The 288,358-nt window shown below is 37.0% G+C and overlaps 3 protein-coding genes across 7 annotated transcripts; 1 reads left to right on the forward strand and 2 right to left on the reverse strand.

The window, feature by feature from the left end:
* Positions 1-5,560: 5,560 nt before the first annotated feature.
* On the reverse strand, positions 5,561-137,115 carry UVR3 (DNA photolyase family protein). Of its 4 annotated transcripts, none has more exons than XM_089988993.1 (14): positions 136,739-137,115; positions 134,719-134,790; positions 134,304-134,384; positions 110,914-111,084; positions 110,769-110,840; positions 109,589-109,675; positions 109,373-109,471; positions 109,215-109,298; positions 61,445-61,531; positions 61,245-61,316; positions 47,933-48,046; positions 47,690-47,777; positions 47,502-47,597; positions 5,561-5,753 (listed from the first exon to the last, which is right to left on the reverse strand). In XM_089988993.1, exons 1-14 carry the CDS (start codon positions 137,033-137,035, stop codon positions 5,743-5,745), a joined length of 1,431 nt encoding a protein of 476 aa, XP_089845119.1. In that variant the 5' UTR covers positions 137,036-137,115; the 3' UTR covers positions 5,561-5,742. The 4 variants fall into 4 exon arrangements, with proteins under 4 accessions (XP_089845119.1, XP_089845118.1, XP_089845117.1 ...); XM_089988992.1 differs by lacking the exon at positions 5,561-5,753 and adding an exon at positions 23,500-23,838; XM_089988991.1 differs by lacking the exon at positions 5,561-5,753 and adding an exon at positions 43,888-44,397.
* Positions 137,116-183,422: 46,307 nt separating this feature from the next.
* LOC149815144 (uncharacterized) lies at positions 183,423-213,890 on the reverse strand. Its single transcript, XM_089988298.1, has 8 exons — positions 213,754-213,890; positions 196,879-197,040; positions 191,804-191,939; positions 190,378-190,459; positions 185,380-185,555; positions 184,334-184,471; positions 184,110-184,249; positions 183,423-183,984 (listed from the first exon to the last, which is right to left on the reverse strand). Exons 2-8 carry the CDS (start codon positions 196,994-196,996, stop codon positions 183,719-183,721), a joined length of 1,056 nt encoding a protein of 351 aa, XP_089844424.1. The 5' UTR covers positions 196,997-197,040; positions 213,754-213,890; the 3' UTR covers positions 183,423-183,718.
* Positions 213,891-246,310: 32,420 nt separating this feature from the next.
* LOC149815145 (protein arginine N-methyltransferase PRMT10-like) lies at positions 246,311-259,950 on the forward strand. 2 transcript variants are annotated; one of them, XM_089988995.1, is made up of 7 exons: positions 246,311-246,570; positions 246,958-247,150; positions 247,338-247,458; positions 258,325-258,514; positions 258,976-259,161; positions 259,262-259,345; positions 259,512-259,950. In XM_089988995.1, the coding sequence occupies exons 1-7, from the start codon at positions 246,349-246,351 to the stop codon at positions 259,680-259,682; spliced, it is 1,167 nt and encodes a 388-aa protein (XP_089845121.1). In that variant the 5' UTR covers positions 246,311-246,348; the 3' UTR covers positions 259,683-259,950. The 2 variants fall into 2 exon arrangements, with proteins under 2 accessions (XP_089845121.1, XP_089845122.1); XM_089988996.1 differs by having other exon boundaries at positions 247,353-247,458.
* The last annotated feature ends 28,408 nt before the right edge of the window (positions 259,951-288,358 follow it).

Here is a 288,358-nt window from a genome sequence, read left to right on the forward strand (position 1 = left end):
CGAGGATGCCCACATGACGGACATGATATGTTGTTTTCCTGCTCCTTGAAATACAATATGCAGTGATTTGGACAAGCATCAATCTTTTTGTAACCCATACCTAGAGCGTTGACCATAACTTTAGCACGATAGAAATTTTGTGGCAATTTCTCATCTTTGGGCAACATACTCTTCAGAATCATGCACAAACGGTCAAAACATGATTGACTCAAATTATACTCGGACTTCAAATTCATTAGTTGAAGAACTGCAGACAAGATAGTGTGACTCTCACAACCGTTCCAAAGTGGCTCATCAGCATCTCTAAGTAAATCATAAAATCTACTAGCTGCATCATTTGGTGATTCTTCATCTACGGCAGTTCTTACATCACTAGAACTCATAGCAGAACCCAGTTCTGTTCCTGCGGCATCAAATATCAAATTCGTATATGGATTATCGTGCACCACATTCACCCGTGCATCAAAATTGTTTCTAAATTCTTCTCCATGAAACGTTCAGTTCTGATAATCACTCACAAAACCCTTCCTGTATAGGTGATGTCTAACGCCATGAGGTTCTACAAATCGATTATTCTTACAAATCTTGCAGGGACACCTAATCCGACCTGTGAGATCTACTGTACTGACACTTGCCGTTGCAAATTCAATAAAACTGTCAACACCATCCATATATTCATGCGATAACTCACTGTCCACTATCCTACGGTACATCCATTCACGGTTTGCAGTCATTTTGTCGTATGATGTTATGAATAGTATCCTAACCAGTTAAAAGAGAACCATCAGAATGCTATGATGAAGAAAATATCAAATTTATCATGCAATATATGATGTCATACAATCACAAGAATTATGATGCATGCATTGATAACTTAATATTTTCATGTGCAAACTATTCATGACACGATACATTCATTTGAAGCATGCTTTCAATATACAATTTCACATGGAAGACATAATCAAATTGAAAGTAACTACATGTAAGCATAGATACAATCACATCAAACATTGCAATACATCGAAATAATTCATATCAAACAAATCTCAAACATGTACCTGCAGCAAACACACTTCAATATCCCACTAACTACTACCATGCCTAGCATGGACTCCGTACTCAAAAAATAAGAACACTTCCATATTCATACATTAAAATCATGCTCAGCATGATCTTCGAACTCCAACAAAGCAGTCCTAGATATCAACAACTAAGTGAGTGTGTGAACAATAAAGTGTTACATTCAATAAATTAAATAACATGTGATGCGCTTGCATCACTTACTCACCACAGGTATTTACCCGATTTGCATTGTTTTTGTCACTTACTTACCACGGGTGGTGGGGCACAAGCAAGTTCCGTTGAGAAATCTGCACAAAAAAAATGATGTTTTAAAATGAAGTCACTATGAAAAAAAACCCTTTCAAACTTAGGACAATAGGATCCTGCCAACTCATCCTTGGGCGGATATGGATCCACGAATATCATATTTGTAGGAATTGTGACTAAATTTGCTAATGGGCAGCGCCGTTTGAAAAATGAGGTGTGGAGGGGCTCCGCTGAGCATTCAACGGGGCTCAGCTCTTGTGGAAGATTAGTTGAGGTGGCTCTGGCGATTGGAGGCACATGTAGGTGACTCCGATGAGGCTCCGACGGACATGGGAGAGGCTCAGGATCAGGCTGTGGATGGAGAGGTGTGAGGGTTGAACTCGAGCGCAACGAAGGAGAGGGTGCAATGGGAAAGGGCTTTTCCTTGCCAGGGTCGACCCCCTGACGAGGTCGAGCGCCAGCCGGGGTCGACCCCCTCACGGGGTCGAGCGCCTGCCGGGGTCGACCATCACAAGGGGTTGACCCCCGGCCGGACACGGCGGGGGGTCGACCCCCCCCCCCCCCCCCCTGCCAGACATGACAAGGGGTTGACCCTCTGCCGGGGTTGACCCCCGGCCGGACACAGCAGGGGGTTGACCCCCTACCGGGGTTGACCCCCGGCCGGACACAGCAGGGGGTTGACCCCCTACCGGGGTCGACCGCCTGGCGGAGTCGACCCCCTGCCGGAAAACGCAGGGGGTCGACCCCCAATCCATTTAACGGTGGGGGGGCGGAAATACCTGCAGTTGCTCCGGGCGGCGGCGGCGGCGACGGAAGCTTGACGAAGATCGACTTCCGGCGAACGGTGGGGGCCGGTAGAGAGGTCGAAGGGATGGATAGGGCGGCCGAAGGAAGAGGGCGGCAGGAGGGAGAGGGCGGCGGGCGGGAGCAGCGAAAGGAGAAAGGAAAAAGAGGGTTGGGATTAGGGGTAATGCGACATTTCGCGACGGCTTAGCGACAAATTAATTCCGTCGCTAAGCTATCGTAATTCAAAAAATGAAAAAGGCGACAGAAAATATTTCGTCGCCTAGGTCGTCGCTATTTTGCGACAGAATTTTAGGCGTCGCAATTCCGTCGCTAACTGCCGTATTTATTGCGACAAAATATTCTCTCGCAAAATCCGTCGCTACGTAGCGACGGATTTTGCGAGAGAATATAATTTGTCGCTAGTTTCGTAAAATTCTCCAAATATAGCGACAGATTCATTTCTCTCGTTAATCCGTCGCTAAGTAGCGACGATATAACGCCGTCGCTAAATTCCGTCGCTAATCAACTGTTTTTTTGTAGTGTAAATTTATTCTAATTCTCAAGGATTTTAATATAGAGGACATCTCACAATTTCGTCTGATTTCATTACTTAGCTCCCCTTATAAGCTTATCACTAAGTTGATTGTGAATCGCCTCAAGTCGGTATTTCCTGACTTGATCTCACCTTTCCAGAGTGCTTTTCTTCTCAGTCAGGGATTGCATGATTGCAGATGAAGTGGTGCACTCAATGACAACCCTAAATTGTTTGACCTTTATTCGCTAAAGCTACATATTCATAAGGCTTTCGATATTGTAGACTGGTCATTCTTAATCAGGTGCCTTCAGGGAATGGCCTTTGGTTAGTGTTTTACCCAATGGATTATCGAGTTGCTCTCCATTGTGCAGGTGTCGATCAATGTTAATGGTAACAAGGGTGACTTCACCATGCAGAGAGGATTGCGATAGGGATAACCCCTCTAATATAGTGGGTGAGAGCCTAAACACTTTATTTCAGAAAGTTATGGCTTATGGATTCATTGAAAGCCTTTATATTTCACCGGTAGAGTGTTAGCATAAAATGGATCGCAAAAGAGGCACTTACCGGATGCGGCCTTGGACGAAAGGAGCATTGATGCGGGTGCTCGACATTATTCTCAGCCAATCAACACCCGCAATGAGCCCAAGTCAGAATGTCGAGAGGTGAGCAGGACCCCTAAACCCAAAAAGAGAAATCACACATGAATGTGGCACTCAACAACCACTTATACAAACTGTCGTGACTATGTTATATTGAAACTTTCATTGGACACCGTTAGACTGTCAAATCTAGTTTAATATTGGCACTTGATTTGTAAAAAGAAATTTCTGTTTTTTTTTTGTAGCATTATGCTGCCGATTTTGTCATGCACCACTAGCCCTTGTCAACAGCCTATTGTTGTAAAGTTTTGCAGCAACAACATGCTGCTGACAGCGTGTTACCAACCAGCAACAGTATGTTGTCAACAACATGATGCTGTAATGGTTAGCAAATGACCGTGCTTGATTTTTGTTCGTAGTAATGTTTTTTTTTCTTGATAACTTTGTTAAAACTGTGCACAAGCGTGTATTTCCAGCATGTTGTGTTTCTGCATTTAGTGGCTGGTATGTTGTACATCCAACCTACTTTTTTCTTCAATTGACCACTGTCACAGCTAGGTTTAATCGGCTGTCATTCATATTGTATGCTGAAATTTTTATTGGTTGTTGTAAATTATTTTATATCAAATCTACCTAAATGCAGTTAAGTTAAACAAACCAATTTTTAGTAATGACTCTTGAACTGTCGCAAATCCTGTATTGTTTTTTCTCTTGATTTTTTTTGGACTACATATTGATAATCGAGTCAATCCTGTTCTTTTTGCTATCATGGGCAGATCGGCAGTTGATTGTATATATATGTGTGTGTATAAATATATATATATATATATATGGGGTAGTGTCAGCTATGTGCACATGCAGATCCAGATTGATCTGCCAATGCACATAGTGTAGACAGATCTTGTTCAGATCTGTCCAGGACACTTTAAGTGTGATGGCCAAGTGCTTGGGGGTCGGTCCTCCAAAATCAACTACTTAAATCAACCTTTTTTATTCTTGGCATTTAAGCTAACTCGTGTAATGGTCTGACCAACATCATTATTCACGTGCTTTAAATTGTTTTGGTGGGTTGTTGTAGGGCAGAACAATACTGCACATTTATGTGCAGCATTGGTCCACTGCTTTTGGATGCATGTTTCGACATGAGAAACATGCTGCCAACAATATGTTAATATTGTCCTATGCATTATGGCAACATAGTTATGTCTCAGTGGTCATGTTTTATATCCCGAACATGCCCAATGTTGTTGCATGTAGATGGCAAAAGTGGTTATTGGTTATGACATGCACTAATTATCATGCTTATATCTTATGCATGAAAACTCATGAAATTTATAATATGCATGAATATGATCATGTGCTTATTTGAGAGTTTATACATATGATGGATCATGAAAAATGCATGTTGCAAGCATTTGTTCATATGCATATACAATTTATTTTATATGTGCATTCTTGCTGTGTGAGAATGATGTACATTGTGGACATGTTTGAATAATTGTGTGTTTGCATGTTCAGTGAGGATTTTGCATAAGATGCATTGGTAGTTAGATGTGAACCACTGTAGGCCATATGGGCTAGGAGCATGTGTTGCTCCAAGATTAGTGCTTATGCATTGCAAAATTCATTCTTAAAATTATTGGCTTTCTAAATTAATTGCCCTATTAAATTATAGTGAGCCAGATCTCGTGTTGTATCGTGCATGTTGATTTGCAAAATGATCCACATTGCGAGAATCTTGGATGATGATTTTTAAAAAAAATGCAATGATACTAAAACTTTGTGTGCATTTGTGCCCCTGAGCCCGATATGGTGATTCACCTCCCAACCACAGTTTTAGAGAGTTTTCAGCCACTTTGCCTAAAAGTGGTATTGTAGACACAACTGTTATTATTGGTATATTAAGAAAGTGACATCAGTTGATATTGATTTATCTGGTGTCCCGACATTAGATGTTGATTTCTAATTTTTCAATGGATGGTGTTGATTTCTAATATCGATCGAGGAACAAGTGTGAAACCCAGTAATAAAATACAAATTATGTGTTAAGTTACAACTAAGAACCTATCTTAGACTTGTGTCTGTTTTGAGTATCTATGAGTTTAATGAAAAGTGAAACTAAACTTGCATGCATTTAATAGGGGTATACATGTAAAAGAGAACTTTGATAATAACTTAATAATTTGTTCATGCATGTGCATTGTGTAATGCTCCAAATATTTAACTCAAAAATTTTGAAACAATTTTTTTTTAAATCATAGCAGATTATTTGATTAATCCCTTGATTAAATAATTGAGCGAGTTATAGGTGATAACACAACTTCCATATCATTAGGCTAAATGAGTAAAATTTTGTCTTGCGATATTACATGTCATATAAATTTATAAATAACAAAAATAATAAATGTAGTCAGAGTTCCATAGGACATCAATAGAAGATATGGTCTCATGGCACAACTTGCAGTGATGCTCATAATTGCTCTGCAATTTTTATTTGCTACCTGAAAAGTAATAATTTAGAGGGGTCATACTACTCTTAGTCTGAGTAAGAAACACAATATAAATATGAGTGTACTAAGTGTCATGTGTACAAGTATATGTGCAACACATTCAAATACCGATGTACAAAATACCAAAACTCATACAAGTTCTATGATATTCACCCCAATGCAAGCAGTTTAACATTTGATACATACAGAACAACATTACTGAAACTACGCATCTCATAAATGAACCATAATATATTATAATAAATGCAATATTAAACAATGTACGTACTTAAAGACATAAAAAGTAAACTAACTTTATGTTTCTCTTGTTAACTTACCCTGTGGGTATGCATAGACATTCGACATCGTAGCAGACCGAGACCATACAGGGGGTTTGTTATACTTTTCATTGAATACCCTATGTGACTAGTCGTACGGATACCCAAAGGGGACGATCCACGATCGAGAGAGTACTCTCCAATGGTAAAATCTAGAAATATGATACATCTTGAAACTTCTGCAAAAAACTTAGATCTACCACCTTGAACATATTGGTAGTCCTGACCCCCTAAATCTGAGGACTGGGGACCGGGTGAGATGCCTCACTCTCACAAAAACATAAATGTCCCACGGAGTTTGTACCATTTGCCCTCTTCATGGTAGAAGATGGGTCTGACAACATACACTGTCTTTCAGGTGTACCCATAACCCTAGGAAACCGATAATATATAGTCTTTTAGGTATACCCAGAATCCCATAATTTAGGTTATATGTGCATATATTAAATTTTGTTTATTTCTTTATGTGAGTCATTGCACCATAAGGGATTTTCGAAACCCCAAACCCATACTCGAGGTGATCTAAGTGTTTACACATTACAAAGCTAGTACACAATAGGCACCAACAATTTTTCTCAAAATTACAGGCTCAAATCTGAGCGGAGTACTTGTATTTGCATTATTTTAAATTTTATTTCTGAATTAGGGTATATGTATTATGCCTCACTGATCATGCAACCACATGCTCTATTTTGGGTGAAGCACAACCAGACATACACATCAAACGTAGCATCAACCATAGCATATCCCAAGTACAAGATTTTATAAGTGCTTATATGGCACTACAAGGGTTCTGCAGAACCACAAGTTTAATTTTAAGCTTTTGCATAATCCATGACCCTATAATGTTCATAACTATACAATTATCAAGATCATGCATTTAACAATAAGCGGTCCATGTACTGTCATGACATTCATAAGCAAATCATATATTCAATTTACATATGAAACAATTTGCATCATAGATATCTCATTCTTTGTGAAAGCTCAGTAATAACATAACATTATTTGCATGTGCATATGATAAAAATTGCATTTTTGCGAAACACACACATGTACACTCATTTTAATAACATAATGGCAAGAATCATGAAATAATCATTCTTTTACCATTTTACCAGGTTTTCAAATATACGACCACCCTATTAAGTGCACAGACACAAATGTAATGAATTTTGCATTTTACGAAACTATGCTCATGTATGTTCATTTTACTGACAAGATACAAGATGACAGAACATAAAATAGCTAATCTTATATCATTTTAATGGGTTTTCGAATAGAAACATCGTTCTGATTGAGTGTACCACAATATCATTAAGGATCGAGACACACAACGCAATAGTACAAAGCGACGAACATCAATTAATTTAATAACAACCTTACCACATATATCTAATGTATATATATACATACATATATATAGGTTGGTTGGGTTGTGGCGGACCACTGTTAGTCATACTATGAATGCCATTACCACTTGAACTAAAATCATTTTCAGTATATATATATATATATATATATATATATATATTCAAAACATTTTCTTAAGCCTTATCAACCCACATGATAGCAAGATAACATTTAATTTACAAGAATACTATTGTGTGCACTTCGATATGCATACACGCCTAGTATTAATTTATTTTTGAAAGGCAAGTTGAGTTTAGACAGACGCCTACCAGTTATACAATTACACCATTGTGATTGGAACTTGCAATGTCCCAACACAAGGTGACGTGCACTAATTGTTCCTGCCAAGTAAGCGAAGCCTATGTTGGGTGCAGCTGTTGCTGCCCCTATTTGTCACAGTAGAACATGTTTGTTGTGACCAACAAGGCACGATAGTAGGCTGCGAGCCAATGTTGGCAGCCGGCTGGGTGTTGAAAGGTCCAGTCGGTCTGCAATATATATATATATATATATATATATATATATATATATATATATATATATATATATATATATATATATATATATATATATATATATATATATATATATATATATATATTGAAAGGCAAGCTGGGGTTAGGCATACCCCTACCAGTTATACAACTATACCATTGGGTTTTGAATCAACAACGTCCCAACACAAAGTGACGTGCGCTAGCTGCTTCTACAACAACCATGTTTGGCATGGCCAACCACTATGGTTGTGCTCAACAAGGTGTCATCCTGTTGTGCAGCAAGGGAGAGGCAACCAGTTGGTGGTCTGCAGACTCCAGTTGGTTTACATCCAGTGTATCTATATTATTATTATATATATTTTTTAAATTTCAAAAATGGCACAAGCCTAGCATGCTCGACGAGCATGCTGAGCCATGCATCTCTCAGCCAGCAGCCAATGGCTTTCTGCCATGAGTAGCGGCAACACCCAACAGGGTGCAGTGCGCTCTGTGACAAAATATGGAATTCAGATCTGGGAAAACTGACCTTATCTCTATTGGAACGATCTGACTATTCAGGTATGGTCTCACAACCAGTGAACAAAATCAAATAGGTTGTATATATAAATTTTTTACAGAACCTAACTACGAAAGAATAATAGTAAATTCATGCGTGATATAATGGCCGTATAGGCTGCCTTTAATCTGATTCCAATTCATGACAAAAAAATCACACATATCTAACATCACTCAAATTTTGGATTTTAATTGCAAGGAAAAATGAAACAAGCTATTGCATGCTTATTTATAGTTTAATCCATGGAACTAAGTATAAATATGCCCCAATATGATAAACCAATTTTTCGTTCTTTATTTGTTTCTTCTCAACATAATAGAAAATCAAATGAGCGTATTATGACCAAATCATGCAAGGTATGAATGAGTGTTTATGTTGTAACATCATGTATTCTCATACTTAGTTGAATTTGAGTTTCTCAAAAAATTTGCTAAGTATAGAAGAAAAATCAAGTAAACCTCAATAATAAGCCAATGTTCTTTAAGTCTGGAATCAACCCAGGTCTCATCAACAAGGTCTAAACGAGCCAATTAAAAGGTGCAAAAAGTTTTATTTTTGACCTTTAAATTCAAGCAAATTTTGAGCAAAATTTAGGTTAAATTCAGTCGAATTTTGGAAGTGAAATTCAGAGTATATGTCATTGGATGTGTCTCGGAATCTCGAGTCCAACAATATTTTACTTTTTCCAATCCAAGCTATGGTTGGCTTAAAAATCATTTTTTCCCAAAAAGAGACTGCCTCGATGGACCGAGGCCGAATTTAGATCAGATTGCATCCAATGTTTTTAACCCAAATTAACATGGATCTAGACTTTGTCTAAGACCCATATTAATTAGGATTTGATCCAGCCCAGGATCCAATTAGAATTTTGATATGGATTTAGATCTTGAATCTAGATCCAGATCCAAACCCATACCTAACAATAATATAGCTTTAAATTTATTTTTATATTCAAATTAAAGTTAAAAAGGCTCTAGAGGGATAAGATACCCTCTGGAAGCTTCTAGATACTTATTTAGTAATAAATAATTCATAAATAATTAAATTATTATTTAATGAGTATTAATTCTGAATTTCAAAACTTATTGTATGGGTAATCTTGAGAAGAATCTACACTAACCATGAAATGAGGAGAGAAAAAGGTAAGTAAAAGGGTAAACAAGAGTAATTTGTAAAAGAATCAAAGTAATAAATGGGGTTTGAAAAAGTTAACAAAAAGGAGGTTTAGGAAAAATAAAAAAGTGGGATTTGGAGATAGAGTGGGACTCTATTTCCATCCCACCATATGGGGAAACCCTAGAGGGGCGTCACCTCTAGGAGCTTCCTCAATAAAAAAAAGTTGTGAACTACAGAAATAGAAGAAAAGAAGAAAAAGATGAGAGAAAAAGAGAGACAGAGAGACGTGTGAAGAAGAAGAAGAAAGAAGTCGTCTTCTCCTACATATAGTCGAAGCACATGGGGTTCTTTTCAAATCTCAAAAAAATGTATGGGCCCTTCTCTCTTCTCAAATGAGAAAAGAAGATGCAAATCAGATTCTATGAAGTATGTTAGTAGAAATATAAAGAAAAACCTGATTCATTCTCCTTCAATAGTGTTAGGTATATATATCCTATTATTGATTCATCTTTTATGAAAGTAAAAACTAGAAAAAAAAAGAAAATAGATGTATGAGTTTATATATGCAGATCCGTCCACTTTTATAAGTAGACAGGTTTGCACAGATCAAGCAGATGTAGTCTGGGCCGATCTGGACTGGTCTGACACACACACATGGGACAAGTTTGGAGTAGACTGGCCATGACTGCCATACATAGATCTGGCCCAGATCTGCTATAGGGTGAGGTTAAAAAAAAAACTGAATATATATACATGTACAATTCAGTTGTCCCTTATGCAGATCAGTCTACTTTTATAAGTAGACAGAGATTGCACAGGTCACTTATAGTTTTTTATTTGTACACAATATGATTCCTAAATCAGTTAGATTAGAATCATAATTCATCAAGTAAGCATCAAATTTGGTTATTGGAAGTAGTTCTGAAATAGATTTGTTAGAATAACACACTCGTTGTTATAGGCCTGCTTTGTGTAAGAATGTATATGAAGCACTGGTTTTAATATGGAATCTATTATGGTTTGGGTAAACTGGCAATATATATATATATATATATATATATATATATATATATATATATATATATATATATATATATGTGTGTGTGTGTGTGTGTGTGTGTGTGTGTGTGTGTGTGTGTTTCATTTTGTGTATTAGAAATTTTAATTGAGTCTGATTCCCTACAATATTCATGATTGTATGCATCTGAAAAAAATCATATGTTATGTTTTTACAAGGCCTAGTCGAACCCTGGGTTTGACCCAGCCAAACCAGTGTCAACTGGGGACTGTTTGGCAGCCTATCAAGCCTAGCCAAACTGGGTTTGGCTGGCAAGTGGGCTGAAACCCTATCAAAAAAATGTGTTACATTTTTGGGCAAATAGTTGCTCTGTCAAACCTAGTCAAACTGGGTTTGGCTAGGCAGATACAGAGGCCTGCCAGGCCAGGCCAACCAACCTGAGTAGGTTGGGCCGAGCCATTTTCCAATATATATATATATATATATATATATATATATATATATATATATATATATATATATATATTGGGGTGCCTGTTAATGTATTCATATTTATGCATGTTAAAGTTCACATGTTGATTTTCGCAGGTTAAGGTATTCAAATTTCCCTTGTTATATGTTTAGCTTTTTTATGGGATAAATACTCATCATGTGCATAATTAAGCATGTATAAGATTATGCTTTAATGTGTTATCATTATCTAGATTTACACATGTTACACATGCTTATGTTATAAAAGTTCAGATTTGCATCTATGAGAGGCTCATGTTATTTCCAAATTAATATATGTTAAAAAGTTTAATCTCATGCAAGTAAATGTGTAGACGTTGACATACACTATAAGCAGTTTTGCATGAACATACATGTGTAAATTTTTACATGACCTTTACTGAGCTGTTATGCATATGTCATGAGAACATTGGAATGTGCTACTATACCTACCAATGTTTTCCTGTGTGCGGGTAGCAATGGTAGGGCCTCAGTAGGTACGAGTGTCGTACCCCGAGCTTGCCAAAAAAGCAAGGGCATGTCGGTTATGCATGCGTTTGACATTTAAAGTGATGTCTACATACATATGCATGAAATAAAAATGTATACCTTTGAATTTAGATTTTTGTTATGACACTTACCTTGTTCCCTTGCGACTTACAGTGTACAGTTGCACTTAGAGTCTGTTTTGCTTTTGTTGAGTCTGATGTAAGCTGCCCGGTTCAGGTGAATTAATACCCCGAAGGGGCAGCCCGTATACTTGAACTGTAATAGCCTGCGGGCAAAATTGTGAATGAATCAAATGCGTTGAGCTTTCTTTTGTTCACCCTCGTTGTGATTGCTTCTTGTGATTGCAACTTCTCTCCCTCTATTCTCTCTTGCTCTCTTGCACTCTAATCATAAGCTTCCGCGACCGGCAAGCGAGCTGACGAGTAGGCTTGCGGCGGTAAGGAAGGACCGTCGCGCCGCGCTGGCCCATTGAAGGAAATAGGCCTGTGACAAGTGGTACCAGAGCCCGTTCTCGTGCTGGGGAAGGGACTCCGGAGTCGGTGTCGACAGACACGCCGACAGGCTGCGATTTGTGAGCAAGACATCGTGGCGCCTTATCAACACTTGCGCAACACCAGAGGCAAGGCAGTTGCCGAAGCTGAGGAGATGGGTTCACCTCAGGGCCAAGAAGAGTTGGCTGCAACTGTTAATAAGCTGGTGGAAGATGTGACTTCGCATGATGAAGCGATTTCACGTGCATGTGATTCATTCAATGGATTGAATGATGTGGTGGCGAGCCTGCAAGAGCAGGTGAACTTACTAATGGGGCAGGTCACTTCGTTGACGACTACAGTGGCCGATCTTGAGTTGAGAAACCGTACGTTACAGCGGACGGTGACCCTGAATGGCGGAAATGGTGAGAGATCGTCAAGAATTGATGTACCTAGACCCGCAAAATTCAATGGTTCTCGCAACAGCAAGGCCATTGAGAACTTCTTGTTCCAAGTAGAAGACTACTTGGATATCCAAAATGTGACCCTTGAAGATCTGAGGATCAAGGCTGCAGCGGCCTTACTTGATGGTGATGCTATCGCTTGGTGGAGGCGGAAGCGCAATGACATGGAGAGGGGTCAATGTGTGATAGACACCTTTGACGACTTCAAAGTAGAGTTGCGCAACTACTTCATGCCAAGAAATGCGCAGAGACAGGCTTACCGGATGGTTCGTGAACTCAAACATACTGGTTCGTTGCAAGACTATGTCCGAACGTTCCAGAAGCTTATGCTGGAGATACCTAACATGCCAGAAGACGACATGCTCAACTGGTTCATTGTGGGACTTCAACCATGGGCACAGTCCGAAGTGGAAAGGAGCAACCCCCGTATTTTGGAAGATGCATATGTGGCGGCGGAGCGCTTAGTTGATACTCAGCGCAAACCTTTCACCCCATCAACCAAAGTTGGGAAGAAGCCTGACCACGGAGGCAAGAAGGATGAGCAGCGCAACGATAAAGGTGAGGCGTCGACACGCCATCAACCCGAAAAGAAACAGAACTACACAAAACATAACAACAGCAACAAGGGTGCGGTTGTGACATGTTGGTTCTGTGGTGATAGACATATCGCCCGGCAATGCCCAAAGCGCCTTGTAAAGGACGACGGGCAAGCCAATGCTGCACAGGAAGAATGCAGCGATACTGAAGGCAGTGACGCTGAGACCATGCAACCGAGGATGGGCGCTATGCGATCGATTAACGCAGCTAGAAGTTGCGCAGCTAAGAACATGCAGGTCAGTAAGGAACTTATGTACGTAGAAGTTATCATGAATGGAAAGTCTACTTCGGCAATGGTAGACTCCGGGGCCACACACAACTTTGTCTCGCGGGAAGAGGCAGAGCGGTTGGGCTTGAAAACTGGGCCAAAGCAGAGGACTATCAAAACAGTAAACTCTGAGGCCAAGCCCATTCTTGGTGAAGCAAGAGATGTGGCTACTCAAGTGGGGAGTTGGGTCGGCAAAGCCAACTTCTCTGTGGTGCCCCTGGACGATTTCAAGGTGATTCTGGGTATGGAGTTTCTGCGAAGCCAGAATGTGATGATGCTGCCAAAGTTTAACACGTTGACGATCATGGGATCGGACCTGTCCCACACAGTGCAGTGCCTTACGCAGAAAGGCAAGTCTTCAGTGTTATCAGCAATGCAACTGAAGAAGGGTGTCAAGCATGGGGAGCAGACATTCCTAGTTGCAGTGCGTGCAGATGAAGGGAAGGTAGAAGCAGCAGTGCCGCCGACCCTAGCCCCTCTATTGGAGGAGTTTCGGGGGGTGATGCCTCCGGAATTGCCAAAGCGTCTTCCGCCAAGACGCGAGGTCGACCACAAGATTGAGTTGACCCCGGGAGCAAAGCCTCCCGCAATGGTTCCATACCGTATGGGGCCAGCAGAGTTGAAGGAGCTGCGCAGGCAGCTAGACGAGATGTTGGACGCAGGCATTGTTCGTCCATCAAAAGCCCCATTTGGTGCCCCGGTCCTTTTTCAGATGAAACATGATGGCTCTAAACGGTTATGTGTGGATTACCGGGCCTTGAACAAGGTCACGGTGAAGAACAAGTACCCATTGCCATTGATAGCAGACTTGTTCGATCAGCTAGGCAGTGCCCGTATCTTTTCCAAGCTAGATCTGCGATCGGGTTATTGGCAGGTGAGGATTGCCGAAGGTGATGAGCCGAAAACAACTTGTGTCACCCGCTATGGTGCTTACGAATTTCTAGTAATGCCATTCGGGTTGACAAATGCTCCAGCCACATTCACGACTTTAATGAACCAGATTTTCTACCCTTACTTAGACAAGTTTGTGGTAGTCTATCTGGATGATATCGTGATCTACAGCAGTAACATGGAGGAACATGTCGGGCACTTGCGAACAGTGTTTCAGGTGCTGAAGGAGAATGACCTCTGTGTTAAACGAGAGAAGTGTCTCTTCGGGCAGGAGGAGATCAGCTTCCTTGGCCACGTTGTGGGGCGTGGTGTGCTGCGTATGGATGGGCAGAAGATAAGGGCCATCCAGGAATGGGTTCCGCCAAGCAAAGTGCCAGAATTGCGGTCATTCCTCGGCTTGGCAAATTATTATCGGCGTTTCATCGAAGGTTATTCCCTCATTGCTGCGCCCCTCATAGATTTGTTGAAGAAAAATCGGGTATGGCTCTGGACAGGAGCGTGCCAAGATGCCTTCGAGGGCTTGAAGAAAGCCTTAGTGAGAGAGCCAGTGCTGCGACTGCCTGATCATTCGAGACCCTTCGAAGTCCACACTGATGCCTCAGACTTTGCCATTGGCGGAGTTATTATGCAAGACGGGCATCCGATTGCATATGAGAGTCGTAAGCTGAAGGATGCAGAGAGGCGGTACACAGTGCACGAACGTGAGATGACCGCCATTGTGTATTGCCTCAGGACCTGGCGGCACTACCTTTTGGGTGCCGAGTTCGTCGTCAAGACGGACAATGTGGCCACGAGCTATTTTCAGACGCAAAAGAAGCTGACGCCCAAGCAAGCTCGATGGCAGATGTTTTTGGCGGAGTTCGACTTTGCCTTGGAGTACAAGGTTGGGAAGACCAATGTTGTGGCGGATGCCCTGAGCCGTAGGGCTGAATTGGCAGCTGTGCGTGCGGAGTCTTCTGAAGTGCATTTGGAGGGTGCATTGTTGAGCCGCATCCGCGAGGGTACGCAGCAAGATCCGACCGCACAACACCTTGTTTCTCTGGCGCAGGCAGGGAAGACTCGGCGATTTTGGCTACAAGACGGCCTCCTCGTAACAAAAGGGGGGCGCATCTTTGTACCACGGTGGGGAAGCCTCCGCCGAGAGCTACTCAAGGAGTGCCATGATACACTATGGGCCGGCCATCCTGGTCAGGAGCGGACCTTAGCACTCCTTGAGCGCGGCTACTATTGGCCGCAGATGAGAGACGATGTTGAGGGGTATGTGCGGACATGCCTCATCTGCCAGCAAGATAAGGGGACAAACCAGAAGGCTGCCGGTCTCCTTGAGCCTCTACCAATTCCAGAACGTCCTTGGGATAGCATCTCCATGGACTTTATTGTTAGTCTGCCAAAGGTAGAGGGCCTCAGTTCTATTTTGGTCGTGGTGGATCGTTTCTCAAAGTATGCCACCTTCATTTCAGCTTCTAAGGAGTGCCCTGCAGAGAAGACTGCAGAGTTGTTCGTAAAGCATGTGGTGAAGCACTGGGGCATACCAAAGAGCATTGTGAGTGATCGTGATGCTCGCTTCACGGGCAAGTTCTGGCGTGAAGTATTTCGGCTACTTGGCTCTGAGTTGCTGTTCTCAACTAGCTTTCATCCGCAGACTGATGGGCAGACAGAGCGTATCAACGGGATCCTGGAGCAGTATCTCAGGCACTTTGTTAGTGCCAATCAGAAAAATTGGGTGAAGCTCCTTGATGTGGCACAGTTTTGCTATAATCTGCAGAAGAGCGAGTCTTCAGGCCACAGCCCGTTCGAGATAGCCACGGGGCAGCAGCCACTGACCCCGCACACGCTTGCCGCACAGGAAAAGGGAAGGCCATCCTTTGCCTATCAGTTTGTTCGCGACTGGCACGAGCAGAATGAGTTGGCGAAGGCATTCCTACACAAAGCGGCAAAGAGAATGAAGAAGTGGGCGGACAAACACCGTCGGCCCGCAGGGTTCCAAGTTGGGGACCAAGTGTTGGTGAAGTTATATCCTGGTCGCACAGGCATCTTCCGCGGGCGGCACCGCGGACTACTCAGAAAGTATGAGGGACCCTTCACCATCACAAAGAAGGTGGGTAAGATAGCCTATAAGCTGGAGTTGCCCCCAGACTTCAAGGTGCACCCCGTGTTTCACGTGTGCAACCTCAAGCAGTTCCATCCAGATGATGGATACCCGGAACGCAATGTGCCGCAACGCGCTCCCATCATGCAGAGGGCCCCGGCAGCACAACGGGCCGAGAAGCACCTCAGTCAGATCCTTCGCCACAAGGTCAACTACTTGGGGCAAGCGAAGAAATACTTGGTGCAGTGGGAGGAAACAACGGAACCAACGTGGGAGCCTGCATTTCGAATGAACAGCCGCTACCCGGCTGAAGTCAGGGCTTACCACGGAACAGATGGCGCCGAGGACGGCGCATGATTTGAAGGGGGGAGCATGTTCCCTTGCGACTTACAGTGTACAGTTGCGCTTAGAGTCTGTTTTGCTTTTGTTGAGTCTGATGTAAGCTGCCCGGTTCAGGTGAATTAATACCCCGAAGGGGCAGCCCGTATACTTGAACTGTAATAGCCTGCGGGCAAAATTGTGAATGAATCAAATGCGTTGAGCTTTCTTTTGTTCACCCTCGTTGTGATTGCTTCTTGTGATTGCAACTTCTCTCCCTCTATTCTCTCTTGCTCTCTTGCACTCTGATCATAAGCTTCCGCGACCGGCAAGCGAGCTGACGAGTAGGCTTGCGGCGGTAAGGAAGGACCGTCGCGCCGCGCTGGCCCATTGAAGGAAATAGGCCCGTGACATACCTAATCACATGGATAATTGCATAATGATCATGAGAAGAATCACGAAAATGAAAGTTGTATTTTGTATCATGTGATCATATACCTAAGAGATTGGTTATTCATATATAATCTTGTTTAATATAAGTGAATGTGCATTTAAGTGCATATTGAATTATTTCATAAGTGGCATATTCATTATGATTTTTGCCTTGAATGCATCGATGGTCAAAATGGATCACCGCAGACCGTGTGGGCCTTGAGCATGTGTTGCTCCATATTTAGTCTATGCATTGCAAAAATCAACTTAGTGTTTTTAAACAAATTGCATTATTTCATGTGATAACAGATTGTAGTCCCGTGATGAGTTTTGCATGTTGAATTCTGAAACGAAGGTTTGACTTTTGCATGTTAAATTGAAAAATAAAGAATTGAAATAAATCATTATTTTAAATAAAAAGATAAACAAGAAAACATGTAATTAATGTTTTCCTAGATGTCCCTTCTTTAGTGTGGGAATCCTAGGCTATAGTTTTAGGGAACTGTGAGGATACTAAAACTCTGTGTGTGTTTGTGACCCTGAACCCAACTAAGTGGTTCACCTCTCGGCCACAATTTTAGGAAGATTCTGCCACTTTGCCTGGGGGTGGCGTGTAGACATAATTGTTGTTATTGGTATACCAAGAAAGTGACATTAGTGGATACTGGTTTTCTTAATGTTCTGATATTAGATGCTCAATTCTAATGTTTCGATGAATGGTGTTGAATCCTGAAGTTGGTCGAGGGCCAAGTAAGAAACCCAGTATTGAAATACCAATTTGTGTGTTAAGCTACAACTAGGGACCAACTTGAACTTGGGGATTGTTTACCCATTTTGAGTGTCTGCAGGTTATGGTAATAAAAAGAGAAACAAAAATGTGTGCATTAAATAGGGGTATGCATACAAAAAGAAAACTCTGATAATAACTTAATAAGTTATTCATGGATGTGCATTGAATCCATGCATTTTACTGTTCTGCATTAGATCATGCAACTTTATTACTTTCTGAAATGTGATATTCCTGGTTACATAATTCTTATTCTTAAAGTGCATAAATGATCAATTGAAGCATGAGATAGTGGTTATATTTCCTCTAACATACTGCATGAATCTCATTTATGTTCTCATTTTTTATTTGAATTGAGAGCGATATTCGTATGTAGAATCTTGCATTCTGACACTCTACTTCTTGTGTTTTTCACGGTTTCTAAGACTCAGTGATGGGACTTGCTACAACATGGAGCTACGAGAACTACATGATTGCTAAACAATGTTCAGTTTGGACAAAGGAACTCTACCTTAGAGATTTGTTCTTATTATTAGTATTATTATCATTATTTATGTTTATGTCTCTAGACATTTCATATTTTATTGAAAAAAATTGGATTGCTTTCAGTAATGGTAAGGTAAGATCCCTTGTGGTTGTAGATGTGGTTACGACTGTAAGGCTCTAGGTCTCTAGAATATTTTCGTAATTGTTTTAAAAAACATAATAAATTACCACTTTTTAATGGGTCAGAGTTGGGGTCGTTACGTATGTAATCCAAACGTCATGAACACTACATAAAATTGGAATCATATATGCATCTTTTTTTTTTAATCTAATATAATGAATGAATCTTGTAGGATGCATGAACATAATTTTTTTCTATCTCAAACTGAAATATCCTAGATCTACATAATATTGTACACATAAGAAATATACTTTCTTATCTTCAAAAATCTAACTTAAACAAGCATTCATGATTTATAGTTCTTATACAAGGGTCAATGACCATACGTCAACCATGGCTAAGACCCATGGTTGAATATGTGTATTTTCATACATATATTCAAACAATATACAACATACTTATGCTAAAGGGCATCAAACACATGCATAAGGATATAATGCCCCTTACCTTTGTTCAATAAATCAAAACTCAAAGTGAGACTGATAAAGTTGGTTTTGAGATATCGTCTGGCCCAGTGTTTTCTTCCACTCCAACTGGTGGTTTTCGGTAGTGTAAAATTTTCCTCCTCTTTCTACATGGCTATCAATGGAGCCTCTCCAAAGTGTGGGGAAAATGATGGAGGAGATGGAGATAGGAAGAAAGAGGGAGAGAGAAAAATTGAGGGGAAATGCGAGAAGAGAGATTGAGACCCAACAAAAAATCGTGTATCTTGTTTTTATGGCAACTTCTAAACTTCTCCCATCTTATTTCGTTTGGTTCATTGCCAAAATACTCATTCTTTGAAACTGTCCTTCCTCTTTCTCCATTCACACCTCTTTTGTTCTTTCCTAATCTATTATTTATTTTCCATTCTTACCTTTTTTCCCGCTAAGGCAATCAAGAAAATAGTGAATGTGAAAGAAGGGATAGATAGTTTTCTAATTTAAACTTTCAACCTTCACATTCTTCTTAATTCTATATTAAAGCCTATAGGGGAAAACATGTGCTACATGAAGAAATTTCTTCATGTTTTTTAAAACCAAGATTTTGAATTCCAAAACCCTAATTGTGTTTCTTAATTTGGACTTCTCGATTAGTCTTTATCTTTCTTAAAGAAAACCGTATAGTCTTAAAATTTAATCAAGATTTTGTTTCTTTATAGTATACCACAATAAAAACCGTGTGTGTGGTGGGATTTAAACTCAAGTCATTTCATAAAGAGGCAAGGAACCTCTTCACAACACTATTGTTTTTTTCGTTGCAATTAGAGTCTTTATTAATTTATTTATATACATATGGAAGTTATAGTCTTTTTGTTAAAAAAGAAAATGTAACACCTTACCAAAACCATATATGTGGTGGGATTTGAACTCACATCATCTCCCAAAGAGGCAATGAACATCTCCACAACACCACTTCACTTTTCGTTGTAATTATGTCTACATTAATTTATTTATATGCATATAACTTTTCTGATGAATCTTGGATTTTTTTTTTGGGGTTGGATCGCCTAATACTTTGGATTTCCTAAAACTCCCTAACTGGATTTCAGATCTTGGTTGGGTCACGAAATATTTTGGATCTATTAAAAAAATCCAATCAAACCCCAATTGGGTTTCAGATCCAAATCCACTAGCTATATCCAAATCTACATGTCAGATTCGATATGACCCTATTCAGATCCAAGCTCCATTTGGATCCAATTTATTTAAAATAATATCATATTATCCTATCAATTCTGGAAAAAAATCTCTTTTATTTATTTCTATAATTTCTAAAAAAATTTAGGTTTTACACATTTAATCATGCATCTTTATTGTCTGCATTAGTTCATGCATTCTTACTTGTTTTGTTTCATATGAGAAATTGTTATTGCATGATACTTGCTTTTAAATACTCGAATGGTAAATGACTTATGAGATTGTCATTGTTATATTCTTCTGAATATCTTGCATGAATTTGATTTATGGTCTTTTCTTATATGTTTGAATTTCTAAAAGAATTAGTACAAAGAATCTTTGATTCTTACCCAGTATTCTCAATGTTTTTCTCAAGAACTGTAGCTCATTGATGGGGATGACTGTCACAAGGAGACTACAAGATTGTGTGAATTACTTATGTTATTTTTGGACAATGTGACTCTGTAATTTTAAACTTTAATTTAATTCTTATCTCAGACATTGATTAATAAAGTTAGCCATTTGATTGGTTGGTTCAATGTAAAGATCACTCATGGTTTGGAAGTTGTTAAGTCTGTGAGGCCTCAGATCCTTGGTTTTTGGTTTTTGAATTGCTTTAAAAAAGAAGAATCCACTTTTCACGAGGATGAGTTGGAATCGTTACACTCAATGTTATTTCCCACCTTAACATGTACAACCATGTTAAAGTGGTCCAACACTATGCACCATCCCTTCCAAATCCTGAAGTCATTTTTCCATTTGTGATTTTCATGCCAACTCTAAGATCAACCAACTAAGACATATTTTTTTGAGAAAATAATACTAAGAGTGCCTTCCTACAAATCCTCCAAAGCCATTTAGACGAGGGTTTTGTTGAATCTTCCCAAGTTGTGGATTCTCAAACCCCCACATCCAATGGTTGTAAGATAGCCAATCAATTGATAGTCATCTTCAATTTCCCTTCAATGGACCCATACCAACTAAAATTTTGAAACAAAGCATTGAAGCATTTTTCAACCTCATTAGAAATCTTAAAAATTTGTAGGAAGTGAAGAACTGAGCAAGAAATGTTGAAACTCACAAGGTTGATTCTACCTACACTAGAGAATAAGAAGAAACACAAGATTGAATTTTTTGACACACTATCAAAAAATGATTGAATTGTACGGCTAATTCGACATGTTTTCCGCAATGCCCTACAATTTTCGATAATCTTTCCATATTCAACATTGTAAATATCTAGATTAAAAACAACCTTTTTACCCTTCGCACATGTAAACTTCCTGTATATGCAAACTTTTTACAGAACAATCTTTTTTCTCAGATTTGTATCTCTATGATCCAACGCCAAAAACTTGTGTTTTTATAGTCGTTGGAAAGTGAGACACAAGACTATAACTTTCATGTTTTTAGTCAAAACCGAAAACCCCTCTAGGATTTCCGTTTCTAAGTTCCAAAACTGAAATAAAAATATACTCTGCAAACTGGAACAACCAACCAATCAATCTTTAGAGGACATTTTGACTCATAAAATGAAGGATTCCGAAAAAAATATAAAAAAACTAGACAGAAATACCTTTTCAATGACACTTGATTCACTGGAAAATGATGAACGAATGTTGAAGTACAACCCCGACAACATTCCTAAAACAAGACATACAACCCCAACAACTGCACCTTTTTTGTTTGTTTTATGATATTTTTCGACCACCTACATCAAAAATCTAGAAAAACAACAATAAAAAAATAGACAGATCGAGACGTTAACTTTTCAACGCCACCAAAATCATCTTGATCTAATGAGCAATTAGAGAGAAACGTTCTCTAAAAGATAGATTGTTCAATATACGTAGGGACAAGAAAGTTTGTATAAAATGAATCTCCATAAAATATATGCGAGGATGAGAAAGTCTATATAAAATATACGCGAGGATGAGGAAATTCGTATAACATGAGGAAGTTTGCATAAAAATTAGTGTGATCATCCTGTTAAACTCAAACCTCGAAACTTTGCAAATATCTGACTAAGTTCGCATAAAAATATGTGCAAACATCCTATTAAATTTTAAAAATTGTATGTATTTAAGAGAAAATCACATGTTTAAGAAAAATATCGCATATATAGGAGGAACTCTGCATATATTTATAAGAAAATCGCATATATAGGAGAAACTTCGCAAATATTTAGGAAAAAATTGCATGTTTAGGAGGAAATCACATGTTTAGGATGAACTATGCATATATAGGAGGAAAATCACATATATATTTTATGCAAAACTATCTTCATTCTCAGATTTGAATCCCTCTGATCCGACATAAAAAAACATGTGTTTTACAATCGTTAGAAAGTTGAGACAAGCTTATAATTTTTCTATTTTAAGTCAGAGTCGAAAACACCTCCAAGGTTCTCATTTTTTAGTTCCAAAACCAGAATAAAAGCATACTCTGCATACTAGAACAGTTGAACAATCTATCTTTTAGAAAACTTTTCTAACCAACCGCTCATCAGATCAAGGTGATCTTAGTGTCATTGGAAAGCTAATGTCTCGATCTATTTTTTTTCTCAATTTTTCAGCATAGGTAGCCAAAAAATAGCATATAGCAAACAAAAAAGGCATAGCACACCTATTCTAGTTTACAAAATATGCTTCTATCCTAGTTTTGGAACTCAAAAATAAGAACCCTAGAAGTGTTTTCGTTTCAAACTCAAAACAGAAAAATTACAAGCTTGTGTCTTAGATTTTCGACTATAAAAATGCAAGTTTTAGACCTCGAATCGGAGAGATATAGATCTAAGAAGAACTAATGTTCTGAAAAAAAGTCAGATATTTGAAAGAAAATTCACATATACTTAAAAAGTCCACATGTGCGAACGATAAAAATGAGTTTTGAAAATCAATTATTTATGATTTTGGACAAAGAAAATAACAAAAATTGTGAAGCATTTCAAAGAATGTATCAAATTAGCCATAGAGTACAATCATTTTTCGACACTTTATCCTCCACCAAACTCCAATGTGACTCTCTATACATCCCCAAATGGAGTGGTAGAATCAAGTATTTCAGTGGTAGAGATCCCGTTTCACAATTAAAGATTATGGAGGCCAAGCTTTGAGAATTTCCGAAAGGATCATTGAACACCATCACTTGACTCTTGCCCTCAAAATGACCAAAAACATCATTTTGGAGTCAACTTTAGTACATGAAAATGGTAAAGACAGGATTAGGAAAAGAGTCTTACGAAATATGTAACTAGACGAACTTCTTAGATATTTGACTGTGGGGGGAGCGAATGGGTTCAGTCATTGGATAGTGATTTCACAGTTAATTATTTTCTTTGAACTTTTTTTTTATTTTTCATTTATTACAAAAACAAATATACAAGATTTGGACAAGCATGATGTTCAAAACGCATTAACCGCATGTAACCAGACACCGTTCATCCCGTTGGCAGCTTATCTCATGTCAGACCAGTGGCCTATTGTGTCCAAGGATGACACTAACCCAAATGGCGCGTTCCTATGACAAGAAAAAAGAGGTCAGGAATGGCGAAAAAGATAGCGTACACCAACCGTTTTTTAGTGAATTATCATCTAGATCGAACCAACAACATCAATAACTATAATGAAGTGCTTTTAATCTTTATAAGTACTCGACAATTGCATTAAAATAAGTTATATCTGGAAAACATTCCTTATTTCTTGTTATTCTCGTACTCATAATTATTTTGGTGAGAACTGTTCCCAAAACGGTTTCCTAGAATTAGATTTTCAAATTCAAGTAGGATTTTCCTTTTGTTTGTTTCATTAATTAAGGCATTACTGCTTCGTCATTGCACATGTCAACAGAAAGTTGGACCTTCATTCCTCCACATACGCGGCCACCTTACCAATTTCAACACACTAGCTCTCAACATTGTTTTGATAGTTAGATGAGAAAAACTGTACTTAGGGCCATTGCATATCAAATAAAGATCGTACTTGGAGATCAAATTGACATCAAAAATGCTGATAATGACATAATATTGATATGAAATTCCCTATTCAATTAGGGTTCTAACCTGCCCACTCAATTACAGGTGCGTGTATATATATATATATATATATATATATATATATATATATATATATATATATATATATATATATATATATATCTCCTGGTAACTGAGCACCAGATCCTGATGGGTTGTAGGGCTTCTTTTTTCAGTAGTACTGAGTACAAAGTCTTTAAGACGATTCAATCTTCTTATAAAGTGGGCGATTAACAGTACTTTTATAGCACTTATTCCATTTATAGTGATGGTGAAGCAGCTTTTGAAGATTTTTGCCCCTTAATGTTAATGACCTTACATAAGGTTCCTTCTTGTTGCTCCTTTTGTGTTATATAAAACTTCATTTACAAGATCATAACAATATATATATATATATATATATATATATATATATATATATATATATATATATATATATATATATATAGAAAGTGAGAAACATGATAAATGAGTTTTCCTGGCTTTTTGCATTTTGTTTTAAAATTATGACTGGAGATGTGATCTACATACTCGATTTTGTAGGGATCAGCTATGGGAGTGTTCTTCCGATGCATGGGTGGACTTATATAAGGTTCAAAAATCAACGGACCAAAATCTTTGTAAAAATTTTAGGCTACAAATATTGATTTTTCATAAAAAAAAAAACACATGATTTGAGCATTGATTCTCAGTAAATCGACCATGTCAAACACATCTATGGGGTCAAAATCACGAAAGAAGCACCAGAAAAGCCGAGAAACCTATTTAGCATCTCTCTCTCTCCGTAAAACCCACTAAAAAAACCTTTTTGAACCCGGATTAGATTCGGACCAGATCCAGATCTGATAACCCGTTAGGGTTAAAACACGGGGGGTGAGGGCTTGTTTAAACCCTTCTCCCCCCCCCCCCCTCTGCGTTTCCCTTTCCACGTGATGAATCAAGAAACCCTTCGGGGTTTCCCTGTTGAGCTCCTCCCCGACCACCTTTAAAAGAGCGTGAGGGAAGAGAGGGCTCCCATCGAAGGCACCTCTCTCCTCCTCCTCCACCTCTTGCCCTCTACGCGCGATGGTGCCGACCCCCACAAGTACGCTCCCTCTACGTCTTCTTCTACTTTTACTACTACTACTTTCTTTGGGTTCGTCGGGAGGCTGGCAGGAGGTCGATGGCCCACTGTTGTGCCCTCCCTCTCTCTTTTTGGTTGTCGGAGAGTCGACAGGAGGCCGGCGGCCCCCTGCCATTAGGGGTGGCAATCGGGTCAGGTTGGCGGGTCGTGTCAGTGGGTCAACATACCTCAACACGAACCCGACCCGTTTATTAAACGGGTCGGCTGTGGCAAACAAGAACCCGACCCATTTATTAAACGAGTAACCCGACACGACACGATTAACCGGTTTAATAAACGGGTCAGGTTGGTCGGGTAAACGAGTTGGCAGGCGGGTTGGCAGGTCGGGTTCATGTTAGCGGTCGGGTAAACGGGTTGGCGGGTTGGGTTTGGGTAAACGGGTTGACCCGCTCGCCTAACCCGTTTATTAAATGGGTCAGCCAGGTTGGCATACCCCTAACACGAACCCGACCCATTTAATAAACGAGTTAGGTGCGTCGACCCATTTACGACACGAACCCGTTTAAGCCAAACCCAAACCCGCCTAAGAAGCGGGTTGGCAGGTCGGGTTGGCGGGTCATGTCAGATTTTGCCACCCCTACCTGCCGTGCTCTCCCCCTCTCTTTCAGTCAGTTGAGAGGCTGACAGGAGGTCGGTGGCCCCTGTTGTGGCCTCTCCCTCTCTTTATTTGGTTGTCGGAGAGCAAGTAGGAGACCGACGGCCCCTGTCACGCTCTCCCCCCTCTCTCGGTCTATTGGGAAGCCGGTGGCCCTTGTTGTGGCCTCTCCCCCTATTTCTGTGTTAGTCGAAAGGTCCGACGACCCCCTGTCGCGGCCTCCCCCTCTTTTCTCTCCATCTTCTCGTTCGATTTCCTTGTTCGGCAGGGGCCTGGACCCCTGCCGCTTGGTTTAGCAGAGGGCAGGGCCTCTGCCTGGCTCGCCCCTACCACTTGAACGTTTCGGCAAGCAGGGTGAAGCCTTGCCTCCCCCTCTCTTTTCTTGTGATCGACATAGGGCCGACAGACCCTGTCGCGTTCTCCCTCTCTAGTTATGCTTGTCAAAAAGCTAGCAGGAGGTCAGCGACGCCCTGCCACGCTCCCCCCCCCCCTTCTATTTGTCAGGCAGAGCCAGGCCTATGCCACCGTGGCCTGGTGACAGGCAGCCCCCCACCCTGCGCACCTAGTTCGGAAGGCAGGGGCATGACCCCTACCATTGTCCTTTTTCTGAAAGGAGGGGCTATGTCACTACCGATGTTTTCCTTTCGACATGGAGCCCCTGTCGTCAAGGCCTGCTCTTTCAGGCGGGGGTTCAACCCTTGCCTCTTGTGTACTAATCAACTTGGAGGGTATGCCTCCCTCTCATCATTCCTGTTTTAGCGAATGTGTGTTATGACATCCTTTCTTGTTCGCTTGGGCCGACGATTGGCAAGCAGGGAAACTGATGCAAAGGTACGGTGTGGACTCGGTACACACCGATCCAGGATCTAAACGGATCCGCACACGGAAGCTTATACGATGCAGAGTCTGGACAGAACTCTGAGAAATGGGCTTCGGGACCCGAACACTGTACTTCGACAGAAATGATCCAAATAAAAGTTGTGTGCTACTCGCACAACTTTCCAACAAATCCAGAAACACCAGATTCGAAGAAGGAATGTTTGTTCCACGGATTCAGAACCGGGACTGCTAAACAAGTCCAACACAGATTATTGGATTCCAGGGTTAGACTGTTTGAAGGAATTTTGGGACCAGCAAACGTTAGAGTTTGCAAAAACTCACAACTGAAGAAACGAAGGTCAGATCTAGACCTTTCTAAAACACCAAAGATCAAAATTTTCTGATATTCCTACAACCCACTATGAATTTTTGAAATTATAAAATGGTAATAGTTAACGAGCATGAAACCAAAAACTCCCAGCAAACTAACAGTAGCAAAAATCGATATTTTCGGAATACAAAGACAATGATTCAATAAAATCTCCAAACAAGAAAGATGTAAATTTAGATCTTAGCTTTTCACAGAATAAAAAAAATTCCAAATTTCATACAGGGAATCTTCCGATAACAAGAAAATACTGAACACAACTATGAAAGTTCTGTAACAGAAAAGAGACAATGGACTTGTGTTAGTCCAACGTCTTGACAACAAATTTCAGAGGTTCAAACAGGAGAATCTAAAAAAGATCTCAACTACAAAGTTGGAGACAATCGTCTTAGCTTTTCGGGAAACTAAAGAACGCAAAAATCCGTTCAGAAATGAGCCCGACATGGATGTTTTATCAGGGACGTCTCTGTTATCACAGAACAACAATTTGGTCTTTTTGAAAGAATCTGAGTTCATTCACACACATCAATAACCCAAAATAACTTAAGATCAAATGAGACAACTTTTAACATAAAACTCTTTTAAGCATGTATTCGCAACTCTCTAATGATTAAATACAGTTTAACAACGATAAATCATGAACAATCGCAACAAATGTGAATAAGATTAACAAAGGGCTAGAACGAAGAACCAATGGTGATATCCGGGTTGAGAACGATAATGGATGTCGCTGGGAAATAGCCGACACCGGAAAGAATCCTCTCGAACCATAGCCAACATGAACTAAGATTGCTTACACAGCCACGTCAAGGTCGATCTTCTCAAAGATCACAAACTCGAGTTTTTCCACCAACCAAAGGGCTTGATGCCATCAGCAGAAAACTTACCAGGGATTTTAGAGGCTTAATCGAACTGAATCACGCAAAATGGTAAACATCAAACTTGTAAGGCACGATCTTAGCTTTCCAACAAGCTAAAGATCACGTAATTTAAACCAGTATCTAATGAGATACAGTCAAAATACTGAGACTATCTTCACCCTTCGAACACTTCTTCTCTACCAAGAAAATTTTCAAAATTTTCATAACCAAAGCTCCCTTCCCTTGGTCAACCTCCCTTCATTAATAGGCTCTAGAGCATGGGAAAGAGCCACATTAAAGATGCAAATGGCCTTTGTACTTGGGAAGGGCCACATTAAAGAGGCCATGAGCCTTCCCAAGCCTTGCGCCAAAAACGAGCGTGTAAGGCCTCATTTTTGTCAAGAGCTATTAAATCTTCAACAACCTACTTTTGACTCTTAACTGGTCAACAAAATTTGAATAAGGTCGAAGATGGATCACACCAAGGTGGCGCCACCTAGGCCCCCTCATTGAAAGTGGATCTCGATCTAGATCTACATTGAGCAGTGAAATGGATCATGCACCAAAATACATTAGAGAAGCGAATTTGCGAAAAATAAAAACACTACCCTTGTACCCCATACACCCGCTAGTATCACAAAAAAATCCAACTCCAAAAAAAACAAAAAAAAAACATGTTTAATGTGATTCTTCACATGCCAAAAATGGAATCAAACTAATAAAAATACAATCTCTGAGAAATATGCAAAATATCTCAAAAATTGAAACATGATAATCAAAATGGGTCTGGGTTGGCAGAGATCCAATTGGACCCAGATAATCCTGCACGATTGAATCTGCCTCGGATTGCATCCTGGAGTGGATCTTAGGAATTGGATTTGGATCCAATTCATCTTCAAAGATCGGATCTTCAGGATGCTCTGCATCAGAAACACCTCTGCTCCCTGTCTCTTCTTTCATTGCTTTTATACAAACTTTGTGTTTCCTGGCAGTCTACGCAACAGAGCCCGCTCATGTCCCGCGGCCTGAGCCCTACATCACCTACACTCGTAGGCCTTCACAGCGTCGCAACCTCTTGAGGTAGGAAAAAGTCGCACAATGACTTTGGATGAATTAAATAAAGATTTAGGAAATTGAGATAATGACAGATGATACTTATATGACTCATGATTTACTCTTCCTTGCTTGTCTTTATATCCTTGAAATTATATGCTTCCTGTAGCTGACATATTTTGCATGCTTATTTAGTTTTGTAGTTAGTTTCGTTGTTAATTTCCTTTACTTGCTTCGTGTTGTCGTTGTAATGTATGCTTAGATTTGTTAGTGTTAGTTTTAGCTTGTGTTCCATCTGTGTGTTGCTAGATGCAACTAATTGTACCCTGAGTCGATTACTCGAAAAGAATGATTGAATCTATGGTGATCCTAAGTCTTGTTTGAGATTTCCTGTTTCGTAGTGATTGAGTATCCCAAGTGTATTACAACTTTTAAGTCATATGAAACATTGTGTGGGGTTATCCTTCGAGAAACCCATGATCTACTGTCACCATTGGATCTTTTTGACAGGTACGGTATGTTCACTATAATGTGTAGTATGAGAGGTCATTGAACACCTCGAGTTGTGCAATAAGCACTCCTTTAGAATAAATGAAGATAATGACATTCGCCTCCACAGGCCAAATACTCAAAGAGCTATGCATGTCAAGATTGAACCAAATGAATTGCAATATATTGAATGTTCTCCTTTGATCATAGTCGTACTTTCAGAAAGGTACATCAGTACTTTTAGACAAGTACGTCACAATGGTGTTACGATGCTTGGAATAATGAGGTTGTGGTAACCTCGATGCGTGCAAATAACACAATATTGAGATCACATAAATGGTGATGATTCGCCTTCACAGGCAAGATGCTCGAGTTGGTTGAAAGACCAGAGCATGCAGGATGAGTCTTCAGTTAACTAACACCTAACATACTCATTCCAATGCTGACTCCCGTCAAAAGAGAGGACGGAAAGGTATAAAAACTCTGATGGACAGGCCATTAATGACAGTTACAGGCAAAAAACTTGACTTTCCCATTCATCGGAGTTAGGGAAAAGGGCTATAAAAGATAATTTTCAAACACTTCTTTAGAAGTTGGATGCATATTTTGGAACAAGTGGCCTTTAAAAAATGCTCTCTCGATCACCAACCATCTCCTTAAAAGCGGACTCAACTAGCTATTCAGGGTATTGAAAATACATAGCATAATAGACCCCCGAACTAGTCTCAGTTGTTTCTACGATTCGTGCCTTGTATGTACCTGCAGGCCAGTGTGAACACCCCATTTTTTTCACAAATTTATAAATATTCCCTTTTTGCCCCTGGCCCCTATTTTTTGAGCAAATTGAGTCATTTTCACTCAAAATTCCAGTTTATCTCTCGAATTTACTAGAATCAAATCCATCTTTTATATCTGACTCGATTTTGGATCCAGACCTATTATCCAAACCCAAATCTAAGCCTCGTTATCCAATTTTCAAACTAAAACTATAAAAATTATCAATATAATTTTTGAAAGGCTCGAACAATCCATTCGACGTCCAGTTGGGTTCACGGCTCTGTATTTCTCGATTTGAGATTAAAAACTTGAATATTTCCCCAAATTTCGGATCAAAACCTGCATCTGAGAAAATTTCAAAAGTTTTCTCAGAAAACTCCTCTTTTTGTAAATATTTCTCAAAATACAAAAATAGTTTTTTTTAAACCCTCATTTTGCCTAGATTTTAGAATTTTTATTCCAAAAATCACAAAAAAATGTAGAAAATACAAAGAAAACACACAAAAAAATGAGTTCTTAGAAACCACTTTTTGAAAATAGATTTTGCTAAAAAAAACCTTTTTAAGAAAAACTTTTTTTTAGGACCCTTAGCAACACGGCTTTCGCCTTCTCAGGTTCACGAGCCCTCTCGGTTCTTTTACCCTCTCTCTGCTTCACCTCGCTGGATCACGATCAATCATGTTCTGGCACCGAACCTCTGTCTCTCTCTCTCGCTCGAACCCTCCATCGCCAACCCCCATGTGCATCCTTCTTCATCTACCCTCCGATCATCACCTTCCACAGATGACCATTGATCCCAAACCGATTTCCCCTCTCGATCGATCGATCCACCCTTCAATCGGCATCCACCAGCCTCAACCATCGATCACCAACGACCCCTTCTCGATCCTTCTTCCGTTCCTTATAAAAAGGAGCACAAAGGTCTCATTGAGGAGGATCCACCGTGTGCCCATCGATTACACTGATTTCCCTTCAGTGCCTCCTCCTTGGTAGCGGAAGCCGATCCATTGAAGAGCGAAAGAAAGCCTCCCTTTCCTTCCCTCCTTCAGAATCTCTGCAGGAATCAAGCAAGAAATCTTTTCCCCTTACTTTCTCTATTTTGCTTTCTGTTTTGACCCCACTAACGCATCATGGATGGCGTTGAATTGCTTATAGCAATTTCAAACCCCTCCTCATGCAACAGCAAACGGAGGGAATAATTCCAACATTTATTTTAGCTCCAATTTTTGTTCATTTGGTTAAATCTAGCATCCTTTTACGTATTTCCATTTTAAGTTTTGTGCTTCATTACATCATGCTTTCTTAATTTTATCGCCCCTTTCAATTCAATAAACGGCTCCTTCAATGGCATCTGATCTGATCCAGTATCAGATCAGGGTCATTTGGTAGAGATCCACAATCGATCTTATGTCCTCCATGTGATTTTGTCACGCCTTCTCATGAAGAGCTGAATCACTATGTCTCTAGCGATTTCCATTTACATTCTAACTTGTTTTAATTTTCTGTCATGGTGAATCATCTCTAGTGATTGGATTGCATTGGAATCATAAGATTTTCTGTTTTTATTTCGTAATTATTCGTTCCTGTTTGATTTTCTATTTTGATTACCATTATTGCCATCTTGTCTTGTTACATTCTTGTTTAAAGCATTGTCTTTGTTTCCTTCTCTGCATTTTATTTTATATTTTGTGAGTTCTGAAATTTCGTTTCCATCATGCTCCTCCTCCACTCCATAATATTATGACACACCTTCTCGGTGATCCATTTGCAGTTTACTGACTCTTCTGCACCGTATTTTTTTTATATCATCCTCTTCGTGATGCCCATATTTCGTCGGTGTATTTCTTGATTTATTGAAACGCACCAGTGGGCTGACTCCATGGATTTCTAATCCATCGGATGTCCCAACTCAGACAACAGATGGAGGGTCATGGGGAAAATAAAACATGAACGACTAACCTGGTATGTCGTGAGGACAATTCCTTTTAGATGCCGAGAGGACTTTGCACAGTTGGTTTGAGCCTTTATAAAAAAAAAAGAGAGGATTTATTGTGAAGGTATTTCAAAGGATTATGAAGTCCTTTCATTTTACCCCTTTATGCCACCAACTGCTCGACACCAATGTCCATAACAGGTTTCATTGATGTCATCAAGGTAATGACTGCATTGAATGTCCATCCTCTATGTTTCCTTCCTGATTTATGCTATTCATTGTATTTATACCACATGTTTTCATGGTGTTTTGTTCATTGATTATGTGAGCTGAATCATTCATGGCTTGTTCCATTTAGTCATTCATCTAGCATTGAAACAATGGATCAATAAAATGTGCTAGGGGGCATACTGTGGTTTCAACCTTCATGGGCAACTGTGTAGGCATAATAGGACACTCTTGTTATAGCAACAAGGACAGATGTCAATGGACAACCTGCGGAGTGTCTCTTTGAGAGACAAAGAGACAAATTCGGTGGGACTCAGGTTCTGTTAATTCACTGTTATTAAAGGAGACAACAAGTTGGTGGCGCACAACTGACTAAGTTAACAAGGATGAATATGAGCTCTGAGGATAATACGCAGAAGAGCCATCGCTGATCTAATTTCCTGAAAGGCATAGTTGCAACCCATCATAATGCTCAAACTGTCAGATCTCTCAGGCGAAGGGGATAATTCCAAAAGGATGAAAAGAGGTTAGTTGATCAAGGTCAATAAGATCCTAATTGGTGCTTCCACAACACGTCGGTTATCCAGACAAATTTGTGACAAAATTGGTTGTCTTGAAGTTGGGAGATCTGAAAGGGTTCCCATAGATTAAGACAAACCGTGAGCTCATCCTTTAGTCTGGAGAATCGCATCTGACTCTTGGAGTGTCACTTCAAGTTCTTACTCACACTCTAAATGTTACTCAATCTCAAACTATCACAGAGTTATCACACACACACACACACACATATATATATATATGCGGGGTAAGTAGGTAGTCTATCAAATTCTGTTGGATATGCCTTTAATTGCATTAAGATGGGAATTCAGACTAATTCGTATTTGTCATGGATGTTTGATCCCTTTGCTGCATAATTTCAGAGTTTGCCCCTGTTTCGATATGTTTTTGTGGTTTTTGTACATTAAGATGGGAACTATTCAACATGTTTTTGTAGTTTTGTACAGGACTCTACAGTATGCTGCGGTATAGGATTTTTGCAGCTAGAGGCATTCTCATATGTACTCCCATGCACCTTAGTCACCTGCGCTGTGAATGCATAGCCTCACCAGAGCACTGGCCCACATCACTTGGCCATTCACTGTTACTTCCACAGTGCAGAACCATTCACCCACTGCCACTTCATTTTGTTGCATCTCACCCCAGCACTTGTGCACTTCCCTTTATTCACCTCTGCTGCATTTGGCATTTCAATCTCTCAAGTTTGGGCGCCTCTGAGCAGATGAAGTTCACAGGTTGATAGCCATGGTTACTTTAATAAACGATGGGTCAGCCGTTGATGCTAAATAAAAAAAAATTGACCAAGGACAATGCTTAGTCCCACGGATTGCCAGGCTTGGTCAAGTCATTGGATAAACAGATTGTAAAAGCTTGATTTCATCTCCTTTTTCCAACTCTTTTACTTTAATTCTGTAGTGTCATGAGCCTGTGCACCACTTACACACAGTAACATTTGAGTTCAACACTTTAACCATTTACAGGTTGTTGTCGCACCCATTATACTCCTGTCTTCCCCTGCATGCACGCATGGCACCATTTTTTTTTCAGTCCACATCCACAACCATCCCAACATCATGGCGGTCACCTGTAAGTATACGCGACACACTTTCTTTTAGTAAGTCGCTGTGCAAACACAGTATCTTACTCATTTTTTTTAATGAGTTGTGCAAATGCACAGCATCTCACTCTCTTGTTTTAGTAAGTTGTTGTGCAAATGCACATCATCTTATCCTTTTCTTTTAGTAAGTTGTGCAAATGCACATCTTACTCATTTTTTTTTTATGATGTTGCTATGCAAATACACATCTTACTCTCATTTTAGTGAGTTGTGCAAATACACAACACCTTAACTCATTTCTTTATAAGTTGTTGTGCACAACACTTTGCTCCCCCCTTTCAGTGATCTGTCGAGCACATGCACAACACACCATTCATTCCTTTCAGCAAATGATTGTATAAAGGCACAACATATCATTCATTACGTATATCCTCACTAACCTAAGACTTTGCATATACCCCTTTCATACATTAGATTTTTTACTAGCCCAAAAGTGTCATATGCTTGTGCTTATATATATGTGTGTATACTTTCACATAAGGTGTGTGTATGTGTATCTCATCATTTATATAAGTATGGCTTCTTGCATGTTTATTTCTTCATTAAGATAGGCATACTCCTATGCATTTTTTGAATTTAATGTTTGCAATCTCCACCTATATTTCTCCACCATCCTGTGCTAACTTGAGTTTTGCAGGTGTTAGGCAAAAAGGGTTAATCTCCTTCTTAGTTTAAGAAGTTGAATCTTAGCTTCATTTAAAAAAAAAAAAACTTGTAATAGCTAAATAATAATAAAAAGTTTACATTTCAAGCACTAAATTAGAATGTATGAGCATGCACATTCTCTAGAATTATGTGTTTTCATATCATTTTCTTTTTCCTTTCAAAAATTCACGAATGGGAACACGAATGGCACATGCACAATTCTAATAAAAGGTAATTAAATCCTAAGTTGATGACTTGCATCAATAACCATAGTCAGGGTGTGAACAAAACTTATGATTTTTATCTTTTATGAAATAACATTAGGTCTACACTGGATCTTTTTCAAAAATCATCATATTTTTCTAAATATTTGCTTCCTTTATTAAAGTTTAATTTAAAATTAACTCAAAATATATATCAATGGCCATAGTCAGGACATATTGAGAATCAATTTCATTTTAAACTCTATAAAGGCACAAAAATGTATTTTATTCTTCACTCGAATTTAAATATAATTACTATATAATACATTCAATGACCATAGTCAGGGATGTATTATATCTTCAATCTTATTTCAATTTATTTAAAGAATCAAATATGATTTTCAAATCTAATTTCAAAATTCTCTAAATCATTTCATCATTTAGGATAGAATTACATCATATTTTTCAAAATGCTTTTCATATTATTTCAAAAATCCAAGTGAATTTTGAGATAACTCTTCAAATATCTTCTTCATTTCTCAAACCAATCTTCAATTTCTATTTCAAATCATTCTTCTATCTTATTTCAAAGATTCAAATTTCAATTTCAAAGTCCAATTTAACTTTGAGATTTCAAATTCATTCATGTATTCTAAATTCAATTTTCAATCCAAATCCAATTTCAAAGTTCAAGTCAATTTTCAAAATTCAAATTCATTTTTATTTTCAGGATTCAATTTCAAAATTCAATTTAACATCTCAGATCAAATTTCAAAGTTCAATTTTAACTTTGAAATTCCTTATTCATCTTCTGACTTCAAAATCTAGTTTATTCTTTATCTTCAAAGTGCTATCTAGAGATTGAGTCTTGATTCTTAATTCAAAATCAAGGTTTCGAGATTGATTCTGAATCTCAAAATTCGATTTTTCCTAAGTTTTAAATTCAAATCTGGATTTCTAAAATCCACATCCATCAACAAGTCCCATTTGGATTTTCAAAATCCAATTCCATCTTGGATTCTAGATTCAGAATCCAGTTCCACCTTGAATTCAGATCTCCATTTTTTGGATTCCAGACTTCGGATCCAAATTCCATATAGGATTCTAGATTCCAGATTCCAGATTCAGTTCCGTCTTGGATGCCAGATTTCAAATAAAAAATCCATTCCAGATTTCAGGTCAAAAATCCATTCTAGATTTACAATCTAATTCCATTTCTAAATTCTCATTTCCAAAAACCAATTTTGAATTTGTTTCTCAAATCTCAATTCAAATTCAAATCATATTTTAGGTCTCGAATTCAAAAGTCTCCTTCTCAGAATCGATTCTTGAAAATCGATCCAAAATCCATCATGACTTGAAAAATTCATTTTTTATTTTAGAATTCCAATTCCAAATTCCCTATCTCTTCAAATCAAAGTTTTATCTTTCCAAAACTCAGATCATTCCGAGACTTAGAACTTTTAAGTTTCTTCTTCCAGATCTATTTAAAATTCTGAATTAGACTCAAAATCTAACTTTTTCAAACCAATTTCAAATCTTTGAATCATTTCTTCACTCCATTATCACATTTACTTCAAAATCACTTGAAAAATCTCTAAATTTCTAAAATATTTTTCTCAAAAGCATACATTTCTGCATTTGCATTGCACAAGCATTATTCTTTGTGCATTTTAGACTAAGAATAAATTCTTAGATGATATTTAGACAAAGCAAAAGGCATTTATTCGATCCTTGGTTCGATTACCCCTGGTAAGGGTGCCAGAAACGGTCGAACCTCGTACCGACGAGCGAATCCCGTCTCTCCATTTTTCCCGCAAATTTTTTAAAACGGAGGCGAGTGATTTTTAAAACATTTCTTTAGTCAAATGAGACCTTGCAAAAGAGTTCCTCTCTCTTCTTTCTTTTCTCATTCTCTCTTCTTTTTTTTGTCTTTAATTTCTCCTTCTAAAGGGAATAGAGGCTAGAAAGGGCAAAGAGAAGGAAAAGAGGAACGAAAGGAAAAATTTTGCATTATCACAACCAGCTAATATCGAAACATAAATTAACATGTTCTCATTGTTAGTTGGATTGGGCATGCCTGTTATAGCATTACACTTGTTAGTTAAACTACTTATATAGTTATTTACTTGTATTAACTAGCTAATTGTGCTAGTTAATTGCATATAATATTGCTTACATCTTGTGTTGTCTCCTTCCTTCAGTATAAATGTTCTTTGCATATGTTGTTCAGATTCAATTTCTCGCAATTACAAATGTTATTATTGCTTTCAATAAAATAAATTGGTTATCTTGTGATGTCTTACTTTATTTATTCTACATTGTCTATTTGTGCACCTACCAGTTTGTTATGAAATTGACACATTTTATAGGCAGTGGCAAGTAGAACTTTACAGACTGTCGATGATGCAATGCAATATGGCTCGAGATCACCCTCTTTATGCTGGAATCCTGGCTATTCTTTGCAGATAAGGTTGGTTTGTAAGCTAACATGCCCAAAATTGTCAACTTGTTTTCCTTTCTAAAAATAAATTGCTTCTTTTGATATCTTTAAAACCAAACCCTGAAATTTGAAAGGTTTTCTTTAAATATTTTTTAAATTTTACAATTTGAAATTTTGGGGCATTACACACACACACACTCTTTATATATATATATATATATATATATATATATATATATATATATATATATATATATATATATATATATAGTGTGTGTGTGTGTGTGTGTGTGAAAATGTGTACTAAATTAAACATGCTATTAGATTCTGGTGTTTTTTCAAGATTTTAACCATATAGATGTGATCTATATGTTTTTTTATAAGAATAGCTTCTTGGAACATTTGATTCCTGTAGAAGAAAAAACCCAGAGAATACTCAAAAATGAGAGAGAGAGAGAAAGATAGAACTTAGAAAACTTCATTAGGTCTAATCTCCTTTAGTTTAAATAGAGGTTAGCCAAGAGAGCAAATTTACATTAGAGTCCCTCATTATTTATAAAATACCCAAAACAACTTTAAGAATAAATAAACTTTACTTTAGAATGACCGACTTATCTTAACACTCCCCCTCAAGCTGGAGCATAGATATCAATCATGCTCAGCTTGCCACAACATTTTGAGAAACTGGGACTGGCAAGAGGCTTTATAAAAGCATCTACAACTTTATCCTCAGATATTACATGCTTGGTAGAAATATGTAAACTTGAACCATATCTCTTATATAGTGACAGTCAACACAGAATTTGCAAGGGAATTTGGTCATCCACGGATGATGAAGGCATGCGGTTGATCAAAAAACAAGTTGTGGTAACCGCATCACCCCAATATGAAACAAGAACATTTGATTGAATCATGAGGATATGGGCTACATCAAGGAGATGCCTGTGTTTTCGCTCAGCTACCCCCATTTTGTTGGGAAGTATAGGCAAATGTGGTTTGAGGTTGAATACCATGGTCCCGATAAAATTGCAACAGTGCTTTTGTTTTAAACTCAAGGGCATTATCAGTGCGGATAATCTTGACAACGGATTCAAACTGAGTTTTTATTTCAACAACCAATGATTTGAGAATACTAGAAACTTCAGATCTTTCTTTTATTAAGAACACCCAAGACAACTTCGAAAAATCATCGACAATAACAAGATAATAATGACATTGAGTCCTGGTAGGAATCTTACTAGGACCTCATACATCCGCATGAAGAAGTTCAAAGAGTTTATGACTGGACTGACTCTGACTAGAAGAAAACGAACACCTATGATGCTTACCCAACTGACATGCTTCACACTGGAATGATGTAGTAGATGAAATTTGAGGAATGACACGATGAAGCTTCAACAAAGACGGATGCCCAAAACGACGATGCCACTGAACAGGACTCGAGAAATCATCGACTGCAGCATAAATGTTTCCCCATAGGGTGATGTAGATAGTAGACTCCATTTTCTTCATAGCCTCCACCAATCTTCTTCCCCGTCAGCAAATCATGAAAATAACACACATGATTAAATATCACCCTACAACTTAGCTCTTTTGTAAGGTAACTAACAGAGAGTAAACTTTGAGAAAATGAAAGAGCATGAAGGACATTGTTCAATTGTAAGGAAGAAGATATAGAAACATTTTCCTGACCAATAAAAGGAGAGGAACTCCCATCAGCTAATGAGACACCTCGATGTGCCGTAATAGCCTTTAGATCTGAATTTTTTTTAGAATTTCCGCATAGATGTCTAGATGCACCAGAGTCAACAATTCACTTACTATCATGGGGAGAAAGATGGTCTCCTGTTGAGTAGGCTACACCAGCTACAGAAGAAGAGGAACTTGAAGGACGATGAGCAACCAGTTCATCATATTCCGCACGACTAAGAGTGATACAATCACTGAAAAAAGTGGTGTCATTCGCTACTTCTAGTTTAGTAACATTAACTTTTGGAACATTACGCTTCAATGGAAAAGAAGCAGGCCGTCCATGTTTATCCAAGCAACGATCTTCTAAATGTCCTGATTTTCCACAAAAGGTACATTGGAGTTTACCTCTACCTCCCATACCTCTTCCACGACCTCTTCCACTAACATTCAGAGTATTTCTTCATCCATAACTAGATAGAACAACTAAAGCAGATGACTGAGATGCAGGCTGAGATTGTGGAAGTGAGAGGGCAAGTCTACTCAATCGATTGTATGCATCAGCAAGAGTAGGAACATCAGACCCGGTTAACATTTGAACTTTAGCAACTGAGAACTCTGAAGATAGGCCTATGAGAAACTGAGCAACCATAGTCTGTTCTTAATGATCCTTTTATTTTGAACAACACAGTGGTCTATGAGCATTAAGTTTTTCAAAAGCAGCTTTGACGGAGGCATAGTACTGGACCAATGTCTAATCACCTTGCTGCAAATTATATATTTCTTGTTCAACTTGGAGAATACGACTCACATTAGTCTCTTGAGAGTACGTATCTCGAAGATTGTCCCACATCTGTTTAGCTGTATTGTAGTAAATTAGGGCATATGCAATATGAGGTTCAATGTTATTCATGATCCATGACATAACAATGTCATTATTTTCTTCCTAAATAATGTATTTTCTTGTTTTATCATTTGGTTCAGATTCCATCAGTATGTGTTTTCTACGATGTCCAAACACCGACATCATAAACGTTCTAGACCATCGTGCATAGTTAGTTTCACTTAATTTCACAGAAGACCCATAGGAGAAAGGATTTGCGAAGGCTTTATATTCCCCAATAGTCACCACGAATAGTGTCGCTGTAATAAACATCCACTAAAAAAAATAATAAATGTGATAGAGATCGACTCCACACTATGCAGATCCACTACGATGATGGGTCTTCACCACGACATCAGATCTGCGATCAGATCTGAACCAACCAGAACAAATGATCTGATAAAAAAAAACCATGACTATTTAATATAAACTGTTCTTCACAACAACCAGATATGAGTGAACCAAAATAGAAGTATGCAGGTCCACGACTGAAAAGTATATCCAATCTTCACCACACTTAGATGAGTCCGATCTGTAATAAGATCTCAAAAAAAATCCACGACTATGTAATATAAAGTATTTTTCTTTTTTCTTTTCTTTTCGACACCCAGATATGAAGGACCCAAAAAAAGAAGTATGCAGGTCCACGATTGAAAAATATATTTAATCTTCATCACACTCAGATCTGTGAGCAAATCTCTGAAAAAAAAAATTACAAATCCATGACTATTTAATATGAATATTTCTTCACGACAACCAGATTTGAATGAACCAAACCAAAAATATCCATGTCCATGACTGAAAACTATATTTAATCTTCACTACATTCAGATTTGTGATCAGATCTGAACTACCCAGAGCATACGGTAAAAAAAAACACAGATCCACGACAATGGACTGGATTTAACCTCCACAAAAAAAAAAAATTCTGTCACCCACTTCACGACTTCAGCACAATACCCATACTTGTATTCACTCAGTTTGGTCGACAGAGACCCATAGATCCACACAACTTTTAGATATGAGTCATGACTCTTGTCAGACTTCAGATCTGTTATCAGATCTGTACCACTCTTTAGAAAAAACGACACACCTTTTATTTGATTCTCTTCACGTGAACCTTTTTATCTGATCCTCTTCATGTGATCTAATACCCGTCACTCGAACTTTGATGCAGAACTCAAGATCGCGCTCCCCAGATTGACGGCTCTGATACCACGTAGAAGAAAAAACTCAGAGAATAATAAAAAATGAGAGAGAGAAAGAAAGAAATTAGAAAACTTCATTAGGTCTAATCTCCTTTAGTTTAAATAGAGATTAGCCAAGAGAGCAAATTTACATTAGAGTCCCTCATTATTTATAAAATACCAAAAACAATTTTATGAATAAATAAACTTTACTTTAGAGTGGATAGGTTTTTATAAGGTTTCAAAAATCAACATCCTACAATTTTCATAAATTTTTTAGGCTCCAAATACCATTTTTTCATCCAAAATGCATTATCCAAGTGTCGGTTTCTAGTTAATCAATCATGTTGAACTAGGGGTGGCAATCGTGTCGGGTTGGCGGGTCGGGTTGGCGTGTCAGCATACCTCAACCCGAACCCGACCCGTTTATTAAACGGGTCGGCTGTGGCAAACACGAACCCGACCCGTTTAATAAACGGGTAACCCGACACGACCCACCAACCCATTTAATAAATGGGTTGAGTCGGGTAAACGGGTTTTCAGGTTCGCGGGTCAGGTTGGCGGGTTGACGGGTCGGGCAGACGGGTTGGCGGGTTGACCCACCCGCCTAACCCGTTTATTAAACGGGTCAGCCGGGTTGGCATACCCCCAACCCGAACCCGACCTGTTTAATAAACGGGTTACGCGGGTTGACCCGTTTATTAAACGGGTTGGCTTAAGCCCAACCCGAACCCGCCTAAGAGGCGGGTTGGCGGGTCGGGTTGGCGGGTCGTGTCAGAAATTGCCACCCCTATGTTGAACACATCTACATGGTTGAAATTTCAAAAAAAATACCAAAAATCCATTAACATGTTTCATATAGTACCATGCCCATTTTGTAGGTTTTTATTTTCCTATATATATATATATATATATATATATATGGGAAGTTGAATGGTGTGTTCTAGTGTGCCGATGAGATGATCAAAACAGATGTGATCCATATTGTTTGTTTAATAAATGCATGTTTTGGATCACATGATTGTGATGTGTAAAAGATTTTCGAGGGCGTAAAAAATCAACGACTCACAATGCACCAAAATTTCATGACTTAAAAAATCATTGATCTTATTCTGTAGAAACACAACCCAAGGTATGATTCTTAGCAAGCAAACCATGCTTTAACACAGCCATAGTGTTAGATTGAATGAAATAGATGTTCTCGACCTTGAGGTACACACTAGGGCACACCAAACCTTAGGAAATACCATCCAATTTCTAATTCACACACACACACACACACACACACACACACACACACACACACACACACACACATATATATATATATGGGAAGGGGGACCATCCAACCAAAGGAAGAACCAAAATCTACAACCGATGATAATCGACGGCATTCTTTTTTTAACGATCAAGTTTTTCATCGATCGGACTTTACAAATTGGATTTTTATCATTCATTTAGTGAGTGACATGTTTTAGATTATGAATTTTCGATGTTTAGATGCATTTTTGAAAGCGATACAAATCAACGGCCCATAATACTTTGATTTGTAAAGTTTTAAAAGCTTTGTGAGCCATCGTTTTTTCGCGTTTTGAAAAACATGCCTATATGTCATAAAGTCTCTGTGTAAAGCATATTTCTTACTAAATAAATTATAAAGAACAAATATATGAGGTCCAATTGATGAGATGCTCAAGCATTGGAGAAGGGAGAGCCATTCAATCGGATTTGGTTGTAGATTTTGGATCTTCCTTTGGTTGGATGGTCCCTCTTTTATATATAGAATCACTGGAATATGAGAACTAATGTGTGAACCACAATTTCATGGATTGTTTTTCTTTTCTCTTGAATCTAACCATACGGATGTGACCTACATGCTTGGTTTTATAAGAACCCACTCTTGAATCATCCGATTTTGATGCATAAACGAGATTTCTTTTAAGGCTTTAAAATTAATGGCTCATAATCTTCATAAATATTCAACCATTCAAAAATCATGTTTTTTTCATCGAAAATACATGATCTAATGGTTGATTCCTAGCAAATTCACCATGCCAAGCACATCCACATGGTTAGATTTGCAAAAAAAGTATTGGAAATGCCCATATTTCTAGTTCTCACATTTCAGTTCTCATATTCTAGTGACTATATATAGAGAGACAATGAGAAATAAGAATGTAAGACATAGCTTAGGCTCTTAAAACCATAATGCTGCAATTTTCTTGCTACACTATGTCCTCAAGGCAACAAGCAGTTGGCAAACTTTAAATCCAGAACAGAACAAGCTATCCCTTTCTCTTTGCATTTCATCTGCATTTGCCTGTGTAAACCGTGGCTGTTGGAGATGGAATTATGAGAATGAATAATCAGTTTTTTAGGTGTTCAAGGTATTTCCTGAAGGTTTTGTAAACTCATACAGACTCTGATGTAGCATATCTAAGTTCTCTTCTAAATATTTTCTATTTCACCAGAAGTTAGACAAAAGATGTTCTTACAAATTATTGTTTATGTCCTAGATCTTCGACAACTTACATGGATTCAATGGTGGGGAAAAGAAGTTTAAAATAGCTTCAGTCAATCATCTTTGCCACCTTAAAGTAAGGTAATATTGCAATTCAAGTCCAGTGTAAAACCTTCTCAATATAAAGGAAGCTGGAAGCATCAATATACATCATCACTGTCAACCTAGATGGTTGTGGACTAACCTGATCTTGAGGAAAGGCTGCTACAGTGGTTTCCTCAGAACATTGTATGAAAAGAGACATGCACCTACTTGAAAGAAGTGTATTACATATCCAAGCAGGAGAATTACTTATGCATCCGCTACTAGAAAAAGCTGAATAGAATACTTATTGAGCATATAAAGACGGCATATGGCACGGTTATTAAAGCTTCTGCTTCTTGCTGGAAGGCTGCTGATTATGGTCTTGATCTAATTTTCTCTTAAGAGCTTCCATCTCCTCTTTTGTCACCAAATTATCAGTCTTGCTGTTCAAAGCATATGCAGCTGCTAATCTCCTCTTGCAATCCTTGCTTGCAGAAATGTGGTCAATCACTGAAAACAACTCTCATTTAACAAAATAACCTGATAGAGCTTTGCTACACATCTTCCAAAACCAAATTTGAAGCATCACGTATGGAAGGAAGGAATATGAATTGGAACACTAGTGACAAATGCATTTATGTGAAAATCATGATCCTGAAGCCTTAGGCACACACTTCAAGGAAAACTTCCATGCTTCAAAGCTAAAACCAGAGATGAGGCAAGGCATATTACTGAAATGTACCTTCCTATGCATCATATATGAGGCTTATGTAAAGAACTCATAGACACAAACCAACTCAAGTATGGGTATTTGACATGACCTTTTGTTATTATTATGACTAATCTTAACCAAAGCACTATGATTAAGAAGCGTTTGATGATAAAGGGAGCATTTTAATCTTTTAAAAGCAAAACAGGTTGGTTTCATCCACGTTTAGATGGACATAATGAGATGTAGTCTAATAGTATTTGGTTCAGGTTATGAATCCAATGAAAAAGATCTCATGAATCCAGATCCAACTGGACTTTGTAAGATGCAGAGGCAGATTCAGGTGCAAACTTGGATTTGGGATACAAAAAATAAAACCAATGCCAACCTAATTAAACAGCAACGTCCAAAATTTCATATAGATTTGGTTCAGTCAAATATTCAACCCTATACTTACATTCTTACTAGCATGTAGGGGTGCAAGTGGGTTGGGGATCAAACTCAGGTCCAAGAAAGATATTGACACAAAGTACATGATATGTGAAGCCCATGTCTGAATCTGGGTCTGAACCAGAGTTACCGGAAGCTTCTTAGGTAGGTGGGAAGCTCGCTTCCCAAAAACTCGCTTCGGAAGCGTGATACTCCTCGCTTACAAAACTTCATGAAAATCTCGATTCCCCCACGCTTCTTCTATGCTTCCCACACACATGGTCTATGCTTCTTATATGCTTTTCTCGCGTTTCTTTTCATGTATTTTCTCTCACGCTTTCACTCACTTTCCATGTACTTTCTTTAAATTAGTAACCATCATTGTTAGATTTTAACAAAAAATTAACTCTTTTACTGAAAAATCACGAAATATAAGAATGATTAATTTTATTTTAGTTTTTATTTGTTTCTTGTTCGAATCTTATTCAATTACCATATTGCTTCATTTTTTTTATATTTTGCTTTTAAATTGATACTTCGTTTCCCGCTTCCTATAAATTTTAAAATGCTTCGCTTCTCGCTTCCGCTTCCCGTATTGTTTCCTGCTTCCACTTCCTAGTTTGGCAACCTTTGTCTGAACCTGAACATATATGTGCAGGCCTTCAAATTTGGATCTTGACATTGGATAGAAAGTTAGAAACGGATCAGAATTAGAAGTGGGACTGAGCCATCCCATCATGTTTTCGAGAGAGAGAGAGAGGTTTAATCAGGGTAAATGGGTAACCAGCAATAGAGTTAATGCAGGTAAAATGGGTAATGATCATTAATCATGGTAAAGGTAATAACAGTTTGGGTATGTATTTGGATAAAAGAGAAGAAATCCAGGTATGATTTTGAATTATATGATTTATGGGGTATGAATTTGAATTCCAAAAATTTACAAGGCATGTTCTTACAAATAACCCTTTCACAATCCTCATGAATGGACCCTTTTTACCAAAAAATCAAAACACATTTAAAAAATCTAACACGACAAAAAGGAATTTATATTGCTTTCTTGTCCTCTTCTCTTTTGGGTATCTAACAATTTCTTGCTTCATTTCTTCATGTAAAAATCTAACAGTTTCACAAGCAAGTACTTTACAGATGGCCATGCACTCTTAAAAGGAAAAACAGGACCCAACATGAACACTCTGTTTTTAGTTTAAAAGACAAAAGCTAATACAGTGCATATACTCTTTACTTTTAAGTCTTGATATTAGTATTTTTGCTTTTTCATATCTCGACAACAACAAAGATTGTATGCTTCTTAGTAAAGAAACTTGATGTACATTGCTTCCCATTTAACTCTCTTTGCTTTTTTATTCCAAGTTTGCTTTTCATTTGCTTCTCATAACATTGCATTTCGCTCATGATTCAAGCCTTATTTTTCTTCAATTTTGATTACTATTTCTCTTCTAATTTAATTCTCATTTTCATTCCAATTCAATTCCCTATTTACTAAGTTTAACTTTTAGAATATTATGTTTTAAGAGTTTTCATAATTCCATAACAACATGGATCATATGCTTTTCTTAGTTAAAGAAACTTTACACATGCTTCTCCGTTTAATTTCATTTTTGCTCTCCAATCCCTATCTCCCTCCTCTTCCAATAAGATTTTATTTTCACTTTTATGATTCAAATCCTATGTAACTTCCAGTTTGATTCCCATTTCACTTTCAATTCAGTTTTCATCCTGATTCTAATCTATTTCACATTGCATTCCCAACTTTGTTCCCCTTATCACTTCGCTTCTTATTCTTGTATTGCTTCCTGCTTCCACTTCCCAATCTAGCAACTATGGTCTAGATATAAATTGATCACCGCAACCCCCATCCCCAAAGAGTCAAAATAAATCTTAAGATTATGTACATATAGTTTTTTCTTGAAACAATTAAATCATTAAATATGCAATAGTCAACATTCATGAACACATCCATCCGGCTATGTATACATAAACACAATAATATGATTCATTTTCAATGACAGAAATAGCAAGAAAGAAAGCATGCATACACACATAAATATATATAACCAAAATATCTAGGCAAAAAATTATGAGAATTTTATTTGCTCGACCTGACCACATACATACATTCAATATGGTCCACTTATTAGGAATCACACTTGGGATCAAGTTGTTTGAAGTCACATAAAAATATGAACTACATTGGAAAAGTTGTGGTTCATTGATTTTTTATGCTCTTAAAAAATCTAATTAATATATATATATATATATATATATAATGATTTTGGAACCATACATTGCTTATATTTATAGTAACTAAGAAAAACTATCTTTATTAACACAATTTTTCTTCTCCCATTATTGACTTTACTTTTTTCTGCAGTCCATTCTTATTAAAAACATGGACAATCCCGATGTAATTTCTTAATGCACCTCCATGAATTTGGTGGAAGAGAAAAAGGCAAACCTGGTTCAGGATAATCTTTCCCAATTATGCAGCTGGCCTTTCTTTGTACACTCAATGGAGCAGTCCAAGGTTCATAGATGTATTCTTTGGGCATATCTAGTATTTTTGAAGGAATTCAGCTAATCGTCAGAATAAATTTGGGAAACAAGTTTGCCATGAAACAGCGTACAATTGAATCTGTATTTTACCTTTTAATGCAGGGATGAAGTGTCTGACAAATTTTCCATCAGGATCATATTTCTTTCCAAAAGATGTAGGGGAATATATACGATGATACTGAAAGGTTATATTAAACATGTCATCCCAGAATTCATTATTTGCTAAACATCAGAAAGCTATCAATCTATACTTGAGGTTACCAATTAAGGCTAAAGGGCTACTGCTTTAAACAATTATTCTTTCGAGAGCCTGAGAGACATTGTACCATGTACCTGATAAAAAAAGGATGAGCAAGAAAGCCACAGCCAGTTGCCGTTATTAATTGACCAGTCAGAGTCTATAAGAAGTCTCTCGAAAACATCACGGCCTTTTTCCCAATGAATAAACTAAAGGGAAGATTCCAAATCAAATTAATAATACTCATGAATATCAATCCAACAAATCAATACGATCATGAATATCAGTACTAAATTTTATTAATGAACAATCATTTAGCAAGAGCATCATAAGCAATATCAAGTATCAAAGTTTAAGAGAGAACAAAGATGGGTACAAAAGGATATTCATAAAAAAATTTAAGTAACACAATCTGCCAACCACATTGTGATCTCCTTTATGGACAAAAAGAATGTTTCTGATACATGTATTGGACGAAGTCAATGACTTAGAACAGCTACCAATATGCAAGTATATGACAAAGTGCTTCAACAGTTTCATGCAATATTTTAGAAACAATCAAGTTCAAATAAACACTCTAGTAGTAACTGTAATATGAGTTCAGTGGGAACTGTACACATGTTGCAACATTTTAGAAATGATCCAGTTAAAATAGGCAATCTAGTAGTAACAGTAGTGAACAGTCAGATAATTCAATATTAAGCCTACAACAACAACAACTACGCCTTCATCCCAAAACAATTGGGGTCGGCGATATGAACCAACAAAGAAAATCATTCTGGGTCTTCCACATGAATCCTTCTCCTCCATTCATTTCTATCCAATGCCATGTCCTCGGTGAGGTTCAAAGCATTCATATCCTTTCTTATCACCTTCATCCATGTCTTCCTAGGCCTACCCCGACCACTTTTAACTAATATATTTTTCCATTTCTCCACCCTTCTAACTGGAGCAACATTAGGCCTTCGTCGAATATGTCCAAACCACCGTAAACGATTCTCTCTCATCTTATTTTCAATGGGTGCAACGTCGACCTTCTTACGTATCTCCTCGTTCTGAATCTTATCTTTTATTGTATTTCCAAACATCCATCTCAGCATACGCATCTCAGCTACACTCATTTTTTTAATATGATGTCTCTTGGCAGCCCAACATTTCGTACTACATAGTAAAGCGGGCCTAATAGTCGTCCTATAAAACTTTCCCTTCAACCGCAATGGTATTCTAGGATCGCACAACACTCCAGTTGCACTCTTCCATTTCATCCACCCAACCTTTATCCTATGATTTACATCTCCATCAATTTCTCCATACTTTTGAATGATAGATCCCAAATATTTGAAACAATCATCCACCGGTATTTCTTGCTCACCAAGCTTCACTACACTCCCATCACTACTTCGTTGCTTACTAAATCGACATTCCATGTATTCTGTCTTACTCTTACTCAACTTAAAACCTCTTGCTTCCAATGTCTGTCTCCATAATTCTAACTTAGCATTAACCCCAGCTCTAGACTCATCAATCAAAACAATATCATCAGCAAACAACATACACCACGGCACATTTTCTTGAATTGATCTCGTAAGCTCATCCATCACTATAGCAAATAGGAAAGGGCTTAAAGCAGATCCTTGATGTAACCCAACCGTTATAGGAAAATTGGTTGTCACCCCTCCACAAGTGCGGACATTGGTTACTACACCTTCATACATATCTTTAATTATACTAATGTACTTGAGAGAAACACCTTTCTTCATCATTGTCCACCAGAGAACGTCTCTAGGTACTCTATCGTAAGCCTTCTCTAAATCAATAAAAACCATATGCAAATCTTTGTTCCTCTCTCTATTTCTCTCAATAAGTTGTCTAAGAAGATGTATAGCTTCCATCGTTGATCTTCCAGGCATAAAACCAAATTGATTCTCTGATATCATGACAATCTTCCTCAACCTAGACTCAATCACCCTCTCCCAAAGTTTCATAGTATGACTCATGAGTTTTATACCACGATAGTCTGTGCAATCTTGTATATCACCCTTATTCTTATATAGAGGCACCAAAGTACTCTTCCTCCACTCATTAGGCATCTTATTTTTCGGTCAAATCTTGTTGAAAAGATTAATCAACCATTCTAAACCTTTCTCTCCCAAGCATTTTCAAGCCTCGATAGGTATACCATCTGGGCCAACTGCCCTTCTTGATTTCATTTTCTTCAAAGCCTCTGCAATTTCTTTCTTTTGAATCTTGCGCATGAAGTCACGATTCATCTCATGAAAAGGAATGAAAAAGTCTCCAAGATCCTGAGCATGACTTTCATTAAATAGCTTATCAAAATAATCTTTTCATCTCTCCTTAATCTCCTCATCTTTGACTAAAACCCTTTGTGTTTCATCTTTGATACATCTAACCATACCTAGATCCCTCGATTTCCTATCTGTCATCTTTGCAAGCCTATAAATATCTTTCTCGCCCTCTTTGGTATCCAACTTGTCATAAACCTCCTTATATACCTTATCCCACGCGTTCCGAACTACTTTTTTAGCTTCCTTCTTTGCTATCATATACTTCTCCAAATTCTCATTATCACGATTTTTACTTAGATTTCTATAACATTCTCTTTTAACCTTAATAGCTAATTTGACATCCTCGCTCCACCACGATGTATCCTTACCTAGCGGTGCACCGCCTTTAGACTCAGCAAATACCTCCTTAGCCACCTTTTTCATGCCACCCGCTATCTTATTCCACATACATTCTGAATCCTCCTCGAGACACCAATCAACTTCCTTAACTACCCGCTCTACAAACATTCCTTGTTTAGCTCCTTTCACTGCCCACCATTTAATTATAGGATCTATCCTATGTCTATCCCTTTTGCGGCATTGTTTAATTCTAAGATCTAAAATTAAGACTCTATGTTGTGTAGCTACACTTTCTCCCGGTATAACCTTACAATCGATGCAACAACCCCTATCTCTCTTTCTATGTAGGAAAAAATCTATATGACTCGTATTAACCCCACTTTTAAATGTTACTAGGTGAGACTCCCTCTTCCTAAACCAAGTGTTTGCTAAGATCATATCACAGGACAAACCAAAATCTAAAATCCTTTCTCCACTTTCGTTTTTTTCTCCTATACCATAGCCTCCATGGATACTCTCAAATCCATCCCTACTAATGCCTACATGATCATTAAGGTCACCGCCGATGAAAAGCCTTTCTCCATAAGATATCCCTTGTACTACTCCATCTAAATCTTCCCAAAATTGACGCTTAATGGAATTATCTAAACCTACTTGAGGTGCATAAACACTAAAAATAGTAACAATATTCATACCTAATACTAATTTAATAAGTAAAATCTTATCACCCTTCCTACGGACCTCAACTACATTATCTATAAACTCACGACTCATAACAATCCCTACTCCATTCATATTCCAATATTAAGCCTAATGAGTATAAATATAATAGGGATCTCAAAATAACCTCCTTTTGTCTTATGAACTTTGAAGTTTATGAAGTATTATATTTGACCCTTGAAGTGAAACAATGTTATATCTATTAATTTTAGTATTTTAATATATTTTTATTTTCTTAGAAAAAATTTAGGGTCTCTAATCAACCGATTAGCCTCACCTAGGAGCCGACTATGGCTTTTAGGAGCCAGCTCCCAGGCAGTCCCTATAGCTTTTGGATATATACAAACATACATACATAAGAGAGAGAGAACAGTCCTTTTTTGCATAGGTTGCCTCTCCTGAAAAAACTTTAGTTTTCTTAGAATTCTCTCAACATGTCAACCATGTCAAACTCAAGCAAACCCCTATTGTCTTAACAATTTGGAGGTTGTCTCATCATGATTGTCCTCTTCTCCCCTTTCCTACTCAGATTTAGGGTTCTTTCATGTAATACCTGTGATTCTTATCAGATAAATAAATTTAGATTTTTGAGCCATTAAGGATACAAGAATATTTTATTGTTTTAATTATTTATTCGTAATTGGATCTTGGATAACCTATTTGGATCTTCAATGTTGGATCCCTAACATCCTGTTCAGATATTTTAGATATCGGATCGCGAACCTTAAATTGAATATTTAATTGGATCCTTGAAGTAAATCGGATTTTTATGAGAAAATTTCTACAACACTTTAGTAGGAATTGGTATAGCTTGAGGCGATCTTCGGATCCACAATATTGCATTTGGATCTTCGATATCAGAACTTCAATATTAATCTGGATCCTTGTATCGAAACCATAAAGATCAATGTACATTTAGTTGGATCCATAATAATTCATTTGGATCCATAGTTCCAAATCAGAGTATGATCAAAACTTCGGATTCCTGGATCCGAATTTATTAAAAGGATTTACGAAACACAATGGATCCTAGACCCATAATAAGTTATGTAATTTTTTGGTTAACGTAAATGGATCCATATTAACCTATGAAAGACCCACAAGATTGTATCGAAGAATAAACCAAATGTATTAAGAATATAATATTTTAAAGCTTGTAATATTTTGAATCCTCAGACAGATCCAAATTGCCCAACTGGGTGGTTTCATTAAAGATTTGGGTCGAGGGTCTTGGTGGGGGCCAACCCGAACCCGTACCCAATTCGGGTGTAATATATATATATATATATATATATATATATATATATATATATATATATATATATATATATATATATAAATAAAAAAATAAGATAGTGATAATAATACCAAGTATAAATATATATGGATCCGCAGTTGGATCCGTATGGGTTCAAATTGCAGACCCAACCGTAGGCAAACCACGGATACACACCGCAGCCAGATCGTGGGTCACGGACCCGACCCAGACCCGTTAGGGTTAAAGCTGAGGGGCAAGAGTTCTTCTCCCCCCTCTGCGTTCCTCTCCTTCTTCCTCCCTCTGCTAGGGTTTCCTAATTCGCGCCTTCCCGCACCCTTAAAATCACGCAAGGGCGAGGGGAGGCCCTGCGCTCTTCCTCTCTCGCCTCTCTCTCGGCTCTGCACTTCCTGCGTGCGACTGAGCCGACACTGGACCTCTCTCTCGGTGGGCAATGTTGGTTGATGGCAGTGCCGCCTTCCTCTCGCCGTCGTTGTTGTCGCCAGCAACCTCCCAACAACCCGAGCCATTGTCCTCTGCAACATCCCTGCCTCTCCTCTCGTCTCCCTGTTCCTCTCGATAGTGGAGTCGTGAACGCCGACGACATCCTTCTCGCAGCAACGTCAGCCACCTTCTCCTCTCGTTGTAGCCTCCTCAAATCGCCGGAACAGGTAGGATGCTGTGATTTCTTTTTGGTGGGCTATGGAATGTGATTAGGTGTGTGTGTGGGAAAATGGAAAATCCCCAATTTGGAGGTTTTTCTGTCAACCCTAAACTGAAACCCCAAATCCACGTTTTGGGGGTTTCGGATTGTTATTGTAAAGGGGACTATGGTGGTTCACATTTCTGTAAAATGGGGAGAGGTTTTCGATGCATGTGATAGGGTTTGGTTCAGTTAAACGAAAGAAAACTTTTATGGGGTCGTTGTTCTGCTAGATGTTGATTCAGTCCCTTTTGTTTACTCGACTATATCACCTCTTCTAAAATGTGGTGTAATCAATAGGTAGTGAGTTTTGCAGGCTTGATTCGTTCATGAGAATCGAACAGATTGCTCCTTAGTTTTCTCATGAACATCTGTATTTTAATCATTTGTATTTGTTTCCTCTAGATGGCTGAACATCGTAGTCATCTGTATTTGTTTTCTCTAAGTGACTGAATTTGATTCACAATATGTAAATAAGTTAGATTATCGATCAATGGAAAATCTACTTGGCAATCAAATGTTATCACTGTTTCCGCTAAAGGGGACTGAGCAGAAGGTTTGTTCGTTTCTTGTCATCAATGTTAATCTATGTTGTTGTTTCATCATATGGTTCTGAAATTTAGTTTGATTAGCCTTGTATGTGATATCAGTGATCCCTGATAAATGAAATCTATAGGTTCATAACAGTGTGAGTAGGGATTAGGAATCACCATGCTTATTTTGTGGGATCGTTAAATTTATTTGGAAATGGATTGAAACATTTGATGTCTCTGAATGTACATACCTGGTTGAGGTTTTGTGGTCCGTGTGCGTGCGTAGGGAATATTCTCATGAATTTGAAATTTCTGTTATGCGTAATCTGTTGCGGGAAAAATCCTGGAAACATGTATAAATGAGAATCTAGTTGGATTTATATTAAGTTGAAATTCAAGTTGACATTTACCTGCATATTCAGTTCCTAATTAGATGCCTATAGGTTGATGTTCGGTTCCATATGAAGCTGCATATTAGTTAGATGCTCAATGCCTATGCAACTGCATAGTAAATGTATGTTCAACTTCGTACAAAGCTGCATAGCAAGCTAATATTTAATGCAAACTTAACTGCATATTAGGTTGTTATTCACTGGTACATGAAGTCATATATAAAACTAATGCTCAAATGCATATTTAGTTGCATAGTAAAATGATATTCAGGTTCATATACTAAGATGCATAATTTAGTATGTTCAAATGCCCATTAAGTGGATATCATCTAGAAGGTTCAAATGGCCATTAAGATGTTTATTCTCCAATGTTCTTATGCATGTTAAGTTGTATATTTTTCTGAAGTACTATTGCCTAACACTACATATTTGCTGAAAGTGTCAAATGCCAACTAAGTTGTATATCTTGTGGAATGTTCAAATGAGAATGTGTTTGGAGAAGAGTATCTAGTTGTATTACCAAATCTCTAGGATTACACTGCATGCTCAATAAAGGACACCAACAGTGTGTAAAACACACATAAAAAAAATTCGGACCCGGGTCGGGTCGGGTCTGGACCGGACCCGAGCCCATCGCCGTTAGTGTTTTAAAACCCGACACAGGAGGTCTTTCTCCTGTGCGCCGCACCCCCCCCCCACCGCGCATTCGACCCGATAAGGGAAACCCATCGGGGTTTCCCCTTTTGTCGCCCCTCCCCAAGCTCTTTAAGAGCGTTGCGGGAGGGGAGGATCGATGCCCCGCCCCCCTTCTCGTTCCCTGCAGGCGACAACCTCGCCGGCAACCCCGACCGATGCCTCCTCCTTCCCTGCGCACGCCGCCGACCGCCAGCCACCTCGCCTCCTATCCTTCCAGGTACGCCGTCTCCACCTTCTTCTCCTCCTCCTCCTCCCCCTCCCATCTCTCTCTGTCACCTCGCTAGGACGCCGGCAGGCGGCGCACGACCTCTGTCGCGCCCTCCCATCTCCCTCCTTGCCCATTGGAGACTCGACAGGGGGCCTACAGGGCCCCTGTCGTCCCCTTCTCTCTTTTGGGGTGAGCCGGAGTGCCGGCAGCGGCCAATGGCCCCTGCGAGACCCCCTCGCCCCGATCTCTCTCTCTTCGGCAGGGGTTTGTCCCCCTGCCATCGTCCTTTCGTCGGACGGCAGGCGCTCGGCCCCTGCCGATTCGCTGTCGTCGACAGGGGTGCGACCCCTACCGCTTCAGTGCTGTCGGCAGGGGTGCGACCCCTGCCGCTTTAGTGCTGTCGGCAGGGGCTAGCCCCCTGCCGATTCATTGTCGTCGGCAGGGGCTCGACCCCTGCCGATTCGCTGTCGTCGGCAGGGGTGCGACCCCTGCCGCTTCAGTGTTGTCGGCAGGGGCTAGCCCCCTGCCGCTTCGTTGTCGTCGACAGGGGTGCGACCCCTGCCGCTTCAGTGCGGTCTGCGGGCGGGGCTCGCCCCCTGCCGCCTCGCTGTTTTTTACAGTGGCTCATTTCCCTGTCGCCCCATTGTCGTCGACAGTCGGGGGATCACTCAGTGCCGCCTAATCCTACCCTTGCCCCCGTCTCACCATTAATTATATTAGCATAATTGAATATTTCACACTCTTGCATATTTACGCAACGGGTCCAGTTCGCGCTCCACGACCCGACCCTCGTATCATCTACACTCGTAGGCGTACGCAGCTGCACGACATCCCAAGGTTGGGTAAAGTCGCACAAAGGGCAATTGATGAACGTATTTAAGTTGAAATGATTAAGATGTCATGCTAGATATGCTTAGAGTTATATTGCTTCTGCATTGCGTATTATCATGTTTGTATGCTCATGGGTCGAGGTACAATTTCATTCTTCGATCATTATTTTGCATAGTTGCTTATATTTTTGCCTGCATGTTTCCTTTGAGTGAGGTACGACTTCGTGTCTCATGTATTACTTATGACCTTATGTGTTTGTCTATCTAAGTGGTCAATGTATGGTTTTGGTACCTCGTGTATTACTTATGTGCTTTTCCCTCGATGTGCGGCATCGCAAGTCGAGAGTGGTTTGTTGACATGTTATAACCTGCATATGCTCACACTCATGGTAAATATGTACTTACATAAATGTAGTCTTGTGCCTATCCTGTTATCACTTGTTTTCAAAACACTAGAAGTTGCACTTGAACGCTATAGTTCTTTTAAAGAGGATTTCCTTCTGCAAACCCAGGGCTCTTCAAAGTGCACAACCTTTGCAAAGTTAAGTTTTAAGTCCTGTCGGATTTCGAAGTCACATATAGGCCCTCCCAGGTCCACACACTTGGGAGAAATATTTTATAATCCCGATTCGAGTTGCGACCCAATTCGAATAACCCCGATCAGGGGCATGAGCATATGAATGAGTGAGGTTCTGTTGAAGGACCCATCCTTTATTTATCAATCTAGTGTCACATGTTGATACTAAGATAAATTTTGGATGTAAGATTAATAGTGTTGTGCCTTGCGTGAATGACTTAATGTGGCATTAGGGCTTTTAAGGATAAATCGTGTCAAATGAGCACTCCTTTATTCTTTGGATCATTATGAAGTTGTGTGTTGGGTGTTCCTTTTGAGAAGCCCACACACCTCCCTGGTTCAGTATAGCGCACTTTTAGACATGCACAACATGTCAAGTACTTTGTTGATCGGACGAGAGATCCGAGATGACATTGCATCATGAAATATGAAAAATGTTGTTGAAGTGAACTCAAGACTTATCTTGCCAGACTATCTTCTTTTGCAGATAATATTTGTTGGGGTTTCTTTTGGTGGAACCATTACCCTTTCATCGTAGTCGTACTTTTGACAAGTACGACCGTACTTTTTGACAAGTACGTCTTCTTACGTTGCGATGATTGGATGAGTAGGTTGTGGCAACCTCAATGAGTGCAAATAACAAAATGTTGTGATCACCTAAATAAGTGATGTTTCCGCCTTCACCGGCAAGATACTCGAATTGGTCGAAAGGCCAGAGTATATAGAATGGGTCTTCAGTTAACTACCCCTGATGTACTCATTCGAATCGCTGACTCCTGTCAGGAGAGAGGACAGGAAGGTACAAAACTTCGATGGACAGGCCATTAATGGCAGTTACGAGCAAAAGACTAGGCTTCCCCAGTCATCGGAGTTAGGGGAATGAGACTACCATAATTATCCTAGGTGGTAGCTCTCCATGTTTGGGATGCATCCATTGTTTATGCTGCTTTGGGGATTTCTCTCTTGGTCCCCCACCGTCCCCTTAGGTGCGGACTCAGTCAGCTATCCGGGTTATCATAAAACACATAGCATAATAAACCCCCGGATTAGTTTAGGTTGTTTCTAGAGTCGTGCCTTGTGCGTACCCGCTTGGCCAGTTAATATCGAAACATAATTTAAATCCGATCAAACAATGTGTTCAATTATGCACGTATGAAAGTTATAGGGTACAACAGGTTCAATACTTATGGAATTGTGTGTGTGGTTGATGAATCATTGTATTTTTCTAGTTAACTTTCTTGTGCAGTGCTTTGCTTGTAATAGTTAGCCTACTTGTGCCAGTAAAATGCTTGTAATAATTTTAGCATTGTGCTCATGATAGTTGCTTTGTGAATCTGTTGAAATTAAATTGTTATATAATTGTCTGTCTACTTGACATATTAAATTATTCTGCTTAATTATGTTCAATATTGTCCTGTCTGTGCACCTACCAGTTTTTAGCGAAACTGACCCATTTTATGGGCAGGTAATGGATAGGTAATACAGTCTGCGATTGCACGATGGCGTGATGAGGTCAAGATAGAGCTCTTTCCCTGACGTTTCGCTCCTGAGGACATGTTGGTAAATTTGGTATAAAGTGTGATTCAAAATTTCTCTTTTATTAAACCGTGAGTTAATAAAACTGTTTTAGTAAGCTTCTTCTTGGTTTCAACAAACGAATTCTCAATTATTGAAACTTCATTTCTAAACCATTTGATTTCAATGGTTGTGTGGGATTTGACAAAGGAAAGTTTACGTTGTAATGCGCTCAAGGTCCATCGACTTGTGGTTTTAAAAATATCATTTTCCGCTGAAGTATTATTTAAACTCTGATTATTGTATGATTTCAAAGCTTTCTAAACTATTCTAAAAAGTTACAAGTCCTGGATTTTTGGGGCGTTACACAGTGTCTTTGTTTGTTTGGCGGAGCTTTTAATACATGTCACCCTGTGTTGGGATGTCACAAGTCAAAACCTAATGGTACGTTGTGGTAATTTGCTATTGAAGAATAAATAAATAATAATAATGATGATGAATGATCTGATAACCGAACCTATGGGTCGGTTTGTTGTGGACATATGAATGTCAAGCCAGTGTGTTGAGGGTCATGCATAGACCATCGAAGTTATGATGTGAATCTACATGAAAATGAAAATATAATATTGTTGTCCGACTGGTTTAAAGACACCGAGGCATTCGTGCTTGACTGATTTAAAGGCACCGGAGCACTTTGAGTGGGTTATGCAATCAATATGACAAAGGATTGGGACTCTTCTATACACCTTGGTAAAAGGACTAAGGTTGGGAATTCTACTGCTGTGGTAGTAGAAGAAAGTTGGGGAAATGCCCTGTACTTCGGGAAATAAATTAAATGAAAAGATTAACCCACTCAGATTTGGGTTTACCTTGGAGAGGGTAGGTGGTACAAAACTTCGGAGACATGTGTTTAACTGTTTTGAGCTATGTCACAAGGATTCGGCTAGCAGGGTGTCGCACCCGCGTCGACGCGACTCGACCCGGGTGAGGGTGCGGCACCGGGTGCGGTCAACCCAACCCTGGGTGCGTTGACCGCAGCCAGGGTCATTTTTGTCCATTTTTTTTTGGATTTTTTTTTTAAATTTTTTGCCCTATGAAATGGGCTGCGGAATTTTAAAAAAAAAAATCTTTGGGGGGAGCCCCCGGACCCCCCTTCCTGCAAGGGCAAAAACAATGAATCAGGCTCCACAACTCATCACTTTCATCTTTAGGGACAACCATATAAGATAAAAAAAAATGGTAAAAAGTAAGTTGGGCATAAATGTCATATCTATACATGATATATATATATATATATATATATATATATTATTTTTTACTTTTTTTACATTTTTGCCCCTATCGCACCCCATACCTGGGTTTTTTGGAAGTGTCGAATCCCCGCACCCGCACCTATGTGACATAGGTTTCGAGCGTAAAGCGACTCGTTGGTCCCAGTCCTCGGAGTTGGGGGACCCAGACTACCAATATATCCTAGGTGGTAGCTCTTTGTTCTTCTGCAGAAGTTAGGGATGCATCCTGTTTTGGTTTGGCCTTTGAGAGATTCTCTCGATCACTGGCCGGTCCATTGGGATTTCAGTCTCAGTTAGAATGTTCGGGTTAATAAAATAACCTTAAATAATATACCCCTGAACGTTCTCTTCTGTGATGGTTGCCTCGGCCCGCGTGTACCCGCGGGATAAGATAAAATAATCATTATTTAGAACAATTAGGTATCACAGTGAGTGGAGTCATTAAAGAGACATTTGCATATTCTTTCAGCATGCTTTATATTCTGAGCTTGTAATGAAACGAAATCCTAAAATGTGTAGATATGAGATAATGAAATTCATATTGTGGTTGTTACATGAATATTATGCATGTTACTGTTATTGTTGTTGCAGAATATGCTTAATGCCTTACTTGCTTAATTGTTGTTGCATAAAATGCTTTACTTAATTATTGTTGTTGCATAGTCTTCTTTACGCGATTCTGTATAGGCTGAAAATCGCACACGGCACCCACGTCACATACTTGACACATGATATACCTGCATTAAGAGTTACAGTTTTCCTACTTAGACGTGGTAGTCTAATTCCAATCAATTTACTATTTTTCAGGTAAAGAATAGGGTTTATGAGCGGCTGTGGGATGAGGCATTGGATCGAGATTTTTGGATTTATTGTTCCAGGGATCACTTGGGTTTATTGTAATTTAATTGTTTATATTATTTAAAACTCTAACGTTAATTTTCAGTGATAATGAAATGGAATAAATGTTTTGGGTTTGCTCTTCACGGTAATGTTCCGGAATGCTTAACCCTATAATATTTCTTGTTTCCGCGGTTATATTAATAAAAAAAAATCCTCTAAATTTTTGGGTTAAAATTTCGGGGAGTTACATTTCATCTTCCACAGTTTGCCAAATCAGCACATTGGAGAAACACCGATTTTCCTCCATATAATATTTTCTTTCTTTAAATAATAATAATCAGCATATCTGTTTTGATGAACCCATCTCAATCATTTCACTGATTTGGAGATGAATAGTGACTCTAGAGGTTCTCTCTTTTATTGTTTTACGAAAACCCATCTTCCACAAGAATGCTACTAGATTTATTACCTGCTCAAAATTGAATTGCAAAAGTTCTTATATGTGACTATGAAGTTGTCTCATAGATTGAACAATGAAAAATCTTCCATGCATTAGTATTTTTCATTTTTTGTAATTAAAACAAGTATATATGTGTTTAATTTTTGGACATAGATAATATTCAAATCATGAAAGTGAAACAAAGAATACAAGCTGAAAACAAATGTGAAGAGAACGGCCATAGAAATGTTTGACTGGAGCTGAAGAATATTTTTGTTGCCAGATCATATCATGGCTGACATGATAACAAAAGACCTTTTCTTGTTTATCAATTACAGGCATAATGATGCAAAAACAGGAAGCCATGGTAATCATGGTGTTATAGACCAACCACATGCAAATGAGAAAATAGTGCCGGAAATTTAAGATAATGGAGAAGATGTTGCTACTCATGAAGAAGTACCTATGAGTTCACCAGCCAAACCCCCAAGGTGTTTCACTTAAGAAAACCATACCATTAGACTATAAGATGAGTTATAAAAGCTTTTCATTAGAGCATTCAGCATTTTTTCCACACAAATTTCAAGCTAAACTAATCCATTTTCTTTTGATGAGACCAAATATGCAAAAAGATGTATAAAATGTTTCTTTGTTTTGTAATTGAACAATGAAATGCTGTAGCAAACTGTGTATGTATGTGAAAAAAAAAACCATAATGTAGTGGTATGTAATAGTGGATAGGAGCATGATGCGTCAATGTACCAGATCTCCACGAGTCAAGAAACAGGCCACAGCATGACGAGCAAGATGATGCATCCATCCCGACTTATGAAGCTGTGAAAACAAACAAAAGCAAGAAAAAACAGATATATGGCAGAAACAGATTGATTTTTTCAGTAAAAAAAAGTAATAATGAATAGATATATATGACCATTAAATAATACAAATTCACATGACCAAACCTGGATCATTATGGCATCAATCCAAGGATAACCTGTTTTTGCCTCTCGCCAAGCAACGAAAAGTTTATCATCATCATTCCATGGTATCTACAGAACCACATAACCTGTCAATATTGGTCAGAAGATGAACATGATCTGGCAAACAATTTATAAACAAACTGTTAGACTAATTTTTACAAGCAACAAATAATTTATAACCTGTCGGTATTTTGGCTGCAAAATCAGTTCTGTTGATAGCTTTTGTGAGTGTGCATTATTGATTTTTTGTAACTCCTTGTATATCGGTAAGTAGTGTGGGTTGCATTGAAGGGTTGTGTGTGCAACTCTTATTGTGGCTTGCATATTGGGCTGTATTGGTTTCTTTTGCAGTACTTTTGGGTATCATTGTTGTGGATTGGTATTTTGTGCAGCCTTATTTTATAGTTTGGGGTTGGTGGTAGATGGAGAAAGGAGATCCTATATAGTTGACCCCAGTGAAACTCGATGTGACCAACTATGCATTTTGGTCTGATTTCATGGTGGCAGTAATTAATGGAAAATGATTGAGAGGGTATCTTGATGGGACTAACATGAAGCCCAAGCCGGTGATGGAAATTTTGATGCTTCGACGAAAGAATGCAAGATGAATAATGCTAAAGTAAAGTCATAGATTCTTGGTTTGGTAAAGCCAAGGATTGCGATGAATATCTCTAAGTTTTAAGAAGCCAAAGATGCATGGGGCTATTTGAAGCAGGTACATATGCAAGAAAACTAGGTTCAGCGGTACAAGTTAATGCAAGACTTGAGGTCCTTGAAACAAGGAAGCACTTCTATCCAGGAGATACAGCTATTGTGGGATTCATTGGCTTGATTGAGAGCAACAAGAAGTGTGCTAAATGTAAAGATTATAAGGACCACATGGATGTAGAAACTGACAGTTTTGAGATCTGGTATAGCATCTACAGAGAGAGAGAGAGAGAGAGAACACAATGGCTGGGGCAGCAAAAGAATACACGACACAACTTGCTCTTCAATAGCCAAAATTGACGTCCTGTTAACCCCTTGGTAAACAAGTCTGCCACTTGATCTTCTGTTCGAACATGATGTAGTTCTATCTCCTTCATCTCGACTTTCTGCCGTATGAAATGTTGATCAATCTCAATGTGCTTCGTTCTGCTATACTGGATAGGATTACATGCAATGTTTATTGCGCTTTGATTGTCACATAAAAGAAAAGATTAAATAATTGTCTCCCCAAGATCACTCAATAAGTGTCTAATCCATGTGGCTTCTGCCGTGCCTGCAGCCATCGATCTGTATTCAGCCTCTGTACTCCATCGTGCCACTGCCTTTTGTTTTCTGCTGCTCCAGGATACTAAATTGTGTCCAATACAAGCACAATATCCAGAGACAGATCGTCTCTCATCTGGATCCCCTGCCCAATCTGCGTCTGTATAAGTGATGAGTTCATGTCCTCTATGCAGATTATCGTTCTTGCGATAAACAAGTCCGTCTCCTATAGTTCCTTTTAAATAGCGTAGAATGCGCTTCACAGCTTCCATATGACCCTCCGTTGGAGCATGCATAAACTGGGATACCTGATTGACAGCATAAACTATATCAGGTCTGGTAAAGGTCAAGTACTGTAACATTCCCACGAGACTTCTATACATTGTAGGGTTGACACAAAGATGACCATCTTTAGAGCTCAGCCTTTGATGTAATACACTAGGAGTACTGGCTGGTTTGCAATTCGTCATGCCGGCTCTTTCCAGAAGGTCAAGAGTGTACTTGTGTTGCATGAGTGTCAATGTGTCTTGTTGTCTGTCAACTTCCACACCAAGAAAGTACCTCAACTCCCCTAAATCTTTCATCTTAAAAGTTTTCATTAAAAACTGCTTCACGTCTTGCACATGATTATCTGAACTCCCAGTGATCACAATGTCATCAACATATATAAGAAGAAGTATAACAATGTCTGCCTTTTGGTAAATAAAAAGTGAGTGATCCAGAGAGCATCTTCTAAAACCATAACTCTGAATTTGCATAGAGAAACTTTCAAACCAAGAACGAGATGTCTGTTTCAACCCATACAGAGATTTCCTTAGTTTGCACACCCAGGCAGTAGGATCCTTCTCGACATAACCAGGAGGTTGCTCCATATACACTTCTTCCTTTAAATTCCATGCAAAAATGCATTTTTAACATCCATCTGGCTAAGGCTCCAACCTCGATCGACTGCTAGGGATATGATGACACGAATAGCGCCCATTTTGACTACCGGACTAAAAGTTTCATCGTAGTCTTCACCATATTGTTGTGTGAATCCTCGAGCAACAAGTCGCGCCTTATATCTGTCAATACTTCCTTCAGGCTTATACTTTGTTTTATAAACCCATTTGGAGCCAACTACATTCTTTCCTTCTGGCCAAGGGACTATTTCTCAAGTCTGGCATTCATGAAGAGCTTCCATTTCTTCATTCATAGCTTCAGTCCAATGACGGGATTGAAGAGCTTGATTAAAACAAGTGGGTTCATCCTGTTTTGTGAGCTGAGACATAAACAACTGAAAATCAAGGGAGAAGGTCTCATAACTCATCCATCGTTGAATAGGATGCTTAATGCGTGACGGCCTTTGAGCCGAATCATTGGCGATGCTTTCCACATTCCTCGGCTCTGTATTTTTGTCCTGTCTAGTATATATCTGTCCAGAGAAGCGTTCTACTGGGGGTGGCTGAACTGGAGACTCAATTGGAGATAATTCAACATGCATCTGTGAGTCATTCAATTCCCTACTCAAGCTGAAGGGAGGACAATTTGTCTGACATGTTTCTCCGGTATTAGCAAAAAGATCTGCGCTCATCCATGGATCATATACTTCTAATTCTCGAGATGGCAACGCTGCAGAGTCATTAACCTGAAAATTTCGTTCGTCAAAAACAACATTTCTAGAGGTCCTAATACGTTTTGTAGTAGGGTCATAGCATCGATAACCTTTGTATTCATCTGCATACCCAACAAATCTGCACTTGACAGCCTTGTCCTGAAACTTATTTCGCAGAGATGAATCAACATGTACATAACATACACAACAAAAAACAAGCAGCTCATCGTAAGAGGGATGTTGCCCGAATAAAGTATAATAGGGAGATTTCCGATCCAAAAGTGCCATAGGAAGACGATTTATGATATGAACAGATGTGTGAAAAACTTCTGTCCAGAAACTAACGGGCACATTGCTATCATGTAACATGTTCATCGCGCTCTCGACAATATGCCTATGTTTCCTCTCTGCAACCCCATTTTGTTGAGGAGTATGAGGGCAAGAAACCTGACGACTTATTCCTTTATCCCGAAGAAAGGCAATAAACTCGTTCGATGAATACTCTCCTCCACCATCACATTGTAAATGCACAATATCACAAGCAAACTTTGTTTTGACCATCGAATGGAATTCCCGAAATATTTGAAAAACTTCATGCTTGTGTTTTAAGAAATATATCCAAGTATAACGGGAATAGGAATCAATAAAGATAACATAGTAACGACTGCCAGAAAGAGAGGGAATAGGTGTGGGTCCCCAAACATCAGAACAAATAATCTCAAATGGCTTTGAAGCTCTTTTATTTATAATATGAAAAAGAAAAACATGACTTTTGCAGAGTTCGCATGAAGAACATTTATTATTATCATCAGAAAATGAACATAAACTAGACTCTGGAAGGAGACCATCAGATACAAGATTTTCAACGAAACCTTGACTACAATGTCCCAAACGACTATGCCAAATATTTGGCTTATTACAATGAGATGAATTAAAAACTTTCAATGAAGGAAAAAACAAATACTCTGAAGGCGAAGACACTGAAGAATGCTTGGATGAGTGCAACTGGAGGACTGGGACTGAAGACGAAGACACTGAAGGAATCTCCTTGAAGACGTACATGTTTCCTTGTCGCTCCCCCTTAGCGAACGTCTCCTTCGTTCGTAGATCCTTAACATAAACAGAAGAGGGAGTAAATTCGACGGAAGAATTCATATCGTCAACAAGTTTAGCTACAGAAACAATGTTCCTTTTAATATTAGGAGCAAGAAGGACATTGGACAAGTGAAGTGAGGACTTTGACATAGGGATATGTGCATTGCCAGTATGACTAATGGATTGATAAGTTTCATCTCCTGTAACTATACTACCTTTTTCAAAGTAAGGCAATAAGTGAGATAACTTACCCGCATTACCCGTAACATGTGTGGCGGCACCTGAATCAACATACCATTCGCCTTGTTCATTTTGCTTGATCGACATCTGTGACAATGCTGATAACAAAAGTTGTTGCACATCTGTGGATGGCACTTTTGTGTCCAGAGCAGTAGCTGATTTATTCTCAATTTTGTTTATTTTTCCTCTATTCTGTGGATTTAACCAACAATCAGCTTTCACATGTCCTCTTTTGTTACATAAGAAACAAGTGGGCACTCTCCTCTGATTCCCTGTATTAAAAGCCCCTGAAATATTAGGTGTAGGCAAGATACCACGTCCTCCCTGTCCGAAACGTCTGTGGCCTCTGCCTCCTTGATGCCCTCCATTCCCTCATCCAAAACCTACAGAAGTGTCCATGGCCAAAACTGAATGAGGACGAGCTGATTCATTTCCTTCTGCCCTTTGCTTCATAATCATCTCATGCTGAAGAAGTTTCGCTTGGAAGTCGTCAAAAGTAGGCAAGTGAGGGAGGCATGATAAAGTTGTGGTAAACATGTCAAAATCAGGACCCAATCCATTGAGAAGTTGTTGAACTTTATCTTTATCTGCAATAGCACTTCCAACAACAGCCAATTGATCAGTGATACTCTTCAAGCGGCCTATGTATTCCATGACTGGCATGGAGACTTTCTTCAAACTTTGAAATTCATGTTTTAAGTACATAACTCGGGCTTCTGATATCTGAGAGTATGTCTGAGACAGCTTACTCCACAGATCTGCCGCAGTGCAATCATCTGAAAGAGTAACCAACACTTCTTGAGAGAGTGTTGACGTAATACAAGCAACCAAAGACTGATCCCGCTTCCTCCAAGCTGTATACTCTGGATTCTTAATGGAAATGGTAATTGTGTCACCCTTCTCATCCTTGGTTTCCTTCAAAATAAGCCGTGGTGGTATAGGAACTAAACCATCTAAATGTTCATCAAAATCCTGACTCCGTATAAAAGGAAGGATTTGCCTTTTCCAGGTCAAAAAATTAGAATAAGTAAGTTTTTCTGTAACGAGCTGACTCAAGAAATTGGCAGAGGGACCGGATGACGAAGATGAAGAATAATCCATATCAGTGGAATAATGAATAAGCAAAACACGATGATTGAAAAGAAATAAACAGATTTGAGATCACTTAATCAATCAGTAAAAACTGTAATAGGGCATATACCTGTACGACCAAAAGTGTTGCACAAAGAACACTAAAACAGCAAAGAGGAAAGGAAACAGCAGTTGGTGATGTTTAGGCAAGAGAAGAAAAAAAAAAATTGGAACCAGCACAGACGATAGAGTAACAGAAAAGAAGGAACTTGGGATGAACACAGTCGATGAACACGCTGTTCACGCTGAAAGGAAAATAAAGGTACCAACTTTCAGAAGGGGAGATTTCATTTCTTTGAGATTTGGGATGAACACGTTGTTCACGCTGAACACGTTGTTCTCGATCTGATGAACACGTTGTTCACGCCGAACACGCTGTTCTCGATCTGCTGATTGCTGCTGTTCACGATCGGGAAATGGGTGCTGATGAGATTTGGGATGAACACGCTGTTCACGCTGAACACGCTGTTCTCGATCTGCTGATTGTTGCTGTTCACGATCGAGAGATGGGTGTTGTTCACGATATGCTATTTCAGAATTTCTTCACCCACGCTGTTCACGATCTGCTATTCCAGATCTTCTTCACGCACGCTGTTCACGATCTGCTATTCCAGATCTTCACGCACGTTGTTCACGATCTCCTATTTCAGAGTTTCCTCACGTGTGCTCTGATACCATGACAGTTTTGAGATCTGGTATAGCATCTACAGGACACAGAGAGAGAGAGAGAGAACACAATGGCTGGGGCGGCAAAAGAATACACGACCTCCAAGCCCTAACCAATATATAAATAAATCAACAGTTATACAACTATCCTTGTAATATCAGAGATATTACAAGGATGCCATTAATGAGAAAAATACAGCATGTGTTATATTAACATACTATGCGTATGGATCTGGATCCAGATCCATACGCACGCTATATTTTAACAGAAACTCAGGCCAGGGAGACTGTGAGGGTGATAGAGTTTCTTATGGGACTTCATCCTAAACTCAACAATGTGAGAAGTGCCATAATTCACAAGATATTCCTCCTATGTCACATAGGTGCAGGTGCAGGTGCGGGTGTGGATGCAGCGATTCGGCACTTTAAAAAAACTTGGGTGCGCGGGGGTGCGGGGAGGGTATATATATATATATATAATTTTGAACAGTTTTAAGTTAACACTGCGTGTATGTATGTACATTTATGTATTTATATACATAATATAGATATAACTGGACTTGGTTAGGGTCAACCAAATCTACTTTTAGACAAAAATGGACCTCAGTGTGGTTGACTTCACCTGGCACAAAGGAAGTCATGTCCAAGTGTCGCATCCACATGGATGTGGGTGCGATGCGGGTGTGGTGCCCTGTTAGAAGAATCCGTGTGACAGTATTCCTCCCTCCTGCCACTCAATCTGTTTCTAAACTTATTGCGGAAGAGACCAAAATAAAGTCTCTTCAGTCATATCCTGTTGGTGATTCAGTTATGGTTGCATCTAAGTAGTCGAGTAGCTATGATGGGCCCAAGGGTGGGACACTCAAGTTTGATATGAGTGGTGTGCGATGTAACTACTACAAGGAGATGGGGTGCGTGAAAAAGTTGTGTCCAGCATTGAAAAGGAAGAATGTAAAGATGGGTGGAAGTTGTGATGTTTAGTACAATTGGTGGAAAAAAGAGCATAGGGAAGGAGGATCAAAGCATATCTGCAGCTGTCTCCACCTCCACTTATGATGTGCAGGTGCAGGCTTCTGTGACCTCTACGCTTGATCAGCTTGCACAACAAGTCCAACATCCTCTTTCTCTATCAGCTTCATTCAGTTCAGCTACACCTGGTACATCTGATTGTACTTATACAAGTATCCATAGCATTAGTTCTAGTTGGTTGATAGATTCTGAAGTGTTATGTTGTCAGGAATATAGGGATATGTTTGAAATTGTGTTGTTGGTATGTTAATACCTTTGTGTTGTGTAAAGGTCATTTTGGTAAATCATCAAACCCTAATGTAACCACAGGATTGCAGCCAGCCGACCCATTAAGATAGAGTTCAATGCAAGGATCAGCTTTCACGTGTGTTTCTTCCTCTACTTTCCCTTTGTCCACTTATATTGACAAAACCATTATGTTAGTACTTTTGTATCGTGTAAAGGGCATTTTGGTAAATCATCAAACCCTAATGTAACCACAGTATTGCAGCCAGCCGACCCATTAAGAGAGAGTTCAATGCACGTATCAGCTTTCACATGTGTTTCTTCCTCTCCTTTCCCTTTGTCCACCTATATTGACAAAACCATTATGGTATCAGAGCTTTAATACCCAGGTACGTTCCATCAGCATCCTTAAGCTCTCAATCCTTCCTCTTCTTATCTCTTGTTCTCCTCTTCTCTCTTCCCTATTTTCCAGTCTTTTTTTCTCTGTTTTTGTCGTCCTTCCTGTCTCATCTGAATCAGATCTTATCAGATTTCTTTAAATCTCCTTCTCGTCTGTTTGAATCAGATCTGATTCAATCAGATATGGAATTTTTCTAGTCATATCTAAACCAGATCTGGTTCCTTTTCTCATATTTTATCTTCCTTTGCTTCCTTTAAATCAGATCATAAGATCTGATCTGATTATAATATCATCCTCCATTATTTCTCGTGTCAGATCTGATTCAATCAGATCTAAACTAGTCTTCGTTTTTCTATATCAGGTCTGATTCGATCAGATCAGGTCTGGTCCCTGTTCACATTCCTTTGAATCCGATCTAACTCATTCAGATCTGATCATCGTCCTCCATTCCAATCTCTTGTATTGATTTCTTCACGTGAACATAAAATCTTGATTCACGTAAATTTGGTTTGTTCATCTCCACTCCCTTCTCTTGTTTCTCGTCATTGTTCCAGAAGTATCTTTGGCAGCACGATAGTGGTTGAGGTCCATATTTCGTCGGCGACACCCATGACCATATATTATAGGTGATATCGATTTTTCTACAAGGGTTTGCTTCAGACAATGGTTCTGGCCTACGGCCCTAACCGACTCCTGCAGGCATCTGCGTTAAAAAAAAAACTAAGTGCCTGGATCTTCTCCTTCTTGGGTCCGGATCTTACATCAAAAGGCCTTTGATTCGGCCCAAATCTGCTCTTCTACTCGCTCCTTGGGTCCGGACCTTACGTTGAAAGGCCTTTGATCCAATCCAATCCTTTAACTTTGATCTATTGGATCACGAATATCAGATCTTACGTTGAAAGTTTGATCTGATACAATCCATTTGGTTTTGGATCTTTGGATCCCGAATCTCAGATCTTACGTCAAAAGGCCTTTGATTTGATCCGTTCTCTTAATCTTAGACCTGTTGGATCTTGGATTTCAGATATCACGTTATTAGCCTTTATACTGCTGGAACTATGGCCCTTCCTTTCTCCTTACCCATAAATTCATCTTTCTCAGTTGCCTCTTGAGAAACTACTTCCAACTATCTCATCTGGAAGCGCCAAATTTCTCCTTTTATTGAGAGCTTAGATTTGATGAGACACGTGGATGATTCTGATCTTATTCCACCCAAATTCATTGAAGAGGCAAAAGTGGCAGGAGAAAACAGCAAGTCGGCCCTTACTCGTAATCTTTCCTATCGAACTTGGATTCGGCAAGACAAGATGCTAGTTGCATATCTGTTATCCACTTTATCACAAGAGATTCTTGTCGGTATAGATAATGGGATAACTGCTAGAGAATTATGGGGAAAACTACTGGAAATATACTCTCAAGTTTCAGAATCCTGTGCTAAGCAATTAAACAAGGATTTTTTTGAATATATGATTCCAGGGTCATGAAATACATGAACAAAATGAAAATCATTTGTGATGAACTAGTGCTTATTGGGCAACCAATTCCTGAGAAAGAACAATAGGAGAGGGACCCCATACATCGGAATGAACAAGTTTAAATGGCTGTGTGGGAACATAATTCCTTTGAGGAAATGAAATAATTTTAGATTTCCCAAATATGCAATCTTTACAAGTCATGTGTTTGTCTTTACAAGTATTATCCAAAAAAGAGAAAAAAGACATCTTTAAAAAGTTCGGATGGCCAAGTCTCTTAAGCCAAACTTAAATACTTTTGACATTTACAAAATGACTTGGATGGAAGATTTAAAAAAAATCCATAAAATAAAGATTGCTCCTCCTATGGCCTTGCCCAATCAACTTCCCTGACTGAAGATCTTGCACGGTGCAATCTTTGGGTGAGAAAGAGACTTGACAAGCATAATCGGTGATTTGAGAAACCAAAAAAATATTCAAGTTAACTTTTGGAACAACTCTTTAGGAACAAAAATTTTTTGAGAGGGTTTCAAATCAAGTGTTCCAATACTTTCAATTTTTAAAGATGTCCCATGGGCCGTTGAAACATAATAAGATATGGGTCGAAAAAAACATTAGAAAGAGTGTTTTATGGGATATCATACTAAAAGAAGCACCGGAATCCAGTATCCACATACCTGGAGGTGATGACAAATAAGTTATAGCGGCTCCTGAAGTTGATGTTGAAGATGCTTTGAGAAGATGTTGGAGGACTTTCGAAATATGGCTAAGAGTCTCTTTAATATCTCTTCCATTAACATCTTCTTCTTTCTTTGAAGAACTTTCTCCAACCGTGGTCACATTTTCTTTAAGCTTTGGACAAACCGGTTTAATATGCCCTAGTTCATTACAATAGTGACAAATCACACCCTATACCCATTATTTTTGGCAAAGTGTGGAGGTTTATATACTTTTACATTTGTTTTCAGCCTAGTGATGACCAAAATTTCATCATTCTTGAGGCTTATGCCAAGACAAGTTTTCGCTTGGCATACTTCGGTAAGCGCATCTTCAATAGGTAGGGCTTTGCATCTATGAAGAAGAGATGCCCAAACTTGCTCAAATTTTGGCCTAAGGTCGTGTAGAAATTGAAAGAAATGCTCCTTTTCAATTTGTTATCTTCTTAACTCAATGTCTTTCAGAGCCACCCATTTAGGTTCAAGAAGAGCAAGCTCATCCCAAAGAAGGGTTAGAGCACTAAAATAATAACGGACACTCATGTCCGCTTGTCTAGTAGATCTAATTTTTTCTTGACAAAAAAATTGTCTAGCTAGATCTTTTTGGGTATACATACCCTTAAGGAAGAACCATGCTTCATTGGCTCACATAAATTTAGCAATGTTGGCACAATTTTTAATATCGATATTATTCATGAACCATGCCAAAATTTTGGTATGGTTACTTTTCCAATCCTCTACTTTGGATTAGTGTTCTTCAATGGCTTTGATGCGGTCATCTCCATCTAGAGCTCTCTCAACTCCTCCTCCAATTTTTGTGAGTTTCAAAGTGGGTTCAAGAGTGGTACCCATCACAAAGCCCCACAATTTCTTACCTCTTAGATGATTTTTTATAGCCGATGCCCACATAAGGTAGTTTGCGCCATTGAGTTTGAAGGAGAGCTCAACCCTTGATTCGCACTCCATTGATGAAGAAAAATAAGAAATATAAATAGCTCCAAGGATCTTCCAAGATTATTGAAAATTCAACCAATGCTTCGATACCATGTAATGAAAATAGCAGAAGCACCAATAATCCAAAGAACTCAAATAAAGAGCCAAGAACACAAGCACGCAAAGTGCACAAATAACCCACTAAGGGGTAAAGTGCCTAAAAGGCAAAGAATGTTATTGAAGAAAGAACTTAAAAGGGCGGAAAAGCCTTACAATATAAGAGGGTGGGCCCTCTTATTTATAGAGGAAAAAAAAGAAGAGTGAGGGGACCACATGGAGCTCCCTTCTAGTCGTTGGGAGCCCCAACGGTCACATTAATGACCGTTGGGGCCCCAACGACTAGATGGGTGGGGCCCCATGTGGTCCTTTTACATTATTAAAACTAAAAAGAAAAAGAAAAAAAGGAAAAAAAAATACAAGAAAGAAAAACCTAAAAATAAAAGGTACAATAAAATTACCAAAATACCCCTATATGGTTTTTGGATATATAAAGGAAAAAGATATAAGTATATATATACTTATATATATATAAAGTATATGTATATATGTACATATTTATATATACATATTTTAACAATATGGTCCAGGGCCTATTTACGAGATCCAAATATGAAATGTAACACCTCGAATTTTATTCATTTTAACTTTTAAATTCAAGCAAAATTAAGTTAAATTCAGGTAAAATTCAAGAGTTTAAGTTGAACTAGGACTCTGGTTAGATCTGTTATGAGTTGTAGATCTCGTAGAAGATCTGATTTGGCAATTTTGGATATGGGTTGGTTCAGAAAATACGTTTTTCAAATTATACTAACCTCTATTTTGGGTCCTTTTCACTTGAATCGGAGTCTATCAGCCTATATATATAGAGATTGACGTCAATATGGATTTGGATCTGGTTCATGATCCATATTGGCTAGCACCCATGTATGGGCTAAAATCCAAATTGATTTGGATTTGGGTCATGGGTCCAACCCAGACCCATAATTCATCAATAAACTTTTAAAATAAAAAGGAATTTAAAACTCCAATTTAATATATATATATATATATATATATTAAAAAGTAGTTATGATAGAGTAGAGTTACATCAAGCCTAATTAGAAGAGAGGAGGAGGGGGGGGGGGGCGAGTGTCACCCCCTAGAAAGCTCACACATTCAATATAAAGAGAGAAGCCAAGCCACTCTAAAAAAATGTCAAGTAGAGAGAGAAAGAGATGAAGGAAAAGAGAAAAAAGAAGAGAGAAAAAAAGAGAAAGATTGGAAAAAGAGAGAAAAAGAAAAAGAGAAGGGTGTTACCTTCTCAACCTTCTCCTTCTTCTTCTTATTCTTCTCTTTTTTTCAATAAAATGAGGGTTTAGCATGCTTAAATCGCATGGATTTAAGGGAAAACCATGTTTTAAATTTCTGCATGTATATAGTATATATTTTTTGTGTTGATACTTAAAAATTAATTTTCTGCATCTCTCAACATGTCTGCAAATTTTTGCATGAATATTCCATGTATTTTTTGTGTTATTGATGCTTAAAACTGAATTTCTGCATCCATGAAGAGATCTGCAAAATTATGCATGCATACCATGTATTTTTATCGTTCTTAATACTTAAATCCAAGTTTTTGCATCCTTAATCATGTGTGAAAATTTTGTATGCATACCATGAATATTTTTATCGTTCCTGGTGCCTAAATCAAAATTTCTACATCCCTAATCATGTCTGAAATTTTCCGCATGCATATTATGTATATTTTTATCGTTCTTGATGCTTAAATTCAATTTTCTGCATCCCTAAACGTGTCTGCAAATTTCTATATGTATATTCTACGTATTTTTGAGTTCTTGATTAGATTTACAGCACATATAGTGTACACACATGTGTTGGCTGCATTCTTGATGAGATTCACAGCACACATAGTGTACACACATGTGTTGGTTGCGTTCTTGATGAAATTCACAGCAGCATATATTTGTGTATATATATATGTTATTTATGTTCTGGACAAGTTCGTAGCAGCAAATATATATATATATATATATATATATATATATATATGTTGTCTGCGTTATGGATAGATTCACAATAGCATATACATGTGTATATATGTTGTCATACGTTGTTTACCCCTGTTGCCCATGCTTGTTTGCACATGCTTGTCTGCATATGCCGTATGCATATGTTGTCCATGTTAAAATATATGTAATTCATATATATGTATATGTTTATATACATATATATATATGTATTATCTAAAATACCCGATAGGGGTATTTTAGTCATTTCACAAGTACCCGATAGGGGTACTTGTTTCTTTTCTTTATTTTTTTTTGTAAATTCTTTTTTTCTTTTTTTACTTTTATTTTTTACATTTTTTCCCACCTAAAAGGGGGGCCACCATGGAGTCGATGGGGCCCCCAACGGTCACATTTGTGACCGTTGGGGGCTCCCAACGACTCCATGGGAGCCCCTAGGTGACTCTTCTTTTAAGGCCATAAGGCCACTCCTCCTCTCCTTTTTTGTATAAATAGGGGTGAACCCCTCTTGTATTTTTTACTCTTTAGAGCTCTCTCTCTTTTCAATAAGAGACATTTATATTTTTATGTTGTGTTGTCTCTTGTAGGTTTGGGTGTCAGCCGTTTTGTTTGTTCATTAGTGGATGTTGTAAGTGCTTAACGCACTCTTTGCTTTTCCGCATATTTCATTACATGGTATCAGAGCCTTGTGTATGCTCTTCTTCTTAATATAGCTAGTTGTGTAGCTATATTTTTTTCTTGTTGTATCTCTCTTCATTTATCCTCTTGTGAGTGATTAAAATGGAAGGAGAACAAAAGATTGATCTCTCCTTCAAGCTCAATGGCTCCAACTACATGATGTGGGCCGCCGCCATGGAGAACAACCTCAAAGGTAAAAAACTTTGGGGATACGTTATGGGCACCATTCCGGAACCACAACTCCAACTAACTAAGATGTATGGTGATCAAGAAAAAGTGTTTGAAGGAAATGCCCGCATGAAGGCCATTGAAGATCACCAATCTAAAGTGGAAGATTGGGAAAGTAAGCATGTCAAGATTCTTGCTTGGTTCATGAACAATGTGGAGCTCAAGATTTGCGCCAACATTGCCAAGTTTCGGATGGCTAATGAAGCATGGTTCTTTATGAAAGGTATGTTTACTCAAAAAGACCTTGCTCGTCAATTCTTTCTTCAAGAAAAAATCTGGACTATCAAGCAAGGAGAAATGAGTGTAAGGGATTACTTTAGCACTCATGGTCCCCTATGGGATGAACCAGAGTTGCCAGTTGAGGAAGCGGGAGCGAGAAGCGATACGGGAAGCGAGGCACTTTCAAAAATGTAGGAAGCGGGGAAGCGTGGGACCACTTAGAAGAAAATTATGAACCGTCTCGGAAGCGACCTAGGAAGCGAACCGGAAGCGACCTAGGAAGCGAACCGGAAGCGACCTAGGAAGCGAACCGGAAGCGAGGGGGAAGCGAAAAAAGTGAAAAAAATGGGGAAGCGAGGGGGAAGCGTGGGGGAAGCGCGCTTCCCAAAAAAGGGGGACGCTTCCCCTCACGCTTCGGAAGCGCGTCGTTTCGCGCTTCCGAAGCGCGCTTCCCCTTTACCCTAGGCGCTTCCGGTAACTCTGGGATGAACTATCTTTACTAGAACCAAAATGGGTTTCTAGTGTGGATGTGGAATTAAGGAGAGAACAAATGAAAAAAGAGCACTTTTTCCAATTTTTACATGGGCTTAGGCCCGAATATGAACAAGTTAGATCTTCCCTCCTACATAGATTTAAGCCTCTTCCCTTGGAAGATGCCATAGCCGAAATATGCCAAGAAGAAACTCGTTTTGGCATGATTAAAGGAGGAGATGATGTCTTGGCCGTATCAAAACCCGGCAACCATATGAAAGCTTACAAACCTCCACATTTTGGAAGGCAAAATAATTATAATGGCAACTATAGAAAAGTTATTTGCCATCATTGTCAAGAGTCGGGTCATATAAGACCTAATTGCCCTAAGTTGAATGAAGCACCTGAAAATAAGGTTGCTTCCGTTGAAGAAGCTACTCAAAAGAAAGAGGAAACCATCAAAGGGAATGAATCTTTTTCTCTTGCTCAACTATCAGAAGCACTACAAACTCTACTCAAGATACCATCAACCTCGGGTGTCGCCATAGCTTCTTCTTATCCTCCAGGTATGTCTTCTTGGATCCTTGATTCTGAAGCTTCCTTTCATATGACCCCACTTGAAAATGAGCTTTCCGATTTGTGTAATAATTATAAAAACTCTTATGTTTTAACTGTCGATGGTACATCTTTACAAGTAAAAAGTTTTGGAACTTTAAACTTTTCAAAAGATTTCTTTGTGCCAAACGTGAGAGTTGTACCTCAACTTAATTTAAATCTCCTCTCTGTTGCTCAAATATGTGATCATGGATGTGAAATCTGCTTCTCAACTAAGGATTGCTCTATACAGGATCTCTGGTCCGGGAAGCAGATTGGGCAAGGCCATAGGAGGAGAGATCTCTATTACATGAGCAACTTGAAACTCCCCACTAACTCTTCTTGTAACCATGTCCAAGATAAAAATATTGAAATTTGGCATCAAAGACTTGGACATCCAAGTTTCTCAAAAATGTACTCCTTTCTATTTGGAAAGAAATTTTGTAATGAAAAACATTTTGTTTGCAAGAATTGTATTTTTCAATTTAAAATACGAAGTCTTTGACCTCTTCAAAAAATTTCATATGATAGTTAAAAATCAATTTTCAAGTAATATCTCTACTCTTAGATCCGATTCGGGTGGAGAATATTTATCAAATGAATTTCAGAACTATTTAGAAGTAAATGGAATTTGTCATCAAAGATCGTGTCCTAGGACTCCTCAACAAAACGGCTTGGCCGAAAGAAAGCATAGACACATCATGGAAACCACTAGGACACTCCTTATTTCCAAAGAAATTCCAAAGAGTTTTTGAGCCGAAGCGGCCTTAACCTCAACTTATTTAATAAATAGAATGATATCTTCATCCTTACAAAATACATCTCCATATGAAAAACTATTTGAAAGAACACCCGATTTCAATAGATTAAGAATTTTTGGATGTAAATGTTTTGTCCTTACACATAAACGGGACAAATTATTTCCTAAAGCTATTGAATGTGTTTTCTTGGGATGTTTTGACTTGAAAAATAACAAACTCTATGTATCCAAAGATGTAACCTTTTTGGAAAATGAAAATGGCTTTGTGAAAACTAAAGATATTGACGAAAGTGAATATGCTTTTTTATTTGATCTTCTATCTCAAGAAGATGAGACTCCTCAAGAAGAGGAAATCTCTAATGAGTCTTTGAATGACCTAGAGGATATTCCTCTTGACAATGTTGTAGATGAAAGTGATAGACCAATCCAAACCTATGTTAGGCATGGTCAACAAACTCAAATGAGCGCCTTAGAAAAATACTCTCAAGGATCCAACATAGAAGAAACCTCTTTAAAGAGATCCGGTCGGATCTCCAATCATCCTAATAGGTTTGTTTCCTATGAGTCCCTAACTCCAAGATATAGAGCATGTCTAATTGTGTTGCACTCATTTCATGAACCTTCACACTATAATGAGGCCAAAAACATTCCCCAATGGGTTGAAGCCATGAACTTAGAGCTCAGTGCCCTTGAAAAGGAAAAAACTTGGGAAATAACTTCGTTACCCACTGGAAAGAAATCAATTGGATGTAGATGGGTCTTTAAAATTAAAACTAAGAGTGATGGTTCATTAGAACGTTAAAAAGCCCGATTAGTAGCTAAAGGATATGCTCAAGAATATGGTATAGATTATGAAGAAACCTTCGCACATGTTGCTAGAATGACTAGTGTTAGGACTCTTATTGCCATTGCGTCAGTGAAAAAATGGCCTATCTATCAACTAGATGTTAAGAATGCATTTCTAAATGGCGAATTAAATGAAGAAGTTTACATGGATCCCCCACCAGGAGTATGTATTGGTAAAGATATAATTCTCAAACTTAAAAAGGCATTATATGGTTTAAAACAAGCCCCAAAGGCTTGGCATGATAGATTTAGTAATGTAATGACAAGTTTGAATTTTCGTTCATGTTATATTGACACTGCTTTGTTTGTGAAAAGTGCAGGGTCTTCAGTAGTTATTTTACTACTTGATGTTGATGATATGATCATCATTGAAAGTGATGAGCAAGGAATTTATGATATTAAGAAAGTTTTAAAAGAACATTTTGACATGTCTGATCTTGGTTTCTTAAGATACTTTTTAGGGATTGAAGTGGCGTACTCTCCTCGAGGGTACATTCTCTCTCAGATGAAACTGGTTGCTGACATTTGTTCTAAATCTGGTATCTTCGATGATAAGAAGACAGAAACCCCTGAAGTCATTAATGCAAAATTAAGGTTGGAAGATGGAACACCTCTCGAGGATCCTACTCCCTACCGGCAACTTGTTGGGTCTCTAACCTACTTATCCATTACTCGGCCAGACATAGCTTATGATGTCCACTCTGTCAGTCAGTTTCAACATGCACCTACAATCGTGCACATGAGTGCAGTTTTAAGGATCGTCAGATATATCAAAAACACCATAATTAAGGGAGTTTTTCTTTCCTCCTCCTCATCACTTGATTTAATTGCTTATATTGATGCCGATTGGGGAGGAAATCCCAATGACCGAGTCTCAACTACAGGATTTTGTGTTTTCTTAGGTGACACTATGATTTCTTGGAGATGCAAGAAGCAGTATAAAGTATCCTTGTCCTCAACGAAAGCGGAATATCGTGCTATGGCCACTACAACCATGGAACTTGTAAGGCTAAGAAGTCTCCTCACTGAAATGGGCATTGTCATCTCTACTCCTTCGAAGATGTGTTGTGACAACAAAAGTGCAATTTATATTGCAAGCAATCACACCTTCCATGAGCGTACTAAGCATATTGAGATGGACTGCCATTACGTACGTGATGAATACCTGAGAGGAACCATAGCACTACCTTACGTCATATCTGAGTACCAGTTGGCGGACTTCTTCACTAAGGCCCTTGCTGCTCCTCATTTTTTGTTTCTCCTTAACAAGCTTTCGGTTATATCCCCGTAAAGCTTGAGGGAGGGTGTTAAAATATATGTAATTCATATATATGTATATGTTTATACACATATATATATGTATTATCTAAAATACCCTATAGGGGTATTTTAGTCATTTCACAAGTACCCGATAGGGGTACTTGTTTCTTTTCTTTATTTTTTTTTGTAAATTCTTTTGTTCTTTTTTTACTTTTTATTTTTTACATTTTTTCCCACCTAAAAGGGGCCCCACCATGGAGTCGATGGGGCCCCCAACGGTCACATTTGTGTCCGTTGGGGGCTCCCAACGACTCCATGGGAGCCCCTAGGTGACTCTTCTTTTAAGGCCATAAGGCCACTCCTCCTCTCCTTCTTTTTTGTATAAATAGGGGTGAACCCCTCTTGTATTTTTTACTCTTGAGAGCTCTCTCTCTTTTCAATAAGAGATATTTATATTTTTATGTTGTGTTGTCTCTTGTAGGTTTGGGTGTCAGCCCTTTTGTTTGTTCATTAGTGGATGTTGTAAGTGCTTAATGCACTTTTTGCTTTTCCGCATATTTCATTACATGGTATCAGAGTCTTGTGTATGCTCTTCTTTTTAATATAGCTAGTTGTGTAGCTATATTTTTTTCTTATTGTATCTCTCTTTATTTATCCACGTAAGATGGGTTTCTTTCATATATATTTTGAACTGCATCACTTAAACCACATAAGATGGTTTGGCACATTACTACATTGTTCTAGTTGTTTATACGGGCTGGAGTCCCGTAAGGGTCCCCGCAAGGGAGGATGCAGGTTTTCACTTTACTTTTGCATATGGTGTTACAAACTTAAAGAATTGACTTAAATAAAAATATAATGAATAAGAACAGTGTAATATACGTTCTGGGATATCTCATCTGGAGTATGAGAATCTTAGAGATCCGGTCTTTGGGAGACTGTGAGGATACAAAAACTTCGTATGCTGTAATTTTGTCCCCTGAACCTGATATTGAGGTTCTTTCTTCTGGCCACGGTTTTAAGGAGAGTCGGTCACTTTACCCGGGAGTGGTGTGTTTGACACAATTGTTGTTTATGGTACTGGGGTGTCCCTTGTGTCCCCGACATTAGATGTGGAGGTCTAATGTTCCGAAGGTAATTCGGTCGAGGGTTAAGTTGGAACACAGTAATAAAATACAAATTGTGTGTTAAGCTACCCTGAGAACCTACTTGACCTCAGGGATTGTACCCGCTTGGTATATCCGCAGGCAACGATAATTAAAAAGAGGAACTTAAAGTTGTATGCATTTAATAGGGCATGCATATGGAAAGATGGAACTTAAATGAAAGATAACAAAAAAGGAATCATGCATTGCACATAATCATGCATTTTCCTGCTATGCACTAGATCATGCATAATTGAATTGTTCTATAAATCATGATAAAATGGTGGGTGTATGTTATTTACTTCCTAAGAAGCATGCTGAAAGATCTTATTACTTAGTTATTGTCTATGCTCATGCCTTACTGTTTCTTTCTGCTTAGCATATGTAACTGGTTGCCTGAATGGTTAATTAAATTCTAAAAATTTTTATATCTACACTCACTCAAATCATTACATGAAATCTTATCCATGTTCTTTGTCTCACCTGGTTTCTTTAGAATTTGTTGTGCTCAGAATTTCGGTTCTGACACTACAGGATATGGTGAACAGTGAGGTTGGACTGGCTACTGGGAATGGATGAGAGTCATACTTGGGCTTTACAGCTTCAACAGGGGACATAGTGGCTTTTTCTTTTGTTTCAGTTCTTCTTGTTTTTTCAATTGTTGCTTTATTTCCAGCCAAATAAAACCTTGTCTCTGAAAATTACTCTTATTCATAAATAAATGAAATTGTTCTGGTTCTTATGGATGATGGTTGCAAGTTCGTTTGTGGTGTTTATGCTCTCCAATGGAAATTGGAACTGTGAGGACCCCGGATCTCTCAGAAGGTTTCCGCATTGATTGAAAAAAAAAATTATTCCGCATTTTCAAAGGGTATAATTTGGGGTTGTTACGTAGTGGATAGACCTCCAGGTAAAAATGTTGTAGGACGTAAATGAGTCTATAAGATCAAGCATAAGGCAGATGAAGTATAGAAAGGTACAAGGCATGGTTAGTGGCAAAAGGATATACTAAAATATATGGATTAGATTATAATGAAACTTTTAGCCATGTAATTAAAATGGAAAAATTTCGGCTAGTTGTCTTTAGCCATGATACATGATTGGAAGTTGTTCTAGATGGATGTAAGAAATGTGCTCTTACATGATGACCTTAGAGAAGAGGTTTATATGGAACAACCTCTATGATATATAGGAGATCCTGCCAAAATAGTGTGTAAATTAAAAAGGTTTTTGTATGAATTGAAACCAAGGTTGTCAGACTAGGAAGCTAAAAACAATGCATGAAGCGGAAGTGAGAAGCGATGCATTTTAAAATGTATAGAAAGCGAGAATCGATGAGTAAAAAAACAATATAATAATTGAATGAGAATAGAAATGGAACGCAAACAAAAACTAAAATAAAAGTGACAATTCTTAAATTTCATGATATTTTAGTGTAAGGATTAAACTTTTAACAAAATTTAAAAATAATGACTGCTAATTTAGAGAAAGAACATGGAAGTGAGTGAGAAGCGTGAGAAGAAACACATAAAAAACATGAAAAGTAGAGTGAAAAAACATATAAGAAGAATAGATGAAGTGTGTGGAAAGCATAGGAGATGCGTGGGAGAATCAAGATTTCCATCAAGTTTCGAAAGCGAGGAGTATCGTGCTTTCGAAGCGAGTTTTTGGGAAGCAGGCTTCCCACCTATCTAAAAAGATTTCAGTAACTCTGATTGAAACAAGCATCGAGAGTTTGGTTTCAAAGATTTTTAGATGAGATAAGAGCTTGTGGATTCCAAAGGAGTCAAGTAGACTATTCTTGGTTCACCTGCATCAGAGACCATGGTATAACTATATTGCTAATATATGTCAATGATATTGTGATAACTGGTACTTGTCTAGGCTATATAAACCGGCTTAAAAGGTATATGCAAGAAATGTTTCAAATTAAAGAGCTAAGAGAACTAAAATATTTTCTAGGAGTGGAGGTGGATAGAAATGAGCAATATTTTTGTCACAGCAAAAATATGCTATAGACCTATTAAACAAAGCAGGGATGAAATATTGTTGTCCAATTTCTACCATTGTACTTGTTAATCAAATGATGGGAGCAAATGAAGGTGAAGTTTATAAGGACCCAAGAGCATATAGAAGCATAGTAGGAGCACTGCAATACCTCACTTTCACTCACCCATATATTCCTTATTCGGTTAACCAAGTGTCACAATTTATGCATGATCCCAAAGAAGTGTACATGAAAGTCGTAAAGCGAATTTTTCTTTAGTTAAAGGGTACAATAAATGATGGGCTCATATATGAAAAGAGACATAATAATGTGCTTATTGTGGTTAGTTACAGTGACGTGAATTGGGGAGGAGAACTAGACATGAGGAGATCCATATTCGGGTTTTGTCTCTTCCTTAGAAGAAACTTAATATCTTGGAGTAGCAAAAAAACAGTGAACAACAAGGTCAAGTACATAGGCAAAGTACAAGTCTATGGCATCCTTGGTCGTAGAAATAACTTGGGTAAGGCATCTTTTTTTTGTGTGAAACTAAAGTATTTAAAGGACTATCATTTATTGTGGCAATCAAAGTGCGATCAAAATCTCATTGTGTATCATGAGAAGACAAAGCATATATAGATAGATCAACATTTTATTAGAGAAAAGATAGAAGATTAGAAATAGAAGCTCGGCTTGTAGGCTCAGAGAATCAAGTAGCAGATATCTTCACCAAAGGACTCACCAAGGTGCGCTTTTGGTGTAATACCACGTATTTTTTTACTGTCATTTTCTCATTTTTTTGAAAATTTGGCCAAGTCTGAGAGAAAAATCGTTTGAACCTCAATTTTTAACTGATGCTTTTGAGTATGGGCTTGGCCGAGGTCTCATCATCTAGGTCGAGACGAGCCAATCAAAATGTAAGAAAAAGTTTAATTTTTGACCTTTAAATTCAAGCAAAATTTGAGCGAAATTCAAGTTATTTTGGGAAGAAATTTAGAATTTAATATTCATGTAATATGTCGTTGGATGTATCTTGAAATGTTGAGCGCAACGGCATATTACTTTTTCGAATTCGAGTTCCGGTTGGCCCAAAAATCATGTTTTTTTAAAAGAAGCAGTTTGTCTATTTAGATCCGGATTTGGATCAGATTGGATCCAATAGTTTTAATCTGAATTAATATGGATCTGGATTCTATCCAAGACCCATCTTGATCTAGATTTGATCCAGTCCAAATTTCATTTGGATTTTAAAAGATGGATTTGGATATTGGATCCAGATCCAAATCCATGCTCAACTATTTTATAGCTTTAAATTCATTAAAAAGATTTAATTTGGATTTAATTAAGGTTAAGAGAAGGTTTAGAATGATTGAGAAATCTTTTTAACTTGATTTGGCGAACAGATAAGATGCCTAATGAGTGGAGGAAGAGTACTTTGGTGCCTTTATATAAGAATAAGGGTGATATACAAGATTGCACAAACTATCGTGGAATAAAACTCATGAGTCATACTATGAAACTTTGGGAGAGGGTGATTGAGTCTAGGTTGAGGAAGGTTGTCATGATATCGGAGAATCAATTCGGTTTTATGCCTGGAAGATCAACTATGGAAGCTATACATCTTCTTAGACAACTTATTGAAAGATATAGAGAGAGGAACAAAGATTTGCATATGGTTTTTATTGATTTAGAGAAGGCATACGATAGAGTACCTAGGGACGTTCTCTGGTGGACAATGATGAAGAAAGGTGTTTCCCTAAAGTACATTAGTATAATTAAAGATATGTATGAAGGAGTAGTAACCAATGTCCGCACTTGTGGAGGAGTGACAACCAATTTTCCGATAACGGTTGGGTTACATCAAGGATCTGCTTTAAGCCCTTTCCTATTTGCGATAGTGATGGATGAGCTTACGAGATCAATTCAAGAAAATGTACTGTGGTGTATGTTGTTTGCTGATGATATTGTTTTGATTGATGAGTCTAGAGCTGGGGTTAATGCTAAGTTAGAATTATGGAGACAGACATTGGAAGCTAGAGGTTTTAAGTTGAGTAAGAGTAAGACTGAATATATGGAATGTCGGTTTAGTAAGCAACGAAGTAGTGATGGGAGTGTAGTAAAGCTTGGAGAGCAAGAAATACCGGTGAATGATTATTTCAAATATTTGGAATCCATCATTCAAAAGTATGGAGAAATTGATGGAGATGTAAATCATAGGATAAAGGTTAGGTGGGTGAAATGGAATAGTGCAACTGGAGTGTTGTGTGATCGTAGAATGCCATTGCGGTTGAAGGGAAAGTTTTATAGGACGACTATTAGACCCGCTTTACTATATGGTACGAAATGTTGGGCTGTCAAGAGACATCATATTCAAAAAATGAGTGTAGCTGAGATGCGGATGCTTAGATGGATGTGTGGAAATACAATAAAAGATAAGATTCAGAACGAGGAGATACGTAAGAAGGTAGGTGTTGCACCCATTGAAAATAAGATGCGAGAGAATCGTTTACGGTGGTTTGGACATATTCGGCGAAGGCCTAATGATGCTCCAGTTAGAAGGTTGGAGAAATGGAAAAATATATTAGTCAAAAGAGGTCGGGGTAGGCCTAGGAAGACTTGGATGGAGATGATAGGAAAGGATATGAATGCTTTGAACCTCACCGAGGACATGGCATTGGATAGAAATGATTGGAGGAAAAGGATTCTTGTGGAAGACCCAAAATGAATTTCTTTTTTGGTTCATATCGCTGACCCCAATTGTTTTGGGATGAAGGCGTAGTTGTTGTTGTTGTTGTTGTAGATCTCCTATGTTAATTTGGCTATCTTTAGAAGCTTTTAGATAATTATTAATTAATTATTATTTAATAATTAATTAATTAATTTTTATTAATTCCAAATTTTGTATTTTAGGGTTGAAAAGGACTTCTTAATAGAGTCCTTCCTCATGCCTTAAAAGGCTTGAGTGGTTTTAAGAAGGGACTTTAAAAAAAAATTGGAAACTTTGAAAAAGTCAAAAAAATAGAGTTTTGGAAATTCTTGGAAAGGAAGGTGAGAGAGAGTCCTCTTACAAGGAAACTCTCCCTCTCCAGCCCATCTAAAGAGGGCTGGAGAAGGGGGGGGGGGGGGCTCACCCTTCCTCTTGTCTATATAAAGTCAAAAAAAAAGAAGGAAAGAGAAAGAGAAGGAAAGAAAAGAGAGAGGAAAAGAGAGAGAGAGAGGAGAGCTGCTCCAGCCCTCCAGCCACATTTTTCCATCTCCACCTTTATTTTCTCTTCATTATTTACTCAAGGTATGGGTTTTCTCTCTTGAATCAAGTGAGAAATTGATATAGATTGGATTTCCATGCAATAATTTGATGGGAATCCATGACAAAGGTGTTTAAAACCATGTTTTTGTAAATACACATGAAGGAGGATGCATGGATCTTCCGCCAAGGTGGTATTCTTGAATTTTTTCTATTCTTTCTATGAAATAAATTTTTTTATATGTTAAAACAGAATTTTTTGTGGTGGTAAAAGTGTTTTTTTAGAGGTTGTTTTTTTATGGATATCGATTTTCATGGATGTGTTCTTAGTTCTTTTCATCCTTTCTTGAATAAAATTCTGTATATGTTATTTTTTTGCTAAAACAGAATTTTATTTCATAATAAAAATAGCTTGTTATGTGTTTGTTATATTCTAGATTTGACCTTCAGGGATATTCCATTCAATGTGTCATTAAATGCATGTTGTTTTATGTGAAAAAAAATTATGTTCATGTATGCATGTTTCAGCAAAAATCTGTATAAGCATGCTTATTGATGTGTTAATCAGTACATGCATGCAAAAGTGAAGGGAAACATGCATAGGCATGAAAGATTTCCAATGCTCAAATCCTTCCACGCATGAAAGCTGAGAAACAGAGAGAGAGAGACTGCAGAGAAAATCGATACCCTCTATTGTATATGGGTCGGCTGCTATTCTTATCCCTTTATAATAACATACTAATACAAAGATTAGGGTACTAAAGTACCCTTATTACAAGAGAATAAATTACACAGTGTCATTAATGAAATGGCAATGACCACGGGTCTGGATCTCCTGACCCGTGATCCGTAACAAGGAATACACTTCTTTTCACCCTCCCTCAAGTTGTGCATGATCTTGAACCATGAACAACTTGCCTTTTAACATCCAAAATATGTCTTTTGTCAATCCTTTTGTAAATATATCCGCCACTTGATTTGTAGTTCGTACAAATTCAGGCTTAATCTCTTTCTCTTCTACTTTTTGTCTCACAAAATACTGATCTATTTCAATATGTTTGGCACGACTGTGATGGATTGGATTAAAAGACATACTAATGGCACTCTGGTTGTCACACAAAAGAAGTGATCGAGAGATCGATTCTCCTACTTCTGTCAGTAAGTGTCTAATCCAAGTAGCTTCAGCAGTGGCGGCTGTCATTGACCTGTATTCAGCCTTTGTAGTGGATCTGGCAACAGCCTTTTGTTTCTTACTACTCCAAGAAACCAAATTCATCCCAACAAACACACAATAGCCGGATACTGATCTGCGTTCATCTGGATCTCCCGCCCAGTCCGCATCAGAATAAACAGTGATCTCATGTGCATTTTGCCCATTGGTCTTTCTCTTATATAAGAGGCCATCCCCAACCGTTCCCTTCAGGTATCAAAGTATCTGTTTAACGGCTTCCATATGCCCTTCACATGGTGCATGCATAAACTGAGATACCTTATTCACAGAGTAAACTATAGTAGGGGCGAGTAAAAGTGAGGTATTGTAACATACCCACTATGCTACGGTACTGTGTGGGATTATCAAATGGATCCCCATCTTGAGAGCTAAGCCTTTGATGAAGAACGCTAGGGGTTCCCAAGGGCTTGCAGTCTTTCATACTTGCTTTATTGAGAACATCAATGGTATATTTATGTTGAGTGAGAGTCATCTCTTCGGGGGTACTGTCGACTTCAACTCCAAGAAAGTATCGTAGTTTGCCAAGGTCCTTCATTTTGAACCTCTGATTCAAGAGATGTTTGACTTCTTCAATGTGCTCATTGGAATTACCAGTGATGATAATATCATCTACATATATCAACAACAGAGTAACTGTGTCTTGGTTCTTAAATATAAATAAGGAGTGGTCAAGAAGAGATTTCTTAAAACCATATTTTTGTATTTCAAGCGAAAAACTATCGAACCAAGATCGAGATGTCTGCTTTAATCCATATATCGCCCTTTTTAGCCTGCATACATATTTTGTAGGATTGTCTTCTGCGTAACCAGTGGGTTGTTCCATGTATACTTATTCTCTCAAATTTCCATGAAGAAAGGCATTCTTCACATCAAGTTGGCTAATAGTCCATTGATGTTCAATAGCTAAAGAAAGTATGACTCTGATTGTCCCCATCTTCACCACTGGACTAAAGGTTTCATCATAGTCTTGGCCTTGCTCCTATGTAAAACCTTTGGCTACAAGTCTCGCCTTATATCGCTCTATAGTCCTATCTGGTTTATACTTTATTTTGTACACCCATTTCGAACCAACAACATTTCTGTCAGGTGGTCTTGGTACAACATCCCACGTACCACATTCATGTAGAGCTTCCATTTCCTCATTCATTGCTTCAATCCATCTTCTGGAATTTGATGCTTGGGAGAACGATGTGGGTTCATCTTCTTTACTCAAGGTTGTTAGAAAGAGTTGAAAATCTAATGAGAAATGTTCATAACTGACCCATCTTTCAATTGGATGGTGAGCACAAGTGGATCTTCTAGCATCAACGATGTTGGATGTAGGGGATGTGTCCATTTCTGGATTAACTATGCTGGACGGCTCTCTTTCTCGTCGAGTGTAAACAAGACCTTTATACCTTTCTGGATTCAAAGTTGAGTCTGTATTTTCATGGGCAATCATTTCATCAGTAGATACAGATTCCTTATCCTTTTGAGTACAATTTGAGGAGCAGACATCACTAGCTCCGGAGAAAAGTTCATAATTCAGCCCAGGATAATAAGCCTCAATTTAATAATTTGATTCTGAAGAACTAGTACATCGACAATCAAAATTAAATTCATCGAAGATGACATTTCTTGATATTCTGCTGTGCTTGCTCACTGGATTATAGCACATGTACCCTTTATAGTCATCAGCATAACTCATAAACCTACACTTCAGGGCCTTGTCCTGAAACTTATGTCTCATTAAACTATCAACATGAACATAGTATAAACAACCAAACACACGCAAATCATGGTAGTTGAGATATGTACCAGAAAGGGACAAGTAAGGAGACTTGTTTTCCAAAATAGTCATGGGCAATCGATTTATCACATGAACTGCAGAATGAAAGGCCTCTGTCCATAAAGTAATCGGAAGATTACTATCATGCTCATCGCACTCTCAACCATATGGTGATGCTTCCTTTCAGCAATCCCAATCTGCTGATGTGTTTGTGGGAAAGACACTCTTCTCCTTATCCCGTTACTTTGAAGAAAGTTAGTAAAGTCAATGGAAGAAAATTCACCTCCTCCGTCACATTGGAAACTAAGAATGTTTTCAGAAAATTGGTTTTTGACAAAGGAATGGAAGTTTCAGAACAACTTGAAAGTCTCAAATTTGTGTTTCATGAAAAATATCCAAGAATAACAAGAATAACTGTCAACAAATATAAGATAATATCTAGTTTCAGATATGGAAGCAACTGGGGCAGGCCCCCAAACATCAGAACAGATAATTTCAAAAGGTCTTGAAGCTCTTTTATTCATAGAATGAAAGGGTAAGACATGACTCTTACATAAGAGACAACTAGAACAGTTGTTGTCATTGACATTTATTCCTAAACTTGACTCGGGAATGAGGCTATTTGAAACAAGCTTTTCAATGAAACGACTACTGCAATGACCTAGACGACCATGCCAAAGATTTGGCTTATTGATTTCAGAGACACTAAAAACACAGGTAGAATTCTCAGAAGGCAACGATGAGTAGAGCTTCAAGTTTGGGTATGCAGGGCGAATATGTGTTGAAGGATCTTCTTGAAAAACATACATATTGCCTTGTCGTGTTCCTCTAGCGAACGTCTCTTTCGTGCAGAGATCCTTGACAAGAACAAAAGATGGAGTAAATTCAACCGAGGCTTTGATATCATCAACAAGTTTAGAAACTGAAACAATGTTTTCTTGATGTTAGGAGCATAAAGAACTTTTGAAAGGTTGATAGAAGATTCGGACAAGGGTATAATGGAGTTTCCAATATGAGAGATAGAGTGGTGTGATCCATCCCCAGTAACTATACTACTTTTACCAATGTAAGAAACAAGTTTCAGGAGCTTACCGGCATCACCAGTAACATGAGTTGTTGCGCCAGAGTCCACGTACCAAGTACCTTGCTCATTTTGTTTCAGATTCAATTCTGCTAAAGTTGACAGCAGTAACTCTTTTACTTCTTCGTTGGTCCTTGTACTGTTTGTGCCTCTTTTTGCTTCAGTTTGTGTCGATTTTCCTTTATTTTGGGGATTGAACCAACAGTTAGCTTTGATATGCCCCTTTTTATTACATAGAAAGCAGGTAGGAATTGGCCTCTGTATTTGTGGATTGGTATATGTGTTGGGTGTAGGCAATAATCCACGACATCCTTGACCACTTCTCCCTTGTCCTCCTTTTCCCTTGATATCATAACTTCCTCGTCCTCGTGCATAAGTAACCCCTGTAGCAAGAACTTCTTGTGCCCCAGTATGCATAGATGATTCTTCAGAAAACCCCTTTAGGTTCATCTCATATTGTAATAGTTTTGCACGCAGATCTTCAAAGTTGGGCAGCTCAGGTAAGCATAACAAGGAAGTAACAATCATATGATAGTCGGGTCTCAATCCACTGAGAGTTTGTTGTACCAAATCTTTATCAGTTACTGCACATCCAACAACTGCTAGTTGATCTGTGATAACCTTCATTTTGTTCAAGTATTCTATGATGGTCATGGAATCCTTTCTTAACATTTGAAATTCTCTTTTAAGAAACATAATCCTGGCCTGAGAAACCTGTGAGTATGTCTGAACAAGTTTGTTCCAAAGTTGCATGGCAGTGCAGTCATCTTGAATTGCTACGAGCACCTCTTGTGACAGTGTAGATGTAATATAAGCAACTAGCGTTTGGTCTCTTTTCATCCAAGCTACAAATTCAGGATTTCTAACATATACCGTAGTAGATTCTCCTTTGATGTTCCTTTCTTCTCGTGATATGAACTCGGGAGGAACTGGAACAGATCCATCCAGATGTCCAGAGAGATCCTGACTCCTAATGAAAAGTATAATTTGCCTCTTCCAAGTCAAGAAGTTACAATTGTTTAATTTTTCAGACACGAGTTGACTGAGGAAGCTTGAAGAAAGGACCGACTGAGTAGGAAGTGAATCCATGTTTCACAGTCTTAAGAGTGTGTCCAGCACAATTTGTCTATAGTTTCTATATGTAATATCCGGAAGAATTAGGGTATATTTAGTCGATTTGGGTCTAGGACCCGATATCCGGACCCATAAAGGAATCAATAAATGGGTGTTAAATTTAGATTTTTATAATAAATCTAATTAGGAAAATACTCAGGTATTAGGGTCGGATCCACAGTTGGACCCGCAAGGATCCAACTGAGGATCCGTTAGCACAGAAAGACCCGGATCCAAGTATATGTTGGATCGGGTGTTGCGGGTCGCAGGGTTTGGACCCGGACCCGAGTGCGAGCCTTATGAAACAAAAAATCAAGAATCGTGCCTCAAGCACGATTCTTGCATTTCAAGAAGTCGAGAGGGTGAAAGGGGGGTTACGCAGAACGTAACCAACCCCTCTTTTCTCAGAAGGAGGTGGAAAAGGGGGGAGCTCGGCATTAAAAAGGAGGGGAAGCCCCCACATTCAGGTTTTGTTTCTCCCACTCGACCTCCCTCCCTCTCACGACCGGTGCGCACACAGTGGAGGAAGGAGCCCTTCACGGCAGGAGCTTCGACCATCCGCACCCCTCAAGGCTCTTGCGAGGATTTTCCTTCGCGGCTGTAGGGGGGAAACACCATCAGCCTGCACCTCTTCACGACGGAAGCCACCAGCCGCCGGAAATCACCGTAAAAAGGTACGGCTATTCTCGAAAATGGATGAGGGATCGAACGTGGGTTCGATCTTGTATGAGGGTTTGAGGAGAGGGAGGTTATGGGGATAGGATTTCGGACTGTTACGGGGGTTTTCTTTCAAGAAATAAAAAGAGGGGTTTAGAGGTAACGATCCGGGTTGGGGGATAAGGCTGGTCCAACCCTAAACCCTAGGATTTTCATTTTTGTCGACATGGGATCGGTGAAGGGCGAAGACAGCCGGTTACGGCAGTCCAGTTCTTGCTTGGAATACCCCGGATTTGGGGATTTTTTAGCCTGGAAATCGATGAGCACAGGCTGGGTGTGTGTGAGTGCGTTAAGCTAGGGGTTTTTGCTATATCTCGTGTGCTCTAATTTGTAGTAGATTACGGTATATATAACCTGTTATTTTCTTTGGTATTCTAAAAATATTTTGCTTAGAATATAACATGGAAATGGTAGTTTAAAAGGTGAAAAATTCGATGAAGTTGAGGGTGTATTTAGATCATGATTCTTGCCATTAACTCGATGAAGTTAAATATGTTATTGCTGCATGCATGAGAATTTTGCTATGTCTGAATTTACACATTTGTATTCTTGAAATTTAGAGAAAACAATGGAAGATTATGGTTGCTGTGTCAAATCTGTTATCCTATAATAGAAAAGGTTGGGTACAAAGGGTTGCACAGATGTTGTAACAGGCATGACAGCAGCCTGACCCGTTGGATACCTTCAATGGGTACCGATGGCTGCCATTATTAGCATTTTTTTTTGCTACTATTGTCTCTCCACAGTCGGCTACTAATGGTGTTTTCTTCGTTATAGAGCCACCAGCCGTAGGGGAATGGACTGTTTGTTCTTTTCTTTCTTTTTATGATAGTATGTGTGCAGTAACATGCTCAGGGGATGTGCTGGATGATCTAATCTAGCTAGTCCAGCCATCAATCTAAGTAGTGTGGACTACTTAGACAGTAGGACGAAAGGCCCGGGAATGGCAAACCTAACTACTCCATCATAGTAGGTGCTGGGATTTACACAATTGCTGATGGATGGATGAATGATAGCATTTCATTTCATGATAGTTAAATGTGAGCTTGGTTAGTATACTGCTGTTTGTATTAATTATGAATGCTTGTTGAAATATGTGACATGTTACATGGAAGTATGTATTATTTAAAGCCTCATATGCATATATGGATCAATGTGGGTTTTAAAATGTGATATCATGCATGGATTGTTGTCATGAATTTATGAACGATGGATGAATGCATAAGAGGTAGGGGGTGTCATAGAGACACTTGTACATGGATAGTACATGCATATGGTGTGGTAATTTGTGCACTTTATTAAGAAAATTGGTTTTGTTTCCACATTGGTTGCATCACTTACACAACGTAAGATGGTGGCATACTACTACACTGTTCACATGGTATTCGTGGGCGGGAGTCCCATATGAGTTCTCGCAGGGGTGTATGCGAGCTTTACACTTCACTTTTGCATAGGGTGTTGCAAAATTTAGAACTGAATTAAATAAACACACAATAAAGAACAGTGTAACTTTTGATCTGAGGTCATCCGTCTAGAGAATGGAGATCTTAGAGTTTCCAGTCCTGAGGAGGCTGTGAGGATACAAAAAAAACTCCGTGTGCGTGAATTTTTGGTCCCCAGAACCCGATATGGAGGTTCTTTCTCCTGGCCACGGTTTTAGGGAGAACCCGCCACTTTACCCGAGAGTGGTGGTGTTGGTCACAGCTATGAATTTGTTTTGGTACCAAAGGAAGTGGCAATTGTGGGCGTGGGGTGTCCCTTGTGTCCCCGACATTAGATGGGGAGGTCTAATGTTCCGAGGGTGACTCGGTCGAGGGCTAGGTTGGGACCCAGTAATAAAATACCAATTTGTGTGCTAATCTACCCTGGGAACCTACTTGACCTCGGGGTTTTTACCCGTTTGGTGTATCCGCGGGCGATGAAAATTTCAAAGAGAAACCTAAAGTTGTATGCATTAAATAAGGTCATGCATATGGAAAGAAAACTCAAACTTAAATATGAGATAATAAGGAAGCCATGCATTTTCTTCTTTGCACTAAGTCATGCATCAATTGAAATGAGCCCTAGTTCATGATATGGTAAATGTATGCAATTCATTTCTTAAAAGCATGTTGAAATATTTTATTATTGCTATGTGTTACTGTCTTACTGTCCTTTAGCCGTGAGTATGAAAAATCTGTTACACTTATGCATGATCGGATGTTGCATGTTGGTTGTATCTACACTCACTCAAACCAACATATGAAATCTTACTCATGATCTTTGTCTCACCTAATTTCCTTGAAATAGTAGTGCTCAGAATTTTGTTCTGACCCTTCTACTTCGTTGGTTTTACAGGAAATGGAGAGCAGTGAGAGATGAGTTGTTCACTATGGATGGACGAGGTTCACATTTTGGGTTGGATAGTTCGGCAGTGGCAGAGGGATTTTATTTTTGTTTTTGACTCCATTGTTCTCTTCAGTTCTTGTACTCTTTGGTTGTATAAGGAATGGTAATAACGATTTACTTCGGTTCATAAATAAATGGTTGTTGTTACTACTCATTGATAATTGTCAGTACATTGTGGTGATGGGATATCCAATGGAAAGTGGAACTGTGAGGACCCCAGATCCTTGGGAAGGTTTCTGTATATTAAAAAAAAAATGCGTTTTTAAAAAGGGGAGGAGTTGGGGTCGTTACACTATAACCCTTTTTTTTTCTTTTTTTTTCCTTGTTTTTGTAGAAACTAATTTAGGCCAATGGTTGATTTAAAACAGATATTGAATATCTATCAGATTTCTGATTTTCAGAAGAGAATGAATGCTGGATATGAAAACCATAAAAAATGTGAATAGGAATTCACACTCTGTATTGACGCAGTGCTTTCAAGCTAAAAGAGATAAAATGGTAGAAATGAGGGTAACGTCAGATCTGCCTGATCAGATCTGATCAGGGATGTAGCTGGATCAAAAAAGACCCCGATTACGTGATTAGATCACGCTCTGATCGAAAACAATAAACAATGTATATTGACGACAAATTGAAGAATGAGAGAAGGGATTTAATGAAGGGGGTGAGATCGAAAATCTGAACTGAGTTAACTCAGATAAATTAGAGAAGAAAGTTTGATCAGATCTGATTAACATCAGATATGATTAACGTCAGATCTGATCGAGATCAAGAGACAAAGAAAAGGTAAGATGAGGCAGATCTGATTACCGTCAGATCTGATTAACGTCAGATCTGATCGAGAAGAAAAATGAGGAATAAATATTCAGATGAGGTTGAGGAAACAGACAGAATAAAAAAGAAATTTTCTTGACTTAGAAGAGAAAATTGAGAAGAGACAGGTCTTTCAGATGTACCTTTGAGATCGATTCCAGGTCCAGCTGTAGCGTGGCTTTGATACCATGAAAGATTTTCAATGCTCAAATCCTTCCACGCATGAAAGCTGAGAAACAGAGAGAGAGAGAGAGAGACTGCAGAGAAAACCGATACCCTCTATTGTATATGGGTCGGCTGCTATTCTTATCCCTTTATAATAACATACTAATACAAAAATTAGGGTACTAAAGTACCCTTATTACAAGAGAATAAATTACATAGTGCCATTAATGAAATGGCAATGATCACGGGTCTGGATTGTAATGAAAAGAGGCGGAAGCACCAATAGGGCAAAGAGTCACTCCTTAAGAGTGACTACAAGAGCCAAGAACACAAACACCAAATGTGCACACACAAAACTCACAAATATAGAAAATGACTTAAAGTCATAAGTTGGATTTATTGAAGAAAGGAAGAGAAGGGTGTAAAAACCCATACATTTACAAGGGGGAACCTCCTCTTTATATAGAGGAGGGAGGCACTAAATATGACTGTTGGGGCCCAACGACTAGATGGGTGGGGCCCCTTTATGATTCCAAAAAGCAAAAAAGACAAAAATAAAAAGAAAAAGAAAAAGAGGAAAAAGAGAAAAAGGTAAAAAAGAAAAAGGTACATTTGGAATTACCAAAACACCCCTATCGGGTTTTTGGTTTATACAAAACAGGAAAAAATTATATAATTATGTATATATACATATATACGTATATATACTTATATATATACACTAATGTATATATATATAAGTATATGTATATATATATTTATATATACATAATTTAACATGCCCCCTCAAACTTTACGGGGAGAAGACCGAAAGTTTGCCAAGAAGAAACATGAATCGTGGAGTTGGGAGCGCCTTGGTGAAGAAGTCAGCTAGTTGATACTCTGAAGTGACATATGGCAATGTGATGGTCCCTTTGAGATATTCGTCTCGAACATAATGGCAATCCATTTCGATATGCTTGGTCCGCTCATGAAAGGTGTTATTGCTGGCAATGTATATCGCACTCTTGTTATCACAACAGAGCTTGGTGGGAGTGGCAATGTGAACGCCCATGTCACCAAGAAGACTTTTGAGCCACACAATCTCCATAGTTGTCATCGCCATAGCCCGATATTCAGCTTCAGTAGATGATAAGGAGACCTTCTGCTGCTTCTTGCATCTCCACGAGATGAGAGATTCACCTAAAAAAATACAAAGACCCGTAATTGAGATCCGATCATTGGGATTTCCTCCCCAGTCAGCATCAGTAAAAGCAGTCAATTCAAGAGATGAGGAAGAGGATAAGAAGAGTCCCTTGGAGATGGTATTTCTGATATATCGCACAATTCTCATTACGGCTTCCATATGAACCGTAGTAGGAGCGTGCTGAAATTGGCTCGCTGCATGAACCGCATGAGCTATGTCAGGACGTGTGATGGATAGATAGGTGAGGGATCCAATTAATTGACGGTAGGGGGTTGGATCTTCAAGAAGAACACCATCTTCAAGTCTTAGTTTCGCATTGATAACTTCAGGAGTCTCCACTTTCTTTTCATCAGATATTCCTGATTTGGTACAAATTTCTGCAGCTAACTTCATTTGAGATAAGATGTACCCACGCGCTGAATAGGCCACTTCAATTCCTAAAAAGTATCTCAAATAACCAAGGTCAGACATATCAAAAGTATCTTTTAATATAGACTTAACATCATTTACTCCCTTTGTGTCATTCCCAGTGATGATCATATCATCAACATACAGCAGAAGCATAATAATGGAGTCACATGTCCTTTTGACAAAAAGAGCAGTGTCAGTATAACAAGAAGAAAAACCTAAATTGATTAATACATTACTAAACCTGTCATACCAAGCTTTAGGAGCTTGCTTAAGTCCATATAAAGCCTTTTTTAATTTTAAAACTTTTCCATTTAAATTCATTCCTGGAGGTGGTTCCATATAAACTTCTTCATTTAAATTACCATTCAAGAAAGCATTTTTAACATCAAGTTGAAAGATGGGCCATTTTTTTAACAGAAGCTATAGCAATAAGGGCTCGAACACTAGTCATTCAAGCAACTAGGGCAAAAATTTCATCATAGTCTACCCCATACTCTTGGGCATAACCTTTGGCTACCAACCTAGCCTTATATCTTTCTAATGAACCATCACTCCTAGTTTTTACTTTAAACACCCATCTGCATCCAATGGGTTTCTTGCCATTGGGAGGATCAATGATTTCCCAAGTTTGAGCCTTCTTAAGGGCATTAAGTTCAAGCTCCATAGCTTCATTCCAATGATCATATTGTTTAGCATCATTGTAATGAGATGGTTCATGAAAGGAGTGAAGAGCAAGAAGATATGCTCGATAATTAGGGGAAAAAGAGTCATAAGAAACAAATCTATTTGGAATCTTAGGAATGCGATTTGATCTTCTTTGAGAGGTTTCTTCTATCGATTCATTTTGAGAAAATCTTTCAAGGGCACATGGAGGATTTATTTCATTCCTTCTAGAGTAGACTTGTATTTGTCTTGAAGCATTTTCTTCTAAGTTATGATCATTATTTGGATGTTCAACAAGATCTTCATTAAGATCAATATGATCATCTATGATGTTTTCTTGAGGTAACAAGTCAAATAAAAAGGAATAGTCAATATTTTCATTTGGTTGATGCGAAAAACCATTTTCTTCTTCGAGGAATGTGACATCTTTTGAGATATAAAGTTTATTATTAAGTATGTCAAAACATCGATATCCTTTTTGTTTTTCGCCATATCCCAAAAAAATACATTCAATAGCCCTAGGAGAAAGTTTATCATTTTTGTGAGTTAAAACAAAGCATTTACATCCAAAAATTCTTAATCTTTTATAATCGGGAGACATATTGTAAAGTTTTTCAAATAGAGAAAGATTTTTCAAAGAGGATGAAGGGATTCTATTGATGAGATATGTTGAAGTTAGAACCGCTTCGGCCCAAAAGGATTTTGGGATATTTTTTGAAATCAATAATGTTCTTGTAGTTTCTATTATGTGCCTATGCTTTCTTTCTGCAAGACCATTTTGTTGCGGAGTGTTAGGACAAGAACGTTGATGACAAATTCCATTTTCTTTTAAGTAATTTTGAAAATCATTAGACATATATTCACCTCCCGAATCGGACCTAAGAATAGATAGATTTCCCAAAAATTGATTTTTAACCATTGCATGAAATTCTTTAAAGAACGAGAAGACTTCAGATTTGCGACTTAAGAAGTATATCCACGTAAATCTAGTGAAGTCATCAATAAAGACCACATAATACGAAAAACCTCCTTTAGATAAAATTGGAGAAGGTCCCCACACATCGGAATGAACAAGTTCAAATGGCCGAGTGGCAAAATAACTTCTTTGAGGAAACGGAGTTGCTTTAGATTTCCCAAAAATGCAATCTTTACAAGTCATGTGATTGTCTTTACAAGTATTGTTCAAAAAAGGGAAAAGAGACATTTTTACAAAATTTGGATGACCAAGTCTCTCATGCCAAATTCCAATACTTTTGTCTTTAACAAGATTGCAAGATGACTTAGATGGAAGCGTCAAAAAATCCATAAAATAGAGATCACCCCTTCTATGGCCTTGCCCAATCAGCTTCCCTGACTGGAGATCCTACACGATGCAATCTTTAGGTGAGAAAGAGACTTGGCATCCATGGTCGGCGATTTGGGAAACGGAAAAAAGATTTAAATTAATTTTTGGAACAACTCTTACTTTAGGAACAAAAAAGGTTTGAGAATTTTTGAAGTCAAGTGTTCCAATACTTTCAATTTTTAATGACATTCCATCGGCCGTTGAAACATAGGAGGACATGTGTTCGGAAAAAACATTGGAAAGGGAGGTTTTATGAGATGTCATATGGAAAGAAGCACCAGAGTCTAGTATCCACATACCTGGAGGTGATGAAGAGTAGGCGATGGCGGCTCCGGATGTTGAAGGAGAAGACTTGAGAAGGTGTTGGAGAACTTCGGAGATATGATTAAGAGTTTCTTTGATATCTCCTTCTTTGGTACTTTCTTCCTTCTTTGGAGAATTTTCTCCAACCGCGGCAACCTTTCCTTTAAGCTTTGGACAAACCGGTCTAATGTGCCCCGGTTCATTACAATAGTGGCATATGATTCCCTTTCTAGGCCCATTGATATTTTTGTTAAAGTGGGGAGGTCTATATGCTTTAACATTTGATCCAGGCCTATTCACGGCCAAAACCTCATCATTCCTAATGCTCAAGCCAAGTCGAGTTTCTTCTTGACATACCACGGCAAGAGCATCTTCAATAGGTAGGGCTTTGCTTCTATGGAGAAGAGATGCCCTCACTTGTTCAAATTTCGGGTGAAGTCCATGAAGGAATTGAAAAAAGTGCTCTTTTTTAATTTGTTCCCTTCTTAGTTCAATGTCTTGTGGAGCAACCTATTTGGGCTCAAGAAGGGCAAGCTCATCCCAAAGAGGGGTTAGAGAGCTAAAATAGTCCCGAACACTCATATCCATTTGTTTAGTGGAACGAATTTTTTCTTGACAAAAGAATTGCCGAGCAAGATCCTTTTGGGTATACATACCCTTAAGGAAAAACCAAGCCTCATTGGCTCTTCTAAACTTGACAATATTGGCACAATTTTTAAGATCTACATTGTTCATAAACCATGCCAAAATTTTGGCATGGTTACTTTCCCAATCCTCAATTTGGGATTGATGTTCATTAAACGCTTTGATGCGTTCATCGCCATCTAAAGCCTTTTCAACTTCATTTTCAATTTTGGTAAGAACAAGAGAGGGTTCGGGAGTAGTCCCCATAACAAAACCCCAAAGTTTCTTACCTCTTAGATGATTTTCCATAGCGGAGGCCCACATGAGGTAGTTGAACCCATTTAGCTTGAAAGAGAGCTCCACTTTAGAGTCACGTTCCATCAGCACCAAATATACTTCCTTTCTTCAAAACTTTGAGAGGCACGCTTTCCAAGATGACAAAAGAAAAGCCCAATCACCAACCTTGCTCTGATACCATGTAATGAAAAGAGGCGGAAGCACCAATAGGGCAAAGAGTCACTCCTTAAGAGTGACTACAAGAGCCAAGAACACAAACACCAAATGTGCACACACAAAACTCACAAATATAAAAAATGACTTAAAGTCATAAGTTGGATTTATTGAAGAAAGGAAGAGAAGGGTGTAAAAAACCATACATTTACAAGGGGGAACCTCCTCTTTATATAGAGGAGGGAGGCACTAAAGAGGACCCATAAAGGGGGCTCCCTTCTAGTCGTTGGGAGCCCCAACAGTCATAAATATGACTGTTGGGGCCCCAACGACTAGATGGGTGGGGCCCCTTTATGATTCCAAAAAGCAAAAAAGACAAAAATAAAAAGAAAAAGAAAAAGAGGAAAAAGAGAAAAAGGTAAAAAAGAAAAAGGTACATAATTACACCCCTATCGGGTTTTTGGTTTATACAAAACAGGAAAAAATTATATAATTATGTATATATACATATATACGTATATATACTTATATATATACACTAATGTATATATATAAGTATATGTATATATATATTTATATATACATAATTTAACATGGATCTCCTGACCCATGATCCGTAACAAGGAATACACTTCTTTTCAAGGCATACAGGCTTGAAAGGCAAAATTCTGCATACATGTGCAACCTGAAATTTTATATGCTCATGTATGCACCATCATAGTTAAGCATGAGTATTTTTATACATTTACAGTCTGCTCATGTTTACAAAAGAATTTTTTTGGCCCTTGACATTGGGCCGGCCAGAAACCTGGCAGATTTGAGTCCTACCAGGATCTTGTCAGATTTGGCGGGTCACGACAGGCCCTCTTTGGGTCTGCCAGACCCTGTAGGGCTGAACCCGGCAGGCCAGTTCTGTCGACCATCTGGACGAGCCATTGAAACAAAAAAAGGGGGTTTTAGTATGTACTAGCCTTCATAAATAAGCAAGTTGTAATTCCAGAAACAAAAGAAAAAAAAACAAGTGAAGTGATATGAAGACCGATTCACACAGAGTTGCCCAATCAAAATCGTCCCAATATCTTGATTTAGCAGTAAGTATCCCTATATTCATTCTTAAATTCAACCCTCTTAATCCAGTTTGTTGAGCCCAATTCAATTGGCAACCTATCTGGTCCATACCCAAAATGAACCAAAACTCAAATTATTCATAAACCTGAACCGCTTTATACTTGTATAGTGATTTAAAATCAGGTCCAACTAATCCCACTAGCACCTCTACATGCAAGTCATACTGCCTTGGCATTTACTGGCCAATATCTAAAGCCGAAAGACTAGGAGAACAGTGACAAGTAGGACCCGTGTCTGCAGAGACGCTGATCTGCAGTTGACCATTTAAGTGTACATTAGTCCAAGTGTCTCTGCAGATCGGCCTTTCATGCACAGGTTCTGCCTGTGCAAGCTGCTTGTGTATCAAACAAAAAGAAAAAAAAATAGTTTGAAACAAAAGTTTTTGAAATAAAAACCTTGTGTTGGACAGGCGGGTGGCTTGTCTGGGTTCAGCTGGGTCGGGGCTGAACCCTAACCAACGGGGTCAGCTAGGCTTGATAGGCCTATAAAAAAAATTTATACTTAATACATAGTGTTGATGGAATCTGGAACTTGAATTTCAAAATGCAAGTTAAATTTCCATATTTAGTTATATGCATGTATGGTAATCTTAATTCATGTTATGAATGGAAGCTTTCACATGTTTTGACTTGATGTGACGTGCTTAAGTATTATGCAATATGAGATTTGATTCAAATGCATATGTATACATAAACTAAGGTGTGTTTAGTATGTACGTAAATGCATGAATATTCACATGTTCTGGTTGAGATGATTCATGAATGAAAGCATGTATGTGGCATGATTGCATCAACATATGCACATGAATAGTGTGGACACATGCATATGAATGTTGTAGTTCATGCACATTTTTAAATTGGCATATATGATTGTGCATTGAAAAGCATGTTAACATTATTGCATAAATAGCATGTTATGATTTTTACATACGATGCATCGATAATCAAACTCAATCATCGTGGGCCTGATGAGCCCTAAGCTGGAATTGTTCTTCTACTTGTGTTTATACATCGCAAAAATCACATTGGATATTTTTTCTCTATATTGCACTGTTCTGCATTCTTCCACGAGCGGGAGTCCCGTGATGAGCCTTGCATTTGGAAATGCGATTTTATGATATTAATTTGGCATGCTGAATTACAAATTAATAAAACAACTATTAATAATAAGACAAAGAAAATGAGCAATGTAATGTACTTTCTGAGATGTCTCATCGAAAGTACGAGACTCTTGGAGTTACGGTTTTGGGGAAAGCGAAAGGATACAAAAAAATTTGTGTGCGATGTTGCCTCTGAACCTGATATTGAGGTTCTTTCTCCTGGACACGATTTTAGGAAGTTTTCGCCACTTTGCCTGAGAGTGGTGTGTAGACACAACTGTTGTTTTGATATACCAAGAAGCGGCACTTGTGGATGTTTTTCATGGTGTCCCGACATTAGATGTTGTTTTCTAATGTTCTGATGGATGGTGTTGTTTCCTGATATCGATCGAGGGTTAAGTTTGGAACCCAGTAATAAAATACAACTTGTGTTCTAAGTTATCTTGAGAACCCTACTTGACCTCAGAAATTTTTACATGTTTGGTGTATCCACGGGCAACGATAATAAGAAGGAGAACTTAAATTGTGTGCATTTGATAGGGGCATGCATATAATAAAAGAACTTGATCAAAGATAATAAAGTATTTATGCATTTTCCTGTTATACATTAGATCATGCATATTTACATGCTTCTCTACTTGCCCTTTATTATTAAATGCATAATATTTTATCTTGTTACATGTTGAATGTTCTAAATGCTTATCTGAACCATGTTCTTATTGCAATAGTATTTCTCTAAGTTATTGCATGAAATCTTATTTGTATTATTTATGCTTACTTGTTTCATTATAGGGATTCGTACACAGAATTCTTCGAATTTCTGACACCCCTACTTTTGTGGTTTTTCGCATCCATAGGGGATCAGTGAAACGACTCACTTCTGGGAGAGCTACGAGTGCTACACGTTTGCTAGACAGCTTCACAGATGGACAGCGTGATTCTACTCTTCTTTACTCTTTCTTTACATTTAATTGTTTATGTACTCTGAATTTTTATGTAATTGTTTTGAGACCATTATTACTTAATTAATAAAATTTGGCTTGCTATGTTGTGGATGATAAATGTAAGATCCCTGGTGGTTTGTTTGGTTATCCAACTCTTAGTGAAACTGTAAAGGTACTGGGTCTTTGGGAATATTTCCGCAATTGATTTAAAAAAAAAACAAATTTTGCACTTTTTAAAGGGTATGATTTAGGTTCGTTACATCTGATTTCTTAAAGGCAAGTTGTCCATGATCAGAAGAACATGTACACCTTCAGAGAGGTTGTTAGGAATATAGGGATATGTTTATAATTTTGTGTTGTTGGTATATGTAAAGGGCATTTTTGGTAAATCACCAAACCCTAATGTAACCACAGTAACTATTTATACATAAGGATACGTAGACAGTTGACCCATTAAGGAGAATTATGTTAAAAATAAATTTGTATTAAAATACCCGATAAGGGTATTTCTATCTTTTATCATATAGTACAGTCCACTAGGGACTGAAATGTAATTTAGCATTATAATAAATAACCTGCCCATTAGGCATAACAGTCATAATAATGATTGTTGGAAGGCAGTCCAAAGAGTTGGACGGCCTCCCATGTGCTGGAGTGAGGATCTATAAATAGAGCCTCACTCCCTTGTTATTCCTCAATGCTCTTAGAAGCATTTGAGGGTTTTCTCTAGAGTTTTTTCCCATTTTATAGGCTTGTATGCCTCTTGTGTTGTTTGATATTTTTATCTCTTTGAGATTGTATTTGGTCCATTAATGACCAACCTTAAGTGAGTTTATTAAATCCCATTGTTGGCATTGTGTTTGTTTCACTATTGTTTCATTGTACCTTGTTTCATTACATGGTATCAAAGCTAGGCTCTTGAAAGAAGGAGAATCTCGTGAAGGAAGTGTTCTTCGATCACTGATCATTCCCTATCTCCTCTATTCTAAACTCAAGTATTCATTATGGGAGAAAGAAAGCCTGCCGCCGTCATCACCTACAAACTCAATGAAAACAACTATTTGATGTGGGCGACGGCTATAGAGAATCATATTAAAGGAAAAAATTATGGGGTTTTGTTGGTGGTTCTAGTAGTGGAACCACAACTCAAATTGATTAGAAGAGGAGATCAAGTCAAAGCCTTGTCCGAAGAAAAAAAAGAAAAAGCCTTGCAAGAATACCAAAATAAATTGGAGATTGGGAGGCAAGCAATGCACAAATACTCTCCGCCACCAATATCATCAAATTCAAGAAGACATGTGACGCATGGAGCTTTCTAAAGAAATACCTTTATCCAAAAGGATATGGCTAGACTTTATTATATCCAAGACAAGATACGTAATTCAAAACAAGGAGATAAAAGTGTAAGAGATTTTTAAGGTATTTTATCTCCTATTTGGGATGAATTATCCATGTTGGAACCAAAATGGGAAGGTTTGGCTATTAATATGAAGACCCAAATCGAAAGAGAAAATATTTTCTCCTTTCTTTACGGCCTTCAACCAGAATTTGAGCAAGTAAGATCTTCCTTACTCATAGGACCACTTCTCCTTCTATAAGTGAGGCCCTTGCTCAAATTTGTCAAGAAGAGAAAAGACTTGGAATGCACAAGTCTAATGATGAGGTCATTGCCATGGCAAGCCCCAGAAATTTTGTGAAAACATATAAATCACCTCACTTTGAGAAGAAGTTCAATGGAGAAGGACACAATGGAGGAGGATACAAGGGAGAATATAAAGGTAAAATTATTTGTCATCATTGTAAGAAACCCGAACATATAAGACCGAAATGTCCCAAATTTAAAAAGGTGGCCGCCTTAAGTGAAGAACCTCAAGAATCAAGAAAACGAGGCAACTTCAATGAATTAAATCTTGCTCAAATAGCAGAAGCTATCTCATAACTTCTCAAGGCTACACCTTCTACATCTGGGGTTGTCATCTCTTGCTCGTCTCCTCCAGGTAAGACCTCTTGGATTCTAAACTCGGGTGCTTCTTTCCACATGACTCATAATGAGTCTCTATTATCCGATTGCACTAAATCATATTTCTCATGTATGTCAACTGTCGATGGTACCTCTTTAAAGTCAAAAGCTTAGGAAATCTTGATGATATTTCAAAAAAAAAAATTGTTCTAAAAGTGAGCCATTCCCAAACTGGATTTAAATCTTTTTTTTATCTCTCAAATTACTGACTATGGTTGTAAAGTATTCTTCTCATCTAAGGCGTGTTGGATGCAGGATCTCCAGTTATGAAAGTTGATTGGGCAAGGCCATAGATGAGGAGACCTTTAATATATAGATTTCTTGTGTTTACAAAAATACTCGTTTTGTAATCATGTCAAAGACATTAATATAGATCTTTGGCATAAAAGATTAGGATACCCAAGTATATCCAAATTATCTTTTTTCTATTTTTGAAAAAAAATTGTAAAGATAAAATTGTGTATATGAAGATTGTATACTTAGAAAAAAATAAATGATACATAATGGGTCTAGAACCTCTGTGACACATAAAATTTTTGAATTAGTGCATTCGGATGTGTGGGGTCCCGCTCATGTTATGTCAAAAGGTGGTTATGCATACTATGTTACATTTATAGATGATTTTAGTAGACATACTTGGATTTACTTTATAAAACTCAAATCTGAAGTTTTTTCATGTTTTAAAAACTTTCATAATCTAGTTAAAAATCAATTTAAAACAAACATTAAAGTCTTCTGCTCCGACTCTAGGGGAGAGTTTCTTTCAAATGAATTTCAATTATATTTAAAAGTCATGGAATTGTGCATCAAAAATCATGCCCTAGGACACCTCAACAAAATGAGATTTCTGAAAGAAAACATCGTCGCATCATTAAAACTACTAGAACCCTACTTATTTCAAAAGAAATTCCAAAGCAATTTTAGGTTAAAGCTGCCCTAACTGCAATCTATCTAATAAATAGAATGCCTTCTTGTAAATGCTTTGTGCTTCTTGAAAAATATAGCAAACTCTCTCCTAAAGCCATAAAATGTGTCTTTCTTGGTTATGCTGATAATAAAAAACGATATCGATGTTATGATAAAACAAATGACACACTCTATGTTTCTAGAAATGTTACCTTTCTAGAAAATGACAATGGATTTGATTTTGAAGTTCCTAAGGAAGAATCCGAGTATGCTTTCTTATTTGATTTGTTACCCAATAAAGATATTAGTAATGATATTCAAACCTTTGAGTCTATTAATGACTCAAGTAGCAAAACATCTCAAGATCTTCTTCAATACTCTAGACGAAATATTGGGGAGCATTCATGTGCCCTTGACAGATATATACAACTAACAAATACTGAAGAAACTAGTGTTAGAAGGTCAGAACGAACACATAGGCCTCCAAGTAGGTTTGTCGTATATGAATCCTTCTTACCAAACTACAGGGCATGTCTTCTAGCCATTCATTCCTAGCATGAACCATCCAACTATGACAAGGCCAAAAATATAAAAGAATGGCTTGAAGCCATGAAAATTGAATTAGATATATTACACAAGGATCACACTTGGGCAATTCAACATCTTCCTATCAGAAAGAAGACAATAGGGTGTAGATGGGTGTTTAAAATTAAAACAAAAAGTGATGGGTCTCTTGAGAGATATAAAGCAAAACTTGTTGCAAAAGGATATTCTCAAGAATATGGTATAGATTATGAAGAGACTTTTGACCCAGTAGCTCGCATGACTATAGTTAGAACTCTAGTTGCTATAGCATCCATTTGAAAATGACTGATATATCAGTTAGATGTTAAAAATGCATTCTTGAATGGAAACTTAAATGAAGTATACATGGATCCTCCCCCTGTCTGTCTATTGAAGAAGGCATGGTCCTTCGTCTTCAAAAAGCTATATACAGGCTTAAACAAGCCCCTAAAGCATGGTATGATCGGTTTAGTGGTACGATATTAAAACTTGGATTTAAATCTTGTTACACTGATACTACTCTTTTTGTGAGATTTACAGGTACCTCATTGATCATTCTCCTTTTGTATGTTGATGATATGATCATCACAAGGAATGATCAAAAGGAAATTGAAGATATTAAAATTTTGCTTAAAAAATCCTTTGATATGACTGATCTTGGTTTTTTGAGATACTTTTTAGGAATTGAAGTAGCTTACTCACCTAGATGATACACTTTATCTCAAATCAAGTTTGCAGCTGATATTGTTGAGCGTTCAGGAATCACTGACACAAAATATGTTGATACTCCTGAAGTAATAAATGCAAAAATGCGAGCTGAAGATGGAGTATTATTAGATGATCTAACTCCTTATCAACAACTTATTAGATCATTGATGTACATGTCCATTACAAGGTCAGATATTGTGCATGTCGTACATTCTGCAAGTCAATTTCAACATGCGTCCACAACCGGTCACATGAGTGCAGTATTAAGAATAGTTCGATACATCAAGAAAACTATATCTAAAGGACTATTTATATCCTCTTCCTCATCCTTAAGTCTTATTTCTTACACTGATTCTGACTGGGGAGGAGATCTCAATAACTGTCACTCAACCACTGTCTTTTGTTTGTTTTTAGGTGATTCTCTCATTTCTTGGCGATGCAAAAAACAACAGAAATTGTCTTTATCCTCTACGTAAGTTGAGTACAGGGCAATGACTACCACACCTACTGAAGTTGTGTGGATGAGAGCACTACTTTCCGATATGGATGTTGATGTCTCATAACCTTCAAAGCTATGTTGTGATAATAAAAATGTCATCTATATAGCCAACAATCACACATTTCACGAGCGAACAAAACACATTGAAATGGATTGTCACTATGTTCGCGAAGAATATTTGAAGGGGACTATTACATTGTCATATGTCTAGTTTGAATTTCAGATTGCAGACTTCTTCACCAAAGCTCTCCCACTGCGTCAATTTTTTTTATTTTCTTAGCAAACTTTGGGTGATTTCCCCATAAGTTTGAGGAGTGTTAAAAAGAAAATTGTATTCAAATACCCGATATGGGTATTTCTTTCTTTTATCATATAATACAGTCCACTAAGGACTGAAATATAATTTAGCATTGTAATAAATAACCTGCCCAACAACCATATTATGACTGTTAGGCATAACAATCATAATATGATTGTTGGACACAATAGTCAAAATATGATTGTTGGGCACAACAATCATAATAATGATTGTTGGAAGGCAGTCCAAAGAGCGCATTTGAGGGTTTTCTCTACAGTTTTTTTCCCATCTTATAGGCTTGTTTGCCTCTTGTGTTGTTTGATATTTTTATCTCTTTTGAAATTGTATTTGGTACATTAGTGACCAACCTTAAGTGAGTTTATTAAATCCCTTTGTTGGCATTGTTTTGTTTCACTATTGTTTCATTGTACCTTGTTTCATTACAAATTCAATATTGGGATCGGCTTTCACATGTGCTTCTTCCTCTCTCCTTTCCCTTTGTCTACCCATATTGAGAAAACCATTACATGTCATATGAAGTCTAATGAATCTATACTAACCAATTGTAGGTCATGTTGTGTTGTATGTCAATTGCTATCAAACCAAAACACTTAGCTTTCACATTTTAAAGAAGGCTCCTTTTATGATTGTCATTGTTGACTCTTCAAGTACTTCATACAACAAATTGTATTTCCTTTTCCCTGTGGCCTTTGTCAAGAAATGTGGTATCTAATTTGGAGAAAAGGAATTAGGGGGATGAAATATGCAAAGTTCCCTAAAGCTGAAATTTTTTAGGGTAGGAATTAGGAAGACAGAAAATTAGAGCAGTATTTCTTAGAAAATTTTTCTCCAACCATTCAAAAGCTAACTTTTAAAACAACAGAAATCACATAGTTTTTTCATTTTTCATTTCATGAGGTACCTCATGTACCTTAATTAGAAAAAAAGAAAGAGACCAAATTAGGCATCTGAAAGAAATTCAATTCACATATGATCCAGATAAACATGAAATATGTAAATCAGATCAAGAGAATGCTTAAGTTCTAATAACCATTACCTGTTTGCAAATTTTATTTCCTTTCATCCTGTCAAAATTTGGAGTGCCAAATCCCACGGTGTAGAAAAACTCTCGCCATAACAGCTAAAATAATACAAGATCTCGTCACTAGCCAGTTCCACAAGAACAATTTTTAACAAAACCCTCAGCCCACCAACCTGTCCAAAAAGTGAAACCGGAGGGGATGTATGTTTTTTGACCTTTTTATAAACATCTTGGAGGCATTGATAGAAGTATCTTGAAGAAAGGCAACCAAACTGAAAAAATAAAAAAATAAAAACTAAGGTCAGCATTATAAACCCATTCACTTCTTAAAATATGAAATAAAGTTTTAGAATCTATATCTCCCAAAAAAGGAATGCCTTTTACCAAACCTTCAAGTAAGGGGACAAAACTGTTGTTGCTGGCTTAGAAAAGGCAGTTGGATCACCTTTAGGTTTCTCAAAGCTCGCAACCCACTCCTGCATGAAGTGACAAGGACTTTACACAAGTTCATACTTCATACCAGGCGGACATTTTGAGAAAGAATAGCCAGTACCCATCAGAATGAAGAAACAAAAGCAGTCAACGTAAAAGCATTCTGAAGGGAATGTTAGAGCACGGTATTTATGTATCTCAGTTTCTGAAAGGGTATTTTTGTCTTCTTACACTTGCACATATATGTTATTTTTGCATTTGGTAGATTTTTTCTTAGACCAATCTAAAGGAAAAGGGTCATCATCATCATCATCATCATCTCTCTCTCTCTCTCTCTCTCTCTCTCTCTCTCTCTCTCTCTCTCTCTCTCTCTCTCTCGACCTATTCCTTAAAGCATGAAACATAGCTCTAATACCCTTAAGATTACACATGTTCAAAATTTTGAACTTTATAACTTATATAGTTTTAGGTGATGCCACTTATGTGCACCTAAGTGAACCAAGCAACCAAAAGAGGCCCAGAACCTAGGCATAACATGAACACCAATTGCTTTACTCTAATAGTTCAAACAGTATTAATAGATCAAGATGCCTCAACATAGAGTGGGGCCTTTGTTGCTTATAGTCCTAATGCAAATCATGTGCTGAAAATACCTGAGACTCTGAAAGTTAACTAATGTGCATTGTCTGTAAATGACATGCACTAAGTGTTCAATATTCAAGATAGAAATAGAACGGAAAGGGTAGAGAGAAAAGATGCAAAAGAATATAATATAGATAGTTGAAGGAGAAAAACTAAGATTGATTTTGCAACAAATACGATTAAATACGATAAATTTACCAATCCGTTTGCAGTATACTTCTCTTTAGAGCATTAATGACAATGATAACCCTAAATTCCTAAACAAGATATTGAATAAAGCGCTTACTAAAAAGAAGGGCAATTAAGACCATGATCTGCAAAGTAACCAAGTAGACATCAATTATTTGATAAATTTGGTTCAAAATATTGCACCAGGTAAAAGGATATCAAAAGTTCTAGTAAAACCATCTTGAGAGGAAATTTATTGGATGGTTAAGCCATATACAAACAATGCAAGATAAAAGGAAAAAAACATAGTGATTGGTTGTTACATGCCTTGTCATGAAGCACTTCCGTCAATCTCTTTAAAGCTTCAGATTCACCCCCTCGAAGAGGAGAGAACTCTTCCTGCAATTAAGCAGCACATGTACAATGAATAACAAAATGACAACTATTTGGACATTCATAAAAGGGATCTAACCTGTCTGACATCCCCATAGCCTAGTTCTGTGATTCTTGGTACGCTAGGAAAATCACATTCTTCAGTGTCACCCAAAGAAGGAAGTTGTTCTGGAGCTTGTGCAATTGAAAGTTGTGGCCTTCCGACTAGTTTTAGAAATGATTGATAGGTTAATGGTGGCTTCCCACCATTCTTTAATATTGGAATGCATCCAACAAAAATGGATTGCAAATTAAATTAGTCAAAGACTCGTGAAGAAGAAATGGATCTAGATGAAAAATTAAAAATAAAAAGAAGAAAAGCTCAAACATGTACTTTTTGGAACTAGAACAAACTAGATGTTATTGCTCTTTAGTCCCTACAACAATGCCAAATTAATATTAAAAGAAATATATATTCATCCCCATGGAAAACACACACAAAAAAATCATGTTACTGTTGTTGAGATTAAAGAGGTTTTAAGTTTAAGTTTTCTTAAAAATAGGTTATTTGATATTTCTTGTTTAATGAGGGACTCGTATGTAATTTTTATATTTGGCCTCTCACTATTTAACATAGAGATTAGCCCTAATCAAAGTTAACGAGTTTTCTCATTTCACAGCCGTCTCTCTCTCTCTCTCTCTCTCTCTCTCTCTCTCTCTCTCTCTCTCTCTCTCTCTCTCTCTCTCTCTCTCTCTCTAGATTCTTGTGCATCTCATCGAAACTTCTACATGGTATCAGAGCGGTAGATCTCGGGAGCGTGATCGATCTACACCAACAAAAAAAAAAGTTGGAACCAGGTGTGCACATTTATTTATTTATTTTTGCATAGATCTGATAACAGATCTGGGGTCTGACTAAGGTCATGGCCCAGATTTGTCATCAGATCTAAGGGACACGGTGACTGCGTGTCTTCAGGATCGGGATATGGTAGAGTTGAATGGTGCACAGAAGAAACAAAAGTTTGTTTTGTGGAAGTAAAGAAAACCTATTGATAAGCAACAGTGTTGGATCTGGATGTGAAAGGTGTTCTCTTGCCGTAACCCCTGTGTTGTGGTATTTTTTTAAGTTGTCGTGATTTCTGTGTCTGGGAGCAGCTGCCGTGATTTCTTTTTTTGTGTATGCTCATATTATCTTTGGTTGTGAATCTGGATGCCGAGTTCGACATGGTTTTGTTCTTCTCAGATCTCATTTCCTGTGCTGTTTTTTTTCTGTGGTCGTGAACCTGGATGCCGAGTTCGATGTGGTTCAGTTTTTTTTTCAGATCTCATTGCCTTATCTGATCTGATATATGTTTTGGGTTAAATAACCGTGTGTAGTTGTCAAAGAAGTTGTTGTATGAGGGTGAAATACATTGTTTTTTCTTTGCTGATGTGGTTTTATCCCTGATGTGGGTTGAACAGCTTTGGGTGGTCGTGGAAATTGACTGAAATTGACTGAACACAAGATTATGAAATATGTTGCTCCTGTGTTAGTTGGCTTGTGGTTGATGAACATTAAATTTTTTTTTAATCATAAGTGATTAAGAGAGTGAATCGATTTCTTTTTGCAGCAGTATTAGCATCAAATATCTCATTCCCTGTTAAGTATTATTCATTATGGGTGATGTTTCGAAATTTGATTCCAAAAATGAGAATATTGGGGAATATAAGGCATTTGCAAACCCCTTTGCGTATGGTTCTTCTGTGAGATTGAATGAAACAAACTATGCCAGGTGGTCCATAACGTTTATGATGTCGGTATCTAGACATCGTAGAAAACATATTTTGTTGGAAAGTGAATCAAATGAAAAGGTGGGAAAATATATTACTTGGAACAAAGATAATGACATTGTTATGTCATGGATCATGAATAGTGTTGAACCTCATATTGCAGATGGTCTAATTTACTATAATACAGCCAAACAGATGTGGGACAATCTTCGAGATATGTACTCACAAGAGACTAATGTGAGTCATATCTTGCAAGTCGAACAGGAAATATATAATTTACAGCAGGGAGATCAGACCTTGGCCCAGTACTATGCCTCTGTCAAAGCTGTGTTTGAAAGACTCAATGCTCACAAACCTCTTTGTTGTTCGAAACACAAGGATCGTCAAGAACAGACTATGGTTGCTCGGTTTCTCACTGGTTTATCTTCCGAATTCTCTGTTGCAAAGTCCAAATGCTGACTGGATCTGATGTACCTACTCTTGCTGATGCATACAATCGTCTGAGTAGACTTGCGATCTCTCTTCCACAATCTCATCCTGTGTCCCAGTCATCTGCTCTCGCTGTCTCATCTGGTTATGGGCGTGGAAATATTCAGAATAACCGAGGACGAGGTTGTGGCAAAGGTATAGGAGGCAGAGGAAAACTTCAATGTACATTCTGTGGAAAATGTGGACATTTAGAAGATCGTTGTTGGGATAAGCATGGTTGACCTTCTTTTTCTTCATCAAAGTCAAATGCTCCAAAAGCAAATGTTACTACACTAAAGGTAACAAATGCACATGAGAATACCTCTGCAAGTGACAGTATCACCCTCAGTCGAGCAGAATATGATGAGCTTATAGCTCTTCGCCCTTCGAGCTCCTCCTCTCCTGTAGCTGGTGTTGCCTACCCAACAGGGAATGATAGTAAGTGGATTATTGACTCTGGTGCATCCAGACATTTGTGTGGAAATTCGTTTTTCTTTTCAGATCTAAAGGATATTAATGTTCATCGAGGAGTCTCATTAGCCGATGGGAGTTCCTTACCAGTTGTTGGTCAAGGAAATGTTTCTATATCCTCCTCCTTACAGTTGAAAAATGTTCTGCATGCTCCAAATTTTCCTCAAAGTTTACTCTCTATTAGTTGTCTTACTAAAGAACTAAACTGTAAAGTGATATTTGATCCGATGGGTTGTCATTTTCAGGATTTATGGACGGGGAAGAAGATTGGTGGAGGCCATGAAGAAAATGGAGTCTACTACCTACATCATCCAGTGGGTAATGTTTATGCTGCAGTAGACCACTACTCCAGTCCTGTTCAGTAGCATCGTCGTCTTGGTCATCCTTCATTGTCAAAGCTTCGTTATGTCTTTCCTCAAATTTCTTCTACTACATCATTGCAGTGTGAAGCATGTCAGTTGGGCAAGCATCATCCAAGTTCGTTTCCTTCGAGTCAGAGTCAGTCCAGTCATAAAGTTTTTGAACTTCTTCATGCAGATGTATAGGGTCCTAGTAAAATTCCTACTAAGACTCAGTGTCGATATTATCTTGTTATTGTTGATGACTTTTCTAAGTTGACGTGGATGTTCTTAATAAAAGAAAGATATGAAGTTTCAAGTATTATCAAATCCTTAATTCTTGAAATAAAAACTCAGTTTGAATCTATTGTCAAGATTGTTCGCACTGATAATGCTCTTGAGTTGAAATCAAAAGTCCTGTTACAATTTTAACAAGATCATGGCATCCAACCCCAAACTACCTGTGCCTATTCATCTCAGCAAAATGGTGTGGTTGAGCGAAAACACAAGCACCTACTTGATGTTGCACGGACCCTTATGATACAATCCAATGTTCCTGCGGTATATTGGGGTGATGCGATTATCACTGTTTGTTATATGATCAATCGCATGCCTTCATCTTCTGTGGGAGATCAAATTCCATTACATATCCTAAAACCTAATGCCCCACTCTTCTCTTTATCACCTAAAATATTTGGATGTGTTTGCTTTGTACACAAACTTGGCCCTGACCGTAATAAACTATTGCTCAAGCTACAAAATGCATATATATAGGTTATCCAAAAAATCAAAAAGGATATCGATGTTATGATCCAATTTCTCGCCGAGAGTATGTCAGTGCGGATGTATCTTTCTTGGAATCCATTCTATATTACTCTAGTATTGGTTCCCAGATGCAAGTTGATCCAGCTGAGTTTTTTCCATTACTTATTCTTCCTTTTCCTTTGGAGTTTGTGCCCTCATTACCGAACCAAACTTCATCTTCTTCACGATTTAATAATCCTCCATTGGTATATGTGTGTAAAGCTCCACCTCCTCCGGTGCCTTCATCTTCTTCTTCTCCTGAGGTAAGTATTACTGACAACAGTGATCTTCATGATGATGATAACAGACCAATCGCTCTACGAAAAAGGACTCGACAATGTACCTTATATCCCATATCTCATTTTGTGTCTGATGTCAGAATTGGAAATGAGACGAAAACCTTTATTTCAGCCTTATCTGCTGAAACTATTCCTCTGAACTATCAACAGGCAGAGCTAGATAACAGGTGGAAGCTGGCTATGCAAGAAGAAATGGATGCTTTATTGTCTCAGCATACATGGGATCTAGTTGATTCCCCAGTGGATGCTGACATTGTTGGATGCAAATGGGTATATACAATAAAGTACAAATCGGATGGTTCTATTGAAAGGTACAAGGCCAGACTAGTAGCAAAAGGGTATACTCAGACCTATGGTATTGATTTCTTTGAAACCTTTTTCTCCTGTTGCACGGATGGGCATCATTCGTCTTGTTCTCTCAGTAGTTGTTCATCATGGTTGGAGTTTGTGTCAATTAGATGTGAAAAATGCATTTCTATATGGGGATCTATCTGAGACAGTTTACATGCAACAACCTCCTGGCTTCGAGGTTGAAGGGAAGTGTCAGAAGATGTGTAGATTGAGAAAGGCAATATATGACTTGAAACAAAGTCCGCGTGCATGGTTTCAAAAGTTGTTTGAAGTGATGTCGAGTTTTGGCTTTAATAGGTTAGCGGCAGACCATACATTATTTATTAAGAAAACCAACTCAGGCATAGTTGTTATGGTGGTATATGTGGAGGACATCATTCTTACAGGAGATGATGTGAAAGATATTGAAGCCACAAAGGCTCATCTTCAAAAACACTTTGTTACAAAAGACCTTGGCTCACTTAGATATTTTATGTGTATAGAAGTTTCCAAGAGTCGTGAAGGGATGGTTTTGTCCCAACGGAAGTATGTTCTTGACTTATTAAAGGAAACTGGAATGTTGAGAGCTAAACCAGCTAATATCCCCATGGACCATAAAGTTCAGTTGTTTGAAGAAGGGTCGAAAACCCGTTGACAGCAAAAGCTATCGCTCACTAGTACGGAAGCTACTATATGTAACTGTGACCGGGCCGGATATTGCTTTAGCAGTAAGCAAAGTTAGCCAATTTATGGACAAACCAACTGAGGTACACTGGAATGCAGCTATAATGATTCTCAGGTATTTAAAATCCTCTCCTGAAAAAGGGTTATTATTCAAGAAAGGTGGAACTCTGGATATAGTGGCTTACTCTGATGCTGACTATGCAGGATCTGTAGTGGATAGAAAATCTACCACAGGATTCTGTGTGTTTTTTGGAGATAACCTAATTTCATGGAGAAGTAAGAAGCAAAATGTGGTTGCTAAGTCTAGTGCAGAATCAGGGTATAGGGCTATGGCCCAAACAACTGCTGAATTAATGTGGGTTCGTACGGTTATGAATGATCTTCAGGTGAAGGTTTCCTCTCCTATGACCATGATGTGTGATAACAAGGCCGCCACATATATAGCGAACAATCCTGTCTTTCATGACAGGACAAAGCATATTGAGATTGATTGCCACTATGTAAGAGATATGGTTTAAGTTGGTCATATCACTACCAAATATCTAAAGTCTAAGGACCAAGTTGCAGATATGTTTACAAAGCCTCTTGCTAGACCAAATTTCTCAAAATGCCGTGACAAGCTGAGCATGATCGATATTTATGCTCCAGCTTGAGGGGGAGTGTTGAGATTAAAGAGGTTTTAAGTTTAAGGTTTCTTAAAAGTAGGTTGTTTGATATTTCTTGTTTAATGAGGGACTCTGTAATTTTTATATTTGACCTCTCTCTATTTAACATAGAGATTAGCCCTAATCAGAGTTAACGAGTTTTCTCATTTCACAGTCTCTCTCTCTCTCTCTCTCTCTGCCTAGGTTCATGTGCATCTCATCGAAACTTCTACAATTGTCATGACTCAAGTGTGCATGAAAAGACGATAAAGAACTCTGAATAATTGAATGTTTTAATTACTATGTTATAGGCAGATTAGAAGATTTAGTGTTAGATTTATGTGTATAGTTATCTTTTGTACATACGTATATGCTTGACAGTGTGTGTGTGTGTATATATATACATATATATTGTCAAATATATTTCGTATATAGGTATTTGTATTTTTATTTTTTTAGTTTAGTTTTTTTGAAGTACTTTGGGAAGCTCCCAACATCACTATTTAGAGTCGTTGGAGGCTGGCCCAATGGCTAGCCAGCCACCTCTTTGTGTATATATTGAGGGTTGATGCCCCCTTGTAGCATATGCTTTTTCTGAGCATTTTTCTTAATACAAATTGATATTTTTAAGTGTGTGCCGTAGAGCATTTTGTGAGATTTAAGTGTTTTAGTGCACTTTGTTCCTCCATGCAAACTTGATGGTAGCAACTACATCATTTAGGAGAGACACTTGGAGACGTTCATAAAAGGTTAAGTATTATGGGGGTATGTCAGAGGTACTATCTTCGAACCTACTCCTAAAATTACTATATGCGAAAATGGTGTTGAAACAAATCTTGAAGGAAAAGAGAGAGAAAAAGCAATGGAGGAATATTATAAAAAGTTAGATGAATTCCATGGGAAGTGTTCCGAGAGGAGTTTCTGGACACGTATTTCCCCGCGTACGCCGAGGAACAGATGCAACCGGAGTTCCTTGATTTGACTCAGGGAACCATGAGTCTGGTAGATTACACTACCAAGTTTCGGAATCTCGAGAGGTACTGCCCGAACCTCTTCAAGAATGAGAAGGCAAGGGCGGCGAAGTTTGTGGACGGACTAAAGGATGGGTTACAGACTCGCGTACTGTCAGGTCGGCCTCCTACCTTGGTCAATGCGATCGAGTCAGCCACTGTTCTGACCAAGGACAGGGAGAGGTCTAGGAATGTATCACAAAAGGGAGGCACAAATGGAGGGGATGCTTCAGGCGGAAAGAGGAAGGACCCACTGATAGGCTAAAAGACTCAGGGTGGAAAGAGGCGGCGAACCCAGGAGGGACGTCTGCAGGTTGCGCATTAGGCACAACCTCAACAGAGGCAGCAACAGGGGAAAGCCCAATCAATGTGTCGCAGATATAATGAAAGTCATCCTCATGGTTTTTGTCCGATGTTCAAGGGAGTTTGCTACCGGTGCCAGCAGCCTGAGCACATCGCTCCCTACTGTCCGAACCCGCCAGCAGCTCAAAGAGGACAGCAGCAATAGTCATAACAGCTGAGACCTCAGCAACAACAAGGCCAACGAAAGACCAACGGGAGAGTTTATGTCGTTACAACTTCCACGCAGAAGGATGGGACTGAACTGATCGAAGGTATCCTCTTGGTTACCAACCATTAGACTTGTGATATACTTGATTTTCGTACTACCTACACTTTTGTAGCCGTTTTAATTTCGAGGACGAAATTCTTTTAAGGGGGTAGGGATGTAATAACCATAATTTTTTATGCGTAAATTTGCATAAGTTATGTGTTATGGGCCTGGGATCCACCTTTCGGATCCAGTATCCATATGTGAATAATAGCATATTTGATATATATATATATATATAATATAATACATCAATAAAAAGATTAATAAAAATATGTAAGGGATCCACAGTTGGATCCATTTGGACCCAGCCTATGGATCCACTTCGCAATGGTAGCGGGTCCAAATTTGCGGACCCTAATAACCATCGAATCTGCACCGGGTCCCGGGTTCAGACCCGAGTCGCGTCCCCCGTAGCAAGTAAGTAACGAAAAAAATAAAAATAAAAAAGGAACAACTCTTAGACCCGGGTTGGACCCGACCCGGATCCGTAACCCAGTAGGGTTTTTAAAACCTGATATCGGCTGCAGTTTTTAAAAGGGGGAAAGATAGGCAAGAGGCACGATTCCTGCAGTACCAAAAGAGAGAAGGGGGTCGGTTACAGCAAGCGTAACCAAACCCCGCGCCTCTCGGCAAGAGGAGAGGAGGTGGCGCGATAAAGGGGAGTGGAGAGGGGGTCTCTCTCTCTCTCTCTCTCTCTCTCTCTCTCTCTCTCTCTCTCTCTCTCTTCCTCTCTCTCGTGTGGGCGTGCATCGGAGAGGTGGAGGTCGCCGGAAAGTTGCAACCACCACAGGCTACGGCAGATACCCCTGTCACGGCAGCAGCGAGGGACGACTTCAGTCGACCCTTCTCTCGCAACGATTGAACCTGCTGATCGTCGGAGATTCGCCAAAGAGGTATGGGTTTTCTTCTCTTGATTCAAGCGAGAAATCGGGTATATATTGGATTTCATGCAATATTTTAATGGGAATCCATGGAACAAGAGTGACATGGTTGAGGCCTTCGAGTCTTCTTTATTGAGGTGTATCCAATTTTCTGTAATTCCTCTGAGATTTTTTGGATATCGGCTATCTTGAGGGTCAGATTTGTGAGATTTGATGCTCTGGGATTTATTGGTACCTTTTTGGGTGGGTTTGAGTTCTCTAGTGTCGATTTTATACAAGGAGGCTATTGAAATCAGTTTTGGGGCTGATATGCTTGTTTAGTAAAAGTTTTCTCCAGGACTGATAGTCCAGTATGTAATAAAGTGCCAAATGAAAAGAGCAACGTCTCCAAGCGAAAGCACGGAAGCACGCACATACACAAGATGCCACTAAAGGGCAAAATAAACCACAAAAGTGGTCAAGCACAAAAAGAAGATAAAAAATATATCTCACTTCATAGAATGCTTCAAAAGAAGCTTGAGGAATACATGGGGCTGAGCCCCTTATTTATACACAGCAAGGGACCCAAGGAGGGGCTCCCATAGAGTCGTTGGAGCCCCTCCAACGGTCATATTTATGACCGTTGGAGGGGTCCAACGACTCTATGTGGACACCTCTCAAATGTAAAAAAGAAAAAGTAAAAAATACAAAAAAGGAAAAAGAGTAAAGGAAAAAGAAAGAAAAGAAAAAGCATATCAAGGATATGCATGTACAGGTGAAATGACAGAAATACCCCTGTGGGGTTTTACAATATATATATATATATATATATATATATATATATATAGATAGACACGTAGACATATATATATCATATATATGTATATGTGTCGTAATCGATATATATAGATATATATATATATAAATATACATCATATTTTAACACCCCCCTCAAACACACGGTGAAATCACCGAGAGTTTGCTAAGGAGGAAATAGAAGCGAGGCGAAGGCAAGGCTTTGGTGAAGAAGTCCGCCAACTGATATTCGGTAGGAACATATGGGAGTTGAATGGTGCCACGTAGGAACTCATCTCGAACATAATGACAGTCCATTTCAATATGCTTCGTTCGTTCGTGAAAAGTGTGATTGCTAGCGATATAAATGGAGCTCTTGTTGTCACAGCATAGCTTTGAGGGAGTTGAGAATGAGACACCCATATCTTTAAGTAAGCTTCTTAACCATATAATCTCAGTTGTGGTAGTGGCCATCGCACGATATTCAGCTTCAGTAGATGAGAGAGAAACTTTACGCTGCTTTTTACACCTCCAAGAGATAAGTGACTCCCCAAGAAACACACAATAACCTGTGGTAGAGATACGATCATCGGGGTTACCCCCCCAATAAGAGTCAGTATACGCAAGTAAAGTAAGAGGTGAAGAAGAGGATAAGAATACTCCCTTAGTTATGGAATCTTTTAGATATCTGATAATCCTCATTACTGCTGCCATGTGAGTAGTGGTAGGAGCAGTCTGAAATTGGCTTGCACTATGAACTGCATGGAAAATGTCAGGCCTGGTAATAGATAAATATGTTAATGATCCAATCAATTGACGATAAGGCGTGGGATCTGCTAAAGGAGTGCCATCATTGGCTCTCATCTTGGCATTGATCACCTCTGGAGTCTCCACCCTTTTGTCATCTGTTAGCCTAGACCTAGCAATAATATCAGAGGCAAGCTTCATCTGAGATAGGACATACCCCTTGGGGGAGTATGCAAGTTCAATTCCTAAGAAATACCTCAAAAAACCCAGATCAGACATATCAAAATTTTTCTTAAGAATATTTTTAATAAGATCAATACCTTTCTTATCATTACCTGTGATAATCATATCATCAACATATAATAACAAAATGGTTATGTATTCATTAGAGGATTTAACAAACAAAGCAGTATCAGTGTAACATGAGGAGAAACCATTATCAAGAACTACTTTGCTAAAAAGATCATACCACGCTTTTGGCGCTTGTTTTAACCCATAAAGAGCTTTGTTTAATTTTAGAATATTGCCTTTCCCAATTTCAAGACCCGGCGGAGGATCCATAAAAACTTCTTCACATAAAGTTCCATTTAAGAAAGCATTTTTAACATCAAGTTGGTATATAGGCCATTGTTTGATGGATGCTAAAGCAATTAAGGTACGTACACTAGTCATTCTGGCAACGGGAGCAAAAGTTTCTTCATAATCAATCCCATATTCTTGGGCATAGCCTTTTGCTACCAAACGAGCTTTGTATCTTTCAAGAGACCCATCACATTTAGTTTTGACTTTATATACCCATCTACACCCAATTGCCTTCTTCCCTAAAGGTTGAGGAATAATGCTCCAGGTTTGGGCCTTGTTAAGAGCCTCTAGTTCGATTTTCATGGCTTCAATCCAATGTGGGTGATCTTTAGCTTCCTTAAAAGATGTAGGTTCGTGATACGAATGTATTAACATAAAACAGGCCCTATAATTCGGAGAAAAAGATTCATAGGACACAAACTTTTGTGGTGGCCTACTGGTACGAGAAGATCTCCTAGGTAGATTGTTGTCAGTAGATTCTTCTAAAGAGAAGTCTTGAGAGTATCTGTCAATAGCAGGTTGATGTTCATTTCCTATCCGTCGGGTATAAACATTTATATCATTAAGGTTTTCATTTTGGGAGGTATTATCATGTTGTTGTATATCATTATAATGTGAAATTCCATCACAACTAGTATCACAAGAAATAGCCTCAGGAGACTCAATTCTAGGAGCTAAGTCAAATAGAAAAGAATAATCGATGTCTTCCTTAGATGTGTGGATATCGAAACCATTTTGTTCTTCAATAAAGTTTACATTTCTCGACACATATAATTTATTGTTTCGAATATCAAAACATCTATAGCCTTTTTTATTCTCACCATAGCCAATGAACACACATTCAATAGCTTTAGGTGACAACTTATCTTGTCCTAAACTAAGTACAAAACATTTGCATCCAAAGATTCTTAATCTATTAAAATCGGGAGTAATTTTAAATAATTTTTCAAAGGGCGAAACATTTTTCAAAGAGGAAGAGGGCATACGATTCACAAGATACGTTGCGGTAAGAAGAGCTTCGGCCCAAAAGTTTTTAGAAACACATTTAGACACAAGAAGAGTTCTTGTGGTTTCAATTAAATGCCTATGTTTCCTTTCCGCAAGACCATTTTGTTGCGGAGTTTTAGGACAAGATCTTTGGTGCAAAATTCCATTTGTTTTAAAATAATTTTGGAAGTCTTTAGACATGTATTCTCCTCCTGAGTCGGATCTAAAAATGGCTATATTGTGTTGGAATTGATTTTGAACAAGAGCGTGAAACTCTTTAAAATTAGTGAAGACATCAGATTTATTCTTGATAATATAAACCCATGTGTATCTAGTAAAATCATCAATAAAAGAAACATAGTAAGAGAAGCCTCCTTTGGACATAACGGGTGTCGGTCCCCATACATCGGAATGCACAAGTTCAAAAGGCCTTTTTGACACAAAATTGCTATGAGAATATGGAAGAGAGTGAATTTTCCCAAAAATACAATCATTGCATGTAAATGTATTTGTATTACAAAATTTTTCCAAAAATGGAAAAAGGTACAATTTGGAAATACTAGGGTGCCCAAGTCTCTTATGCTAAGTCTCAATATCTTTGGATTGAACATGATTACAAAATGATTTGGATGGCAAAGACAAAAAATCCATATAGTAAAGGTCCCCTCTTCTATGGCCTTGCCCAATCCGCTTCCCGGACCGGAGATCCTGCACATAGCAATGGGTTGGTGAAAAAGAGACATTACACTCAAAATCGGTGATTTGAGAGACGGAGAAAAGATTTAGATTAAGTTTTGGGATGATTCGGATTTTGGGAACAAAAAATTCTTTGTTTTGGTCATAAATTTTCTCAAGGTTTCCAATACCCTCAACATTTAAAGAAGTTCCATCGGCGGTGGATACATATGATTTAAACTTATTGAGACTTGGTTTTGACAAAAGTGATGCATTTGGAGTCATATGGAAAGAGGCACCCGAATCAAGAATCCAAGAAGACATACCTGGGAATGAAGAAATGGCGGCACCGGAAGTGGAAGGTGAGGATGATGATGTAGAGGCGTTCATCTTCATAAAGTGTTGGAGAGTTTCGGTTAGATGAGCGATGGAATCCTTTATGTCACCATCCTTCTTTGAATCTTCATTGATGATTGGAGGAGTTTCTCCCACGGAAGCTACCTTATTCTTGAATTTAGGACAATCAGGACGAATATGGCCCGGTTCATTACAATTATGACAAATGATTTTCCTTCCTCCACCATTATTCTTCCAAAAATGCGGTGGTTTATATGATCTTACATTGTTGCCGGGTCTAGACACGGCATGTACTTCATCAACATCCCTTTTCAAGGCCAAACGGGTTTCTTCTTTACATAAATCGGCCAAAATATCGCTTAGAGTAGAGGCTCTATGAAGTAGAGATCCTCTAAGTTGTTCAAATTCGGGACGAAACCCATGAATAAATTGAAAGAACCTCTCTTTTTTCATTTGCTCTTGTCTCATAGCAATAGCACTTCCTTCCCATTGCGGTTCGAGAAGGACAAGTTCATCCCATAAAGAGGATAGGGCACTATAGTAGTCCCTAATGCTCATATCACCTTGCTTGGTAGCTCTTACCTTTTCTTGAAGAAAAAAAATGCCTAGCAAGGTCTCTTTGAGTGTACATACCTTTCATGAAAAACCATGTTTCATTAGCCTTCTTGAATTTAGCAAGATTTGCACAAATCTTCAATTCGACGTTATTCATGAACCATGCTAAGATTTTAGCATGTTCACTTTCCCAATCTTCCATTTTAGAAGAGTAATCAAGAATAGCCTTTTCTTTTTCTTCTTCATTCAAGGCTTTTTCTTCACCTCCTTCAAATTTAGTTAACTTAAGTTGTGGTTCCGGAATGGTTCCACATACATAACCCCAAAGCCTTTTACCTTTGAGATTATTCTCCATAGCGGCCGCCCACATGCGATAATTGGTCCCATCCAATTTGAATGAGAGATCGATTTTTGCATCTTTGTTGGCCATTAGAAGAAAAATTTATAAGACAAGAGAGAGGAGAGGTATTACTTGTCAATGGAGGATCCAATGAAGCCTTCTTAGCCAAGGCTCTGATACCATGTAATGAAGTGCCAAATGAAAAGAGCAACGTCTCCAAGCGAAAGCACGGAAGCACGCACATACACAAGATGCCACTAAAGGGCAAAATAAACCACAAAAGTGGTCAAGCACAAAAAGAAGATAAAAAATATATCTCACTTCATAGAATGCTTCAAAAGAAGCTTGAGGAATACATGGGGCTGAGCCCCTTATTTATACACAGCAAGGGACCCAAGGAGGGGCTCCCATAGAGTCGTTGGAGCCCCTCCAACGGTCATATTTATGACCATTGGAGGGGTCCAACGACTCTATGTGGACCCCTCTCAAATGTAAAAAAGAAAAAGTAAAAAATACAAAAAAGGAAAAAGAGTAAAGGAAAAAGAAAGAAAAGAAAAAGCATATCAAGGATATGCGTGTACAGGTGAAATGACAGAAATACCCCTGTGGGGTTTTACAAAATATATATATATTTATATATATAGATAGACACGTAGACATATATATATCATATATATGTATATGTGTCGTAATCGATATATATAGATATATATATATAAATATACATCATATTTTAACACAGTAATCTGATTTTTCAGTTTTTTGTGGTATCGAGTTGCATATATTTGAGATTGTGTGGTTGTTTTAGCATTGTTATAGCATAAGTGGTGTTATTACTGAGTTTTGTGACTATGTGCAACACTTGGTTGAGGCATCTTTAGTTTCATGTATGCTTCTTGATATCGGCTGGTTATACCTTTACTACAAAAAGGTTTTTTGTTGTGTGCACAATTTGTTATATGATTTCTATTATGTTGGGAAGCCTTTCCAGATTTTGGTTTGCTGGGGTGGAGGATTTTGATATGTCTATTGTTTGCTCATGAGTATTGGTAACTTGTCCTCAGCATAGTGGTTTGCTATCATGGGTGCTATCTTGCTTTTAAGTTGGCATATTTGGATCATTTGGTTTATCTTCAACGTTCTATAGATTTTTCTCTATTTCAAGGAGGTTTATTTTATTGGTTTGGCTTTTTAAACCATATTCTTGAATGTTTGTATTCTTGCTAATCTGAAAGTTGGTCATTTGTGTTCTTGTGGAAACCAAATCAAAAACATAAACTTTTGTTTCAGGACATCTTTCTACTTGTAGTTGCTGGATTTTTGTATTCCAGTTATATATATATATATATATATATATATATATATATATATATATATAATCTTAATAATGTAGAAGCCTTTGTCTGTTCGTTACAGAAAATGACAGTGCCAGGATTACTTCAATCCAACACTGAAGATGAACTAAAGTATAGGGGTAACACCTTGAGTCTCTTTTATCCTTAAGGTATAAAGATATAAACTTGGTGGTGATAGATACAAAGTGTTCTCAGACGATGATATATAATTACATTTACATCAGCATTGTAGACAAATGAAAATTTGATGCATAATGAAAATACAACTATATCATTGTGGTTGGTTTAATCCATAGGTTCATGTATGTTGGTCAAGGTTTATGCTATTGATTGGATTGCACATGTGATGCTGCTTATACTAATGATAAGCTGAATACTTCTGTAGATGGTGAAAAAAAATGGTAGGTTGCTTAGAGAAAGTTGCAACACTCCTTCATACTTATATTTACCATTTAAAAAAAAGAAAATTTAGGGAGGAATGTGGCTGGCAGAAGTCCCCTGCAAACGCTTGCACAGGTTGGCTGGCAGCTAGCCGAGCTCTAATCAGCTGACTACTAGGCATTGACAGACAAGTGCGCAGGCCCTGCAGGGTCTATGGAGCCCCATCCAAGTGCTCGGATGGGCATGGATTTAAAGAAGAAGACAAATATTATATACAGATTGTTTTCAGTGTGCTTTGGCAGTGAACAGACCCAGCCGACTAGGTTCGGCTGGGCCAGTGGCCTGTAACTGGATGTAAGTCCTGCAAAGGAAAAAGTTTTTTTTAGTATGAAATAGAAATTTTTGAAACAAGGGTTTACAGATTTAAAGAAAGAATTGTTTGACAGGTGGGTGCCTGTTGGGTTTCGGTTGGAGCGAGGTTGATCCCTAGTCAATTAAGTCGGCTAAGCTTGAATAGCCAATTTCAAGAAAAATCTTATATAAACTTGATGTTATTTTTAAATCCGTAATTTGACTCATAATGTGTGTTCTAAATTTCCAGACCCTAGTTGTGGGCAGGTAAGTTGTCTTTCCATACATGTTACGAATAAAAAGTCTCATGTTTTGACTATGTATACCTCTACTTGTGTTATGTATGTTCCACATGCCTATTGGTTATGTTATGCTTATTCAGGGTGTTCCAAAAGATATGGCATGTGCTCACCAAGAATTTGTGTGTGCCTCAAGGGGCGTTATTGCATGACTATTTATATGTTTCAAATGGAGATAATGTATGTTGTGCAGATATATGCATGTTCACATTCTTTAAAAATTTAGCACACATGAATGGAAACCTAACTGTGAATGACTACACATAAGCACATGCATATGACAGGAAAAGAATTGCACATGTTTATGAACTTATTGTTTCATGCACGTCTCAGAGTTTGCATACATGAATGTGCATTGAAAAGACGGGTAGAAAATAATGCATAGAAGCATGTGATTGATGATTTTTGCTTATGAGTGCATCGATGGTCAATTAGATCATTAGGGGCTAGGTGAGCCTCGAGAGCAAGTTGTTCTCTGTTTTAGTTGTTTTGATGCATTGCAACAAATCAAATGTGATATTATTGTTTACCGCACTGTTATATGTTGTCACGGGTTGTGGTCCCGTGAAAAGCTTAGCATGCTGATGTGCAAGCTTATGTTCTACATGTTAATTTGCAAATGTAAAAGAGATGAATTAATAACCAGATAAAAGAAAGTAAAGAACAGTGTAATTCATATTCTCCTTGATGTCCTTGCTTTAGTGCGAGAATCTTGGATGTTGCGGTTTTGGGGAAACCGTGAGAATACAAAAACTCCATGTGCGTGTTGTTGCCCCTGAACCCGATATTGAGGTTCTTCTCCTGGCCACGGTTTTAGGGAAAGTCTGACACTTTGCCTGGAAGTTGTGTGTTTTGGCACAGTTGTTGTTGTTTTGGTATACCAATAAAGTGGCGCCAGTGGATGCTGTTTTTCATGGTGTCCCCGACTTTGGATGTTGTTTTCCAAGGTTCCGATGGATGGTGTTGTTTCCTGATATCGGTCAAGGGATAAGTTTGGAACCCGGTAATAAGATACAAATTGTGTGTTAAGCTACCCCGGGAACCCTACTTGACCTCGAGGATTGTACCTATTTGGTGTATCCGCGGGCAATGGAAATTAAAAAGAGGAACTTAAAAATTGTGTGCATTTAATAGGACATGCATATGGAAAGAGAGACGCTTAAATGAAAGATAATAAAGGGTTCATGCATTGCACAGAAATTATGCATATTCTTGCTATGCATTAGATCATGCATGTTTATCTGTTCCCTTGGTTGTTATATGTTGATCATTGCATGATATTGATCTCTTTTGCATTTAATTGCCTTATTGATTAAATTTCGATCAATGTTACTTATTTCGTGTTCCCTCATGCTTAATGTTTAGTTTATTTCTGCATGGATGGTTCATTGTCTGGTGAACTGATTATAACAGTATTCCTCAAAAATATTACGTGAATCTTATTTATGCTCTTTTTCTTATTTGATTCATTAAGGGAACCTGTACGCAGAATTCTTCGGATTTCTGACCCTTTACTTTTATTGGTTTTTTTTTCAAACACAGGTGATCAGTGAAATCGACTCGCTTCTGAGGATATATGAGGGTCACATTTGCTTCAGACTGCTTCATTTACGGACAGAGTGGCTCTACTTTTGTTTCTTTTAGTTCTTCTTATTTCCTGCAATTGTTATTTCACTTTTGACTTGTGTATGTGACTCCTATCGATTCATTAATAAAATAGATAGTTGGTTGGTTATGGATGATAAATGTAAGTTTGTTTGTGGTGTGTGGTTATCCAACTGAAATTGGAATTGTAGAGACCCCAGGTTTTTGAGAAATTTTCCGCAACTCTTAGAAAAAAAATTCTGCATTTTTCAAAAGTATGAGTTGGGGTCGTTACATGGATAACCACACACAACAAACGAACTTACATTTATCATCCATATCCAACAAACCAAACTCCTTTATTAATGAATTTATAATAATCTCATACTCAAGTTAAAAGTGAAGTAACAACTGCAGGAAATAAAAAGAACTAAAAGAAACAAAAGTAGAGTCCCTCTGTCAGTAAGTGAAACAGTCTGAAGCAAATGTGTCCCTCATATCCCCTCATAAGCGAGTCGACTTCACTGATCACCTGTGACTGCGAAAAACCATAAAAGTAGGGTGTCAGAATCCGAAGAATCCTGCGTACAGGTCCCTCTAGTGAATCAAATAAGAATAAAGGACATAAATAAGATTCATGTAATATTTTAGAGGGATACAGTTATAACCAATTCATAAGATAATTAATCATTCATGCAAAAAGGAAATAAACATTAAGCATGAGAGAACATTAAATACGTAACATGGATCACAATTTAAGCAATAAGGGCATTTAACATGCATTAGAGAACAACACCATGCATTCAACATATAGAAACTAAGGGAACAAGTAAACATGCATGATCTTAATGCATAGCAGAAATATGCATGATTTATGTGCAATGTATGGACCATTTATTATCTTTCATTTAAGTTTTCTTTTTTCCATATGCATGCCTTATTAAATGCATACAATTTAAATTCTTCTTTTAAATTACCGTTGCCCGCGGATACACCAAACGGGTAAAATCTCTGAGGTTAAATAGGGTTCCCAGGGTAACTTAACACACAAATTTGTATTTTATTACTGGGTTTCAAACTTAGCCCTCGACCGATATCAAGAAACACTACCATCCATCTGAACATTGAAAAACATCTAATGTTGGGAACACCATGGAAAACAGCATCCACTGGCGCCACTTTCTTGGTATAACAAAACAACAACAGTTGTGTCAAACACACCACCCCCAGACAAAGTGGCGGACTCTCCCTAAAACTGTGGTCATGAGAAGAACCACAATATCGGGTTCAGGAGCAACAACAACGCACACAGAGTTTTTGTATCCTCACGGTTTCTCCAAACCGCAACATCTAAGATTCTCGCACTAAAGAAGAGACATCAAGGAAACATAAATTACACTTTTCTTTACTTTCTTTAATCTTGTTATTAATTCATCTCTTTTACATTTGCAAATCAACATGCATAATTAATAACATAAGCTTACAAATCAACATGTTATGCTCTTCACGGGACCACAGTCCGTGGCAACAGAGAACAGTGCAGTAAAACCATAATATCACTTTCAATTTTTGCAATGCATAGAACAATTAAAACAAAGAGCAACACCTGCTCAAGGCTCACACAGCCCAGGATGATCTAATTTGGTCATCAATGCATCCATATGCAAAAACCATAATTAACATGCTATTACACATTCGCTTCGCATGCTTATCAATGCTCATTCATTTATGACAATATACAGATGTGCATGAATAGCATGCATATACACTTGGGATTTCTAAAGCAAGCAAGGTATCCACATAAATATAACATGTGGCCCCACTTCGCTGCAATATTCACTTCAACAGAAATAGTTACAGAAAGGTTTGAACACCAGATGATGAACAAGTTTCTTGTTTTGTGAATAAATTAATAAGTAATATTTAGACAAAGCCCCTAACACTAAGTCTAAAGTATAACAGTATGATCGGCTATGTCACATCGATACATACAAACACAAATACGATCTGGATATGGGGCACAGATATGTAAATTTTATGAAAATTACACTGATAGAAAAAGATATAATCAGATTTCTATGTAAAAATATATTTATGACTAAGTGAAAACTTGAATTCTTCATGAATGTCCAAATGAATGTTTATACTCAGTTGTATTAAGAGCACAAATAAAATCATAGGAATTGGCAAAATAGAAATACTTCAAAAGATACATTTGTCGTGACCAGTATGAATCATAGGGTCGCATCCTGTCATCAGGTTGTATCACGTCACTAGACACATGGCTCAAATCCATGTGTCATTGTGACGCAGATGCTTGGTTTGAGGAATCGAAATCTGATTTCATTGAAGCAAGAACTTTGATTTTGCCTCCAGAAGATAGTCTGCACATGCATATACACATGGGAGCCTGGCAGTCAGCCGAGTGTCACTCGACTGGCTGCCAACCGGCCCGTGCCAAAACACTTTTTTTTACACTACCCAGGCCTAGTGGTTGGCCTGACAGTGATTGTCAGGCCTGCGCCAGCCCAGCCACTCGGCTGGGGTGGGCAGGACCCAGGCCGGTTCCTGCCGAGCCAACCGTACCCAAAAGAAAACAAAAAAAAAAAACAGAAAATTTGTTGTATATGCATACAAAAAAAAATGACAGGTATTTATGTATATGTCCATACAAAGCTAATCATACAAACTTTAATCAATCTGTCATGCAATGAATCATGCGTATATAAAATATTTTCACTAGAATATGCATACAATACATGTTTCCCAACGAGTAATGACTATGAAAGATTTTGACTTAGGCAAAAACAAAACACTCCACTACCAGTCCATAACATGAATCTTTTCTGAAAATCGACATTACTCTAAAGCACACACCTAACAAGCTATATTTTTCATGGATTAAAATTCTGTTTTAATGTAAAAACACATCTACACGTATATTATCCCACAATAACATCCAAGAAAACGAAAATGCATGGATTCCATCCATGGATCTTAGAGTAAATGCCCGGATTTACTCTCCCACATTGATTTAGACTAAAATACTTCATGAAAAACGAATCCATGTTCTTTTTCCTTACTTAAATCAAAAGAAAAACCTGTACCTTGCAAGAGAATAAAAAAAATCAATGGTGGAAAAGCTTGGAGCTGGAAAAATGGCTTCCTCTTCCTCTTCCTCTTCCTCTTCCTCTTCCTCTTTCTTTCTTTCTCTTTCTCTTTTCCTTCTTCCTTCTCTTTTTTTTGTCTTTTATAAAGTGAGGGAGAGGGGGTCACGTTCCCCCTTCTCCAGCCCTCTCTCTTGAGAGAGTTTCCAAAAAGAAGACCGACTCTCTCTCTATAGTAGGTTTCCAAAAAAAAAATTTAAACTCTTCTTAATGTTGACTTTTCCGTTCTTTTATGAATTTTAACTTTCCTAAAACTCTCTTAATTAAGCTTAGGAACTCTTTTAGAGAGTCCCACTCAGCCCAACAATTAAATTTCGGAATTGATATTAATTAATTAAAAATATCTAAAATTTTCCAAAAAATACCAAATTAATCCAAGAAGCTCCCTAACCTTATTTAACCCCAAAAATAAAGCTTGATACTCAGTTTAAAGTTACAAAAACGTTGGGCTTGGATTTAGATCTGGATCCAAGATCCAAACCCATACCCAAAACAAAAATTAGAGTAAGACCCGGATCAAGTCCAGATTTTCGTAGGACCTAACTAGGACCCAAATCCATAATAATTCAGATCCTAAGCCTTGGATCCAACTCCGGATCCATCTCGACAAACTGCTAAAATTTTAGAAAAACGTGATTTTCGGGCCAACCGGAACTCGAATTGAGTAAAGTAAAATACCATCGCACTCAGAATTCCAAGACGCATCCAACGACATATAACATGCATATAAAATTCCGAATTTCGTCTGCAATTAACCCGAATTTCGTTCGAATTTTGCTTGAATTTAAAAGTTGAAAATAAAACTCTTTATCTCGCTTCGATTGGCTCGTTACGACCTTGTCGATAGGACCTTGGCCAAGCCCAAACTCAAAGACATCAGTGGGGTTGAGGTCAAGATTGCCTCAAATCTTTTATGCTAAGGCAAGTGAGGCATGAGAATATCTTAAAGGTATGTTCACCGAAAAAGATAATGGCTCATAAATATTATCTTTAAGAGAAAGCTAGAAACATCAAACAAGGAGATAAGAATGTTAAAGACTACTTCATGGAGTTGTCTTCGGTTTGGACTCAACTTGCTCAATTTGAACCAAAACGGGAAGGAAAGTTTATTGAGACGAGGAGGGCTCAAGTTGAATAAGATAGATTTTTTACTTTTCTTTATGGTTTGAGACTCGAATTTTAACAAACTAGGGCCTCTTTGCTATCTTCCTCGTCACCTCCTCCTATTCATGAAATCCTCACTAAGCTTAGTGGAGAAGAAATTAGGCTTAATATGAGCAAAAGTGATAGTGTTCTTGCTATGCCTAGTAACAATCAAGGAGATGATTGTGCTCTTGCCGCTTCCAAACCGGAAAATTATATTAAGCCTTACCGGCCCCCTCACTTCAACAAAAATCAAAATAGAGGGGAATACAAAGTGATTTGTCGCAATTTTCATGAGCCCGGTCACATTAAGCCTCAATGTCCTAGATTCAAAAAGGACTATAGACCTTATGAAAAAAGGGTTGCCGTGGCTCCGTCAAAGCAAGAAGAAGACATCATGAGCCTCAAAGATCTCTCCAAATCATTGTCACAATTGATGAAGGCATTACAACCATTGCTCAAAGGATCTACATCAGGGTCGGCCATTGCATCTTCCTCAACTCCCGGTATGTGTTCTTGGCTTCTAGATTTTGGAGCTTCATTTCATATGACCCCACATAAGTCTATTTTATCTGAATGTCAACCTAACTCAAATGCATGTTTTGTTTCTACCACAGATGGAACTTCTTTGAAAATAAAATGTGTTGGAAATTTTAAAAACGATTTGACAAATCACAAGTTTTATATTCCAAAAGTTAGATCTATACCTAAATTAAATCTTAACTTACTTTTTGTCTCTCAAATCTCAGATCACGGATGTGATATCGTATTCTCATCAAACAAATGTTGGGTGCAAGAACATCGGTTCGAGAAATTGATTGGGGAAGGTTCTAGGCAAGGAGATCTTTATTATATGAACTGTCTTTGTATTCCAAAAGAATCTTTTTGTAATATTGTCCAAACAAAAGATATCAAAGTTTGGCATCATAGACTTGGTCACCCAAATGTAATGAAATTAAATTTTGTGCCTATTACTAAGGACCTTTGCAAAGGCAAATTTGAATACAATGAATGCATACTTGGAAAGATGATATCTTTACCTTTTTGGACAAAAGACATATATTGTCAACTATATTTCGTATATAGGTATTTGTATTTTTATTTTTTTATTTTAGTTTTTTTGAAGTACTTTGACCAGGTTGACTAGCCATTGGGCCAGCCTCTAATGGCTCTAAATTGAGGGTTGATGCCCCCTTGTAACATATGCTTTTTCTTAGCATTTTTCTTAATACAAATTGATATTTTTAAGTGTGTGCCTTAGTGCATTTTGTGAGATTTATGTGCTTTAGTGCACTTTGTGATTGATTGGTCTTATCAAGTCCATAGTCGACTTGATTGTTGCCCATATTTGAGGGCTCCTTTTCATTTAGATCATTAAATAACTAGAAAAGCAAAGTAACATAGGATATTCAAAAGCTTTTTTCCATACTCAGCAATACAATCAACATAGAAGAGTAAGAAGAGAAGATGAGAAGACCTAAAACACAGAGAAAGGAAAGGAAAGCTAATTATTTTGATCCCATTTACCAATCCTGAATGTCATTTGACATAAATATCAGGAAAATAATACAAAAAGAGAAATGTAATGGCTACTAAACTAGTAACAGAAAATATCAAAGACAACAAAACAAGGCACTTCTTATTGGTATTATCAACACCAAGAGAGAAAACCAGGATATTCATAGCAAAGCACATGACCGTTCTCCAACTACTATAAAATAGTCCTGAAGAAAATCAAAATAAAACTCAAGAAAAAGAAAAGACCATAGAAAAAGAAGTCAGAACTGCCTCCAATGTTAAACATATCCTAATGCACAACCAGTATGAATGACAAAATTAAGAAATTGTAAAGAAAGCAGTCAGAAGTATAGGTGTGTTCACCTTCCGTATAACTTCCTCAGGATTGAAAATTGTATGACTAACAGGAGAAAATACCTCTATTCCAGCTAAAGAAGCAAATTCCTATCAGCAGAAAATACTGGTAAGTATCTCAAAAGCAAAAGAGAACTGGTAAGAAATAACACACATGCACACACCATGGTCTATGTAAGCTTGGCTAAGAGTTTAATTCAAAATTATTTGCATGTAACATATAGGCAAAGTACAATATAGAATTATAGGCAACTAAACAATATTGAAACAACTCTGACGAAATAATAGGTATACTGTCAGTTTCAAGTATGCAACACATAGAGAAAATGGGATGCTAAAGAATACAAGCATTAGAAATCACTTAGTACCCATTTTTGGGGAAACAAAAAGAAAGCCACAAGTCAAACCAATGAAGAGTCCAAACCTTGACTTTACTATCACGAGTCAGTCCATAAGGCTCTGTGTCAAATTCAAAGCAAATCTTTCCAATATTCCACTGCAAGAGAGAACAGAAATAAAATAAAATGAAAATCATAACATCCATTAAGTGGCTGGGAGAATAAAACTATGTTCTTGAGCATACTAAATTCCGGTTAGATGAAGTTGTTTTTTTGAGCTATCATAGGACAGAATGCAACACCTTTGGATTGTCATCTTTCGATTATGAACAAAATAAAGGATTTGCTAAATTCCAAAAATAATGCCAGCATCAATAATAAGAAACTATATTTCCTTAGTGTTGAGCAAGAATTCCGATAAGAGAACTGAATTTCATGCGTTATCCCCAATTTTTTGTAATAGTGATAGGTAAAATAGATATACTGAAAAGCTAGCAGCCAACTCATCCAAAGATAGTTCATAAATATGAGAGACCTTCATACACAACAATATATATATATATATGTGTGTGTGTGTGTGTGTGTGTGTGTGTGTGTGTTTTTATGCATGCATGCATACATACATACATATACATATATATAGGGCCACTTGAATATGTTAACTGGAAATATGTGAACTGGAGTATGAACCAAGATTTTCATGTTTTTTTTATTTCTTTTCTTAAATTTCATCATAAGGATGTGATCTAGATGCTTTGTTTATAGAAACAGACTCTTGGATCATCTGATTACGATGCATAAGAAGGATCTTTTAAGGCTTGAAAATCAATGGCTCAGAATTTTCATAAATATTCAAGCATCCAAAAAATTGCATTTTTTCATCCAAAATACATGATCCAACAGTTGATTCCTAGCAAATGGACCACGTGAATGCATCTGCAGGGTTGGATTTGCAAAAAAAGTGTTGGAAATGCCTAGTTCACAATCTGGTTCACATATTTGCAGTTAACATATTCTAGTGACCCTATATATATACATATAGATATAAGGATACAATGTGATGTCTGTCTCGTCCCCATCCAATGTCTTTATCATCATCTTCAGGTTCAGGTTGGATATCTTACAAAATCCAAGTCCGTTTAGTTGGATTAGGCAAGCAAATCCCAATTTGAATGTTTACTGGACTAGGATTCAGTTGTAGGATTCTCATATCTGAGTCCAAATGCAGATCCAAGTCTGTCTTAAAGTCTAAGAAGTAAAGAAACAGACGATCGTGTAGAACCAACCCGACAAGATGTCGATTTACACGCACAAAGGGAGCAAAGAAAACTCACAAAGGCACACGATTTTTAATGTGGATCAGTCTAATCTGACCTACATCCACGACACGTCTATCTCTCTCACCCCGTCCAGGCGTGAGATAGAGGCTCTATATTTATATATTCAGAATTACAATCAGGCTGGGAGACTCTCATTGGAAGAGTTAGTTGCATGATCAGCTTTGTTTGATCTGGACTCTTTATGAAAACCGTCCAACATGAGAGAGTTAACATCAAATTCAACTTCCTTAATTAATTACTCTTTGGGATATATCTCTTAGGATCGGCCTTCTTAGAAGAGCATTTATTGATCAAGACTCTATCAGACGTTAGGCTTTGATGACGAGGATCAAGGGTAGAATTTGATTTTGGCCCTGAACTTGATTCTTGACTCAATCTTGGCCTGGACTCTTTATTCAATCTTGACTGCAGATCTGGATTTTGATCTAGAGCTTGATCTGTATTATCTCATCCCTCACTGAACCTGTGCATACACAGGTTATTGGATTGAGAATTCTTTTGATGTCTAGAAAGCCCTGAGGGAAGGATATGCTGCCCACTCTCGGTCAAGAGTTATGAAGTTGAAAGGGCAACTGCAAACCATGCTTAAGGGAGATAAATCCATTGAGGAATATATCCAAAAAGCTAAAGATGTAGATCATCAACTAGCTAAAAAAAATCGTCCGTTCCCTTGGATAATCAAAAATAAGGAAACGAACAGGTGAACAGGAATCAAAAATCAAAAACTTGATCGAAAAAAAGAAGAAGAAGAAGAAGATAAGCTCACGCGTTTGAGAAGCTTGGTGATGACGTCCGCAGCATCTCCCCTGAAGAGTAGAAGCCGAGAACCGCGCTTCCTGAGGCTGCGATCGAGGTCATCGAGGCTCTCGAGCATGAATTGGATCCTGTTGAGGCCGGCGCGAGCCGACCCCGGCGAGAAGGCGGACGGATCGGGCTCGAGGTACCAGGAATCGAGGACGAAGATGGGGTAGAGGCGCTGGGCGTTCTTGCAGGCGTACTCTAGGGCGGGGTTGTCGTGCAATCGGAGGCATTTCCTGAACCACAGCAAGGAATTCGCTTCCATGATCGATCCAACCAAACGAGCTCAAGATTCCTAGGATAATAGAGAACAATCGAAAGAGGAAACGGAGTTCGGGCTTTAGGGTTTCGAGAAGGAATGGTTATTCTTCTCGTGACAGGCCGAAATGAAGAGAAAAAAAAGGGGGGGGGGGGGAGGGGTTGAGTGGGCGAACCACGAACACGTCACTTCATTCAAATTTGCGCGGAATATGCCACGTCAGCTCGAGTGGCATCAGGTGCGGCTGAATTCTACAAAAGGAAATGTGATGCTTAGCTGAGAGTGAGACACATGTTTATGTGCCCCACCAGACTTGTGTAGCTTGTGCTCGTGGCTCGGCTCATGGTGGTTTCTCTCGTTTAAACTCATAAGGCTCTGCATGCTAAATATGAGCAATAGTTACTTAGTTGGGTTCGACCTGGATAATCTGGTTAGGTAGTAAAAAAAAATATACTTTATATAGAAAATTTGTGTGTATATCAAAAATGATGTGGTTCTCGAAATTTTCGACAATATGCTAAAACCACAAAAGGACATTTTCACTCTTGGCATGTGTGAATTTCTCATATATTCGAACTTTCCTCTCAAATATCTAAATATATAAATTTTTTCTTACACATTTGTGAATGTTCTCTTGCATGCTTCTATATTTGTGAATGTCCAGACCTTCACGTAGGAATGTCCTCAAATATTTACAAATATTATTTTTCCTGTGTTCTTTATGTAATTTTTATTAAAAAGAGCTTGTTGAAAAAAAATGACACTTTAAAAGTGATATTTAAGTATTTAACAGTGCTTCAAAAGCATCACTAATGCCTTCAGTGATGCTTCAAAAGCATAATGGGCCTTTAGCGATACTTCAAAAGTGTCTCTAAGTCTTTTAATGCCGCTTCAAAAGCACATATTTGAGAAAAAATTCACAAAATACGTCATTCACATATTTGAGAAGACATTTGTATATTATATTTTGAGAGAAAATTTGCTTGTGTATAAAGGGTGAAAAGGTCTTTTTACATTGAAAAGTTGTGGTGGTGGACATCAGTGCAATTTTTGAAAATTATAGGGTCTTTTGAAAAATGCATCATTTTTGTTGTACAGTACAATTATATTCTAATAATTTTTTTTTGTAATAGTGTTTCTTTCAGCTCTAAAACTATGTATTTTTAGTTTTATAAACAAGTCAGCTCAAACTGGGTTTGTTTAACTCAGATTGACCCAAGCTTGAATACTTCAAACTCGTATCTTTCAGCTCATTTACCAGCCCCCTAGTGGAGCTCATAACTTGTTGAAAACCAAGATCCGATCAGGCCCTTCCACAGAAATGTGTCTAAAGTGCCTCAGATGTCATTCATTATGAAGATGATCGGCAGCCAAAACCCAAAAAAAGATAGCGGTCCGATGAGCCCCATAAGATTTTTTTATGCAAGGTGAATGACATCAATCGTTTATGAATAAACACTAAAATTTGCTCAAAACGTGAAACACGTGGAAGGCTTCCAGTGTCGTTCATCTTTATGGTGGATGACGTCTAATAACAGTTTTCTGTCTAGGTTTGCTTGTGGTTCATCTTTTGGGCGACATGTTGGAGTGTTTTCTATCCAAACGGTTGTTACACAGTTGCCTCTCTTTTTTTTTTTGACAGAGAAAGCTGGGGTTAGGCAGACCCCTACCAGTTATACAACCATATGCCATTGGGATTCGAACTTGAAACGTCGATGTGCGCTAACTGCTCCTGCCAGACAAGCAGAGCCCCGGTTGGGCCACAAAAATTAGAAGCAAGGATGTTGACAAGCCTGCCAAAAAGGTGATAAAACAGATGGCCTTTGGGCTCGTGGACAGGGAGGTTTCCCCTTACCCCAAGTTCAAATTTCCATGTAGTCACCGCTTTCCACAAGGCTAAGCAGGTGATTCTCTATGGATTGAGTGAGGTATCTTAATGTAATTTATCCATCTTATTCTCTCCCTTCTTTTTTCAAGTAATATGGGGTCATCTGCACTGAAACCTAAAATTAGTAGGGCAACAATCTGCAGTCAGTCCCTGAAAAATGGGCGTTTTAGGAACTTAAAAATAAAGATATAAAGGAGATGAAGTTTTTAAGGGGGGAATTTTCCAAACTCAGTAATTATGACAGTTCATTTTCGCTCAACGCAAAAATGTTGCTTAAATATCTCGTACATCCCTAGGATGCAAAGCTACACACATAAAGAAGGATTTCGTGAGAAACAAATAAAAAGATGCTTAGCAAGGAATAAAGGGAAGCTTGACTCTTGGAAAGTCGATCACCATGTTTCGTAGGTTAGTCCTAGTTCCAAAGGATCCAGTCATTTAGGCTCCGCTTGGAAATTGGCAGTTGGATAGAGATTATGCATTTGAAAAAATGGTAGCTATCAATTTCATTATTCTTTTGTATAAATACAAAAGAGAGAGGACCTCACTTCCCATCCTAAATGCATAAACAGCCATCCCAGCTACCAGTTTCCAAACATCCACCACCAAGGTAGTTTGACCATGTTTTACCAATTGCATTAACTCCCATCCCAGCTATTAGTTTCCAAACAGAGCCTTATTCTTTGGACGGAGAACTAGAGGATGAGAAAGGAACGACAAAATACACTGAACAAATATTACATAGACAATGATATAAAAGGGATTCATGTCCTCTTCAAACACCCATACAAGAGCAAATAAATAAGTTTTAGTTGGCTCATTTGAAGAGAAATATGAATATGAACACTGAAAGATCTACCTTTGCATGACCAAAAAGATCAAACAGCAAAGAAAACCAACAAAAAGTGTTCAGTTTATGAACCGCTTAGCTTGGCTTCCTTCCCCACTACCTGCTCATCCCCATAAAGGTGGAATCCTTCAATCCTCTGTGAAGCCTCAGCAACACCAAGCTTGAGCTTCTCATTTGCCCCATTAGCTATGTACAAGTCATTGTCATCTATGCCTGTGGGAGCAGTCTGCCATATCCTGATGGTTCCATCCTCGGATCCTGAAGCGTATGACTCACCACCAGGTGACATCTCACTGATGGCTCGGCCCCCCCGGAAGGAGGCCTTCTTCACCTTCCACCTAAGCTGCACAGGAAAGGCCCAAAGTCAATCCCAGGGACTGGCCCATGATGAACTTTGTTACATGCTGCATATCAAACTCAATCAAAACTGCATACAAAACAGGAATCACAAATTCATTCATCCCATAAAAATCTACATGTCCCCAACCTATACTGGCATTTGAGAGCAGAGGATCTGAGGTGGCATGGGGTATGCAGATGTGGCACAGGCCTCACACCAAGATCCAAGGTTTCTCAAACATGGGATCTCAAATAGAGGATTTGAGATCCCTCATGTAAAAGGGAAGAAGGGAGAAACCATGAATCTACCAGATGGGGACCGGTCCATTCTCATATCCTCAAATCTCAAATCTGAGGATCTCAGGGACTCAAAACACACCCCATGTGAATGTGCATATGCATATTTTAACATCATTTACCAGCTCTTGGCAATAACTAATGGCATGGATTGATGAGACCAAGCATATACCTATTTCCTCGCCAGTGTGGAAATAAAAAAGGTGAAGCCACATGTCTTCTCCCCCAGCAACAAACTTGTTTCCCAACTTTGGTTCAAGTGATGCTGATCATGGTTGCTAGTTGAGAAAGCGGGAGCGGGAAGCGAGGCACTTTCAAAAAATTAGGAAGTGAGAAGCGTGGGACGACTTAGAAGCAAATCACAAACCGTCTTGGAAGCAAACCGGAAGCAACCTACGAAGTGAAAAAAGAAGAAAAAAAATGAAAAAAGAAGGAAGCGAGAGAGAACGTGGGGGAAGCGCGCTTCCCATAAATGGGAAGCAGATTTTCCATAAAAGGGAAGTGTGCTTCCCATAAAAGGAAAATGTGCTTCCCATTTATGGGAAGTGCGCTTCGCAAAAAAAAGGGATGCTTCCCCACGCATTTCAAAAGCGTGATGTTTCGTGCTTCTGAAACGCGTATCGGGGAAGCGCGCTTCCCCTACTATATAGGCGCTTCCGGTGACTCTGATGCTGACTCCACCATGCATGTAAAACTCGGTTTAAAAAATAATAATAATAAAGTTCGGATCTAGGTTGGATCCAACCTGGATCTGAAACCAACTTACCCCTCATGCTTATAAATGCAGTACGCTAGGGCTTTCCCTTTTAAGGGAAATCCCATGACTCTCCTCTCGTCTCTCTCTTTCCCCTCGACTTCCCTCTCTCCCCGACTCCCTCCTTCTCGCCTGCATACCCCTTCTCCCATGTGTTCGTCGGCAGCCTCCAACCACACCCCGTCGGAGCCCTGTGCCGGCAACCCCCTGCAGGTACGTAGATCTCTCTCTCTCTCTCTCTCTCTCTCTCTCTCTCTCTCTCTCTCTCTCTCTCTCTCTCTCTCTCTCTCTCTCTCTCTCTCTCAGGTTCCGGCTGGCACGAGGCAATGCTCCTTGCCACCCTTGCTCTCTGAAGTCAGGGGAGGGGCGCAACCCCCTCCCTCTATGCATTGCTTGCAGGGGAGGGGCATTGTTCCCATCCCCGCTCGTTGTTCTCCCTCTTTGTCTTCTCCAGTTGCGGGGGAGGGGCATCATCCCCCTCCCCGCTCCCTGTCTCTCTTGCTCTTTCTCTCAGGTCAGCCGGCAGGAAGGCATGCCCTCATGCTGTCACCAGGGTTTTCCGATTGGCAGGCAGGGGTGCGGCCTCTGCTGCCTTAACTTCTGGCGGGTAGGGGTTGTGCCCCTGTCCCCTCCCTTTTTGTTGTCAGGCCAACGGGCCGAGGCTGCGTCCCTTCCCCCTCCCTCTTCTTCTGGCAGGTCGGCAGGCAACGGTGTGACCCCTACCCCCTTCCTCTTTCTTCTAATTGCCAGCGGACAAGGGTGTGCCCCCTGTCCCTTCCTTTTCCTCTGTTAGGTCGGCAAGCAGGGGCGTGACCCCTACCCCCTTCTCTTTTTTTGTTGTCGGGCAGGGGCGCGGCCCTACCCTCCCTTTTTTCTTTTGAGGATGGCGGGTAGGGGCGCAGCCCTACCCCCTATGTCGGGATTTGACCCCTATAATCCAAGCATGTTAGTTTTACTGTTTTGACATTATTGTATCATTTTACGCAGTACATGCACCTCATCGACGCAACAGACTCTACACGTGCATCGAAGCATGAGCCACTCATCACCTACGTCTGAAGACATCAACAACTTCGACAATCCCCGAGGTAGGGGAAAGTTGCATAATGGACAATAAAGGACAAATCTTAAAACTTGTGAATTAAAAATATATATATATATATATACATTACGCATTTAATTTAAGAACACAGTTTTACGATCTTTATCATCTTTCCTTTATGTCATTTACTTTGTTGTTGCGCTTTAGTGCACAAGCTGCTGCTTACACATTTAATTCAATGACGCAATTTTGCTATCCTTGTCCTCTTTCCTTTATGTCATTTATTTTGTCATCGCATTTTAGTGCACATGCTACTGCTTACGTATTTAATTCAAGGACAAAATTTTGTGATCCTTGTTCTTTTTCCTTTGTCATTTACTTTGCCGCCACACTTTAGTGTACATGCTACTACTTACACATTTATTTAGCCGAGGTACGATTTTGTACCTCGTGCACTGCTTACACACTTATTTAGCTCAATGTGCGGTTTCGCATATCGAGTCTTGCTTTATACTTTGTTGTCGCGTTGTAATGTACACATGCTTGAATTGTAATATATGTATTATTCTTACATAAATGCAACCTCATAGGACACGCAAGAGCATATCCTATCATACTTGTTCTCTACTTGCTCTTTTTCAAAAGACTTGGGTTTGTGCATGGACGCTAAAGTTTTAAAGAAAAGGGATTCCTTGCTTGAATCCAGCCTTCCAAATGCATAGTTTTGCAATGCAAAGTCTGCACGCTTATATGTTGTGAAATTGCAACTAAGCTTTAACAAGTCGGCGCATTTGTGAGAAATGTTTTACAACTTCGGTTTAAGATTTTGGTATGACACGGATAAGCCCTGGTTGGGGGCATGAGCATGTGGTTGGGTGGGGTTTCTGTTGAGAAACTCATACCCCTTTTATCGTAAGGGGTATCGTGAAACATGTATAACATGTTGATACTGTGAAAATGTCTATAAAAAGATAATACACATACAAGCACAAATACTTTGCACGAAGGCACTCTCACAAAACTTGAACAAAAATACGCAAAAAGCGTAAAAGTAGCAAACATGCACTAAGGCATGTATTTTATAGAAAAGCGATAATGCTTGAGACTCTCAAGCTTAAATCATAACAAGGGGGAACACCCCTATTTATACAAAAGCAAAGACGTGTAAAGGGGGGCTCCCAAAGGAGTCATTGGGGATCCCCCAACGGTCACATTTGTGACTGTTGGGAGCCCCCCAATGACTCTATTGGGGGACCCCCAATGCACCTTTTTTGAAAAAGGAAAAAAATAAAAATAAGAAAAAAGAAATACAAAAAATAAAGAAAGAAAAATACAACATATTCCAAATGAAATATGCGCAAGATAGGAATTTACAAGAATACCCTTTTCAGGTAAAAAATAAAATATGTATATATATATATTTATATTTATATATTTATATATATATATATAGATACGTATACATATAATATATATGTATATGTATCTCATATGTATATAAGTATATATATTTATACTTACAACAATGGTTTTTGGAGATACATTTTAACACCCCCCCTCAAACTTACAATGCAATAACCGCAAGTTTGTCAAGAAGGAAATGGAATCTGGGCGAACATAGAGCTTTTGTGAAGAAGTCTGCAAGTTGATACTCTGACGTCACGTATGGTAGATCAATGACCTTCTTCAAGTATTCTTTTCTGACATAATGACAGTACATCTCTATATGCTTTGTTCGCTCGTGAAATGTGTGGTTCTTTGCAATATAAATTACACCTTTATTGTCACAGCATAGCTTTGTTGGTTCTCTGATAAGCACTCTCATATCTTCCAAAAGGCGTCGAATCCATACAATTTCCATGGTGGTAGATGCCATGGCTCTATATTCGGCTTCAGTGGATGATAAGGAGACCTTCTGTTATTTTTTTACATCGCCATGAGATCAAAGACTTACCTAAGAAAACACAAAAGTCAGTGGTGGAGTGACGGTTACTAGGGTCACCTCCCCAATCCAAGTCAGTATAAGCAAGTAATTTTAATTCAGAAGAAGAAGATAGAAATACTCTCTTATTCATTGTGCCCTTCAAGTATCTGATGATGCGAAGAACAACACTCATATGAACGGTTGTGGGAGCATGCTGAAACTGACTGGCGATGTGGATGGCATGTGACAGATTGGGTCGAGTAATGCTAAGGTACATCAAAGAGCCTACCAACTGCCTGTAAGGAGTGGGATCAGTTAGAGGAACACCGTCATCAATCTTCATTTTTTATCCCACGACTTCAGGAGTTTCGCAAACTTTGTCATCAGAAATCCCTGACCTGTCAATAATCTCACAAGCAAGTTTAGATTGAGACAGAAAATAACCTCGTTGAGAATAGGCAACCTCAATTTCAAGAATATATGTCAGAAAACCCAAGTCTGACATCTCAAATTTTGAAGTCAAGACGGACTTAATACCCTTGACTCCTTGAATATCATCACCTATAATTAGCATGTCATCAATGTAGAGTAATAGTATCACAATCCCTGCATTAGATTTTGTAGTAAATAAAGCAGTATCAGTATAACATGAGGAAAAACCATTTTCCAACATTACACTGGTAAACCTGTCATACCAGGCTTTGGGGGCTTGTTTCAAGCCATAGAGGGCCTTCCGAAGACAAAGAACTTTATCTTTAGGAATCTTCATGCCTGGTAGGGCATCCATATACACTTCTTCGTTAAGATCAGCATTTAAAAAAGCATTTTTCACATCCATTTGAAAAATGTTCCAATTTTTAATAGATGCAATAATAATAAGATATCTAACTGTAACCATTCGGGCTACATGAGCAAAAGTTTCTTCATAATCAATTTCATACTCTTGCCCATACCCTTTTGCAACTAATCAAGCTTTATACCTTTCCAAAGACCCGTCACTCTTAGTTTTAACCTTAAAAACCCATCAAAAACCTATAGTTTTCTTTCCTATGGGTAGAGTTTGGAAATCCCATGTTTTAGCCTTCTTAAGAGCATTAAGTTCATTTTGCATAGTTTCTTGTCATTCTATACATTTTTTAGCTTCTTCAAAATTTATTGGTTCAAAATAAGAGTGAATGGCACTAAGACAAGCCCTATATTGGGGTGAAAAAGAATCAAAAGAGACAAAACGAGTTGGAGGTCTCCTATTCCTTTCAGATCTTCTGTGATCGAGAGTAGGGACACGCTCAGTATATTGGTCAATAGCACTCCTAAAGGTGTCTGGGTTTCTTCGAGAGTAGGTTATTGGATCACTTGAAATTCTACTTCCTTGTTCATTGAGAGAGTTAGGTGCACCAATATCACCATCATTTTCCTCATCATGGTTTGATGAAATATCATCATCACTAGATATATCATCATTATTAGACAATACGTCAAAAAGGAAGGAGTAATCAAAGTTTCCTTGTTGAGAAACATTTCTTTCAAAGCCACTTTCATTTTCTAGAAATGTTACATTTCTAGAGACATATAACTTATCATCTCGAAGGTCATAACAACGAATTTCTTTTTTAGTCTCGGAATATCCAAGAAAGGCACAAGAAATAGCCTCGGGAGAGAGCTTGTCATTCTTATCTGTAAGTATAAAACACTTACACCCAAAGACTCGTAACCTATTATAATCAGGTTCAACCTTATGTAATACCTCAAAAGGAGATAGTTTTCCTAATATCTTAGATGGTAGGGGATTTATTAGATAAACCGAAGCAAGAGCTGCTTCAGCCCAAAAGTTTTTAGGAATGTTTTGGGATATAAGGAGGGTCCTAGTGGTCTCAATGATGTGCTTATGTTTTCTTTCGGCCAACCCATTCTGTTGAGAAGTTTTAAGACAAGACCTTTGGTGAACAATTATGTGATCCTCAAGGTATACCTTAAATTGATTGGAGAGATATTCTCCTCCAGAATCACTTCTAAATATCTTTATGTTACTGTTGAATTGATTCTTGATCATTGAATGAAAAGTTTTGAAACACGAAAAAACTTCATGTTTGAACTTAAGAAAATATATCCACGAATATCCATAAAAATCATCCACAAAAATTATATAATAAAAAAAGCCTCCTTTTGAAGCAACAGGTGTGGGTCCCCAAACATCTGAATGAACTATTTCGAAAGTTTTAGAAGAGAACATAGTTCTTTGCTCAAAAGGTAGACTTCGCATTTTTCCGAGAATACAGTCATTATAGGAAAATGAACTTTTACATAGGTCTTTTGCAAAATATAAATAAGATAACTTGGTGATATTAGGATGACCAAGCCTTTTGTGCCACACATTTATATCTTTGTTTCGGGCAGCATTACAAAAAAAAATTGGAACTTGAAGAGATTCCATATAATATAGGTCTCCCTTTCTAAAGCCTTCCCCAATCAATTTCCCGGACCAGCGATCCTGTATTAAATATTTATCACAAGAGAATTTAATATCGCAACCATGGTCCGAGAGTTGAGAAACAGAGAGAAGGTTTAAGTTTAATTTAGGTATAAATCTAATTTTTGGAATAAAAAAATCTTGAGTTTCAAAATTACCTATTTCTTTAATTTTAAGAGAGGTTCCATCCGCAGTGGAAACAAAAGATGGAGAAACATTTTTTTAGAGATCGGAAAGCGAAAAAATGTTTGGGGACATATGAAAAGATGCACCGGAGTCCAAAAGCCAAGAGACTTTACCTGGAGAAGAAGTGGATACGACAGCACCGGAGGTAGCTCCCTTGAGGAGAGGTTGAAGGGCTTCCACTATTTGATTTATAGAGAGTGACCCACTTGAAGATGCCTCCTCCTTTTGTGGTACACCGGTGGTAGCCATTGCGAGAAGCTTCTTCCATTTGGGACATATGGGTTTGATATGTCCCGATTCTTTACAGAAATGACAAATAATCTTGCTATAGTCCATTTTTCCTCTTTGTTCACCATTTTCACCTTTATTTTGTGGTTTGAAATGAGGAGGACGATAGTTATTTACATTGTTTCCGGGTCTTGATACGACATTGACCTTATTGTTTTCTTCATAATTACAAGGAACCGCAAGAACATTTGATCCTTGTTTACATAAACTCATACGAGTCTCCTCACCACTTAATTTGGTGAGAACATCTTCAAGAGAGGGAGGAGTAAACGAGGATAGAAGAGATGACCTTATTTGCTCAAATTTGGGCCTTAACCCATTCAAAAAATTAAAGAATCGATATTCTTCAAGTTGCTTGTGACGGAGTTCAATTGCCGCTCCACTCCATTTTGGTTCAAGCATGGCACGCTCGTCTCAAGTGGAGGAAAGATCGGCAAAATATTCCCTAATAGTCATTTCACGTCGAGTAAGAGAGAGAGCCTTCTTTTGAAGATAAGACTTATGAGAAAGATCCCTTGATGTATACATTTTCTCAAGATAATGTCAAGCTTCCGATGCCTTTTTGAACATAATAATTTTGGCATTAATCTTAGTTTCAACGGATGAAAAGAACCAAGAAAGAATCTTGAAATTCTTCATTTCCCATTTATTGTGCTTCTTAGAATACTCTTCAAGAGCTTTGATCCTTTCTTCTCCCTCAAGAATCTTGATTTTACTTCCGTTTACCACGGTTATTTTGGGTTCTGGTTCTCGAATTGTGTCTTGCACATAACCCCATAGCCCCTTTCCTTTTATGTGAGCCTCCATGTTCTCGACCCAAACATGATAGTTGAACCCATTTAATTTGAAGCCAAGAGCAAAATGAGACTCTTTTTCGCCCATTAAGGAGTAAAGGGAAGAGAGAAAAACACGTACCAACACAATATTTCAAAATCTAGCTTGCACAAGATTCTTCTAAAATATTTGAGAAGCAAGATCCACCACTTCAACCTCCAAAGATTCGAAGGCACATTTTTCGAGGCACTCGAAAAAAGAAGAATCCCACGATCCTCTGTCACCAACCTTGCTCTGATACCATGTGAAAATGTCTATGAAGAGAATACGCATACAAGCACAACTACTTTGCACGAAGGCACTTGAACAAAAATACGCAAAAAGCGTAAAAGTAGCAAACATGCACTAAGGCATGTATTTTATAGAAAAGAGCAAATGCTTGAGACTCTCAAGCTTAAATCATAACAAGGGGGAACACCCCTATTTATACAAAAGCAAAGAGGTGCAAAGGGGGGCTCCTAAAGGAGTCGTTGGGGAGCCCCCAACGGTCACATTTGTGATCGTTGGGAGCCCCCCAACGACTCTATTGGGGGACCCCCAATGCACCTTTTTTGAAAAAGGAAAAAAATAAAAATAAGAAAAAATAAATACAAAAAATAAAGAAAAAAAAATACAACATATTCCAAATGGAATATGCGCAAGATAGGAATTTACAAGAATACCCTTTTTGGGTAAAAAATAAAATATGTATATAAATATATATATTTATATATAGAGATACGTATACATATAATATATATATATATATATGTATGTGTATTTCATATGTATATAAGTATATATATTTATACTTACAACAATGGTTTTTGGAGACACATTTTAACAGATACTTCAATAACTGGATGAGAGATTAATGGCAAATCTTGTATCGTGCAAATTGCATAGTTATAAAAATAGTTAGAAAGACCAGATCGTGTCAAACTAAATTAAATAGTTGCATCATTTATTTTATGAAACATTGAGTTGTGGTTTCTTTTGATAAACCAATACCCCTCTCAGCGTAGACTTACTTTTAGATAGGCACAACATGTTAGTACTACGATGATTGGATGAAACATTTATGGTAACCTCGAAGCGTGCGAATGGCACATTGTTGAAATCACATAATGGTGATGATCACCTTCACAGGCAAGATTGTCGAGCTAGTTTGAAAGATAAGAGCATGTAGAATGGGTCGTTAGTTAAATAAAACATGACACACCCATATGCCCAGAGAGGATAGATTGATACAAAAACTCTGATGGACTTGTTAACAACCACTCCTCAACCAAATGACTCGGTGTCCCCAGTCATTTAAGTTAGGGGATAGGACTACTAGAGATTATTCTATGTGGTAGATCCCATAGACTTCTGTAGAAGTTGGATGCATTTGTTGCCATGTATGCCTTTAAAGAATGCTCTCTTAGTCATTGATCGTCCCCTTAGGAGCAAACTCAGCTAGCTACCCGGGGTATCGAAAATACATGGCATAATAAACTCCTGGATTAATCACAGTTGTTTCTACATTTCACGCCTGTACGAACCCGCAAGACAGCTAATATTGAAACAAAGTTATCTTGATCACATCACTTGTTAAATTGCGTATCATGTGTGAATTAATTGCATATGCTAGATTTGTTCATATTATTGTTGAATTGTGTATCATGTATGGATTAAATGCATATGCTAGATTTATTCTATATCGTCATACTTGTGCACCTACCAGTTTTTCATGAAACTGACTCATCTTATGGGTATAGGTGGTGATTAGGTTTACGAGATGGGCGATGGTGCGATTGGAAGATGGCTTCAAGATCTTACTATTTCTGCTGGCATTTCGCATCCTGGATACATCTTTTGGGTTTTGAATTTTGTATAAGGATTTTCTCGAGAAATTCCATTTTGTATAAACTTGAAATTATCTTTTAATGTATATGGTTTCTAAATGTTGTTGCGAAGATATAAATCTTTTGTGAAATGGAGGTTTTACGCTAACGCACCCAAGGTTGTCAACTTGTCTTTTCTCGAAAATCGTTCCCATTGATTGATTAAAACAAAAACTCTGAAAAACAAAGGATTTTCTAGCATCTTTCAAGCTATTCTAAAAGTTTACAAGTTTGAAATTTTGGGGCGTTACAAATTGGTATCAGAGCTTTGAGAAGTAGTGATTCTTGACCATCGAGCATCTGCATCGCGTTGTAAGTAAAGTCTTTTATGCTTTCAATTTTACTGCATGGTTTAGAATAAATGTGTTTTCATATTACTGATTGAAGTCTCTGCTTAAGAATATGAACCCTCCTGCTGATGCCCAAAGTGGCGAAGGAAGTGGCGCGCGTAAGATGCGTGATCGCTCAATAAGAAGTAGGGGTCCTATCATGGAAAGGAGCAGACATATGACATCTTAGAGTCTTAGACGGATTATTGGGCTAACAGGTCGCCCCCACCCACTTTTACTGATGCGTGGGGTTTTGTACTTCCTGCCATCTACCAATCACCTTTAGTCGCGACATAGGCAGTGATGTATTTTGGAGAGGACGGTCGAGTACCGTTACATATACTGGTCAACCAGTATGTCGCACTGGGCACATCGGAGGCGAAAGGCCCCTGCAATGCCGAAGAGGAGTGTATTTTCTATGGTGAAATGGGGCACACTCTAGATACTTGTCATCTTAAGAAGAGGCACAAACAGAAGGGCGTTAGAAGCGCAGAGATTTGAGGATACAACTTCCTCAGTTCAGGGTGCTCTGGGAGTACTCGAGTATGGTGGGTTAATACCAAACCCATCGGGCGCTCAGGGCAATGCTTCGCCCATATATACACATTCACCAGATTCCCCAATTTACACTCCGACTTCACTGGTTTATTCACCAGACTTGCCCCACTACACACCCACAACACCTCTCAACGAGCAAGGAGTCCCGAACGAGGATTTTCACCCCTTTCTTCCTCCACGCAAGTTTAGGCACACTGACAACAGGAGAGAATACCTTAGACAGTTCACTAGCCGTCCCTAAGGGGTGTTAGTATCTGTGATTAATAAATAAATATCTAAAAACTTTCATAGGGTGCATTATCCCTCTGGAAGTCATTTTAGCTTTAAGAATCTTTAATTTAAACTTGTACATTGAATTTAAAGTTTTATTTTGTTGGATCTGGATTTTGAATCTAGATCTGGATTCAATCCAAATCCATATCCAAAATCTATTTGGATTCTAAGTTGGATTGGATCCCAATAAATATGGGTCTTGGACTGAGACCAGATTCATATTAACTTGGGTCATATGGATCGGATCCGGTCTAATCCAATCTAGACCCGGTCCCATCGAGACGGGCCTTTTTTTTTAAATGTGATTTTTGGGTCAACTATAGCCTGAATTCGAAAAAATAACATATCGTTGAACTCAGAATTTTGAGGGGCATCTAACGATATATAATTCAAAAATTCCCTCCAAAATTTGGCTAAATTTATCCTAAATTTTACCTGATTTTAAAGGTTGAAGCTAAAAAAATTTATCACCTTTTTAATTGGCTCATTTTGGTCTTGTCAATGAGACCTGGGCCACGGGCAGACTCAATTATCACCTCTTAACATTGAGGGTTCTTCCTATATTTCTACAACACTTAGCTAAATTTCAACTGTCTCTAAATTTAACTAAGTATGAAAATACACGATATTACACCTTGAGTTTTCTACCCTGGTCGTGTCCCTACTTTGAGACACGCCGAGGCATTCTTTTCCTCTTGTAGCTTCCTTGTGGTCGTGTCCTACCCAACGACACGCCTGCTGCAGCATATCCAACTCTGACCTGGACACATCTCAGCCTTCTACATTGTAGCTTTTGTTGTTGCACCCTCGCCTCTGCCGCCGCACCCCTTGTTGTTGCAGCTACCCCATGACAGCCTCAGAATCAGCCCTACCTTAGCTTCACAGACCCTGCTCCTTCCCGAGCTTGGATCTGTGCTCTGCTAGGATGACCGGATAGAATCGATTCATCTAGGAGTCGGGTTTTATCATGAAACCACGATAACTTTGCTTATTTAAAAAAATGTTCCAAAAAAATTTTGGGCCAAAGGTGCCCTATCTGCGACGTATCTTATAAACATATGCCTTCATCTTCTTTACAAAACATCTCCCCAATTTACAAAGTCAACTTTGTACTATTTTTCTCTAGCCATTGGGCGGACTATCCCAATGGCTTGTTGGCTAGCCCCTCTTATGTTTTGTATTCCTATAAATATGGGATCTCTCCCTTATTGTTATGCTTTTCTTAAGCATTATTAGTGAGTAAATTCATATTTTTTATGTTGTTTTGCTCTCTTGTGCATGCCCATTAGTGGCTATTGTGAGTGTATTTGGAATTCTTGTATTTTCTCTTAAGTAGCTTGTGTATTGTCCCTTGGTGGACTAGTGCTTGTACACATTATTTTGTTTTTTGATTGCCCTTAGTGATCTTGTCATTGTACTCTTTTTTGTTTCAATACAACCAAGACAACATGGGCATTAAAGAAACTTAATACCATCTCAACAACAGATATAAACTAAATGAGGAAACCTAATCAATTCCAAGAAAGAAACAGATCTAAACTAAAACAGAAAATTAACTGTTGAACTAAGAAGTTACACAGTTGAGGTTAGCTTCGTGTCTAATGTGGCCTCAATGATGCAGTGAGGACCTCTTGGCTTGATTTGGCCTTGTTACAGCCATCCATACATTGAATATATCATGATATTATGACATGCCATTTTGTGAATATATACAAAAGTTTTATTCACACAAAATAGTGACAAGGAGTGATAGGTATAAATGGTTTTTAAACCAGACAATCCAAATAATGTGATCCAATTCTACATGATCCAACTCCATTCAAAAGTATCCCTTCCCCATCTATTCTCTGTATACAAATGAATGGCACTTCAAGAAGAATGATGAATTACAATAGGTGCCATTCTAGAGCCCTTGAATATTCGGATATTTCTTTCCTTCCAGACCAGGCACCATACAAGAAATAGCCGCAATCATACTAAGAAAAGCATCTTAACTTTTTGCATTATTTACTTTTAACAATAAAAAACCGTACAATTTTTTTCACCAATATACTCAATGTCTTATATGTAAATATTCTATTAAGCATGATTTTCTTAGTTTGACCACAATTTTAGTGTACAAGAAAGTGTTTATTTTTACATTATATGCAGTTGTGATGTCATAATTAAGAATGAAGCTTCCTGTTGACAGATTTTGACCAATATACCATTCAAATATATAATTCTCATATATTACTCTCTCTTTCTTTCTCTCTCTCTCAAGAATGCAACAGTTAAACAATTTGAAAAAAATGTACAAATGGTTTCACTGGATCCAAAGCCACGTTGCTTAATAAGCAGAACTGCAAGAATAACTGACAATAAAGTAACATTAAACTTAACTCCTAAAAAACTTCAAGCATAGATAACCTCTAGCATAGATAGAAAGGTAAATATAAACATAAACAGTGACATAGTGAACTCTCCCTTTGCTAAATCAAAATACAAGAAGTCCAAAAGAGTGGGTATAACATATAAAATTAATCATATGTGGGCACGAAGACCATGTGAAGGAACAAGAACAAATGTATGATAATGAGATAATAAAATTAGATGCAGCATAAAGTAAATACATTAAACACTAAAGACATATTTATCTCTATATTTGGGGATACATACCTCACACCACCAAAATCAGTGCATGAACTCAAAATAGTCTGGTCACTATGAAGCCATGATACAGTTCCGATAGAACCAGGTGAATAATCCACATCTCTCGGTGCTGCATCAGAGCAATTCAAATAAAAAATTTGAAGCATTTTCTCAAGGCCTCTAGTAAGCAAAAGTTTTGTGTCCTGCACCATGTTTCATTAACTAGAAATATTGATAAACTACAAAGAAATGGTTAGAGTGCAGTTGATAAATCACAAGAAAAACGGAAAAGGTAAATGTCCCAAACATTTTAAATAAGCAGCCAATTACTACAATTTATAAATTTCAATGAACGGGTAAAAACTAACTTTTCCCCAATTAAGGATGATAAAGAATGTTCGATATATCCAATCATATAGACAAGTAATCAATGCTTAGCATGACGCACTCTCAATATCTAGTTGTAATTTTCATGAAGCTATCGGCATTCCAAATCAAGCCCCAATATTTGCAAATGTTGTGAACACTCGTATAGCCCAGTTAAGCACCTACTATTAGAGCGTGAGGTTTGAGGTGGTTGGATCTGGATCTTGATCCAGATCCATATCAATCACATCACTGCTCACTACGTTATTGTTCACGGCTCTTAGTTCCCTTTTGTATTTTATTATATATTGTATTCCTAAAATACCCTTTATTAGTCTTCTTGTATTTTGTGTTAATAAGGGTGTTTTAGTAAAGATGTATTTTAGTGTAAAGTGAATATAAATAGTCACAATGAGACGGTTTTTCCATATTGAGAATCGTGAGAGTTCAGCCCAAACATTTCTCTTATCTCCTTTATCTCTATAGAAACCTCAGAATACCTAAATGTAACATGGTATCAGAGCCATGATCCGGAGTGGGGCTAGAAAATCTTGGCAACCTTTACAATTCGATTTTTCTTTCTCCAGGTAATAGTTGTCTTTAATTCTTTTCTCTCTTCCTCTTTTTTCTTTCTTTTTCTCTCAAATTTGTGTCTCTTCTCTTGGTTCTTGATTCATATTTGCGCATTTCTTGATTCCCTAATCTCTTTTAATTTTTGTTTTCTCGTTATTTCTTTCCTTCAAATCTGATCTTCTTATTTCTTGACTCTTTATTTTCTCCCTAAGATCTTGGATTTGATATCTCTTTTATAAATTTCATTTTGTTTGTGTTTTGGGTCGCATCTTTCTGGTCGAACCAGATTTATGAGATCTAAAAAATATATCAGATCTGAAAAACATATTGACGTCACCTAAGGCCAGTGATTCCTGTTTTGCATCATTCAACAAAAAAAATTTCCAAGTTGACCTTAACGCGTAATTTCATTAAGATATTCTATTTGCAGTGGCATATCTGATTTATTGTTCACGTTCTTTTCTGCATGCAAAAGATGTAAATATTATTGTTGTCAATTACTGTTGCTAATTTTTTGTATCTTGGTTATTAATTATCTTATTTTCTTCTTTAATTATTTGTGGCCCTATTTTGTTCCTTTTGCATCGATTCTTTATTCACATGTCATGGATTCAAGTTCCTCTTCGGGATCCATCTCTGCTAACTTTCTTGGCCAATTAATTTATGAAAAAATGAATAACCCCAACTACCTTACTTGGAAAAGATAGATTATTCCATTTATTAGAAGTCAGGATCTCGTTGGTCACCTCGATTGATCAATTGTTGCTCCATTTGAGTTTTTATGCAAGAAGATAAAGATGACAAAGGGGTTGTAACTACAACAAGGACCATTAGGAATCCAGATTTTGTCAACTTGGTGAAGAAGGATCAAGCCCTAGTAGCATACATCACTTTGACCCTATCTTAGGAGGTACTGATGAGAATTTCAGATGATTACACTGCGATGACATTATGAAATACATTATAGCAGACCTAATCATAGATTCCAGAGGCCAAGATCATTTATTTGAAAAGAGAATTTCAGATATTGAAGGAGGCATCCATGTCTATTATGGAATATTTCAACAACATCAAGTCTATTATAGATAAGCTAGCGTTAATTGGATGTCAAGTGTCAGAAAAGGACAAAATTAAGCAAGCTCTAGTTGGCTTGGGAACCGAATTCCATCTATTGTCCACTACTTTACAATATACTAGGACCGTTTGTACTTTTGATAACCTGAAAGCCAAACTCCTCAGTTATGAGATGTCGTTGAAGGGAATGTCAGATACAAAAAAGACTGAAGTTGATACCCATGATGTGTTTTTTATGAGATTTTTTTCAGGTTATGGACGTGGAGGAGGATGTGGTGGAGGAAGAGGTTACAATCAGGGAGACCGAAGAATTCTTCCTACTCCCAACATCCCTCCAAGAGGAAGAGGTATATTCAATAATAACATTCCTACATGCTACATTTGCAAGAAGAAAAGACATGTAAAAGCAAAGTGTTGCTTCAAAGATGATCTGAGGTATAATCCTAAAGCTAAAGGCAAATATTTACCTAAGGATTAAGGGGAAAACAAGGGGCAAACTGGCCCTGACAAGGAGCTTTTGTTGGCTGCCCTTTTCAGACTCAGTTTCAAGCAAAACGATTAGGGTGTTTGGAATGCTAATTCAGGAGTTGCCAAACATGTCACAGGTGACGCAGGTAAATTCTCCAAATTGATTACTTATTCAGGTAAAAATAACATTTTTATTGGATATGGTAGATGCCACCCCATTACACACTCCGGAGATATTGTCCTTCCTTTGTCTAAATCACATTTTGTCCAATTGTCTCATGTATTGTGTTCCTTTAATATCAAATTGTCCAACTTGGCTATTAGAATATGGATCCACTAGAGGATCCATATCCGTCACGAGTTTGTATATGGATGTAATATATATTACTTATACAAGACAGTTTTGTCCATGTAAAAAAGGTTTATAAACCCTATTAATGTTAATGAAGAATTAGTGCAGCTAAGGTTCTCGCTGCCGATTCCTAGCATAGTCGAGTTCTTCTCTATCTCCTCTTCTTCCCCTCAATTCCTTCTTGGTTCTCTAGATAAAGTCTGCCAATCTAGGACAGTTTTTACTTGGTATCAGAGCAACACAACTTCTGGGCGTGAAAAGTTGTCAGGACTTGCTCCGTCAACGTGAAAGGTTGGTTTCCACTCATCGTCGATAGGTCACACTATTCTCTTCCTTTTCTGCATTCTTTTTCTTTCCCAGGTCACACTATTCTCATCCTTTTATGCATTTTATTTCTTTTCAGTTTTTTTTTTTGGTTTCTTTATCGTAGATCTGAAACATATTCAGATATGTTGTCGTCCCCTCTTGTAATGTTCTTTTGTTCACTTGCTGAGTTCTTCTATCGCAGATCTGATCTGTTGTCATCCCCCCTTGTTGCCTTCTTCTATCGCAGATCTGAAATCCATTCAGATCCACTGTCGTTATTGCCTTATTCCTTTCACGCAAAAGTCAAAGACGACTTCTAGCCTTTCACATGATCTGCCTAGTCACATGACATGCCTTTTCTTCTCCACCTGCATCACCTAACAGCCGAGTTCCCTACCTTCTTTCTCATATCATGTTTTTTTTAAATCTTTGGTCTGGAAACAATTCTTTCACGTTTCGTTTCTTTTACCTGCATAAGCTCTGGCATTTGTCTCACGCATCTAAATATTATTTCAAATCTACTGAAAGTATCACACAGTTCTAAAATTGTATTTAATTTCAGTTGTTATATCCCTATTCATTTTCTGTCAAGTTTTTTTTTTAACACACACACAATATATATATATATATATCTTATCGTGACATTGCTTTTTCTGGGCTAATTTCTATCATAAATCAATAGATGTGTCAGTTTATCCAGTTTTAGTCACTAGTGTTTTTCGTTTAAATTTCGATTTCTGTCAACAAGTCTGCCAATGGATACTTCATTCAATTCTAGTCTTTCTTCCAATTTCCTGGGGCAACTGTTTTCAGAAAAGCTGACCACCAATAACTATTTGACTTGGAAAAGACAAATTGCTCCTTTTATTCGAAGTCAAGACCTTTCAGGGCACTTAGATGGCTCCACTCCAATACCTCTAGAATTTATCACAACTGAAGCAAAAGAAGACGGAGGATAGCCAAATATCACTCGCAACCCTGCGTTTGTTACTTGGATGAAGCGTGATTAGGCCCTTGTCGCGTACATCACTTCCACATTGTCACAAGAAGTATTGATTTTCATTCCTGATGATTGCACGTCTAAAGTATTGTGGGAGGCTTTAGCTCAGACCTACTCTCAGATATCAAAGGCCAAAGTATTATTTCTTAAACGTGAATTTCAGATGTTAAAAAAGGGGACAATGAGCATTATTGAATTCTTAAACCAAGTCAAAAGCATCACAAATCAACTATCCATTGTTGGGTATCTAGTGTCAGATAAAGAAAAGTTGCAGCAGGCACTGAATGCTCTGGGATCTGAGTATCATGTCCTTGTCACCTCTTTATTATGCTTGTCTACATTACCCAATTTTGAGGAATTACGTGCCAAACTCCTTCAGTACGAAATGACTCTGAAAATCATGGTTGATACTTCAGCAGGACAATCGTCTACTCATGAGGTTCTTGCCACAGAGATGATCGTTGATCGTACACGAGGAGGACGTGGCAAAGGCAGAAGAGCCTCAATCTAGGGTGGACGTGGGTTACTACCTACACCAAATTCCACTGTCAATTTTTCCAAGAATGTTCACACATGCTACCAGTATAATAAATGAGGTCACATCAAATCCAACTGCCGGTTCAATCCACAAAATCAAAATAGAACGCAAAATAATAGAAATGTTGCTACATCAGGAGCTGCAGGAACATTTCGGGTCAGTGATGATGCTAAGGATCTTCTCTTATCTGCTATGGCCAACTTGAATCTGAAGCAGAATGATGATGGAATTTGGTATGTAGACTCTGGGGCGGCATCTTATGTCACTGGCAATGTAGGTAAGTTCTCTACTTTGACTCCTTATTTTGGTAAATTTAATATTGTAACTGGAGATGAGACTCACCACCCTATTTTGAACATAGGCAATGTTCTCATTCCTTTGTTTGATTCATCCATTCCTTTATCTGATGTTGTTCATGCACCAAATATAAAGAAAAATATTACCACTATTTCCAAGCTTGTTGACTCTATAAATTCATCAGTGGAATTTACTCCAACTTCTGTCTTTGTCAAGGATCTTCAAACGAAGGAGATGTTCGCTAAAGGAGAGCGACGTGGAAACATGTATATCTTCAATGAAGATCTAGCCTCCAGTGTTTTGAAGCTCAAGTCCAATTATGTCTCTAAAAGCATTCTTAGTATATCCAAATATAATAAGATCTTTGGCATTCCCGTCTCGATCATTGTAGTCAAGTCTTTATTGAAAAATTAGTGTCCAATGGTTTCCTTTCAGAGTCTGTTTCATCTTTGTTGAAAGACATAGTGTGTCTCAGTTGTCAGGTTTGCAAAAGTCATGTACCTCCTTTTCATCAAATAAATAAAAGGGCTTCCATGCCTTTTGAGATAGTATGTTCTGATGTTTGGGGTCCAGCCCCTAATCCTTCCTCTTCTGGAAGTAAATATTATGTATCATTTATTGACAATTTCTCTCATTTTACCTAGATATTCTTTATGAAGCACAAATCAGAGGTTTTTCTCCTTTTTCGTAGCTTTCATGCCTATATTAAAACTCAATTCTCTCAAAATATTCAAACTCTCCAATGTGATGGAGGTGGTGAGCATTCCTCCAAAGAATTTTTAAATTTTCTCCAAGATAATGGGATACATCGTAGAGTTTCTTGCCCGCACACTCCACAACAAAATATAATTGTTGAATGCAAACACAGACATATTGTGAAAAGTGCAATGAGTATGATGCATGGTTGCAACTTGTCTATTAGTCTTTGGACAGAAGCTTTCCATATTGCCACTCATGTGATAAATCGTCTCCCTATGCATATCCTTGAAAATCAGTCTCCCAATTATACACTCTTTGGTGTACATCCTGATTATGATGAGTTACGAGTTTTTGGATACAGATGTTATGTACATATCAATAAATTCATTAGAACTAAATTTCAGGACAAAGCCTCTATATGTCAATTTGTAGGTTATGCAGATGAACACAAGGGTTAGAGGTGCTATGATCCTGCCAGTAAAAAGATCAAAATCTCCAGAAATGTTGTTTTTGATGAAAATAGTTTTCTGGGGAATAAAATAAACAATCATGAACATATTGATAAACCTGCTAATTGGTATGATCCATGGCTCAGTGTTGAACTTATTTCACACACTGCATAACATACTACTTTGGATCCTGAAAGCATACATGATGAGACATCATCAGATAAGGCATTGGAAACATAATGTCTGAGATACAAAGAAAATGTCTATTCTAGGCGACCCAGAGAGCAAGCAAATGTACCTACTAGAGAACACGTGGCGTTGCCCAACGACAGAGAAGCACCAAGAACATCAGGCAGGATAAGGCATCCTATTGAAAAATGAGTGAGTTATGATAACTTTTCTATGGATTTTCAGATCTTTCTATCCAAGATTGAAAAATACGAGGAACCACTTGAGTTTTGTCAAGTCATTTAATCCAACAAATGGATTGAAGTGATGAATTAGGAGATCGAGGCACTTCATGAGTGTCAAACATGGGAGATAGTTGATCGCCCCCAAATAAAAATGTTGTTGGCTCAAAATGGGTATATAAAATTAAATATAAACTAGATGGTAGCATTGAACGATACAAGGCACGTCATGTTGCCAAAGGTTTTACTCAAGAATATGGTCAAGATTATGATGAGACATTCATCCTAGTGGTGAAAATGAGAACTATTCGTATTATTCTTGTCCTTGTTATTCAACATGGGTGGACCCTTAGTCAGCTTGATGTTAAAAATGCATTTCTTCATGGGGATCTGAAAGAAAAAGTCTACATGGAGCAACCTCAAGGTTATGCAGAGGGAGACCCAAAAGAATATGTCTGCAAGTTAACCAGAGCATTGTATGGTTTAAAACAAGCCTTCAGATCATGGTCTGAAAGCTTCTCCTTAGAGATTCAGAACCATTGTTTCTTTCGCTCTCAACTGGATCATTCTCTATTCATATACAGGGATGGAACCACTATGGTTTTCTTATATATATATATATATATATATATATATATATATATATATATATATATGTTGATGATATTGTGATCATTGGTAATGCTTCAGATCATATTCAACGAATTAAAGCTTTACTAAGTATTAAGGATCTTCAAATGAGGAAGACGTTTGCTAAGAAAGAAAGATGTAGCAACATATACGTCTTCAAAGAAGATCCCTTGACTGCTGAAGCTATGTTGGATAGTCACTCGAAGCCTGAGTCCTCTGTGTGTGTTTTCAGTATTTCAAAGTCCAGCCAGTCAAATGTTTGGCATAGTAGGTTAGGTCATTGCGGTAAAGTTTTTCTTGAAATACTAATTTCAAATAAATTGTTACCCAGATCTGTCTTGGGTGAAGAGTCTTGTGATAGTCTATGTCCTAGTTATCAAGTTTGTAAGAGTCATGTTTTGCAATTTAATTTATATAATAAAAGAGCTTTGAGCCATTTTGATATTATTCATTCTAATGTCTGGGGACCATCTTCACTTCCTTTTCTAGTAGCAAATATTATGTATCATTTATTGATGACTATTCTCGTTACTCTTGGATATTTGTCTTAAAGCATAAGTTTGATATTTTTTGTGTGTTTAAAACCTTTTGGGCCTTTGTTCGTACTCAATTTTCATCAAATATTCTAAATCTTCAGCTTGATGGTGGTGGTGAATATTTGTCAAAGGAATTTATTGAATTTTTATATAATAATGGAATTGGTTAAAGAGTTTCATGCCCGCGGGCACCTCAACAAAATGGTATTACTGAAAGAAAGCATCAACATATTATAGAGAGTGTGATGTTCATGATTCATGAGAGTAAAGTTCCCATAAAGTTATGTATTGAGGCATTTTATACAGTTGTATATGTCGTAAACAAATTGTCCATGAAACTTTTGCAGAACAATTCTCACTATTTTATGGTATACAGGAAGCACCCAAATTATAATGAGTTAAAGGCGTTTGGATGTGTGTATTATGTTCATGTGGACAGCTGGCTGAGAAACAAATTCTAGGATAAAGCTCATGTTTGTCATTTTCTTGGATGTGATGATGATTACAAATGTTATGATTCTAAGTCAGGCATAATTAAAATATCCAAAAATGTTGTGTTTGATGAGTGCAACTTTTCTAATGATCAGTGCAACCATTATGTTTTGCAGGACAAGAATAATATTAAAGTATATCAGCCTTGGTTGGATAATAGCCTATTTTCAGCCATAAATGATAGGGTACAACAGTCAAATCTTTTTCCTTATCAAAGCCAAGGTATCTTAAAAGATCCACCAGCCGAATTGGATTATGACACAGAAATTGATTCAAACAATATAGAAAATGCATAAGAAAGATTCAAAGAAATCAAAGCCAGTTGATTCTGTAAAAACATCAACAATCGTCATATCAAGAGAGACAACTTAAGTCAATAAAAAGACCAAGAAGGGTGAGACATTTGATTGAAAGATGGGTGAGTTATGAAAATTTCAGCATCGATTTCCAGTGTTTCCTTACTCAAATCAAACAACAGCAAAAACCCAAAACATTTCAGCTTGGAGTGCAGGCCTTGCATGAATGCTAGACATGGGAGATAGTGAAAAGACCGCCTGATAAAAATGTAGTTGGTTAAAAATGAGTGTATAAAATAAAATATAAATCCGATGAAACTCTCGAGAGATATAAAGCTCGCCTAGTAGCAAAAGGATTCACTCAAGAGTATGGGCATGATTATGATGAGATCAATATAGGCACCATACAGATCATCATTTCTCTAGGAGTTGATCATGGGTGGTAACTAAGTCAGTTGGATGTAAAGAATGTGTTCTTACATGGGCATCTTAAGGAGGAAGTTTATATAGAGCAACCACTAGGGTATAGTGAAAAGGATCCAAAAACTCATGTTTGCAGGTTAAAAAGAGCTATTATGGACAGAAGCAAGCTTCAAGGTCTTGGTTTGAGAGTTTTTCGGTTGCAATTCAAAGTTATGGTTTTACTCGGTCCCCATTAGATCATTTACTTTTCGTTTATAAAGGTAATAATTTTATCATTGTATTACTAATTTATGTTGATGATATAATTGTTAGTGACAGTTCTAGTGAACATATTGAAGAAGTGAAGAGGTTCTTGCATAAAAAAATTAAGATGAAAGATCTTTGTTTATTACGGTATTTTCTTGGGATGGAGGTAGATCGGCAAGTTGATTCCCTTATTTTAACTCAACACAAATACATGATGAATCTCCTAAATAAAACAGGCATGAAAGATTGCAAACCTACTGTAACCCAATTCTCATTCATTAGAGATTGGGCGCAAATGATAAAGAATTGTTTCATGACCCAAAACAGTTTAGAAGCATAGTTGGAATGCTGCAATATCTCACTTTCACTCATCCATATATTATTTATGTTGTTAATCAGGTATCACAATTCATGCATTAGCCTAGAACATCATATATGGAGGGTGTGAAAAGAATTTTGAGATATTTAAAGGGTACTGGTGGAGATGGCTTGCACTATAGAAATAGGGCACCACATGAAGATATGTTAATGGTTATGGCTTAGATCCTGATAAGAAAATGTTTGTTTCAAGATACTGTGTTTTCCTTGGAAGAAATTTGGTCTCATGGAGTAGTAAGAAACAAAAGGCTATTCAAGGTCTAGTACATAGGTTGAATATTGTTACATGGCTCCATTTACATGTGAGATGGCATGGATTAGACATGTGCTGAATGATTTGGGAGAATTCATCCCCAAGTCACTTTTACTGTGTGATAATAAAGGAGCTACCAAGATTTCATTAAATCTCATTCAACATGGAAAGACAAAACATATCAAAATTTAGCAACATTTTATTCATAAGAAAGTGGAGGATCAGGAGATTGAGACCAGCTATGCCTGAACTAAAGACCAAGTGGCTGACTTGTTCACTAAATGCCTAACAAAGAACAAGTTTTGGTACTTAAGAAGCAAGTTGTCCATGGGTGTTAACCATGTACAACTTGAGGGAGGCTATTAGAGCGTCAAGATTGAGGTGGTCGAATCTGGATCTTGATCCAGATCCATATCACTCATGTCACTATTCACGATATTATCGTTCACGTCTCCTAGTTCACTATTGTATTTTATTATATATTATGTTCCTAAAATACCCTTTATTAGTCTTCTTGTATTTTGTGTTAATAGGAGTGTTTTAGTAAAGATGCATTTTAGTGTAAAGTGAATATAAATAGTCACAATGAGGCACAATTTTCCTATATTGGGAATCGTGAGAGTTCAGCCCAAACCTTTATCTTGTCTTCTTTCTCTCTGCAGGAACCTCAGAAAACCTAAATCTAACAATTACCACCCATATCCATATACATATATATATATAGAGAGAGAGAGCACAAGATACAAACCCAGATAAAGATGTGTGGATAGATATGGATATATGTCTAAGAACACAATAACATGATAAAAGAATAAACAAATCAGATCATAATTATTTGTTAAAATATGTATTTTTATATATATTCTTAAATATGAAAGAATATATATAATGCCCAAAAGGGCATTTTGGCCATTTCACATTATGTAACTGGGTTAGTTCAATAGGAATATGTTAGGTAGATAGTTTTTTATCTTTTTTTTATTTAAATATATTTTTTGCCTTAAAGGGATCTATGGGGATTACCCGTAGAGACGTTGGAGATGCTTTGACTCCCAAGGCTTCCTCTCTCTTTTGTGTTGTATATAAATAGGGACATATTGTCCCCATTTATTTTGTGCTTCTCACTACGCATTTTATCAATAAAGTCTATATTTTTACTTTGTGTTGCAACCCCTAGTTGGCTTATTGTGTAATCCTTAAGTGGATTTGTGGTTGTGCACATTGTATTGTGTGTTTGTATGCCCTTAGTTGGCTTGCATTTGTTTTTCGCTCATCTCATTACATGGTATCAGAGCCCTCGATCTTGAGGAAAGTGTTTGTGTTCGTGAAGAAGCATCCAAAAGTGTTTGTGTGATCGTAATTCTTGCAAGTGGTCTTCTACATTTCTCTTTTTCTCTATTATTCAAATGGGGCATGAACAAAAGATTGGCCTTTCCATTAAACTCAATGATACCAACTACATGATGTGGGCTTCCGCTATAGAGAACACCCTCAAAGGAAAGAAGCTTTGGGGATACATGATGGGCACAATTCTCGAATCTCAACTCAAGCTCACCAAACTTGAAGGAGGTCAAGAAAAGGTTGTTGAAGAATATGCTCAATCAAAAGCCATTGAAAATCATCAATCAAAAATAGAATATTGGGAGAGTAATCAAATTAAGATTCTTGCATGGTTCATGAATAATGTTGAAATAAAAAATTGTGCTAATATTGCCAAATTTAGAAAGGCAAATAAAGCATGGTCGTTTATAAAAAGTATGTACACTCAAAAAGATCTTGCAAGACAATATTACTTATAAGAGAAAATTAGAACAATCAAGCAAGGAGACATGAGTGTCTGTGATTTCTTTAGTGCATTATCCCCTCTTTGAGATGAATTGGCACTATTAGAGCCAAATTAGGTGGCCGTTGAAGATGTGGAACTTAGGTGGGAACAAATGAAAAAAGAACATTTTTTCCAATTTTTGTATAGATTACATTTGGAGTTTAAACAAGTAAGATTTTCTCTCCTTCATAGGACATCTTTACTTCCCTTACAAGATGTTGTTGTCGAAGTATGCCTTTGGTTTCTTTCAAAATTCTCTATTCCTTTGATTTCAAATGATGTACCATCGACAATAAAAACATTAGACATGCTTGAATTAGTATGACATTCAGATAGGATATCAACGTTGGGGGTCATATGAAATGATGCAATAAAATCAATGAGCCAAGAAGACTTACCGAGATCGGAGTAGGATGAGACTGTGGCTCCGGTTGAGAAAGATGATCCTCTAAGAAGAGGTTGAAGCGCTTCCACTAATTGTCATAGGGACATGCTTCCAATGGATGTATCTTGAGGGTTTCTCATGTCTTTAGTCACTTGAGGTGGACCAACCAAAGCCACATTTATTTCCTCTCTTTTCCTCAACTTGGGACACAAGGATTTGATGTATCCCAATTCATGGCAATAGTGAAAAATGACTTTCCTCTTGTTGTCATACTTATTGCCTTGCCTATGAAAGTGAAGTGGTTTGTATGTGCGAGTCTAGGTTCTTGGCCTAGATACGGCCAATACGGATTCATTATTATTTTTGAGTGAGTGTCTCTTCGGCCTATTTTCCTTCATACTTTGCTTTTTGATCGTATCAACAATAGAGGTAATCTTCCTTCTATGGAGAAGAGACGACTTGGTGGCTTCAAACTCAAGTCTCAACCCATTTATGAATTGGTAAAAATGCTTCGCAGCCATTTGCTTTTATCGGAGTTCAATATCGAAAGGGCAATGCTTTTTTGGTTCAAAAAGAGTCAACTCTTCCCAAAGTTTGGATAAAGCATTATAGTACTATCTAATGCTCATATCCCCTTAAGTCATGGTTTTAATCTTATCTTGTAAGTTGCATACATGTGTAATATCTTTAAGAGAATATATATTTTTGATGTAATCCCACGCATCATTGTGATGCTCAAACTTCACAAAGCTAGAGAATTTCTTAATGGCTACGCCATTGATAAGCCAAAACATTATTATCGCATGTCCCATTCTTCATTTTTTCATTTTTTCTCATATTAGTTATGGCCTTAATTCTCTCATCCTCTTGGAGTGCAACTTCTTTCTCATTCTCTACTTCGGTGAGAAGTTTAGGTTCTGAATCGGATTCATCAACTAATCACCACAAACCCTTGCTCCAAATATGATGCTTCATGATTAAAAACCACATTACATAGTTAGTCTCATTGAGTTTGATGGGCACAACGGTGACACTTTTCCTATCCTCTATGACTACAAAGAAAAGCGAGAGGAGAGTAAGAAAGAGAAAGAGAGAGAAAAGAGGTAAGAGAGAGAGAGGTTGATGTAGAGAAGGAGCACGCCCACTTGAGCCACCACAAACACTTGAAGAGCGATCTATGACCACACAAATAATGAGTTTGCCAACCTTATCAAGAGCACTATGGCTCAGATACCATGTAAAGAGAATAGAGCTTTCAAACAAGAACACATGTTCACCAAAGAAGCCAAATGGATAAGCACAAAGAGCCACTATGGACACACTCACAAGGGCCAGGAAGGGCACACACCAAAGAAGACTCACAAAATATAAAAAATAAGTATTTTTTTAATTCACTCAAAGATGCATACCTTACAAGAAGGGGGAGATTCCATATATCTACAACAAGAGAAGGACTTCTAGCCATTGGAGCTAGTCAAACCGCTAGATTTATCTAGCCGTTGGACTAACTCCAACAACTAGTAAATTTTGAGTTGACCAAAAAATAAAAATAATAAAACATTACAAAGAATAAAAATAATACAAATATATATATATATATATATATATATATATATAATACACATATACATGTATATATGTATATATGCATATACATACATAAGTATATATACACATATAATATATATACATTATATATGTACGTTTTAACAATAAGTAGACATGAAAGTGATGAACTCCAAATGCATTTCTTATTTACAGAGCGGAACCATCAACATGCATCCAAGGATGTCCCAATATTACGAGAAATTTAAACTTTTCTAGAGCAGTTGTGATACCATTAAACTCCCTTAATGCTACTAGCCAATCCTCTTGCTAAAGGGAAGAGTTTTTCTCCATTACAGAGAATGAATAACGATCTATACCCTTTGAAACAAAAAAGTTGCTAGCAACCTAGATTTCCATGAAAGGTGGATCCTCACACTTAGCAAATCTCTCAACATGTCCAATACATAGGTGGTGAAACAACTTTATTAATCAAACATGCACTTCTAGCTCTTTTCACTTGTTCAAACAATTAAGAATGGTTTATTGTTCTTGTATTGTGAATGTAAAGATTGTTCGGAAGAGTACAAGGGGCGCGGTGAATATTACCAGACCATGTTAACTTTTGGGTACTCAACAAGAAGAAGGAACATTGTAACTCAACAGAGGATGCATCTTCAGCAGAAGCACATCATTTCAGCATACAAACCCACAACAGAAGACGAAAAGCACATAGGAATTTCAAATGTGAGTGATTACAAAGAGATGAAAGGTCGACGAAATAGGCTTCAAGACGACGAATTCGTCGCCAAAGATCCAAATCATTGAATACGGCAATTGGGTGTCGATTAAATGGTAAATTAGTCTCAACTTCCAAAAGATTGTGATGCAAAATACCTAATTGTGCATGCCAATCATCCACTCTAATAGACAGTCACTATTTTTTAACTTAATTTGCCTACCTCTTCAACAACACTATCTCCTCAGTATCGAACAGCCATGCAAAAAATCATGTTTGAACATAAAGGGTCGCAATACGAAAGCCAAATCCCAGAAAATATAAAATTTAAGAGTAATTGAGAAGGAAAACAGAAGAGAAATCCAAACTCTACCCTTTCTCGCAGATGTACTGATGAGGAAGTATGTGTCACGAGCAGGAAAAATCACAAGCAAACACGCATCTTTGGAATTGAGAAGAAACTCAAAACCCCTCAAGTAGAACTACCAAGAATCGTCCGGAAGGGACGAAAGACGAAAAACCACGAAGAGAAAGATAAATAAATGCAGTAAAACAAACACAAATGCAGAGAGAGAGAGAGCGATAAATCCATCTTTGGTTGATGGAATCGAATCATTTAACTCGATCCAAAAAGTAAGCGGATCGGACTGAGGTTAGACATAATCATATGTGCCATGATCGGGTTTGGAATCGGATTTGTAGTTTGGATGAAGAAACTGTTTTCCAATCAGATTTGATTAGCTATTTATCAATTTATCAGTGTGTGAGAGGCTTACGCCTCAGTACCTGAAGCTTACGCCTTAGAGGCGAAGCTCAAGCTCAAGGTACTGAGGCTCTATATGAGGCGTTTGCAGGCTTGAATCCCACGCTTCATATGGGTGAAGCGCACGCCTCGCATTGAGGCGCGCTTCGCTTCTAAGGCGTGCGCATCATGTAGTCTCGAGTGAGCACAACAATATCCTTGCACCTTCCCCTCGCTCCTCTCAATTCCCATACCTCTATTTTTTTTCATGAGCAAGGCCTCCTGAAACTCATCCCCCTACTCCGTCCAAACAGCGGAAAAGAAAAGAGTTCTTTGATCTTTTTCCCTCGTTTTGCTCCCTCTCCTTTCGGAACAAAGGAAGGAATCCCCAAACACGCTGCTCGATTTCGTTTGGAAGGAATGGGAGGTGGAGAAACGTTTTCCTATAGATCGGAGGCGTCGGAGTCGGAATTAGAGGCGAGGGAGGTGGTGGAGTAGTTGATGGACCTCATTTAGGAGATCTAAGCCATGTTGAAAAGCTGTTGCGGCCCCTCGAAGAAGCAGACCTTCGATCTGTCGGGGAGGGTGAAGTTGTTGAGCCCTCTCTTTGATGAGTTGAGGGAGAGGGATGGTGCCATCGGCCTAGATGTCGTAGCGGGCCTCGTCGCCCTCAAATCGGCGTTCGAATCAGCCAAGGTCCTCCTCCAATTCACTAACAAGGGCAGCAAATTGTTTCAGGCGATTATCTTTTTCCTCTTCCTTGCTATTTGTTTTCTTCTCTGTAAGTGTTAGTTAGTTCTTGGTGTTCTTTTGGTATCGTATCGGAGACGAGAAAATAAGCCTTTTGTTTTTGTGTAATTAACCGAATTTGATTTACTTTGATGCTTAAATTAAGGGAACGGTTTGTAGTTTTTCATCCTTATATTGATCTTTGATTGAAATTTACATGGTTGTTCTTGTGCTTCATTTTTGTCTCTTTTTCTTTTGGTGATTATTATATATTGACGTTGATTAGGAGTTTTTATTTAAAAAATTTATTATTTTATTAATATTATATATTTTATTATTTTGATCATGAAGCTTACGCTTCGATGCCTCAAGGCTTACGCCTCGCTTCATAACAGGCTCATCGCCTCGCTTCGCATCATTGCATTTAACAACCTTGCAATTTATCTAATCGGTTATATATTTTGTTTGGATCTTATTCGGTTCAGAGCCTATTTTGGATTCAGATCTGGATTTGAATGCGAGAGAATGCTAAAGTCAGATCAAAGCCGGTTTATTGGTTGGATCGAAATTTGTTCGGATAATCAACCCAAATCCAAACATTCACATGACAGCCTTATTAGGAAGGGCCAAGTTTCTTAAATAGGGCGAATGCCAAAAACTGTTAGCACACCTCTTCTTTTTCCTTTTTTTCATAAGCTTGTAAAATCATTATAATTTTATCCACACTTTATGTCAAATATGGAGTCAGATAGACCTGTGACAGCCAGCATAAAAACTTAGTCATACCCTATGAATATGAACCAATATGAGAATTTCGTTGGGGCATTCCCTACTGAGCGACGCATTGTACTCTACAGGCCCGGAGGCAGTGATAAATGGGCAAGGGTTGCTAGGTCGTCGCCCGGAAGCGACGCGTCATACCGGCACCCGGGTGTGGTGTCAAATAAGCAAGGGTTCCCTCACTTTGTTGGACGGGTGGGGGTAAAGAAGTTAGTCCAAGACCATAAATTTAGGTTAGCCACTTGGAACATAGGGTTTTTAACTGGTAAGTTGCTAGAGTTAGTAAATGTTATGTTTAGGAGAAAGATTGATATTTTATGTTTACAAGAGACCAAATGGGTAGGTGAGAAAGCAAAAGTGATAGAACCTTGGGGATATAAGATTTGGTATACATGAATAAATAGGAATAGGAATGGAGTAAGGATTGTTATGAGTCGTGAGTTTATAGATAATGTAGTTGAGGTCCGTAGGAAGGGTCATAGGATTTTACTTATTAAATTAGTATTAGGTACGAATATTATTAATATTATTAATATTATTAATATTATTAGTGTTAATGCACCTCAAGTAGGTTTAGATGATTCCATTAAGCGTCAATTTTGGGAAGATTTAGATGGAGTAGTACAAGGGATATCTTATGGATAAAGACTTTTCATCGGCGGTGACCTTAATGGGCATGTAGGCATTAGTAGGGATGGATTTGAGAGTATCCATGGAGGCTATGGTATAGGAGAAATAAACGAAAGTGGAGAAAGGATTTTAGATTTTGGTTTGTCCTATGATATGATCTTAGCAAACACTTGGTTTAGGAAGAGGGAGTCTCACCTAGTAGCATTTAAAAGTGGGGTTAATACGAGTCAGATAGATTTTTATCTACTTAGAAAGACAGATATGGGTTGTTGCATCGATTGTAAGGTTATACCAGGAGAAAGTGTAGCTACACAACATAGAGTCTTAATTTTAGATCTTAGAATTAAACAATGTCGCAAAAAGGATAGACATAGGATTGATCTTAGAATTAAGTGGTGAGCACTAAAAGGAGCTAAATAAGGAATGTTTGTAAAGCAGGTAGTTAAGGAAGCTGATTGGTGTCTCGAGGAAGATTCAGAATCAATGTAGAATAAGATAGCGGGTGGCATGAGAAAGGTGGCTAAGAAGGTATTGGGTGAGTCTAAAAGCGGTGCACCGCTAGGTAAGGATACATCTTGGTGGAACGAGGATGTCAAATTAGCTATTAAAGTTAAAAGAGAGTGTTATAGAAATCTAAGAGTTGTGATAATGAGAATTTGGAAAAGTATATGATAGCAAAGAAAGAAGCTAAAAAAGTAGTTCAGAAATCGAGGGATAAGGTATATAAGGAGGTTTATGACAAGTTGGATGCCAAAGAGGGCGAGAAGGATATTTATAGGCTTGCAAAAATGAGAGATAGAAAATCGAGAGATTTGGGTATGGTTAGATGTATCAAAGATGAAACACAAAGGGTTTTAGTCAAAGATGAGGAGATTAAGGAGAGATGAAAAGATTATTTTGATAATCTATTTAATGAAAGTCATGCTCAGGATCTTGGGGACTTTTCCATTCCTTTTCATGAGATGAATCGTGACTTCATGCGCAAGATTCAAAAGAAAGAAATTGCAGAGGCTTTGAAGAAAATGAAATTAGGAAGGGCAATTGGCCCAGATGGTATACCTATCGAGGCTTGGAAATGCTTGGGAGAGAAAGGTTTAGAATGGTTGACAAATCTTTTTAATAAGATTTGGCAGACAAATAAGATGCCTAATGAGTGGAGGAAGAGTACTTTGGTGCCTCTATATAAGAATAAGGGTGATATACAAGATTGCACAAACTATCGTGGTATAAAACTCATGAGTCATACTATGAAACTTTGGAAGAGGGTGATTGAGTTTAGGTTGAGGAAGGTTGTCATGATATCGGAGAATCAATTTGGTTTTATGCCTGAAAGATCAATTATGGAAGCTATACATCTTCTTAGACAACTTATTTAGAGAAATAGAGAGAGGAACAAAGATTTGCATATGGTTTTTATTGATTTGGAGAACGCAAACTATAGAGTACCTAGGGACGTTCTCTGGTGGACAATGATGAAGAAAGGTGTTTCTCTCAAGTACATTAGTATAATTAAAGATATGTATGAAGGAGTAGTAACCAATGTCCGCACTTGTGGAGGAGTGACAACCAATTTTCCTATAACGGTTGGGTTACATCAAGGATCTGCTTTAAGCCCTTTCCGATTTGCTATAGTGATGGATGAGCTTACGAGATCAATTCAAGAAAATGTGTCGTGGTGTATGTTGTTTGCTGATGATATTGTTTTGATTGATGAGTCTAGAGTTGGGGTTAATGCTAAGTTAGAATTATGGAGACAGACATTGGAAGCAAGATGTTTTAAGTTGAGTAAGAGTAACACAGAATACATGGAATGTCGGTTTAGTAAGCAACGAAGTAGTGATGGGAGTGTAGTGAAGCTTGGTGAGCAAGAAATACCGGTGGATGATTGTTTCAAATATTTGGGATCTATCATTCAAAAGTATGGAGAAATTGATGAAGATGTAAATCATAGGATAAAGGTTGGGTGGATGAAATGGAAGAGTGCAACTGGAGTGTTGTGCGATCGTAGAATGCCATTGCGGTTGAAGGGAAAAATTTATAGGACGACTATTAGGCCCGCTTTACTATATGGTACGGAATGTTGGGCTGCCAAGAGACATTATATTCAAAAAATGAGTGTAGCTGAGATGTGTATGCTGATATGGATGTGTGGAAATATAATAAAAGATAAGATTCAGAACGAGGAGATACGTATGAAGGTACGTGTTGCACCCATTGAAAATAAGATGAGAGAGAATCGTTTTCGGTGGTTTGGCATATTCGGCGAAGGCCTAATGATGCTCCAGTTAGAAGGATGGAGAAATGGGAAAATATATTAGTTAGAAGAGGTCGGGGTAGGCCTAGGAAGACATGGACGGAGGTGATAGGAAAGGATATGAATGCTTTGAACCTCACCGAGGACATGGCATTGGATAGAAATGATTGGAGGAGAAGGATTTATGTGGAAGACCCAGAATGATTTTCTTTTTTGGTTCATATCGCCGACCCCAATTGTTTTGGGATGAAGGCGTAGTTGTTGTTGTTGTTGTTGTATGTCAAATATGGAAAATATCCTTTATTATCTAACATAAAATGAATTTATTTAAAAAATAAGAGAGAGAGAGGGGAGGGCAACTTTGTCCAGTTAAAGTTAAAGTGCAAGCAGCTATATGCAAATTTTAGTTTGCTTCACGAGAAAAAAGGCAAAAAAATCTGGCTACATTTAAACTTTTCTTCTTCAAATTCGGAGGACTATGTCATTTTAGAAATGCAATGCACGATGAGAGTGCAAGAGAGTTTCATATCCTAGTTTTTAAGGAAAGAGCTATATATTTCAACTTTTTATTGTCTCTCTTGTTTATGCATTTTCCTTCTTTTTTTGTGAATTAATTCTTTTAAAACGAGAGATAAATTTACAAGCTAACTACTCAATATCTATGCTTTGGAAATGTCCATTAAGAGCAAGGCTGGTAAGCAAGCCAAACAGGTCGAGCTTGAAGTGTCCAAGCTTGGCTCATTCTTGTAGCTATCCGAGCCAATTTTGAGCTCATAATGATCTCAAGCTAAACAAGTCAAAGCTTGAACCAACTTGTTTATAGAAAAAATACTTTATTTCAAAGGTGGAAGTAATAGAATTATAAAAAAACATTGTATTTTTCACATGTCGACCTCGTAGGCACTGTTGGACACACGGGTGAAAGAGGGCATCCATTGTTTGGGGGCTGACATGTATGCATAATCTGAGTGCGGATGAACATTATTATGTGCAGTGGGTATTGTGACTCAACATTATTGGCACAACTAGTCGTGTGAGTTACAGAGGACACTCGATGTTCGGGTAGGCAATGGGCGTGTTTGCAGGAGATGTATTTGCATTGTCTAGTGTTGCGAGGGTCAAAATGTGGCAAGGGTAGTGTGAAGCACCATTGAGTGAAAAATGCATCGAGCGTAGTAATGGGTGGCATGTGTTCGGTTATCAATAATGTGTTATGGTAACATTGAAAGTGCTATAGGATCAAGGCAACGAGCACTAGAGGGTGGGTGAATAGTGCTTTTAAATAACGTCTTTGAAATTTTGAAGGATTTTAAAATTCGCAAAGCAATAACACAAAGAACACAAGAATTTATCCTGGTTCGGTCTTTCAGACCTACATCCAGTCCTCAAGCAAAACCGGCTTGAGATTTCTACTATCAACCTTGTATAACTACAAGATCATACAGACCAAATCTGGTCTCACTTTCAGTAAAAAACCTACTGAAAGCAAACAACTCCTTTAAACCAAGGAGTCCTTTCCTTTTACAAAAAAATGAAATAATCAACTTACAATCAACTTGCGAGCACTTCTTATGAATGCAAATGGAATGCAATTGGCTTTTGAGGTTGTTGAAATACTCAACTCACGAATTCACTGTCTCTCAAAAAAATTTGAGTGAAAAACTGGAGTAAAAATATCAAGTGAGTGAGAAAATGAATACTTGAATGAGTAAGAGTGAAAAGCAAAGAATAATTCAATGTAATTTGATTGGATTTGATTCAATTCAATGTTTTTTAGTGTGGAATGCACTCATATTTATAGTTGAAAGATTCCATACGTTGAGGGTATGAAAGGGTGTCAAAACAGTCCATTTTGAATGATCAAAACATTTGAAAAATGAAAAGACACGCCTTTTAAAAGTTACAGAAAATAGCAAAATTAATCGACTGAAACAGTAGTTAGTCGACTGAAATCAAATATTAGCAGACTCACAGTTATCGTCGATCAACTAATGTGTTTAACATAGCGGTTTAAAAATCTGAAGTTTTGAAACTTAGTCGACTAAAGAAAAAGTTAGTCGACTGATAATATCATCAGTAGACTAAAAAATCTTTCAGTCGACTGCTGCTAAATTTTTTGAAAACGCATGTTCTGTCTGGTCGACTGATAAAACCTTCAGTCGACTGCTGCTAAATTTTCCAAAAAACAAACATTCTGTTTGGTCGACTGATAAATCCTTCGATCGACTAATTTTACAAAAATAACATTTTTGCTTAGAAAATTTGGCGCGAAAAGGTTGGTTGACTGGTGAGTCTGCTGGTCGACTGATAAACATGAAAAATTAAGTAAAGAGTTTTCTAAAATGATTTTCATCAAGGGTTCTTTTAGAAAAGTTTTTTTAAAGACTTTTTAGGTGAAATGCAATCAAAATATGCACTCTAAGTAAGGCTCTTACAAGAATCTAAGACATTTAATGAATTTTACATTTGCATACTAGTCTTCATAGATTCTTCATTGAATTCTTCAATTCTTGTCATCTTTTTTCATTGCCTTAGCTGAAATGCAGTTGATTCACTTGTTCATCATCAAAACCTTGTATTTGAAGTATCGTGTATGGCTTTATTATCATAACAAACATGGTATGCAATGGACAACAATAGTGACATTGGTGCGATAGTGTGTAGCAGCACAAACGTGGTGTGTTGTTCAGCATTGTATTGAGCCAATATACCTGAGGATGTCTTTAGAGATTTGGTTAAGTACCTCTCTACTCGAAATAAGATCATATCACACATAGCGTTTGGTGTTTACAAAGGTATGTATGGGTTAGGGCTAATTCTCTCTAGGGTCACATTAGGTGGTGTCAACCGTTCATAGTGGTACGGAGACAAGTAAGTGAGTGCCTAGGCGTCAGTAAGTGATCTTTGTAGTGTTGCTTATTAAGACATATACCTTTCAACCTAGCCTCAAGGTTGGGGGTCGACAATGACCTTTTCCCAGTTGTGAAGTATCTATAAGTCTCATGGGTGATGCTTTCATGAGTCGATATTGCTATAGGATTTAATTGTTGGTTCGAAAGAGCGTGAGCGTCACGGCGTTTTGAAACATGAGTGATAATCACGTCATTCATAGTATGGCACATAGACACAACTTGAGCTAGGTTGTTATAACACTTAAGATTTATCTATAATTTTCTAATAAATAAAGATGAAATTTATGTCTCAAATTTTGTTAAATTTCAATTTAGGTTTGAATTTCAATTTGGTTTTGGAAATAGAATCCATAGAGTGGGATGCCTCTTAGGTGGGCTCTCTTGGATCATGGAGTCCAAGATAACATGGACTAAAGGCTAACTCAACAAGGTGAGACAACCCCACCTACTTTTCTATTTTTATATTTTTAGCTTAGTCAAATTATTAATTTATTTTCTTATTTCATTAAAAGACCAAGTTAACCAACTTGTTTAATTGTTTCCTTGTTGTGTAGAAATTCTAATTAGCTAGGATTCATAAATTAACATGTAATTTAAATTAAATTCAAACTAGTTGAAGACTTAATGGAGTTTCCTTATGGTATTAGAAAACCTCACAATGAAGTTATAAAAAAAAAGAAGTTTCCTCCCTTCCTCCCACACACCCCTCCCTATTTATTCTCTCTTTCTTTTTCACTATCTCTCATTCTCTCTCTCTCTTCCTTCTTCCTCCCTCACTCCCCTCTGTGGAGAAGGAGTAGTAGATAGTGTGGCTACATCTCCTTGGTGGTGCCTATGTTAGGAAAGAGTCATTCAAAGAATCAATTCAAGAATTGGACCTAGAACCCAGTCCAACAAGAGAAATGGATTTAGTCCTATGTTGAATTTGAATACTTGTAACACGTCCAAAATTCTAACCAGAACAAAAATAAATATTTTTGTTGTATTTTTGTTTTGATAAAGGTTCTTGTCCTTGATTGTCTCTTTCATAAACTTAGTTTGAGTGGGCTAATATACGCTAGTGCTTGCACTTTTGCGGGCCCCTTAGTACTTAGTTTGGTTAGAGCATTGTCATCAATAAAGCCTTGCATAAAAAAAAACAAATATTTTTGGGTTAAAATTTTGAGGAGTTGCAGTTGATGCACATGAGGTAGTGCGTAGGTTCAAACATATATCTAGGTAATTGCACATTGGGTGATATGAAGTGCCAATGATTGTTTTGGCAATTGCACATGAGGTGATGTGCGAGGCCTAGGGACGTTAGGCTAGCCAAGTTGGGTTTGCCTTACATCGCACAGGTTCACAAAAAAAATAGTTTGTGACAATTAGTATTAGAGCAAAACGATTTATGGTGATGTTGTCGATGATTGAGTAGCATGTTGTGTGTTCTTGTGTGATGAGGCAGGTGGTGTTTACGAAATCTACAATAGTGAAGTGAAAGTTGTTTTTAGTTTCAGAATTGTTGGCTTGATGGGTTGCTAGTGATGGCTGAGTAAGTATACTGGATGCATTTGTGATGTGCTTGAAGGGGGTGCATGTGAAGTCTCTTGCGCTAGAATTTGATGAGTGATTTCAAATCAGAAGTTAAAAAAATAGTATCTTCGACCATGCTTGTAAGGGAGCATGGGATTGACACCTTTCTTGGGAGACTTGTCAAAAGTAAAAGAAAAAATAGTATCTTCGATCATGCTTGCAGAGAAGCATGGAATTGACACTTTTCTTGGGGGACTTGACATCACATGTTGGGCCAGTGTGAATATTGTGGTGCCAATGTTGAGAGTTGCAGAGCGGTCAACTCTTGTGTCAAGGACTTGAACTTTCTATGATGTAGTGGAGTGCTCGAGCTGAGGATAGCCTTTATTGGATTTTGACCATTGGGCAAAGCAAACTATGACATTATGTTTGTTGCATTCAGGTGATGGTTGGGGAACCTCAAGTGGGAGTGGTCTGTCATGCTTCCTTCAAAGCGTTGGTTGAGGTAGTCCTGGAGTATTTTAAGCAACAAAGGGCCAAGTGATGGAGCTTGGGAACAGAACAAAGTCCTTGATTGACTTCTTTTCTTTGATATGGCTCAGGTAGCCACAAAAATTTATAAGGACAACTTAAGTCATGGGGGGTGCCCAAGTAAGATGGTATTGCCCTATGGGGTGGGGGGTGGATGAGTTAAGCACAATAAGAGAGAGCACCATAAGGGATAAGGGTTCGAATGTTCAAGCTGGATTGGGAGTTTGAAGTTGTTAAGTATGAAGAAAACCAAAGTTGAGTCAAAGAAAATTTGGCAAAAGATGTGAGACCCCTCCTCCACATGGTTCGGATTCTGACGAGATGTTAAAGAGTTGGATGGGGGAGAGCATAGCGGATCAACTTTGTGGCACCACTGAGTGTGCCCACGGTATGGGACATATCAAAGTTTGGGTACACACAGGCATGGTATGAGACGTGTTTGTAGAATGCACATGTTATAGAGTTAGAGAAACATCAGAGGGGTGATGGAAAGCTGCAAAAAAATAGAAAAGACTCTTTATTACTATGATGTGGTGTGCATTGACTCAACCATGACAAAAGAATTATATCTTATGTGTGGGTTAGACAGCAGTACTCAAGTACAAAAGTGTCGAGAGTCTAACAAGGCAGATGAGGTGGAAAGTGTGACATTGTGCAAGGTCAGTAGACAATGACTCCTTTGGTGATACGGTACCCTTTAATTTGAAACATGCCATGAGTAAGAGGCAAACATCGATTTTGCTTAATAGAAAGCTCTTATATTCGCAGCTTGGGGGTGGCAGTGGGCTGCAAGAGAGTGGTGGACCCTTGTCAAAGTGACTTGAGGTATGTCCTGATATATATGGGACATGACGTGTTGAGAGTTGTAACAACAACAAGGTAAGGACAGGAAAATGCTATACGGGATGGAAGTCCAAGTGCCTGTGAGTGGCACTAGGCAATATTTGCATGGGTGTGAGGCACACCCAAGGGTTTGAGGTGCCTGAAGTTTTGAGGATGGTTGCATGTTTCGATAAGAAAATTGATCTTTGTTGAAAAGTTACTCGAAAAGAGGAGCAACTTGACAAAAAAGTGTGCAAGGAGACATAATATGTTGACATATCTTTGGTGAGGGGCTTGTGCTAGTGAGGAACTTGATAGAATGCCATGGAGCAAGGAGGCATGTGGTGTTGACGATAGCGCAAAATAGATTCTTTGGTTGTTGCTCAGTTGATGGCCTTAAGGGCAAACCAGAGACACCCTGAGGAGTAGCGTGTAGGCATATCCTGCATTGGGGATCTTGGACAAATGAAATTGATGAAATTTAAAGTGATGGAGACAAGTGAAAGATCGATAAGGGCTTACAAGAGAAGTTGATGAGAAAACCCCCTGAAATTGGGTTCATTTTGTGTGTGGGCTGCATGTGTTTAGTGTTAGTGAAGTCAGGGCAAATGAGGCACCCAAAGTTGAAAAGATGTTGGTCATGTGTGAAGGAAGGGTAATTGCAAGAAGGGCTTCATTGTCAAGGTTGGATCTTTTGGGGCAAGGGCTTCGAGTTTGAGATGAATCATGTAAAATGAAATCAAAGATATATATGTAAAAGGAAACCGACAATTTGAATGAATACCCTGTTCCCACTAGTGCCAACTCCGATTGATGACATCGAATAATTGGGTAGGAGAGAGTGTTACAGGCCGACCTCATCGGCATTGTTGGGCATGCGAGTGAAAAAGAGCACTCGATGTTTGAGGCTGATGTGTATGTATAATCTCTGTGCAGACGTGCGTTGTTGTGTAGTAGGTATTGCGAATCATTGGCACAATCAGTTGTACCTGTGATAGAGGGCACTCATCGTTCAAGTAGGTAACATGCATGTTTGGCAGAAGATGTATGTGCATTGCTGTTGTTGCAAGAGTCAGAATGTGACAAGGCTAGTGTGAAGCACCATTGAGTGAAAAATGCATTCGGCGTACTAGCGGAGTGATATGTGTTGGGGCTATCAATGACGTGAAGCGGTAGTATGGTATGTGATGGGCAACAATATCGGCATTGGTGCAACGGTCTATGGTGAGATAGAAATGGTATATTGTTAGACATTGTGTTGGGACAATAGACAAGAGGATGCCTTTGGAGATTTGGTTATCTCTCTACTCAAGATAGGATTATCTCATGTGTAGCATTTAATACACATGAGGATGCATATGGGTTAGGGTTAATTCTCCTGAGGATCACATTAGGTGGTCTCAATTGTGTATAGTAGCATGGGGCCTGACAAGTGAGTGCGTCAGTGAGTGATCTAGATAGACTAAGACATATAACTATCAACTGACCACAAGGTTGGGGTTGGCAACAACCTTTCTCCAATCATGAAGTACTTGCACATCTCTAGGGTGATGCTTTGAGGAGGCCGCATCGTTGCCTTGGTGGTGCCATGTTGCTTTTGAATTTGGTTGTGGGTTTGGAGGGGCGTGAGCGTCACCCCTTTTTCGAAACTTGAACCATAATTGCTTATGCACATCATAAAGAGTACCATGGCATCTTGTATAGTGTGGTTGCTTGAGTTAAGTGGTTGCACATGAGGTGGTGTGCAGGGTCAAACATATGTCTAAGTAGTTGTGTATGGGGGGGGTGCAGTGTCAGTGATCATTTTGGGAGTCACACATGGGGGTGATGTGGGTGGCCTAGGGCCATTAGGCTGGCCATGTTGAGTTTGTCTAGCATCGCAGGGGCTCGCAAAAAAATAGCCTCTGACAATGTTATAGCTGAAAGCAATAAGAATTTTACCTATTGCTTGTTAATTGATTGTTTATTGTATATTATAGTCTAAGGCGAAATCTTAAAGACGGAAGAGGGGCAGTGGTGCACCCAAATAATTTGTTTCAAAAACTTTTTAAAAATTACATAAAGGTTTTGCTGGGTTTCACTCTCAATTTTAAGTTTTCAAGACATTTTGTAATACTGCCCCCGTCACACATAAGAGAGAGGGTTAGGAAAGAGAGAATAATATGCCCATATACCAGAAGAGAGATAAATTAGGAAATCCTAACAAACTTAACATAATAAAGTAATAAAACATGTTGAAAGTTTTTATATATATATATATATGTATATATATATATTAGAATTTTTTTCCTACGTGAGGATGTTAGAGAGAGAGGGGGAGTACATAAATTATTTAAAAAATGGGCCAATTAGAAAAAATATAGATAATTTTAGAATTACCAAATCTTAAAATCCATTAAACATGAGATTAGTTAGGCTCCTTCCAAATCCAATTTATTTAAAGGTCATACCTATGATGAAAGACATGAAATTTACTTTTCTTATGGATTTTCACGCCTTCAGTAAGGACTAAAGAGGAGGTTTTTTTGAGACAGCCGTTAAGGGAGGAGTAAGTTATCCTATGATCACCCTCATGATTTGAATTGATTTTTTTTTTTTTAAATTGCCTGGTCAGTCGGGACGGGCCATTGATCTAGTTTTTTTTTTTAGATAATCCAAGAGAAAAAACCCATCACCAACCCCACCTTGGCGGACCTCCGGTTGCTAAAACCCTTAAGGTCCCCCCTGCCCAGCGGGGAGTACACCCAGCTTCGACCTTGCAGCAAGGGATGCCACCAGTGGGTTTCAAACTTTTGTCATCCCTCCAACTTGGTAACATTCACAAGTCGCCCCTACCAGAGCCCTTGTGGGTCATTGATCTAGTTACTACTGAATAACCTATACAAGCCAAGCAGAGCCACACTTATTGATCATGTTCGGCTTGTCAACCCTATTTTCCAAATTTGAGCCAACTCTTTACCAGCTGAGCATTAGCCGGGCCAGGAGTGACTCGACTTGTTTCCCATCACTAATTAATAAGACTTTGTGTGTATCACCTATTTTAATGCATTACGATAATAGAAAATTGTTAAAAAGATTGAAAGTAGATTTTCATGAAGAATTAAAAAAATGGCCATGCATTAAAACAAATGAAGAATTAGTTTAAAATTTTATAATCCTTTAACCTTTCAAGGTTTTACAGTGTCGTAAACGCATGGTCGCAAGTTAATCTATCGGCAACTTATCGTTTGCCACCCATATAACATTTCAGCTGTATATAGCCTACATATCGTTAATTTCTAGGCAACTTAGTTACTATTAATTATAACATTCACATATTTTATAACATTCACATATTTTATAAAATATACAAGAAAATCAGTAAATTTGAGTGAAGCACAAATAGAAATCAAAAGTACCAAAATATTATAACATATTGTACGGCAAAAATGATATGTTTTCAAAAAAAACCTATAATTTCAAAAATCTGCCCTATATCTAAAACCGCAATTGTTCCGCAGTAAAAGAACCCTTTCACCCTTTACACATGCATTTCATTCACATATATATATATATATATATATATATATATATGTGTATATATATATATATATATATGTGCAAACTTTCCTTTCAAATATTCAAATGTGCAATTTTTTTCCATATATTTACGAATTTTCTCTCAAAATATGAGAATATGCCAATGTCCTCCCAAATGTGTGATTTTCTATCCAAAATATGTGAATGTCATACTATATTTTGCAATTTATCCCTACAAATATGCCTTTTTAAAGCATCGATAAAAGCAACTAACATGCAAAGGTTATGACATTCACAAATGTAAAAGCAGACAATATAGTCGCAAATATGTGAGAAAATTTGCATATTTGAGAGAAAATTCACAAATATAAAAAAAATGCATATTTGGATATTTGAAAAGAAAGTTGGAATATCGAAAGGAAATTCACGGGCGAAGATGAAAAAATCCTTAACCGAAAAGTTGCAGTTTTGAACATCAAACTCAACGAGTAAAAACCAGTTCGCTCACCAAGTTGATTGGCTGGAAAAATGGTGGCATTGTAATACATGCAGCAGCTTGCACTGCTTGTGGTTCTCGGTTCAAATCCCACGTGTGGCCGTTGCCCCAGCTCGGTTATCAAAAAACACAAAAAGAGAAAAGGAAACAGTAAACCAGGAAAAGCTGTCAAACTAATTAGCTATTGACATAAACAGCGCAACTTTTGAGCTATTATTCTCTCAAAAAACTTTTGAGCTATTACATTTAACTGGCTGTTTAACAAACAAATCAGGGAATTAATGTAATGACCCAGAAGTTGGTTTGTTTGTGTGTTTGTTTTGGTACATAACTGATTAAAGGAAAAAAAAGTTGGCGAACAAGAGTGGACTTCCATATAACAGCATCCCTCAGTTGTACACAAAGCTTAGGATTTTCCCCAAGACACTACTGAAGCATTTGAACAAAGCAAAAACCTTGGGATACCCCTCAATTCACTGAAAAAACATCTGAACCAAGACTAAAATGAAGATTACAGACTGAAACTGTGGTTTTTTCTTACATAGACTAAGGAAACAAAGCCACACATACAAAAAGGTTAATTAATAAACCATGGGTTCACCAAAAGTGCAAACTTCGAAGGGAGAAAAAGGGATGGCAGAAACAAAGAATAAGAAAAATACACTGAACAAATATTACATAGATTGTATAAAAGGGATTCCTGTAACAAATAACAAACTCTACTATATGAATGTTCAACCACTACAAGGAAAATATATTATCAGAAGAAAAAAGGAAAAAGGGAAAGATATGGGGCAAAAAAAGATTATCTTCAAACACCCATACAAGAGCAAACTAAAACTTTTAGTTGGCTCATCTCAAGAGAATGATGAATACGTAAAAGCGGAAAAAAAAGGAACGATATTCTTATGGCCAAAAAGATCAAACAGCTAAGAAAACCAAACAAATGCATTTGGTTCATGGACCAGTTAGCTCGTCTTCCTTCCTCTCCACCTGCCCATCCCCAGAAAGATGGAACCCTTCGATCTTCTGTGATGCCTCAGCAACAACCACCTTGAGCCTGTCATTTGCCCCATTGGCTAGGTACAGGTCATTGTCATCAATGCCTGGGGGTGCCGTCTGCCATATTCTGATGGTTCCATCCTCGGATCCCGAAGCATATGACTCGCCACCAGGTGCAAAGCGCACGCAGTGCACCGGTCCATGATGACCTTTGTTACATGCTGCATATCATAAACTCGTATCACAAACCAAAAACTATACATACTTTAAGAGTTCCAAAAGATACCAAAACCGCATATCAAAACAGGAACTGCAAATTCATTCATTCATTCCAATACAAAAATACCTATTTCCTCGCCAGTGTGGAAATCAAAAAGGTGAAGCCACATGTCTTCTCCCCCAGCAACAAACTTGTTGCCAAACTTTGGTTCAAGCGATGCTGACTCGACCAAGCACGGCATTGTATAACTCTTAACTAGACCAAAACTGCATAACAAGGAAAAGATCCGACCTGAAAATCTTCCTTAATAACAGAAATGAAAAACTCAGCACTTTCACAACATTACTCACTGATTTGCATCCCAAAATTTGACACTGCGACCATCAGCAGTAATTATGTAACGCTCATCACGACTGACTTCAGCACTTGTTACTGGGGACTGGGTTTCCAATGTGTGGATTATCTTCGCACTCCTGATATCCCACAACCTGTGAAATAAAATATTTAAGGTTCACATTAAGAGTTGGTCTTCTGTGCATATCTTCCTATGTGTGTTTACAAAGGAATAGCTTCATTAGACTACATGCATGGTGTCCTATTACTATTAGCAGTGAGAAAATTGTGTCTGTCACATGCAAATATATTTCCCTGAATAACTCAGTATATTCACATACAAGACCTTGCTGAAATACAAATATCTTAGCTCCTTGCCAAGCCTAGCCTAGTATAATTTCATCCAAGTTGAATGTATCATGATAATACCATGTGAACCTGTGATATGCCAAATTTATAGATTAGAAAAAGCAATTTACTTTTGAACAGTTAAAAATATATAGATTTTTTTTTAATTTTCACCAATATATCAATGTCTTATGTGGAACACCTTCTACTAAGCTTGGGCCTCTTTGTTTTCCACGAGTGTGCAAAGAGTGTTTAACATCATTTTGACACTGCATTTACATGACTACACAATTATGAACAGATTTCTATCCATCTAAATGTAATTTACTTTCCATTGAGAAATTATAAACCATATATAATTAAACTGTCTTTTAAGAATATAATTGTTATGAAACCAAAATCCAAAACCATGTTGTCTAATAAACAGAACCAAATAATAACCAACTGAAAAAAAAAGTAGCATATCCTACTTAACTCAAAAGCAGAGTCAAACAAAGATAAGAAATGGTGACACAAAGTCAACTCTCCGTTGTTAAATCAAAATCTAAATGATCCCAAACAATGGCTGTAATGTGCAAATTTAACTATATATGACCACAAAAACTGCGTATGCGGAGGAATGAGAAAGGATGATAATGAGAATAAAATGAGCTGCACCAAAAAAAGCACAGTAGTCCAAAAGATGGATTGACCTTTATGCGCAGACATACATTACCTCACACCACTAATGTCAGTGCAAGAACTCAAAATAGTCTGGTCGCTATGAAGCCATGCTACAGTTCTGATAGAACCAGGTGAATAGTCCACTTCTCTAGGTGCTGCATCAGGCTGATTCAAATCAAAAATTCGAAGTATTTTCTCAAGGCCCCCAGTGAGTAAATGTTTCGTGTCCTGCACCATGTTTCATTGACTAAAAAGGTTGATAAACTACAGACAAAAAGTTAGAGAATCACAAACATTCTATGAATCACAAAAAAGATAATGGAAAAAGGCCCAAAATTTTTAAATAGAAAGCGAATAACTATAAAGACTGATAAATTTATCCAGGCCTAAGTTGTATAAATAAATATATATAGAGAGAGAGAGAGAGAGCATAGTTGACTGTCCATACTATCTAGTTAGAAACACTATTTTCCACTTTTTTTGAGTTTTTTGTGGATCTGACCCTACAGATGTGATGTACATGGTTTTTAGTAGAAACTGGCTTCAGGAATGAGATCTTGACGCATGTGCAGGTTTTTTAAGAGCTTCAAAAACCAACAAAGCACAATCTACTAAAATTTCATGATTTAAAAGATCTTTTTTTTTTGCCAAGAAAACATGACCCAAGATGTGATCTTTAGCAAACAGTCCATGATGAACGTGTCTATGGGGCCAGATTAAATCAACAAATCTTGCACCTATGATTTTCCAACTCCGTAGTATGTACAGTTGACTCTACTATGTATATGGAGGTGTGGATTAATAGACAGATCCACACAATAAAGTGATAAAAGAATAAGCAACGTTACTTTGTGGTCTACGATGTATCATACCCGTATCGGATGTATCGCATGATACACCCCTGTATCGTGTTTTATTGTACGATACAGGTATGTCGTACAATACACCTTCGGTGCACTTTAAAAAGACCAAAAATTATTTTCTTTTCATTTTGGGTTTTAAATACCTTTTGAAGGATAACTCCATTTGTCTAGAGGCTATTAGAAGTGCTTTCCATTGTTTTTTCACCCAAAGAAGTGGGTTAAGACTCTCCAAAAACATTTGCCTCGGGGGCACAACCCCCCGCCAATTCGCGAAACTTAAAGATTTATATCAAGGAAGAAATCAGGCTCCACACTCCTCCAATAAAGATGGTATCAGATGGTCCGATTTAGCAATGGGGCACTCGAGTAATGAGTGAAAATCGAGTGCAACTACTGTCATCATATTTTTGTTTATCTAGTATGAAAGTATGAGTCTTGTGGCATGTTCTTAATTGCAAGATATTTAATATTTGCATTGTTCTTGTGAGATAGTTGATGTTTGATGATGTCTTATGCAGCCCATAGAGACATAAATGCTTCATATGTGATTTTATGGTTGTATTTTGTGTAATTCATAACTCCGCCTGTGTAGTTATACACTGCCGGTCCCAAGCCCGGATAAAGGAGGAGGGTTGCGGTAGGCCTGTGACAGCCAGCATAAAAACTTTGTCATATCCTATGAAAATGAACCAATATGAGAATTTCGTTGGGGCGTTCCCTACTGAGCGACGCGCTGTACTCTCTAGGCCCGGAGGCAGTGATAAATGTGCAAGGGTTGCTAGGTCGTCGCCCAGAAGCGACGCGTCACACCGGCGCCCGGGTGTGGTGTCAAATAAGCAAGGGTTCCCTCACTTTGTTGGACGGGTGGGGGTAAAGAAGTTAGTCCAAGACCATAAAATTAGGTTAGCCACTTGGAACATAGGGTCTTTAACTGGTAAGTTGGTAGAGTTAGTAGATGTTATGTGTAGGAGAAAGATTGATATTTTATGTCTTCAAGAGACCAAATGGGTAGGTGAGAAAGCTAAAGTGATAGAACCTTGGGGATATAAGATTTGGTATACAGGAATAAATAGGAATAGGAATGGAGTAGGGATTGTTATGAGTCGTCAGTTTATAGATAATGTAGTTGAGGTCCGTAGGAAGGGTGATAGAATTTTACTTATTAAATTAGTATTAGGTACGGATATTATTAATATTATTAGTGTTTATGCACCTCAAGTAGGTTTAGATGATTTCATTAAGCATCAATTTTGGGAAGATTTAGATGGAGTAGTACAAGAGACATCTTATGGAGAAAAGCTTTTCATCGGCGGTGACCTTAATGGACATGTAGGCATTAGTAGGGATGGATTTGAGAATATCCATGGAGGCTATGGTATAGGAGAAAGGATTTTAGATTTTTGTTTGTCCTATGATATGATCTTAGCAAACACTTGGTTTAGGAAGAGGGAGTCTCACCTAGTAACATTTAAAAGTGGGGTTAATACGAGTCAGATAGATTTTTTCCTACTTAGAAAGAGAGATAGGGGTTGTTGCATCGATTGTAAGGTTATACCAGGAGAAAGTGTAGCTACACAACATAGAGTCTTAATTTTAGATCTTAGAATTAGACAATGCCGCAAAAGGGATAGACATAGGATAGATCCTAGAATTAAGTGGTGGGCACTGAAAGGAGCTAAACAAGGAATGTTTGTAGAGCAGGTAGTTAAGGAAGTTGATTGGTGTCTCGAGGAGGATTCAGAATCAATGTGGAATAAGATAGCGGGTGGTATGAGAAAAGTAGCTAAGGAGGTATTGGGTGAGTCTAAAGGCGGTGCACCACTAGGTAAGGATACATCATGGTGGAACGAGGATGTCAAATTAGCTATTAAGGTTAAAAGAGAGTGTTATAGAAATCTAAGTAAGAGTCGTGATAGTGAGAATTTGGAGAAGTATATGATAGCAAAGAAGGAAGCTAAAAAAGTTGTTCGAAACGCGAGGGCTAAGGTATATAAGGAGGTTTATGACAAGTTGGATACCAAAGAAGGCGAGAAGGATATTTATAGGCTTGCAAAGATGAGAGATAGGAAATCGAAGGATTTGGGTATGGTTAGATGTATCAAAGATGAAACGCAAAGGGTTTTAGTCAAAGATGAGGAGATTAAGGAGAGATGGAAAGATTATTTTGATAAGCTATTTAATGATAGTCATGCTCAAGATCTTGGAGACTTCTCCATTCCTTTTCATGAGATAAATCGTGACTTCATGCGCAAGATTCAAAAGAAAGAAATTGCAGAGGCTTTGAAGAAAATGAAATCAAGAAGGGCAGTTGGCCCAGATGGTATACCTATCGAGGCTTGGAAATGCTTGGGAGAGAAAGGTTTAGAATGGTTGACAAATCTTTTTAACTATTTTGGCGAACAAATAAGATGCCTAATGAGTGGAGGAAGAGTACTTTGGTGCCTTTATATAAGAATAAGGGTGATATACAAGATTGCACAAACTATCGTGGTATAAAACTCATGAGTCATACTATGAAACTTTGGGAGAGGGTGATTGAGTCTAGGTTGAGGAAGGTTGTCATGATATCGGAGAATCAATTTGGTTTTATGCCTGGAAGATCAACTATGGAAGCTATACATCTTCTTAGACAACTTATTGAAAGATATAGAGAGAGGAACAAAGATTTGCATATGGTTTTTATTGATTTAGAGAAGGCATACGATAGAGTACCTAGGGACGTTCTCTGGTGGACAATGATGAAGAAAGGTGTTTCTCTCAAGTACATTAGTATAATTAAAGATATGTATGAAGGAGTAGTAACCAATGTCCGCACTTGTGGAGGGGTGACAACCAATTTTCCGATAACGGTTGGGTTACATCAAGGATCTGCTTTAAGCCCTTTCCTATTTGCGATAGTGATGGATGAGCTTACGAGATCAATTCAAGAAAATGTACCGTGGTGTATGTTGTTTGCTGATGATATTGTTTTGATTGATGAGTCTAGAGCTGGGGTTAATGCTAAGTTAGAATTATGGAGACAGACATTGGAAGCTAGAGGTTTTAAGTTGAGTAAGAGTAAGACTGAATATATGGAATGTCGGTTTAGTAAGCAACGAAGTAGTGATGGGAGTGTAGTGAAGCTTGGTGAGCAAGATATACCGGTGAATGATTATTTCAAATATTTGGGATCCATCATTCAAAAGTATGGAGAAATTGATGGAGATGTAAATCATAGGATAAAGGTTGGGTGGATGAAATGGAAAAGTGCTACTGGAGTGTTGTGCAATCGTAGAATGCCATTGCGGTTGAAGGGAAAGTTTTATAGGACGACTATTAGACCCGCTTTACTATATGGTACGGAATGTTGAGCTGCCAAGAGACATCATATTCAAAAAATGAGTGTAGCTGAGATGCGGATGCTTAGATGGATATGTGGAAATACAATAAAAGATAAGATTCGGAACGAAGAGATACGTAAGAAGGTAGGTGTTGCACCCATTGAAAATAAGATGCGAGAGAATCGTTTACGGTGGTTTGGACATATTCGGCGAAGGCCTAATGATGCTCCAGTTAGAAGGTTGGAGAAATGGGAAAATATATTAGTTAAAAGAGGTCGGGGTAGGCCTAGGAAGACTTGGATGGAGATGATAGGAAAGGATATGAATGCTTTGAACCTCACCGAGGACATGGCGTTTGATAGAAATGATTGGAGGAAAAGGATTCATGTGGAAGACCCAAAATGAATTTCTTTTTTGGTTCATATCGCTGACCCCAATTGTTTTGGGATGAAGGCGTAGTTGTTGTTGTTGTTGTTGTTGTATTTTGTGTAATTCATCACTATTTGATGTCATATGATTTTTTTAGAATTTTTACTAATTTTTTCTGATGTTTCTTGATTTTTTTAGATTTTTTTAGATTTTTTAAAAAATTTACGATACGTTTATGATACAAAACGATACGATATGGTGTTACTATTGGCCCTGATGATACGGGTAAATATGCTACTTACAACCTTTAGAATAAGCATTAAGCAAATCAAATCAAACTGTTTATCCTTAACATTCTCATAGACAAGAACTAAAAGATATCAGAGACATGAAAAACTGTGTTTTAGTCCGGCACATTCTAAAAATGACATAGAGAGCAAAAGCAAGTCATCTTCTTGGACAGAACTATCTATCACACAACACAATTAAGAAATGCACCTCTGAAAAGGCACAAGCTCGAACAATATGCTTGTGCTCAAAGGAGTGTAATTCATCCCCAGATAGAGCATCCCAGATCTTACTGCACAATAGAATGGCATCGTGTTAACTTAACAATACAATAATAAGTATAGGAATTCAATAATTTCCACTAAAGCAAGCACTAATGACTAGTGTGATCAAAAGTCTAAAACCATACCAACTATTCATGAATTTATATTTTTTATACATCAATATCATTTAAAATCGCCTTATTCAATAAAAAGATATATATAAATATATAAATATATATATATATATATTATAAAAGCAATTCTAACAAGAAAAAAAAACTCACCACCTCATGGTCGCCTAACACTTGCACTAGGAGAAAAGGGCATTGCTTCCACATCCATTTTCAACAAAGAGAATACTGCAGTTCTTAATCATCCATTGCTCTGGATTTGGTTTGGAAATCAGTTTTGCAAGATTAATCACCTCATGATCTGCTCCTTAAATTGATGAATTAAAAGAGTAGTATTATAATTTATATCCCTTTGCTTATTATAAGTTCCGCATTAGTTCGGTCAGTGTTATTGCAAGTTTATATTTGGTGGATCCTTGCTTCCTCTTGTTATTTGCTAGTTCCATAGTCATCCCAATCTTCTAGAAACCTTGGAAATTCACTTCCCAGGAAACTTGCTTCAGAAGTGTGAAACTACATGCTTCCAAAACATTATGAGAAACTCGCCTTTAGGAAAAGGTTGCTTCTCCCAACACGAAAATGAACTTCCTGACTTTTAGGCCATCTCCAAACCATGTTTATCTTCATGAACTGTAAGCCATTGATTTTTTAACATCTTGAAGATGTGAAGATTGAGTCTTACAACAAATAGTGATTATTAAACCAACTCGAGTAGTGAATAAACTATGGTATACACATCTACAAGGTTATACCTAAAATCTGGCTGCAAGAACCATATCCATGAATATGTGTGTGTGCATGTGTGAAATCCCTTGTTGCCCCAAAAAGATGCTAATGTAAACATCAGATAGCGGTATGGCGACAAAGAAAAAACATGTCAGGTCTCCAATATTTAATGCTTTCTAGTTTTATAAAATTGGGGGAAATTAATAATGTGAAAGACATTTTTTCGAAGAAGATTTTCATGATATTAAACATGGCAACAGTCAACCACAAAGATACATTATTTCAAGTCTACTACTCAATCATGAACCATCTTCCTAAACATGATATTGCATCTCAAAAGGATGAAACAGCCAATAACTAAAGTCTAAAAGTAACAGTGCTGTCAGAAGTTCTGGACACACATTTGTTGTCTTTGTATTTAGGCATCATGATGTTAAGGAGAAAACCCAAGATATCATGTAGCTAACAAACTGAAGAGGACATATACTTGAGTTCAACTTAAGAAATACAACGTACGCGGTAAAATCAGCTGAACCTGATGCAGCACGTAAGGCATTAGTATCAAGACAGCAGCTCCACACAGCACCTTTGTGCCCTTCAAATGTTCCAATCCAGTCTCCTGTTTCTCCATTTCTCAACATGGGACTAGAATCTGCATTACAGCTTGTACATGAGTAACATCGAGTAACATCCAAAGAAACAATTTGAAAATGACTAATGTAGTTTTCAAATATAAAAGATACATTAATACATTATACACAGGAGCTTTGCAAATAACCTTTGTAAAAAATTCAATTTATTAAATAGCTAAATGCAATGACAAGAACGGACATCGATCCACAGAGTCATAATTTTTTTCCTAATATAAACTTGGTTTTGACATAAAAGGCTAACAGTTATAAAGGTTCATGGCATTTTAAGACAAATAAATGAGTCAGGAGAGTGGCAATGGATCCAAGGTTACACAAGCCAGCATGAGATTAAAGGTTGAGCATAAGGTGGACTAATCAATAGACCCAGTTGGCATGGCCTCAAGCAAGATGTTTGGACAAGATATTTGAACATGTAAATGAAAACTATTGTAATGAAATTGCTATATATGTCATTGATAATTCCTGTTTTTTTACATATAACCACCAAGATGTGAATAGCCACCACATCAAATTTATCACCATCTTTTGGGCTATGTCACATAGGTACGGGTGCGGGTGCGGATGCGGCACTTTAAAAAAATTTGGGTGCGGGGGTGCGGGGATATATATATATATATATAATTTAACTGTTTTAAGTTAACACTATGTGTATGTGTGTGCATTTATGTATTTATATATATAATATAGATAAAAATAGACTTGATTAGGGTTAACTGAATCTACTTTTGGATAGAAATGGACCTCAGTGTGGTTGACTTCACCTAAAACAAAGGAAGCTGTATCCAAGTGTCGCACCCGCCTGGGTGTGGGTGCGACGCGGGTGCGACGCGGGTGCGGTGCCCTGTTAGAAGAGTCCGTGTGACATAGCTTTAAGGTGAAATCCATCATATTTTAGGCTGAGTGCTATGTGTATAAAGGATCTCAAATAATCAAACTAATTTGTCCAGATGAAGATAACAAAGAATGGGATCATGCCCTATTGTAAATTTGTAAGGAAGCCAGAAAAGATATAGCATGCATGTCTAAGTTCAAGGAAGGTTTTGGAACAAACATCAAAACTGCCGAAGATCCTTCAGATCAATGAATGAGAGGTGAAAGAATAAGAGCCTCAGAGAACTATGCCAACTTTTCAAAAAAATCATTGCATTGTTATACTCACCTACAAACAACAACAACTACGCCTTCATCCCAAAACAATTGGGGTCGGCGATATGAACCAAAAAAGAAAATCATTCTGGGTCTTCCACATTAATCCTTCTCCTCCAATCATTTCTATCCAATGTCATGTCCTCGGTGAGGTTCAAAGCATTCATATCCTTTCCTATCACCTCCATCCATGTCTTCCTAGGCCTACCCCGACCTCTTTTAACTAATATATTTTCCCATTTCTCCATCCTTCTAATTGGAGCATCATTAGGCCTTCGCCGAATATGTCCAAACCATCGTAAACGATTCTCTCTCATCTTATTTTCAATGGGTGCAACGCCTACCTTCTTACGTATCTCCTCATTCTGAATCTTATCTTTTATTGTATTTCCACACATCCATCTTAGCATACGCATCTCAGCTACACTCATTTTTTGAATATGTTGTCTCTTGGCAGCCCAACATTCCGTACCATATAGTAAAGCGGGCCTAATAGTCGTCCTATAAAATTTTCCCTTCAACCGCAATGGCATTCTACGATCACACAACACTCCAGTTGCACTCTTCTATTTCATCCACCCAACCTTTATCCTATGATTTACATCTCCATCAATTTCTCCATACTTTTGAATGATAGATCCCAAATATTTGAAACAATCATCCACCGGTATTTCTTGCTCACCAAGCTTCACTACACTCCCATCACTACTTTGTTGCTTACTAAACTGACATTCCATGTATTGCAAACAACATACACCACGACACATTTTCTTGAATTGATCTCGTAAGCTCATCCATCAATATAGCAAATAGGAAAGGGCTTAAAGCAGATCCTTGATGTAACCCAACCGTTATAGGAAAATTGGTTGTCACCCCTCCACAAGTGCGGACATTGGTTACTACTCCTTCATACATATCTTTAATTATACTAATGTACTTGAGAGAAACACCTTTCTTCATCATTGTCCATCAGAGAACGTCCCTAGGTACTCTATAGTATGCCTTCTCCAAATCAATAAAAACCATATGCAAATCTTTGTTCCTCTCTCTATTTCTCTAAATAAGTTGTCTAAGAAGATGTATAGCTTCCATAGTTGATCTTCCAGGCATAAAACCAAATTGATTCTCCGATATCATGACAACCTTCCTCAACCTAAACTCAATCACCCTCTTCCAAAGTTTCATAGTATGACTCATGAGTTTTATACCATGATAGTTTGTGCAATCTTGTATATCACCCTTATTCTTATATAGAGGCACCAAAGTACTCTTCCTCCACTCATTAGGCATCTTATTTATCCGCCAAATCTTGTTAAAAAGATTTGTCAACCATTCTAAACCTTTCTCTCCCAACCATTTCCAAGCCTCGATAGGTATACCATCTGAGCCAATTGCCCTTCCTAATTTCATTTTCTTCAAAGCCTCTGCAATTTCTTTATTTTGAATCTTGCGCATGAAGTCACGATTCATCTCATGAAAAGGAATGGAAAAGTCCCCAAGATCATGAGCATGACTTTCATTAAATAGCTTATCAAAATAATCTTTTCATCTCTCCTTAATCTCCTCATCTTTGACTAAAACCCTTTATGTTTCATCTTTGATACATCTAACCATACCCAAATCTCTCGATTTCCTATCTCTCATTTTTGCAAGCCTATAAATATCCTTCTCGCCCTCTTTGGTATCCAACTTGTCATAAACCTCTTTATATACCTTATCCCTCGCGTTCCGAACTACTTTTTTAGTTTCTTTCTTTGCTATCATATACTTCTCCAAATTCTCATTATCACGACTCTTACTTAGATTTCTATAACACTCTCTTTTAACTTTAATAGATAATTTGACATCCTCGTTCCACCACGATGTATCCTTACCTAGCGGTGCACCACCTTTAGACTCACCCAATACCTCCTTAGCCACATTTCTCATGCCACCCGCTATCTTATTCCACATTGATTTTGAATCCTCCTCGAAACACCAATCAGCTTCCTTAACTACTTGCTCCACAAACATTCCTTGTTTAGCTCCTTTTAGTGCCCACCACTTAATTCTAGGATCTATCCTATGTCTATCCTTTTTGCGACATTGTCTAATTCTAAGATCTAAAATTAAGACTCTATGTTGTGCAGCTACACTTTCTCCCAGTATAACCTTACAATCGATGCAACAACCCCTATCTCTCTCTCTAAGTAGAAAAAAATACATCTGACTCGTATTAACCTCACTTTTAAATGTTACTAGGTGAGACTCCCTCTTCCTAAACCAAGTGTTTGCTAAGATCATATCATAGGACAAACCAAAATCTAAAATCCTTTCTTCACTTTCGTTTATTTCTCCTATACCATAGCCTCCATGGATACTCTCAAATCCATCCCTACTAATGCCTACATGCCCATTAAGGTCACCGCCGATGAAATGCCTTTATCCATAAGATATCCCTTGTACTACTCCATCTAAATCTTCCTAAAATTGACGCTTAATGGAATCATCTAAACCTACTTGAGGTGCATTAACACTAATAATATTAATAATATCCGTACCTAATACTAATTTAATAAGTAAAATCCTATCACCCTTCCTACCGACCTCAACTACATTATCTATAAACTCATGACTCATAACAATCCCTACTCCATTCTTATTCCTATTTATTCCTGTATACCAAATCTTATATCCCCAAGGTTCTATCACTTTTGCTTTCTCACCTACCCATTTGGTCTCTTGTAGACATAAAATATCAATCTTTCTCTTACACATAACATCTACTAACTCTACCAACTTACCAGTTAAAGACCCTATATTCCAAGTTGCTAACCTAATTTTATGGTCTTGGACTAACTTCTTTACCCCCACCCGTCCAACAAAGTGAGGGAACCCTTGCATATTTGACACCACACCCGGGCGCCGGTGTGACGCGTCGCTTCCGGGCGACGACCTAGCAACCCTTGCCCATTTATCACTGCCTCCGGGCCTATAGAGTACAGCGTGTAGCTCAGTAGGGAACGCCCCAACGAAATTCTCATATCGTTATACTCACCTACATGACACAAAAAAACCATTATACACACGCAATGTGCATGCAAGCACACAGACAAAAACCTGCTAAATTGATATTTCTATCAGTTCAATGTGGACCAATTGTTTTTTGTATCATTTAGAAAATGGACCCACAAAGCCCACTGGCTACAAATAGAACTGACCTAAAGGATTAACATATTCCAAGGTATGTATCTAGCCCTTCATGATTCAATCTGCCAAACCAAGTGCACTAAAGAATGGCGATTTGATCCTATATAGATTTGCTAATTACACAGATAAAATTCCATTATGGATGGCCAGTAAGCAGACACATTACAAACACAAATTACTTTTTCAAGTCAAGGAACTGAAAACATCAAAATATATTGATGAACATAGATCAATGATCAATCAACTATAAGTGAGTCCAAATAATTGTGTACATGTTTCTATGCCTACTTGTTACCTTGACACTATAGCAGATAAACTTGGCAAATTTGACCGACTGAAGTTGCAATTCAATGATTAGCTTATCTAGCAAAAAATGGTTCACATCAACATATATCCTTTTCATTTGTGAGTTATTTCTGGATCAAAATATTAGATGTAGACTGAGGGCTATGATATTTCTAAGCATTCCAAATTTTCAACTTCATCAGACATTCAAATTCAAAGAAAATAAAGTTCAAGATAAAAAAAAACTTGAATCCAATACTATTCATAATAGAAAATTGAACAAGAAACAAGGGAAAAAGAAAGGAAACTAAAATGTACCCTTGCTTGCACTTATAAGGAAGTAGCCATCAGGTGTGACTGGGCTATAGAACAAATCAACAACTGGCCTAGAGTGCCCATGGCAGACGAGTGGAACGGCAACCCTCTTTTTCTCCATTTATGCCTCTTGCAAATTGAGAAACTCAGAAGCCCTAGGTAACTCTGCACAATAGAATGAAGTGGAAAAAGAAAATAAGGAAAAGAGAACCCACAAGAAATAATGAAAAGACCTAAACAGCAAAAATGAATAATGGAGTAATCATTCACAAAGGAGAGAAGGCAGGAGAGAGAGAGAAGACAAATGAGAACAGACAATGCACTCAGTTAGTGGGAAACACTCCAAAAAGATAAATCAAAAAATGAGCAAGGAACCTTCACTAATGTTGTAATTATCGTGCATCGGAACCCATATTAGAGGGGCTGGCAATACCAGGTGTATCGTAGTGTATCATAAGATCATACAGGGAAAAAACATCTTAAAAATAGCAAAAAAAACAAAAATTCACAAAAATTTAGGGAAAAAACATAGGATGAAATTAAAAAAAAAAAAGAAATCAAATTTAAGCATTATGAACAATTAAACATACAAAAGTATAACATATGAAACGATATTGTAACAAACTAACTAACAAAACAAAATGTTTACTATTAGAGAGTCACGTTAGATAACAAACAAAAGAAAAAAGTTTTGAATAAACAAACAATAACAATCACATAATTCAAAAATTAAATTAAATTTAAAATAACTATAAAAAATAAAAATATCACCATAAAGAGAAACAAACACATTTAAGTAATCAAGCTACAATATTAAGTAAACTTAATTATGAAATAAATTAAGCATGAATAAATATGTAACAATTATCAAATATAAACGCTACAATTATGATATTATAACAATGTATCCAATACATACATCAAAAGTGTCTGAAATTAAACATTAAAAAGTAAAAAAAGAAGAAGAAGAAAGTAATAGGTCATTTCATAAGAAATAAGCATTAAAACAAATTTCATAATTTTTTTCATTAATTAATTTGACTAATTACTGATGCAGAGCAGGAATGGACCCAGATCCATACAACGTGACCCACGCCGGGGACCGGATCTACACTCTTGGGATCGAACCCAAGCAACGGGTCCAAGTCCAAATCATGAGCCTAGAGAGTACGGGACGAACAACTCCAGATCCAGCAACACACCGAAGCAGATACCCGGATCCAGCCAAAAGCCTTTAAAACCCCTCTAGGGTTTTGTGCGCAGGGCAGAGAATATTCAACAATAGCAGCAACCGTATTTGTTTTTTTTTATCACCAGTTTTCCCCTTTGCCTATTGTTTGGTTTTTTTTCCCCTTTGCATTATTTTATTTCAGTTTGTCATTCGATTCGTTGCTACTTGTTCATCTTAAATTACCTTTGCAATAAAAGCAAGACCGGCCTTATCGATTATCGGTGGGGGTCTCTTCTCTAAATTTGTGCATCACACGATCTGGAAGGATCAGTCTTCACGTTTCAGTTGACTGGTGTTTCACGGCCGATTCCTCCACTGCATCAAAGTGGTATCAGAGCCAGCGCCTTTCCCCTCGTCAGCAAGATGGTTTCAGAGGTGAGGGGCGATCCGGCGACGAAAATCGAGCAGGAGGATGCTGGCAACACAGACCCAATGTTGCGGATGATAGAGATGATGACGAAGATGCAGGAAAACATGTTGCGTATCAGCCGGGACGTGGCAAGCATATCACGGTGACTTGATGAGGTCGAAGGACAAGTCGCTGCCCTTGAGTCGCCGGTGGAGCCATGCACGACTTCACGGCAAAGGATGGGGGTTGAGTTGGAGGTCGTAGCAGGCGCAGAAGAAGTCCAGCCGGCACCCTTTCAGCCTGACTGTGTCGCTGTCCCGCAACTAGCATTCCCCCCCCCCACTCCCGGGTTCGACAGCAGCGGCGTCACACGCGGTTGGTACCCTCCAACTGAACCAGGAAAATAGGGCAGGGCAGCCCCACATCGCAGGTGCAGTACTGCCCTGGCCTCGAGCAACGAGGGTTGCGCCACAGGCAGGGCTGGACCTGCAGGACCCCAGCGTCACGCCGGGTCCTGCCACAGGCCCGGGTTCGTGGTTTCCACCACTCGTAGGGGTTGTGTCGCAGGTTAGGCCAAGACTGCAGGGCCCCAACGTCACGTTGGGTCCAGCCGCAGGCCTGTGCTCGTGGCAGCGATATGCGGGGACTGCGCCGCAGACCGGGCCGGGTTTGTAGGACCCCAGCATCACGCTGGGTCCTATTCCAGGCCTGGGTTTGTCAACCCGACCCGATAAGGATCCTCTCTGCCCTCCTGATCCCGTGCGAGGAGGCCCTGTGGCAGCACATCCGCGAGCAGGAGCAGGTGGGCCTCTTGGGATTGGGTTGAACCCAAGAGGGTCTGATCCACTATTCACCTCAATAGGACACAGACCCAGTTCGCTGGGACCATCCGTTGGGTCTCAGGGAGCGGGTCTGGGTCTTGAACCCCTTCACCCGACCTACCCACTTGGGTCTGGTTTGCGAACTGCCCCGAACCAGGTCCAACCTATGATTTTTGATCCCCAAAAAAGATCCAATGTCGACCAAGACCCGTATCGGACCTGGACGGAGCTCCAGTTTGGATTTGAGCCGGGTCAAAACCAGACCCATAATCATATGGATCGCGGATCAAGTTCAAACCAAACCTCTTATCTCCACAACTCGATCCTCAATCCAACCTATCTACATCTGGGTCCGACCAGTAGTTTAGGAATAGACCCGATCCACATCCCATCGGGCGAATCAACCCAACAATATACCAATCAGGCCCTGTACCCAAACCCGAACCAACCCATCAACCCAACCCTGATCCAGAATCCAATACTGTATCCGACCCAACTCCAGTATCCTAACCCAAACCCATATTATGCCATTCCTACCCACCTAGAACCCGAGACCCATCAACCTTACCTTGGACCTCCTGTCATCCCGGTGCCCCAACGCCGGCCACAGCTGGCTCCCGCCCACGGGCCAACCAGACCGAGGCAGATCCAGTAGGGACCAACGCGACCTGAGCGTCGACCACACGTCGTCGGGGTACAACAGCACCAGCAGTCAGGCGAGCAGAACCGCGATGATGGAGAAGTATGGAACGATGATACTTTTTGGAACGAGTACCCCGCAGGCATGGTGGAGGCCCGTCAGCAAAGAGCACCAGAGCGCCCCTCCATGTACGGGGTGAAGTTGGAGCTTCCAGAGTTCGCAGGTTGGTTCGATGCAGAGCAGTTCTTCGATTGGTCATATGTCGTCCACTTCTTCTTCGACTACCACGAGGTCGTCGAGCACCGTTGTGTCTCCCTAGCCTCTACCCGGTTGAGAGGCCTAGCGCAGACATGGTGGGTTGAGCTGCAAAGGTCGAGGGAGCGATAGGGATTACGGCACATACACAAAAGATGGAGTAACTTCAACATACAAATTGGTATTATCAACAAGCTCAAAAACAATGATTATATTCTTTTTTATATTAAGAAAACACAATATATGAGACAATTGGACAAAATGTGATTTAGACAAACGAAGGACAATATCTCCGGAGTGTGTAATGGGGTGGCATCTACCATCTCCAATAACTGTGAAAACTGCCCTAGATTGGCATACTTTATCTAGAGAACCGAGAAGGAATGGAGGGGAAGAGGAGGAGAGAGAGAAGAACTCAGCTATGCTGGGAATTGGCAGCCAGAACCTTAGCTGCACTAATTCTTCATTAACATTAATAGGGTTTACAAACCTTTTTTACATGGACAAAATTGTCCAGTATAAGTAATATATATTACATCCATATACAAACTCGTGTTGGATATGGATCCTCTACTGAATGCATATCTGATCCATATTCTAATACCCTCCCTCAAGTTATGCATGGGAGTGAACCATGTGCAACTTGTTCTTCAAGTACCAAAAACGATTACTGGTGAGGCCTTTTGTGAACATATCAACGACTTGGTCTTCTGAAGATACATAAACCGGTTCAATCTCTTTGTCCGCTATCTTTTGTCTGATGAAATGTTGGTCAATTTCAATATGCTTAGTCTGACTGTGATGAATAGGATTGAATGCAATTTCTATAACACTTCTATTATCACACATGAGAGTTGAACTTGAGATATTCTCTCCCATTTCAGTAAGTAAATGCCTAATTCAGGTTACTTCTGTTGTGGTAGCTGCCATAGATCTATATTTTGCCTCTGTGCTAGATCTCGCCACGGCCTTCTATTTTCTGCTACTCCATGAGACAAGGTTTCTACCAATAAAAACACAGTATCCTTAAACAAACCTTCTCTCATTTGGGTCCCCTGCCCAGTCTGCATCTGTATAGGCCAATATGTCATGTTTTGGTGTTTCTCATAAAGATTATACATATGTGAGTCCATCACCCATCATGCCTTTTAAGTAATAAAGAATGCGTTTGACGGCATCCATATGACCAGTTTTCAGTTAATGCATGAATTGAGATACTTGATTTACAGAATATATATTGTCTGGTCTAATAAAGGTGAGGTACTGTAATATGCCCACTAAACTGTGATATTTGTCTGCGTCAGGATATAGTTCACCATCACAAAGACTGAGTTTTTGATTGACAAAGCTGGGTGTTGGCAGCGGTTTGCAATCTGTCATTCCTGCTTTGGCTAAAAGATCAAGAGTGTATTTGTGTTGAGTTAATAACATTTTTCCATCATGTCTGTCCACCTCTACACGAAGAAAATATCTCAGTTCCCCAAGATCTTTCATCTTGAACCGCAACTTGGGAAGAGATGCAGCGGGTGATGCAGTCTAAGTTCGTGCCGTCAGATCACGCTGAGAGAGCCTACAAGGAGTATCTGACCCTGCGTCAAGGCACCAATACTGTGGCGGATTACACCGTTGAGTTTCATCGTCTTTCCCTACGAGTGCAGATCGAGGAGACCGCTCGCCAGCAGGTCACGAGATATATTTTCGGTCTATGTCATGTTATTTCTGACGACTTCAGTTGCATCACAGTCGAGTCATTGGATCAAGCAAGTAGTTATGTCATGAATGTTGAGGAGAAACTGAAAAGGAGGCAAGAGCATAGGACATCCCGTAGTGATCAGTCTAGTCAACCCAAGTCGAGTTTCCCAACCAGGGGAGCAAGCTCCCCTAGGAAAAAAGACTCAAAGTCCACCCCAGGAATCAACCCTAGCAAAGTCGATCAGTCTGGACCCGCGTACCACACCAGATCCAAGGGTAAGCCCAATGAGTCCATCGTTCGTTGTTTTAGGTGTCAAGAGTTAGGTCATATTGCGTCCAAGTGTCCCACCGTGAGTAAGAACACCCATCCAGCAGAGGGCATTGTTGAGTCTGCATCCGATAGTGAGAGCGAGGGTGAGTCACCTGTTGAAGGAGATGATGGGATGAAAGTCGTAGAGTTTGATGGTAGCATCGAAAATTTGTTAACAATTTGTCATGTTTTGACTACATCCCGAGAGTCAGCACCGACAAACTGGTTGCGTAATAATATTTTTAGAACCTAGTGCAACTGTGAGGGGGGCGCGTGTGATGTTATTATCGATATTGGGGCGTGCGAGAATATGGTGTCCGAAAGTGTCGTGTCCACCTTGAACCTAAAAACGGAAAAATTGTCCCAACCTTATAAGATGGCATGGTTCAAGAAAGGGAACGAGGAACCTATCACCTTGAGGTGTCTAGTCTGGTTCTCCATGGGAGAGCATTACCACGATGAAGTGTGGTGTGATGTGGCCCCTATGAATGTGTGTCACATCCTACTAGGACGCCTCTGGCAATTTGACCGTAAGACCACCCATGATGGCCATAGGAACACGTACACATTTGTCTTTAAGGGGCATAAGTTCTTCCCACCAAGGAGGTCGGGTTTCCCCGGCTTGCGGCCCTGTTAGACTAATCTTACCTCCTTGAACTACCCGAAGACTGGCACCATTCTCCTATATCTACGGTGTTTGATCTAATTGTTTACTGTGGAGACAACAAGTCGTCATAGTCGACTTTTTCCAACCAGGGGAGAATGATGCAGAGCATGAATGGACCCGGATCCATACAACATGACTCACGTCGGGGACCGGATCTACACTTTGGGGATCGGACCCAAGCAGCGGGTCCAATTCCAGATCATGAGCCTAGAGAGTACGGGACAGACAGCTCCAGATCCAGCAACACACCGGAGCGGCATCAGGTCCAGGGTCGGACCCGATACCCGGATCCAACCAAAAGCCTTTAAAACCCCTCTAGGGTTTTGTGCGCAGGGCAGAGAGTATTCAACATTAGCAGCAGTCGTATTTGTTTTTTTTTATCAGCGGTTTTTCCCTTTGCCTATTGCTTTTTTTTTCCTTTGCATTATTTTATTTCATTTTGTCATTCGATTCGTTGCTACTTGTTCATCTTAAATTAACTTTGCAATAAAAGCAAGACCAGCCTTACCGATTATCGGTGGGGGTCTCTTCTCTAAATCTGTGCATCACACGATCTGGAAGGATCAGTCTTCACATTTCAGTTGACTGGTGTTTCACGGCTAATTCCTCCACTGCATCAATTACAATAAGCACAAAAGTTGAATACTGTGTGCTCTTCCATAATAATACTTCTCTTCTTTCTTGTCTTCACTAATCGCAATAAATTAAGAAGAAATTTCTCAATTAAACACACACAAAGTACTACTATAACATACGAAACGATATTGTAACAAACTAGCAACTAACAAAACAAAATGTTTACTATTAGAGAGTTACATTAGATAACAAACAAAAGAAAAAAGTTTTGAATAAACAAACAATAACAATCACATAATTCAAAAATTAAATTAAATTAAAATAACTATAAAAAATAAAAATATGACCATAAAGAGAAATAAACACATTTAAGTAGTCAAACTACAATATTAAGTAAACTTAATTATGAAATAAATTAAGCATGAATAAATATGTAACAATTATCAAATATGAAAGCTATAATTATGATGTTATAACAATCTATCCATTATATATATCAAAAGTGTCTGAAATTAAACATTAAAAAGTAAAAAGAACAAGAAGAAAGTAATAGGTCATTTAATAAGTAATAAGCATTAAAACAAACAAATTTCATAATTTCTTTCATTAATTAGTTTGACTAATTACAATAAGCACAAAAGTTGAATAATGTGTGCTCTTCCATAATAATACTACTCTTCTTTCTTGTCTTCACTAATCACAATAAATTAAGAAGGAATTTCTAAATTTTTGTTCTGATAGCTTAAGTTAATAGGATTCTACTAGAGTCTCATTTATGCAAAATTTGACACTAAAAGTGAAAAAGGATCTAAAATAAATTGCTTGAAAATTTTCAACAAATAAATGTGAAAAAAATAATAATTGTATCTTACGATACAGTGCAACACGGTTCGATACACTATATTTTCCGATTCAAGCAGTGTAAACACCCCAAATTTTCCACCTTCGTTCACAAAGCCTTTCCTCTTGCCACTCGGACCCGCTCTCTAAATCCTTCAGGGAACCAATTGGTCGACATCTGATCCAAGGTCATCCAGAACCCAAATTTTGCCCCAAATTCAAATACTTTAAAATTTAATCTCAATTTCAATCATCAATTTTTGCCTTCGAATATAAATGTTTAATTCTTTGTCTCTGCCAAGGGTTCGGGACTTCAAATCCCTCATCCTGGGTCTGCATTTTACATATCATTTCTTATCATTTTATCATATTTCATGTCATTGCATATCATTTTTGAGATCCAGCACTCTAGTTTTTCAAAATCTTTAATCCAGATTCGATTTTAAAAACCTATTTCAAGGGTTCTAGATCGATATTTGCCACTTGTCAACCCCCGCGATCTTATATTTTAAAATATTTTCTTTAGAAAGTGATCTGGATTCATTTTAAACTTAATTTATAACTAATCTCAATACTCAGATGAGACCCATCTAGGTGGTGTCGCTTTTGGATTTCTTCTTTCATCTAAATTTTTTAAATTTTAGAGTCCTAGTTGGATCAGGACTCTGTCTTTTTACATTTTTAGACCTTTTCAAAATTCTATTTTGGTTTTAAATCAAAAGAAGTCTTATCCCTAGTCCATTCTCTGTATTTTGGCCAAAATCTCAGAGTCCCAATCGGATTAGGACTCCTTTCTAGAGTTTCCGTCGGATCAGGTTTCTATTTTTCACTTCTATTTTTATCTATTTTCGAGAAAACCTTTTAAAATCTTTCATTTTTTGCCAAAATTTTAGAGTTTCAGTTGGACTAGGTCTTTGTCCTAGAGTGTTAGTCGGATTAGGACTCTATCCTGATTTTATCCTTTATTCTTGTTTTTCACTTGTTTTCAAAAACATTTTCATCTGACTTTCAAAAGAGCCAAAATCTTAGAGTTTCAGTCGAACTAGGACTCTATCACAGAGTTTCAGTCAGACTAGGACTCTGTCTTTCATCTCTATTTTCACTCGTTTTCAACACAACCTATCAAAAACTGCCATTTTGGTCAAAATTCCAGAGTTTCAGTTGGACTAGGACTATATTTCAGAGTTTCAGTTTAATCAGGATTTTATCTTTCATTGTCATTTTTGTTTGTCTTCAGGAAAATCTTTCAAAATCTTTCGAAAGAAGTCAAAGTTTTAGAGTTTCAGTCCGATCAGGACTCTACTCCAGAGTTTCAGTTGGATTAAGACTCTAACCCTGACTTCATTTTTTTAGAAAAGCTTTCAAAAACTTCTTTATTTATCTTTTGAACAATCAAATTTCAAATTTAAGGACTTCATTGTAGAGTTTTAAAATTTTAAGACTCTACTACCCCAGAGTTTCAGTCGGTCAAGAATTCTACTCTGATTTCTTCTTTCTACTTTTTCTTACTTGTTTTTCGAAAACATATTCAGTTCCAAGAGTTTCAAAATTCTGGGACTCTATCCTAGAGTCCCAGTTGATTAGGACTCTGACCCTAGTCTCGTATTTTGTTCATTTTCGCTAATCTCTTCGTTTGTCTTTCAAAAACCCAAATTTAAGGGTTTTAAAATTTCAGGATTTTGTTCCAGAGTTTCAGTTAGTTTAGGACCCTGTTTTCAAAACTTTTAATTCTCATTTGTGATTTCAACTCCGTTTCAAAACCCTTTTTAGTCTTTATTTCAACTTTTTCAAAACCCTGGTGTGGGGCCTACACAGTTGGCGCCACATCTGAAAGAGTTTCAATCCATTTAGGACTCTAGTTTATTTAGAACTTTGGTTTTATTTTCAAACTTTCTTTCAAAAACTTTCCTTCTTAAAACCCTTTATTTCAAAAACTTGATTTTCAAATCAGTTTTCAACTTTCTTCAAGCGGGACCCACCCTGAAGGGGTGCAAAACCCTAATTTTCAATTTTATCTCATTTTACATCTTTCATATCTTAAAAATACAAAAAAAAAAATATATTAGTTAGTTTAGATGCCCTTTTGAAGTTTCTGGAAAAAAAATCGTTTTTAACTCCTTTATTTTCAAAGTTTCAAAATTGTTTACTGAAGAAAAAAACAAGTGGGGCCCAAAGTTTAGGATTAACTAGTGTCTTAGTTAGGTTAGAATCAAAATCGATTTTAAAACCTCACTTTAATTTTAGATTTTGTTTTTATTTAAAGCTTTAAAAAATAAATGTGGGCCCACAATAAGTGGCATCACATTTGGATTTGTTTTAATTCAATTAGGACTCAATTAGGCTAATTAGAGTCTAATTAGGAAGGTTGAAAAGTCAAACCCAGCTAGAAAAAACATCCCCCTTAATTAACTCAATTAAGAAAGTTTTAAACTAATTAGAACTCCTCCTTAATTAATGTTTTGAAAAACTATAAATAGAGGACTCTAGGGGGGTCAACCAATGCTTTTCCTCTCCTCTCTCTCTCCCAAATTCGTGGCTCTCTCTCCTCCAAGCTCCAGCCTCCTCCATTGAAGCTCCAAGGTAAGGTTTTCTCTCCTTTTCTTAATTTTTCTTTATTTTTCATTAAAATCACCATTGTCACCTCTTTTAGCATGCTTTTCTTTTTTCTTTTATTTCAAAAAAAAATCATGTGAGAACCTCAAGATGATGATCAGCTGATGTTTGATGGTCCCTTACACGTTTTTTATCCATCAATAATATTTATTTTTTGTTTATTATGTTAAACGCCCGAAAAAGATCAAAATTCAATCGTTCGATGGTCGAATCCCTCTTTTAGAGGCTAAATCAAATCCCAATCATGTTTTTCCCTGCTTTATTATTATTTTATCATGCTTATGTTTGTTTTGTTCATTCAAACACCATATCCAAATTCGTTATATTATTTGTAGCTTTTTCTTTATTATTTTTCATGATTAGATTAGGTTTATTCATGCTTTATCGATAATCTGTAAATCTCGATCTCGGGCACGCGGGAACGACATTATTTCATGTTTGTTTCTCTGTCAAAAAAATACGAGTTTTTTAGGGTAAAATCGTGCATGTGTCTGTGATTTTCCATAAAAATTTTGGATTATTTTGAGTTCTGCAATCCTGCTAAAAAATGGAAACCAAATCGTGATTCTTGAACCGTGAAAACGCCATAGGGAATCAAGGGTGGCTTCCCAAAGCGATATGTCCCTCATCCGAGATCCGATCGACAATCCGTAAGTTGCAGTGTGTTCGTCATGAGGTCTAGTATATTCTCCAAAATTTTCAGATTTTTTTATGGTTGATTTCTATTTTTCCTCTGTCAGAAAGCAGAATTTGTTTTACAGAGCTTGTTATGCCTTGCTTAAACCCTAGATCAACTTATGCAAATCGTATCTCTCTAACCAGAGATCTGATCGATGATCCGTAAAAAGGAGTATCTTCATCTGTGTATTCACTGTCATCTGAAAAAATTTATAATTTTTTAACATGATTTGTTATATTTCCCTGCATCCGAAACCAGATCTGTTTATTTCAACTCGTTACGTATAAGCCGGAATCAAGCGTATATTTCTGAAACGATATCTCCGTAACCGGAGATGATTTTTTCGATCTGTAAAAAGAAAATTTTTTGTTTATTTGTCGAGTATCTATTTGTAAAATTTTATGAATTTTTATGGTGGTTTGATACCCGATTCGGGTCTGACACTGTGACAGCTACGTGCCCGCGGGCAAAATTGCGTATTTTAGGGTTTTATTTAATTTTCATATCAAAATAATATCAAAATTTATATTTTTCAATTCTATTTTAATTTTAGGGTTATTAGAAGTATCCATGTCAATTTTTGTGAGTTTTGGAATTCATTTGATGTATTTTTTGATTAAATCATAAAAACAGGATGCCCGCGGAGTCCCGATTCAACTCAAACACAGGCAAAAAATTATTATTATTGTGATATTTAGATTTTTTTAGGAAAAGTTTTATATTTTAGGGTTTGATCATGTTTATAATCATGCTAGAGTGCTTCGTACCCGATTTGGTGTTGATTTGAATCTATTTGATTCTTGAATCAAAAGTTTTACAAAAATCTATTCTGAAAAGCCTGATTTCAAGGTCATAGTCTTGTTTTCAGGGGCATTTTAGTCATTTTTCTCAAAATTCTGAATTTCAAAGTTGTTTATTTTTATTATTTATTTAATTTTATATCATCTTTTATAATGTTTATCTCAGAAAAACATGGAAAAAGGCTTATATCTGGATAAATCCAATAATTTCTAGATATTGTTGGATAAATCTAGAAAATCCGACATATCTTTACTAACAAGTTTGCTAGTTTTGCAGAGACATTCAAGATTGTATTTTCCTTTATTTTTTTTTTTTTTAATTTATTATTGATGTAAATTGTAAACAATTTGGTATAAAAAATTAATTTTCTGCTTAGATTAGGGTTGCATTGCATATAGTTTATTTTTTTTAATAATGTCAATGTGTGATGGATGATGATTCATGCATATTCAAATCCGCAATGGTCTACACGAATGGCACGTGCACTAACTTCTAAGGAGTGGATAAACTCGGTGGGTTTCGTATTTGTAGTCATAGTCAGAATACGAACAAAACTCAGATTTATCATTTTTTTCTAAGCCACAAATGGCCCACACTCTTAGGCATTTTCAGAAATCATTACATATTTTCCAAACTTTTCTAAGTATTTACCCCTTTTAGAATCAAAACGAGATTATTCAATACATATTCGTGGTCATAGTCAGGGACATGTAAAGAATTTGTTTCATCTAAATTCTATAAGGCACAAAAATCCTTTTTATCAATAATTTTCCTCAAATTCTTCAGAAAATATTTTCTCACAATTGCATTCATTCATTCATCTAGATTAGATTGCATCACGAATAATTTTCACAGGGCCATAATCCCATCATTTTGATCAATTCAAGAGTTCAAAACTAAAAAAAAAATGATTTTCTCAAACATCTCTAAAGTTTCTTCAGTATTTGATATTCTTTTCTTCAGAAATCGATTTTCCTTTCTTCAAAAATGCTTCTTAGATGTGGCTCAAGATTTTCAAAATGTTCCTCTTTCCAAGTATTTTCCAATTATTCCAAGCAAACATCATGTTTTCAATATATATTTTTTGAAATTCATAGCACATGCCTGATTCTTTGTGCATTTAGGAATAGAACATCGATTTAGACAAGTTGAGCAAAGCAAAGCACCAGATTGATCATTGGTTCGATTATCCCTGGTTATGGTGCCAGGAACGGTTGAACCTCGTACCGACAGGCGAGTCTCATTCTTCAGAATTATCCTGCATTTTAAAACGGAGGCGAGTTATTTTCAAAATCTTAAAATCTTTTTCAAAGGTTAGTTTGATTTGCAAAAGTAAAATTTTATAATGATAACAAGGAGGTATATCGTATCACATGGGCTAGTGATACTACGATACACAATATTGTATTTGTTATGGTCTGAAATTGGCACCAATTTACTTTCGTGTGCTTTGGATTTTAGTTAAATTTAATGTTTCAATTTTTTGCTCCAATGAAAATAAGATGAGAGAGAATCGTTTACGGTGGTTTGGACATATTCGACGAAGGCCTAATGATGCTCCAGTTAGAAGGATGGAGAAATGGGAAAATATATTAGTTAAAAGAGGGCGAGGTAGGCCTAGGAAGACATGGATGGAGGTGATAAGAAAGAATATGAATGCTTTGAACCTCACCGAGGACATGGCATTGGATAGAAATGAATGGAGGAGAAGGATTCATGTGGAAGACCCATAATGATTTTCTTTGTTGGTTCATATCGCCGACCCCAATTGTTTTGGGATGAAGGCGTAGTTGTTGTTGTTGTTTGTAATTTTTTGCTCCAATGGAGGGGGTGTAGCTGGTCATTGTGTTTGGATATTAGTATTTGATCCGTTTATTTTTAAAAAAAAAATGGTAAAGTTTGTACAGATCAATATCCAATGGTCATTCTTGATCCAAATCTAGTTTAAGATCCAAAAACCGGTAATGATCTAGAACCAACCAATGATCCAGATTCAAATAGCATCCACGATCCAATGCTAATGTGGACAGCCCAGTCAAGAGTGGGCCCTACTCAAGACAAGTGTCAACATCCTATGTAGTTTTTAGGATTGAAATGGCATCTCCAACAAGTAACATGTGTCAACACCAAAACCAAGGAGAGCAATCCAGTGGGGACCACAAGGGGGGTGTATCCCCCTATCTAAAACGTCTCCTACTTTTCCTGAAAGTGTAGAGTCCAATTAGGTCTATTTGATTGTCGTTTATGATTTTAGGAAACTAGATGGAGTTTTGGTTTTGTGGGTTAGCTTAAATTTAGGAGTTAGAATAGGACTCTACTCCAAGCCCAAATTTATAAATAGAGGCTTGAGAATCCCCATTGGGAGCTTTGGTCTTCTTCTTCTCCTTCTTTTCTTCATGTCTTCTTCTTCTTCTTCTCTTCTCCCCTTTTCTTTCATGAATTCTCTTAAACTCGCTTGAGTGTGGTTCTCTCAAGTTGTTGTGGATGAATGGATGGTGTGGTTCTCCATCACCGTTGCTCTCTGCATCATTTGGCCTGTGTGTGCCTGCATAGACGGCGAGATCTGAAGTTGCGCGCTGCATGACAAAACTTCTCCCCTCCTCGAACCCCAACGTATGTTGTTGTGTGCATCTAACGCGTGCCACAACATACCCTGGCTCACAAGCAGCGATACGCATCACTGAGCACACAGAAGCATGTGCATCGCCAGCGGTGCTCCCTATTTGTCTCCACTGACAAATCCTGCACATAGACAGTACATGCACCCAAGATCACATACATCTGTGCTCCTCCTCTCCTATCACACGTACAGTTACTGCAGATGCGTCTCAAGTGCTACGCCTCAACTGTGTGCCATGTGCGACAGCCTGTACAGTTAGTCAACAGTTGGCCGCAGGCCAACTTCGACTAGGCGCACTGCAGCGACCCAACCTCCCCTGAGTGCGGTGTTTGGTGGATCTATTCTATTCTGTGAGGTGCTTCCAATGTACCCATTGCCTCAGGAGGACCCAGCATCCCCTGTTCACAATCTGTGTCCAAACAGGGCCATTTGATCACAGTTCTCGGACTGTGACCGCCCCACCTTTCTGTCTGCTGACGAAGGGCCAACTTCGGCTGGCCTTCCCGCACCATCCTGATCACTGATACCTTTGGTTTCGTGCATGGTGACTCCCTGCTGCGAGGTGTCTCCAGCACACAAATCTCCTAGAAGGACGCATGAGCCCTCTTGCCACTAGCGGAGCATAAACTGGGCCAGTTGATCACAACCAACAGACTGTGACTAACACTTCCCGCACTCAGCCAGCGACGTGCGAACAGCATTTTGAGGTCTTAGCGGCGTTCGGAGATTGAATTTTGTTCGCCCATCATGCAAGACCATAACAGTATAGTACAATATGACATGATACCATACTGGTAACACTAATGTTCACCCCTTTTTAGGAAAGGCCATTGAAACCAGAGAAGGGATTAAGGCACATCCATGCCAAGAGGGAGGGCCTCTGTTTATTCATTTAGAGCATTCAGTCATGTTAATCATCATTTATTACTAGTGTGTGATTAATTTAATTGCATGGCAAGGTGGTCAAGCCATCAAGATCATGTCAAAACATTCTTTGTTCATGTTCATTGACGCAATGAAAGTCCATATTACCATGTTACCACATGTATAGAAGCAAGTTGTTTTTAGCATTAAGAAAAGGTATTCTATGGAAGGTAATGATGCTTCATAGGCGGCAAGCGACAGATAGTTTTATGACCCTCTTTTTTATTAATGGTTAGCATTATGATTGAAAATTCATTTTTCCTATATTTTGCAGTTTGACATTCTGGTCACCACAGTGGCATGGCATGAAGTTAGAAAAGAAATTAGTAAAAGAGGACACCTTGCCTTGGTCTAAACCAAGTACCAAGTCTTTATGGTTTCATCATGACATTGTACAGATTTTATGCTACTCTTGAAACTAACAGAAAAGATGGAGGTGTCTTTTGGATAAAATTTTATTACACTGCAAGAGACAATAATTGGTTGTCAATACCTCCTAGTTAGGAAACATCTTTCTTAATTGAATGGTGGCGTAAACATAAAATTAGGGAAAGGAAAAGGAAACCTGTATTGTGGAAAACATGTTCGCAATTTACCTGTAGCAGACAAAACCAAAATTAAAGCTAGAAATAAAATACGACAGCAACCCCCTTTTAGCTAACCAAGAAGCCTGCTAGCAGATCCTGTTAGGTTGGGAATTATATACATTTTCCTTATTTGAACATATATCGTTCAAACTCTATATGGAACATATATTTTTCTAAAAAACTTCAATTAAGAATAAGGGTCAAATAGGATGATGGAAATGGTAGAGCCACAGTATCATAACCAAGGGATCTCCCTTCAAATTCCGCTGGGATGTATGCCCTAGCTTGCTTATTTCCAAGGAAAAAAAAGGGATTTAACACTAAAAATTGACGACTATATGTATGCACCAACTTACAGAATTAAGTCAATTAACAAACCATTGGTAGAAATTTTCATCTCAAACATGCAATTGTACAATGTGAGTACCATGAGAGTGGCGATCTCCAAGTCCCTATCTACAGAAGAGGACCATCTGATTTCATCCATAAGTTTTTCTAATGGAAAAGGGCCATACGGCCAGCATGGTCCCATATTCCGGGTGCTGGGGAGGGGCGGACCGGAGACAGTCCTAGCCTTCTGCCTTTTGCAATAAGTGGCCGCACTAGGACTCGAACCTGTGATCTCTCACTGGCAGCCCGAACACTTTATCATTGCACCAAGCAATTGTCCTAATAATGAGTGGGCATGACATCCCTTAACACTATCAGCAGACTTGATTTGTGTGTGGCATGCCCTCGTGCCAAACCCACTTGTTAAAGGGGAGAATAGGGTTCTACACCAATCTGAAAGCCGGGCGCAAACAGAACCACTGTTTTTTACCCTCCTCCATGTTCGATAGCCTAAAATTATTTAAGAAGGAAAAAAGGGGATGGTAGTGGCCGAAAATCTCTAGTAAAAAGGATGGATCCTTATATTTACCAAATCTCCCCACCATACCCAACACGGATGCAGCAGGGAACGATTTTATCAACCAAACATCAACACGTAGTCCTTTTGTCTCGTCCAAACAATTACCGTTAGTGGATTATGGTGTTTTGATAAAACGGTAAAAAACTAATCGGAACGTCCAGAACAACAGTAATTTGCCTGATTCTTCGTCACCATCTTCTCTAAATCAAACAATAACGCAAGAAAAACGCGATCAACGCCAAACGTTTAGATTTCAGCACTACCCAAAAGCTCGAAACTATACAAAAACCAAACCCCAGAAAAGAAGACAGAATTGAACAGGGATACAAGAAGAAATGGGAGAGGAAAAACCAAACTTTTTACCAAGTGATGAGGAAGTATCCGTCGGGTAACGAGCGCCTCCAGAGCAAATCTGAGGGAGCGGACGAGCGATGAGAATCAGAAGGTCGTGCCGCTTCGGAATGAATGAAGAAACCCCAAAACCCCTCGAGTCTCGACAGAACCACCGATAATCAAATCACCGAATGATGGAGCCCACAAAAGAGAGAGATAGGTGCGGGTTCGAAAGACAGACCCATCTGGGTCCGAGCATGAGATTGGTTGTAACCCAACAACCCGGTATCTGTCACAAATCTCTTTATTGGGATTTTCTAAGCAAAAGTTATCATGCCCTTTACTATGAAAGCGGCTTCCTTTCGTAGGAAATAAGACCTCTTGGTAGTAGGGTGAAATAAACATATCTATGAGAAATATGGTGGTACCAGCATAATAAATACAAAAAAAACAGCTTCCTTGTCAAAATGCCTCCAACCATGGGGAGGCACTTTCCCTTCAAAGCAGCCCTTTCAAGGGAAAGAAGCTTCCCTTGAGTAGGAGTGTAACAAAAGCCCTCTTAAAAAATCCGTTTTCTCAAAAAATAATCTCAAATGATTCCAACATATCTAAATGTTAAAATATATAATAAAATACACAAATATAAACAAACATTAAAATATAAAGAAAAATATAAATATTGCATTAATAACAATATGAAATATGCTATTTTAAACAAATAAACATTTTGAAAATATTATTTTTTACAATATAATATCAGTTTTTTAAACCTTCATAACAAAATCATGAGGTTTTCAAAAAATGGTCAATGTTTTGAAAATTAGGATATGAGGACATGTTTTTTATTATTTAATTATCACACTCGAATTTTACCAAGTGTTTTTTTTTGTTACCTTGATAAAATACTTTTAACTTTATTAAAAAATATATAAGTTGTATAAAGGTTTTTTCTAAACAATTTCAATCAAACAAGGATAACTAATGAGAATGGGTTTGAGCACTTAGCCAAAAAATATTATAATTTATTTATTTATAAATATACGAGTTTATACATTGCAATCCCAAAATCCCAAAAGGTTCCTCAAAAGGAAGTCTCGTAGTTCATCCATCAATATGCACAAGCCTCCAGTATCCACTGCGTTCTATTTCACATTTGCCTTAGCTCCTGAAATTTTTAATGATAATAGTAAGAAATAATTTGTCATCGTAAAGTCTCACTACTGACATGATCACAAGTGAGTATGAGCCAAAACAAAAATCTATTTGATAAAGATTCTTAATTATCAAAATATAAAGAGTCAACCTTCTCATAGGAGTTGACCTTCAGGTTTACTCAACACAAGAGAACAACTCAAAAAGAGTCGACTCACTCCAATTGAGGTTGACTCATAGACTAAAGAGCACACATATAAAAGGAGTCAAACTTGCAATCTCAAGAGTCGATCATAAAAAATAGGCCTAACATCAATAGACCCAAAAAAGAGTCAACCTTTACACTCAAGGGTTGATCCTAAAAAGTACAAAACATCAATTGCACAAGAAGAATCGACCCTCCAAACACAAGAGTCAACTCATAACTATATTCAAAAGGAGTTGACTCCCCAAACATAGGGATTGACCCTCAATTACAATAAAACCTCAACTGCAATAGAACCTCAATTCAAAATAAGCAGGGGTTGACCCTCCCAACACAGGATTTGACCCTCAATGCCAAGGCACCAATACCCTGACTCATGCCATGGTTACTTTTACATGCATGAATATTTTATTAAAATATTATTTAATTTTGTTGCTTTACATGTGATGCTTAATGCATATTTTTTTTATTATGATCCTGCTTTAAATCCAATGAACACCACTCCCCTAGCCCTTGTGGGCGTCTTTGGCTTATCCAAAGGTGTTTATTCAATTAGTACCTCATATCTTTTAACTCTTGAATAATACTAAGACACTTGCACCAGAGATTAGGATCCTTCATCAAGGTGTTTGTCTCCCCCAAACCCATAATACGAGACCTTATTCCTTTCTAAAGTCAACATAGTGCACTACTAGGCATATTGCAATAGCTCTATCTCTGCCTCGAGTATTAGAGTCTAGTGACTCATAATCCTTGTGGCTAAGGATGGCCCACAATTGACCAACTAACGTTATATGATTTGCCATAAGGTTAGTGTTAATGCTTTATCACATTTGACAAGCTCGCTCCAGCCACATACTTTGGTGATAATAAATCAATCATTTAGTGTAGCTTATTATTAATTTATGCATAATATTGTACCCTCTCAGTACCTCAGGTCAATGCCCACACAAGCCATACTCAACTGACACCATTCGTATGTCATGCATTCAATCATGTATAGCACATTCTTGCAATGTAAGAACTAAAATCAGTTATTCACATAAGTTCTATATTTCGTATTGCAACACTTGCAAATACGAACACAAGCAAGTAATGTATGCACAAATTACATAGTGTCACACTTACACTACTAACAGAACATCACTCCTTTTACTATAAATACTAAAAAAGAAAACATGCACAAACTTATGCATCACACCATTCATGCATGCTCAGGTACCCATGCATTTAAACTCAAACAGGCTCTCTCATTAGATCAGCTGACATAATTTCATGGAGTAACCAAAAAATATCATAAACATAAGCCTCACAATCTATTCCTGAGGTGATCCACTTGAATCTCAAGCTTAACAGACCAAAGCCAAACTCAATACACTAAGTAAACCCATTTAGGGAACTAAGAAGTCGACTTTGGAAGTTCATTTTTTTAGAAAGAGTTAGACTCGCTTTATTAGGGGTCGACTCTTTTTTAGAAAGAGTTCTCTCTGAACACGAGGGTCGATCCTCGGTTGGCTTTACACATGAAACAACAAAGGTGATGACTCTCTAAACACAAGAATCGACCCTTGACTGGCATTATGCATGGAACAACAAAGGTGTCGACTCTATAAACATGAGAGTTGACCTTCGACTGACTTTATACATTGAATGTCAATAAAGGTGTAGACTCTTTGAACATGAGGGTTGACTCATCAGCTACAAAACAGACCAACCGAAGGTGATAAATAATAAGGGCCAACTCCTATGTTCGGACAAAGTTGAAAACACTCTAAAAACTTTAGAAAAATGATGGTTCAAGAATGAATGTATGTGCATATTTCATTTTTCATACAAGGGAAGCAAAACTACACAACAAGTGTAATACCCCAAAATTTTAACCTAAAATTTTAAGAGATTTTTTTTTAAACAGCGAAAACAAACTTTTCTTTGGGTTAAATATTTTGGGTGAGTTAGAAAATGATCAATCATTATAATTGAATTACAATATAAACAATATTCACTAATGAAATTTAACTTAGTTTTAATAATTTCAAATTTATATCAAAGTCTTCTCAATATAAAATAATAAAATTATTATTTTACAATCATTCCCGAGAAAGGAAAAGTATGGCTCTCGATGCCGCCCAAGCATTCCGCATCTGCTCTGCAGTTGCATATCATACTTCACTTGAAACACATAAAACTGGTCAGACTCGTGAAAGTTTGGCAGAGATTACCAATACAGGCAAATTGAAACCAATATACATGAGACATATTATCGTGCATTTAAACAAGTATACATACATTTCATGAAGTCGTGACTTTATTATCTTTAATTATATTTTTTTTAAATGATATATGTCATGACTAACTAAATGCACAATCAATTTAGGTTTTACTTCTTAACCCTGTGGGTACTAACACGGGCAAAAACCTGGAGCATGGCCAAGGTACAAGTAATATATTCATATAATTATGGCTTTGGCCTTGCTGAACACCATTCAACAGTCTCAAGTGAGGGACGACTGTATCAAAATAGTGCTTCCAACACCTTCATCCATATGCGTCAGACTTTTTCTCATAAGTTTCTTATCTACCACGTGGTAGTTTAATGTGGAGGTTTCCCCTATCTTCATAGCTGGGAGGAGTAACCTTCCGTGCTCAAAAAATAGTATCCATGAAGTCAAAAGTATCACTTACCCTCTCTTTCTAACCATAAGTATTTAGTATTACATGGTTAACCTTTTTAATTTATTAATTCTATACAACTTACACCTCAAATCAAATTTAATTATTTGGGCATCTTTTAGGCTTATGGATGCGCATGTTTCAAATGTGAATTAATAATCATGCATCAATGCACTTTTATATATTTTTTACTTTAACATTCATTTATCAATAAATAATGATTATAAACAAATAGAGGCATCCATATTCAATTACAGTCCATGCACAATTCATTCAATTCGATAGCAATTGATGACAAAAGCCATATAGTGCAAAAAACACCTTATTCAATTCGTGCCATTAATTGGACACTATATCCCTGTAAAAAAACAGTATGGCATTACAAATTTAGTATCCTTCATTTCAAAATAAGATTATATTTGAACATTGGTGGTATATTGCATACATTGATAACCTGGTTCTTAGACGGTTTGGGATCCATCGGACCCCTAAACTATCTAACTGTTACAATTGTTACAAAACCGTGTACACTCTACGGACAGAGTTGAATTTCTGAAAGATTATAAATAAATTTGTAAGATTTTCAATGGCATAAATCATTCATAAAAAATCCTCTATACGAGGGTGATACGATCAGTTTAGTATTCGACTGTACTTTTTTGTCTTCACTGTCACAATTTTGTGCACAGTCTTGTAACAAAGTTCAAAATTTTATGTAAAATTTTGTTAGCTTTCCAACACAGTAAATTGTTCATAAAAACTTCTCTAGATGAAGGACATACAAATGATTTACCAGACAAATGTTAAGCCAAAAATGCATAATAATGAGAAATATGCATTCGGGTGAGTAGAAATAGGCTACCTGAATTGAATTTTTCATAAATATTCAATAACAACACTTCACACACTATTTCAAAAATCTCAAATCATAACAATACATATTTCTTTCAAATAAATTCCATTTCCATGGCCATTCAAACTGGAAAATCAATCTGTCTTCCCAAAACTATTTTCTTAGAAAAGTTTTTGGTATTTTTTATAATTTCATGCATATATAATCTTTTTCATAGCAACATTGCATATTTTTAATTTTTTTATATCGACAACATATATCATGGATTAGAGAATTAAATCAAGCACACTAACTGATTTTAAACAAAAAAATATGATTACATATCTCCCTATTGCATTCCAATACCAAATTTTTGTTTGAGAAACCCATCATACACGGTTGACATAAAATCTTAGGCATTTCAGTCAAGTTTTTTTCTAGGGACTGATTTGACCCCTACTATTGGATATGATCATATTCAGCTAAAATGCATAGATATTGTATAAATTTTTTTTATTTTTTTGTAGGCTAAGACTCTATACGAGAGTCTTTCTCACATGTATATGTGTGTGTACACATTTGATTAAATGTGTATACACATATGTGTACACATCTCAGTTTTATTTTAGAATATCTAAAACCAATTGAGTAGAAATCAAATTTTGAGAGGGTTTTCGATCCTCAAAATAGTCCTTACTCTAAATATGATAGATCTGATATTGAATACTCAACTGAAAGGTTTGATGCAGGGTTTATCTATTTACAATCGAAATAAACTCGTGCATACAAGTTTTGATCCATGGGTAAAGAATAGAACCCCCTAACTTTTTGTGAAACTATCGACTCTGCTCGCAGAAACAAACCAGTTTTCTCTACTCTTTCACCTCATTTCCTTCGTGTGGTGGCTGAAGCCCAATGCTAAGCCCCCCTCCAACATGTGGTAGAATTCATTTTATAACTTGAAAGAGGAAACCCCAAGAAAAGATGAAGAAGAAGAAAGAGGAAGAAGAAAGCAGAAAAAGAGGGAGATAGAGAGAAAGAAAGCAACTAAAAAAATAGTTAAGGGGTCAATAGGGGGAGCATGAGTCACTTATGGACTTCTTTATTATTTTTAGTACCTTTGTTTCAATTTTTTTATGAGTTTTTTTTTTCTAACCTTATTTACTATATAACATGTATGATCCTTTATATCTTATGTAATATAATTATATTAAATATATGTATAACATAATATACATATATTATATGTGTTTAAGTAAGCGCATGGGGGTCCACAATCATGGGGCATCCCCCTTGGCATACTTTCGAATTCTCAAAACAAGCTAACATGGCTTGCTTGTTTGGCAAGTCATTGACTTGTTTTTTTGTTATGTTTTTCTATCCATATTTACCATAGTCATATCTTAGGTCTTAAAGCTTATACATATGATGCACATTTAAATATACATCATATCTCCTAAGTAAACAAAAGGGGGTCCCCAAGCATTGGACGTCCCCCTTTCTCTTAGCTTACTATTTTTTTTTAAACCACCTAACCTATGTCATAAAGCATACCTATATGGTAAGTGTTTGACTTTTATTTATTTATTTTATTTCTTTTCTATACTTTCTTTTCTTCCTTATTAATTTTTTTTCTTGCTTGACAGCCGAACCTAGAGAACCTTATAGGATGAGACATCCCACTCTAAAGGGGATTCTCTTCTTAGTCAAAAATCAACACAACTTGCCTTGTGTTGTTTTTTGGTAAGTTTTAAGTTAATTCTCTTTTATTTTCCTCTTTTCATGTTTTGTTTTTAGGAAACCTTTAGAAGGATATTTTAACTAAGGTGTTTAACTTAAACTTTTAAATTAAATTCTAGCATGAGATGCCACATAAGATGGGTCCACATAGGGGGACATTCCCCACCCTATGGACCTCTACCATTTAATAAAGTTTAATTAATTCATAATTTTCATTTCATAAAAATCAATTTACTAATTAACATATTTTTTTAATATTTTAGACTTCAAATTCATAAAACTAAATTTAAATTATATTACATACATATCAAATTACCCTAAATTTGTCTTAAATCATATTTTGACTTTATTTTAAAGAAATTTACCAATTGTTTTATTAAATTTTATTTTTTCATAAATTCGATTATGAATGCGAATTTTGCTAAAATCTACTTGAATCAATTTTATTTTCTTATAAGATATTTTTTGTCACTTACCTTAGGCTAATTTGTATTTTTATACTCCTTTCTCATAAAATTTATTATTAGTATTATTTTATTTATTGAAATTACCCTGAAGAATTGTAAATATTATATCCAAATTCAATTTAAATTTTAAATTTAATTTTTGATAAAGATTCAAATTATTGTATAATTCAAACTTGAATTGACATTCCATTAAATCTTAATTCAAGCTTGAACCAAACTCAAATCTAATTATAATATTCGAGGCATATTTATTAAATTCAAATTCAAATCCAAATTTGATTTGAATTCAAATTCCTATATTGAAATCTAAATTTGATAAAACTCTAGAAATTAAAATCAAAATTTAATGAGACTCCGAATTCAAATGCACACTCAATTCGAATCATGACTAATATTGAAACTCAAATTAAATTTTAATTAAGTTCAACTTAAATCGAGAGTAAATCTGATAAAAATTAAAACTCAATTCGAAAAAAAAAATTAGTATGAGATTCATTCCAAATCTAATTAAAGCTCAAATCTCAATTAAATCTCATTTTAAGTTTAAGTAATATTTTAGCCTTAAATTCACCTTGATTCCTCATAAAAATATCAAAAATTTGTGAGTTTTACATTCTTCCCTCCTTAAAATTATTTTTTTTCTCAAAATTTACTAAGGTTACTCAATAAATTCTTGATATATATATATTACTTTTCTTCTTATTATTTATTAGCTTAATAACTATGGAAAATTTATGGGTATTATATTATTTTCTCCAAAAAGGAATTTTGTCCTCAAAATTCAATATCAAATCGTCGAATCTGATAAATTCAAAGTATAAAACATCATGCTCCTACTACGCAGTATCTCATATTAAACCTTCTGTCATATATCCTTAATCTGGTATATCAGAATTTACTTTCAGTATTTTTTCTCAAAAATTCATCTCATTTTGAAAAACAAGTTCCACTCAGGATCACCTGGTATTATAAATATATAACCTCATAGTGTGTCTTCGCCTTAGTTGGATTACCTAGTCTTGAACAATGCACTTCACAGTGATTTATCACCCTAATCGGATTACATAGTCTTGAAATTGTACCTCTTTGTAGCGATTTACTGCTCTAGGTCAAATTACCTAGTCTTGGGCAATGCACCTCCTCATAACAATTTACTATCCTAGCTAGATCTTGCGATCTTGGTCATGCAAACTCTTACAGAGAATCATTTGGGGGCGGTTCCTCAATAGGTACCTTATTCAGTAAAAAATATTATCCTATATGCATCAATACAATTGACCACTTTCAGGGTCGATAGCCACCAACAAGGGCACAAGCATGTATACCATTAATTGGCAAATCACAAGAGTTTAGGTTACAATCATATGTCACATCACATATCATGGTGTTTCAATCATCTCATTATACGCATTGACATCATAACATACCCACATGTAACATCACATTTCATATTATCTAAAATCAACACGTTCATAAATTGAACCTCGAAGCATGCATATTTGAGTCATTGAGTCAGTTATGTCTTATAATTCAAAACATATGTATTTCATAATATGAAACATCTAAACCTTACGCATATGTATTTTCTACATGCGTCATTCAAGTCTTACATACGTAATGCATACAAGTATTATCGAAAGCTCATAAAAATACATAAATTTCTTATGTTTGCATAACCATGTTTTTTTATTGATGTCCCTATTTAGCATCTAAGTTCAGAATTTACACGAAATACACAAAATAAACTTTTAAAAAATAATTTCATAGCAATATATGAAAATCAGCACACTCACCAAGCAATGTCGGTCAGTTGGATGAGTTTTGGGCCAAAATTTTCCATCCGCTCTAATACTGAAGCTGTAATGCCTCAAAATTTTATCCCAAAAATTATGAATATTTTTTTTTCAAATGGTTTTAGAAATCACAGTGGAAATTCAAAACTGGATAAAAGCTTTGAGCGAGTTACAGATCCATCACACCATTCACATATGAATTTAAGTTTCAACATCCACATATTAATAACCATCCACATTTTAATAAAAGTCTATTATAAAATATAAATTAATCATATCAAAGTCTATTAAGAGTTTATAAGATAAATATAAATGTTCATAATCCAAAGCATTAGCACAAGTGAAAAAGATTTGGCTCGGGTCCTGCTGCAACCTCTCACCATCGAGTTAGTCATCTATTCATTACCTGAAAAAAAAGTTTTCATAATTGGGTTAGACTTAAAAAGTCCCCAATAGGAAAGTATTATTTCATACACATAAATTAACACAAGCGTGCAAGAGGATATTTCTACAGCTCACATATGCAGACATCAATCAATAATTTAAGGATATATACAACATAATGCATTACACGATTGTCAATCATTCACACTTGCACATTTATTTTAATCAAAAGCAGTTATATATCTATGAATATTTAAATATGCACGAGCAATTAAGAAATGCATGCACTAAACATTGCAAAATGATCAACCATTTATACATGAGTGGCTTTATTATCTTTAATTAGATTTTTTTAAATGATGTATATCATGACTAACTAAATGCATAGTCAATTTATATTTCACTTCTTAGCGATATGGGTACTAACACAAGTAGAAACCTCGATCAGGGTCATGGCGAGGCAGTGTATTCATACAATTATGGCATTTGTCTGGCTACACACCATTCACCAGTCTTGGGTGAGGGACAACCATATCAAAAGAGCTCTCCCAATACCTTTATCTCGATACATCAAACTTTCACTCATGAGTTTCTTACCTTGCACATAGCAGTCTAATGTGAAGGTTCTCCCTATCTTCGTGGTTGGGGAGAAGCAATCTTTCATGTCCAAAAAATAATATCCATGAAGCCATAAGTATTGTTTAACCTCTCATTGTAAGCATCAGTATTTAGTGTTACATGATTAACCTTTTTAATTTATTAATTATATGCAACTCACACTTTGAATCCAATTTAAAGATTCAAGCCTCTTTCGGGCTCATGGACACACATGTTTCAAATGCGAATTAATAGTCATGCATCAATGCACTTTTATATATTTTTTTATTTTAACATTTATTCATCAATAATCAGTGATCATAAACAAATAGAGGCATTCATATTCAATCACAGTCTATGCATAATTCGTTCAGTTCGATAGCAATTGACGACAAAAGCCAGGTAGTGTAACAACCACCTTATTCAATTTGTGCCCCCTAATTGGACACTATATCCCTGCAAAAAATCAGTATGGCATTACAAATATAGTATCCTACATTTTAAAATAAAATTGCATTTAAATACTGGCGGGATATCACATACATCGATAACCTGGTTCTTAGTCGGTTTGGGATCCGTCGGATCCCTAAACTATCTGACTATTATGATTTTCATGTAATTGTGTATATTCTGAGAGATATCTAAATTTTTGAAATAATATAAAAAAATTGTCAGCTTTTCGATGCCATAAATCGTTCATAAAAATTACTCTGTATGAGAGAGATATGGTCGATTTAGTGTTTGCCTATACTTTTTTATTCTAACTATCACTATTTTGTGCACAGTCGCGGAATAGAGCCCAAAATCTAATAGTTTGTGTAAAATTTTGTTAACTTTCCAACACAGTAAACTACTCATAAGAACTCCTCCGGATGAGGTTGATACAAATGATTTATCAGACGAATGTTAGGCCAAAAATGCGTAATAACAAGAAATATGCATTCAGGTGATAAAAAATAAGCCACCTAAATTGATTTTTTCATAAATTTTCAATAACAACACTTCATACACTATTTTAAAATTTTCAAATCATATTAAAACTGCAAAATCAATCTGTCTTCTCAAAAAGTATTTCTTCAGAAACTTTTTTTTGGTATTTTTTCTAATTTCATGCACATTATATATATCACAACAATATTGCATATTTTTAATTTTTCTATATTGACAACATTTTTCTTGTATGAGAGAATTAAATCAAGCACACTAACTGATTTTACACAAAAATAATTGATTACATATCTCCCTATTGCATTCGCTAACCATTTTTTTTTAAGAAACCCATTATACACAGTTGGCATAAAATCTTAAGCATTTCAGTCAAAAAATTTTCTAGCGACTAAATTGACCCTATTGTAGGATCTGATCAGTCCCTATGTTTCTAACACACTTTTGGATTTTCAAAGGGTTTTCATTTGAAAACCCTTTGTGCCTTGAATTTAGGCCAATTGGATATGCTCGATTTGCATGTATTCGGCTAAAACACATAGATGTTGTATAATTTTTTTTTTGTTGGCTAAGACTCTAGACCAAAGTCTTTCTCATATATATATATATATATATGCGTGTGTGCACATCTGATTCAATGTGTATACAAGCATATGTGTACACAACTCAATTTTATTTAAGAATCTCTAAAACCAATTCAATAGAAATTGATTTTTGAGAGGTTTTTTGATCCTCAAATCAATCTCTACTCTAAATATGATAAATCTGACATTGAATCCTCACATGAGAGGTTCAATGTAGGGTTTATCTATTTAGAATCAAAATACACTTGTGTATATGAGTTTTGATCTATGGGTAAAGAATAGAAATCCCTATCTTTTTGTGAAACTATCGACTTTGCAAACAAAAAAAGCTAGTTTTCTCTACTCGTTTGCCTCATCCCCTTCGTGTGGTGGCTGCAACCCAATGCTCAACCTCCCTCCAACGTGTGATACAATCCTCTTTGTGACATGTGTGAGTCCCTTCTGAACCTCTTTATTATTTTTAGTCTCTTTGTTTTCTTTTTTTTTAACCTTATTTACTATATAACATGTATGATCCTTTATATTCGTTTCTTGACAAGGATTGTTATTGCTTAGAAGCCATTTATGTAACATAGTTATATTAAATATATGTATAACATAATATACATATGTTATATGTACTTAAGTAAGCCCATGAGGGCACACAAGTAAGGGGCATCCCCTCCTTGGCTTACTTTCTAATTCTCAAAATAAGCTAACATGGCTTGCATGTTTGGCTGGCCATTGACTTTTTTTTCTATCCTTATTTTCCATAGTTATATCATATGTCTTATAGCTTATGCATATAGTGTACAATTAAATGTCATATCTTTGAAATAAACAAAAAGGGGTCCCTAAGCATGGGACGTCCCCTTTTTCTTAGCTTACCTACTAAATTTTTTAAACCTATCTAACCTATGTCATAAAACTTACCTATATGGTAAGTGTTTGACTTTTATTTATTTATTTTCTTTCTTTTTTGTGCTTTTTTTCTTCCTTATTACTTTTTTTTTCTTTGCTTGACAACCCAACCTAGAGAACGTTCTACGATGGGACATCTCACCCTAGAGGGGATTCTCTTCTTAGTCTAAATTCAACACAAGTTGCCTTGTGTTGGTTTTTGGTAAGTTTTAAATTAACTATCTTTTATTTTTCTCGTTTTCATGTTTTATTTTTAGGAATCCTTTAAAAGGATATTTTAACTAAGGTTTTTAACTTAAACTTTTAAATTAAATTCTAGCATGAGGTGCCAAATAGTGGGATGCAGGGGATGCCCCACCCTATAGAACTCTGTCATTTTATAAAATTTAATTAATTTTTCCATTCCATAAAAATCAATTTACTAATTAACATATTTTTTAAATATTTTGGACTTCAAATTAATAGAACTAAATTGAAATTATATTACATATATATATATATATATCAAATTATCCTAAATTAGTCTAAATTTCTATTCAATTTTATTTCGATATTTTTTTTAAATTATTTTATTAAATTTTATCTTTTTCATAAATTAGATTATGAATGCAAATTTCACTAAAATCAAATTGAATCAACTTTAATTTTTATAGGATATTTCTTGTTACTCACCTTAGGATAATTTATATTTTTACACTTCTCTCTTGTAAAATTCATCATTATTATTATTTTATTCATTGAAATTACCCTGAAGAATCATAAATATTACATCCAAATTCAATTTTAATTTTCAACAAAGATTCAAATTATTGTATAATTCAAACTTGGATTGACATTCAATTAAATCTTAATTTAGGCTTAAACTAATCTTAAATCCAATTATTATATTTGTGACATATTTATTAAATCCAAATTCAAATCCAAATGTGATCCAAATTCAAAATCTCAAATCAAAATCCAAATTTGATAAAACTCATGAAATTGAAATCAAAATTCAATGAGACTGCAAATTCAAATGCACACTTAATTCGAATTCTTACTAATATCGAAACTCAAATTAAATTTTAATTAGGTTCAACTTTAATCTAGATTAAATCCAATAAAAAATCAAAACCCAATTCAAAATAAATTCTAAGTGTGAGATTCATTTCAAAACTAATTAAAGCTCTAATTATAATTAAATCTCATCTTAAGTTCAAATAATATTGTAGCCTTAAATTTACCTTTATTCCTAATAAAAATGTCAAAAATTTATAGGTTTTACAATAAGAAATTTTAGAAACACATTTTAAACTAAAATTTTAAGATATATATTAAGCATAACATGAAATTTTTCTTAAATCTTATGGTTTATAAAAAACACAACAAAGCATCTACATGTTATATACTTCTTAGAAATCACAAAAGTAGGGCACTTTACCTTCCTGGAACATGCAATAACACCTACAAATAGAAATCCAAGAACTATACAAGTTCTGCCCCAATTCGCAAGAACTCTTCAAGCTACACAAATTTCCTTCCAATAGTATATTCAACTAGTTCAGCTCCTTCTCTTTGCAACAATATTAATGCGACTTAAGAGAAGAAGAGGAAGATAAAGGTGAGTGAGAGGGAGTACGGGCGAATATGTTTGCAAAATGGTAGAGAGAAGAAGAAGTTGGGTGAGATAGAGTAGGGTTATACATAATGAGTTATTAAATTAACTCCCTTTTATATAAGTTAAGACATGCTTAGTCGGTGGGGGGCGAGTTGTCACTCTTTAATGACAACTGACCCCACTATAATAACCAAGATGTCATTCGAATATTTTTATTTTTATTTTGCCCCTTTTTTCAGCCTTAATTACAAGAATGACACGTCCCTTAAAAACCAATATTTTTTTTAGAAATTTCATCTTTATCCCTAGGACAATAATACCCTAATCTTTTTCAGTAATATCGGGTATGACCCTTGCTCATAAATCCCATCATCTTTTTCAAAAATAACAAATATGCCTCTTAATCCAAATGGGGCCGATCCTTACCTGAATTTGACTGGTTTAAGACTCGAATTCATGAAAATTGAATATTTATCGATAGTGAAATACTTATAACTAAAAAATACACACATATAAGTGAAATTCATCATTTATAAGATATGAAAGGGTCGAGATGTTATATTAATTGTTTTATTATATGTTATAAATTTATAGATTATTTAAAAGTTTTTCCAGAACTATTAAAACTAGCCCATCAAGTTACCATCATGAATTATTAGTTTATGTGAATTAATATTTTTAAGGTGCCATAAAGTGTCACTATGTTGTGTCATGACCTTTTATGCAAGACACTACATAGCATGTCTATGTGACAAAAATATCCCATCTTAACTGAAGAATCTCGTTGAACATGGGTTGGCTTAATTGATAGATAAAAGTTGTTCCTTTCTTAGTAATCAAGTTGGGGTTAGGCAAATACTTGTTATAACAGAAGTACAAAATGATTATATCACATTGAGTTGTTCAATCTTTGCTCATTCTCATGACAAACCAAATGGGGTTCAAGCTCATAATCAGCCCAATTTCAAAGAGTCGAGTTTGAACTAGCTTGTTTATAGTAAAAATACTTTGTTTTCTAGTTGAGATGTAAAATATATTTAAATTATATATTTTATTAGCCAACAAGTTTGCATGATTCGAGCTGAGATGAGTACATATTGTTCATATTCGGCTTGACAAACCTACTTTATGAGTTATTTACGAGCCAAACATGAGTCGAACCACAAGCGGCTCAACTTGTTTCCCAACCCTAATTAGGTTCCATCAAAAGTCGCTTAGAGCATGTTTAGAAGTGTCAAAATAGTAAGAAAAAAAATTACAACTTTTCCAACAATTTCAAGCGAGATAAATTTTTTGAAAGAATTTTTTTTCTAAAAGGTATGATTTATGAAAAAATCTCTTTGCATTAAGTTGCATTACAGAAATCATTCACCGCACCACATCTCATTCTATGAGTTATCACTACAAAAGCTTCATCCATCTTTATCTTCCTCCCACCACCACATTTTCAAGTCTCTCTCTCTCTCTCTCTTGTGTGTGGCCTACCCACCTCACCCTCTTTGGTATGTATGGTTGAACCACTTCTCTCTCTCTTGGGTGTGGCTGACCCACCTCTCTCTTTCATTTTTTTTATATTTGTTCACTCCACTTTTTTCATGTTACATAAACAAGTGTAAATTTTTCATTTGAAAAAGTTATCATACCATTTTTTTTTCAATGAGAAATCTTTTTGCTTTCAAACATGTCTTTAGAGTAATGTTATCTCTTTCTAGTTAAAGGTGAAAGGAGGATCATATTGGGCTTTATATCAGTCAATGTTTAAGTCATAATACTATAATGCCCCAAAATTTCTAATTTGAAAACTGAGTTTTTTATTTTTTTTGATGTGATATTTTAATTCAAAGCAATAACACAGTGAAAAAATATTTAGGTGATCTAAGTTAGCCGATCTTGGGCGGTTTATAGGTAACCATACCACCATAACTATTTGGATCACATGCCTATTGGATTTGGATCCAACTCGCACACACACATTCTAATCAAAATTTCTAAATCCAAATATGATTCATTTCAAACTATGATTGAATTAGAATTGTTTGAACATTAGAGTTTTATATTTCCAAACATCAAAAAACAAGGCTAATAACAAGAAATATAGAATATGGTGTCAAAACTCCATTCTGCCATTCTGCCATCGTCTGCAGACTCTAGTTATCTCCTAAAAATGATAAAGTAGAAATGACCAATCTCATCAATTCTGGTAGGTTAACCATAACCCTACAATAATTGCAAACAACCAAACATACATAACATTATCTTTATCATGGTAAATACTTGCAAGGTAACATGCAATCATAGACAATATATCACTAACATACAAAAACCTCAAGATGTGCAAATATCCAATTAGAATGTTTGCATAATTAGGGCATGTTTTTAGTTTAACAGAAAGAAAATTGATTTTTGTATAAGGTTATTGTTTCTCTTTATTACCACTCTCATCGAGTATGCATGAAAAATCACCAAGACAGAGGAGACCACAAGGGATGTTCATTATTCCATGCAAGTTAAATTTCCCCAAGTGACTTATTGAATCAGATTCCTATATGGGTGGAAGCTTGTTCGGGAGAAACCTCGCAAAAGTGACATAAACTAGGATTCATCCTAAACTAACTATAGTAGTCGAGGGAATCTACCACCTAAGGCAAAATATGGTAGTTTTGGGTCTCCTACCTCTCGTGGACAAGCGACCAAATAAGTCGCAATTCAGCAATACTCTCACTTAATATTTTCTTAACAATGGTGTTACTTGGGATTCTACCGCCTACCCTCTCTAGGATACACCATAAATATGAATGGGTTACTATGACCTCTTTATGACATGATTATGCAATTATCAACCTCTAATCCCAATAGGTCACATGTGTACTATCATTCCAAGTATGTACGTTGTTCATATTTTGGTATATCCTAACACATTCAGTATGCTCTGGTGAGCATTTCACCGGTAAAGGTGAATTCATTTTTTATGTGTGCATGTATTATTCTAAAATGGTGCATTATTCACACTTCTTGGTTTTTTGTTAACCCTAGCTCATTTAAAAATAACATATAATTAGGTTGCATGTCACACATTAAATATAACATTATGACACTGTACAAGCTCTAGTATGAACAATCAATAGTGCAAGCATATATTTCGTGCCTTATAACCTCAAGTAATAATATCATGTACTTTTTAAACATTTCATGTGAGCATATAAGAACATGCTCCCTATCATATACATGATTTGGTTTTGAATCTACATCCAATTCATGATAAATCTTCTATCACACACATTGTTTTCAAACCATAAGTATGCTTGCAATCATTTTAGTTTTGTAAAATCATCAACATAGGTGTTTCTCGATTTTACACTCCTATAGTCATTTTTTAGATTTAGGGAGTTCATAAGCATGCATAGGCATTTTCAATAAACCTAATTCATATGATAAGTCAAGGTTGATAATTGCATAATCATAAGCATACTACAATTTTTCTTTAAGCAAAGTTGGTATGTTCCTATCCAAGAAGCATAAGCTAGCATATTAACTCATTATTTTTTTAAGCCAAAGTTAATATGTGTCTATTCAAGAGTCATAAGCATGCATTCTTTCTTTAAGCTTATTTAAGAGGCATATGCAAGCATATTAATTTTTTCTTTCTTTAAGCCAACATTGTCATAAACTTAAGCATGTATCAGAGCTATTTAAACATCACCATTTTAAGTCAAAGTTAACATAATTTTAATCATGCATAATGACAATTTAACATATGACAACTTTAAACCAAAGTTACCATAAACTTAAGCATGCATCATGGTTGTTTAAACATCATAACTTTAAGTCAAAGTTGTCAAAATTTGAAACATACATAATGACAATTTAAACATCACAACTTTAAACCAAATTTGTCATAAACTTAAGCACTTGCTATTTAAACATCACCACTTTAAGCTAAAGTTGACATAATTTTAATCATGCATAATGGCAATTTAACATATCACATCTTTAAACCAAAGTTGTCATAAATTTAAGTATGTATCATGGCTATCTAAACATCAAAACTTTAAGTCAAAGTTGTCAAAATTTGAAACATGAATAATGGCAATTTAAACATCATAACTTTAAACCAAAGTTGTTATAAACGTAAACATGCATCATGACTATTTAATAAATTTGATATGCATAACCAATCATGCATAAGCTACACTTGATATGTATCATCAATTAAGCTTAAACACATGGGCATTATGCCAAGAATCAATATGCATATCCAAATATATATGCACTTTTAAATAGGATTGATATGCATAATTAATCATACATAAGGCAATTTTGGTATGCATAATCAACTAGGCATAGTCATTTATGCATTAAGCCAAAAATTGATATGAACATAAGCATTAAATGAAATTGATATGAATAATTGATCATGCATAAGTCAAACTTGACATGTATAATCAATTATGCCTAATCATATAGGCATTAAGCAAAAAATAGATATGCATATCTAAGCATATAGGAAATCTTACATAAAATTGACATAATCAATCATGCATAAGTCAATTTTGACATGCATAAGCATATAAGCGACTTAACGAAATCATTGTGCATGACCAAACATGCATAAGCCAAACTTGATAGGCATAATCAAGTATCAAGTAGGCACAAGCATATAGACCTTTAGCCAAAAATCAATATGTATACAAGCATTTTAAAATAGATTGGTATGCCTAATTAATCATGCATAAGTCTGTCTTGATATGCATAATCAATTAAGAATATGCATTTAGTCATTAAGCCAAAATTTAATAGCACACAAGCATTAGATGAAATTGATTATGCATAAGCCAAACTTGACATGCATAACCAATTATGCCTAATTATATTGACATTAAGCCAAAAATCGATATGCATATTCTTGCATACATAAACGAAATTGATAATCATAACCAATCATGAATAAGCCAAATCTTGACATGCATAGTCAGTTATGCCTAAGCATATAGGCATTCATATCCAAGCATATAGGAAATTTTAAATAGAATTGATATAATCAATTAGGCATTGACATTAATCCAGGAATTTATATGCAAATCTAAGGATAGATAAGCCTAGGAAATTATTATGCATAATTAATCATGCATATTCATAATCAACTATGCGTAGGCATTAGGCCATAAATCGATATGCATATTCATAAGCATAAAATTGAATTAAATAAATTGGATAAGCATAATTAATATATTTAAATGCATGTTAAGCCAAAAATTGATAGGACATAACAAATATAATTATTAGCCAAGTCGATATGGGCATAAATCCAAATCCATAGCTTAGAGGCAATAAATTTAACATATATTAATATGTTAAGCCAAAAATCGATATGGCATAATACATAACATATTAGCCAAATCTATATGGGCATAAAGCAATAAAGGAGGACATGAATTTAACATATATAATTATTACTATGTTAAGCCAAAAATTGATATGGCATAATAGACCCATATTAGCCAAAATCAATATGGGCATGAATTCATAGAGCTTAGAGGAAATGAAATATACAATCATTAACATGTTAAGCAAAAAATCAATATGACCTAATAAGCACATATTAGCCAAAATTGATATGGGCAATTGATATTCAACACTAAATATTAAAAATGATATAGCAAGTATGCACATAACATAAACAAAACATGCTAAGTATAGGCAATATGCATTAGAGGATTGAAATAACATGCTTTATTTCCTACAATTACCATAAAGTATAGGATCCCTATAAACACCCCAATTTTTTTCAAGTCCATTCCAAACATTCTTTTCGCAGATGCCAAAATCCTGCAGAGCAGTGCCGAATCTCACCCCTAGGTTTTTCCCAGTCTAGAGGTCAAATTATCCCATTTTGACAATAAAATTATCATTTTACTTATGAGTCACCCTTAGCCTTTCATTTGTCAGACTTAGCCAAGCTCATTATGAGTTTATAAGAGTTAGAATATCAGTCATTTCTAGCTCCACTGAGCTCACGATGAGCAATGTCAATTTATCTCAACTAAATTTAGTTTATTTTACGCAAAATAAGCTCATTTTTAGCTCGAATTTTAGCCAGACTGTCACCGAGTCGGCCAAATCTGGTAGATCCTATCCCATTGAGTCTAATTTTAGCTCACCAAAAGTTCAAATGACCCATTTTAGTTCAAAGCCACTTTTTACACACTCGAACCTTCATTTTAGCTAGTTTGAGCTCAATTTAGTCCAAATTGAGCTAACCTTAGCTGGTTGAGCTAGTGTCTTAATTCCAGATTTAGTTCACGTGAGTATAACTGCCTTCTGATTCAGTTCATTCCAATCCAGTCCAGTTCAAATTAGTTTAAACCAGTCTAGTACTGTGTTTCTACCCCTGTAGGGCAAAACCCAAAAAATAAAAATTTCTTCAAAACATTGTTTTTAACAAATTTTGAACTAAGACAAGTTCAAATTTTGGATTCAAATCAATTCTTTCATTTGATATTTCATCAATATCCGAGATCCAGTCTATTTCAATTCAGATAGTGGATCCAATGCTGGATCTGATGTCCAATTTTCATCCCAAACTTGGATTTTTCATCTGATTCCTTCTATAATCCATATCTAGAGCCCAATTTATTTATTAAACCCTGAATATCTCATGGCATAACTGGGATCCAATTAACCATTTCAGATCCATTTTAGTCTGGATCTATCTTCTGATCCATTCATAAGGTTAATTGAATCAATTTTTGAACTCAAATTTATCTAACATCTGAGATTCAATTCTACGTCTTGGATTTTGATCTAGATACAATACCCAATTCCATTCTCTGAGCTGGATCCAAGATCCAGATCTAAAATCTCAATCTTTATTATGAATTTGGGGTTTGTCCACTTTCGATTCTTCAAAAATCCATATTCAGGGTTCGATTCCCATTTCAAACCAATTTCCTTCAAATCGAGATCCAAATCCATTCATTTTCAAAACCTCGAATCCAGATCCTTTTTCAAAAATTCAATTTTTACCCTAATTTTAAAATCAATTCTTGAATTTTAAATTCAAATCCATCATTTTGCAAAAATCCTTTGAAAAATACCTTGGATCCAGTTCATAATTCAATTTGGATTTTGAAATATCAAAATGGATTCAGATCCAGTTTCAAAATCTATTTTTTTCAAAATCTATTTTTTTCAAAATCAATTTTTGGGTTTCAAATTTAAATCAAAATGTAATTTTTATCCCAATTTCAAAAGTAATCTTTGAATTTCAAACCTAAATTCAATATTTTTGCAAAATTTCTCAAAATTCAATCTGAATCTGGTTTTAATTCAATTTGGATTTTAAAAATCAAAATGGATCATAAATTCAATTAAGATCCATTATTTTCAAAATTCTCTTTATTTTCCATCATTTCCCCCTTTTATCCTTCATTCTTAGTTATTATAATAAAAAAATTAAAAAAAGAAACAAAAAATAAATTTTCTAAAAGGGGTGCCACTTGGTATTTTCCAAATTTCAAAGTAGATTTTCATTTTAAACCTTTTTTTTAGTTTTAAAAAACTTATTTTTACTTAGATTTAACTTCAACCCTTTGCTTTTAAAAACACACATGGGCACCACTTGCAAAGTGGTGCCACATGACAATATTTGTGCAAAATACCTAAATTACCATTTTGAAAAACTAAGAAAAGACCCACATGGGGTGCCCCCCCCCGCGTCACCCCTCTTGCCACATCAGTTGTAGGCCTTCAGAATATCTATATTTTAAAGTACCTAAAATGCCCCCAAGTTGGGCTATAAATAGACCCCTTGGGGGTCTCTTTTCCATAAGTTGCTAATTTGAGAAATTAAGAGAATAAAAAAAAATTCTTTTTCTCCTCTCTTCTCCATCTCTTTCTCTCCTTCCTTCCTCCTTGGGATTGGTGCCAAATAGGGAGAATATAATCCCCTCTTCAGCCCAAAGGTGAGTCCTTTCTTCCCTCTTTTGATTTTTTCCTCATTCTTTTCTTTTTGCAAATTTTGATTTTTTGTAATTAGATCTTTTCTTTTCTTTCTCAAATTCATAATTAGCAATGTCGATCTACTTCTTTTCTATGTTATTTTTCATTTTATGCTTTTGAATTGCTATTTGATTTGTGCATTTTCATTCTAGCATCTAGAATTATGAGATTTGATCATCAATAGATCAAATCCCCTATTCAATGGGCTAAAACAATTTCAATTTATGCCCCAATGCTCTCAATTTTATTTTTAAATATTTTAATTCTATTTTTACATCATTTTCATCATCATCCATGATTTAAAATGATAGATTTCATGTTTGATCCATGGATAAATTCATTAATGGGGTTCTATTCTACTCAATCATGTTTAGATTCTATTTTCTATTATGGTCCTTTTTTTATTTTATCAATTTACATATAATTAGGCTTCATTTTGATCTGATTTTTTTATTGCATCTTCCTTTATGTGTCTTCAAGATCTTTACAAAAAAATAGATCAATCTGAGTTGATTGTCCCCTTTTAAAAATTGTGATTCAGACCCTGTCATTTGGCCTTACTCAGATTTGACCCGAAATTAGACCAAATTGTTGGTATGATTTCTCCCTAACTAGAGATGATCTCTCCAATATGTAAAAAAAGATGTATTCAACATTGAATCTAGTTTGTTTATGCCAATTGTTTATTAATTTCTATGGTGTTCTTATACCCAATTTTGGTTAAAAATCGCAACCCTATTATATTATATCATTTTTATGGTTCAGTTTTTAGTCAATTTTGTCAGAGTCATATCTTACTAATGGAAGATCATTTTTTAAATCTGTAAAAAGTCTTTTCTTTATATGAATGTCTAGTTCATATCTATAAATTTTCATCAAATTCTATAGAGTATTTCTATTTTTTTATTTTAAGTTGAGACCTTGTCTGTTTGCAATCTGAGGCATTACTTAGACCCATGATTAACTTGTTGTATTCATATCTTCCCAATGGGAGATCATTTTTCAGATATGTGAAAAGGAGTTTCTTCCTTAAAATGTCTAGTTTTTGCATGCCAATTTTATAAACTTTCATTTTCTTTTCATTTGTCATTTAGATAAAAAACCAGAACCCAATCAATTTTCTTTCATAGGTTTTTCTCAAGTTTTGACCCGATTTGTTTGGATTAAATCTCCCTAATGAGAGATCATTTTCTAGATATGTAAATTAAAAATTTATTTTCTAATTATCTAGTTTATCTCTATAAATTTTTAGCAATTTCTATAAATTTTTTATACCTGATTCTGATAAAAAAATAGAACTCTGTCATTTTGCCTCATTAAGCATTACTTAAATTTTATCTCAACTTGTTTTGATTAGATCTCTCTAATGAAAACTCATTTTTAAAATCTGTAAAAAACAAATTTTTTTATTTTATGTCTAGTTTATCCATGTGAAAATTCATAAACTTTTATACTGTTTTAATATTTCAATTTTGTCAAAAATCGGGACTAGTTATAAAACTTTAGATCCTATAAGAGGTCTATTTCCTGTTTAGAAATAGTGACTTTCCTTAGTCACCATTTCCAAACTAGGAATGATTTTACAATTTAGTAATTTAAATTTGTTTCATGGTTGAATTGAGCATCTTATCCCATAAATTTGGGAGAAATTGAATCAGTTTAGTCTCTTAAATTCTAAAATTACAGAAACTTGTTTGTTAAAAATCTAATTCTCTATTTCCAAAAATTAGGTTCTTTTGTTTCAATCATAACTCAAGTTTTAAATTTTTTTTTTAAGATCTTTAAAAGGAAAATATTCCTATGATGAGTTAGGACTCCATGGATGCATTTTTTGCTCAATTTGAATTGTTTAAGCTTTCATTCATTCGAAATACTCTGATAGGGTGTATTTGTATATCCTGATTTTGAAAAATCTTATGTTAATTGGATAAAAAAACCTAAATTCGGGTTTTTCTTTAATGGTTTTTTGCATTTTTTGATTATAAAATATTTCTAAGGTTATTAGGAACCTTCACATCAAATTTTATAAATTTCTAACACGTTTTTAAATTTTTCCTTATTTTTTGAGCATAAAAGGCTAAATTTTGGATTTTCTTCAATTTTTCAATAATTGAAGAAGATCCATAAATGCCTACATTCTAACATGTTTTCTCATTTTATAGGATTTTCTTTTTTCCTTTCTTTTTTTTTAAATATTATAATTTATTCAAGGGTTGTACTAATTATATTAATAATAATGTTTATTTTATGCTTAGTTTAGATTAAATGAACATATAGATTATTTCCATAATTGATTTATTGTATTTTATTTTTTTTATTTTTAATACACTATGGAAAATATGAATAACATATGCACCATCTAATAAAGAATAAATAAAACTAAGTAATCTTCGTATTTACGACCTTAGTTAGAATATGAATAATACTTAGAGTTATTATTCTTTATTAAATAAAAAATTGACTTATACTTTTAGGTCATTTTACAAAATTATCATTTCTTTCAAAATTAATTCACTTTTCTTCATTTATTAGAATTCAAATAAAGATTAATTCAAAATATATTTATAGCCCTAGTCATGAATATATTAAAAATTAATTTTGTTTTAATTCTATAAAGGCACAAGATTTTTTTTTCTTTATTAAAATTTTAAATAAAGATTAATTTAAAGTATATTTGTGACCCTAGTCATGAATATATGAAAATTAATCTTGTTTTAATTACATAAAGTATAAAACTTTCCTTAAAATTCAAATAACTTTCTCAAAAAAATAGCATATCCATAATTTAAGATAAAATTGCACCATTTTTTTATTATTCAAGTTATTTTCAATTTTCCAAGTGCTTTTTGAAATGATTTTCAAAAATAATTTTCATTTCAAAATTAACATTTTCAATTTCTATTCTTAAATTCAAAGTTATTTCCCAAATTCATCTTCGAAATTCAAAATCATTTACAAATTCAAAGTATTTTCAAAATCATTCTCAAGTTCCAAGTATTTTCAAAACATTTTCCAAAAATAAGAAGTAGATTTCAATTATTAAAATTCTATTTTAATTCCAAATATTAATTTCAATTTCCTATTCAAAATTCAATTTTTGATTTTTTTTTTTAATTTTAATATCAATTTTAACTTTTCATTTTCGAATTTCAAATTTCAACTTTGAATTTCATTTCAATTTCAATTTTACATTTCTTTCAAATTCCAAATTTTGATTTTTATTTTCATTTCAAATTCAAGTATCAATTTTAAATCTTCCATTTTCAAATTCCAATTCTTTATTTTGAATTTTATTTCAATTCTCAATTTTAATTCCAAATTAAATTTTGCATTCCATTTGAGTTTCGAAATTCTAAATTCCAATTTCATTTATAAATTTTAATTTCAATTTTAGATTTCAATTTAACTTCCAAAAATTCAATTACTTTTTCAATTTCAGATTTCAATCTCAAATTCCAAATTCAATTTCTAAATTCAATTCTGATTTCAAAAAAATCAATTTCAATTTCAAAAAAATCAATTCCAATTTCAAAATCAATTTTAATTTTCAATTTAAATCCAAATTTTTGGTTCAGATTTCAAATTTCAACAATTTAATCTTAACTCTTAAAATTCGATTTCGACTTTTAATTTGCAATTTAAAATTTTCAACTTCAGAATTTAATTTCAAATTCTATTTTCAGAATCACATTCAATTTCCAACCTCAAGTTCAAACTTCAAGTTTTTAATTCAAACTCAAATTCAATTCAACTTCAAGTTCAAATTCAATTCAAAACTCAATTTCAATCTTTCCAATTCAAGTTCAACTTTTTCATTTTCTAAAGAAAATTTCCAAATCCTTTTCAAAATCAATTGGAAAATTTAGGTTTCTAAAATATTTTCAAAAGAATACATATCTTCAAGTTAAAAAATCATAGCACAAGCATGATTCTATTTGCATTTAGGACTTAGAATAATTTCTTAGACAAATCTAGACAAAAAAAGACATATATTCGATTATTGGTTCAATTACCCCTGGTAAAGGCGCCAGGAACGGTTAAACCTCGTACCGACGAGCGAACCCCGTCTCTCCATTTTTCCTCATTTTTTAAAAATGGAGGCGAGTATTTTTTCAAAATCTTTTCAAAAAGTCAAGTAGACCTTGCGAGAGTTTTTCCTTTCCTAAAAAGAAAGAATTTTTTTTACAACGATCACAATCACGTGCCTTGTTAGAAACTTTAGAAAAACACCACCAAAATGCTAACCTCTTCACACTTGAGGCCTCCAATTTGAAGAACTTTTAAAGCACATAAAGGAGAGAGAGAGAGAGAGAGTAACAAAAAGAAGAATAGTAGAGAAGAGATAGAGAGGGAGGGGAGTGAGACTATTTATAGCCATATGGAGGGAGATGTACGGTGGATATTTGTTTAGACGAATGGCTCATAATTAGCCACCTAATAGGTTAATTAGGATTTAGTTTATAGGTCATTCTTTCTTTTTCTTTTTTATAATAAGAGAGAGGGTGTCAACTAAGGGAGAGGGAGAAGGGAGCCCATGTGACCACTTGGCCATGTGGTAAGGAATATTGTCCACTTGCAAAGGGGATTTGGGATTCTAAAATTCCTTACTCCACTCTCTTTCTTCCTTATTTCTTTTCACCACACCCCACAAGAATGCTCTAATGGGTTTTTCCTAAATTTCGACCCCTATATGGATCTATATTGGGATCCAAATCTAATATAGACCCATGGATTTCAATTGGCATTAACTCTAATTTAAATTTAAATTTAAAATGAGAACACACTAATGAAATTTAATATATCGATTAAATACAATGTCAATTAAATTCAATTAATACATAATTGTCAATATAATTGTTTGACATTTAATTACAATTAATCAAGGTAACGTTGATTATATAAAGCAAATTTAGGTATGGACATTTTTTTATTAATGTTAAAAATTTGTGAATATTACATATACAATATTCCTTTCATTTGAACTCTGGTGTATTATGCTTAGGAATATCCGAACCAGCCAAACATGAGGTATTCAAGCTTGATTGTTTTTGTAGCAAGTTGACTTGAACTCAAGACCTTAATAACCTTAAGCTAAATGAAACTGAGTTCAAGCAGGCTCAATTAAAAAACAAAAAATAAAAAAATGGCTGGTGGAATAGGACCTATTGAGCCATGCTCACGCTGGCTCAATTTATGAAAAAAAAAACTAAAGTTGGAAGCAATAAGATTTGAACTATAAACGTATAGTTTGGCAAGCAAAACAATTTGACTCTTGTTTTACAGATTGTGTTATATGAAAAATATATACTTAAAACATATTCATGGAATATCATTGGCTGCCCTCATGGGTTACAAAGTCCAAACTCCTTAATTGAAACTCACTTGAAGAGGTTATTTTGATCAAATTCGACTCTACGAATGTGTAACTAGTGGAATGGACCTTTTGATGGTATTGTTTCAATGTAAAAATATAGTTTTTTGATGATTGAAAATTCAATAATACATTGTAAGCTATCAACTTTTCAACTCTAAAAAAAATTGTCATACACATCAGAAAAACATGATCCAACCAAACCAAATATATAAATCACATATAAAGGGTAAAAAACGGTACTCTATGATAAATTTGATGTGTTTTCTCAAATGCCTCACAAATTTTGAAATCTGTCATATGTCCAATTTCATAGGTTCATAATTTTTTAGAACCTTTTTACCCTTAGCATGAGGGGATCTAACAATTTTGCGCATTACATCGCAACACTCTCCTGATCCCGCTAAATTTCACTACTAAAAACACAAATTTCACACAAATAGTAAAATATCATGACACTACTTGCAAAAATTCTTTGTGAATTTTGTCAAGAGTTTCATGTTGGTAGTTGTGGAAGTCTGTCTTTTTATGCAAAATTCATAAAAACTTTGCAAAATTTATGAACTTTTGCATGTTTTTTACTTATAGCGATGCAAAATTTTATTTTAGCATAAAAATTTATGTATATATATATGTGATTAGAGTGCAAATTTTGTCAAAATGTTTCATGTTGGTGGTTATGAAAGTCTACTTTTGATGCAAAATTCATAAAAAGTTTGCAGAATTCACAAACTTTCACATACTTTCACATATTGTTGACTCTAAGCAATGCAAAATTTTGTTTTAGCTGCAATAAAGAAATTCTCAGTTTGAAATAAATTTTGAACTGTGTTTGAATTGAAGATTGAATTGTGCAAATTTCTTATAAATGTGCATTTTCTATGCAAATTCTCATGTATACATGTGAGTTTCCTTCAAAATAAGTGAATTTCCTTCTTATGTGCGAATTTTTCGCAAAAGATAGAAAATTTGCATGTATACATAACATATTGCATGTATATAAAACTTGTGAATTTTCTTTAAATTTGTGATTTTCTAACTAAATGCGTGAATTTTCTAAGCTAAAATGAAATCTCGCATCATGTTAAAGTTCGTGAATTCCATAAACTTTTCATGAATTTTGCATTGAAAGTAGACTTTTGCAACAACAAAGTGAAACTCTTGATAGCATTCACACTCTAATCACACACACACACACATATATACACACACACACACACTTAAATCCATGCACTAAAATATAATTATTTAGCATCACTATAACTGGACAACATGTCAAAGTATGTGAATTTTATAAATTTTTCTTGAATTTCACTAACATGATACTCTTTACAAATTTCTCAAGTAATGGATTTTCGCAAACATTATCACGATATTCATACTATTTATGCAAAATTCATGATTTCAACAAAAAATATTATGCAAATTTTGTTTTTAGTGAGATGTAGCGAGCTCATAAGTGTGTTGCGACATAACACGTGAAAATCTAGAGATCCGCTTGTGCTAAGGGTAGAAAGGTCCTAAATAAATTGAAAACCTACAAAATTGGACATTGGACGAATTTCAAAATTTATAGGTATTTGAAAAAATACATCAAAATTTTCATATCTAAAAAAAAATTTGAATTTTGGGTAGCAAACCTCATCCCTACATTCATTAGGACTTAATGATGAGACGAGCACCTGGTGTTCATGCTCAGCTTACTGAGCACATTATAAGATTTCTAACAAGCACTTTAGCCATCCATGAGCCCATGAGCAGCTCGTCAGGTTTCTCGGGCCTATTCCTACCTCTCTCTTGGGCTGTGGGATATTAGATATTGGGTTAGTTTTAATGAAAAAACTGGGACCTATTGGCTTCACATGTAGTCATGGGTGCAAACGAATGGGCTACAACTATAGAACAAAAATTGAATATGAAATGTGTAAAAGAATATCAGATGAAGTACGATAAAATCTGAATCCAAGATATGTATCTTAGCATTGGATTCATAATAAAATGTATAAATACAAGTTATTCAGTGGATTGAATTTGATACAAGTTTGAACACATATCTGACACAAAATACCAATATAAAATATACTGGCATTATTTGAAAGCGGCCATTTTTTATGCAGGGGCCATGCATGTAGCTTCACAGCTGATGATTCATCCTGACATTCTTCGAGATAAACCACACCTATATTGAGAAATGCCAAAATCGTGGTTGTCGAACAAGCTGTCGACTATGCATACAATGTGAACACATTTTGAAATCTTGAAATGCCCGTACTATCCTTGTAAAATGAAGCGACTTTGAAATGCATCACCATTTGTCAAAATCCTTCCCATGCTCAAAATTTTTATTATCTTTGTGTTTAAGATATTTTTACCCATTCTCATAATGAACAACACGCATGCCATACCAAGCATGCAACATCTCAATAATAAGGAGATTCACATAAACATTTTGCAAACTTGTTGAATTTCACATAACCCCCCCCCCCCCCCACCCACAAATATGCCAACTTGAATCCTAATAAAGGAGATTCACATTTGAAATGTGAGAATCTTTAGCCCTATGTGAACCTTATAGAATTTAAAAGGTATAGCTCAGCAGGTTCGCTCGATATGTTTGCACTTGTCCTGACATTATTGCACACGTCATACAAATTTCATTTAACTAAACTCGCTTAAAGTCAGCACATACATACGTCTAGGGGTGGCAATCGTGTTGGGTTGGCGGGTCAGCATACTTCAACCCGAACCCGACCCGTTTATTAAACGGGTCGGCTGTGGCAAACACGAACCCAACCCGTTTATTAAACGGATAACCCGGCATGACCCGCCAACCCGTTTAATAAACGGGTTGGGTCGGGTAAATGGGTTGGCGGGTCGGCGGGTTGACCCGCCCGCCTAACCCGTTTATTAAACGGGTCAACCGGGTTGGCATACCCCAAACACGAACCCGACCCATTTAATAAATGAGTTAGGCGGGTCGACCCGTTTATTAAACGGTTAGTTTAAGCCCAACCCGAACCCGCCTAAGAGGCGGGTTGGTGGGTCGGGTCAGGTTTTGCCACCCCTACATACGTCTATGAATGTATGTATGTATGACATTCACAAATATGTGTTGTGAATGTTTATACCTTCGCATATTTATTAACTGACATCACACATTTGCGAACTTTATGACCTTCTCGTGGACACTATGTGAACGTCTTTTAACTAAAAACTTCATAAAGTTTGTGTGTATGTTTGCAAATGTGTATCTTGACTTTCACAAATCTTCTTATATTTGCACGTATATTAATTCGTATATAAAGTCATTGGTTGTTTATTTTTTGTCAAAACCCCAATTCTTTTGAATGCACTTCAACCTTTAACTCCATTATCCTAATTGAATGCTTTTGCACAATCAACCCTAACCCCATTACCTAATTGAATATTTTTGCACATTCAATCATAACCCCGTTACCCCAATTGAATGCTTTATCTGAATAAATTATAACCATATTACCTCAAAACAAAACAATCAAATATTAAATAAAAGACAAGTAAAGGAATATAAATCATCTACGACAACAACCAAACACAATTACTACAAGATATATAATATATATAATCTAAAATTTGACAACCCTAAGCGTACAAATGCCAAATATTATATAAAACACAAGTAAACAAACATACATTAACAATAACAACAACCAGATACAAATACTATAAGGACAATATATATATATATATATATATATATATATATATATATATATATATATATAAACATGATGAAGTTGACCAAAACGTTGTTCCAACTTCGTCGAAATGTTGTAAGATGAATTGCATGAGAATTATTGCAAGAAAAAAAGAATAAAATAATATTTAATGACTATATATGAATCAGTGGATATGCGAAGATAAAGACATTCATAACACATATTTGTGAAAGTCATGACACACATTTGCAAACATATGCACAAACTTTATATGAGTTTCTAGTTAAAGGAGGTTCACATGGTGTCCGAGTGAAGGTCTTGACATTCACAAATGTGTAATGCAAACCTTCAACTAGTCAGCAAACATTTACATTCACAACACATATTTACAAATGTCATACATGCATTTCTGAACATATGTAAGTCTTGACTTTAAGCGAGTTTAGTTAAATGAAGTTAGTATGACATAATGTCAAGACTGCCACAAATATATGAAGCAAACATGTGGAGTTAGAGCTGCTAAATTCTAGAATGTTCATATAGGCCCTTGCAAACCTTAGAAGATTCATGCATTTCAGATGTAGATAATTTGTGTTAAATTCAAGTTAACATGTTCACAAAAATTTCATGTGGATTTCATTAGGTTCGAAAAATGTTTATGCGATTTTCATTGTTATTGAGATGTTGCGTACTTGGGACGACATATATATCTATTACGAAAACATCAGCAAGTTCACTTATAAGAAATGTAAAATGTCGTAAAAAAAAAAACAGAGAATCAAAATTTTGAGCACATTTATGAAATTGCACCACATTACAAGGCTAGTACACTCATTTTTCTGTTTTGAAAACATTACATTTTTAAAGAGGGGTGATCAAACTATCGCGCTGGGGTTAGGCAGACCCCACCAGTTATACAACCATAACATTGGGATTCAAATGTGTACTACGTGCCAACGCAAGATGACGTCCACTTACTGCTCCTACCGAACAAGAGGCGCCCCCGTTGGTTTGAGCCGAGCTTCTAAATCACTAAATTTAATAGCATTTTCACTAAAAAATTGTTAAATAAAAATAAATTATCTGATACTTAGTATCTTTGGAAGATCACCGGTATGTTCAACGACGTGTAAAATTGACACGAACGACGTTTATAGCACGCGAACAGCACGGGAGACCCATGCTGCATTTTGGAGGCCCGAGTGCCAAAGTCCAAAAGATACGTGGACACAAGGACACAGAATGCAGACTTGTGAGTTGGAAAAAAATGAGACTCGAGGCCATTGGATTTTTAAAAATGATTTAATAAAATTTATTCATGATTATTTAGCATTAAAAAATTATATTGATTGAAATGTTATTAAAAACCAATAAAATTCATTAAACTTAATAAAATAACGACCATACGAATCCGTGTCTGAACGTGTCACCAGGGACGCACAACAAAACATCGTGTCCCTATGACATATCCGAGTACTTAGGCCGGATCATCGGATCTGCTTTTTCATTCTTCCACTAGTAAGGATCAACATTTGAAAATATCGCAGAAAGAGTGGCGATGTTTTCATAATATCGGCGATATTTATATCAATGAAACCTAAAATGGCGAGGGCAGCTGCTAGCCTGCACTACATAAACTTCGCCGAGAGAGAGAGAGAGAGAGAGAGCGAGAGAGAGAGGAGGGTGGTCACGATGCAGGGCAACGGGGCTTCTCCTTCTCCTCTTCATCTTCCTTCGTCTCGCAGAAATGGGGGCGTCGTCCCCCCTCCTGCGGTGGACAAGGGGGTGGACTTCGCCAACTACTTCTGCACCTACGCCTTGCTCTACCACCAGAAGGAGATGCTCTGCGACCGCGTCCGCATGGACGCCTACTACAACGCCATCTTCAACAACAAGCACTCTTTCCACGGCAAGGTGGGTTAGTGGGTACCCCTAAAATCCAACAAAAATCCACTCATTCCAATCCTCTCTTCATTTCCTATTCGAATACACATTTGTGGTTCCATACATGCCTCTATTTCAAACATATATGATTTATTATTCTTTTTGAAGCTTTTCTATTGACCACCAATCAAGAAGTTGGCTCTCTTTACTTTCCCTGCGCTTGTATTCTCTCTCAGAGTCACATAGTTGGTTAAATATTTTTGATGTTTTGGGATGATTGGTAGATTACAAACTGACCACTAAAAGAAAACTCTACTTTGTGATTATTTATGAGGATAATCAGTCACTGGCTCATTGCCGGATACTGTGTTTTTGTTTCCGCTAACAATCTGCTCTTGTTTGATGTGTCTCTTGAAGGCTGTTTTGGACGTAGGCACCGGAAGCGGCATTCTCGCAATCTGGTGCGCACAAGCGGGAGCGAGAAAGGTTTACGCGGTCGAAGCGACGAAGATGTCGATGCACGCTCGCGATCTCGTGAAAGCCAATCGTGTCGAGGATGTCGTTGAGGTCATCGAGGGATCCATGGAAGATGTTGAGTTGCCAGAAAAAGGTATTAAGAGACGGGCAAATCCTCTTTGGGCAATGTTAGCCTAGAGAGACTCTGTTTTCAATTTTGAATGCTGTTCTACGAGTAATTGGTGTCCCATTTGATTTGCGTTTTATCTAACTCTGCAAAAGTGGTGTTTTCATTCGACTATCTGAATTTCGTTTTCTGCCGTCGAGTTCGTCCAATGTAGACTGTTTCATTGCAGTTGACATCATAATATCAGAGTGGATGGGGTATTTTCTTCTACGGGAGTCTATGTTTGATTCCGTTATTTGTGCACGCGATCGCTGGCTGAAGCCAACTGGAGCAATGTATGTTTCTGCTATAATGTATTTCTTAATGCTTTCATTTTTTGTGAATACGATGAAATCATTTGCAATTGTTGCATTCTAGGACGCACAGTTGGTACAGTTAGGAGGAATGTTGTTGGTTGTGAGCTGCTATGAATTAGCTTCATTTTGCTTCATGCCTGCCTTTGTTAAGTGAAGATTTCTTTCAAGTGTGATGTTACCATTCTGATTCTGTGGTGTGCAATTCAAAAAGGCCATTTATGTTCATTGGCTGCCAATTCTTAGATTTTTTTAATTAAACTGAGCAGATAGTTCTTTGGCTCTGTATATGCTCAAAGCGTTTTTTTTTGTGATATAATGTTTCTCAATTATGTGTGCCTTTAATACATAGGCGCGAGTACTGTTTTATAATCCATACAACTAAAGGAGAAAAGCTAGCGTATGCAACAAATGGGGTCTTCCTACCTCTGTCCCATCAAAGTTAATTTCTTAACATGAGGAACACCATTGAAATGATGATACATGGATGACTTCTCTTTGGCCTTATATTAGCCTAATGAATTATCAAAGACTTTGTTAGGCTACATAAATCATCAATGACTTTGTTGCCTATATCTTTAACTAAGTAGCTTAAAATGATCCTTCTATGTACATCATGTGGTTATCATAACTGAGATGCCTTTAACATAAAAAGTTGGAAACAAATGCTTTATAATGATCTCATTGTGCCTGTCTATTTTATTAATGTAATGTCGGTACATTGATTTTGTTGTTAGATTGCATTCTACGAATGTAGACTTTCATTTTCTTGGTAGATTGATTCATGAATGATGCATACTTGTCATGCCTTGATAGATTATCTTTGCATTTTACATTTTTGTCCTAGTCTTTTGTAGTCATTCTTTCAGAATGTGATGACGTTTGTGGTGAGTTCTCAAGTTTGAGCTTTTTCAACTGACACTTAAGGCCGTGGGCATAGCCTGCCAGGTGCCAACTTAGGAGCATGGTGATTGAAAAAGTTGTACAGAGAAATAACACATTGTCTTTAAGGTTCTGTTTGGAAGCCTTGCATTGAGATGGAAACACCATTTTCATGTGTTGCCAAAATATGGTTTTGCCAAAGTGTGGTGTTGAGGGTGGAATTGCCAAAAACATCCTCTTGTGAATGGTGTTGAGATGTGGTATTGGGCATGGTTGCCAGTCGAGGAAGCGATACGGGAAGCGATATGGGAAGCGGGAGCGGGAAGCGAGGCACTTTCAAAAATTTAGGAAGCGCGGGACTACTTAGAAGCGAGTCACGAACTGCCTCGGAAGCGACCTAGGAAGCGAACCGGAAGCGACCTAGGAAGCGAGGGGGAAGCGACCTAGGAAGCGAGGGGGAAGTGAAAAAGAGAAAAAAAAAAACAAAATAAAAAATAAAAAATAAAATGGAAAAAGAGGGAAGTGAGGGGGAAGCGAGGGAGAGCGCATTTCCCATAAAAGGGAAACACGCTTCCCAAAAAAAGGGGACGCTTCCCCATGCATTTTGGAAGCGTGATGTTTCGCGCTTCCGAAGCGCGTATCGGGGAAGCGCGCTTCCCCTACTATAGGGGCGCTTCCGGTAACTCTGGTATTGGGGCTACAGACCCCGTTCCCGATGCAGTGTTTTGGAAACACCATTGCTTCCAAACAGCAGAGAGCATGAGAAGACTGGGGGAAACTACAATACACCTCCAATTCAAGGCTCCCAAACAGACTGTAAATGGCATCAACAAAGTTGCATTTTCTTATTCTCTTATGTTTTGAAGAAATTGGTGTTAAGCATATCATATTGTGCATTTTAATGATCTTGGTTATTCAAAATTGTACATTTGCAGTTTTGTACCCATCATTAAAGAAAAATGTGGCCTCTATAACCAAGATAAACAAACTATTGGTAGAACTGAGACAAAATACAAAGTCATAATTGCCCATATAGCAAACAGTCAAATTACATTCACAATTTTGCAATCAATGCACCATAATAAGGGGCTGTTTGGGTGATATGTAAAGTGCGGTTTTTAATTGTGCTTGTTGTAAATCCCCAGTGACCGCAAGAAAACTGGGGTTTCTCTGTCTTTGGATGATAGTATAAACCCATTTATGAAAAACTTGGGTTGTATGAAACCTGGGCTTTTAAAAAAAAGTGAAAAATCTGGTGTTTCCAAGATTTTTTCACTTTAAAACCAGGTTTACCAGAGCAAAAGGGTCACAACATTGTTGCTGCCCCAGCCCTCTTCCAGACTGCTGGTTACCCTGCATGGAGTCCAACCATCGATAGCCGTCCTAATCGTCATTCTGACTGAAGAAGACCAACAAACTGTAGCATTAGGAGCTCTCTCTCTCTCTCTCCATTTGGAAACAAGGGTCCTAGCAGTCCTTTTGCAGCCTGGGCAGTCTATGGCAAATGTAATTGTTTGCAGATGTCATTTTAATTAGGTTGATTACATAATGAACTTATGATTAATCTGTCTTTTACTAATCGTTAGTTGACAAATGAATCTTATATTCTTTGTTTTTGGGATTTTTGGCTTAAATGTGTTTATTTCAGTGCTAGCATCTTTCATGGTTACCCATTTGTCAGAAAATCCTAGGGAGCTATTTCTATGTTAGGGACTGGTGGAGTGCATGTCATGCATCACTTTGTTCCTATATATTGGTTCTCTGGTGCTAGTTTTGTTGGGTGCACTTTTCTCGACGGTATATTGGGATAGGTGATAAATGATTGATGCCCAAGTTCTTAATTGGAAGAGGTATATGAACAACTTTTATAGGTTGGTAGGCAATCTTATGGGATATTAGTTTAGGGGTGTCTGAGGTTTGTGTGCCAGTTTTGACACAAAAACTCGTGGGAATACAAGTACCATTTGTAGGAAATCTTATTTTCAATGAGTTATGTTCCTTTGTGATTCAAAGTTTGAGATCACTGTGTTTCACAAACCTTAGGGCCTGTTTGGATGACACTCAAAACAAGGTTAATAACCTTGTGTTGGGTGTCCTGGTTTTGTGCACTATTTGGGTGCACAAACGCAGGTATTACAAACCTGATTTTGAACCCCAAATCGGGCCAACACTCCGTTTCTTCACTTACCCAGGTTTTCACAAACCTGGTGTATTGGGTGGGGTGGGGTGAGACCCCTCCAACATGTCCTCTTCCCTAATGCTTTACCATGGCCACCACATTTTCTGTCATTTCTGGCTGGCAACCAGCCAAAAAAGGGCCAGTTTAGTGGCGTAGGCGATACTGGATCAGCCATTTTTCAGTCAGTCACCGGCTGTAAATGGCCTGAATGTGAACATTTTTTTCTTTTATAGCAGGCCTTTCCGACCATTTTCATCCAGTTTTTCTTTTTTAAAGAAAAAAGTTCCTATTTCTGGCCAACTACTGGGTGGAAAATGGCCAGCCTGGTACATCGTCATTGGATATCACTAGGGCACCCATTTTCTGGTTGGTATCTAGCCAGAAAATGGCCAAAGGGAAATGTTTTTTTTTTCAACTTTTGATGACCAAAGACCAGGTTTTACTGGCTTTTAGTCATCCAAACAAGTGCAAAACCATGTTTTTGGCAAACTGGGTTTGCCAAAAACCTGATTTTAAGGCAAACTGGGTTTCTCAAAAACCTAGTTTTGCCCTGTCATCCAAACAGGCCCTTAGCGGAAGCAATTCCTTCACCTCGTAAGCTACGAACTGCACTTCTATGCAGTCTCTCTCTCTCTCTCTATATATATATTAACTGCTTGTTGATTGGTTCTATCCAAAAAGTAAAAGTGTAAAACCTTGTTTTCATAATTTCAAAAATAAGGTTTTTGCTCCAGGTTCATCTCATTTAGCAGGTCTTTTGAAAAACCAAGTTTTTGTCATCCAAATAACCCTAAAGACTATTATTTAACACATGTTTAATGAACATGAAGCACAAATCTTAACATTCATAACTTGTGGTAACATATAAAATAACAAGTAGCATGTATACCATTGTAATGAGATATGCGAAAATACAAAGAGCACTTGCAATGTCCTACAATGGACAAACAAAAGAGCCAATAGCCAAGTCCACAAAGGGACAACACATACACAAGCCTTGAGATAGGCAAAAATATAGAAGTCTCTTTATTGAAAAGAGGGAGAGCTCTCAAGCATAAGAATTACAAAGGGGTTCACCCCTATTTATACAAGAAGAAAAGGAGAGGAAGGGAGGCCACATGGCCTCAAAAGGTGTGCCCAAAAGGGGGCTCCCATGGAGTCGTTGGGAGCCCCCAACGCTCCCAATTGTGACCGTTGGGGGCCCCAACGACTCAATGGTGGGGCCCTTTAAGTGGCTTAAAGAAAAAAAAAAGAAGAAAAAATAAAATAAATACAAAAATGATAAAAATAAAAGAGGAAAAAAATAAGTACCCCTGTCGGGTACTATGTAAAATGACCATAATACCCCTATTGGGTATTATGGTGTTCTAGGAAAATACATATATATATATATATATATATATATATATATATTGATACATATATTTTAACACCCCCCTCAAACTTTATGGGGAGATGACCGACAGTTTGCCAAGGAGAAACATGAAGCGAGGAGCAGGAAGGGCATTAGTGAAGAAGTCCGCCAACTGATATTCTGAAGTGACATATGGAAGAGTAATTGTTCCCCGTAAATATTCATCCCGAACATAATGACAGTCCATCTCGATATGTTTGGTGTACTCATGGAAAGTGTGATTGCTTGCAATATAGATGACACTCTTGTTTTCACAGCATAACTTTGAAGCTCCAGCAATATCAACCCCCATGTCTTTGAGAAGACTACGAAGCCCCACTAATTCCATTGTTGTGGTTGCCATAGCCTGGTATTAGCTTCAGTAGAAGAGAGCGAGACTTTCTGTTGCTTCTTGTATCTCCAAGCAATTAAGGAATCTCTTAAAAAGACACAAAAACCGGTAGTTGAGATTCTATCATTAAGGTTACCTCCCCAATCTGCATCAGTATAGGCAAAGAGATTTAAGGAAGAAGATGATAGAAATAACCTATATTTATGCTGTTTTTGATCTATTGGATGATCCGGAGCACGATGCTCATATGCACAGTTGTAGGAGCATGCTAAAATTGACTTGCAGAGTGAACCGCATGAGCGATGTCTGGTCTGGTGATGGTTAGGTAGGTGAGAGATCCAATGAGTTGTCTGTAGGGTGTGGGATCTTCCAGAATAACACTATCCTCCAACCTTAATTTGGCATTAATGACCTCTGGAGTCCCTACCTTTTTATCATATGAAATGCCAGACTTAGTACATATATCTGCATCAAGCTTCATCTGTGACAAAATATATCCTCGAGGAGAATATGCGACTTCAATACCAAGAAAATATCTAAGAAAGCCTAAATCAGACATGTCAAAATTATTTTTTAACATGGTTTTAACATCAACAATACTATTTTGATCATTCCCAATGATAATCATGTCATCAACATAAAGTAATAAGATAACAATACTAGTACCTGCACTTTTAACAAAGAGAGCAGTGTCAGTATAACAAGAATGAAATCCTAATTTAACCATGATATCACTGAAACGATCATACCAAGCCTTGGGGGCTTGTTTAAGACCATACAAAGCTTTTAAAAGCTTAAGGGTTTGACCTTGTCCAATATTAATTTCGGGTGGTGGATCCATATATACTTCTTCATTTAAATTTTCATTTAGAAATGCATTTTTTACATCGAGTTGATATATAAGCCATTTTTTTGTTGATGCGACAACTATTAGAGTTCTGACACTAGCCATTCGGGTTACAAGAGCGAATATTTCCTCATAGTCAATTCCATATTCTTGTGAATATTTCTTTGCTACTAACCTGACTTTATATCTTTATAGGAAACAATCGCTTTTGGTTTTAACTTTAAAGACCCAGCGACATCCAATAGGTTTTTTATGCGGAGGGAGTTTGACTATTTTCCAAGTATTAGCCTTTTTTAGCGCATCTAATTCTATTTTCATTGCTTCAACCCAATGTGGTAAAGTCTTAGCTTGATTATAATGAGTATGTTCATAATACGAGTGTAAAGTTATCAAACATGCCCGATAATTGGGTGCTAAAGACTCATAGGATACTAACCTATTGGGTGATATTGATTCTCTAAAAGAGTGCCTAATGGGGGGCTCTTCTGAAGATTTGGAAATTTGAGAGAATTTTTCTAGGGCACTAATAGGCTTTTCTTGATCTCTTCGGGTATAAACATTAATATTTTCATTATTAGTACCATTACTTGGTGGTGACATATCAAAATTGAACACTTCACAAGTGTCCTCTATATTTTCAAGATGATTCATAGAATCATCGTTTATGTCATCAATAAGATCATGTAAAAACATATAATCAATTTCATGTGATGATTCTATTTTTTTAAAAGCATTCTCATATTCTAAGAAAGTTACATCTTTTGAAATATAATGCTTGTCATTTTTGAAATCAAAACACTTATAGCCTTTTTGATTTTCCCCATAACCTAGAAAAGCACATTCAATTGCCTTTGGAGACAACTTATCTCTCTTATGCAAGAGAACAAAGCATTTACAACCAAAGATGCGAAGGCGATTGAAATCAAGTGAGAATTTAGAAAGTTTTTCATAAGGAGAGGCATTGTTTAATTTTGAGGAAGACATTCTATTGATTAGGTATGTTGAGGTTAGGATGGCTTCGGTCCAAAATTTTTTTGAAATATTTCTAGAGTCAAGCAATGTTTTAGCGGTTTCTATAATATGCCTATACTTTCTTTCCGCTAGTCCGTTTTGTTGTGTAGTCCTAGGACATGATTTTTGATGACAAATTTCATTTTTTGTTAAGTAATTTTGAAATTCATTAGACAAGTATTCACCACCGGAATCGATTCTCAAATTAGATATATTACTTTGAAATTGGTTTTGAATTTTTATATGAAATTCTTTAAAGAAGGAAAACACTTTCGATTTATGACTAAGGAAATAGATCCAAACATATCGAGTAAAGTCATTGATGAAAGTAACATAGTAAGAGTAACCCCCTTTAGACATGACCAGAGATGGCCCCCAAACATCCTAGTGTACCAATTCAAAGGATCTTGAAGAAAGAAATGTTTTAGTTGAAAAAAGAATAGCCTTCATTTTTTCAAAAAATACAATCTCTGCAATTAATGTCTTTTTCCTTATAAAATTTGTTTCCAAATGGAAAAAGATACATTTTTGAATAGCTTGGATGACCAAGCCTTTTATGCCAAGTTTCAATACTTTTCTTTGGACATAAGAACAAAAATGATTTGTAGGAAGGTTTAGATGATCCATATAGTAAAGGTCCCCCTTCCTATGGCCTTGCCCAATCCGCTTCCCGGACCGGAGATCCTGCACAAAGCAACCATTAGATGAGAAAGATATTTCACATCCATGGTCGGCAATTTGGGAGACCGAAAAAAGATTTAAATTTAATTTTGGAACAACTTTAACTTTTGGAACAAATTTTTTTTGAGAATTTTTGGAGTTTAGAGTTCCAATGCTAGAAATTTTCAAAAAAGTTCCATCGGCCGTAGAGACACAAGAGCCTTTTGAATTGGTGCAAACATCGATTAAAGCATTTTCATGAGGGGTCATATGAAAAGATGCTTTGGAGTCTAAGATCCAAGAATACGTACCGGGTGATGATGTAGATGCAATGACCGCACCCGATGTGGAGGAAGTAGCTTTAAGGATTTGTTGAAGAGCTATGGATATTTGACCAAGGGTCTCTTTGAGATCACCATTCTTGCCTTCATCTTCTTTGGTGGTAGATTCTTTAAGAGAGGCCACCTTAGGCTTGAAAGTTCCATTGAGCTTTGTTTTAGCGGGTTTAATGTGACCCGGCTCATAACAATGATGACATACAATCATTTTTCTTCTTCCATTGTAGTTTTTGTTTACCAAAGTGGGGCTTGTAGGTTTTTACATTATTGTCGGGTTTGAAAACGACAAGCACTTCATCAACATTCTTACTCATCCCAAGCCTTGTTTATTCTTGGGTGACCTCGGCAATAACATCCTCTATAGGGGGAAAGATGGATCTATGGAGAAGTGATGACCTCACTTGCTCAAATTTGGGACGTAGCCCAAATAAGAATTGGAATAATCGATCTTGTTCCATTTGCTTTTGTCTTAGTTCGACATCTTTCATAGCAACCCATTTTGGCTCTAAAAGAGCGAACTCATTCCATAGTGGGTTTAAAGCACTGTAGTAGTCTTGAATACTTGAATCACCTTGTTTGGTGGTTCTAATTTTTTTCTTGTAAAAAATAAGCTTTTGCAAGATCCTTTTAGGTATACATACCCTTTATAAAAAACCAAGCCTCATAGGCCTGACGAAATTTAGCTATATTAGCACATACCTTGAATTCGATGTTCATAAACCAAACAAGGATTTTTGCGTGATTGCTTTCCCAATCTTCTACTTCCTTTTGATGATTTTCAATGGCTTTGAGGCGAGCATCTCCCTCAAGAGCCTTTTCTTGTCCACCATCTTTGTGAGCTCCAATTTAGGTTCGGGAATGGAACACATAACATACCCCCAAAGTTTCTTGCCTTTGAGGTTGTTCTCCATTGCCGATGCTCACATCATGTAATTCTTTCCATTGAGTTTGATGGATAGATCGATTTTTGCTTTCATAATGCCACCAAGAAGTGAGAACTGAGAAGGGAGGCAATAGATGAAAAGTATACGTACCGCGCTTCTTTCTCTAAGAATCGAGTGGCTCTGATACTATGTAATGAGATATGCAGAAATACAAAGAGTGTTATAAGCACTTGCAATGTCCTACAATGGACAAACAAAAGAGATGATAGCCAAGTCCACAAAGGGACAACACATACACAAGCCTTGAGATAGGCAAAAATATAGAAGTCTCTTTATTGAAAAGAGAGAGAGCTCTCAAGCATAAGAATTACAAAGGGGTTCACCCCTATTTATACAAGAAGAAAAGGAGAGGAAGGGAGGTCACATGACCTCAAAAGGTGTGCCAAAAAGGGGGCTCCCATGGAGTCGTTCGGAGCCCCCAACGACTCAATGGTGGGCCCCCTTAAGTGGCTTAAAGAAAAAAAAAGAAAAAAACATAAAATAAATACAAAAATAAAAAAGAGGAAAAAAACAAGTACCCCTATCGGGTACTGTGTGAAATGATCATAATACCCCTATCGGGGGTATTATGGTGTTCTAGGAAAAATACACACACACACACATATATATATATATTTATTGATACATATATTTTAACAACCACCACAAACTATGGAACATGAAACCTCAAAAGATAAATATATAATATTTCATACTGTTATCATCTACTACTCATTGGTTTCTTAAAGGCAAACCAGGTTTATTCCGTCTTTCAAGTAAAAATGGACTTACATAATATATGTTGTTAAGTAAGGGATGCGTAATTGGGAAACTTATATATGATGGAGGATATATGGGCGTCTCATATGAGATTGAGGAACACCCTTTAGCTGTTAACTTTCCCGTTTCTCTCCCCCTTCTTTTCCTTCTCTTGTGCAGGGCATGATTCCCAAGGACAAACTCACACTTATCAGCTTTCATGTTTCTTTCTTCAGTCCAGAATATGAGGTTGTTTATTAAGTCTGAAGCTGGAAACCATGTTTACACTTGTCTTCTTCTAAAGTCAAGGGACAAATGCTGGACACCACAAGTCTTCATTGTGAACTGCTTCAACCTCTGGGTGCTCTATAAACTTTGAAGTCTGCTAGCTTCTTTAATCTTATCTTCTTCTATCCTTCCACTACAATAGTCACAACCTTCACGATACCCCTTTGGCTTCCATGCACCTTCCTCTTCTACTTCAAATACCTTCTTGAAAATACACCTCACCGCTAGTAATACATCATTAACATAAAGAGAGCCTGATTGTGAGTCTCTCTTCAGAATTAAGAGGGTCTCAGCAACATAGTAATAAAGATCACCAAACTCGTCAGCTTTTGCAATGCCTTATAACAGCTCTGATAAGTGGAGCCTGTCTACCTTAAGTGAGTTGCCCCCCCTGTTAATACTCAAAAGCTCCTTAGAGGTTTTGGGTTACTATTTTCCTCAAATTCCTCTCTGCAAAACTGCTTCCACTTGACACAAACTCATCCTATCCAAAGAATCTTAGCACAGATATTCCCACTCACTCCAATCTCATATCTTTCACAACCTCCCCACTCCATTTCTTTTGCATCTGGCTACCAGTGCACACCATGAGCATCTCCGTTTTCTCTGAGTTTAATCTGGACCTCCTCTTGCCACCTCTAACTTGAGTTTTTCTCTCCATCGCTGTAGTCTCTACACATTTGAATTATCCACCATAATCCTAGTCTACGTCACCTGCATGCAGGTGCGGGTGCGGGTACGGGTGAGGAGGGTACGACACAGCAATTCCAAAAAATGTGGGTGCGGGGACATGGCTTTATATATGTATATATATATATATATATATATTAAATATCACATAAATACAAAATAAATTCAAAATAAACTGAATATAATCTAAATATCTATGCTATATCTAAAATATATATTATATACTGAAAATCTAAAGTTATAAACTGAAAATATAATTATAAATTATAAATTGAATACAAACTTGTATGTACAAGCATGTTGACACTTGACACAGGTACAGAGGGTAAAATGGCGTGTCCCAGTACCATAGACTCAAGTTCAAACTGTCTGTTTTTAAGTTGTCTAACTTTGTTAAATGCTGCCAAGAATGTTGCAACCATCGTGTTCTTGACTTTGATTGTTATGCTTCCTCTCTTAATTTATTTTATTCCTATAACTTGCTGATAAATGTAATTAAGTTTGAGGCATGTTTTCCTTTTGCAAGGTACCCAAGTCATGCGCAAATGTGGTTAGCACCAATAAGGTCAGGTTTGGGGGAGCAAAAGAAGAATTATTATGATTCAGCAATGGATGATTGGTACGGTTTTCTTGATGAAACTGAAGCTTACTATGGGGTTGATATGAGTGTATTGACCAAGCCTTTTGAGGAAGAGCAAAGAAAATATTACCTGCAGGTGCAACCAATGTCACGAGTTCCCTTTCTTTTGAAGATGTTCTTTGATGATTGCTACTGTTTATTCTTAGATTATCAATTGCATCCCTTGATTAAGGGCGTGGTCCTCTCTTTTCTAAATCTTCACCCACTTCCTGTGATGATGACATGGAAACAACGTATACAAACAATTTGTTGATCTCTCTCTCTCTCTCTGTGGATTTTATCAAGTTCACCAAATCCTTAAGATTTTCTGAAATGTCAGGTGTAGATTTTTATTAATTGGAACCTTAATGGTTCTTTTATTACCATACATACATGCAAGCATGCCATGACTATAGACTTTCAGTTATGTTCTCTTAAAAGTTGACTATTTCCCAGAAACTCTTTTATTTCACATTACTTCCATTTGCCGTTCAATTGGGTGTCATTGATAAGTTTATGCAGATTATTGTTAATATGGATCTCTTTAATTTTGTGCAGACATCATTATGGAATAACCTTCATCCTCAACAAATTATAGGAACTCCTGTCATAATCAAGGAAATTGATTGTTTGACTGCCAAACTTGATGATATTATTGCTGTTAGAGCAGAATTTACATCATCAATAGATGTCGATAAGGGGCAGTTTTGTGGGTTTGCTGGGTGGTTCGACGTTCATTTTCGGGTACGTTTCACTTGCTATATAATATATATTTCTTCAGGATTGAATCCTTTAAGCCTTTTTTTTATCTTACAGCTACTGTTGCCTCTCATTGCTTTCTCAGGGAAGCATCACAGAACCGGCAAAATGTGAGGTGGAGTTGACCACTGCCCCGTCTGAAGACAACCCAACACATTGGGGTCAACAGGTTTCTGTTGTCTAGATGCACGCATTCTTGTCATTGTTGCCATTATCATTTCTTGATTTTCATTAAACGTCATTGCTAGTTGGTGTTCAATGTTTACATGACTTTATATCTAATAACAACATTTTGTTGACATTTCTTCATTATAACACTCGGTGTTTTCATTCAGGTCTTTCTCATACCTGTCCGTGTAAATCAAGGAGATCATGTGAAGGCTAGTTTTTCAATGTCTCGTTCTAAAGAAAATCATCGACTTATGGATGTTGAATTCATATATCAGACTCTACACCCATCTGGGAGGTCATCTGCACCCATCACCTCCAAGTTCTACATTGAGTAAGTATCTGAACTGTTTTAGTATACCAGTCAGCTGTAATCAAGGTTTACTTATTTTGATGGTAAACTTACACATACATGGTATAAGTGTGCGTATGTATCAAAGCATTTTTGTTGGTTTCCCATATATAAACAGCAGGGAATTTTGATGGTTTCCAAGGTAGAATAGTTAAGTTCTTGCATTGGGAGATAGAATACGATTAAATGTCCTTTTCGAAACTTGGTAAAGGAAAATATGTCATTTTTGAGGTATCGTATTTGATCTTTCATATTGAAGATTCATATGCGTCTTGTAGTTTCATGGTTATTAATTTTCTTCTTTATCTAATTGGCATGTGTTGAACTTGATGTTTGCTTGTGGGAGTTTTTATCAATTTTTGTTGCACTCTTTGTAACAAAAGTGTTTGTCATCAATCAGTCAGTTTTCTATTCAAAGATACTTGAAGACGACACCTTGGACTTTAATCAATAAATTTCTTAGCTCTTGGTTTGCTGTGTTCGTGGTCCAAAGTTTCTTCTGTTGGAGAGAAGTAATGAACATAGTTAGCAAAACTCCCTCTTTTTCAAAAAATCGGCAAAAAAATGTGTTTATAACACAAAAACTTATATTTTAAACAAAATAATTTTCAATGTGTCCCTTCTTTTTGCCTTCGGTTTTACCAATTGAATGCCTACATCCCTTGCATAAGATTCCTCAATTTTTTTGATATTTACATGGAGAAAACCGCCCACAGGATCAGAAACCTAGCCGCGCTGGCTCTGCCTGCCCTACTTACGGTTGCAGTCCTGGCAGCATAAAACTCTTTAGTTGTGTCTACAGTATATACACCCTTGACCCCCAAAAGAGATTTGTTGGGAATGGATATTTTGAAAGGCAACACTTTTTTGTGTCTCGATGAAAGGCACCTCCGTGTCTCGTCGCCACCACCCGACTCTCCCGTTGCCACCGCCTGGATCTCCCGTCGCCACCTTCATTCCTCCCTTGTTCAGGCACCTATCGCCGGAGGACAACGACAGACTGCTGTCACCTGCTGACCCAGTCGAGCCCCATCCTTTGCTGGATTCCCCCTTCTCTGTCTCTCTCGCAGAGCACCATCGGAGGTGCCTCCCTTGGTTCGAGAACTGCCTCCATTCAGAATACTGTTTGCAATCGACCCTCAATCGGCTGCCCCTGTTGAGCCTCCACTGTCGAGCCGGTGAACTCTGTTCCAAATAACAGTTGGCTGATACGATTAAACCGGACAAGGGGGGTCGCCTGAACCAGAGCACCGGACAAAGGGGGTCGCCTGAACCAGAGCACGACTTTGGGAGGACTCTCTCTCTCTCTCTCTTTGGGTCGCCGGACAAGGGGGTTCGCCTGAACCAGAGCACCGGACAAGAGGGGGTCGCCTGAACTAGAGCATGGCGCAATCTGAAACCCTCGACTATCAGATACTCTCTCTCTCTCTCTCTTTTTGAGGTCGCCTGAACCAGAGCAGGGACACAATCTGAAACCCTCGACTACAGATACTCTCTCTCTCTCTCTCTCTCTCTCTCTCTCTCTCTCTCTCTCTCTCTTTGGGTCGCTGGAACCTGGGTCGCTGACGACAGACGAAGCTTGGCGGTGCCTTCCCCCAACCCTCAAACCCGATTAATTGCTCTCTCTCTCTCTCTCTTTTTCTCTCTCTCTCTCGCAGGAAGCTCGTCGGAGGTAGACGAAGCTCCCACCGCACATCTCTCTCTCTCTCTCAGCGACAAGGAGGGTTTTCACGCCTTGGGAGATCCAACACGGGCGACAGAGGTAGCCCCCCTCGATGAGCGATGATTCAAGGTATTTTTTATGTACTTTCGCCAAATTTTCCTTTTGTGGCGTTTTCATGTCATTTCCTAAAAAAAAACTTGCTTTTATACATTTTTAGGTCGTGTTTTTATCCTGTGCATAACTGTTTAGTTATACACTGTCTGTCCCATGCCCGGATAACGGAGGAGGGTTGCGGTAAGCCAGTGACATCCAGCGTAAAAACTTAGTCACACCCTATGAATATGAACCAATATGCGAATTTCGTTGGGGCGTTTCCTACTAAGTGACGCTATGTACTCTATAGGCTCGGAGGCAGTGATAAGTGAGCAAGGGTAGCTAGGACATTGCCCAGAAGCGATGCGTCAAACCGGCGCCCGGGGGTGGGGTCATATAGGCAAGGGTTCCCGCACTTTGTTGGACGGGTGAGGGTAAAAAAGATAGTTCAAGACCATACAATTAGGTTAGTCACTTGGAACATAGGGTCTTTAACTGGTAAGTTGGTAGATGTTATGTGTAGGAGAAAGATTGATATTTTATGTTTATAAGAGACCAAATGGGTAGGTGAGAAAGCAAAAGTGATACAACCTTGGAGATATAAGATTTGGTATTCAAGAATACATAGGAATAAGAATGGAGTTGTGATTGTTATTAGTCTTGAGTTTATAGATAATGTAGTTGAGGTATGTAGGAAGGGGGATAGGATTATACTTATTAGATTAGTAGTAGGTACAAATATTATTAATTTTATTAGTGCTTATGCACCGCAAGTCGGTTTAGACGATTCCACTAAGCGTCAATTTTGGGAAGATTTAGACAGAGTAGTACAAGGGATATCTCATGGAGAAAAGATTTTCATCGGCGGAGACCTTAATGGACATGTAGGCATTAGTAGGGATGGATTTGAGAGTATCCATGGAGGCTATGGTATAGGAGAAAGAAACGAAAGTGGAGAAATGATTCTAGATTTTGGTTTGTCCTATGATTTGATCTTAGCCAACACGTGGTTTAGGAAGAGGGAGTCTCACCTAGTAACATTTAAAAGTGGGCTTAATAAGAGTCAGATAGATTTTTTCCTACTCAGAAAGAGAGATAGGGGTTGTTGCATCGATTGTAAGGTTATACCGGGAGAAAGTGTAGCTACACAACATAGAGTCTTAATTTTAGATCTTAAAATTAGAAAATGCCACAAAAGGGATAGACATATGATAGATCCTAGAATTAAGTGGTGGGCACTGAAAGGAGCTAAACAAGGAATGTTTGTAGAACAGGTAGCTAAGGAAGCTAATTGGTGTCTCGAGCAGGATGCAGAATCAATGTGGAATAAGATAGCGGGTTGCATGCGAAAGGTGGCGAAGGAGGTTTTGGGTGAGTCTAAAGGCGATGCACCGCTAGGTAAGGATACATCATGGTGGAACGAAGATGTCAAATTAGTTATTAAGGTTAAAAGAGAGTGTTATAGAAATCTAAGAGTCGTGATAATGAGAATTTGAAGAAGTATATGGTAACAAAGAAGGAAGCTAAAAAAGTAGTTTGAAACGCGAGGAATAAGGTATATAAGGAGGTCTATGACAAGTTGGATACCAAGGAGGGCGAAAAGGATATTTATAGGCTTGCAAAGATGAGAGATATGAAATCGAGAGATCTGGGTATGGTTAGATGTATCAAAGATGAAACACAAAGGGTTTTAGTTAAAGATGAGGAGATTAAGGAGAGATGAAAATATTATTTTGATAAGCTATTTAATGGAAGACATGCCCAGGATCTTGGAGACTTCTCCATTCTTTTTCATGAGATGAATCGTGACTTCATGCACAAGATTCAAAAGCAAGAAATTGCAGAGGCTTTGAAGAAAATGCATTCCAGAAAGGCAGTTGGCCCGGATGGTATACCTATCGAGACTTGGAAATGCTTGGGTGAGAAAGGTTTAGTATGGTTGGCAAATCTTTTTAACAAGATTTGACAGACAAATAAGATGCCTAATGAGTGGAGGAAGAGTACTTTGGTGCCTCTCTATAAGAATAAGGGTGATATACAAGATTGCACAAACTATCGTGGTATAAAACTCATGAGTCATACTATGAAACTTTGGGAGAGGGTGATTGAGTATAGGTTGAGGAAGGTTGTCATGATATCGGAGAATCAATTTGGTTTTATGCCTGAAAGATCAACTATGGAAGCTATACATATTCTTAGACAACTTATTGAGAGATATAGAGAGGGGAACAAAGATTTGTATATGGCTTTTATTGATTTGGAGAAGGCATACGATAGAGTACCTAGGGATGTTCTTTTGTGAACAATGATGAAGAAAGATATCTCTCTCAAGTACATTAATATAATTAAAGATATGTATGAAGGAGTAGTAACCAATGTCCGCACTTGTGGAGGGGTGACAAACAATTTTCCTATAACGGTTGGGTTACATTAAGGATCTGCGTTAAGCCCTTTCCTTTTTGCTATAGTGATAGATGAACTTACGAGACCAATTCAAGAAAATGTGCCGTGGTGTATGTTGTTTGCTGATGATATTGTTTTGATTGATGAGTCTAGAGCTGGGGTTAATGCTAAGTTAGAATTATGGAGACAAACTTTGGAAGCAAGAGGTTTTACGTTGAGTAAGAGTAAGACAGAATATATGGAATGTTGGTTTAGTAAGCAACGAAGTAGTGAGGAGAGTATAGTGATGCTTGGTGAGCAAGAAATAGCGGTGGATGACTGTTTCAAATATTTGGGATCTATCATTCAAAAGGATGGAGAAATTGATGGAGATGTAAATCATAGGATTAAGGTTGGGTGGATGAAATGGAAAAGTGCAACTGGAGTGTTGTGTGATCGTAGAATGCCATTGCGGTTGAAGGGGAAGTTTTATAGGACGACAATTAGACCCGCTTTACTATATGGTACGGAATGTTGGGCTGCCAAGAGACATCATATTCAAAAAATGAGTGTAACTGAGATGCGTATGCTTTGATGGATGTGTGGAAAGACACTAAAAGATAAGATTCAGAACGAGGAAATACGTAAGAAGGTAGGCGTTGCATCCATTGAAAATAAGATGAGTGAGAATCGTTTACGATGATTTGAGCATATTCGACGAAGGCCTAATGATGCTCCAGTTAGAAGGATGGAGAAATGATAAAATATATTAGCTAAAAGAGGTCGGGGTAGGCCTAAGAAGACTTGGATGAAGATGATAAGAAAGGATATGAGTGCTTTGAACCTCATTGAGGACATGACATTGGATAAAAATGATTGGAGGAGAAGAATTCATGTGGAGGACCCAAAATGATTTTCTTTTTGGTTCATATCGCCTACCCCAATTGTTTGGGATGAATGCATTGTTGTTGTTATGAATCTCCCAGAATTATTAGAAAGAAATTCTTAACCCTCTTTGTATTGATCTCGAGAACCCTTGATTATGCTACATCCGGCTATCTCATGTGACCTACCACCAATTATTTGGATAAGTTGGTGCACACAAGCTATAGTCACAAATGTCACCAATATGTTCAAGTTGATATTATATCGAAAAGCCCAATATGTTTAAAATATCACCTATTTATCACATTTTTGTCACAATATTAGTGTGATAAAACACCTTTTGCAGATCTTTTTATATGATTTATGTTCTTATAGAGGTCGGGGTAGGCCTAGGAAGACATGGATGGAGATGATAGGAAAGGATATGAATGCTTTGAACCTCACCGAGGACATGACATTGGATAAAAATTATTGGAGGAGAAGGATTCATATGGAAGACCCAGAATGATTTTCTTTTTTGGTTCATATCGCCGATCCCAATTGTTTTGGGATGAAGGCGTAGTTGTTGTTGTTGTTGTTGTATGTTCTTATATATTTTATATTTATTGTTACTGAGATTTTTCCTGTTTTTTCAAAATATGAGAACAAGATTTGTGTTTATGATCCAAACATGCTATTAAGTAATGAAAAATGACCTTATTGTATTATAAAAATGATGTATTTTTTCTAAAAACTTCATAATTTGCGATATTCTCATATCCAAAATTATAAATAGCCAGCATCGAAATGTCCCTTTTACCTTTCATGTGCTCGAAACTGATGAAGTTCATGCGATATATCACTTTGTTTCTCGAGTGCCGCATATGTTCACTTAAAATGAGGTCTCACATTTTTTTGTGTGGACTTTACGAAGTTTGCATAAAATTATATGCGAACTTTTTGTTAAACTTGAACAAAATGAAGTTCTCATATATTTTATATGAGGAAATTCGCGTAAAATATGTGTCAACTTATACAAACTTCTTAAAGTTTGCCTATCTTCAAATCTGCATATTTTATGTGGATTTTCTCAAGTCTTTTCTCAAGTTTGCATAAAATATATGAGGACTTGAGAAAGTACATATAAAATATGTGCAGATTTTACCAAGTGTGCATAAATTATTAATAAGAAGTTTGCTTATAATTTTATGCAAACTTCGTGAAGTTTAAAAAAATGCAGATCTCATTTTAAGTGGGCATATGCCGCTCGTGAGAAGGGGAACAATATATCGTGTGAACTTCATCAGTTTTGCATATGTGGAGGGTAAAAAGGATATTTTAACACTGATTATTTGCGATTTTGAATATGAGAAGAATATAAAAAATTATAAGGTTTTTAGGGAAAAATGTCAAATTAGTCATACAGTTAAATAATTATGTAAGGGCCTCTCTTCTTGGAATCCATTGGCAAAAATGCCCAAAAGCAAGGGGTTTGTTTTGTTGCTTTGAGATAAAACCCGATTCCTTAACAGATTGTTTTTAAGTTTTTTGCAGGCATGTTACATCCCTACAGCTCCAAAGGGTTTTTAACCAGCTTTGTGATGGACTGTCACCAAAACACTAACTCATCAATGGATAAAAGACCTCAAATACAAAAGGATAAGGGAATTTCATTTAGGGACCAACCTTGTAGGTCTAATCGCAAGAATATGCCTCTCTTGTTTCTGAATTTGTTGATATGGCCTCTGGTTTTCTTGAAACTGCCAAACAAAGGCCTATCCTTAGCATTATCCATTAACTTATATTAAACCACAGTTAAGTTTAATCAAATAGCAGTAATACCCTTCTTTTTCCTATGAGAGTAAATAATTATTTTTCAACTCCGCGGGACAATATGAGAAACTAAAGAAAGCACATTTCCAGAGATGATTGACATTAACCTGATGCCTTTGTTTGGCAGTTTTCAGGAAAGTTGTAGCAAATATCTAAAATTAAAAAAATGTGAGGGCCGTTTTTCGAAATTAGAAGTAAAAGTTTGGCCTCTAAATCGATTTTTTTAATAAAGAAGAAAAAAAAGCAACCCGTTTGTTTCATTCTCAGGGAAAAAGGGGGCACGGGTTTTTTAAAAAAGCATGTTAACTCAGCCTTCTTGTGAGAATGTTTTCATAGGGAGGGAGGCATGGAAGGATTCCTGCATGAAAAGTGGTAGATGGTGGGAAAAAACTGGGGCTCATGACACTTTCTCACCATGATAATTTGATGTTTGTTTCATTTATGGTGGGAAAGAAAAAAGATTGCCAGCTCAGCAGTTTTTCATGAAGGTTGCATGAAAGAAACAGGGCCTTGTGGTGAAGGAAGCATTTGGTGAAAGAAGAACTTGGGGCATAGTTAAGTGATTCTCAATGTATTAACCAGCCATTGTGATGAAAGAAGAGAGCGATGCGCGGATGTTTCCGATGATGAAAAAGTGGTGTACGGATGCTGCAAATGATTAAAACCAAGAAGCTCATCCCTTCTGTTTGCCTTCCTCTTCTTAACTCTTCCTCTCAACTCCCCCAACTATATAGGAGAGTGGGAAGCAGCAGCAGCAGCAACAAGAACTAAGAAGGAAGAGAAGGCGAGCAGAAGAGAAAGAAACAGAGCGCGATGGGCTTCTTGGATTTGCCCATCTGCAATTCTTCTTAACAGTACTCTTCCCTTTTCCACCTCTCTCTTTCAATGGAATTAAGAGATCCCTTTAGGCTTTTCTTCATCTCTGCTACCCTCTATTCTTATAGTTTGTTCCAAGTTGAGCTGCCTAGCATTCAAGCAGCTTGTATTCATTTACAGAAAACCATTCTCAAGCTCACTCAGAATTAGTTCACTTTGTCAAGGACTCCTACTCAACCGATTTGCATCCACTTCAAGTCACTGATTACAACGGACGAATGGTAAGCAAACATTGAATTAAGAAAGTTTAGTGGAAAGGGATGTATGGGTCAAAATAACGTGTTGAAAAAGAAAAAATCAATAAATTTTTTTGGAAGGCAAGCTGGGGTTAGGCAGTTGCTATTCAATCGTACCACTGGGGTTTTGAACCTGCAACATCCCATAATGTCCCACCACAGGTTGACGTGCATTGACGGCTCCTACCAACCACGGGGAGCCCCCGTTGGTAAAAGTTCACATATTTTTGTTTTTGCTAATAAATAGTATAAGAAAGATGTGCTCTCTCTCTTATTGTCCACAAGGGCTCGGTCATCTGGTAGGGGCAACTTGTGAATGCCACCAAGTTGACGGGATGATGTGAGTTTGAAACCTGGGGGTGCCGGCCGTTGCCCCAAGGTCGAAGCTGAGTGTACTCGGTGGCAGAGGGGATCTCAAGGATTTTACCACCAGCCAATGTGCAGTCAGTGATCGAGAGTTTCTCTTGAACTATATTGAAAAAAAAATTCTCCCTCTTCAAGTTATTTTTATTTCGTTGTTCATTCCTTTAAAACTGCGCGAGGTTAGTCAGCATAGATGTGCCAATCTTTCATATTCACCAGTCATGCAGCCTGTGTAAATTACTAAAAAAACAAAATTTAACTTTAAAAGCATGGGAAAAGTAGTGATTTTACAGATATAACAAAAAGAAGAAAGAAAATGTGCTGCATATGACCGAGTTATGGCTTGAAAGATAGTACGAGGCATTTAACCCTAATTTAAAGTTGAGCTACTTTAAAATACAAATATCTTTTGGTTGTAATTAACCCAAAACTGGGAATGCAATCACATATTAACTTTTTTTTTTCGATAACAAAGCTGGGAAATTGAGCCCCCCTCTTTTATATACCATTAGGATTCGAACTTGCAACGTCTCAATACATGGTAACATGCACTGACTACTACTACCAGACGAGTGGAGCCCCTTGGTGATCATATATTAAATTAAAACTTCACATATATAAAGCTCACATGGATTGTGTTGGCTTCAAGTTACACCTAATCTCATCCCCATGCCCATATGGATCTATATCTTCAAACCCTGCACCCCTGTGTCTCTCTAGGTATTTCTAGGGCTGTCAACTGGTCGGGCACCTGATCTATGACGATATACCTTAAACCAAATAACAAATTACTAGGTTTGGATTTTGTTGGGTAGTAAAAATAGAATCCCAAACCTGAACCCATATAATTTTATTAAAAGCACATATAAAATACAAGGGTCAGGTCAGGTAACTGACAAAAAGGCTGAGTCCGGTAAGATAATCAACAAAAATCATGGCCCAAACCCAGCCCACATATTGCTAAGATTGGGTTCGGGTTGACCCAAATATTATTCAAAAAATGACTGTACTATCCTTACAAAATGGCACACTTTTTGAAATGCCTACCAATTTGACAAAATCTACTGCATATTCAAAATCGCCGATTATTGACTTTTTAGGACATTTTCACCATTTGCACATGCAAACCGGTTGAGGTTAGAGTGATATATAGGTATGTTGTAGGAAGTTCGCAACCTGCCAATAAAAAAATAGATTATGTGAACATCAGCAAATATAGTACGACTTTTGCAAATATAGTATAACTTTTGTAAAGATAACCTGCAAACCTCACTTAAGTAAATACTATTTAAGGAGGTCCACAAATGTGTGTTGACATTTGCAAATGCCTGTTATGAATGTCCCCGACTTTCACACTTTGATGAGACCTCCACAAATACAGTAGGACATTCACAAAGAAAACATGCGAACCTTCTTTAACTAAATACTCCATAAGGAGGTCTGTAAATGTCTGCTAACATTCGCAAATACCTGTTGCGAATGTCCTCATATATTTGCGAATGTCCTCTTGACGTCCGTAAGATGATTCATGAACATCCTTTGTATATCCGGTTCTTGTGGCTTTATTTTGCAAACTTGTCGAACAGTCGCACATTGAACATGAGATTCATAATTTTTCTAAGACTTTAATGTGAATCTCCCCATGTTGCAAATCTTCGTACGAGCATTAAATGCGATGTTTTATTTTTTCAAAATCAATGCTTTGCATTTTAGGCTATTTTGCACATAAAATAAGGTTTTTGTAGTCCCCTACATTTCCTCGAACAAAAGTTTTTGGCAACTATTTTCTGGCAGAATTTTCTGGCGTTATTGCTTGTTTTTTGTCATGCGATGGCACTTCATTAATGACTTTTTGAGCATCCGGGACATTATCGATGATGAGACATTCTAGTAAGCACATCTTCAATGATTGAATCATTTATTTTTTTTAAAAATTTTAATTAATTTTTAAAATATTGACATAAATCAATTATTTTATGAAAGAATTTCACGGTTCTCAAGTTATCTTTGCATGTTCAATGGCCTATTCCATTTTCATAAAATATCTTATAGAAAAATTTACATGAGGAAGTGTTTTTGAAAGTTGGCAAAAGGTTCTTGGTCTTATCTTATTTTACATAATTGAAATAATAGTGAACCAATAAATGCCATGATCTTTTTTGTTTTTTCAGTATTTTCTATTTAGTTTAGTATAAATTATTTTTTATCCCTATCATTTCATGGTCATCAAATGTTATGCATATTTCTATTTTGCTAGATCTCCTTTCTATCCCTTTTAAGACTGATCTCATGTTTAGATGACTATAGTATATCTAAAAAGGAAAACAAAAAAATATAAAAGTGAACCTTTTGTCTTCATCTTCTTTATGAGCTTTCATTTTCTTCTGGCATTTTCATCTTTTGAATAAAAGAAGAAAAATAAACTAAAAAGGCATATGCAATATTTTATTAAAAAAAACAAAGAACAATTCTTATGATTTTATCTTTTTATTTAAGTTCATAGTTTTCCTTTTCTCTCAAAAAATATTTAAATCCATAGTTGAATTTTCCTAGTCTAGGATCACCTGTTGATGTTTTACAATATAAGGCATGAATTTTATATGGATCATCACTTTTTTTATTTTATTTTTATAAAAAATTATTTATTATAAAATGGTGATTGAAGAGACTGTCATGGGAGGGCAAAAATATTTACTGATGGAACAAAGCAATAGAGGAACAAATACATTACTCACTGGTTAATCAATCCTACTATAGAGTACAACAGAGGCTTGACATGTTGATAGAGAAAGAACCTACTATGTGGCCACTTGTATAAATGTCCAACATATACCATACTAAACATAGCATTAGTAAGCGGAATCTCATAAATCTATGCTGAAGTAAGAAGCATCTAATACCTTCAGTGGCAACAAGAACTGCTCAAGTAAAAGAAAAGGTCGAGAAGCATATGGCCAAAATCATGTTTCTAATCTTAGAATCATATAAGGAGGGAGATTCATGTATGTAGTTAGTGGTGAAGAAGTTGAAGGAGCCATTGACTAAGTTTGAGGTTGTTTCTAACCTCAATGCCTGACTAGATGAAGCATAAGACATAGCCAATGCAGTGACAATAGTGAGATAGAGAGGGAGAGTGTGGACACTGTGAGGGGTAGAAGGAGAGGATGAGGTAGAGATTGATATTGATGGTCTTCAGCCAAAGGATAAGGCGAGTGAGTGTCCTTTTGCAGATGAGGATGCTTAGCAAAATATGAAGGCTGGAGTGGAGAGTGCGCAGGAGGATCCTGAGAGGGCTGACATAGAGAGATCAGATCCTCAGAAGTGTAAGGAGGTGGAAGATTAACCCTTAGAGGATGAAGTACATGCTCTGAAGAAGTGGTTGCAACGATAAACAAAGTTTAGTGCTTGTGGACATATACTTTCTTTATTTGTTATTATGTACAATATTTTTGTATGATATTTGCAATCAATTTTAATGTTACATTGAATCATTGATTAAATCGTCACACATATGTGTTTATGTTGATTATTGTAATTCAATCTTTAAAATGTTATATGTCTATATGTGTAAAGCATGTATGTAAGATAACTATTTCGAATATTGTAATTCATTGATTAATTTGTCATTATATGCATGAAGCATATTTTTAAGATAACTAGTTTGAATACAGACATACTTCATTAAATTGCCATATATGTGTATGTGTGAAACATGTTTGTAAGATAACTAATTTGAATATTATAATTTATTAATTAATTCAGGGTTGAATTTGAATTTGAGTTTGAATTTTAGATAAATTTTAATGTTATATTTAATCATTGATTATAATTTAAATTTGAAATTAAATTATAATTTTAGATTTTTAATTTGAATTATGAATTTAAGTTAGAATTTGATTTTTAATCTTTTATTTGAGTTTTAATTTGAGTTATGACTTTGGACTTGAATTTAAAATTTAAATAAAATTATAGGTATTGAATTTTAAAATTAAATTTTGAATTTTAAATCTTAAAATTTTTAGATTTTAACTCATGCGTTCTGATTTAAAATTGAGTTTGAATTATGAGTATTGATTTGAATTAGATTTTGAATTTAGTAGTTTGAATTTTTATTTATATTTTAATTTAGCATTTAAAATTGAGTTTGAATTTCAAATTGATTTTTTTGCTTAGATTATAGTTTGAATTACATTTGAATTTAAATTTGAAGTGTGTATTTGAATTTAAATTTAAATTTTAGTTTTAATTTTAAATTTGCATTTAAAATTTAATTGTGACTTTAAATTTGAATATGTATTTAGCTTTTAAATTAAAAATTTGAGTTTAAACTTGAGTTTGCATGGGGATTATGATTTTGAATTTAAATTTTAATTGAGTTTGAATTTCAAATGAATTTTACATTGTGAATTTTAAACTTTAAACAAAATTTGAATTGTAATTATGGGCTTGAACCAGAATTTAAATGATGAATATGAATTCAAAATTATTTTTGAATTTATATTTGATATTGGATTTTGAATTAAAGTTGAGTGTTATATTCAATAATTAAATTATGATGTTTGACTAATTTCATGCAAATTTTATTGTGATTACAGGATCAACAACTTAAAAAAGGAGAGAATCCAACAAGCCTTATGCATAAGTTCTACTGGTTTCAAGTTCACGAGTGGTTCTTAATACTATTAAAGAAAGAGAAGGACTGGTTGGATTGAATGCATTTTAAAAATTTCTCTAGAGCTAACACTATAGAAGATTAACCATACTCTCATAGATTCCATGATGCAGTTATAGAATCCAACAACCAATACATTTAAGTTCTTTGATGGTGAGATGACCATCACCTTGGAAGACGTGATATGCATCACTAGATTAAAGTGTCATGGGGAGTCAATGAATGAACCTCGATTTGGAGAGTTCAAGCACTTATATAAAAGTTTGCTGAGAGCAACTAAGGCTGCATTTGAAGGTGAAAGGTTGAAGTTGTTATGGTTGATAAACAATTTTGACAAGGCGAGAACAATAAAAGAGAAGTTACCTTGTATTGGAGGAAAGGCCAATCATAGGGTAAACAAGAAGGTAATATCATTTTTGCTCTACTTCTTTGGCACCTATGTATTCATCGACACTGGTAAGAAGTCGATCCAAGCATCATATGTGCAACTGGTGGAAGACCTAGATTGTGTCGATAAATATGCATCGGAAGCAACTTCACTTGCACACCTGCATGCAAATTTGAATCACATAAGTCGTAAAAGAAAAAACTTGGCCATCATGTTGGTGTTGTTGGAGGTAAGAATATTGATTTGATTTATATAAAAACATGAATTTTATTTTTATTTATTAATTTATGTATTAGTCCATGTATTGATCATTGCAGGTTTGGAGATGAGAGCATATATCCATTGAAAGGCCTCTTGGATGTGATGCGGTTTCTCAATTTCCACATATTATGGATTAGGTCATGCGCTAAAGAGCATGTGGGGAATGCTGGAAGAGGGATGGGCCATCAGTTGGGAAGGGCTTTTTGCACTACAAAGTTGCATATGCTGACCAAAGCACATTCAAGTATACATGAAAAAATGATTATATTTTTATAAATAACACAATATAGAACTCTAACCATGAATGGAATTTTATTCTTTAGGTAACGTGGTGCCCCTACAGAGACTTTGATATGAAGGAGCATGTAGTTGTCCAAGCCATGAACCTTGCAAAGAAGGACATTTGGTTGCACAAAATAAATGAAGTTGAATGTCAAATGGCCAGCCGAGTGGTCCAACAGTTTGGGTATGCTCAACAATAACCCAACCACCCTTCGTAGTTAGCAGAAGTGTCTCAGCCTATTTGAAGGATCGATCAAATGACTACCCTACATTGTTCTCCTTTGAACTTGAAAACTGACACGACAGTGAGATAACATCGGCTTGTATTCTACGGTAGGTGCCCACCAAGAGAACATAACTGTTGATAACCAGAAGTTGCCAAGCAGTTCTAATGCAAAGAGGGGGATTGAGATAATAATGCACTTATACATATATTAACTTTGTTTACCAATTTACTTTCATTACATATTTATTATCTTGTACACTTATATATTTTAATTATAAATTAAAGGAAGAGGAGCAAATTGGGGCAATGAGACAAAAGCTTAGAAGGAGTGGATATAGACTTTGCTCTTGAAAGAGCTGACATTCGTAGAAAGCATGATCTGCTTGAAGCAAATGACATCAATATGCATACTCAACAATAGCTTATAAACACTCGAGCAATTTTCAACTTTAAGTTACTTTATACTTAAAGTAGATCCACATAAAAATAATACACAAAGGTCCTCACATTCACAAATATGTGACATGAACATGCATACCTAGTCTTCATCATGCAAAGGTTAGGACGTTCATATCACATATTTATAAACTCAGGCACGTATTTGCAGATGTCATTTTTTAAACTTTAAGTTAATATATACTTAAAGGAGATCTACATGCAATTAATATGTGAAGGTCCTCACATCCACAAATATGTGATGCTAACATGTAGACCTCGTCCTCATCATAGAGTTGCAAAGGTGTGGAAATTCACATCACATATTTGCAAACATAAGCTTGTATTTGCATATGTCCTCCATTTGTGAATGTCCTTTGTTTCACATAATGCTACATGCGAACATGTGCATGATTATTAAAAGCGACTTTTATTAAGGTAACAATTTACATAACTTTGTAATCATAGTAAATTTACATAACTTTACATAAAAGTGTGCATGAAAATTTAGATTTTACATAAATGAATTCATTATATAACTTTATCAAGTAAATTTATTACATAACTTTATATAGCCTGTGATTACAAAACTGATGCATAACTTTATAATCATAGTAAATTTTACAGAAATGTAATAATATACAATAAAAATTCATTACTAATCACATGTTAATGTCATTGTCAAATTTACAAAACATCTAATTACATATCAATAACTCATTAAATTTCACATTTCCTTCATGTCAGCTTCCTCATCAAGGTCCTCAAACACCTCCTCTTATACTTTCTTTTGTTAGTCATCGTCTGACTTTTGTTTAGCCTTTGAATTTTTTGTGGTAATTAGCTTTGCTTTTCTTACCTTTGTTTTGTATTGTGATTTTTTTTTTTACTTCTTTGCCTCCTCCTCAAATTCTTTTGGGCTTGCTCTTTTTGTATCCCATTCTCCTTCTTCAATTTTAAGTAGTATTTGATGATACACTTCCAGTATTTTATTGCATCAACCTAAAAGAAAGTTATTAGCAAATAACTAATTATCTTACATCTCAAAAATTCAACAAAATATGAGATATAAACACCTAACTATGTGAAATCGAGTTCCATGTTTATGCCCAAGTACTGCATGTACATTAGAAAAAATATACCCACAATCGATCTTGTAACAATCATATACAAAGTCAACAACAAGTACATGTACACATTGAGTTTAGAAACATGTGCAAAGTAATTACCTGCTATTTTGTTGAGAAATACCATCCACAGGACATGACATCCAATCAGAGTAAGTGTCGTATGTAGCCAAAGCACTCTGCAAAAAAACAAACCTAGAACCTAACATTAATCTTAATGTGAGAGAAAATCTAAGATATTATTGAATAAGTAATGTGTTTATGTTAGATTTTTAATATCCCGATCTGGATTAGTTGTGGTCCACAGGAAATTATAGAGCTTGAACTTCTTTTTTTTTCATAATCATCTCTCATAAAACCCAATGATGATTGCCCCAGTTGAGAGGAATTAAGATTTGTAACATAAATCAAGTTGAAGACATAAACACACATCATATGTGGTGTAAATATAAATATAAGTATGCAATGTTGTTCAATGGATACCTTGTGACATTTCTCATAATGATACAATAAGTTTTGGTTCTCCAAGAAAGAATGAGCCCCTTCTTTCATAACACCACATTTGACCATTTGCTGTGAACAATGTTAAACAGTTAGTTTCTTAAAAAGTCATCAATGAAGTGCCGTTCACTACAAGAAAATAGGTGATTAGTGACAGAATAATTTTGTCGATAGTTAGCAACGAATTAACAAGAGAAACACATCCGTCGCTATAATAAATGAAATTTACGAAAATAGCGACGTAATATATCCCCTCGCAAAATCTGTCGCTCATTAGCGAAAGATTTTGTGAGGGAATATTTTGTCGTAATGGATGCACCATTTAGCGACGTCTTTTGGGACAAAAAATATTCCGTCGTGATTTAGCGACAGAATATATCCTGTCGCCATTTTCGTGTTTTGATTTATGGCGGCTTAGCGACAAAATTAATCCGTCGCTAAATGTCGCATAACCCCTAATCCCAACCCTCCTTTTTCTTTTCTTCTTTCGCTGCTCCCGCCCGCTGTCCTCTCCCTCCCGTCGGCCTGTCTCCGACCCCCACCGTCCACCGTCCCCAGCTACCGATCCCCGTCAACCTTCCGCCGCCGCCGCCAGGTAAATTTTAAAACTCTCTGCATTTTTCGGCAGGGGTCGACCCCCCTTGTCGGAACCACAAGGGGTCGACCCTCTGCCAGAAACGCAGGGGGTCAACCTCCTGCGGTTTTCGGCAAGGGGTCAACCCCCTGCCGAAAACGCAGGGGGTCAACCCCCTACGTTCCGGCAAAGGGTCGATCCCCTGTAGTTTCCGGCAGAGGGTTGACCCCCTGCAGGAACGCAGGGGGTCGACCCCCGCTGTTTCGGTAGGGGGTCGACCCCCTGCCGAAAACGCAAGGGATCGACCCTCTGCCAAAAATGCAGGGGGTTCAACTCCCTACGTTTCAGCAGAGGGTCGACCCTCTGCGGTTTCCGACATGGGGTCGACCCCTTGCGTTCCGGCAGAGGGTCGACCCCACGCTGTTTCGGCAGGGGGTCGACTCCACGCTGTTCCGGCAGGGGGTCGACCCCATGCGTTTCGGTAGGTCATTGGGTGCTGGGCTTCTCAAGGCCTATACAAGATGTTTTTATTTGCCTCGGTTTTTTTTTTTTTTCGGCAGGTGGTGACTTAATTTTAAAACAGTATTTTTTGCAGATTTCGCAACAGAACCCGCTTGTGCTCAGCAACCCGTGGTAAGTAAGTGACAAAAACAATGCAAATCAGGTAAATACCCGTGGTGAGTAAGTGATGCAAGCGCATCACATGTTATTTAATTGATTAGATGTAACACTTTATTGTTCACACACTCACTTAGTTGTTGATATCTAAGGCTGCTTTGTTGGAGTTTGGAGATCATGCTGAGCATGATTTTAATGTATGAGAATACAAGTGTTCTTATTTTTGGAGTACGGATTCCGTGCTAGGCATGGTAATAGTTAATGGAATATTGAAGTGTGTTTGCTGCAGGTACATGTTTGATATAAATGATTTCGATGTATTGCAATGTTTGATGTAATTGTATCCATGCTTGCATGTAGTTACTTTCAATTTGAGTATGACTTCCATGTGAAATTGTATAATGAAAGCATGCTTCAAATGAATGTATCGTGTCATTAATAGTTTGCACATTAAAATATTAAGTTATTAACGCATGCATCTCTTGCTATTATATGACATCATATATTGCATGATAAATTTGATATTTTCTTCATCATAGCATTCTGAATGTATTGCAATACTTGATGTGAATGATTTGAATGTATTGTAATACTTGATGCGAATGAATGGGTTGTATTGCAATACTTTATGTGAATGATTTAAATTATTTGAATGCATTGCAATACCTGATGTGAATGATTTGAATGCATTGCAATACTTGATGTGAATGACTTGAATGTATTGTAATACTTGTTGTGAATGACTTGAATGTATTGTAATACTTGATGTGAATGACTTGAATGTATTATAATACTTGATGTAAATGATTTGAATGATTTGAATGTATTATAATACTTGATGTGAATGATTTGAATGTATTACAATACTTGATGTGAATGCATTGCAATACTTGATGTGAATGATTTGAATGCATTGCAATACTTGATGTGAATGACTTGAATGCATTGTAATACTTGATGTGAATGACTTGAATGCATTGTAATACTTGATGTGAATGACTTGAATGCATTGTAATACTTGATGTGAATGACTTGAATGTATTGTAATACTTAATGCGAATGAATGGGTTGCATTGTACTTGATGTGAATGATTTGAATTATTTAAATATAATGTAATACTTGTTGCGAATCATTTAAATATATTGCAATACTTGATGCAAATGATTTGCATGTATTGTAATACTTGATGCGAATTATTTGAATGTATTGTATGACATTTATTATTTGTTAGAATATGGTTCATGGAGGTTACAGTGGTCGTTCATTCAGTAGTAGCCAGACCCAACCTTCATCTTCACGGGCTCCTGTGATAGGTATATCATTTAACTAATTAGATGCTTGATTAGTTGAAATGCCCATTCTGAGAATTTCTAATATATTTTTTTACAGATGATGTTTCGCCTGTACACGACCCACTTACATCAGTTGATCACACAAGTCAGAAGCCAACACAGGATGCATGGTCTTCTCAGTCTGGCACAAGAAGACTCATTCGAATAGTGTATATCGATAATCGACCGTAAATATTTTGTTTTCAATTATTGCATATCTTATAAATATTTTATATTGATATTTACTATGTACCAATTCATATACAGTACAAGGTTTGAGCCACAAGAAGTAGTACATGAGATTAATAATTCACTTTTTCAACATCTACCAGGACCAGTCGCTCAATGGAAAGAGTATCCAAAAGAGGTGATAGATAGATTGTGGTCCTCATTCACGGTATACAGTTGTTTCTCATAGTTAATGTGTTTCATATTTAATTTTTTTTAGTCATGTCTACTAACTTTTTGAAAATATTTGTAGGCTTCGAATCACTTTGCATATACGGTGGAGGAAAATGATACAAGTAAGGCGTGACTGAAGGTGGTTGCCAATCGATTTGCAGACATGCTGCACAATATGAAGACTGCATCAAAAAAAGCATCTGGCGGAATAGATGATCCACTACAGTGGAAGGGCCATAGCCCTATTACTATCAGGAGAGATTATTGGGATGGAATGTGCGACAAGTGAGCGGGGAATGCATTTCAAAATTGCTCTGCGAAGGCTGCACAAAATCGAACGAAAATGCCCGAAGCCCATCTACACACAGGTGAATCTAAGACATTTGGGAGCCACTTGAAGAAAATGGTAACTCATCAATATATAATATTAATTTTATAAGTATTGTTGCAAACTTGTTAACTAAATCTTTTATCATTTAACTTCGCAGGAAGTAGAAAAAGGAGGCATTGTACCATATAAGGATGTGTTTGTTGAAACACATAAACGGAAGACCACAGGAGACTTTGTATTAGAGAAGGCGAGCACGACAACAATATGTATTTATTCTATTAATAATCATTGCAATATGCAAGTTATCATAATGTTATCATTAATTATTAATGCATACTTTAAACATTATTTTGTAGGAGGCATATGAGCAACAGATGGTAGAGCGATATGGCGATGACGCTACTCAGCATCCATCATTTGATCCTGCAGCATGAGTGACTGCAGCAGGTGAACCCAAAAAGGGTTGTGTGTTCAGGTTTGGGAGTAATATGAACACTTCACCTGTTATTGCTTCTTCCAGTTACGGCTCACAGACTTCTTCCGTTGACATAAGCTCCAAGCAACATCCTATTCTTTCTGGTGATGATGTACGCCAGATCGTTAAGGATACAATGCATGACTACTTCCATGAAACTGTCGCCGACGTTCTCTGAGTTGAGTTCAACAGTTTTTTGCTGAACAGGGAAACTTCGATTGCAGGTCCTTCTCAGGTATGAAAGTTTCCTGCAATATATTGCATGTCGTTAGATTTTATGTAACTTTGTTTGCCTTAACATATTCAGTTTTTTTGACAGCCTTAGAACACATATGAGCATGTTATAATCACATATTCAGTTTTTTGACTGCCGTAGAACACATATGAGCATGCTAGAATCACATATACAGCTTTTTGCCTGCCTTAGAGCACATATGAGCATGGTAGAATCACATATAGAGTTTTTCTGACTGCCTTAGAACACATATGAGCATGCTATAATCACATATTCAGTTTTTTGACTACCTTAGAACACATATGAGCATGATCGAATCACATATATAGCTTTTTGTCTGCCTTAGAGCACATATGAGCATAGTAGAATCACATATGAAGTTTTTTGCCTGCCTTAGAGCACATATGAGCATGCTATAATCACATATAAAGTTTTTTGCCTGCCTTAGAGCACATATGAGCATGATAGAATCACATATAAAGTTTTTTTGACTACCTTAGAACACATATGAGCTTGCTATAATCACATATTCAGTTTTTTGACTGCCTTAAAACACATATGAGCATGCTAGAATCACATATAGAAATTTTTTACTGCCTTAGAACACATATCATTCATGATAGAATCACATATAAAGTTTTTTGCTTTGCCTTAGAGCACATATGAGCATGATAGAATCACATATAGAGTTTTTCTGACTGCCTTAGAACACATATGAGCATGCTATAATCACATATTCAGTTTTTTGACTGCCTTAGAACACATATGAGCATGATCAAATCACATATATAGCATTTTTGCCTGCCTTAGAGCACATATGAGCATGGTAGAATCACATATAGAGTTTTTCTGGCTGCCTTAGAACACATATGAGCATGATATAATCACATATAGAGTTTTTTTACTGCCTTAGAACACATATCATTTATGATAGAATCACATATAGAGTTTTTTGCCTGCCTTAGAGCACATATGAGCATGATAGAATCACATATAGAGTTTTTTTACTGCCTTAGAACACATATGAGCACATGATAAAATCACATATAGTGTATAATTTATTTCAATATATTTTGTTTATCAATACTGACTATTCTTTTCTTGTGTAGGTTGCTAGCGATAATCAGCGTAGCAGAGCTGAAGAGACAGATCAAGACAATGAACAAGAAGACGCACAAAATCTTGGCGATGATTAGATTAATGTGTTGAATTTGTTCTATTTTTTTTTGTTTTGAAAATATAATTGTTGAATTGTAAATAATTAAACTTGTTAATTTTAAAGTGGAATGATTAATTGTTTTAGTTTCCTTTTATATGAAATTTTATGTGTACTTTTTTTTATTTACAGGAAATATAAATTGTACAGGAAATATAAATTGTAGCGTTCTCGATATTTAATTTTCAAATAAATTTTTTTATTTTTTTCTTATTTGCGACGGATTAGCCGTCGCTATACATATAATTTAGCGACGGCTGTAAATCCATTGCTAAGCCAAGGTCGTCGTTTAGTACCGGTGGCTTTGCGATGGAATCCATCGTTCGTTATTCCGTCACAATTAGTGACAAAACTGGTGACAGATTTATTCTGTCGCCAGTTAGCGTCAAAAAATTCACGACGTAAGCTATCCGTCGCTACTTCATTGCTAATCCGTCGCTAATCCTGTTAGCGACGGAATGAGGTTATCGCTAATCCACTGCTTTGTTGTAGTGGTTGTGCAACAGAGAGCAAACGATAATGTCACAGAATTATGTCAAAAAAATAGATGCCAAAAAATTATCAAAAAATTTTGTTGGGGTAAATGTTGGGGACCACAAGTAGGGGATCACAAAAAACCCTAGTTCATGCAAAAATATCTCTAAAATGTGAGCTATTGTTTTAAAAAAAATGAAGCATCACATTTAATGCTCTTATGGAGATTCACAACATGGAGAGATTCACATTAAAGTCTTGAGAAATTTTTTGAATCTTATGTCCAATATGTGAATGTTTGGCAAGTTCGCAAATGAGATCACAAGAACAACATATATAGAAGATGTTCACAAATCATCTTGCGAACATCAAAAAGATGTTCGCAAATATGCGGGGACATTTACAATAGATATTTGAGAATGTCAGGAGACATTTGCAAACTTTCTTGAGAAATATTTGGTTAAAGGAGGTTCACATGTTTTCTTTGCGATGGTTGTATTATATTTGTAAATGCCATACTGTATAAGTGAAGGTCTCGTTAGAGTGCGGAAGTTGAAGATATTCACAATAGGTATTTGTGAATGTCAACACACAATTATGCCTTCATGAGGAGTATTTACTTAAGTGAGGTTTGCAGGTTATCTTCATGAAGGTCATACTAGCGAAGGTCATACTGTATATGTTCACAAAATCTTTTTTTTATTGACAAATTGTGAACTTCTTACAACATACTTATATATCACGCGAACCTCAGCATGTTTGCATGTGCGAAGGGCAAAAATATCCTAAAAAAGTTGGAAATCAATGATTTTGGATATGTGCAGGATTTAATCAAATTGGTAGGCATTGCAGGAAGCACACCATTTTACAATGATAGTATAATTATTTTTCGAATATTATCCGGGTAAGCACTTTCCATGCCCATACTCAGCAATTTAGGTCAGGTACCTAAAACAAACTAGACCCATTGACAATGTAACATCTCGACTTTTTTAGACTTTATAAATGATAAATTTCAGTTATAAATCTTTTATTATTGATAAATATTAATTTCTCGTGGTTTTGGGTCTCAAACTGATCGAATTTGGGTTTGGGTCGATCCTATTTGGATGCAGGAGCATAATCATCATTTTTGAAAAGACGATGCATTTTTTGGGAAAAGGGACATGCCCGGTATTCCTAATAAAGAGTTAGCTTATTTTGTCTTAGGAACAAAGAAAGAATTCCTAAAATAGTTATTGGTTTTTAAGGGTTATGGCATTCTTGTTAATAAGTTTGCTAAAAAGGGCAAAACATGTATACAAAAGTTATAAAGAGCAAATAGGTAATCTTGGTGGGGTCAACTGTCATTAAAGAGGGACAACTCAGCCCCTACTGACTGAGTGTGTTTAATTCTATATAAGGGTTTTTAAACCTAAGCTAAATAATATATTTTTACACATATCTTTCTTCCCTCTCTTCTCGTTCTCACATCTCTCCACACTTCCTCTCATCTCCCTCACCTTTATTTTCATTTCTTCTCAAAAACCTAGTTGAGACAGTTGCAAGGAGGAGGGGTTGAATATGTTTAATCCATGATTTGGAGGAGTTTTTCATACTTTGGAGAGTTCATTCAAAGTGGGGAATGAGCTGGGATATTGTTGGATTATATTTGGGTGTTCTTAATCCAAGAGGTACCATGCCCTACTCATGTGATTTCTACGAAGTATATATCATATAGATACTTTGTAAGCTTGTGTTTTTGAGAAACCATGAGATTTGGAAGAAACTTCATGTTATGCCTAATATATATCTTGAAATTTTGGTTTAGAATGTGTTTCTAAATTTTTTTGTTGTGTAGTTTTGTTCCCTTTTATGAAGAAGGGAATCTGAGCATGCATCCATGCTTGAACCATCATTTTTTGGTGTTTTTGGACTGTTTTCAATTCTGTTTGAAAATAGGATTTGACCCCTATGATGGAGTCGATCTCTGTTATTTCTCACTTTCGGTTGGTATGTTTTGTAGCACAAGAATCAACCCTCATGTTCAGAGAGTCGACACCTTTGCTATGGTTCCATGTATAAAGTCAGTCAAGGGTCGACTCTCCTGTTCAAAGAGTTGACACCTTTGTTGTTCCATCTATAAAGCCAACCGAAGGTCAACTCTTGTGTTTAGAGAGTTGACTCATTTTGAAAAGAGTCAATACCTAATAAAGTGAGTCAACTCTTTCTGAAAAAGAGTCAACCTCTGATAAAGGGAGTCAGCCCCTCATTTAAGAGTGTCAACTCCTTAGTTCTCCAAATGGGTCTTCTTGGTATTTTGAGTTCGAGTTTAGGCTGTTATGCCTGAGATTCAAGTGAATCACCTCCAAAATAGAGTAGGAGGCTTATGTTTATGATATTTTTGGGTTATTGCATAAAATTATGTCAGGTGGTCTAATGAGTGATCCAGTTTGAGTTGAAATGCATGGGTGCATAAGCATGCATGCATGGTATGATGCATAAGTTTGTGCATGTTTTCCTTTTCAGTATTTTTGGTAAAAGGAGTATTGTTTTGTTAGTAGTGTAAGTGTCATACTATATGATTTGGACATGCACGAGTTTGCCTATGTTCGTATTTTCAAGTGTTGCAATACATGTTATAGTACTTATATGAGTATGGGATTTTAGTTCTTATATTGCAAGAATGTACAATACATGGCTGAATGTATGACATAAGAATGATGCCAATTAAGTGTGGCATGTGTGGGCATTGACCCGAGGTACTAAAAGGAGATGATATTATGCATAAAGAATTAATTAAGAATAAGCTACACTAAAGGATTGATTTATACTTGCCAAAGTATGTGGTTGGAGCGAGCTTGTCAAATGTAAACAAGCATTTGCACCAACCTTGCGGCAAAACCTGTAATGCTAGTTGGTCAATTGTGGACCGTCTCTAGCCATAGGGATTCTGAGACACTGAACTTCGATACTCAAGGCGGAGGTGGAGCTACTGTAGTATGCTTAGTAGTGCTCTGCGTTGCTTTTAGAAAGAGATAAGGTTCACATATTCTGGGTTCTGGGGAGAGGGACGCCGTGACAAAGGGACTTGAACTCTGGTGCAAGTATTTTAGTAATTTTCAATGGTTAAAAGACATAATAAAATGGTTGAATGAACACCCTTGGACAAGCCGAAGATGCCAACAGTGGTCGTGGGAGTGGTGTTTTTTTGGATATAAAGCAGGATCGTAACAAAAAGGTGTGTGTTAAGCATCACATATAAAGCAACATAAATTAAATGAAAGATTCAATAAAATATTTATTCATGTAAACATAGACATGACATGAGTTCGTGAGTTTGTGTCGTGGGCACTGAGGGTCGAGTTCTGAGTTGGAAGGGTCGACCTCCTTTTGTTTTGCATTGGGGTTTTGTTGCAGTTGAGGGTCAACCCCTATGTTTGAAGAGTTGACAACTTTTGAATATAGTTGTGACTTTCTGTTCTGAGAGTCGACCCCTATATTTGGAGGGTCAACTCTTCTTGTGTAATTAATGTTCTGTATTTCCAAGAGTTGACCCCCAGAGTGTAAAGGGTCAACTTTTTTTTGAGTCTATTGATGTTAGGCTTGTTTATGAGGGTCAACTCTTGGGATTACAAAGTTGACTCCTTTTGAGTGTATGCTCTTTGGTTTGTGAGTCGACTATAGTTAGGGTGAGTTGACTCTTTTGAGTTGTTTTCTCGTGTTGAGTAAACCTAAAGGTCAACTCTTATGAGAGGGGTCAACTCTTCATATTTGAGAATTAAGAATCTTTGACAAATGATGGCTCATACTCATTGGTGATAATTTGAGTAGTGTGACTGTATGACGATAAGTTGTTTGTCACCATCATTATAAAAAATTTCAGGGACTAAGGTGAAGGCGGAATAGAATGCATCATACACTAAAGGCTCATGGATCTTGACGAATACACTCTGGGACTTCCTTCTAGGAAACCTTTTGAAATTTTATGGTTGTGATATAAAAACTCGTATATTTTGTGAATGAATGAAATATGACAAATTTTGACTAAGCCCTCAATCCCATTCCCATTAGTGATCCTAATTTGTTTGAAATAGTTTAGAAAGAACCTTTATATGGCTTTTATGTTTTTGGACAAAGCTAAAAGTATTTCACTGAGGTTTAAAAAAAAAATGCTTGGTAAAAATTTAGGCGTGAGTTTTTTGTATTAGAGCAGTCTAGATCCAGTCCAAAAGTTTAAACTCCGTGTTCTGTCGATGTTCCACCATCAATAAATATAGTTTGTGCTAGCAGATATAGTACATCCTTTTCTTGGTAATTGAAATTTTGATGAGTTCCTTTCCTTTTTATTGATAGATGCTTGATACATATCCACCGGGGATTCTGCCAGAGACTAGTCAACCCCATAGTTGTGCCGAGGAGAGAGATTTTATGATGGGGGCTATCAATGCATTGGCTTAGGCAAGATTAGGGAGTTGGAGAGGATCTTTACCATCCTTAGGACTCCTAAGGATAAGAAAACCATGTTTGGATCATACCAACTGAAGGATGAGGCAAATCAATGGTGGGAGACCCTTCGAGAAGTTTGATTCGAGTCAACACTGATGATTCCCTAGGTAGACTTCATGGAGGTGTTCTACAACACTTACTTTCTTGTTCATGAGTGAGAGCATAAGATGTAAGAATTCCTTAATATGAAGCAAAATAATTGTCTTTACTAGAGTACACCAGTCATTTCATACACCTAGAACATTTTTTGTCCGAATACTTATACCACTGAGAGAGCTCAGGCAATGAAGTACACTCGAGGTTTAAAGGATGGACTTTGAACAAAGGTATTGTCGCGAGGTTCACAAACACTGAACGAGGCCATAGAATCAGCCACCATCATGGAAGAAGATTGGGTAGCATCGAAGAAGGCTCATAAATCTACCGAGTCATCTGAATCAGGAGGGGACAACAAGAGGTTTGTCCCCAAGAATCATGTTAAGGCTATAATATTTAAGAGGCAGCACCCACAAAATAAGCCTTATGAACATAGACCACCTACCACTTGAGTTTGCTCGAAGTGTTAGAGGAATCATGATGAGCGTCCTTGCCCACTTGAGATCAGCACCTGCTTTCAGTGAAAGAAATTGGGGCACTTTTCCCAAGATTGTCCCCAGAAGAAGATGCAGTCCCAATCGTAGCGAGACCAGTAGCCCTTGTAGATTCAGCATCTGAAGAGGCCAACTGGACGTGCATATATGACCACCACAGAGGAGGCAAGCTTGAACAATTGTATGATTGAAGGTATTATCGCTATTGCCAATTTTTCTGCTTGCATTTTATTCAACTTTGGTGATACACACTCTTTTGTATCATGTGAATTTGCTAGACTCCTTAGTTTGCCAATGATGTTGTTGGATATATCTCTTGAGGTGACTACTCCTCTTGGAGTGAAGTCGAGTTATGTGCAGTTCGTTTAGAATATCGATGTGTTGATTGAGGGACATGTATTCTCAACAGATCATATTCTGTTAGAGATGGTAGAATACAACATAATCTTCAGTATTGATTGATTGTATGTGCATTTTATGAGTTTGCAGTGTCGCGGTAAGAAGGATTTGTTGGAGATACCCGACTACCCGGTGATTGAATTCAGTGCTTTAAGCACTTCTAGAAATGGGAGATTGATCTCCACATTGAAAGTTCAGAAGTATGCCCAACAGGGGTGCCAGATATTCCTTTCAAGCATTACAACATTGAACCACGATGTATTGGCGATAAAAGAATTAGAGGTAGTTCAAGATTTTAGAGCTGAAGTCGACCAAAGTGTTTTCTAAAGTTGATCTTAAGTCTAACTATCATCGACTTCTTATCAAGGCAGGTCATGTGCCGATGATAACTTTCAAGACTAGATATGGCCACTTTGAGTTTCTAGTGATGCCATTTGGATTGACGAATGCTCAAACTGCTTTTATGAATTTGATGAACCGAGTACTCAAAAACTTCTTGGATCAATTTGTAATCATATTTATCGATGATATCTTGGTATACCCCAAGGATGAGGAGCAACATAAGATCCACTTGCAGATTGTCTTGGAGACATTGAGAGAACATAAGCTATATGCTAAATTCTCAAAGTGCAATTTTTTGCTTGATTGTATTGGATTCTTGTGACACATAAAATCGGACAAAGGTATTGAGGTAGATCTAACCAAAGTTAAGGCAGTATTGGCATGAGAGCCACCCAAGAGTGTCACAAAAATTCAGAGTTTCTTGTGACTCATAGGATATTATCGCAGATTCATTCAAGACTTTGCAAAGACTGCAACTCTCATGACTAAGTTTTTGAGGAAAGGAGCTAAATATGAGTAAACTCCTAAATGTGAAGAGAGTTTTCTGGAACTGAAGATAAGGTTGATTACAACTCTAGTGTTAGCTTTTCCATGTGAACCAAAAGACTTTGTAGTTTATAGCGATGCCTCAGGCACAAGATTGGGTTGTATTTTAATGCAGTAGAGAAGGGTGGTTGCATATGCCTCTAGTCAATTAAAGATTCATGAATGAAACTATCCTACACATGACTTAGAGTTAGCAGTAGTCGTCTATGCTTTAAAGATTTGGTGACATTATTTGTATGGAGAGAAATTTGAAGTGTTCTCAGATCATAAAAGTCTTAAGTATCTTTTCTCATAGAAAGAGTTGAATCTGAGACAGAGAAGATGGTTGGAGTTTCTAAAAGATTATGAGTTTTTTATCTCCTACCACCTTGATAAGGCAAATATTGGTAGCAAATGCTTTGAGTAGAAAGGTATCATTATTAACCTTGATTGGTCTGA

The sequence above is a fragment of the Nuphar pumila genome, chromosome 15 (genome assembly GCF_984573655.1).
Source record: "Nuphar pumila chromosome 15, dmNupPumi1.hap1.1, whole genome shotgun sequence".
Taxonomy (NCBI): Eukaryota; Viridiplantae; Streptophyta; class Magnoliopsida; order Nymphaeales; family Nymphaeaceae; genus Nuphar; species Nuphar pumila.

Coding starts and splice junctions, on each gene's coding strand:
- LOC149815145 (XM_089988995.1), top strand. CDS start 246,349: ATGCAGGGCAACGGGGCTTCTCCTTCTCCTCTTCATCTTCCTTCGTCT. Junction 246,571..246,957: donor AGCACTCTTTCCACGGCAAG/GTGGGTTAGTGG, acceptor TGTCTCTTGAAG/GCTGTTTTGGACGTAGGCAC. Junction 247,151..247,337: donor TGTTGAGTTGCCAGAAAAAG/GTATTAAGAGAC, acceptor CGTCCAATGTAG/ACTGTTTCATTGCAGTTGAC.
- UVR3 (XM_089988991.1), bottom strand. CDS start 137,035: ATGGAAGCGAATTCCTTGCTGTGGTTCAGGAAATGCCTCCGATTGCAC. Junction 109,299..109,372: donor CGGTTTCACTTTTTGGACAG/GTTGGTGGGCTG, acceptor GTATTATTTTAG/CTGTTATGGCGAGAGTTTTT. Junction 61,317..61,444: donor TTGATGCCATAATGATCCAG/GTTTGGTCATGT, acceptor TTGTTTTCACAG/CTTCATAAGTCGGGATGGAT.
- LOC149815144 (XM_089988298.1), bottom strand. CDS start 196,996: ATGGAGAAAAAGAGGGTTGCCGTTCCACTCGTCTGCCATGGGCACTCT. Junction 184,250..184,333: donor AAATTTTGGGATGCAAATCA/GTGAGTAATGTT, acceptor CTTGTTATGCAG/TTTTGGTCTAGTTAAGAGTT. Junction 183,985..184,109: donor CCACACTGGCGAGGAAATAG/GTATTTTTGTAT, acceptor TATGATATGCAG/CATGTAACAAAGGTCATCAT.